At 37.0% G+C, this 288,358-nt stretch overlaps 2 long non-coding RNA genes across 2 annotated transcripts; both read left to right on the forward strand.

Moving 5' to 3' along the window:
- Positions 1-15,135: 15,135 nt before the first annotated feature.
- Positions 15,136-239,145, forward strand: LOC128313907 (uncharacterized). The gene is made up of 4 exons (XR_008295003.1): positions 15,136-15,388; positions 27,594-27,715; positions 232,947-233,007; positions 238,280-239,145. It is a non-coding gene; the product is annotated as an uncharacterized LOC128313907 (long non-coding RNA).
- LOC128313908 (uncharacterized) lies at positions 87,778-116,514 on the forward strand. The gene is made up of 3 exons (XR_008295004.1): positions 87,778-89,001; positions 93,222-93,285; positions 116,128-116,514. It is a non-coding gene; the product is annotated as an uncharacterized LOC128313908 (long non-coding RNA).
- Positions 239,146-288,358: the final 49,213 nt, after the last annotated feature.

The raw sequence follows: 288,358 nt of genomic DNA on the forward strand, positions 1-288,358 counted from the left end.
TGGACTGGAACTGCACCATTTTCATGGGTCTCCAGCCTACTGGCCCATACAATAGACTTTAGACTGAACTAGAGTCTCTAATCAAGTGAGCCAATATGTAATTTCCGTGTATATTTTATATGCAAACACACACACACACACACATCCTATTGATTCCATTTTTTTGGAGTTTTCTAATACACTTGGAGTTATTTTTAAATTTTGATTAGTTAAGGGTTACCTTCTAAAGTGCAGTTATCACCAGAGGTTCAATTTAGGACTATTGAAGTCTAATGCACGGCATCAGCAACTTGCTGGGATATAGGATTTCTGCTCACATAAGAACAGTATCTGCCTCCTCTCCATCTTGTCCCTGTGCTAATTTGGGTCCAAATTATCAAGCTCTCACACCAAGTATGACACCATTTCCATCCTTTCTAATGGCGACCACTCTGCATAGCACCACTGTGTTAATTAAAAACAACCCATTTCCTTTTATTCCTTTTTCTGCTTAATGACCTATTATGCATTTCCCTTTTCATCAAGTTGATAGAACATTTTCTAATAGTTTTTTTGAAGAATAATAAAAGTGTGGCTAATTCACAATTCTGGAAGTGTTGTATAATGTTCCAGCTAGAAAACTTAAGCCATGGTTTGTAATTACTGTTGGATATGAAACTGTAAAATTTCCCTTTACAAAATTTTTAGATAAAAACCAAATAAAACAAAACAAATCTCTACCCCCCAGGGGCTATTATCCTTTCCACAGATAGGTATCTAGGTGAAGTTTCCAGGATATTGTTGCATCCCACCCACCATTAAAAAAAAAAAGTAGTTCAAGTCTAGATTTTCAAAGCAGATGTCTTTCAAAGGTGACCAACTCTGGGTTTCTCAAGAGAGATCAACAAGTATTGGAATAACAGAAATTAGTTGAGAGAGGAGAAAATGCTAAGGTTCCGTATTGTTTAAAAAATTTTTTTAATGTTTATTTTTGAGAGAGACATGTTTATTTATTTTTGAGAGAGAGAGACAGAGCGTGAGTGAGGGAGGGTCAGAGAGAGAGGGAGACACAGAATCCGAAGCAGGCTCCACTGTCAGCACAAGCCCAACGTGGGGCTCAAGCCCATGGACTGTGAGATCATGACCCGAGCTGAAGTCGGATGCTTAACCAACTGAGCCACCCGAGCAACCCTGTTTGTTTGTTTGTTTGTTTGTTTGTTTGTTTTAATGTTTATTTATTTTTGAGAGAGAGAGAGCATGTGAACAGGAGAGGGACAGAGAGAGAGGGAGACAGAGGATCTGAAGCAGGCTCTGCACTGACAGTGGATGCCCCGGTTCTGTGTTGCTTTAAAAAAGATTCTGTTGGGGCTCCTGGGTGGCTCAGTCAGTTAAGCATTTGACTTCAGCCCAGGTCATGATCTCGTAGTCCATGGGTTCGAGCCCCACATTGGGCTCTGTGCTTACAGCTCGAGCCTGGAGCCTGCTTCGGATCCTGTTCTCCCTCTGTCTCTGCCCCTCCCCCCCCCCCCCCCCCGCCCCCGGTCTCTCACTCTCTCAAAAACAAATAAACATTTAAAAAATTTAAAAAAAAGATTCTGTCACAGTTACAATTTTTATTTGCACAACTATGTAAGGAGAAAAAGCATTTTTTTGTAGTCATAGTTGATTAAATAATATAATGTCTATCAATAAATTAAACTTAATATCTATCAACTATATAATGAATAAACATACTATCAACTATATAATGAGTAAGCATACTTTACTACAACAAACAAATGAAACATACCTCATAGCTTTGAGATTAACAATATATAACATTGCAATTTAAGAAGTCAGAATGTCACAAGAGAATTATCTTTTAAATGTACTAGTTAGAATTTAATTTCATAATATTGAGACACAGATTAAGTATACAACTGATGGAACAGGACTTTGCACCCAGCCTAGCTATTAATTATATCCTTATTGTTTTGAAGTATCAGACTGGCATGCTTTCTCCCATCTTCTTTTCTGTTCTCACAACACCATGTCAAAGGCCAGCTCAGTGCTCTGTATTCTAAGTATATTGGTCAATATTTCAGCCTTCCATTCTCTCAAAGTTACTGTTTCTGAAACCAATTATCTCCAATTATCTCTTACAACCCATTTAAATGAAAAATGTTTGAATCTTTTTTTTTTTTTTTAATTACCATAAGAGCTCTGGCCTTGTGTATCAGGCAGAGTGAGATGCAGAATGAAAGCTCGTAAACAAACCCCTTGGGTCTGATTTTTTGCTAACTTCTCCATAACTTACTACATGTTTAAGTCTTGTCCAATTGGCCTACCCAAGCCCCCCTCCCAGCCCTTTTTTTTCTATCTCTAAGGGTTGCTAGAGAACTAAATAAGATAATTTATGTTGGGATAAAGTGGCAGGCAAATTGCAATGATTCAAAAACAATTTGGCTTGTAAGATTGTGGACTACTGTAAACCTAAGGATTGGCAAACCATAGCTTGGGATCCAAATCCCATCTGCTGCCTAAGTTTGTAAATAAAGTTTTATTGGAACACAGCCACAGCTAATTCACTTATGTATTGTCTATGGCAGCTTTCACCTCTTAAAAGCCAACTCGAGTAGCTGTAACAGAGACTGTCTGGCCAACAAAACCTAAACTATTTGGTATCTGACCCTTTATAGAAAAAGTTTTCTGATCTCCTCCAAAGCTGATCTTAAGGTCACCATTAAGTAAATAGCTAGCATTCTCTTTCTAAATCATTTGAAGATTTTGCAAAGTTGGAAATATACATTGATATTTGAGAGAAATTCTGGTCCTGTTTCTATACAAACGGCAGGGAAAGACAGATAAAACAATAACAGCCAGTAATAAAATAAGTGCTCCCACCCCCAAACTCTATGGCAGACTAGAACGTGGATGTTGCTAGAGGTAAGGGAACACCAAACTGACGAAGGTTGGAGCTGGCTGTTAAATTTGGCATCACTAATTTTCAAGTGGTTCCAAATGCAACAAAATGCTTTCTTCCATAATGATATATATGTGTCTCTTTGCCTGAACTGCATAATGCGTATTAATTAAGATACTTTTCTGCACAAACTTGTTTCTCAGGGAGGAAGTGAACACTCCCACAATCACTTCACTATCCTGAGATTTAAAAAGGAAGTGGATGAACATAAGGGTCAACAATCCATTTTATTAGATTTAAATCTGTTTTTTCCTGTACCTCAGACCAAAAAATCCTTCTCCCTCCCCCCACTTTTTTTTTTTCTCAGTCTACCATAGCTGAAGTACAGAATAGCGGTTTTTACCCAACACTCTGGACACAACTATCCTGCTTCTGTCACTCCTAGCTGTGTGACCTTGGGAAGTCACCTAACATCTCTCATTCCCAGTTCCTCACTCATTAAAATGGGATCATAATGGTACTTTCTTTGTATGATTGTTGAAAGGATTCCATGAGTAAATACATGCAGAGTGCTTTTAACAGCATTTGGCTTGTAGAAAGCATCAAAATGCAATTTGCTGTTATTACCATCATTGTAGTGCCTAGTTTTCTTCAGGAGACATTTGCTCCAAAGCTCGAGATGCTTCAAGTTGTGTTCTCAGGTAAGATATGGCTCACACTTTTACTAAGAGAAAAACAATTACACTCCTGTCAGTTGATACAAATTCAATTAAATGAATATCCATACAGCGGATATTATTTACTTAATATTGTACAAGATTGCTGGAGATAAAAAAAAAGCGACACCATCCCTGCTTTCAAATAATTTACAGTCTAGTAGAAGAGATAAAACACACATACAGGAGACAATTAGAGGCCAACTCAGCAGTAGCATCATCCTCATTATCTCGTCATCCAACTTCTAGTTATTGATCACTTACTCTTGCCAGATTCCATATTTGCTGTTTTACATACATCACCTCTGTAAATTCTTACACACCAATCCTGCAGTGAGATGTTAGTTTTCCTGTTTAACACACGAAGGCATCGTAGTTCAGAGGAATTCTAGGACTTGCCCAAGGTCATACATACAGTGATACTCAGTACATATAGCCATTAAGCAGTATGATTTGAAAAATTCTTCCTCCCCAGGGATCTCAGCAGTGTTTTAAAAAACACTGTTAATTTTGTTTTAAAGATGATTCCTGTTTGTTTGAATGTTGGTGAGGAGTATTGAAAACTGTCAAGGACGTGTAGCCCGTCCTTTTATGTATAGACTTAGTATATATAAAACTGAATTTAGTCAGTTTCACAATAAGTAATATGGGCTAATCCTATGAATTACATGCTTTGGAAGTTAAAAATAAGAATATGGAAGGTTGGGAAAAATTGGTGAGCAGACTTTGTGAAGGTTTTAGTGATAATTTTTGTGATTATTTTAATTCAGCACCATTGCTTTTTTTGTGTGTTCAAAGACCTGCTCTTGAAGATCAGACATACATTTAAATATACCCGAAAGAGCCTGTAATGTCACTCTGTTATCCCATGTGGATATATTTTGCTTTATACAATAGACATCTTTTTAAAATAAATTGAAACATGATCTCTTGGCATATAGTGGGTGCTTAATAAATACTAGCTAATAAAAAGAATGAATGAATATATTTACATTGAATTTACATTCTAATTTCAGAGCTGCTTTATTTTCCTTTCTGATTGATATTTAATTGGTTGTGGCCTTGCCACTCTAACTTTAATTATGTCTGTCCCAACAGACTCTATAGCAAGTAGTATTAAATGAATACACACTCACGTGTCTGAGAACTCAGTATTCAAATAACTCCAAAGGATATCGTTCCAAAAAATAAATACTTGTGTAAAAGACAAAACAAAACAAAACATGTCTTGATTGTCTGGTCCCTAACTTCAGTGTTTTCATGAGTTTTATTTTTTTAATATCTGTTTTCTATAATATTAGAGAAAAGATTGAGCAGCCTTGCTATTAAAATGGGGAAAAACAGAAAGGCATATTTGTGCATGTGTGTGTAAGAGCACAATTTTCCCTGCTGTAAAAGATGTATATAAGGAGAAGATGTGAGATTTTAAAGAATCTTCAATCATTTTTGTAATGTTATTGAGAATTTGATATGAAATGGAAACACAGTAGCTGCAATTGTTCCATTAGTCCTGTGCTTCTCCAAATGAGCTTGGAGACTTACCCCCACGGGGATCACCTGGGCATCTATTAAAATGGGCCCTTCCTGGCCCCATCCTAGATATATCAAATCAAAATTTCTGGGGTCAGGCCAGAAAACATTTTTAACACGCATGCCAGGATATCTTTATACACATTGTGAGTAAGACCACTTCTTCAGTCCTAAAGAAGGCTGTAAAACAGATTAGCCAGACTCATTAAATTTTCTGAAACTGACATTTAAATAATATGTTTACTAATATGAACTTTTTATTATACAAAATATATATATATATATATATATATATATATATATATATCCAGAGCATCAGAAATCCTTCCTAATTAAACAGTTGACACATTAAATAGAATATGGGATAGTCAGTGAAGAATGAAGAACCTAATAGGAATGAGGACGTAATGATTAACATTTATCTCAGAAATTAAGATATTGTCAAGTTTTGATTTGTGTGTCAGGATTTACATTGTCCTGGGGTAAACGTGAGGGGGTAAGGGATGAGAAATTTAGTTCTGGCAGGTGACAGAATTTGTAATCTCTAACCCCTATGAAAGCTGCTATATTACTTTCTTTTAAAAATCAAACATATTTGACTTCTGCCCAATATATTCATGATTATTATGCAACATTTTTTAAAGATAAAAATGGTTGTACTGGTACAAGTAAGGTTGCAGGTCAGTGTCAGCATACTGTGTTCTTTCTTATAAGGCCCTACTTTGATGATTTTGTTTTGTTTTTTCCTCACTGACACTTAGAATAATTTTTGGCAACCTCCAAGAATTGAAAGAGACAATGATGCTATGTTTATGATGTTAATGTCATAAATACATATTGGGTACTTAATGTTGCATCAGCTTATCTGCTTTGCATATTTTTCCATTAATGCATATTTTTTTTTCAATGACTTCTCAAAATCAGCTTCCAAGTAGCTATGACTACTAGGATAGCTGATGAAGAGATGGCTATTTAGAGAACTTAAATACCTCGTTCGATGTCACACAGTTCCTCAGAGGCAGAGTTGGGAAACAAATTCAGACACATCTGAATCCAGAGTGTGGGAGCTTTAAAATGCATCCTGCCACGTCTGATAACCTATTCATAATTTGGTAATAGGATAGCGGCATGGGACTTTAATGAGCTAAAGTAAAAAACCTATCTCCCCTTCTGCTTAGTCCCTTTGTCTGCTATTTTCACCTCATTAGTCTTCTTTGGCCAACCTGGAAAAGTTGTCATTTTTGACTTACATATTTGGAATCTTACATGCCTGGGGTTTGCAGACATGCAGTGTGCATTTTTGTCATCTAGAACTATTTTAAGAAAGAATTGAAGACTAGGGCATTGACATTCATCAGGGCAAGCTGAGTAGACCATAAATGATTTTCAGGTCTGGGGTAGACTTTGGAATCTGTCTCTGCTACAAAAGTGCCTAAATTGTGGAAGGCTGAGCTTCATCAGAAGTGACAGAACGATTGTGGCACTAGGCCTAGTTCCTATGTCGTTCCTGCCTTGGACAGGCTCAGTGTTCTATTTCCTGTCACAGTGTTAAGAGGGAAAAAAAAAAAATCTCAGGAGTGAAGTTTTCAACTGAGTATCTGAGTAATAATGCTGACATTTTTCCAACTGGAATGAAAAGCTGACTGAACTCCAAGGGAGTCAGAAGCCAATTTGAGGGAGGAAGGTTAGAGGAGAGGAGCAGAGAAAAGTCATGATTTCTGGAATGGATAGGGTCAGGACAGGCAAATGTGGTAGCATAGCTCCACATCATGATGAAAACCAGCTGAGTGTGTGATCTGGAATGGGGTTCAGGATATGTACAATTAAAATGAACATAATTGAATAATTAAGACAAGAACAATAGGTAAAATAATATCCAGAGTGACCCAATGGAAACAAAGAGCATGTTGCTTGAAAGAAGTTTTAAAACAAAACAAAACACCTCAGAAAAGACTCAAAGGCAGATTTTTCTGAATCATCGCAGTGGGTAAAAGGAGGTAGAAGCTTTCAGTGGCTTATGATAAAAAGGTTATATACTAACAGAAATTAAGTGTTGGTGGCTTTCCAATGGCGTATAACTGTTAAGTTGTCATCTCCTAGGACTAATTTCTGTTTACCAGAGAATGTGAATTTCCTTTAATGACACCCAACAAAGACAAGGTCTGTCCTTTGGAAGACCAAATGAGAGTTTTCATTGCATCAGGGCATTCCAGAGAGGCAGACATCTTTCTTTTCTTTTCTTTTCTTTTCTTTTCTTTTCTTTTCTTTTCTTTTCTTTTCTTTTCTTTTCTTTTCTTTCTTTCTTTCTTTCTTTCTTTTTTATTAAATATAATTTATTGTCAAATTGGTTTCCATACAATACCCAGTGCTCATCCCAACATGTGCCTTCCTCAATGCCCATCACCCACTTTCCCCTCTCACCCACCCCCCATCAATCCTCAGTTTGTTCTCAGTATTTAAGAGTCTCTTACGGTTTGCCTCCCTTCCTGTCTGTAACTTCCTCCCCCTTCACCTCCCCCATGGTTCTCTGTTAAGTTTCTCGGGAACCACATATGAGTGAAAACATATGTTATCTGTCTTTTTCTGCCTGACTTATTTCACTTAGCATAATACTCTCCAATTCCACCCACATTGCAACAAATGGCTAGATTTCATTCTTTCTCATTGCCAAGTAGTATTCCACTGTGTATATAAACCACATCTTCTTTATCCTTTCATCAGTTGGTGGACATTTAGGCTCTTTCCATAATTTGGCTATTGTTGAAAGTGCTGCTATAAACACTGGGGTACAAGTGCCCCTATGCATCAGCACTCCTGTATCCCTTGGGTAAATTCCTAACAGTGCTATTGCTGGGTCATAGGGTAGAGAGGCAGACATGTTTCTATCAACTTCTCTGATTAGATAGTAACTTTGGGTTCAGGAGGACAGTTTAACTGAAAGACCATGTGTGCCTAGCACAAGTAAAGAAATTATAGAAGAAGAAGAAGAAGAAGAAGAAGAAGAAGAAGAAGAAGAAAGAAGGGGAGGAGAAGGGAGGGGGGAGGGGAAGGGAGGGGGAGGGGGAGGGGAAGAAAGGCACACAAACACATGGAAATATAGAAGAGAGGGGAATAGTAGACAATGAATTTGGGGGAGATAGAGGATTGAGGAGACAGAGTCTGATTTAGGTAAGGGGTAGCAGAGGATTCTGCAGAACTCCAGAATGGATGAGAGACATGAAAGAGGCATGACAATGAACACAGAGGGTCTTCATGTGAAACAGCTAGGCTCTCTGGGTCACCTTGCCATCACAGTCCCATCCACTGACCTTGATTCTGACTCTCCATGCCCCGACCACACCTCTAGGCCAGCCTAAAATTTCTACTCATGACCAGAGGTTCAACCTCTTTCAAAACTGGACTAGAACATGTCTGATTTCAGGTACTCCAGACCCAGTTGAGGATAGGGTGATAAAAATAGGATGACAGATTGACATCTGCATATTAAAAGGTTGGATAGGGGTGCCTGGGTGGTTCAGTAAGCATCAGACTCTTGATTTTAGCTCAGGTCATGATCTCACGGTTCGTGAAATTGAGCCCCACATCATGCTCTGCGCAGTACAGAGCCTGCTTGGGATTCTCTCTCTCCCTATCTCTCTGTCCCTCCCCGCTTTCTCCATCTCTCAATAAACATTTAAAAAAATAAAAGGTGGGGTAACTAGCTTGTGAATTTGTTCTGATGCTCTCTCAATCTCTTTCTCCTTCTTTCATCTTCTAGAATGCAGAGAGTCAAAAGGATATCTCCTCTTATTTCCTGTCCCCAGGTAAAAATCTGGAGAGAATTTCTCTGAGGAAGCAGAATGGCTCTAAAAGAATAGATGATAATCTTTAAATCTTGACATTGGTGGGGCCTTCCACAAAAAAATTTAGCTTGTCACTCAAGGTTCAACACTTAACAAGACCTGCCCTAACACATAGAACTTCCATGAGTGTTTTAAGTATCTTACTCTTAAACATATAAAAATAGGGGCACCTGTGGGGGGTGTCTCAGTTGGTTAAGCATCAGCTCTTGGTTTCAGCTCAGGTCATGATCTCCCAGTTGGTGAGATTGAGCCCTGCGTTGGGCTCTGTACTGATACAGTGTGGAGTCTGCTTAGGATTCTCTCTCCCCCTCTCTCTCTGCCCTGCTCCCTTTCTCTTTCTCTCTCCACCAAAATAAATAAACATTAAAAAAATGTGCAGATACGGTCAACAGCTAATGGAGGAAAGTCTCTGACGTGAAAGAAAAAAATAATCTGTAAAGTAGAACTTTTAGGAAGCAAAACAGTAAAGGAAACAGAAAACACCTCAAAAGAGACTCTGCCATAATAGTCTCAGAAAAACAACCAAAGATATTCTCTTTGAAGTAAAACAGGATTCTAAAAATAAAACAAAGAAAAGGAAAGAGATTTTAGATATATAACATTTAAAATAAAAGTTCACGGGCCACCGGGGTGGCTCAGTTGGTTAAGCGTCTGACTTTGGCTCAGGTCATGATCTCACGACTTGTGAGTTCAAGCCCCGCGTGGGGCTCTGTGCTGAAAGCCCAGAGCCTGGAGCCTGCTTGGGATTCTGTGTCTCCTTCTCTCTCTCTCTGCCCCTCCCCTGATTACACTGTGTCTCTCTCTGTCTCTCAAAAATAAATAAGAACATTAAAATATTTTTTGCATAAAAATTCAATCATCTGTAAAGATAAAATTGAGTACATTGCTCTGCAATTAGAACAAAAAGATAAAGATGGAAAATGGAGGGGGTGGATAACTAAGAAAATTGTAAGACCAATTAAGGAGATCCAACATCCAGTTCCAGAGAGAGAGAAACAGAAAATAGAGGGGAGGAAACTATTATATATATATATATATATATATATATATATATATATATATATACAGAAAACAGACACAGAAAATAGAGGGGAGGAAACTATAATATATATATATATTTATTTATTTATTTATATATATATATATATATAAATAAATATATAAATATATATATATACACACACATACACAAAGATAGATTTCACTATTGTTAAAGAAATGTCTCCATGTTGAAAGGGTCTACCAAGTGCTTGTAACAATGACCATGAATAAATTTATGCGGACAGAAACATTACTTAGGATGCTGTTTTTCTTTTCTTTTACTGCAAAGGCTAAAACAATAGTGGCTAAAATAAAATGGAAATTTATTTGTCTCTCATATATTAGTCCAAACACGAGCACTATGCTGCTTCATGGTATGGAGAACTCAAGCTTCTTTTACCTTTTGCTCTGCCATCCTTAAAATGTGGTTTACTCTCTTGGTTTGATGGCTGCTTGAGCCCTCTCCATCACATCTATGTCACAACCAGCAGGAAGAAGAGAAAGGGAAAGTGAGGCCATTCCTGCCTCCCTCCCCCTTTTTAGGGCCCACTCCAGAAACTGTGTATAATTTCTGCTCACATCCAGTTGGCCCAAAGTTGGTCACAGGATCATCCCGCCTATACAGGAAGCATGGGAATTACAGTCCTCAGTTTGGGCTGCCCTGTGCCTGTTGAATATTTGAGCTCCTGCTACTCAATGAAGAACAGAAGACTGAATTTAATTAAGGAGCAGCTAGAGCCACTGCCACACCCTGAGATAAAGAAAAGAGCCTAGAAGCTCACACAGAGAAACAAGTGACATAAAGGATTAGGGAAAATAGTATTTGATTCCTCATTAGCAACACTTGAAGCTGGAAGATAATGGAGAAAAAAATCTTTTGATGTATAGAAGGAAAAGAATTCTTGTCCCACATAAAAAGGAATAAACTAACAATCAGGTGTGAGAGTTGGAATGAAGACATTTTCAGGCCTGCAAATTCTCAGAAACAAATTCTGTAAGAAATATACTAAAAGCTGTTTCAGCTCAGTGATAGAAAAATTAAAAAAAAAAAAGTCACAGGATTTAGAAAACAGGGAAATCCAATACAGGAGAATCACGAAGTGAAATCCTAGCTGAACAGGAGGCCTAGAGAGTAATGAGTCCAGATTGGAGCAGGTCTGAACGTAGGCTTTATTTTAAGCCTTAGGTGGCTATAACTCAAGATATGATGTAAGAGGAGTTCCCACTGCCTATGAGAATAGAGAGTTCCTAAGGCTGAGAGTTAGAGCCTTGAGCAAGGGAGAGATTTGGTGGGACTGGAGCTGGAACATGCTTAGGTTCTTCCGGGATCTGGGACTTCGTAGGAGGGGATGGGAAGATAACAGCAAGGTAGAAACCTCAGCAGGGCTGAGAGAAAAATCTAAAGTAGAGAGGTCTCGTTTCGAATTTTGGAGAGACATACAGGAACATGAGAACAGCAGAAGAGTCAGAATCTCGTTTGTGTAGGCAAAGATAGGACTTGACTACCCCCAAATTTCCCTCCCATGGAGGGTAGAGTGGAAGAACACATCATTTTCCTGCAATCCCTTTGAGGGATGCTGCAAATGGAGCTGGAGAGTGAATTTATCTGGAGGGCTTGGCAAGGCAAGAACTGAAGTCCTGTGTGCTTCAAGGAGACTTCTCAGGCAGGGTCTTAACCAGAAACCACAGCTGGACCACAAAGTATCTCTTCAGATTGAGTCAGCAGGGAATTTGCTGAATTCCTGGAGTGTGTGGCTGAGTTCCCTGGCAGCAGTTATCAAAATTACCTTTTTAGAGAGAATCGACCTGCAGCTGAGTTTGTGAGAATTGTGTGTGTGTGTTTGTGTATAGGAGAGAGAGTGCATGTATATGGGAGAGAGAAATGACACTGAGAAATGACATGTTGAGAAATGATAGAAATGGGGAGATGTGCTTTAACTTATTTGCCTTCATATTTCTAGTGCCTGCCATAGTGTCTGGACCATAAATATTTGTTAAGGAATGGGAAGATGCACAGAAGAGAGCCTAAGGAGAAGGACCTAGAAAGAATACTAAAGACCAGAGAAAATAGTTGGCCAACATATCCAGTTTATGATATTTTATGATTTTGTTAGTAAGAATGTATTATGACGTTGCATTTTTACAACATTAGGCATAAGTGGCAACATTACTATTTGATATTTGACCCACGAACTAGGTAAGTCCAGGCTTACCTGGATTCAACTTTTAAGAAGGTAATTTCCCATTCCTGCTGCGTATATGCTAATTAGTTGAGAAAATGTTTCTACTTCAATGTGGATTAGTGGTCTGTGAAAAATTACATAAATTATCTGTCATTGGATTAAAAAAAGACAGTATTAAAAGATGGAAGGAAAAATTTTGTCTCAGGTGTGAAATACAGGCCCTACAAAGCTAGGATATAAGCCAGAAAAATACTAGTCTGTGTGTCAAAACAATAGTATTCTCTTGAAAGTTTAAAGACCACAAAATAGTGTTGTGATTGTTGACTGAAGCACAAATTTCAACAATGAGGGTTTGGCGAGAATAGAATTTAAGCTAATAACTCAGCCTAGGCAATGATCTTAATCATATATGCCAGAAATAGAAAGAAAAATGTTATTACAGAATTTTTCTATCTGTGGAGACTAAAGAACCCTAAGGATTTTATGAGAAGTCTGAATTTTTTTTTTTTTTTTTTTGGTCTAAAGAGTTTGCAACTCCAACCCCTTGAGATTTGCTCATCAGTAGTTGTTAAGCCTTCAATATATTTTGTCAATAGAACATAATAATAATTATTGTATTATATGTATTTGTAGCAGCCTCAACTCTGATATACAGACAATGGGGAAGAGAAGCAGTCATTTTGTGCACTTTATTAACTCATTCATTATATGAGGTGACACTGGTTATATCAAGATTGTATAATAATAGTCTATTCTAAAGCATGGATTTTTTTTTCATAAAACAGCATGAGTGTATCATGCCAGAGTAATATGAATGTGAAAGAATATCCATCATAGAATAATAAAGGAAGGATGAAATCATTTTACAAAATGAGACACAGAATTCATTTGCTCAAGTAGCTGCCAGTTGGTTGTCTGATAAAAGAGCTAATGCATAAGAGTCAGGTTATAGACCTATGCATTAATAGTAAAGATGGCATTTCAGTCATTGTGGGTGGTATGCCACAGGCACTACACTGTGTGTGGAGGAGTGGACTGGTGAATATATTAGCTCTGCTTGCAGTACCGGATTCTAATTCCAGCAGTTTCGTTGTGTGATCTTGACTATTCCTAGCGTTTTACCTCTCTCAGCTATAATGAGCCATAGTTTCTTCATCTGTGAAATAAGGGGGCTGGACAGAATCTTCTCCCACTTTGAAAATACTATCCACCTATGATTTCAACTAAAGGAGAGACACAGTTAATAACCACAGCTCTAAGGATTGACTTGTCTGCTGATCAATTTCAGGAGCTCAATCTCTGCCTAACAGGAAATACGGTGGAAAATGCTTACAAATGATTGTGTAAAGGATGTCTGAGAAGGAAAAAAGAAACTCACAGTGTCTCTGACTGCTGGTTATATGGCGATAATGGGGAGTATTTGAATCTATTGGTTAACCTTGGCAATGTTCTACTGTGTGGAGGTCACTTAGAAAGCTTTCCCTGGATTAAAGAAGCAGGCGGGAGAGGATCTTGTCGTAGAGAAAGCTGAGTGAGGGAATGAGAACCAGAGTGCAGAGTGTGTGTACATGTGTGTGTATGTGTGCATGCACACGCAGACAACTATCTTCCTGTGTACACATGTGCATTTCCCGCTGAGAGAGAGAGAGAGAGAGAGAGATCTAGCTAATCTACAGTTCCTTCGCTTTCCCAGTATTGCTTGGCAGAAGTTTTACTTGAATATTCAAACTTGAAAAAAGTTCAGGATTTTTCTGGTGAAGCACAGATGCAGATAAAAGTTTCCTGTTGATTTCAGAGTACTGTTATAATTGCAGGATTTTAAAATCCTGGGTTTTAAGAATACAGTCTGAAATCTGTCGGTCTTTTAAAAAAAAATCATGTCTCTATGTCCTTTCTGCTACATTGGGCAGGTAAAGTATACAGTTAAAATGATAATACAGAAAGCATTTTTGAAGATAAATTATAGCCTGTAACAGTGGACGAAGTCAGATGGAAAATTTAACTCCTGAAAAATTAATTGGTCAGAGATACAGTGAGCTAAAGATTATGCATTTGAAGGAAGAGTTGTGGGTTTTGAGTTATTAACATAGAATTTGTGTCATTTAGATATAGTTTGAAATCTCTTCCTATCCCGTTACCAACTGTTTGACTTTAGGCTATTAATGTTTTTAAACCAAAGTTTTCCCATATGAGAAAAGAGGATTATATTTCCTATCTCATGTGTTGTGAAAAGTGAAAAGATTATGTATGGAATGCACTTAACACAGTGCCTGGCACATAGTAAGTGGCTGATAAATGTTGATTGCAATCTTTTTTTAACACTCATTGCCACACAACAGGTGCTCAAGAAGCATTTGTTTAATGAATATTCCTATAGTCCTGGATTCAGGAAACCAAAAATGTCATGCTTAATATTGGCATGGCTAATTGAAACTTCATAAAAATTTAGTCCCACACCAGTCCAACACAGCATACAGCATCATGCTTTCTTCTGTTTGGTCCTCTGGGGGTAAAGACAACTGTTATTCATGAAGTGCCTAAGAGTTATGGGAAGGAAAATTACAGGCATATCTCCAGAATATTGCAAGTTTAGTTCCAGACCACTGCAATAAAGCAAATATTGCAATAAAGTGAGTCAAATGAATTTTTTGGTTTGCCAGTGCATATAGAAATTATGTTTACAGTATATTATAGTCTATTAAATGTGCAATAGCATCATGCCTGAAAAAACAATGTTTATACCTTAACTAAAGAATACTTTATTACTAAAAAATACTAACTGTCATCGGAGGCTTGCTTCAGAGAACCATAATCTTTTTGGAGGGAAGGGTCTTGCCTCAGTGTTAATGGCTGCTGACTGATGAAGGCAGTGGTTGCTGAAGGTTGGGGTGGCTGTTACAATTTCTTAAAATAAGAGAATTATTAAGTTTGCTATATTAATTGACTCTTACTTTCAAAAATATTTTTTGTCTAGCATGTGAGGCTGTTTGATAGCATTTTACCCACAGTAGAACTTCTTTCCAAATTGGAGTCAGTCTTCTCAAACCCTACCACTGCTTTATCACCTACATGTATATAATATTCTGAATCCTCTGTTGTCATTTCAACAGTCTTCACAGCATCTTCAGCAGGAGTACATTCCATCTCAAGAAACCACTTTCTTTGTTCATCCATAAGAAGCAACTTCTTATCCACGTAAGTTTGATCATGAGATTGCAGCCATCCAGTCACATGTTCAGGCTCCACTTCTAGTTCTAGTTCTCTTGCTGTTTCCACCACATCTACACTTACTGTCACTGCTGAAGTCTTGAACCCCCTCAAAGTCACCCAGGAGGGCTGGAATCAACTTCTTCCCAACTACTGTTAATGTTGATATTTTGACCTCTTTCCATGAATCGCAGATGTTCTTAATGGCATCTATAATGGTGAATCCTTTCCAGACGGGTTGACTTTGCCAAGATCCATCAGAAGAATCACTATCTATGGCAGCTATAGACTTAAGAAATGTATTTCTTGGGTCTCCTGGGTGGCTCAGTCGGTAAGCGTCCGACTTCAGCTCAGGTCATGATCTCACAGTCTGTGAGTTCGAGCCTCTCATCGGGCTCTGTGCTGACAGCTCAGAGCCTGGAGCCTGTGTCAGATTCTGTGTCTCCCTCTCTCTCTCTACTCCTCCCCCACTCACACTCTGTCTCTCTCTCAAAAATAAACATTAAAAAAAAAGAAATGTATTTCTTAAATAATAAGGCTTAAAAGTTGAAATGGAGCCTTAATTCATGGGCTGCAGAATGAATGTTGTGTTAGCAGGCGTGGTGAAAACAACATTGATCTTGTGGTACATCTCCATCGGAGCTCTTGGACGACTAGGTTCATTGTCAATGAACAGTAATATTTTGAAAGGAATCTTTTCTTCTGAGCAGTAGTTCTCAACAGTGGGCTTAACATTTTCAGTAAAGCATGTTGTAAACAGATGTGCTGTCATCCAGGCATTGTTGCTTCCTTTATAGAGCATAAGAAGAGTAGATTTAGGCATAGCTCTTAAGGATTCTAGGATTTTCAGAATGGTAAATGATCATTGGCTTCAATTTAAAGTCATCAGCTGCATTAGTCCTAACAAGAGAGTCAACCTGTCCTTATGAAGCTTTGAAGCCAGGCATTGACTTCTCCTCTCTGGGTATGAAAAGTCCTAGATGGCATCTTATTCCAGCATAAGGCTATTTTGTATACATTGAACATCTGTTGTTTAGTGTAGCCACCTTCATTAATTAGCTAGATCTTCTGGATAACTTACTGCAGCTTTGACATCAGCACTTGCTGCTTCTCTTTGCATTGCTTCACAGAGGAAGCTTCTTTCCTTAAACCTCATGACTCAGCCTCTGCTGGCTTCCAACATTTTTTCTGCAGCTTCCTTACTTCTCTCAGCCTTCATGGAATCGAAGAGAGTTAGGCCCTTGCTCTGGATTAGGATTTGGCTTAAGGGAATGTTGTGGCTGGCTGCATCTATCTAGACTGCTGAAACTCTCTGCATATCAGCAGTAAGGCTGTTTTTCAATTCATGTGTTCGCTGGAGTAGCACTTTTGATTTCCTTCAAGAACTTCTCCTTAGCATTTATAACTTGACTGACTGGTGCAAGAGGCCGAGCTTTCAGCCTACCTTGGCTTTAGACATGCCTTCCTCATTAAGCTTACTCATATCCAGCTTTTCATTGAAAGTGAAAGGCATGCAACTCTTCCTCTCAGTTGAACACTTAGAGGCCATCGTAGAGGTATTAATTGGCTTAATTTCAGTATTATTGTGTCAAAAGGAATAGGAGGGCCTGAAGAGAGGGAGAGAGATAGGGCAACAGCCAGTTAGTAGAATAGTCAAAACATACACAGTATTTATCAGTTAAGTTTGCTGTCTTACATGGGATGGTTGTGGAGCCCGGAAGCAATTACAATAGTAACGTCAAAGATCACTGATCACAGATTAGCATAGCAAATATAATAATAATGAAAACATTAGAAATATCGTGAGAATTACCAATCTGTGACATGAGACACAAAGTGAGCAAATCTGTTGGAAAAGTTGTTGCTAGTGGATTTGTTGGATGCATGGTTGCCACAAACCTTCAATTTGTAAAAAACATGGTGTCTGAAAAGCACAATACAGTGGGGTCTGCTCCTACAAGCAGAGGTCAGGGTATGGAGGCTTTGACAAAGAGCAGGCCTAGTGGGAGGTGGACGGTATGAGAGGGAGGCTTCAGAAGCAGTAGAGGCAGACATTGAGAGAATGTAAAGATGACCAATCACAGAGCACCAGCTCAAGACCCATTCTTTCTCTTCTTTCTCTCCTTTCTCCTTCCTTGCCTTCCCCTTATCCTCCCTCCTTCCCTCCTTTCCTCCATAGCTTCCCTCCTTCCCTCTCCCCTCCATACCTCTTTTTCTCTCCCTTCCAGCTTCCTTTTCTTGGCCTTCCATTCTCCTTACTCCTGTTCTCAGCAGGTGATTGTACTTGGGATTTTACTTGGGAAATGTTGACAAACATTTTGACCATGTCTTCTAGTGGGCCAGGCATTTTTGAGATCTCGGTAACTTTCAAACTGCTTGCTGTGAAACCTGCATTTTCTACAAGATGCTTCTATTGAGTTTCACGTTTAATTCATCTAAAATTATACTTCATTATTTTAAAAGCTGTAGCCAAAACCACAGCCAAAACCCAAAACAAAAACAACAGACTCTACCACGTATTTGCCAATTTTTAGCACTTTAGAGACTATCAATTTTTAGCATTTTAGAGACTATCAAACCATGTACACAGGGTTTAACTGGTTTTCATGAAGATTTTGTGCTCTGGTTCCTTTTGTTTATTTACACATATATTGGACCTTCCTCCAAACATGTAATTTACCAGGAAGGCTGGAGCTTTTCTCTGGTCTTTCCTTGAATTCAAGCCTGTACATGCCTGCTCATGTAAAATGATACGAGTGAGTTCACTAGTTCAGCACATGTGTGCTGTGCTCCAGTAAATGCCAGGCAAAGGTCAGGCACATCTGCTCCCTCACGCTCTTATCGTGGCTTATTAGACAATTGTGCAGTAACAGGTGAACTCTACACACTGCATCATGACCATATTTTACTAACAAAGTGTCAGATGTTACCTGCCTAAATTAAATATACACACAAGTGTAATTGTTAAAATTGGGGTGGGATAATTGCTGTTCAAACTAGACATCACTAATTAAAAACAGGAAGTTTCAAAAGAAAATAGAATTTCATGGTTAATTCCATGAAAATTATAAGGATCAGATGACACAAGTCAAGTTATACCAGCCCCAAATCTAGTGCCCTCTATACAAAGTCCTCATTGTGTTTGTGAAATTAAATTTTGCAAAGTTCTTTATTCTGTGAATTCTGACATGTTCTGAAGTTCTGGAATAAAGGTTGACTATAAACGTAAGTCTTCCAACATCTTTTAGTAAAATTTGAACCACCATTTAATGTTCTTGAAAAAGTATGCTTGAAAATGTAAATAGGTCAATAAAAAAGTATTTATAGCACCATTTGAAGTTATCACGTAAGTAAGAGGAAAGGCACAAGATATCAGGAAAACACTCATTCAACCCTCTGCTATTGATTTTGCTACAGTCATGGTGAATGAGCAAGCAGTGAATATACACTTATTGCCATTCCTTTAAAATACTGTGTGAAAAAGATACTAAGAAGCTGCTCATGAAGAATTGTTTATTTCAAAAAGTGGATTATGTGAAACCATTACAATTCAACTGTTTCAAGGTATGAACACTATGCATTATACCAATTTTTTTTTTTTTTGTCAGTAAGATAGGACCAAATGAGTAAACACAAATGGTATATATTTACTGAGTAACATCCTTGAAGGACATACAACAGGGAAAACTGTTTAAGTTTTACTTTAATTTAAAAAGGCTCTATCAAATCAGTTGTCAAAAATGGATCAGTGTTGCAATTAGCATTGAGAAAGTAAGGGCGGGAAAAACTATAGGATTTGCAGTATAGGAGCAGTTGCCAAAATGAGTTCAAATAATTGTGGTGTATTGAGTAGACAGTCATTTGCTATTAAGCAGATTAATGAGCATATTTTAAAACAGTCTTTCATTTTCTGATAGAAATTGCCAAATTTTAGAGGTGTACTCTCTGCAATGCAGAATTTTTGGTATTATGTGTGGAGATATATATATATATATATATATATCTCCACACATATATATATACATACATACATATACATATATGTGTGTATATATATATTTTATATATATTATATATAATATATATAATGTATATAATATATACATTATACATAATGTATATAATATATATACATATATATATATACATTATACATAATGTATATAATATATACATTATACATAATGTATATAATATATACATTATACATAATGTATATAATATATACATTATACATAATGTATATAATATATATATATATATATATATAAAATTGAAATTACTTGGTTCTGCCAAGGCCAAGTGCTGATACAAATCTTTCAAATGAGACAAGAAGTCTTTTTTTTTCCTCCCTGGTAATAGCACCATTAATAAAGCCTCTCTTAAAATATGGTTTTGCTTGCTGTGTCTCTTGTTGTCGACATTTTTAATAAGCTGAAGAAACCCAAAATGACAATGCTAGCCTGCTATGTTAATCTCATTTACAACTACCTATAAAGTTTGCAATAAAATTGAAACTTAAAATTTGGATTCAACATAAAAAAAAGTAAATTTGCTTCTTATAAAACTCCGAGTAAATATGTGATAGAAATGGGCATTGAAATATATGAAATTAGTAACATTATTGAATGTCTCATATTTCAAGATATGTATATATGTATATATGCACATGTTTTCATATATGTCAATGAAATTTTAAACTTGTTGAGAAAACCATTCATCAAATGTTATTCTGAGATTTTACTAGTTATTCAAATTGCAAACACAAATTTCGTACTACTCTTTCAAGATTCTGTATGTATTTAATTGAAGATTTCTGAGTTTACAAAGAGAGATGTTAAAATAATTCATTCGTCATCTGTGTAAATCAGGATTTTCTGTAGCCTGTGCAACCAAAACAAATGCAGAAATAAATTGGATACTCATGCTGAAATCAGATTACAACCATCAATTGTGGTGCCTGGTTTCAGAGGTTCATGTATAGTCCAGTAATCTTATTTTCTTATCGATTGGCTTCCTGAGTTAGTATTATGGATTCAAACTTATAAGATAAATTCATACTGGAACATCATTTGTATATTTTTTATGTTGGAGTGATTTGCCCAATATTTCATTTTGTTTCATCTTACTTTTTTATTTCTTTTCACTTCCATGGCTATGCTGTCTTTCATTTATATTCATTGAACATCTATTCTATGCCAGACAGTGTTCTAGGTTCTGGAGATTTAAGGGTGAACAAACCAGAAAAGATCCCTCATTATGTGGAGACTACATTTCTTTAGGAAAATAATAAAACTGCTATTCAAATTTTGAAAACTAGGTCCATAGAGTTTCATTTCTGCAGCAAGGAGGATCCAACCTGAATCTGCAAGTTCTTCTTTTCCTATACATGCTGTATGGAGCAGACTTCCTAGAGCAGTTTGGAACTAAGCAGTGAGCCGACTTTAGAATAAAGGCAGGAAGAGCCCTGGATACATTTGGTTCAGAGTGAGTTGCTCAGAACCTCAGCTTTAAAGTCTGAGGTCTTCTGTGTGGGGCCAGAAGGAAATAACAAAATAAAACTGTATTATTTGCAAGCTCTGTAAGTTCCCAAAGCACACACACAGGTGCTGCCATTTGTAGTCTGTAGTAGCTTAAGAGTTCTGAACATGACCTAGAAGAACCAATCAACAAGTATTTATTAACCACCAGCACATTCCTAGGTATTCAATGAGAAATAAATAAGAAATATTAGATATTTTCTCTATTCTTTAAGAAGTTTGACAACTAACACTAAAAGAAAACTAACCATTCACCATACCAGGCACAAATAGACAAAACTATCTGTGAAGCCACACTTAGAATGGAAAAATAAATCTGATGTTCCCTATCCTAGGGCTGGATGTGGTCAAGATTACTGTAATACAACCTAGAATATTATACGGCCATAAAATAAAGACTTTCAATTAGTGTGCCATTGACTTTAAAGCCATAGGTATTTCAAAAACAGAAGAAAATGAGGTATAAAGTGTAAGAAAATTCAGGAGAGGTAGAAGGACACCATTTGAGTCAGTGGTATGCTAGAGCTGGCTCATGCAATCTCCCAAAGGTATTTTTTTTCCCAATTCTGCGTTAAGGATTGACATGTTGATTGCTGAATACTGGTCATGATGGAAAATATTTACACTGTGGAAAATGGCAAATACTACAAATCATGTTTTTCTGTTCTTTCTTGATGTGCGTGTTTGTGTGTATGTGTGTATGTTTCTTTTAGTGGAGAGTTGCCTGATGAACATACCGCTGGTCTGTTTGCTTGCATAGTAGAAGGATAGGTAGTGACTGAGGAGTGGAGTTCCATTTGCTGAATAGGATCATGGATCCGTGTTTGCCACTGTTGCCTAATAAGGTTAGCAAATGTTTGTGCATGAAATGAATAACTTAGAAAAGTAATAGGAAAAGAAAGTCTTAAGGCCAGACCCACTCTGAGGAATTCGGTTTCCCATGGAGCTATGCCGTTGTGCTTTTGTGTCCGTATAGTGCCTAAGAATAATCAAGAGCCATCTGCTCCCAATCTATGCATCACTCAGAGGTGCCTTCCCTTCACTCTCCCTCATCAGTTGACCCTTTCTGAGTCTCTTCCCCTAAAACATTTGTTTCATCACATCTTATCAACATGTCAATAGCTTGTAGGGGCTCAATGTGGAAAGCATTTCCTTGGATTATACTTTAGGATCCAATAGATTTGGGCTCAGTCCTGGCTCTCCTTCTCATTTACTCTAGGACTATGGGCAACTCGATAAGGTGACTTGGCTTCAGTTTCCTCATTTGTTAAGTAGAGTTAATAATATCTTCTTCATAAGATAAAGAGATATAAATGAAATAATATACGGGTGTAGAGGACCTAATGGTATTCCTGGAGGAATGCAGGAACTCTCATTATTTTATTATATATAAGTATAAACATATAAACACATATTTCTAGCTCTTCTGGCTCCCTAGCTTTTTTCTTTTTTAGAATTGAGATATCATTAACATATAAGATCAGTTTCAGGTGTAATGAATCAATATTTGTATATATTTGGAAATGATCACCATGTAAATCTAGTTAAGATTTATTACCACACATACAGTTTTTTTTCTTGTACTGAGAACTTTTAAGATTTACCCTCTTAGCAGCTTTCAAATATATATAATGCAATATTATTAGCTATAGTCACTATGCTGAACATGACGTTCCCAGGACTTATTTATTTTATAACTGGAAGTTTGCACCTTTTGACCCCTTCACGCATTTTGCCCACTACCCAACCGTGCCTCAGGCAACTACCAATCTGCTCTCTGTATCTGAGTTTGGTGGTTTTGTTTGCTTGCTTGTTTTAGAGTACACATATAAATGGAATCATGTAGTATTTGTCTTTCTCAGTGTGACATTTCATTGAGCCTAACAGCTTTAAGGTCTATCCATGTTGTTACAAATAGCAAGATTTCCTTCTTTTTTATGGCTAAACAATACATTGTTTTTCACAGTGGGTGCACCAAGTTACATTTCCACCAACAGGGCACAAGTGTTCCCTTTTCTCTGCATTCTTGCCAACACTTACTATCTCTTGTCTTTTTAAAAAACTATTGTTTTAGAGAGAGAGAGAGAGCGCATGAGTGGGGGAGAGGGGCAGAGAGAGAGAGAGAGAGAGGGAGAGAGAGAGAATCTTAAGCAGGCTCCATGCCCAGCATGGAACTCTAAGCAGGGCTCAATCCCATGACCCTGGGATCATGATCTGAGCTGAAATCAAGAGTCAGATGCTCAACGGACTGAGATACCTAGGCACCCTTTTGTCTTTTTGATATTAGCAATTCTACAGGGGACAGGTGATATTTTATTGTGGTTTTGATTTGCAGTGCCCTGATGATTAGTGATACTGAGCATCTTTTCATGTACCCATTGGGCATCTGTATGTCTTCTTTAGAAAAATGTCTGTTTAGATTCTCTGCCCATTTTAAAATTGGGTTATCTTTTTTTTTTTGCTATTGTGTTGTATGAGTTCTTCATATATTTTGGGTATTAACCATATATATATATCTATATCTATCCAGATATATCTAGATAGATAGATATCTATATCTATCTATCTATCTATCTATCTATATATATCTAGATAGATATAGATATATATATATATATCTATCTATCTAGATATATCTGGATATATATAGATATAGATATCTATATCTATATATATTTATATCTATATCTACATCTATATCTACATATATGTAGATACATATATCTATATCTATGTAGATATATATATATGTAGATATATATAGATATAGATATAGATATAGATATAGATATAGATATAGATAGTTTGCAAATATCTCCCACTTGGTAGGTTGGCTAGCTCCCCAACTCTTAAGGAAGTGTTTATGCAAGTTTGTTATCTGGCTAAAGATTTCTTCTGTGTTATAAATATGACACAATGCCCTGTTTACCTCCATAGACTTTTGGAACAGCAGGAACAGTCTCATTTTTATTGAGATATATGTAGAGGGGGAGGCTGGTTGACAAAACATTTGCTTGACCAAAAAAAAAAAAAAAGTAAAGAAGTTTAAAGCATAGTTTTTGAAATAGTTTTTCCAAGTTTGTGAGATAATATCTAGATAATGCCAAAGTGAGATAATATCCAGAATGAATGTGGTACTGATGTAAGAGGGTGCTGTAGTTTCTATTTTTGTATACAGTCAGATTTATATAGATGCTTATACTTTGATGCTAGAGTTTAAGGGTGGTGCATGCACTGTAATCTGGCATCACTCAGAGTAGTAAAACATCATCATGCACGTTAATGTAACTGTGATAGTACTTTTGTGATATTAAACCAATGTATTTGTCAGCCTAAATCATGTTTCCTTTTAGCATTCTATTCCTAAGCCTTTAGGGAATGAGAGAGAATGGTTCATTCCTGGAACCCATAAGGTCATTGATGTGCTTTGAATCTCAAGGCTGGCTGTTTTGATTACAAGGCAGTAATAGTGATATCCAGACAATCTCAAAAAAGAAAAGCATTTTCCAAACTCCTTTGGCCCTTTTATTTACAACATTCAGACATGGATTACTAGAGAGTAGAGGGTTTTTGTTTGTTTGTTTCTTTGTTTTGAATATGTCTGGATTAGATAAAAGAACAGGATATAATAAAGAAATAGAAGATCTACCCCTTCCTTTGCTCATGAGTTATGAGAAAAGTAAGACCAAGGTAAAGCAAAGAATTATACTTTGTGTTTTCTTTTCCTTTTTTTGGAAAGGAAATTCAAAGGAGGAGTATCAAAGAAGGATCTACATGTTGTTAAGGAGTCCAGGAACATGGCTGTGAGTTTATGTGTGTGTGTAGTAGCATAACTTTCTTGGGCATACAACTAAAGATTACAAACATTTAGAACAGGTATTAGCAAACTTTTCTTGTTAAAACTCAGATAATAAATATATTAGGCTTTGTGGGCCATGTGGGTTTTGTTGCAACTACTCAACTCTGCTGTTGTAGTACAAAAGCTGCCATAGACAATACATCAATGGATGGGTGTGGCTGTGTTTCAGCAAAACTTTATTTATAAAATCAAGTAGTAGGCTGGATTTGGCTTTCAGACTATAGATCACCAATTTCCACTCCAGGAGACACTGCATATGTGGATATTTCCAACATGTCACAGGGTTTCTGTGAGGTTATGTAGGGGTGCTCTGAGAACTGGTAGACCACCAGGGGACTGAAATCAAGACAGAGAGGCTACTGTTTTTGAGGGAATGATGACTGGAAATTAATGGCTGGGACCGGCATGCAACCCTCCAAAATGCCAGAATATGTCTTAGTCATCAGTAGTCAAAAGACAAGCAAAAGGGTCCAGAGGACACCAGGGTATCTGAGGTCTCCTCCATCTACAGAACCTTGAGATCGTATAAACTTCATCACAGCCTTGGCCACCCAAAGTATTCAGACATCATCCTGGCAACAGGCAGGGGGAGAGGATGCAATTTGAAAAACTGAACTGTTACTGAACAGACTAAGTGGTCCAAATGGAATCAGACACAATTTACTGGGTTGCATTATATTTAGTTCTGTACCCTTTGCTACCCAGCAGAGAGAAAGTAATTATGAGAATTTGGTGATTTATGAAGAAGTTGATGTTAATAACAGAGAACTTAGGAGTCTATTCTCTTTGCATGTCTGAGTATAGTGCTAGTAAATTCTTGCCTTGCTTATGGTGTCTTGATGCTGAAAGAGGCTTGCTCCCCTTGATAGACATGGTCATCTTCTTCTTACCCTACTCCCATTCCCAAACCATACTTTAATACCCCCAGAGGAAGAGCATGGACAAGGAAGTACTAAAAATGTCTTTCACTTATTCCCACCAATAATACTTTGATGAGGTTTACTTTTTATATTTAATATTGGAAATTTTTTTTCATATTTCAAATATGAACACAGTTTTTTAAAACACACTTAGTTTTGATTCTGATACTCATCTGTAGGTATGTCTTTCTTCCATGATATGTAGTCACTGCTTCCGACCACCTACTCTCCTCAGTGCTCAACTCATGGAGAATCACTGAGCTATCTGTATATTACTCAGTCAAGGGGAGGTGATGTTGCATAGTGGAAAAAGTAATTTTTCTGGGAAACATACTTCTGTATGAATAGATTCTTAGTGTTTTTGAAAATAGTGTAATCCCTGTTATGGGTTGAACGTGTTCCCCACAAAAGATGTTTAAGTCTTAACCCCTGGTATTTCTGAATATGACCTTATTTGGAAATAGGGTCTTTGCCGATGATCAAATTAAGATGAGATTATGAGGGTGGGTTCTAATCCAATCTGGTTGGTGTTCATATAAAGTGGGGAAGTTTTGACACAGGCAAATAGCTACAGAAGGAAGACTATGTTGATACAGGGAATGCATCCCCCATAAGCCAAGGAATATATAAGATCATGAAAAGCTAGCAGGGAGGCATGGAGTAGATTCTTCCTCACAGTCCTCAAAGGGACTCAGCCCTTCTGGCAACTTGATTTTGGACTTCTAGACTCCACAACTGTGAGAGAATACATTTCTCTTCTTTAAGCCAACCCGATATGTGGTACTTTGTTAAGGCAGCCCCAGGAAACTAATATGGTCCCCTTCAATGTTTCCCTTTGGAGAATATTCAAAAGTTAAAGAGCCAATGCTTCCAAATGAGCACACATGGTTAAGATGTCACCCTAACTCACCCTGTAATTTCCAGTTAGTTCTTGCCAAGTATCTTATTGAACACACTGAACTAATTCTATAGATTTCCATCTACCTCTAGATAAAAATACCTTTTTTTAATCGGACTCTTATGCAAGTGTATACAAATCACGATAGAACAGCGTCATCAAATGCCTTCTGGTGTTTTTCAAGCCAGGACCCCTGGTCCTCAATCTGGCCTGGTTTTTTTTGTTTTTTTTTTCTTTTCTGGCTAGATCTGACTTTTTGATGCTGGCACCCAGGGTAATGCAGGAAGGTCCCAATCTTGATACTTTTTTTTTTTTTCTCTATTAAGTTCTTAGAATTTTTTCCTGGAAGCCATAAAACAAAGACTTTTTGTCTTTAGAGTAAAAGAGAAATACAAAGTAGGTAATTATCCTGTTAATTTTAAGGGCATAATTTTAAACCCCAAGGTGAATACTTTTTATTGGAATTATCCACTTTGGCTGGGTGGAGAAAGCCAAAGAAAACAAGCATGACAGACTTTACTTTGGTTTCAAATCTGTGGCTTCTGCCCTCTCAGAGAATGATTTGAGTTTTGAGGCTGAATTTCTTGTGTTGCCAGGTATCCTGTTGGTGTACAGGATATTTTTGTGCTGTTCTTTAGCTTGTGTGCAATAGTATTATGTAAGCTGTACCATAGGGAGAAAGACATGATTAAAAACATTTGTGGCTCATCGTTAAATATAGAAATCATTATAATTGGATTAATTTAGGAAATACACAATGATGCCTGAGTTTCCCCTTGAGAACAAAATATACATTGAGAGCTACATTTTCAAGAAAGCAATTGACTTTCTTGCATAAAAATTACAGATTCTTAACTCAGACTCCCTTAATCCCAGGCCTCACTTAAAGAAAATGTAACATCTGCATGCCATGTTAGGTGATATTTTTGCTTGAGTCAAATCCATTTCTTGAAATGGTGAATCTGGATTTTTGCAGGTGAATGTAGCACTGCTCCATGAAAATTTGGTCCTAGAGGTACAACCGGAATTTAGCAAATGCCACTGGAAGCAGTTACATCAATCCAAGTAGGAGAAAGGAGAGTAGCAGATGCAGAAAATGTAAGTGATGGAATAGTCATATAACAAAATACTTCCAGCATATCTTTTGTTATGTAATGTTACCCATGACATGCCTATCAGTAATATTGTCAGAGGCTGTAATTGAAGAGATATATTAATTATTATCAGTCACCTCCAGCACTCTTATGGCTGGTGGAGTGATGTCTTCATAAAATAATGACACTGATATTGTCTGGTGTGCGGGAGGCTGTGGAGAGATTTTTTTTTTTTTTTCTCTGTAGCTAAAGGTGCCTTGGGCTGGATTTCCTTTTAGCACCATTCCTAAACTCCTGGAGAGAAAAACTACTGGAGATGCAATGCCCCATTTTCCTCTCTCTTCTCCCTCCTTTTGGTTCTGCTCTGGGAAGAGAAAAATTAAGAGCACAGCGTGGTTAACAAGCCTGGTGACATAGGCTGGAAGAACTAATGTAGGTTCCAGCTCTTGAGCTGGGAACCCCTTCGGTTTGTTTGAGGGGTTTAGCTGCCTGCTTGTCAGTCTTCTGCCGCTCTCCAGTTGTGTGTCAGTACAACACCTGGTTGTGAATCGTAAAGGCAGTTTGAAGCCCCTGTTGTTACCATGTTCCCACTGAGAAGCTGCAATTTTGTAGACGAAGGTGGGGGGTTGTTACCAGAAAGCAATAGATTTCTCACAAGTTGGAAAAGGCATATACGTTTATGTCTGTGTCTATGTTTATTAGTACATATGTTAGTCTGTTAGTATATACTACTATCATCAATATCATCTATATAACGTTTTTTGTGTTTAAAAAATTTTTAAAAACATTTTTCAGTGTTTATTTATTTTTGAGAGAGGGAGAGAGAGAGAGAGAGAGAGAGAGAGAGAGAGCATGAGGGGGGAGGGGCAGAGAGGGGGAGACACAGAATCCGAAGCAGGCTCCAGGTTCTGAGCTGTCGGCACAGAGCCCGACATGGGGCTCGAACTCACGAACTGAGAGATCATGACCTGAGCAGAAGCCAGACGCTCAACCAACTGAGCCACCCAGATGCCTCTATCTATATCTGTTTTTAATTGGAATTGGCAGAATATGTTCAGAATAAAACCTGATTATTTTCAACTTCATTTTTACCCCAACAATTTGAGAGAGTGCCTGGAGTTATAATAAACTCTCGCATCCCCTGTATGGGTCAGAGTCTATTTGGCCAAAGTGGGAGTCAAAACAATTATTTCAAACCTGCAGCAACAGTGTGACATGAGCACTGCTAGAACCATTTCCCAAAATTATGTGAAATGATTCTAGCAGGGTGGGATGAAAAACAGAAAAGACCTGCTTCTAGAAGGAGCGATCCCTGGAGCAAGGAATGGGAGGGCAGGTTGATGGGAAAAATCTGTAAGTTTTCTTTAGCAGATCCTTTCTCTTTAAGTAGAAGTGGATTTTTCTGGAACCACATTTATGTCATTTTCTTGGGGTTGCTCCTGAGAATTTTCAGTTATTGAAAAATCAGATAAATAAAATAAATAGATTGGAAGGTAAGTATTCACTTTTATCATATGGAAGGAGACTGGAGCCCCCTCCCCCCGCCCTCACAAAAAATCAACTAACAGTTAGCTCATGACTAGTTCTTGATAACAACTTTGTCCTGGTTAGATATTATCTGATTTCCCACTAATGGTACTTTTATTTTATTTGGTTATCACAATTACTAGTCTAAGTTGTTAATCTAATTATAAAATTATTATATCATTAAAATTTGATCCTCAACATTTCAGGCTATTTTGAACTGTCTGTCAGAACTGTATTTCGAAAAACTCCAATTTCATTTATTTTTGAAGGAGTAATCTTTATACTGAAGATTATGTGTAAATGTTGGAGATTCACAGATATCTTAGCAGTCATCTGTGTGTCCGCAGGTGATCTTTGCCTAGAAATGTCATTCCCCTCAGACAGCTTTCTCTTTCCTCTGTCTCTGCTATCTCCCCCACACTCGTATGCAAGAACATATTACCTACAAGGGATTGGCATGTTTTGCTAATTTTGGCCTATAAATTTGGCTTATAGTCTCCCTGGCTGTAAAATGTTTTCATGTTAAAGTTCATCATCAGAGAATGGAGAGTTTGAGCTTTTCCCAAGTATTTAGTATTGAGAAGTGTCTTTTGTACAGTCTTTAAATGTTCTCATGAGATCTGTTCAGTATCATTAGAAATATTAATCCAGTACTATCTTTCATGTCTTCCAGAGGAATTTGAAAAGTACTTCTGGTCTTCAAAACTGCAGAACATTGCATGTTATAACTTTTATTTAAATCTTCACTGTAAAACCCAAGGAATTGAAAAATTAAGTTGCCTACGCTATTTTTTAAAACTTGTTTCCCCACATGAATGCCTCTTCTTTTCCACAGTACTCTTGCCTTTTATGGACTAATTCCTTCCAACACACAATTTGTCTTCACTTTATGTAACATGCCATTTGAAAAATTTTGAGCAATCAGAAATAGATGATTATAGGGATTCCTTCATTCTTCACTCTCAGCTCCCGGTTTCAGAATGTCACTGCCTTTCCACCTTCAAATTACATTATGACAATTCAGGAGGGCCAAGAGGGAGTATAGTGTAATGGTTAAGAAAATGGATTTTGAAGTTTTAAAGACCAATTTAGAAATGCTGCTCAGTTCATCTTAGGCAAATTATTTAATGTCTCTCTCTTTTTTTGTCATCTGTAAAAATGAGGATTCTAATACCCATCTCGTTGCCATGAGGTTTAAGTGAAATATCATGAGTAAAGTGTATCACGCACCAGCTGCACTCACCAATTGTAAAACATTAACAAGATAATGGTTTATCACTAAAAAGGTGCTAGAGATTCTGTCCAAAACTAGAGATTTCTTTGTTGGACACAGTATTTTACTTTCCTACTATAGTTTACCATTTTATAACTATCATTCTAAATTATTCCACAGTTAATCTTGATTCCTGATACGTAATGGTATTTTCCAACTGTAATGGGGAAATTACAATGTGCCCAAAGGAAACTGAATTACAAGAGACATGAGAGATCTCTGAGGGAATATAAACATGTTGTGTGTGTGTGTGTGTGTGTGTGTGTGTACGTGTGTGTGTGTGTGTTTTAAGATTCTAACTTCAAATTCTGCAGTTAGCCTTTCATTCTTGAAGTGGGTGAGCAGAGACTTCTGAGACTGTTGGCACATGAGTCCGCACTAAGCCACCTTGCAGAAATGGGACAGACCTCTGGAGCAGTGCAAGGCATACTGAGCTTAATTCAAATCCTAACCAGTCACTTACTCCATGTATGGGGACTTTGGGACAAGTTATTTGACCTCTCAGAGTTTCAGTTCCTAAATTTATAGATCAAGTAACAATACGTACCTCATGGTTCTTTTTAGAATTAAATTAAGTAATATGCAAAACTGGTCAGAACCATATTTGGCATCAACAAGAACTTAATTGATAATAGTTAAAAAAAAAAGAGTCTACTCCACAGGATCCATTGGTGAATTGCCTTATCTAAGATTTTACTAGTGAGAAGTGAAACTTGTAGCACTTTGTTGTGTGCAAACGCTTTGCAACTCATCTTTTTGGAACTCAGACTTGCCTTGTGTCATTCTGTGGGCACGGGCCTGCTTTGAATAAAGGGTATTCATATTTGGGTAGCTATTCAGAGAGTTCTTGTGTTAGGACTCTCTGCTGCTCACTCTGCCTTTGTCAGAGCCTGCAGATCTGTTTGGAAGATGTGGAGAAAGAATTTGACCCATGTGTGAATTGCTGTGCCAAGCTAAATTGATTAAAATTCATTTAATGGTTTAGTGGTGCCTGGGTGGTGCAGTCTGTTAAGCATCCGACTCTTTTTAAAAAAAAAAATATTTATGGGGCACCTGGGTGGCTCAGTGGTTAAGCGTCTGACTTCAGCTCAGGTCATGATCTCACGGTCCAGTGAGTTCGGGCCCCGCGTCGGGCTCTGGGCTGATGGCTCAGAGCCTGGAGCCTGCTTCCGATTCTGTGTCTCCCTCTCTCTCTGCCCCTCCCCTGTTCATGCTCTGTCTCTCTCTGTTTCAAAAATAAATAAACGTTAAAAAAAATAAAAAAATAAAATTTTTTTTTACATTTATTTTTGAGAGACAGAGAACAAGCTGGGTAGGGGCGGAGAGAGAGAGAGATGCGGAATCTGAGGCAGGCTTCAGGCTTTGAGCTGTCAGCACAGAGCCGGACATGGGGCTCAAACTCACAAACCCTGAGATCATGACCTGAGCTGAAGTCGGACACTTAACCTACTGAGCCACCCAGGCGCCCCAAGTGTCTGACTCTTGATTTCAGCTCAGTTCATGATCTCACATTTATGGGATCCAGTCCTGCATCGGGCTCTGCACAGAGTGGAGCCTCCTTGGGATTCTCTCTCTCCTACTCTCTCTCTCTCTCTCCTTCTCTCTCTCTGCCTCTCCTCCACTCTTTCTAAAAAATAAATAAACTTAAAAAAATTCATTTAATCATTTCGCACATTTTATCAAATCTAGGATGACTTTCATTTTATTTTATTTTATTATTTTAAAAAAAATTTTTTTTTCAACGTTTATTTATTTTTTGGGGGGACAGAGAGAGACAGAGCATGAAAGCGGGAGGGGCAGAGAGAGAGGGAGACACAGAATCGGAAACAGGCTCCAGGCTCTGAGCCATCAGCCCAGAGCCCGACGCGGGGCTCGAACTCACGGACCGCGAGATCGTGACCTGGCTGAAGTCGGACGCTTAACCGACTACGCCACCCAGGCACCCCAAGATGACTTTCATTTTAAAAAGACACCCTGATTTCAGAGAATATATATTGTAGACTCCATGAAATATGGTCAGTATCAATTTTCAAGGATTTATTCTCTCTGGGAACTGAATGTGCTTTGTAATTCAAGTTCTTCCTCTCTCCTCATCACCGGCCTAATGGGCTGATTGGCACTTGCAAGCATGGGAGAGCCTAGGAAACAAGCTTTGACAAATATTTGCTGATGCCTCTGTTGGCCGAGCCAAAAAAATTCGCATTATTTTCAAGGCAGCTATTTTAATACTACATTGAGATAATTTTACTTTTTAAAAAAGAACAGTTATAGTAACCCCTTCTATTAAATGTAACTGGGTGTAGTAATTTTTTTGTGTGTTAGAGTGTAGAATGACTCAAAATAATTGATAATACACTTAATAAAAATATATTTGATAAAAATGGACACATTGTTTATATACAAAAATTGTTATGAATGTAATAAGCTATTTGTATTACCTTTGGAGTGCTTTATTGCTTTTTATATTACCATTAAAACCTATTATTTATTGTAATTTTAATAAAACATAATGAATTTAATATATATGGTATCTCTTATCTAGCCTCATAAATGTATGAAAGTACATATATTTTTAACAGCTTAGTTTGATATGGATGAAAAATGCATAGCTTGTATGGAATCTGGGCCTTTGGTTTTCCCACTGCTTATTGGTTCCAGACCTGAAGCTCTTGTCATACAGAGTTCTTTCCAATTCGTGATAGAAATCTGAGCTGTGGATGCTTTGGCCCTCAAATTCTCTATTCAGCCTTCTCTGATCTGCTGCTACATTTATAAATGAATCTGACAAATTGGCTAAAATCTGAAAAACAAATGCATAATGCATAGGGAATTAAACTTTTTTTGTAGAATTATAAGTTAATTTATTGAAAATTATCAAAAAGGATAATACTTGGCTATATATAACTACATATATAATTATATAACTATAATTATATATATACATATATGTGTTTTCACACATAGCAAAAATATGTTTAATATCATACATCAAATATATAACTATTTTCAGAAAAATAAAATATTAAAACAACCTTCATAGAGAGGAATCCTGTCAGATGGGTGTTAAGGCGTAGCATAGAGAACCTTGTGCAGGCTTTAAGTCAGAGAGACCTACTGAAGAATCCTACCTCTTGTTGAGAATTAGCTATGATCTTAGACAAGTCACTTGATCTTTCTGAATATCAGTTTTCTCACATGTAGAAAATTAGTAAATACCCTTCTTACAAATTTGTTAAGAAGTTGATTGAGATGAAGCATGCGAAAACAATTATCAGCACATCTCAGACTACTCAAAACATTGCTTTTGCTTCCTTCCTTTCAGAATCACATTGATGATTGTGTAAAAACATCCACATACGTAAAAATGAAATGTACTTACTAGGATTCTCTCATCAAGAACATCAAACTGTAATTTTATGTACATAATGTGAGCCTTCCGTGCCCCTCCCATGTTTTATGTCTCCAACAACTGTAGTGAAGAGGGGACCACAGACCCCACCCATTCTCCAACTCTCGGTCACTCCAGTCTCACCACCATTACCTGCTCTGAGATCACAGATCAGATCAGGTTATACCTTTCATTTGTGTTAGGTTTGTCTCCATAAAAAGCCCTAGAATCCAAGGCTACCCTTCATCTCCTGTACTTTAACACCCTGTATTAATTAGTTCAGGAAATCCAGCCACAGGGTCCTGGGGAAATCATGGATAACCATCCACAGAATCCCCTGTACATTCAGCACCTTCTTGAATGATCACCTCACCTTCTTCCTCTCCCTGGACACCTGATTCTTGACAGGGCTGCTTCTGCAACTCTAAGTGGATGTTCATTTTTCTCCCACTCCACTTATATATCTGTATGGTAGGTATCCACCCTGTTCCTCAAGACTGTTTCCTTTTCTCCTTCCAGCTTTGAATCCCATGTTATCTGTCATTTACCGCCTTCCTTGTTGAAGTCACCTACCAATCTCGCATTCACTCTCCTTCATTACTTAAAGACTTCTGCTTCTGGCTCATTACTTCTCAACCTAATGCCATCCTAAGTCTCAGTGACTTTAGTATTCTTATAGGTGGTCTTTCCCATAATATGGCCTCTCATTTTCTTAACCTCTTCCTTTACTGATTTTGTCTCCCACCTGACTGCAGCTATTCATTCACTCCCAGGGTCACATCCTAAACCTTCTTGTTAGCAAAAGCCTTTCCATAATCCCAACTTCATGTACCCCACACAGTAGGCATCACCTCCTATATTCTCAGCTCAATTCTTCTAGTATCTTTACTCCAACAATCTTTAAGTCCTGATAGAATTTACATCCACTGATTCTCCTGTCTTTAGTGTCCATTACAAATCTCATGTTTTCACTTCCCTCCCTAGACAGCTTAAATTTCATGTTCAATTAATAAAATTATCTCCTTTCATTCACCCTCAACCTTTTCACTTTATGAAAGATTGAAAAGACTGGTCTGGTAGGCTTGAAGAGATATGTTGCTCAGATCCTCCTTTGAGAAAGAAATTGTCAAACAGTGGGGAATATGGTTGACTGATGGTCTCCAGCTTTTTACACTTTGGGGTCTTCTGTGAGTGAACTCCTTGGAGAGGTCCAGTGACTTCAGCCAATGACTGAGTAAATGGTGCTCTCAAGGTCTAGCCATTTGCATTTAATGCAAGACTCCTCTAATGGGTTTCCTATCCCACTAGTGGAGTTTGTCAGTCTGTATCAGGGTCTGCCGGCTGCCTCTTTCCAATCTTGCTTCCTCCTCTTTAATTTCAGAGGCATTATTTCCCAATAAACCTTTGCACTCCAAATTCTGTCTCAACATATGGCACAGCTGGAAAAAGTATAGCCATAGTTAAGCAGGTTTCTCAGCTGATTATACACCTACACCTGGACTTTGCTCTCCGTCTCACTTTCAATTGATGATCAGGTAGATAAGTGAGTGCATTGTGTTGTTAGGCAGTTGTAGTAAATTTCCTTAGTCCATTTACTATTTAACTCTCTTACATCATTTCTTCATATTCTCTATTTTTCTCCCACTATCTATATATTGACACCTCTCAAATTTGTATCTCTATCTCAATTCTCATTCCCAAATTCTGGACTCCTTTATCTAACAGTCCACCTACCATCTCTACTGGAACTTTTAACAAGCACCTCAGTAGACCCAAAGTAGAACTGATTGCTCTTACTATCTGCTCCAAACCTGCTGCTCCTGTAGTATTTCCCAGCTCAGCTAATGGCAACTTGACTATTCCAGTTGATTTACCAAAAATGTTATAGTTGTTCTCAGTGCTTCATTTTTTTCTTATAATTTACATTCAAGCTGTTACTAAATGCTATACGGTTTTAGCTTCAAATAAATCCTGAATCTGTCTACTTCCTACCGTATCTTCTGCTGCCACCCTAGCATAAACCACCATACCTCTTTTCTGGATTATTGTTTCAATCCTTCTGCCTCTGCTGTGTACTTTTAGCACAGATGCCATAGTGATGCTCTAGAAGTGGGGGAAAGAATAGGTTAGATTATGACACTTCTCTGCTCAATTCCCTTCAGTGGCTCCCACTCAGAATAAAAGCTCTTAAAACCAATGGTCGAGGTGTTTGGCCTGATAGGGGCACCCATTACCTATCTGACTACTTTCCCCTTGCTTTCTTGACTCTCACACTAGGTCTTTTTGCTGTTCTTTGGGCACCCCTCTAATCTTTCCACTTTACAGTTTTGGCTTCTGCCCAGAATTTTCTTCCCTCAAAAGTTTACAGTGCTCACTCTTGAACTTCCTTCAGATTGTTGTTAAAATGTGTAGCTTTGTTGTCCACCATATTTCAAATTAATTGTCCCAGTCTGGCATTTCAAATTCCCCTTTTCTTTTTCACTTTACTTCATATGACTCATCACCGTCTAACATTCTTTCTATTTTATTTATTTATGTTATTACATGTCTTCCCCCTAAACTATCAGCTCAAAAAGAAAAGGAATTTTTGCCTATATTCTTTACTACTCAATTTTCACTGCGCAGAACAGTGATGACATATAGCCGGTACTCAAAACATTTGATGAATATTAAAAAATAAGTGAATTTTATATATATGTATATATATATACATATACACACATATATATGTATATATGTATATATATATACACATATATATGTATATGTGTGTGTATATATATGTGTGTATATATATATAATGCATTGCCCATTGTATGTCCATTAGAGGTTCCCATCATCCTATTCATAGTTCTAGGGTTTAAAAAAGAAATGCATATCTAGTTTATGCCTTTGATCTTTTTATTACCCAGCCAGACAATTTTATATTGCCTTTGCACATACAAGTGAATTCATATTTTATTATAGCCCCTATTAACATGGGTTTGGAGGTCATGAGTATGTTAGACTTACAGGCATATTGTCCACTTTTTATACCACAAAGCAACACTTATTCTTTACTGTCATGACTATTAGAACTCAGTAATGTTTAATTCAGCCTTTCAATTTATATGTTTTGTCATGATTATTTAATAGCTTCATGTGGGTAATTCTCAATTCCAAAACAATAGCATAATAGTCTAGTTGAAATCAAAACTGTGTGTCTTAATCTAGACCAAAGGATATTGCAGTTATCCAGATTCTTGAGTATTTGAGTTAATTAAAATGATTTTCTGTAGTAGCAACTCTGATTAAAGCAGAAGGTCTAAATAATTAGCTTTCAGCATGGAAGTTTAGGCAGAAAGCAATTCAAGAACTTCCTTATTGAGCTATTGCCATTTGTATAATTATGACTTTGTAACCTTTCCTTCTAGCCCAGATCCCTTCTAAATGCCTGACTCAGACTCATATACTCTTCTACCTACTATATATTTTCATCTGAATGTCCTTTAACATCTCAAACACGTAGTCTAGCTCCACATGCCTGTGGCTCCCTTTATTTTAGTTTCACTGAATAGCATCATCATCTACTCAGTAGCCCAAGACAGAAATTGGGTTTCTTCATAGAATCATCTCCATGCATATAGTACTATGCTAGGTGCTGACAGTGCAAAGTTGATGAAGATACAGATCCTGTCCTTGGGTAGGTTATATCTAGTAGGGGAAATTGACATAAAATTATAATTTCACTTTTATTGTGGTCAGTGCTAAGAATGATATAGAAAAAAATCTTTTTAAATTGGGTTAGAAATTTATTGAAAAATTCTTTTTGCTGAGTATTGAAGAATGGATCTGGAAGTTGAAAAGTAGGAAGAATATATCAAGCAGAGAGAGCAATCAAAGCAAAGACACAGATGAATTACAAAGCTTAAAGTTGAAGTGTGGTATAAGCTAATTGTATAATAAGATCGTGTCACACAACAAATACAATTTTTATGGCAGTAAGGGTGGACTGCGAAGTTGTGTGGGTAGATATGGACATACCATGCCAAGAAGCCATGGACATGGGGAACCACTGAAAGAGTTCAAGTAGAGGAATAGATAGTCAGACTTGATTTTAGATCTATCACTTTATTGTTGCGGAGAGAATGCAGCACCAAGTAGGAAAAACCAGAGGGAGATGAATTAGAAGGCTATTACTTTAGTCCAGGAAAACAGGAGGGACCGATCTAGATCAGTGAAAATAAAAATAGAAAGCAGGTAGTATATACAAGAAATAATCAGGAGAAAATTGTAAGTATTAGGTGATTAACCACATGGTGAGTGATGAAGAGAGAGGCAGGTTTCTGCTTTGGAGATTGAAGAAGATTTTATGTTAATATCTAAGAGGAGATTGGAGACTTACTGGAGATTTTATATGTATTATATATATATATATATATATGTATTATATATATATATGTATTATATATATGTATTATATATATTTATATATGTAAGGTTAATATGCAAATCTGAAACAGAGGTAAGGGGAAATAATTGTTGAGATGGAAACCTGAGGAAAAACCTGGATTTGAATAAAATAGAAGCCCATGAAGGATATAAGGAAAGAACAGTCGAACAGATACGGAGAACGAGGAAAGGAACTAGAATGTTTGATTACTCACTGAGAAACTAATAGAGCTAAATTCTAAGAATAGGTTCACTAAGATGTGGGCTAAAATATGTCCATTGAGTCTGGGGTTAGAGTTTGACTTGGCCAAGAGTAGTTTTAGTTATGGGGGTAGAAATGAAACTAGATTTTTCATACAATGGATTGATTATATGAAAGTGTAGAAAAAAATGAATGTAGACTATTCATTCAAGAGGCTTGGTTGACTAGAAATTATATGAAATTGAGTTTGGGTTAAGAGGGATTCCAATTCTACAGATGAAGAAACCGCTGCTTATTAAGGTCAAATAATTTGTCCAAGAATACCTGATTGTCTGTGTTACACCCAAAATCATAATTTGGATTCCAAAACCTGTTCTTGTTTTGAGCTGAATAGATGGAGCAGCAGCATAAATGACATAAATAACAAGGTGCTGAATACTATCATCATCCTAGTATCCTCTCCTTTTCGACCATACCACGTTTTCTTGCAGCTGTATTTGAACCTCATTTTAGAACGATGATTATGGCAACAAAGGAGTGGATGAATCGAAGAGGAGAAGTACTGCAGGCAGCAAAACGGAAGCTAGGGAGGAAGAGTTGTCAAAGATGACTTTGGGATTTGCGTCTTGGTTGGCTGACTTAACAGTGCTGCTGTTGAGAGCAAAAGGCAGACCCACCAAATGTTGGGAAAGGAAGGCAGGAGCAGGTGCAGCAGAGAAGTTGTGAGTTTGTACAGTTCCTTGGCACCTGCCAGTCTCGATGTACTGAACATTCACAAGAATGTATTTGAGAGCTCTGCAGCAATTAACCAATTTTTCATTAATGAAGTAGATTTCTATATTCAGTGTTGTATCAACTAAAATATGCACAAAAACATTAAGATTTACCAGGAGCTAACTAATTTGAGACCAACTTAGCTGATTGTTGGTCTCACTTGTTAGCTAAAATTTTAAGCGGGAGGTGGTCCCGAAGAGAAAAAAAAGTTAAATGAAGTGGTTTTTGTCTGCATTTATCTAAAGTGATATTTGTACAAAGTAACAAATGACTTGGTTGAAATCACTGGGGAAAATTGTATGTTGCCTAGTCATATGAAAACCCTGTTTTTCCCTCTAGAGAGAGAACCTTGATACTTTAATTGTCACGTTTATCAGAGTCCAACTATGACATGAAACTCCTTACCTGGAATTAATCCAGGTGGCGGTAGGAAATTTGCAAAAAATAATTTAAAAAGAATGACAGAGAACTGAAACCAGGTAATTCGAATCCACTCTTCCAGCAATACAATTGGAAGACAATTTTAGAGTTTATACCCATTTCTTTTGAATCTTGAACCTTGAAAAATAGTTATACATTCAAACGCTTTAAACTAAAAGGCTAAGGAGAGGAAGACAAAGAATATACACTGCCATTAAATTTAAAAATAATTTAAAACTTACCATCTCAGACTTCACGTCAACAACTCCGTTAATAGGTGCTTCAGAAATCACAAAGTAACAAACAACCAAAAAATACAACATTAAAATTAAGAATATTTGATGAGTGTACTTTTTGCATTGCTAACTTTAATCAAGGAAATGGCATTTGACTACCTAGTTCAAACATCTAGTCAATGAGTTTGAATAAGTCTTGATGTTTCCCTTATGTTTGTAAAGTGTTTATATATCCTGATAGCAACATCTGTACTCATGACCTTTATTTCTACTGCCCTAAACGATCAAGGTCAGAACAGCGGCAGAAATCCTTTGTAAGGCAAAAGCCTGGGTTTTTACAACTTTAAGTATGCATTTGTTCTTCTGATATTCTTTCCTAAAAATTGGTATGAGAGCTACCAGTAAAGGAAGGGTCAGTATTAATTACGGAAGGTTTAGCTTTCCTGCATATTGCATGAGACACGAGGATAATAATAGTCTCCTATCTTTGTACTTTTGCATTATGTTAATGATCATCAGGAAGGCAATGTGCCAGGAAGACTACCCAGCCTTCTACTTCTGCCCGAGGTATCTGCGTTTTAATCCAAAATATCTATGTTTAAATTCAAATCCCAGAGGAGACTCAAATGAGTCTACTCTGTCTTATGAAACACTTACTTGTGCCAGTGAGTGGATTTTCATGCTGTGGTGCAGTCAGACGTACTTCAGTTTTACAGCAAGTGTTTCTTAAAGAGATGCTTCTGCTCTTTGCTTCCTCACTGGATATAGCTTTGGCAGTGGTCCAGTGAGACTGAGAAAATACTCTCAAATTAGGCACGGACTGGTGATAATTGCTAATTATTGAATGTCAATGGGTGAGAAAAGAAAAATCCATGAAATGGCAGAGATGGCATGTAAAAGTGCCAAGCACACTGTCATAGTATTCAATCCATCAGTCTTTATTAAAAAAAAGGGGGGGGGGTAAATTCAATTAGGCTAAATAGATGGTTATTTAACAACAGTCAATAAAATATTTCTTTACCGTATAGTAAATAGGCTTATATTTAACCACAGCTTAGTATATTCCAATGTTAATACCAGGGCAGTTTGTTTTCATAGCTTGATCTAAACAGCACTTTATGTTGACACTTCTATTGCGTATTTAATGAACTCATATCAAATATGCATGGCAAATAAATACTATGTTCCTGGTAAACCTTTATTCCTTCCCCACTCTCTTGATCTTTTCAAGTGAAGTAACGTGCTTTTCACAATATATTTCTTCTCTCATAAAAATGCGTATCACAACAGTGTAACTAAATCTTATTTCAATATTTTTGCAAGGCAGAAAAGAAAAATCTAGATCATTTTAAGTGCAGACTTGCGGCTGTTTTAAAATGCAGCTCAGAACTCTACCTCAGTTGGCCTGTGAGCAACCAGTCTGCCGAGAAGTACCCTTCTGAAAGAAAGGATTAAGGCTTCCTGAAAGTCCTTAATCGGCCGCCTCTATGAAAAAAACACTGTAGCAATGTGTGTGATGCTGCTGATCAGAATCAAGGCTGGCAGTGATGGCTGCCCTTAGCATTGTATGTGTGAGAGCATAGAGAAAATGGAGCTGCAGTGGGGCTCTGCATCGGGCATGGGAGCAAGGTATTGGTAATTTCCCCCAAGAACAAAGTCAGGAATGTTGGAAGCAAGAAATTAGGGTGGTTGGGGGTGTGTCTTCACTGTTATGAGATTGATACAAAATAGTATTGAAGTGACTGGGATTTCAAAGATTTGAAAGTGTCACATAACTGGCAGGTCCTAAGTCTCCTATTTAACCTATGCATAAAACACAGATAAAGGCTGCATGCTGGAAAGAAATAGATGAATACATGCACAACCTTCTGCCTCCTGATTTCTGACCAAGTCATGTTTAGATTGTGATGCTGCCATGAGCATCCCTTTCACTGAGGGAAGAGAGGAGGGCAATTTGCTCCCCCGGTTTTTAGAGATGGCATGTGGTTCAGCTCAACAGAGAGCAAAATAGTGATTTCTTCCTTTTTCTGTAGACACATATGAAGATAGAAACTGCTTTGCAGTGTTTGTCTGGCCCAGAGTGTGCAATCTGTAAAGGGTTTCCTGGTAATTAAATTTTGAAAAGGATATGAATCCCTTTATTTATATTGGGTAACTTTGAGACCAGAAATAACAAATGTTTGATTCTTTAGCTCAATGGACTTTGAAATAAATGCTTATTTTTGTTCATCTCTAGCTTTGGGTAGTTTTTGAAATGCAGCTTTAAAGCTAGCCTTCCTTGTAATTCACTATGGGATGTCTTTATACACTGCTGACAGTAATACAACTCATTTTGGGTGATTAACTTAACCCCCAGTATTGCAAGTGTCGTGCTGCATTAGCATATCTTTCAAGGAATAGTTGCAGTGTGAGAAAATTGCCTGTAGGATTATTTGCAACTAGGAACCTGTGAAATGTAAAAGAAAATTGAAGACTATAAAGTAAAACATCAAAGCTACCTAAAATATTAATAGCCAGCACTCTAAAAAGTAATTTAGAAGATTGCATGAGGTAGTGAAAATTACTAATTTAAAAACAGAGTTAAAAAAAAAACAGGCAGGAGTTTAGAACAAACAACAGACAATAGAAATTCATTTTGTTCACACGATAAAAGGAGTTCAAGAGATACTGAAACCTTATCAGCTGAGAGGGTCTAAAGTTCAATATTTGACCATCCTGAACTTAAAGAAATATGAAAGCAAGGCTGACATTTTCTCCACTTCAAGATTGAAGAGAAAATATACTGTACCCTTAGTAAAATATTGTAGTGTATCGAAAGAGCATTTTCAGTCCCTCTTGGAAATTTTGTTTCACTGAAGCATTTCTTTTTTTAACTTGTTCTGTGATATCTCCCTGTGGTTCAGAGGTCATTTGATTGGCTATTTCTTAGGCATTTTCCAGGTTCGAAGCCAATTCTTCAGTGCTCTGTCATTCACACTAGGTGTTTTGTTTTGAGAGGAAAAATGTCAAGTGACATGGTGAATGTACTTCCTTTTCTTAAAGGGTAGGATTGGGGTTAGGAGCAGAATGCATGGATTGTGGAGTCATATGTGTCTGGGTGCAACTGTGCCTGCCACCTTCCAGCTGTATGACCTTGGGGTAACTTACTTAACATCTGTGCAAGTAGGTCATAATATCTATCTGAATGTGTTGTCAAAGATTCTATGAGACAACACTCGTAAAACTTTTAGAATATTGCTTGGTGAGTAGCAAACATCCAATAAATGGTAGTTTACTTTTATGAGTCATTATTCAAGATGATAGTTTCAGAAGTGGCAGGTAAGGCCCTGTGAAAAGTGGCAAGAAGCTCCACATTACGGTTGTGACATGGCAGACCTGAGGTGCCTTTTTAAGGTACTTTTCTACACTGGGAACAATTTTCCCCGCTTAGTTCTGTGATGGAGCTACAGGGAGAAAGGGGAATGTGTAAGGGAAGGAGTGCATGGTGGAGGAGAAGAGGGTTGCATCTCCTGCATCTGGAGAATGGGCACTCAGTGCTCATGCTGGGTGCTTATATTTGTTGAGCATCTTTGAAGTAATACTTACCTAATACAGGTAAAAATGAATTAAAACTGGGCATTTAAGTAGAGCCCATCATGTTACCAAATATTTCAGGATGTCTGATGAAGTGAGGAATTGTACTCACAGTAGAAGAGTGAAGTTAACACAAGATTGGAGCAAGTGAGCATAGTAAAGAAAAAACAATAGGAATAATAGAAAAAGGGAAGAAAGGTAGAAAAAAAGGAAAGGAATCACACATGTGAAAGATGTTAAAAAAACTGAAAGAAAGAACATGGAACAAAGATGAAGAGATACTCATAATGATGATAATAACATTTTATGAACATTGGCTATATGCCAGTCTGTGTACTAACATTTTAGTTTCAGGGTTTTTTTTTTTTCTTTCTTCTTTTTCTTCTTCACTTCTTAATTCTTGAATTTTGAACAAAGATCTTATTATTTCCATGTATAGCTAGGGGAATGGGTTCAGGAAATTAATTTGCCTAAGATATACAATATTTAGAAAATCAGGAGTTCAGGAAATATGATGAAAATTATTTTTTAAACTGTAGGCATCAAATAAGATTGTGTCATACCTTGAAGATATTAGAATATCATCGTAGGAAAAGTCACTGTTGAAGTCATTGTGAAGTTGAAATTAAACCATGTAAAGTCCATTGAATTATGGAAAGAATACTGTTGTTATAAATTGTATATTTATCATTCTATATTGTACATATGTCAAATGTATATGCTATTAGGTTTTTTAAATTATTGTAGCACAAAGAAAGCACATTTTTAATTATTAAACAGATAGCCACTTTTTCTAAAATTACTAATTGAGCAATGATTAGAAGCACACCGCTTAAAAAATGCTGAGGAATTAATAAGATGGAGAACACAATACCTTCCTTTACACTTTGGCATCAACAACTATTTTTTAGCGGGTTATAGTCTGGGTTTAGCACTGTACTAGGACTTTGTGTTCATGAAGAAAGACAGTTTGTGATCCGTGTTGTCACTGAGCTCATAGTTTAGCCTGGGACCATGACAAACATGAAACACCATAATACAAAAATACGAAGAACGCAAATAAGAAATGAGGTGAGCCAATCATTGCTGGAAGAATTCAAAAACAATCCATCATGGCTGGAATAGTTGGGGAAAATTGTTAATAAATTGTAGAAACTAATAAAAGAAAACAGTAAGCATGTAAGAAAACAATAAAGAAAAAAAATAAAAGTACTAAAATAAGACATTGGGAAATCCTTCATAGGAATATGAAGTCTAATTCTGATGGAAAATGTAGAAGTCAAAAAAGAAAAGGTTTCCTATATAAAAATGAAGATCATCTGCTATAAATAAATAAATAAATAAATAAATAAATAAATAAATAAATATCTTAACCCAAGGTAAAACTTAATGAGCAAGCAATTAGTCAATGCAACTAGTATATGAGACAAACGGGTTCATCTCTCAACTACAGAGAGTGCTTATAGAAAATGTTAAGAAGTTTGGACCCAGAATATGCACTGACAGTTCATTGAAAGGGAAATACAAATGAAGATTTACTTAACCTCATTTTTATAATACACACACACATAAATGTAAAATACACTGAAATACTATTTTTCAATTATTGAATTATTGAAACTAGGAATGGAGTCCCAAATAAACCACATGGACTAGTCAGAAAGGCAGAATCTCCAAAGAAATTTTGATGTAATGTCATAGGAAAAAGGGAATGGATATTGAGTAGAAGGAAAAAAAAAAAAACAACCTCAGCCATCTAGTGTAAATGCTAAAACTACACCATATCACTATTTTACCAGGAGCACTTTATGCCATGGTTGTTTCTAATAAGGAAGTTCTGTATTCTGTAAGAGTTCAGCATATTTTGTGTATTAAAATATGTTTTAAGACTGTTGCTTTCAATCAAGATGGAGTAATAGGACATCAGATTTATCCTCTCCACTTGAAATAGCTGAAAAAGTAGACAAAATATAGAGTTTTCAAGAACTTGAACATTAGAGAATGAAGGGCAGTGATTCCTAAGAATCAGGTTGCATATGGGGTGAGTTTTATAATTATCCCAGCTTATTGGTACAAGAGGATTTCCAGGCTGCAGTGTCTGGATGGGGACTCTAGGCAATGTATGGTAGACTTCTTGATTTGGGGGTAAAGGAGCTGTTTGGGAGTGTTGGGAGACTGAGGTGCACAAAAACTCACCAACCAACCAAATAAAAAAAAACCTGTAGGTATCTGTAGGGAGTCTTTCTTGAGTAATTAGGAAGACACTGTTCAGCAAATATGTGTGAGGAAACTACTGGAGGCCAAGTGAAGAACTAGCTGATAGCATTAAAAGCAACAGTAGTCAGAGCTCACACTAGGCCAAGAATATTGCTTATTTCCCAGCCAGACTGGAAAATCATGTAATTCAGAGAATTGGGTAAATACTCAGAAGGGTCTCGCCTCAGCAGAGGGGAAAAATGAGACATCGACTACTGTTTTTACTTCAGCCTAACAAATCTTAGGAGCAAGACCCAGAAGGATCAAACGGTTTCCAAGTTACTTAACTAGATCCCAGAAGAAAGCTCAAGAAGTTTAGAGGAAAATAAAAATATCCAGTGCTTAACAAAGTATGATTTACAATTTCTGGCATGTAATCAACAAATTACCAGTTATGAGAAGGATCAGGGAAATGAAATACATAATGAGGAGAAAAATTAATCAATGAAAAGCAGCCCAACTCTGAAACAGAGGTTAGAATTAGCAGACAAGGACATTAAAACAATTATTATAATCGTACTCCATATATTCAAAAAGCCAGAGGAAAATTGAAAATGTTATATAGAGACATGGAAGATGCAAAAAAGACCCAAATCAAACTTCTGGAGATGAAAACTCTAATGTCTGACATGAAACGATATACTGGATAGGATTAATGATAGATAAGACATTGCAGAAGAAATGTTTAGTGAACTTTCAGATCTAGTAGCAGAAGCTATCCAAAATGAAAAACAGAAATGGAGAAGACTCAAAGAAAGCAACAAAAAAATCAGATCGTTAGGAAACTGGGGACAGCTTCTCTGGCAACCTCACACATACGTAATTGGAATCCTGAAAGACAGGAGGACAGAAAATGTTTGAAGAAATAATGGCAAAACTTTCCAGAGCTGCTGAAAACTACAAACCCACAGATCCGAGATGCTCAATGAACTCCAAGTAGAAAACTGTACTAAGGAACAAAATAACCTGTTTACTCAAAATGAGTGATAAAATGAAAATCTTAAGGCCAGCCAGATGGTTTCTGTGATCTACAGAGGAACAAAAAAATAAATATTGAGGCACATTTCTCTTTAGAAACAATGCAAGTGAGAAGATAGTGGGGTGACATTTTGAAAGAAAAATAACTGCCAAGGAAGAATTTTATAACCAGGTCAGCTTCTATTTCAGCTTAGAGATAGAGAGACCTGGAAATAATAGGGACATGTAACATGCAACAGGAAAATACAAACTGCAAATTAATGATGCTTCTTGAATTTGCCAGAGAATTGAAATGTGCATTATTGGGAGTAGTGAGGCAACTAGAGAGAGAAATAGGATCCAAGCATTTGTTTACCTGGGGCAGACACCACTGGCTGTTTAAAAGGTGGTAAGAGGATATAGCTAAAAATTGTTAACAAATTGCTAAAGATGGAATGAGGGCTGGAATAAGAGTGAAAAAGCTCCTGAGGACTTCAGGTAATACAACATTCTCACACTCTTGGAAGAAAAGCCTTAACCCCACAAGGCACTAAGATGGATGATGGGAAGAGGCCTGAGATAGGTTTTCTCATGGTTCTCTTTGGGAGAAAGGAAAGACAGTCACTGCCATAACTCTACCCAGAACTATTTTTCCTATTTCCCTTTCTGATCAAAAGCCTTAATTAACCTTTGAGTGTGGGCGTTGGTGGTCAAGAACAACACAAATGTGTTGCTTTAGGGCACTGGTGGGAACCCACTGCAATTTGGAAAAGGGAGTTTTTTAAAAAACACCACTTGAGGAGGAAGAGAATAAGTTCCAGTTTCAACATTACAATAAGAAGAGAGGCAGTGTCCTTTCTTATGAAGGACACTAGCTGGGCTCATAGACACTGTCCACCCAGAATTAAGGCAAACAAGCGTTGAGTAAAAATAACAGTGGAATATAGCTGAGAGAGCTGCAAAGAATAGATTCTATCTGGGGAGGAGTGCAGTGAGAAAACACAGCACTAATACCAAGGGGAGAGCACACACTTTAAAACCTTCCTTGGCAACCATCCCATCTCTAAACCCAAGGTATCACTCAGGGAATTTGAACCCTGTGGTGAACCGAGACCCATCATAGCAACAACAAATCTCAAACACAGTTCAGCTCCTGACTAGACCATCATAAACCCTTCACTAACTGGCAATAATAATAATAATAATAATAATAATAATAATAATAATAACAACAGCAAACAAAAACTCTGCTTATTTCCAAGCTTAAAAATATTTATTTCAATATCTCCTGTCCTACACAAGATGTCTGGCTTTCAACAATACCAACAAAAAACTGTGAGGCATCCAAAAAGACATGGGAAAACATTCTGAAGAATCACTAGGACTAGACTCAGTTGTGACAGAGACGTTGAAACTCTTTGACAAGAATTTTTTTTTTTTTAATATTCAAGTTAGTTAACATACAGTGTAGTCTTGTCTTCAGGAGTAGAACCCAGTGATTCCTCTCTTATGTGTGACACTCACTGCTCATCCCAAAAAGTGCCCTCCTTAATGCCCTCATTGACAAGAATTTTAAATATGATTAATATATTAAGAATTTTAATGGAAAAATTAGATTGCAGTGCAAGATCAGATGGGTAATTTCCACAAAGAAATAGGAAGTAGGAAAAATCAAATGGAAGCACAAGAAGTGAGAAACATGGCTAATAGAGATGAAGAATGTGTTTCATGGGCTCATCAGTAGACTTGATACAGCCAAGAAAAGAATTAGTGAGCTTGAAGAGAAGGCAACAGATAACACACATTGAAACAGAAAGTACAAAGAGTTGGGGGATTAAAAAGTCAAACACCATAGAGTGTACAAGAGCTGTGGGACAATATCAAATGGTATAATAGAGGCATAGTTGGAATTCCAGAAGGAAAAGAGAGAGAATGGGGTAGTAGAAATATTTGAAGAAAGTTTTCTAATATTATTGACAGATATGCAAACCAGTCCAAGAAGATGAGAGAACATGAAGTAGAATAAATATCATAAGACCACACCCAGACATTTTATATTTAAGCCACTGTAAATGAAATACAAAAGACGATCTTGAAGGCAGCCAGCGGGAAAAAGATACATTACGTATGGTAGAATGAGATACTAAATACACCACACTTCTCATCAGAAATCATGGAAGCAAGAAGACAAGTAATATCTTTAGAATGCTGACAGAAGAAAAACAAAAACCTGTTAAAACGAAGAAACAAACAAACAAACAATAACAACAAAAAACTCTGTTAGCCCAGAATTCTATGCCCAGCAGAGGTATTTTCTATAAGTGGAGGAAAAATACTTTCTCAGACACACAAAAGTGGAGGGCATTCATTTCTAGTAGACCTACTCTACATAGTGTATCAAAGGAGGCAGGTTATTATGGTTTTTTTTAGGAGGTTTTTCAGGCAGAAGTATTATGATATCAATCAGAAAAACTGAGGAATATTGAAAAATGAATAAATTAAGGTAAAATGAAATTTCTATTTTTCTTATAGCTTGATGTCTCTAAGAGATCCTGGTTGTTAAGTCAGAAAGAGTAACAATATAATGTGTGCTTAGTGTATATGTTTTAAAAATAACAGTGGTGCAAAAAATATCAGGGAGTAATTTGGGATGTATTTTTATAAATCATAACATTACAACTTAAGTGGTATATTATTTGAAAATAGATTCAGATAGTTTAAAAGTGCATATTGAAAAACCCTATAGCACCCACAAAAATGGTTAAAAGAGACACAAATAATGATTCAATAGAATAGATATAACAGAATCATAAAAACTGATCAACTAACCCAAAAGAAGGCAGAAAAAGTAGAAAGAAGAACCAGAGGACAATACGATCCAGGCATTCCAGCTTCAGGTATTTACTCAAGCAAAATGAAAACATTTCCCCATAGGAATATTTGTGTACACATGTTCATAGCTGCTTTATTTGTAATAGCAAAAACCTGGAAAAAATCCAAATATCCACCAACAGGTAAATGGATAGGCAAATCGTGTTATATACATACAGTGGAATATTCAACAATCGAAAGGAAAGAACCGTTGATATATACAACAATATGGATAAGTCCCAAAAACAATTATGATAGATGAAAGAAGTCGGTCAAAAAAAGAGTTTGTTTTTATTTGTGTAAAATTCTGGAAAAGGCAAACTAATCTAAAGTGACAAAAAATAGATTAGTGGTTGCCTAGAAATGGGGCATGGATGGATAGGGTATGGAAGATAGCAATGTAGCAAGAGAAAACTTTTGGGGGTGTAGGATATGTTTCTCTCGATGTGATGCTTTTGTGTGTGTGTGTGTGTGTGTGTGTGTGTGTGTGTGTGTGTGTGTGTGTGTGAAAACTTAAACTGTATCCATTAAACACATGAAGTGTGTTGTATGTCAATTATATCTCAATAAAGCTGTTAAGGAAGTGTGTTTTGTTTTGTTTTAAAGCTTATTTTTTTACTTATTTTAAGAGAGAGAGAGAGAGAACACACACATGTGTGAGCAGGGGAGGGGCAGAGAGAGAGACTCTGTGCTGTCACTGTGGGGCCTGACGCGAGGCTTGATCCCAGGATCTCAATGCCTGAGATCATGATGTCAGTCAAAACCAAGAGTCAGATGCTTAACCAACTAAGCCACCCAGGTACCCTGATAAGGTATGTTTTAAGCAGATTTATGATAGCATTTTCCAGTTTGCAGCAACTATATTTTAATTTCCACCTAACTTCACTGTGCTTCCATAAATTTATTCTTATACTTTCCTGGTGCAGGATCAGAATATCATGCCTAACTAACTAATTTATGCAAACATTATGGCCCCAAACTATCAAAACATTATCCTACGTCACACACTACTACTAAGTGCTGCAAAGTCTAAAATTCTGCCTTTTGATTTCCACCCACTGTTCTTTTTATGAAGTCATTTTGTGGCTAGCTGCTCATCAAATCCTTTCCTTCATCTTCCTGGGCACACAGCTATATTACATTTTCTGTCCTTCTCTTGCAGTGAGATGTGGCCATGTAACCCAATTCTATCGAAGGGCAAGTAAGCAGCAGAAGTGATAGGCACAACTTTCAGACCTGATCCTTAAACTTCTCTTGTACATGATCTTTCTCGCCTTTCCCCATCATCTGGCTGCCTGAGGACCCTTCCAAGACCCTACAAGAAGGCACAGCTACAATATGAAATGCCTTTGTGTGTAAATGAAAATGTAGAAAGCTGCATGCTCACCAGGGACAGCGGAATTAGACTGTTATGTGAGTCATGAAATAAATTTTATTGGGTTAAGCCATGAAATTTGGCATTTGGTTTGCTACAGCATCCATATTATAATAACTAATATACATTGCTTATTTTTACCAGCATTAGTGGAGATAATAAAGGTGACCCTTAACATAGCTGTGTCTTTCCCTGCACAATTCTTTTTTTAAGGCTGTCTTTGTACGTTTACTCTGGTGCCAGATTCACAGTAGATATTTAATAAATGCTTTTTAACTTTCTTGGACTTATTTTTTCCATTGTCATTTTGGAATATAGAAACAACAAAAAAGAAAATACATTTATTTGTTTCAATTAGCATGTCTTTATGAAAAAAAATTTAAATGTAAGTTTTAGAAGTTTTGTCAAGACAGATATCTCACAACCATACTGCCACACAGTAGCTTTCTCTATTATCTGTAAGAATATGAATCATAAAACATTGTGATTGAGAGAAATAATTACTGTTGAAATAGAGTGCACGTAAGGGTTTGTAGTTACTTGCAGAAAACTTATTCACACTTTTGATAAAAATTCCATTATACAACTCCAAATTATGTTTTCAAAAACAAGTTAGAAAGCAAAACACTTTTCTTTAGTACAAAATCATCTTGTAAAAGGATTGTGTTCATGAACAGTGATATTTCATTTCAGCTTGTGGGTGTTATTTCTAAAGAAATTAAGTGGCTCTATTTCTGTATAGGATTTACTAAAACAAACTTGACTACATGAGTAGGGAAGGGATATGGCCATTTGTCTCTACTGTTCAACTAACTGGTGATTGTTAAAAAGTGCTACCCACGTCATTCCTTTTCTGAGTAGATTCAGAGGATGTGATCCCACCTGCACAAGGCACTCACTCCACCTCGCTCGTGGCATAACCACTGGCTCTGAAGTGCACATAGCCCAGAGGAGGGAAAAAGGGGGCTCTCTTCTCAAATTGCAAGAAATAACTTTTCTAGAGAAATTACTACAATCATAGAAGAATTGCTGTTTCTTTGAGGAATACGAAAAGAAATATGTGGGCAGTTGGGCATCTGAGGGGTTCAGAGTGGGAAATGTGAAATGGCTACTCTACGATGTAGAAAAGCCCTTTCTTGCAGCACATTTTTGAACCAGGCTCTTACTTGACAAGTACAGATGGGCCAGGAAAAAAAATTTGAGCTCACTCGGTTCAGAGGGTAGTGTTACCTGGGGGCTATGTACTTCACACACTGAGATCACAGATGTTCAGTGAACATGGAGGTGTTCTTGATGAAGTTCTGTCCTTACTGCTTTATTTGCTTATTTATTAGAGATACCTGTTAATTAGTGAAGTAGGCACATGTTTAGTAATGGATAGACTTTATCCCATAAATACTGAAAATAAAATCTTCATCCAAAGAGTGGAGAGCTTAAGAAAGAGCTTGAAAAGGTTGGGAATACCCCAAAGAGAGGTTGAAGAGAGAGCCTTGAGGCAGTTCACGGGTCACAGACCTTCAGATGAGTGAGGAGTCACTCAAAACCCTCCTCTCTACCTTATTCAAAATATATCAATGGACTTAATGTGAATAAATCAACTCCATTTCTCTGCCCTGGAAGATCATAAATAGAAAATCAAAGAACTAAAATCAGAGGGCTAAGAAGGACTTAGAGAAGTCACAGAGTTCACCAGTTTGCCTCCCAGCATAGGATGGCATCTAAGTCTAACAAGGCAGGTGATGAATATTCTTAAAGGTGGCTGGTGGTTCACACTGTTCAAATGGATGTCCAACTACCATTTATTAAAGGAAAGAGCTTTTGTTCCCCCGCTGATATCAGTGGCAGAGCTGTTCTAACTAAAATATGTGTTAAATATCAGAAGCCATCAATGCACTTATAGAGGATTATATTTCTTGGACTTCAAAGTAACGTTAGGCAGTGTGATTTGAAATTGTAACTTTGAAATAAAAAAAAAATACAAGTTTTCACCACTGATAAAATTGTGATTTTATTTTATTTTATTTTATTTTATTTTATTTTATTTTACTTTACTTTACTTTACTTTATTTTTATTTTATTTTATTTTATTTTATTTTATTTTACTTTACTTTACTTTACTTTACTTTACTTTATTTTATTTTATTTTATTTATTAGCTGCTCAGTTTGAGTCTCCTTGGCTCATCTACACTCAGGCAGAGAGTGCACAGGGGGTGGGTCTGTTGCTCCCTCAGTCCTGCCTCCCTGCTCCCTTGGGTCCCTCCTTGGACCCCAGCACCTGTACTAGCCTAAAATTGTGACTTCTTAATCATTGCTCTGTGCACTTATGGTACAAATTTTTTTGTTTAATGTTTTGCCTTTACTTTTCTCCCTGTCCTCAAGTAGTTGTAGCTGGATTGTTTCTGAAATTTTCCTATTTCCCTTACTTCTCCCTCTATCTTAACCCTAGGGTGTATGATTTGGATTTAGAAAAATCTGGCATAATGGAGAGAACCCTGGACTCCTGAGAGTTGTCTGAGTACAGGATGGGAGCGAAAGCAGTTTTAGGATAGTGTGGTAGAGGCTCTGGTGGAGTCATGGCAGCAAGCAAATCACCACTGGGCCAGTTAACTCTTAACTGGAGAGTCAGGGAAAGCATCTTGGAAGTGATTTGGCCGGGAGGAGGGATGGGGGGCGAAGGGGTGGTAGTGTTCCACCGAGGAAACAGCATATACAGAGTTGCAATGTTGCAAAGCTGTTAAGTAGCATAGTCCATTCACTCTGTTTGTAGTAATCAGTTACTCATTACTGAAGTCTAGAATGAATAGCATGGAGAATCACAAGATAGGCATAAATAGGCCAGGTCATAGAGAGGCTAACATCATTAAGGAGAAATTTCTGGATACTACCATTGACATGTTATTAGATTTTCATCTTTATGGATGTTCCTTCTTCCCATGAGAGTAATGAAGTAATTTACTAGCAGGAAGCCCACAATGGCTAAGAACGGCTACTATGGATATAGCTGGAACCAGAGTGGTAAGGCTACTGAGAAAGGAGCCTAAGAAATAAAGACTCTTTTATAACCCAGCCCAGCTGCTTTTTCTCGCAGCGATGCATTCTGATGAACCATCCTGCTGCCCAGAACCACCATTATCTGTAAGGCTTAAATAGCTATGTTTATAATTTATATTTTGGTGGTAAGGCCTACTTTAATTCAACTCAAAGACTGACCTGAATTTAAGAGGAGGAAGCAAGGTTGTTAGGTAACCAGAAGACAAGCTGGCACAGTTCTGTTGTCATGCAAGGAAATGTCCATTGCTTTAGATCCTCAGCCATTCAAGAGACTGTGTTCTCCTTCTACTCCCTTCCAATCCAATGCGGCTTAGTTTTGCACCACTTCCTTAATTTGCTGACAACGGTCCCATAGCCCTGATGTATTGTCTGAACTGCGCTTTTTTAAAGCTGATCTGAGCTACACAGTAAGTTCCAACATTACTGGATCGCATCTCATGTTGCAAACCCAGTCTCCCTTTAATTATGGTGAATTTGGACAGCATTTATTCCATAGATAAGAATAAAGAAAGTTGAAAATGAGTTTCTGAGAGTTCACGTAGCAAAGAAGTGGAAACCCAGATGGATTCCTTCATTGTTATTACAGCAGCAAACATGCTGAAAGTACAGGTCACTCTGTGAGTTGGTTTCCACTTTGTATTCATTCATTCATTCATTCCTTCATCTTGTATTCCAGGATGGTGTAAGATGGAGGACTCTCTTTCAGGCTAAGCAAGAACCTTGAAGAGCAGTGCAATGTCAAGGCTCGTCTGAATCTTCCCAAGATTTGCATTTTTATAAAGGTGTGTCAGGTCAGTCTGGTTTTAAGCATAATAGTAAGAATAAGACTAACTCTTTGTCCTAAAATACAAATAAGTAAATACATAAATTTTAAAAAGAGGGAAAGAAATAAAGGGGGGAACCAGTCTCCATGCTGGATCCCAGCTTCTCAGAATTGTGCGAGCCCCAGTTTAGGCCTGAGTTTGTGCTTTACCACTCATCCCAAAGCTGCTGTTGTCAGTGCCATCTTCTGCTACATGTTGAGGGAGCACTTTTTCTTCATCTTGTACTTTCCATAAATGTCTGAATCATGACTGAACAGAAATGAACTTTCAGGCCAATGGAGTTGGTGTAGTGTAGCTGGTGTAATGAAATGTTTGCCAACTGACCTATTAACATTATTCTTGCTCAAGTAGTACACAACTATGGACTCTTCCTCCCTATATATAAAACCCTTTCTGTGAATATCTTCCAAATACCTTTGAGTCTCTAGAAATAACGTGTGCAGCGGTGCATCTGAGAAAGGGAAATGTCTGGTTTGCATGGGAAGGTGCTCTAGATTAAGAGCCAGGTCAAGAAGGCTCGGTTTTACTTTTGGCCATGTGAACACCAGGTCAATGAATTTTTTTTTTTTTTTGAAATAAAAATTTATGGTCTGAAATCTATTCCATACAAAATGATTCCATTTGAGAGTCTATTTTAGAGTTCATATTATCAACTTAAACTAATAATTTTCTTTAAACTTTAAACTTTTTTTAATGTTTATTTATCTTTCAGAGAGAGAGAGAGAGCTCACATGCAAGCAAGTAGGGGAGGGGCAGAGAGAGGGAGATAGGACCTGAGTAGGCTCTGCGCTGTCAGCACAGAGCCCGATATGGGGCTCAAACTTATGAATCATGAAATCATGACCTCAGCTGAAGTCGGATGTGTAACTGACCGAGTCACCCAGATGCCCCTTAAATTAATAATTTGGAGATGATTTTTTAGCACTGTAGTTTAAGAAACACATCCTCTCAGCTTTTAATGGGTATGTTGTCTTCTATGATATTTGATTTGTAAGAGGTAAGTTATTTCCCATATCATTGTAGTTTTCTTCTTCTGACATAGGATCAAAGTAAGATCCGTTAATTTTTAAGATTGTGGTTGGTGCCATAAAGATTTATTCAGTTAGCTTTCAGGTTTTCATTTTTGTTAATATGAATTCTCACAGACTAAGTGGTATGAAAATAACTAATTATATAGTGTGACAAAGTAGGTTCATACATTTCTCACCAAAAGTATTGTGCTGAAAACACAATTTTCATTTTGTTTTTCATATGTAAAAATTAAAGGAAGATTTTAGGACAAATAACTGCCTTGACTTCAGATAGCTTTCTTCTGTGTTTGGGACTCTCATTGCCTATGACAGATGAAGCGATTTCAGTGGGACGATTCTATTGTTTAATTTGATATCCTGACATTCTAATGGTTGCATCATGACATCTAGTTGTCCCAGATCTCTTTATGCTGTTTTGTGGGAGTGACAGTGTAAAAAAAAAATACGCATCTTTAAGCTGCCATTCTGCTTAACTCCTCCTCTGCAATAACATTTGCATGCATAATACATCATAACAAATTAGATGTCGCAAAGACACACAACAGGAATTATGTGAATGTGCGGTAAGAGCTTGGCTGATGTAGCAGGAGAGGAGGAGACTGGAGGGTGAGGGAAAAGAGAAGAAGAAGAAAAAGACTCATGAATGAAAATGCCCATAGAAGATGGCAGCTGAAATTTATCTTCTCATCTGTTTAAGGCCAGTAATCAATTGCGGAAAAATAAAGGAAAAGGGAAAATTCCAGACCAATCTGGTTACCACCAGTCTGATAGAAGATTGGAATTAAACAATGCTATTTTGTTCTAGAGGGGAACATATTCATTGGTTTGAAGGCAGTTAGAGTAACTATGACACCGAGGAGATCTCTTTATTTCACATGTTAACCTGGAAAAAAAAAAAGGAAGATATTGAGGTTGTAATTCAAGCTTATTGGAAGTGTTTTCTAGTAGACTGGAAACAATCTTCTTGACTGAATGAGCCTAGGCTGGAATTACCGCTGTACCCATAAAGACCTCAGCCACTCTGCTTGGCTTCTACCTTATAATGACTGGATTAAAGTGTTTTTCTTATGTGATTGTATGTCTTCTGGCCTCCTGACACACAAAATTGGTCAATTTAGAAGCACTGCTACCTGATGGTCATTGAAAGGCCATTGTCCCTGACGTGCTATTAGTACATGCCATACCTTGGCCAATAAGTGGCACGAGGACCGGGTCCTTTTCTAAAAGGTTGGAATAGCAACTTTCAAAATGATGAGAATCAGTCAATATCTGCTGATGATTTTAAATGTTTCGTTTAGTCTGACAAAAGCACAGGAAAGAGGAATTGGACTCCTGGTTCCCTTTATTTTTGTCTCCCCCCCAACCCGCCATCTCTTTCCATTTTTCTTACTCCTTTTCTGTCTGTTTTCCACAAATACATAAGGGAAATAATAAATTTTCAGTATCATGGAAGTTGGATTAAATTCAGGAGAAGCCCCAGATATTAGTGCGGTTACGATACATGCTGTGAATCTTTGCTTTCTGTCCTGCTCACCTTGGCTTCCATTTCCTTAGTTTGCCCCCTCCCAGCCCTCTTCCTTCTCCTCTGATCTCAGGCCAGGCGTCCCACTCTGCAAGGAGGCACGTAACAGATTGCTTCAGTGAAGCATTTGCCATTCTCCAGGTTTTTTCTCATCATTCTCTTGCAGCCTTTTTCCGATGCTCCTGACAACGTGGAAGAGCTCCCCAGCCAATCATTTTCTGGCATTCCATGGGTTCCATGGCGAGATCCGAGGAAGCCCATCAGCCTCTGCTAGGCTGATAACCATCATTGCTTCTAATGTGTGCTTCGGCATTTCTCATCACAGCATGCATCTGTTGGGCAGATAAAAGGAGAGATTTACAAATATATAATCAGCAGATGTATGAAGGCTGTTGAAGCAAAGTAGACTAAGAAGGAAGCATATCCACATTTTCTTGGGGGCATGAGTGGATAAATATGCTGGCTTTTGTATGATTAGGTCATTACTAACACCTGGAGGCTGTCTCGGTCCTTGGAGGGAAACCATGGAGAATATTTGGTAACGAACACATTTGGTTCACAGAGGGGGTTATTCTAAGCCAGATTGGAAAACATTTTAAAATGGAATATTGCCTGCATAAAAGAGGCAGATATTTCAGCTTTGCTTCATAACAGGAGTTCTCTAGTGGATCCTTCTGCATAATGGAGCCGTATGGTGGGTCTATGGAATATCACGCTCTGATATCAGAAAAGCACACATATCTTCAGCCAAATGTTTGCATGTGCGTGAGAGCACATATAGTATTATTTAATCACTTTCGCCCGGGCCCTTGAGTATTAGCTCCCCAGCACCAATTGTATAAGGAGCCTCACTTAAAACCAGTGGGGTTTTTGAATACCAGTGAAGAGATTTCAAAACTATAGTCCTTGAAATATTATTTCAAGTCTGTCTCTTATTGATCTTTAGTATTCTCTTCCCCTACCCCCTAAATTTCCTACATAAGAAACATGGAAAATATTGGAAACGTAGAATAAATATTAAGATAATTTCATATTTGAGGCTTTCCTTTCACCTTAACTAATATAAAGCTGATAGATACCATCGTCTCGCTTCATAACACACACTTTATTGATGGATTTCTCCAGCACATCTGTTAGAAGCCCTAATTTTTTAAAAAGAGAAAAAGGACACATCGTAAACTTGTGGGAAAGGAAATAAATACCAAGAAATTAATTACTTAGCCTTTGCTTGACAACAAGAAAACCTTGGTGTAGTGATTTCTCACCATGGACCCAGATTTCTAGAAAACTGTACATAACCAAGAGAAGCTCTGTGGGTCACACTAAGTCATCAGGATATTGGGAAGTTGCATTAGGATGACACTGTCCGACAGAGAGGAATTGCTTGCTCTGGTAAGAGATTAAAAATTTAATACTGTAGGATATTATATCATTCTAGGCCTCTCTATTCCTTCTCAGTTTCTTTCTCACACTGTCTAGTTTTTTTTTTTTTTTTCTCCTTTCTGCTCTATCTATGGTGAATACCTCATGCTTCAAAAAAAATTTTTAAGGGAATCTTTCAACTTTTTCCTCTGTAAACTTTAATTTGTGGGTTCCATTTTCTTAAACATGAAGCTTTCCTTTTCTGTGCCGGAATTAGAGGAAAGAAGTAACATGGATGCTGTGTGCTGTGTCTTCAATAAAGATAAATGGTAGTGATTTTTGGATAGAATTAAATGAATAGTTAGAGACATTAAATTAAGAGAGGCACAGGGGTGCCTGGGTGGCTCAGTCGGGTGAGCGTCCAGCTCTTGGTTTCGGCTCCGGTCATGATCTCATGGTTTGTGGGATCGAACCCTGCCTCGGCTGACAGTAGGGAGCCTGCTTGGGATTCTGTCTCTTCCTCTCTCTCTGCCCCTGACCTGCTTGCATGTGCATGCTCTCTCTCTCCCTCTCAAAATAAATAAATAAACATTAAAAAAAAATGGTACAGAATAATGTCAATGCCAGCCTCACACATGCAGGCTTCCTTGGCTGAACATCACCTAAGCTATTTTAGAACACAGATACATGCCTTTAATGATTACAAATCTTCTTCCATCTCCAAGTGAGATGAAAAAGAAATTGTATCTGTTTTTCTTCATTGTCTAAAAGGTATATGCATAATCTGTATGATAAACATGTGGCAAGCAACTGGCGCATAAATAATTCAGTGATGTTGAACAGGGGATTTATTACAGAATGCCATTCCACATATCCCACCTCACCCTTCCCACTTTCTGTGCTACTCAGTACCCGCATGACCTCCATCGAGTAGGTATGTTCTGTTAAATCTAGGAACTTCTCAATTTCTGTTATAACTCCAGAAACGAAACAAAATAGAAAGAAACAAAACTTGGTATTTTAAGGTACTGTATTCCTTTTTTAAGAGATAAGTTTACCCCCTCTCCTAGTGAAATGATTTTGAAATTCAGATAAAGCTGAAATTGGAGAGGATTTCTCTCCCTCCACTTACATCCTACTTCATAGAATTTCCATGAGTCATATTGTTTTAAGGGTTCATAAAAGAACGTACTTGGTATTGTACCAATTTAATGTTCCAAAGGAAACATTTGCCCTTGAGATTCTTCTAATATGCTGCATTTGGATTCAATGAAAGAGTTTATGTGCACAACTTTTGCTGTCCAATGGGAATTTTTTGTGTGGTCTGTCTGATGGCAATTTGGGGATGAGAGAGGAAATGAGAATCAATATTATATTATCAATTTCTGTTCATCACCGTCAGCTTTCTGTCCCTCCCCCTAACACATTCTCATCCACCTGCACAGTGTTCTCCTTTTATGGTATTAGTATACGATAAAACTTTATTTCACAGCCTTAACATAATATTGTGGAAAAAAAGAAAAAAAGGAAGCCATTTCAGAACAACTATTGGTTTTGTAGCCAAACTTTTCTTCAATTCTTGATGTAAAAATACAAATTGTAACAATTCTAGTTTTCCCATACAGTCAATAGCTAATCACATTACTATTTTATGTGATAGATATGCCTATTCTGTGTGATCAAATGACTTTTCAATTCTTAATTTGGACATATCTTTTGAACACTGAGAATAAAATATTAAAAATATTCAGAAGTTTATAGTATTGTAACATCTTCCATGCATGCAGCTTTCCCTCTGTGTTGGTATTGGTGAGCAGATACTAACAATAACACTTGGAGAACTTTATTATCCAATTTTGTGTGCATTCAATAGGATTATGAGTTTTTGATCATACAAATGCAAAAGAGATTTGGCAGTAGCAGGAAGCAACATAGTTCTAGAAGCAAATTTCCATTTTATTAATCTGAGATAGAACTACTTTTTCCAAATTGCTACACAGCTTGAATTATCCGTTCAGCTTTCTCTGTTTATTCTTTGCACCACTAACCTCAGAATGTTAGCGGTTTACATAAATTCACAATCCTATGAAATCTGGGGAACTAGAAATCTTTGGATGCTATCCACACGACTAAGATGCAGCCAATAAAATTTTTAGCTTTCTTTGTAGGTGGTCTTTGTTAGTCTTGGTTAGTGACCTGTGTAAGTTAGAAGCAATGAAGAAGGCTCTCGAGATTTATTTAAGGTAAATAATTTTAGCAGCTCACAAATTTACTAGAAATTTCTCTAATGTGCCTTTGAAATCTATGCTGAAATCCTCCTTCTATATGAGAAACTCTTAAAGTGTGGTGTCTCAGTTGCTTCAGAAACCCATCCCAAAATTTTTTAATTATTTTATTTTATTTTATTTTATTTTATTTTATTATTTTTTTAATATATGAAATTTATTGTCAAATTGGTTTCCATACAACACCCAGTGCTCATCCCAAAAGATGCCCTCTTCAATGCCCATCACCCACCCTCCTCTCCCTCCCACCCCCCATCAACCCTCAGTTTGTTCTCACTTTTTAAGAGTCTCTTATGCTTTGGCTCTCTCCCAATCTAACCTCTTTTTTTTTTTTTCCTTCCCCTCCCCCATAGGTTTCTGTTAAGTTTCTCAGGATCCACATAAGAGTGAAAGCATATGGTATCTGTCTTTCTCTGTATGGCTTATTTCACTTAGCATCACACTGTCCAGTTCCATCCACGTTGCTACAAAGGGCCATATTTCATTCTTTCTCATTGCCACGTAGTACTCCATTGTGTATATAAACCACAGTTTCTTTATCCATTCATCAGTTGCCCATCCAAATTTTAATCTTTTTACCCCACATTAGTTACGTGGCTGGCTAGGTTCCAGTAGTAGCCGTTACAAAAAGGTGAAGATCCAGAGTTCTTCCACCTTCTCCTGGCTTTCCCATCACCTCTTTCACACCAAGCCACCTTTCCACAAAATACCCTAAGGCTCATGCTGCCTGGATGAGACTCTGATTGCCGTCTTCTGTGTTCCTGTTGCCACATCTTATTGAGGAACGTGGCATCATCTCACAGTTCCTCTCTACACCCCCACCACCGATAACTTCAGCCTCCATGTGGATAATGCACCTGACAACTAATTTCAATATTTAAAAAAACCAAACACTTTTTTTGCCTTTTAACAGTCCTCTCCCATGGCCACAACTGGTCTTTATCAGTACCCATGACTCTTCTATTTCATGAACCTACTCGTTGGCTACAACAGAACAAGCTGTGAGCCTCCCCAGTTCCTTTGATCCCTAATCTCACTAAATTTTCTCTTCCATCTCATTAATGTCTGCAGTTTTTCAAGAGTCTATCATTAGCTCTTTGGCTGCAACCTCATGGTGCAACAACATACAGGCCTGTTTTGCTAAACCCTCAAGTTTTGCTCATCTTGAGATTTTGCCAGATCCATTCTATACTTCTTCAACCTGAGGCAGGGGTTGTATCTGTTTGACAGCAACATTGCTGATTGTAGTGTGCTTGCTTGGTTACTCTTTTACTAAGATGAACTGGAATGAAGATACCAGCAGGAGATTTCAACGAATGAAGCTTAATCGTAGGCTTCAAGCCTTGATGACTGGGAAAGTTTCTGGTAAAAATAGAAACTTTGGGAGTGGGGTGGAAGGTTGTGGCGGAGTGGGGTGGAGAATTGTTAATTCAGTTATTAGAATTCAAGGTGAATGTGAAGGTTCTGTTTAAAATGTCCCTTGGAAATTAAGAAGACTGGGCATTGCTGGGCACTGAGGACTGTGGACAGTGATCTGAAGTTGTTTGAATAGTTGTCACTTCACAACAACAGCAATAAAGGAGATTGACTCCACAACTCCTATGGTTTATGTTTTGTCACCGATTCCTTTATAAACACGATCTCATTTCATCTTCATAGCAATTTATTGTCATTCCTATTTTATAGATTAGGAAGCCAAAGCTTAATCTATGGATGGAGCTACAAGATAACTCAATGGGAAGTAGAGAGGGAAGAGAGTCCAAGTGACACAGATAGTTTTAGGGTATTGCTCGACAGACGCTTGTTGTTTAAACTAACAGAGTTACAAATATATAGGGAAATGAGAATTTAAAGAAAAACAGGGTGGTCTTCGTTGCTGAATGCCAAATGTTCCGAGGAGATTAAAAGATGATGACTAAGAAGAAATTGTTAGTTTGATATTCCCAGACCACTTACTGGTCATCCTGAGGAAGCAGGCTCAGAAGAGTGATGAGGACTGAAGTCAGTCACTTGACACAGAATGACAACTTGGAGAAATATGGCAGTGAGTGGATGGAGAGCTTGAAGGGTCAGAAAAGGTTTAAGGGAAGTTTTGCCTTAAATTAGTTTTGTGGATTATTATTATTATCATTATTATTATTTTAACGTTTATTCACTTTTGAGAGACAGAGAGGGACAAAGCACGAGTGGGGAAGGGATAGAGAGAGGGAGACACAGAATCCAAAGCAGGCTCTAGGCCGCGAGCTGTCAATACAGAGCCCGACACAGGGCTCGAACCCACGAACTGCGAGATCATGACCTGAGTCGAATTCGGTCGCTCAACTGACTGAGCCACCCGGGCGCCCCAGGTGGATTATATTATATTGTGGATTATATTAGTTGGTGCAGAAAAGTAGACTTGGTGAAATCTTACTGGGTATCACAGAAAAGTGACCCTTTCAAGAAGTCATTTCAGATGGTGACACCAGGCCAGGCTTCATCCTTGCAGCCTCTCAGCAGGCCAACCAGCTTCCTGGTTGCTCGGGAAGCAGAACAGAGATTGTGAGGAACTCGTATGTCATCATAAGTGCATCAGACCACAGTATGTCTTCAGCTCCCAGCCTCGTGCCCTGAAGAGTCAGTGGCCCTAATGTACATTCAAGGGAGGCTGAAAAATATCGGGGAGCGTGTGCTGTATCTGGTGAGCTTGCCTCTCTTTACCACTTGAGTGAAGGAGGCCATGTTGCCTATTGAGATATTAAAACAACAGCACGCAGGTTAGACTTTACAGCTAGACTGTTTTGTTAGAACCTGGCGATCCTGGTTCGCAAGTTCCATGTGTTAGTTTCTCCAAGTTAGGCATTCATACAACCTTCTCCCCATGCTTTCCTCCTTTAACAGGTTAAAACTAGGAATAGTAATTTTGAAAGAGTTTTCTCCACAAAATATATGGTAGCATTTAGCAGCTTTGTAGATGCATGATTTGGCATGGGATTTCCAGCTTGCTTACTGTGTAGGGAGAGGTTAAAAGGTTGCATTCCACCAGGAGCAAGAAAGGTAAGTAGAAAATAACAAATGGACAGCAACAGTGGCTCTCTCTGGAGATTCAGGGATAGAATCCTCTGGCAATGAAGGCTTTCCTTTACCCTACTTGATTACCTTGTACAGGCTTGCCGAGCCCTGTATCCATTTTGTATCAAGGTCAGCCTTCATTCAGCTAAGCTAAGGGACAGAACATGAGGTCGGTGGGGGAGGGCAAAGCCCTGCCCTTCCCACTTCCGGTGAGCCAGTGGGCAGGTGCTCACACTGTTTTTTGTCTGAAGACGGAGCGCAGTATCCAGAGTTCTCTGGTGGGTACTGTGGTTGCTACTCCTCTCTCCTCAGATTTCAGAACACCATGAACCATCCTGAACAAAGCCCTGGAAGCTGCAATAAATAAAAAGGTTTTAAAACCTCAGAAAGGAGAGCCTGAGGAAGTACCACCACAGTCAAGGTAAATTAGTATCACCCAGTGGAAAAAGAAGACTCTCTCTCCCATAAAAAATGTTCTCATAGCCTGCCTCCTGAGGCATCAAAAATATCCTGAGGCCCTGTGGACTAGTGAGTTAGGCCCCATTTTAAAACAAATGATCTGATACAATATGATGGTCCGTGTACAAAAAGTCAGTGGAGAAAACAACGATAGGCTTTCAGAAAACAAAACACAAACTGCTGGCTGGGGGAGAAGAAAATGTGGATGAAGGCCGCATAAAATAACCTTACTGCTCATATAAGATGGTAACTCTTTCTCTTTCTGTCCCCTTGCCTCCCTGCCTTTCTTGACTTTAGAACCCTTCCTACAATGATTCTTGTGTAGAAGCCAATACGTACACCAAGAGTGTGCCTGCTCTGGCTTAGTGGCAGGGTGGTTTGTGGGTGGAGCGATGTGATGCTCTTGGCAAGGACCCTCCTCCCAGCCTTCCTTCCTGTACCTAGCTCACCTCAGGTTCCTGCTCAAGCAGCTCTGGAGAAGTCTAGGCCTCCAGAGAGCATGGTGCAAACATCACTGATGCAGAGCGAAAGAGTCTAATATTAAATAACACATTTTTCATTTTGCTGCAGTGACACATTTTTAATTTTGTACTCAGATAAAAAGAAATCATAAGTTTATGTTTACAATCTGGATTGCTTTCTGTCCATGTTAAAGGTTTGTCTCTCTATCCCAAATCCCCGATGTCTCAGTTCCTGTGTGATCGTACCTCTGCCTTCATTTTTAATGTTACTCAGCTCTTTTCTGCTCCTTATATTCTGTGTGTTAGTGTCTCATCTGCTCTGCTTTCTGACTGCAGTCCTATGTTTTGCATTTATCTGGATAACTCTTACTTGTCCTTGTCATCTCTTTAGAGAACTTCACCAAACCCCAAAATACAGTTTAGGCCTTGTTTTACACTCTCAAGAGGTACTCTTCTCTCGTAACACTTTATCATGACTTCAGTTATCTGATTATTCATGAGATTATCTGCTTAATATCCAGCCCCCCCCCCCCACCCCGCCGCATTAGACTCCAAGCTCCATGTAGGAAAGTTTATATATGACTTGTTCATCACTTTGTAACTGGCAACTAAGAAAATAATTGAGAAATGATTGAGTGGCCAGTAAAGATTTGTTGAATGAATAAATGTTACAGCCAGAAGAGGCTTCCCATGAACTTCTCTCTCTCTTTCTTCTTAATTTGAGAGAGAGAGAGAGAGAGAGAGAGAGTGAGCAAGTGGGGAAGAGGGACAGAGGGAGATAGAATCTCAAGCAGGCTCCATGCTCAGCATAGACCCCGACACGGGGCTTGATCCCATGACCCTGGGATCATGACCTGAGCCAAAATCAAGAATCGGACACTCAACCCACTGAGACACCCAGGTGCCCCATCTGTCTCTCTTTTTTTCATTGAGGTATAGTTGACACACCATGGTACATTAGTTTCAGGGGTACAACAAAGTGATTGTATAAGTTTATGTGTTATGCTATGCTTACCAAAAGTGTAGCTATCATTTGTCACCATACAGTGCCCACCAGCTTCTTGTTAAGGTCAAATACAAAGGCTGCATTTCAAACATGCTAGTATATGTTTCCAGTTCAAACCTCATGAACACTGGGTTGATGGCCTAACAACCAGATTTTTTTGGGGGGGGGCGGGGTCATATATAATGGTCCTAGGAACTTGGATGGTGCTTTTATTAAAGTAACTTTCCTTGTATGGCAACATCTAATCCTTACACCAACCCTGTGAAGAACGTAAGAATGAATAATGGTATCATTAGTATCTTGCGCATGAGGAAACAAATAAATCGCTGAGAAGCTCTATCTTGCCTTGGCTTCTCAAGCTAACTCGTGACAGAACTAGAACAAGACCCACAATTTCTAGCCCAGTAGTAAGGTTTTTTTGGTTTTTTTTTGTGTGTTTTTTAAAAAATTACATATATTGGAGTAGCTCAACTGGGAGCTTATTCTATGCACAGTTCCAAGAAACCAAATACATACAATACATTTAAATTCAAGTCTGCACCATTGATTCATATCTCCACTTTAGCTTCTGGCTTATCTGAGTGAACAAATGCATAGTCTTCAGGAGGGTCTCTGGATATCCAGTGAAGCTGTCATTGTATAGACATCTTTACGTATATAGAAGTAGATTGTTATCTCTTCACAAATTTCACTGTGGCTATGCCAAACTGGCCTACGTGACAATAACAATTGGGAAATCTCATTAAACAGCTGCATTCCAGACTCTTGGACAGAAATAAGATTGAGGTACCTCCTGTAAAACTACTCTGTTAAATGGAATTTCAGTAACCAAAAGGGTTAAAAGGGAAAATTATTCAGAGGAAACCTTGTTAAAGGAATTAGTAATGGGATATGGGAGCATGTTATCTTTAATTTGCGGGCGTGAATCCAAACTCAGTTATTAGTAACCAAAAATCTATTTCATGTGGGAATTTTAGAAGCTCTGGTGGAATAATTTAGGATAGAATCCGTCTGTTTAATGGATCATTGTGCACTGACATTTTTATTTTAAAAACAACATTTCCATGTGCATGTGTTTTTTTTACTCCTTTTGCTTATTGCTGAACAGGTGCTTCTCATGACTTACTCTTCTGACATTGTTTCATGCTAAAGATCATCTGTTCGCAGTACATTGAAACTCCACTTTAAGACTGTTTGCTTCTGAAAATACTTTCATAATTAAAGCAAATCCTTTTTGGATCCCACCCAAGAGAATTTAATTGCTAAGACAGCAATTACTTATTATTTCACACAGTCTTATTTCAAGAAGATTCCAAAGTCTTGGGACTCCAAACAGAGTTTTGTAAGAAAGTGCCATCAAACTCTCATAATGTTCTGGAAAGGCTGTATCATGTCAAGATAGAGATGACTTTGAGCTCTCTTGTATCACTGGTCCATCCCATAAAACATTCACTGTGAGGTGGGAAAAGGGTGCATTCCACCAAAGTGAAGGTCAGAAAGAGCCTGGAGAAAAATAAGGTAAGACCAAGAGAGTGCTGTTGGCATTGGCCTTGCCCTTGCCATCCTCAACAATCTCTGTTTTAGTTGGAGGGCATTGAAGAATCCCTATACTGATGGCTCTGGGCCAAGTACAGAAGGAAATGAGTCAAAATTGTATGAGGTAATACATTAGAAAAATAATATGTTTATTTCCAGGCCTAGCTGATTCTGAAAAATTACCATTGTAATTGGTTGTTTTACGAGTAATGTCAAAGAATAGACCAAGACAGGTTACAGGAGCTCAATGTTATTAATCCTTAAAAAAATAGAGCATCTAGATTAAGCTGAAGGCATACTTGTGGAATTTGGAGCAGTTTGTAATGCCTTAAAAGCCACTCCCTCTGGTGCACCTGTTCACTGGTGAAATTGAGGACTTCACTTAGGAAAACAAGCACCTTCCACCAGCACTCAATATAGTTGGTTGAAAAAGTAATTGGAGAAAAACAAAGAGATTCTTGTTCAATCTGAAATTCAGAAGAAACTCTTGCCAGCTTTATGAATGATGGGAGTTCTACTCTCCATGTCAAAATCACTGGTCCTGTTGCTGATATCCATAAATTAAGCAGCTGGGTTTTTTTTTTTTTTCCTTTCCTTTTTGCAATTAAGCACACAGTGCTCACAATGCACAATAGATCCCTTAGAAGTGCGTCTAATCTGTCTACTCCTATTAAAAAAAAATACTGGATACAGGATCATAAACAAAGAGTCAGTTACAGTACATCTGTACAAAGCTGGAGAGTTGAGTTCCAAGAGGATTTACATTGGGAAAATCCCCAAAGCAATAAAAAGAGACAAGCAGAAACGTGTCCACACTCCAAATAGTGAGGTAAAGCCTGCTCCCAAGCCAACATGCTCATTCAAAGGATTGGAAAGCTTGTGTTTAATAGAACATAATTCAAATAGCCGTGTTCACAATATCAAGGGTTGCTTATAACAACTATGCCAATGAGGAGGCGGGACTACTTAAAACTATTTTCTAAAGCAACTTGCTAATTTAAAATGTTCACCTTCTTGATCTACTGGCATCATGATCTGAAGACCATGTCAACCAGCTGAATGTTGATTTCCCCCACTCCGCGAAAGTCTCTGAACATACCTTCAGCTAAAGCTGTGAGACTCTGGCTCCTTCGTGATAATGACAGGCCTTAATCACCAAATTATTCCTTTAAATTTTAGAGTAGCAGGCACCATTAATATCCTCCTGCAGGTCTAACCACTTATTTAGGAAAGAACTTTACAGCAGTTGGAGTCGTCCGGGCTGGGACTTGTGGCACACTCTGGTTCACCTTCACCTCCGCATGACAGAACAGGCAGCAACCTGGAGCATTCACTGGGGGATGAGGCTTGGCTGTGTTTATAAGTAACACCTGTGTTTATCTGCGCTTAGAGGTGCCAGATACCCCTTTGTCAAAAATAGCAAAGCTTCCACCAACATACTAGTCGTTTCTGAGGAGGGCTTATGGTATCATTTTATTTTCCAAAGAATCTTTCTTTCTCCAGCTTTCTACATTTAGTTGGATCTGAATAGAATTAGAAGTGTTTAGAAATCATTCAGACTAGGGCTGAGTTTCTAAACCTAAGTGATAGAAATAACAATTTAAGAATGATAATCCTCTTAATTTATTATGGAAAGCGATTCCTTTCTTCTTTATCCTCATTTTCTCTCTTTCTTTATTTTTCCCTGAGCAATCATGCATGTATTTTTGGAGGGCATTACAGCTCTAACCCATCCAGAAGCAGACACATTGAAATGCTTCACCATTGTGATTGCAGTTCAGGGTTTACTTTGGACCTTGAGCTCATTAGGGAAATATTTGACATCTCAACTCCAATTATTTAGTAGTCACCAAGCTGCAAAGGCCACACATAACTGCCTGCAACTGGTTATAATTGGAGAGGATCAGAAGAATGATAGCATAGGACTGCATTTCTCTTAATCTCCAAAGACAACAATACCTCAGGTCATGGTTCCTTTCCAAAGTATACTGAAAGGCTGGAAAACAATAGAGGCCCTTTCAGATGAGAAGCAACCAAAATATTTCTTTCTGCATAATAGAAATATAGAATCCTCTCAGAAAAGTTGTATAGATCTACAGTTGTCTTTTTCTTCCTCCCTCCCTCCCTCCATCTCTCTTTCCTTCCTTCCTTCCTTCCTTCCTTCCTTCCTTCCTTCCTTCCTTCCTTCCTTCCTTCCTTCCTTCCTTCCTTCCTCTTTCTTTCTTTCTTTCTTTCTTCCTTTCTTTCTTTCTTTCTTTCTTTCTTTCTTTCTTTCTTTCTTTCTCTTTCTTTCTCTTTCTTTCTTTCTTTCTCTTTGTGTAGAAAGCATTCTTACTTTTTTTTTTCTGAAACATTCGGTTATTGAATAGCTCTCTGGTTCTTCCTGTCCTTTGTTCTCCCCTATCTCTTCCTTGTCCACGTTCCAGTCTTGATTCTGAGTCAGTCTGTCAAGGTGTTTCATTGTCAGTGGCAGATATCTGTTTCCCAAGGGTTTTGTTTGTGAAAAGAAACCATTTCTTCGCTTATAATATTTCTCTAGAAAATTATTCTTTTCTTCTAGTGTCCTCAGTTGAACTATTACTATCAATATATCAGCCTTCTTTATCTTCCTGGAGGTTTTATTTGATCAATACCTGCTTTACTTTCATGGAGGATTCCTCATGGTTTCTAAATATTTATTTTTGAGAGTGACAGAGAGAGAGACTGGAAGAAGGGCAGAGAGAGAGGGAGACACAGAATGCAAAGCAGGATCCAGGCTCTGAGCTGTCAGCCCAGAGCCCGACATGGGCCTTGAACTCACGAACCTCAAGATTATGAACTGAGCTGAAATTGACCCTTAACGAACTGAGCCACCCAAGCACCCCCCTTCATGGTTTCTATAGGTCTTGTGCAAAGGGTAATATTTATGTACAAAGAAATAGTTTTTCGTTATAAATATAGACCCTAATGAAAAAAAAATTGATGTTTATTATTGAAAGAGAGAGAGAGAGAGAGCGTGCAGGGGAGAGGCAGAGAGAGACAGAGACACAGAATCCAAGGCAGGCTCTAGGCCCTGAGCTGTCATACAGAGCCCGACGTGTGGCTCCAACTCATGAGCCCTGAAATCATGACCTGAGCCAAAGTCAGACATTCAACTGACTGAGCTACCCAGGCGCCCGTAGATCTTAATTTTTTTAAAAAAGTATTCATTCTATATGATTTCAACTATATGGTATTTTGGAAAAGGCAAAAGTATGGATACAATAAAAATATCATGGCTGCCAGAGGTCAGCGGGTTGAAAGATGAATATACAGACCACAGAGGATATTTAGGGCAGTGAAAATACTCCTCATGATATTGTAATGATGGATCTATGTCATTATACATTTGTCTAAACCCATTGAATATACAACACCAAGAGTGAACTCTTAGGTAAACTCTGGGCTTTGGGGGTGAGTATGATGTGTCAGTGTGGATTTGTCTTTGGTAAAAAAAAAAATACAATAGCGAATAGTGTTGATGATGAGGGAGACTGTACAAGTGTGGGGGCAGGAGGTTACTGGAAAATCTCTGTACTTTTCTCATAATTTATTGTAAACCTAAAACTGCTTTAAAAAATTAAGGCTTTAAGAAATTATTCACTACCAGTGTTTTGCTGTTTCTGTACTTTTTTCCTCCCAGCACAAAGATGTGTTTCCTTTCTTTTAAAACTGTAGTTTAAGAATTTCCCTAATTCTTTTTTTTAAATTTTTTAATGTTTATTTACGTTTAAGATAGAGCGAGTGACAGAGTGTGAGTGGGTGAGGGGCAGAGAGAGAGGGAGACACAGAATCCGAAGCAGGTTTCAGGCTCTGAGCTGTCAGCACAGAGCCTGACGTGGGGCTTGAACTCATGGAGCAGACCACAAGATCATGACCTGAGCCGAAGTCAGACACTTAACCAACTGAGCCACCCAGGTGCCCCTCCCTAATTCTTTTAAAAGAGAGTATATTGAACTCATATATATCACTCTACTTCTACAGTTAACCCCATTTGGCCAATCTATTTTCATCTCCTCATTTTGAAACCTTATGATACAATGTAGTAGCTATAACGCCATTTATATACCTCTTCCCCTATTGTTGGATGTTAGGTTATTTCTGGTTTTCCAATATTAGGACAAATGCTGTGATAAACCAATTTTTAAACATGTTTTGCCTCTCACATTTAGGTGTATTTCCTTGAGTTCAAAGGCTACTTTCCCTCGCCTTGACACATATTACTAAATTACTTTTCAAAGCTCTGGGAAACTTATGCTATCAACCATGGTTTCATTTTCCATAATTGAAAGTGATTGGTTAAAGATAGTTTTGCTTTGGTTTACTTGATTTTTTTTTTATTTTTATCAATGGAAATCCCAAACAGTTTTAAACAGCTTTGCTTTGTTTTCATTCTAGCTGCGCTTCCTCATTTCTGAGGTGTTTTTACTGTCTGCTCATCTGTTTTTGGGGTTCTCAGTACTTCTCAGGTTTTTTCATATGAGATATTTAGAGGATGATAACTATTTGAGAGGAATGATTTTTTGAAGAACAAAACCATATTTTTTTGAAGTGAAACATTTTTAAACCTGTAGAAACTTGACCTGTCATGGTTTGAGCAGACGTGGGCGAACACAATGGATGGTTTCATGGCCTCAGCAGTGTTCTTAGAGGGAATAATTCTTAGGACTGTTGATAAATCTCCTATTTCTTGACATTGGAATGCAGATATATGAGAATATGTGGACAAACTTAGAGAAAACTATATAAATTTAACCCTCCGTCTTGAAATTGTTATTAAAATGCATTTTAAAATAATGCATGTTCCAAATAACTATCCTCTATTTTTTTCATACTCTATTTAAATATAGGGTGGTTCAGAAGGAGGTTCCAGAGAAGAGTCTGTGATAGGTGGTTTGTGGTTGCAGGAGCTGTTTCAGGATGAGCTATGCTATTATGCTGGCATCAGTCCTAGACCTGCCTTTGATATTTAGGTGATTGTTTACCCACAGATATACAATTATTGTTTATAAATGAATGATGTACCTTTAGCTGCCATTTCTGCTTCATTTGCTCCCTGTTAGAAGAGTAATGGAGAATGGAACCTGAAGGAAGGAAGGGAGACGTGCTCTGTAAAATCACGTATGGTTGGCACCACAAGAAAGAGCCCCGTAGGACTGAAAAGTCTAGTGCCGTTGTGAGAAGGCAGGGCTCTGCTGAGGACAAGCTGTTCCATACATTGCAAAAAGTGAAGATATCTTCTTGATTGCAGTGTTTGTGCATTAATGTGTTCAGTAGCCATTTCCACGAACTCTGAGAAGAACCTGGTAGAATAAATTCAAATGTGTGTTTTAGGAATACTAAACTTAATGAAAGCTCTTAACCTTTCCCTCCTCCATCTTCTAGGATCAAACTAACCTGTTCTTGTTCTGGGTGATCTAGTTCTTCAAGAACCTGCTAGATGATTATAGTTAATTAGTTGAACAGGATTGTAGAATGGTATTAATGACTTATAATGACTGAATGTGATACACCCCCAGTCTCACCCAATAGCATAGTAGGTTTAACAAGAGTCTTTGATGCCTCAACTCAAGAATATGACTTATGGTGAAAATTTAAGGAACTGTGAAATACTGGTGATGGAGTATAGCAATGGTGGCAGTGTGGTCAGAATTTTGACAGAGGATTTATTCTAGTCTTTGAGAGTTTCTACAGAGGAAGTCACCTACTTATCTATTAAGCAATGATTTGCTTAATGTATACACATTTATATAGAGTTTCTCAGATCCCCTCCCCCTATATATATATGCAAAAACTTACGTAGGCTAAAAATGCCTGTAAGAAAATTTAGTTTTAATTTTTTTATTCCAGTACATATAATTTTTAAAAAAGATTCTATTGTTAATTTACATTAAAATAGAACAATTCATTTATTCTCACTTCCATTCTAAGGCCAATTCTCCATCTCTATGGAAAAATAGATTTTTATTGAAGTGGGAAAAAAATTGGTCATTCTGCCAATACCTAGCTGTATAATCTAGGCATGTCCTGTAATGTCTCAGCTTCAGTTGACCTATCTGCAAAAAAAGGATCAGTAGTACCTATCATAGAGGATTGTTTTGAGAATTATCAACATAGTAAATGTTATTACACTATCTACATTTTAATAGGCTGCTGATGACATAATTGATGGTAGAACTGGAATGTGAGAATTGCAATTCAAAACAGAATAATTTGGAAGTTCTCACACATTGAATTCTTTTTTACTATTTGCTAGAAATAGTTACATTGAAGGTGCTAAGAACCATGAGGTTAGATTTGTTAAACATACTTAGTTGATGACCTCTAAAAGGCACATTTACTAAGTTTAAAGGATTGAAGGAATAGTTTTTGAGGGGATTTCATTTCTTGTATTGTGTTCACTGAGATATTTTGAGTTTTTTTTCCTACTATCTCCCTGTCAAGAGAACTGACTTGTTAACAAATTTCAGGGGCAGCTGTGAAGACGAAAGCTGTCAGTAACTTCCCATTAAGTTCCAAGCTTCAGTCTAGCACGGAGAATGTGCTAGTCTCTGTGATGGATGATCCTTCCCAAATGCTGCATTTGAAATGGCTTTCTATTGTGAATGGTTAATCTTATTGAGTTTAAATTGAGACTTTCTCAGAATTCGCATATCATTTCAGTTTTGAAAGCTTATCCAACTATAGCTGAGATATTTAGGACTCAATTTTTAAAATCATACTTTTTACACTATTATGGGAAGAGGTGTTTGTATAAGGCAGTATTTTCTCATTTCTCGTTTTGCAGAAAAATAAATTATTAATGGGATTTTAGATGAGGGCTCTCTACCAGATCAGTGAATCGACTTTGAGGACGGAATTATTTCATTGTAAACCCTTGAAATAATGCCCCAAATAAGTGGAAATATAATATTCCACTTTAATTGGTTATTGTAGGTGTGGGCCTCCTTAATTGTTTCGGTTAACCATTTGGCATTAAAAGCAATCTCTGCAAAGAGCTGTTTTTTTTTTCAGGGAATTGGTCCTCATTTGAAATTACATCAGTGGGATATTCCTGACATAAGATTGTGAAGTTTTTCTGTCATAGCTGTGGTTTAAAGAGTGAAACTTTTCATATACTGGATGGTTTGCTGTGGTCTGATTCTGTTCACCAGGTCCATGGAGTTACGGTCTTTTTATTTGAGTGCAACGAGCTCATCATTCAGGTCTTTTGGAACTTAACTGGTAGAAGAGGTGGGTACAGCTCTGGTAGTGAGTGCCCTTTATAGGCAAGTTCTTAATAACCACCTAGAGGTCAGCTATTTCCCTATAGCATACGGTGGAACTCAAGGTTTTCTAGATAATATTTGCTTAAGTGGGTAGGTGAAATGATAGAACTTACTGGAGATGATCCCACAACTCTTGAGATTTAATACTGGGTAGAAATACATGATGGTTGAAGTGTGGGGCTTTGCACTCATCAGGCTTTGGTACAACCTTGCCTCCATCACTCAGTCACTGAATGTCTTTGGGCAAATGGCTTACCATTCTCCATCTTTGTTTTCATGTTTGCAAAATAGAAACGATAATTCCTACCAATGAATATTTTAGAATTAAATAAATTCACATAAAGTGCCTAGTAGAATCCTAAACTATATTGGCATGCAATAAACTGAAGTTTCTTTTTGTATATATTTTCTTAGGTAAACTTTTTTCCTCGTTTAATAATTTTCTTCCTTTTCCCCACTATTACGGACTGCTAGAAAGAATGCTATTTGGGGTATAATAGAAAATCTTTCTCAGATTTTCCTCCCACAGAGAACAAAGAATATAGCAAAAGGACCTCTATTCTTGGGCCATCATTATCCTCAGTGCCTGACTGACGTGGAGCAAATGCATGGCCATATTTGAATGCCCCGCTATTTCCTACAGCAGCAGTCAAGGTCAGAATGATACTATTGGCCATCAAAAAGTATAATCTGTTGGATCTTGAAAGGCTTTAGCTAGAAATTCTTCCCCTTCTCATATGCACCATCCTAAAGGCCAGTCTCAAAGCTTTTTAGTTTCTCTTTAGACTTTTATTTTTGGTCCTGCATGCTGTAAGTGTGCCTTGCCTTGAACTATTTGAGTTTCATTGTTTACTTTCTTCTTCTTTGGAGTGTATTTCGAGCATGTTATTCTTAGTGGTCCTTTGTTAAAGCTCTCAGAGGTCTTCACACTCTAAGACAACAATGAATTAAAAGTTAATGTGTTATTATTTTTTGCTTGCTGTAATTCCATCTTAGTGTTTGAAATGGCTTCACCCAGGAGTGCAAGGCTTTCAAATACCTGACTCTAAACCTGCCATAACACTTCAAATGTCTCTCAAAATTTACAAAGATCCCTAAAGGAACCAGCAGAATGATTTCCCCAATGTTACAGAGTTTGAACCCTAAAGCTTTTAACCCCTGAAAAGTTGTACAGGTAAAGCATAGACAGAATGGTAAATGTTGAACTTTCCTGGCACAATAATGTCATTTGACAAATGATGACTTCTCCTAGATGACTTACATACCTCCTTCATTTTAGTTTTAGTAAACTTTAACTTCCTTATCCTTCTTTCTTAAGAAAAAATAAATATTCCTTCTTTAAAATTTATCTCCAGCTACATGTAACACTAAAGAATGACTAATTTTTAAAAACTTATAAAAAGTAATGATTACCATTTTCCTTCTAGTCTGTATATAGCCAGTAGCCAAATAATTGGTGTTGAAGAGATATCTAAACTCAATGCGATACACTAGGTATAATCAGAGCTGAAACAATATAACTCAGTCTTTATTTATTTATATATTTTTTAATTTATAAGTTAAATTAATGCCCTTAATAATGCTACCTCTTGATTCAGTTTCTTGGATGATTGCTACTTATTACTGATCAGTTACATTGTCTACTCAATATTTAAAACCTGTGCTTGGGACACCTGGGTGGCTTACTGGGTTGAGTGTCTGACTTCGGCTCGGGTCCTGATCTTGTGTTTCGTGGGTTTGAGCCCTACCTCGGGTTCTCTGCTGTTGGCGTGGAGCCTGCTTCAGGTCCTCTGTTGCCCACTCTCTCTGTCCCTCCCCCACTCACATGTATGTGCTCTCTCTCTCTCTTAAAAAATTAAAACCCGTGCTCAAAATTCTGTTGATGGATTTATCCTGTGTTGTTATGGATTGACAGAAGGGACGATGAGACCCAGGGTATCCAGTTACCACAATGTTCTTGGCAAGGCAGGAACTGTAGCATGGCCATGCATGAGAGCATGCCTTTTGTGTACCAGTTTCACTGGTGGATATTTCGATTTCATTCTCAGGGCTTTCATATTGAAATTTAGATCTTGAGTACCAGAAGGAGTTTCAAAGGTACATTTGTGAAATACTTAGGAATTTTTGGATTAAGTTAATTTCTGGATTCAATGTTGTGCATTTTGCTAAAAGAATCTATATCCACAACATTGACTACTTCACAACGAAGGGATTGTAAATTATGAATGAATCAATTTCATCTCATAGCATTTTACCTTACAGAAAACTATTCCAGGTTGGACTATTATAGCATGTTTACATTATAGGGCTTTCAATTCTAATGGAAGATGGTTCAGATATTGTGGATAATTAATTCTAGATACTACAAAGTTAGAGATTTTTTTTTTTTTTTGAGAGGGAGAGAGAGAGAAAGAGCGCGTGCAGAAGAGGGGCAGAGGGAGAGGGAGAGAGAATCTCAAGCAGGCTCCACACCCAGCAAAGAGCCCGAGGAGGGGCTTGATTTCATAAGCGTGAGATCATGACCTGAGCTGAAATCAAGAGTCAGTCTCTTAACAGACTCTTAACATCCAGTCACCCCAAGATTTTTTTCAGTGTTAAAAAAAAACTCAGAAAAGGGGAAGAAGAGAATTTGTTGTGACTGTGGAGGAGGGTGAAGAGTTGGATTAAATTGTAACTGGTTATAATTGTAACTAATTGTAACTGATCTATTTGTGGTCAGTGCAAGGCAACTGTGATTAATTCTTTGCTCTCTTCTATAATTGGGTGCCTTCCCCTCTCCACTTTATTTCCAGATCTAGACCAAAATGTTCTAATGAATCTTCTTTTTATGTTATGAAACTATTAGCATACAACCTTTCAATGGAGTTTTATAAAGGTCTATAAATTGCAACCATCGGTATTGGAATATTAATTATTCATTCACTTAAGTAGTTACCTTAAATGCATCCCCTCCTAGTTTTCTTTATTGAAGTGTTCAGGTCTGTCTTGGTATGGAAATTTAAGTGGTAATTTTGCTTAATTTTGTACAATAGAATACGGTATAGGTAGAGTCAGTAGACCAGAGACCAAGAATCTTTGAACAAAGAAATTTGCAAATAATGTTTCGTTTTGTTTAGGTTGTTTTAGAGAGCAAAGAAAGGGAATAGTGATACTTGAAAACATTACTAAATAATAGTTTTATGCAATCTTATAAAGAGTTGGGAAAACAGTTGTATACTCCAAAGGGTTGTTTACATAAGATTGTTAGTTGGTCTGTTGTTGTTTTTTTTTTCCTTCAGTGGTTATATATTGCACTACACTTTATAAATCAAACAAAACACTTAGAGACAGACATAAGGGAAAAAGCATTGCTCTCAGCTTTTACAGCACTTTCTAGTTTATTTGAGACTTTTTTCTCTACTCAGACATTGGTCATTTGAGATCTCTGCCAGGTAAGTAAATTAATTGACTGAGTATAAATGTATAAAGCTTTTCTATCACCTCTTGAAAATAATGAAACTCTAGAAGACAATAGAACTTGCAGCAGTAACAGCAAAATGGCTTACTAAAGTGAATTAGAAGGTTGCACCAGATTTCATCTAGCTCTTTAACATATGTTTATCTATCCAGCTATCTATTTATCTATCTAATGTGTGTGTTTACACACAATGCATAAATGTTATGCAAAATGTATATAGAAGCAGATGCCTTACGAAGATTAAATGTTATTTTTTATATGTCTCTAAAGTCTGTGTCTCATATTAATACAATGGATTGTCAGATTTTTCCATTGTTCCACTTCAAAGCATGCAATTATATTGCCTTAATTGGAAGCACTGATGTGTTTTCACCAAGGATGTTTATTTGTATTCTGACTACTGAGATATAAATATGGGACCATTTGCTATTTTTAGTTTTCCGCTAACATTTTTTTTAACTTTTTATCTTTATAAACAGACATGTTGAGTTTATTGTCAGTTCAAAACTCTGAATTTGTAGTGGATTCACATAAAGAAAATCTTACTGTTTGTCATACTGAAATGAATCTTTATTCAAGGGTCGTGATAATACATAGCAGAAAGTATAACAGACAAATCCAGGGACTTGCTGACTTATGTATTACCATAAATCCAACTGGCATGGATTTTATCCAAGAAGATTTGGTGTCCATTTGACCAGAATATCCTTAAATATGTTGTTATCTCTCATCAGTGTGGTCAGCATGGATTTAAAACACTTTTTGATGTCACATGTTGCTAGTGAAAATAGTTTCCTCCAGAACTTTTTGAGGATATAATCTCTGCAGGGATTTGAGTGGAACAAAATTTTCATTTTGTCAGGTAATATAAGTATTAAATTACACTAATTCTTACTAAATAGAAAGTACAGATTTTCTTTAACCTTGGGTGTGACAGCAGGGCTCTGTTGATCAATGCTGCATAGATTCTGCCTTTTCCCATATCTGTGGCCTTATTGAGCCTGAACTTATTAATTAGTTGGCCTGAAATTATCTTTGCTCTAGACTAAAGTATGAAGTCTGGAAATGCCATTTTTAGCGCTGTGTTCCAGATGCCATTTCAAGTACTTTGTAGGTATAAACCCATTTAATCTTCATAATTTACACAATGCACATTTGATTGGTTTCCTTATTTTACAGTCGAGGTAGCTGAGGCAAAGGGACTGTGTGCTCTTACAGTATTGAGGCTACTGTTCTCTAATGAAAATATTCCCACAAATTATTAATATATATTGACAACTCATTAAGAGACCATCCCAGTGTTAACATTTCATTTATTTTTTCACAATATTTTTTTCAAAGCTAAGAAAAGAATCAATGCCTATCAGTACATCATCTAAATGGGAGTGCAGCCAAAAGAGCTTCTTAAAAACATAGATAATAACAAAATGGTAATAATTTGTTCACATATTTGTTCATTCACTCAACAAGTATTCAACAAATATATTTAAAAAAACAAATATAAATTATTTATTTTGGGGGCACCTGGGTGGCTCAGTCAGTTAAGCATCCGACTTTGACTCAGGTCATGATCTCACAGTTTATGGGTTCGAGCCCCATGTCAGGCTCTGTGCTGACAGCTCAGAGCCTGGAACCTGCTTCGGATTCTGTGTCTCCCTCTCTCTCTGCCCCTCCCTGCTCACACTCTATCTCTCTCTCTATCTCTCTCTTAAATATAAATAAGCGTTAAAAATTCTTGAAAAAAATATTTATTTTGTATCTACTGTGCACCAGCTACTTCTCTGGATGTACACAAAGGATACAAAGATCTTCAGGTAGACTATATTATAATACCAAATAAATAAGATCATTACATATTGTGGTGTGTGTTCAGAAAAAAAAAAAAACAGAGAGATGCTGGAATAAAAAATATCAAGGACTTCCTTCAGATAAGGATAGTCAGAAAAAGCTACTCTAAGGGGATAACATTTCAAATGAGACCTAAGGACAAGATAGTCATAAGAAGAGCCAAGAGAAACATATCAGCAAACATTTGGGGAAAGCAAGAACTCAGAATGTTCCACTTAGGGAAGGCCAATATGGCAGGAACACAGCCGTGAGCAAAGGTTCTACATCTACAAGGAAGCTCAGAGGGTGAAGCAGCTGTATCTTGCAACAGTAGCAGAGGCAGCTTGATTCAGTACTCGGTCAACTACGTGACTGGATCCATCAGCACAACAAAACCTCAATGGCATTGATTTTGTTCTTGGTTCTTGTCAGTGGCAGGAATGAAGACTTACCAGATACGTCTTCTGTGGTAGTCCCAGTTCTGGATATTTTACGTATTTTTTTTCCTCATTTGATTCTTACAATCCTGTAAATACAGTGCACCTAGTGGTGCCTGGATGATTAAGCGTCCAACTTCGGCTCAGGTCATGATCTCACGGTTTGTGAGTTGGAGCCCCACATTAGGCTCTGTGCTGATAACTGAGAGCCTGGAACTTATTTGGAACCTATCTGTGTCTCCCTCTCTCTGCCCCTCCCCTGCTCATGCTCTCTCTCTCTCTCTCTCTCTCTCTCAAGGAATAAATAAAACATTGAAAAAAATTTTTAAAAAATAAATAAAATGCACCTATAGTTACTTAGGTAAACAAACAAACAAAAACCATCCAGCATAGTTAAGTAACTTACCTAAGGTTACATGGCCATGAGAGAGTAATAGAGTCTAGACTGACTCAACCCCAAACTTGAAGTCCTTCTACTATGCTGAGTTTCTTCCCTGTGATAGTGACAAGGCAGAATGGAGAGGATGATCAAATGATCCCCCCAAAAGTATCTGATACAGAGGAGCCAGAAAGTTCCAAGAGGCTGTGTTGGCTCCCTAGCAGAGATTTGTTGGACACTGGAGAGGTGGGGACTGTATTAGACATTTGTGGAAAGGAGACACTGAGACTTAGAAAGCAGGAGTCAGAACTTCTTTGGATGCAAGTGGAGGTTTGGAGACGACAGTCACTTTGCTTATTTCCCTGGGGCATATGTCCCTGGACAGTGTTTGTTAGCAACCATGGGGAGGAGTGACAGGTAGAAATGGGGTATTATCAGTGCAGTTTCAATCAGACCAGTCTAGGTCTCAGCCTGAATTTCGTGTGTCTACTTTTGACCATGCAAAGCTATGACTGACATGGATACAGCACAAGGCTCCAAGCATGGTATAAGACTGTGACATTGGTCTGTGTGTAATGATATTCCAAATAGATCTAAAGAATTAAATGGGGATTTCTACTTGCTTTGGGACTAAAATGATGGAAGCTTTGTAGTTTCCCCTTGGTATTAACATAATCTCCCCTTTTGTATTCAAGTTACATATTCATTATTATTTTTTTAAAGTAGGACCACTGCTTTCTCTCTCCTGAAATCTGAGCACCGATATCATATTGTACTAGTTGTTTCATGGGAAAAGATGGATTATAAGACTGTGAATTCAAATGGTGGCCAGTTGCCGTTTTTTAAATCACCTGGATCCCAAATATTAATTTCACATGTGCACATCTTAAGCCATAATTAAGTTGAACAGCAATCTGGTGGGAGATTCCATCTTGTAGTGCACAGACCTTATTCTCAGACTCCTCAGGGATGCTATATTTTACTTTTCCTATTCAACATTTTTTATTTGATATATTTCTTTTGGATTATATTTTTCCATGAAGTTATTCTAATTCAGGAGCTTTGTTCTTTATGGAAGTAGGTTATACACTTTTGGGCCAGTCTAATAGGAAGAAAAAAGTTGTGTAGAGAAGCAGAGTAAGAGGTACAATGAGACTTTTGTTTGTTTGTTTTTTGTTTTGTTTTGTTTTGTTTTCTTTTCTTTTTTAAACGAAGTTCCTGGCTGGTGGAATACTGTGTGGATTTATTTTATTGATTCTTGTTAACTGATGGAGTCCTAATAGAAGAAAAGAGAGAACTAGAAAGAGAAAGAAAATTTGTGTCATATTTCTTATTTTTTTTAAAAAACAAGTTTTTGTGGAGCTGTGAAGTGAAAAAGCTCTTCAGGCAACTACAGTTTCCTGGGGCATTGGCAAAGGAAGACATCAGGTGAAGATGGTTTAGGATTTGGGATGAGCATGTCATCAAAACCTTCAAGTAGCCCAGCCACATCTAGTAATATGGTAGTCTGAGAGATTTCCAAATACAAAGTCATGAGATCTGCATGCAAAAATCAGATTCAATAGGAATGACAGCTGGCGGGGGGGGGGGGGGCACTCCATTCAATTTTTAAAGCTTTCCTACAGATTCTGAGGCAGAGAAGGTTTATGAATTACTGAGTGGAGGACTACAGAGTCTTTCTCTCATTAGGGAATCCTCTGTTTTTGTCACTCAGCTCTCCCATAAAAGACAGAGACCATGGTCCACCTTGTAGATGAGAGGTTGTTCAGGCACCGAAGACAGTAAATCCTTTTTTCTACTAGGACTTCTTTGTGGATTTCTCTTTCTCTCTTCTCATTCATTTTTCTTCTTTTTGCCTTCCTGACTTCATCCTGATTATTTTTGAAGACCGTAAAAGGGATTTTGTTCTATGGGAGATTATAGAAATATTGTGAAATTTGGGTAGAAAATGTACCATGTAGACCAACCTAAGACTTCTTTTTAAAAATAAAAATGTATTCTTGTGAGGTGATTCTTTTATTCCCTTACTGAATTTATCCCACAAAAGCCTGGTCTGTTCGTATCCTTTTTGGTCTAGGTGGGGAGGGTGAGCCTGTCCCTTGTCTCTAGTTGACAGATAATATACCACGAGCCAACTCCTGTCACTCTGCTTCTCTTCACTTGAGGCCCAACATTTCTGGACCTTCCAAATCCTAAATACTAATGTCTACTGCTTTCAGAGAGCCACTGCACTGAGGTTGATAATTTTAGCACCAGCCTAATTAATACCTTTGCTTTCTATACCATCTCCTACTGTGGATCTCAGCAATTCTACCATCCCTTGTCCACCTGACACTACCCTTGTGTTTCAGTCCCTTCCAAGAGTCTACTCTTTTCTGTTTAGTCCCTGTGGTTATAATCACATTCTGGACTTCATTATCTCATTGATATGGAAGCTTTTGCCATCTCTAAATATAGCCTATTCACAGATTGTTTCCCTTTATTTTGATAAATCTACTGATATCTTTTTTTATTAGGGCTCCTGGGCATTAGAGATCTTTCAATAACCTCAATTTAGCAGTCTGCATGTGATATACTTGAGTATCTATTTAATTTGGGTAACTTAGTTGAATTTATTTAGTTCAACAAACACCAGTGAAAGGCTGTTTGTGCAGTGCATTATGCTGGGTGCCGTGAATCAAAGATAAATGCCACACTGTCCTTGTATTTGAGTATTTAAATTCTAGTTGGAGAAACATATAGGTGGTTTTAATACAACACAAACTATACCATGACATAATTACACACAGAGAGCTATGGAAACACACACACACACACACACACACACACACACACACACACACATTTAGTCCAGCCTATACATCTAAGGGAAGGATTCCTAGAGAAGAATGGTGATTAAAATGAGTCCTTAAGGATATGAAAGAATTAGATGAAAAAGAGGTTAGAATGTACTATCAGCAGAATTTAGTGCATCAATATTTGTGTGGAGATGTGGAGGGTAGGTTATGGAGGAAACTATGGGAGGGCTGTGGCAGATGACATTAAGAAATGGGTGGGAGTACCATGAAGAATACCATAAGCACCATGCCAAAGTGCTTGGATTTTTCCCTTGAGTTGATAGGATTCTGTTGAGGGGTCTATGCAGGGGAATTGTTTGGTTAGATTTGTGTTTTAGGTCAGTCAGTATGGCTGTCTATAGTTAATGGATTTCATAACAGCAGAGCTGGAAGCAGTGAGACCAGTTGGAACCCAATAGTGACAGTCTGGGTCCTTGATTAGAGCAGGAGTTATTAGGGTAGAAAAAAGTCAATTTGAGAAGTGCTTGGGAGGTAAGTTTGTAAAGTTTAGATCGCTTATGCATTAGTTTTTTTTAATTAATATTCATGGAGTACCTATGTGCCAGACATCAGTCTGGGTACTTGGATACAGGAGGAAACCACACAGGCAAACATCCCTGCCATCGTGGAGCTTACATTCTGGTGGGAATGATAGGCAATAAGAAAAAGGTAAATGTGTAGTGTATTACATGATGATAAGTGCTAGGAAGTGGGGTAAGGGAAGAGAAAGTACGGGGATAGTTACCAGATTTAACCATAAAATACATATATATAGGACACCTGGTTGCATTTAGATTTCAGATGAACAATGTATATATTTTTTACTATAAGTATACTCCATGCATTTGGGGAGACATATTTATGTTAAAAAATTACTCACTGTTCATCTGAAATTTAAGTGTAACCAGGTTTCCTGTATTTTATCTAACTACTCTACATATGGGTGGAGGTGCTCTTTATAGAGGATGGTGAGTGAAGTCTCTCTAATATGTAACCTTTGAGTATTGCCCAGAAGGAAGTGCAGAGGCAGTCCTGTTGCTATGTCTAGAAAGAACATGCTGACAGGGGAACAGCAAGGGCAAAGGCCTGAACAAGGAGCATGATGTCCTCCAAAGACAGAAAGGAGGCCAGTTTTCAGGAAAGGAGAAGCAATCGTATCTGGGGAAAATTCCAGGTTTCCTAGGGGCTGAAGTGAATACAATTATGAGTATCGCCTTTCAAAAAAATAACAAAGTTGCAAAAATTAGTTGTGATAAAATAGTCTACAGAAAATCACAGAATTAAAAACACACAAAATACTGCAGACATCACAAAATCCAGAGAAATAAAACATTACTTATATTAACTAACTGCCTGACACAAACCTCTGTAATACATTTTTCCTACCTTTTTGGCTATGTATTAGGGTATTTTCTTCTTGTGAACATAATATTGTAATATCATTTTCTGTAGAGAGAGGAAAGAAAGATTTTTCAGTCTCTCCTCAAAAATTGGTGCTTTATGGGGCACCTGGGTGGCTCAGTCAGTCAAGCATCGGACTTTGCCTCAGGTTGTGATCTTAGTTCGTGAGTTCAAGCCCCACGTTGGGCTCTGTGCTGACAGCTTAGAACCTGGACTCTGCTTCAGATTCTCTCTCTCTCTCTCTCTGTCCCTGCCCCACTTGTGCTCTCTCTTTATCTTTCAAAATAAATTAATAAACATCAAAAAATCTTATTCATTAAAAAATATGCTTTATTATTGATAATTGATAAAATCTTTTATTTAAGCAACTTATTAACGATGACATTAAGTTTAAGATTTTTGTCAAATTTGGGAAAAAATTTGTATCAATCTTTCTTCACATATTAACAGTAATATCTCAGGACATTTCATATTTTCTGAGGCAGAGACTGGTCTTCAGTACATTTATTCAACAATTCCTAAACAGTTTGTCAATGATGTCCTTACTGTAGTAGCATATTATAAATTATGTGTTATATTTGTGAACACCAGGATTGTACCGCATTATAGGGTATGTTTCTAAAATTTTTTTTAAACATTTATTTATTTTTGAGACAGAGCATGAACGGGGGAGGGTCAGAGAGAGAGGGAGACACAGAATCTGAAGCAGGTTCCAGGCCCTGAGCTGTCAGCCCAGACCCCGACGCAGGGCTCGAACTCACAGACTGTGAGATCATGACCTGAGCCGAAGTCGGCCGCTTAACTGACTGAGCCACCCAGGTGCCCCTATAGGGTACATTTCTAAAAGAAGAATAGTATTGGGCTGCCTGGGTGGCTCAGTTAGTTAAGTGGTCGATTCTTGATTTAGGCTCAGATCATGATCTCAAGGTTCATGAGATTGAGACCCGCATTGGGCTCTGCGCTGATAGCGTGGAGGCTGCTTGGCATTGTCTCTCTCTCCCTCTCTCTGCTCTTCCTCCGCTCATGTTCTCTCTCTCTCTCTCTCTCAAAAAAAAAAAAAAAAAAAAAAAAAAAAAAAGAAGAATAGTATTTTGAGTAGGCTTTAATGAGAACTGAATCCTCCATGTGTGATTTACTAATTTCAGGCTCCATACATTTCAAACTCTCTCCACCATATATTCTCAGTGGTTGGTGCCCTAAAGCCTCTTTCTACAGCAATAGGACTTTACCCTGCATTTCAGGTCATGATGCCTGGTGAATTAAGGCAGTAAGCAGCACCAATAACAACTTAACAGGGTGGCTAGCACATGGAAGTGGCAGCAAACTACATAAAGATATTCCTCGAAACCCAAACTCAAATTATCTTCATGTCAGTTTCTCCTACAGATATGATTATGTCTAACCGATCTCGAGGAGTAATGTAATAGATGATACATGTAAACTCAGAGTGGAAAAGCCCTGTGAACTTAACTGGTTTCATTAAAATACCTTACTTTTGCAATTGTTACAAAAACAAAACAAAACAAAACAACAACAACAAAACACATCATCATGCAAACCCATTTCTGGGTCTCCTCCCCCAGACTTGAGAGTACTCATCCCAGTGAAGTGTCCTTTACTAACTTCACAGTAAATTCACCTATGCAGTGATTAACATCTATATGGATCTAATAAGTAAACGTTATATGTATATATATATATATAAAATACATACATACATTATATATACATTATATATATAATACGTACATACATACATACATATATATGTGTATATATATGTGCGTGTGTGTGTGTATATATATATATAATACATACATACATTATATATACATTATATATATATAATACATACATACATACATACATACATATATATGTGTATATATATGTGCGTGTGTGTGTGTGTGTATATATATATATATAATACATACATACATTATATATACATTATATATATAATATATACATACATATATACATATATATGTGTATATATATATGTGCGTGTGTGTGTGTGTATATATATATAACCAAATGATAACATTTTAAAATTTATTAATTCAAACCTGTAAATTTTAGCATATCTAAAAATTAGGAGCATTTTACAATAAATGGTGTTTTATAAATGTTATTGGTCAAGGAGTAATTCATAAAAAGATTGTCATTACCTCATTTCAACCTAATTAGCTTTTGAAAGACCTTGCCTGTAAATGCAAACTCGTCCTGAGGTACTAGGAGTTCAGGCTTCAGCATATGAATGTCACCCGTGAATTATACTCATAACATACCAAACAACTCACCTAAATGATTTAAAATTTCTTTTGACTCAGGAAGAGCATATAGGCTAGCATTGTTTTCTTAACAAATTTTACTTATCATGTAAAACTTTGATAAAAAATAAATACAAAAATAGGCATAGAGGAAGAGAATCCAAAAAACAGAAATTAGAGACAGTGATTAGACTATCCTTTGAGGAAGGATTGTTTTAAAGGGGATGGAGAAACAGCAGTAACTGGAGAGGTATGCAGGGAGAAGCCTCAATTATTTCTTAATAGTAGAGCGTATGTTTATGGGAATAATCTGAGAGAGAAGGAGAGAGAAAATGGATGATGTAGGTGACTGAGCCTCCTCTTAAAAAAGGAATGGAGGCTGGATGGGTACAGAGTGACTGGCTTCAGAAGACACAATGAAGGTGAGTTTGATGCAGAGGGCAGATGTGGAGGCAGATGTAGAACGTGGTTGGAACTGGAGGGTATTATACTAAGTGAAATAAGTCAGTCAGACAAAGAGAGATATCATATGTTTTTACTCATAGTGAAACTTGAGAAACTTAACAGAAGACCATGGAGGAAGGGAAGGGGAAAAAATAGTTTCAAACAGAGGGAGGCAAACCATAAGAGACTCTTGAATACAGAGAACAAACTGAGGGTTGAAGGGGGTCGGGGGAGAGGGAAAAATGGGTGATGGGCATTGAGGAGGGCACTTGTTGAGATGAGCTCTGGATGTTGTAAGCAATGAATCACGGGAATCTACCCCCAAAACCAAGAGCACGGTGTATACACTGTATGTTAGCCATCTTGACAATAAATTATATTTAAAAAAAAAAGTCTTTTCAATTGCTTCTATTTCTTAGTGACATAATATGCAGTTACCAGCTGAAAATGAAGAGCAGAGATGGGTATTAGTAGTTTGAGGAGAAGGAGAAATAGTGAAATAGTCATTTAGGAGAGAGAGTGAACTGACTGGCTAGGTGCTGTAGGATTGCTAAGAGCACACTAAAGTTTAGTGGTCATAAATCTAAAATGAAGCCAGTCAGTATGTGGTGATTAATTAATGCAGGGGATGAGAAATGTGGAGTGAGGAAAGGAAAGCACCTAGAATAGCTCCCGAGTCTTGCCTTGAGCAATGGTTATATATTGGTGCATTGAATCAGGGGATGCAGGTGAAACAGGCATAGAGTAGGGAGTAGAGATAGTGTGACTTCAGTTTTTAAGATGTTAACTAAAAAGTGCTTATAGGTTATGTATATGGACTGGTATTCGGCCATAATTTAAATACGTAAGTTCTCAAAAGCAAAGGAAAATTTTAGGGTTGGTGATATCAATTCACATCACCACCACATGTAAACGTGAATTAATTGAATGCCATTGGTTAGATGTAGGGTTTAGAATGAGCCTCATTGTGATGTTTGTTAGTTGTAGAATGTTTGTGGGGGGCTGAGTTATTAAGGAAGAAGACATGAGGAATGGGGAGGCACAGAGAACTTCACTGTGGAAGATGCAAACATAGAGGTTTGTATACTACCCACTAATGAGCTATGCCCAAATGTTGGACTGAGGGCACCATGCCATTGATTGGGCCCGTTGATCTGACAACTACTCTGTACTTGTGCTGCTTGACTATGTTTTTTTAAAAGAAAACTACTTTCATTTATTTAGAAATTTTTTGTTGGAGTCAGATGTCATTTGAACTGAACTGAATATAACTGAAACATAACTGAATATTCTTCTAGCTTTCAATGCATATAGAAATATTTTATTACAGAGAAGGAACTTTATATACATGCGGTAATTGATTGTTTGAAAGTACAAATAAAAATGTCAACCAAATCTGTTATGTTAAAAGCCTCTGACTTTGTTATTATTTTATTTTAAATTAACTATCTCTTTTGAATGTTCCACTATAGATGTTTAAAACCTGATTCCTAAATATACCATTTTCTTTAAATTTCTCAGATTTTTAAACTTATTTTCATCTCATTTTTTTAAAAACATCTGATTTAGAATAAATTACTTCTTTGGTTTAATTGTAGGGACATTCTAAGATCTCTAAACATAGTCTTACTAGTTGTGTACCACATACTTCTTAAAACTAATATCTTGAAATGTTTCATAGTTAAATAATCCAAAAAACAATTACAGAAATCAATAGTGTCAAGATAATGTTTAGGGAATAAATTAAAGCATTTGGACATATGCCCAACAGCAGAGAAAAAAATGCTTTTAAGGGAACTATGTTAATACGTTTTTAATGATATTCTACATCATAATATGTAGTATTATGAAATTGATCAGATTGACTTCATATGGTAATGCATTTTGCATACTTTTATTAAATTGTATTCAAATTCAATGCCTTGTAATCATTTAAAACAGAAGTGTCATTTTAAATTTTATAATACGCTAAATAGTTAAATAATTTAACATGAAAAATTTAATATACCATTTTGATAATGTATCAGGATTTACAGAGAATTGGTTTCTTTTATCTTTTATTCCTGAATCCCTAAAATAAAGAGTGTCAGCATATGAAATTCAATTTGTATTTTCTCCTATAAAAATTTATCTACACTAGATTTAGAATACAATGCTTTGGGGAATTAAATAAATTTTTCAAATTTGAAAATTAAAATGTGTGCACCTAATTATGGTTTTCTGATCAATATATGCATTTATCTTTTTGTGCCATCTTGAGAGAAGGACTTTATTCAACCTCCAGGATGGGTCGTGCATAACAAACACAGTATTGGAATAAACTGAAATTTCTTGCTTACTTGTTATGTGTTTGCTTGCATATAGTTGTTTTTTTTTTTTGAGATTTTATTTTTAAGTAATCTCTACACCCAGCATGGGCCTCGAACTCACAACTCCCAAGATCAAAAGTTGCATGCTCCACCCACTGAGCCAGCCAGCCACCCCTGCTTGTGTGTTTGTGTGTGCATAAGTATGGTTAATACAGCTTCACATAATCTTATTTACATTTACCCCTTCACTATTATTAGACAGAGATAACCCCCACTGTATTTTGTAGACATCTTTTTCTTCCTCCTCACATGCCACCTTTGTACACACTCGGGGATTAATTACTGGGCAGATTCTGTCCTTTGTGTCTGTGTACTGATAACAGCTAATCGTCTAGTAAATTTTGGCTCACTTTCTATACTCAAATAGCTTTGCTATTAACAAGGCAGGATTTTTAGCAGATCAGAACACAAAACCAACTTTAAAGTTAGACAATTTTGAGTTCATTCTGCATTTTCTAGCTATGTGATTCTGAGTGAATGACTTAAGCTCCCTAAGCCTTAATTTCTGATTTGCGAAATGGGATAATGATACATATAAGGATCCTTACCTCGCAAGATTATCATCAATATGAATTGAATACCATAAGCAAAACATCTAGCCATGATTTGCTTATAGTACTTGGTTATTATATTATCATTATTTTAATTCAGTTCATTTGGACTAGTTTCTGAGACCTAGTCATGTATGTCTACTTAGATGTTGTGGTGGATATGATATAGAGTGTCTTCTTAACAAAGGGTAATGTTCCCCCTTCTCAGAATGGTCCAGATAGTCAGATGTGCATCATGATATGGCTTCTTTGATCAGAATCAATCAGAGTATGAATAGGACCTGATTCAAGTCATGCCAAACAAGGTCCCAACCTAGACATTTTCAAAGTAAAGCAGGAGAAAGAGCTTTATGGAATCTGTCTCTGAGGGCAGAGCTAAAAGATGTGATGCTCAAAAAGTACCAGCAGTTTGCACAGTTTGCACAGTACCATGTGATGGGATCAGGTTGTTAATTAGAATACAGTTCAAAGTAGGAAGAAACACTACTTCGTTTTTTATTGTTTGTTGAGCACCTGCTTGCTGGATAGTGATAAGCACTAAGGGCTCACAAAAGTGAGCAGAACCAGTCAAGTCTCCTGCTTCTTGGAGTATATGAGCTAATGAAATGTCCAGTGTTGAAGACAAGGCACTGAAGGAGTAAATATAACCATGAGTGACTGATTAGACACTAAGCGCTGTGAAGGAAGAAATAGGGTCCAGGGACAGGATAGACTAGAGAGTTAGGAAAATCTTCTGTGAATAAGTCACACTTAAGCCAATACAGTGAATCCTAGAAGTGGCTATCTAGGCAGAGATGGAGAGGAGGGTGGCTCAGGTAGGGGGAAAAAAGATGTGCAAAGAAAATGAAGAGGAGCAGGAAGCATTTAAAAAACTAAATGAAAGCTCAGTTATGAAGTGGTGATTCACAGTGTAGACTATGGACCCATACTGCTTGGTTTTGAACAAAGAGCTACTAGTAACTACCTGTTGCTCTTTGAGCAAATTATTTAACCACGTTCTGTATCAATTCTATCAAATGTTTAAGGGAATCACACAAGTTACATAGTAACCTCAGAGTGGTCTGTGAGGGGACTAAGGGAAATGATATATGTAAAGCACTTGACACAATGTGTTCAGCATGCGCTAAGAATTCAACCTATAAAGGGTAAATCTTAGAGGGTAAAAACTCAAGAAGAGGCTGAGAAGTAGCGAAGAGCATGAGAAATTATCTGGTCTCCATTTTGAAAAGCTCTCCAAGTCTGTAGAGTAGAAAATATATTTGACACGTAGGATTAGATGTGAGGAAGCAATTCCTATGCTGCAGGGTTAGGTGATGAGGCTTTGATGCAGCTGGTGGCAGTTGTGGGGACAGATTTTAGAGTGTTTGGGAAATAAGATCTATAACTTGGACAAAAATTGAAAATGAATGTAAAGGAGAAGAAAAGGTATCAGGAGTAGCAAGGAACTTCTGAGATCAGAAGCTAGAGGGACAGGAAATACACCTAAGAACAAAAATACAATGCAAGGCATTAAGTCTTATTGTCAAGATAGGAACAAATTGCAGACTGAGCACAGAGGAGGGGATGTGTTTGTAAACAATCTGAGGATCTTTGGGAATTTCCATTACAGAGTTTGGAAATTTGTTGCTTTATTTATTTGTATTATTATTATTATTATTTTTTTTACACAAGCAAAATAGGGAGACTGAAAATAATGGTGCGATTATTTTCCTATGCTTCCCTCTGAAAAAAATCAGGTGGTTACTCACCAAAAACACAAACTTTAAATAGCTGTTGAATGATCTTTATGTTTTATTATTTTATCAAAACTCCCATATACATTGAAATCCATTATTCAGTGCTGATTTCCAAATACAAAGACAGAATTAGAAAAAGTGAACATTTTTGATAGGCACACCATAGATATTGGACCCTCTGATCTCACCATGCAGAGAAAACTTCTCTCTTCCGTGGGGGATGTGTGCTGATGGGGAGAGGGAGAATAGTGTTCACTCCATGCTCTTTGTTTTCTTCTGGGAGAGAAGAATTTCCTCTCTGTCTATGGAAGCTTGAGAAATAGGGATGAGCTTGCTGTGGGGGCACAGCTGAATGATGCAGCAAGTTGAAACTGAATAATTGATTGAAGTTTCTGGAAATTGAACTTATGGGTATGTGGGCGCCATATTTTATTTTGAATAAAACAACAGAGATATCTGGTATAAAAATACTTTCTTCTTTAAGGGTTAGAGTCTACTCCTGAAACCAAAACGACACTGTATGTTAACTAACTTGAATTTAAATAAATAAATTAAAAAAAAAAAGAATTAGAGTATGCCAACAGAAATCAATGATCAATGCAAATTTCTAAAATAAAATTTTTTTTGTAATAATTCCACAGTTTTAGGTAAGGCTAAGAAAACAGATAGAAGTAAAGTTGAAGATGAAAACAGAACAGATTTATGGTAAGTATATTAAAAGACAGAACATTTTAGTTTTATCCAAAAAGAAATTGTCAGATGGATAAAAGCCATGCTACTTAACTATCATGGCTCTGATGGCATTAGCCATATATATATATTTTTGTTTGTTTGTTTGTTTTTAATTTTGAGAACCTACTAGGTATTGAGCGAATGCTTATAGACTCCAGTAGGACAAGAAGTTCTTTGCATGTTATAAGACAAAGAACACACTAGGAAAGATTTTCATTTTTTATTTAATCAAGTTAATAAACACCCCTCAACCTATGTCTCCTCCGTAAAATGGAGTATTAATACCTAACTGTAGGTATTAAAAGTTATTGAGATAATATATATTAGATATTATGCTTTTAATAAATAGTGGTTATTATTATTATCTGATCTTCATATTTTATTTTCTAGAAGATTGTATTACAGTCATAAAGCCAAATCATATTTTTGGTTCAGAGTAAGCCTAAAATTAATTAAAATTAGAGCATTTTTCACATGAGCTGATTCAAATATTTCTTAACATTTCTTAAAATTTGTTTATAAAACTAAATATAAATGTATTTATTTATAAAATTTTAGGATTCCAAAATTCGAGTTCATATTGATACCATGAGGTTCTGTGAAAGTGAATTCTGATCATTTTAACATCCACTTACTAATAAGTATTTATGTTGTAGATGTAAATGCAACGTGGTATCAGTTGCTTATTGATGCCTTAACAAATTATCACATACTTGGTGGCTTAAAACAACACACATTTCTTGTCTCACAGTTTTGTAGGTTAGAAAGCCAGCATGGTGTCATTGGGCTAAAACTATGGTGGCAGTTCAATTGCCTTCTATATAGGCTGCCCCAGGGGGAGAATCTGCTCTTTCCAGGCTCATCTGGGTTCTTGGTAGAATTCAGTTCCAAGCAGTTGTAGGACTGAGATCACCACTGTATTGCTGGCTTTTGGCCGACAGCCCTTCACAGTTTCAGGAAGCCGCCCAAACAACCTTCATCTTGAAAGCCAGCAAAGGTGATTGGGGCCCTTTTGGACTTCCCAATTACCTCCTCTGTGGCTTCATGTCTTTGGCTTATTCTTCTACATCTCTTTGACTTCATCTGGAGAAAGTTTTCTGCTTTTAAAGGCTCATATGACTACGTTGGGCACACCTGGATGATCCAGGATTAGGAGAATCTTCTTGTTTTAAGGTCCATAACCTTAATTACATCTGTAAAGCCCCTTTTGCAGTGTTCCGTGTTCACAGGTTCTAGGGACTCAAGTGTACAAATTTTGAGTGGAGGCATTATTCTGCCTGCCACAAATATGTATTCTCAAATAGTAATCTGTGTGAATTTTTGGTGTGCCCATAGAGTCTTAAATTTTTTACTAGTAAAGAATTAAGAAAGATATGTAACATATGTGCTGCATTTTCATAAGGAAATTTGTAAATCATACTTATATTAGCTAACATTGTTTTATTTCTTCAATTACCACCAAATTACACATGTTTGGTAACTCCCTTTGAAGTAAATGAGCAACATTTATTCTCAATAAAGCTTCCATTTTAACTAGGCACATTAAATATCATTAGCACAAATTCATTATAAATTACATTCCAGATTTCATACAGGGTTTATTTACCCAGCACTTGTTATATAGGAAAAGTTAACTAAGATAATATTAATATTAGTTTTAGCAGATGCCCTACAGTTAACTAGAATCTATTTAATACAAGAAGAAATTCTTGCTTTCTTTTGTAACGGACAAAAATCAAATCCATGTTTAGATTATGTTTATTAATCTCACCATTCTACTTTTATTTTTATTCTAATGATACATGTAAATTCAGAGGCATATTTACAATAGATGGACTTTAAATGTAAACTTCACTGTTTTGTGTCACTAATTATGTTAAAAGATACATAAATTCTCTATAATTACCCTAAGCTTATTGCTATTTAAATGTAACATCTTTTTTTAAAAATGTAACTTGGATTTTTGACATTAGTCCTTGATTTGTATTTTATCCAAGCACCACAGTCTTGGATATCCCCTGGGGAGATAGATCCATTCCTAACAAGGGTCTTTTTTTTTGGAACTTGGTAATGATTATAATACAGATGACAATCCCTGTCACTCTTTTTAGGCTGTAGCTTTTCAAGGCAGAGTGGTGCTCCCTGATCCTTCTTAAGCCCCTGTTTAAATGTAAATTAGAAGAGACCAGTTTATATTACTTATTCCCGGCATCCATATGCAACACCAGATTGCAAAAAAATATATATGTATATATATATATTTGTAAGAAGCTATCCCTATATTTATCTTATGACACTCATCACTGACACTTTAGTGCTTAAGCCGCCAGACTAGAAGCATTTCAATTATCTACCTAAGGGAAAAACCATCCCAAACAGACAGACCTTTGTCTGTTTTAGAGCTGGATTGAGTAAGTGGAGAGCAAGTGACTTTTTAGTGCTCTTGGTCTAATTAGATAGCAGTTTGGTCAAAGGGGTTATTTGCATCTTTTCCTGAATAAGAGAAATTAAATGCCCTTAACCGGATTTTGAAAGGCAGATGGGACCTTAGACGGCCTAATATCACCTTTTCCACTGAAGGTTTTAATTTAAAAAAAGTTCCATCTTTAGGTACATGAGAGGACAGTATCGTGGACAGAAGGTAATTATTAGCAGCATTCAAGGGCGAAGAAGAAAGAAAAGTAGCAAGACCCTTCCCTTAGCCTTTTAATAGAAGGTGAAAGTGGGGGGGGGGGGGGCGGGAAAGAGCTTTACCTATGAAAGGAGAAACTTCCTTTCTCTGAATTTTCATCGAGTTTTTTACTTAAACTTTGGTGATTTGGTGTCCTGTTAATTTAGCACTTGACTGTGGAAATTTTTTATCAGCAGAAGTACAGTTATCATCACTAAATGTCATTATCATATGAAAACAAAGAGGCTAGAGGAACAGAACAGTCTCCTTGTTGGTATTCAGTGAATAGATAGAGTCTCATTCACATCACCTACATAAGATGTCACTTAAAATCCTTGGGATCAGGGGCACCTGGGTGGCTCAGTCAGTTTAGCATACGACTTTGGCTCAGGTCATGGTTTCGTGGTTCATGAGTTGGACCCTCACATTGGGCTCTGTGCTGACAGCTCAGAGCCTGGAGTCTGCTTCAGATTTTGTGTCTCCCTCTTGCTCTGCTCTTTCCCAGCTTGGGCTCTGTCTCTCTCTGTCTCTTAAAAATGAATAAATGCTTAAAAAAAATAAAATAAAATCCTTGGTATGAAATCTCTCTGCTTCCATTTATAATCTGTAGGATTTTAATTCCTTTGGGCCTAACTATTCTCAACTGCAAAACTGAATCAATATTGCTCATTTCATCGGTTTGTTTTAACGGCTAATTGAGATAATGCTTGTGAAATCTTTTGCATGTTTATTATCTAAGTGTTCAATAAATAAAGATGCTGTTATTTACTTTATTTCATGCTCATGGCAAACCTGTGAAGCAGGCAAGGAAGGTATTATTATTATCATTTCACAGTTGAAGAAACTGAGACAGGACTAGTTGGAGGCTTTCTTGTCCGTAATGGAATGTTGATGATTCTTTCCACTACTCAGTGCTGCTTCTCAGCCCTGCAGTTGCCTGTCTAGATGTGAAGGAGACCTAATTTAGAGTATCTTCTTGATTTGAAGATGTGCAGTAACCTATCATGTGCACAGCACACTGCAACAGATGCTGAAGGAAACAGAGAAGTATGATTGCTGTACACGCTTCCTGTTCAGTAGACAAGAGGTCTATCCTACTTGGTTCTGGTCCTTCTTGGCTCAGAGAGTTGACTCAAAAGCACATAATCATAGAGTGGAGGTCACCATAAAGATCACTTCTCTTTGCCCATTATTTCCCTCCCCTCCTTTCTTTCCTCATCTAATAGACTTTTATTAGAAGACAAGCAGTTAGGGGCGCCTGGGTGGCTCAGTCGGTTGAGCGTCCAACTTCAGCTCAGGTCATCATCTCGCAGTCTGTGAGTTCGAGCCCCGCGTCGGGCTCTGTGCTGACAGCTCAGAGCCTGGAGCCTGCCTCTGATTCTGTGTCTCCCTCTCTCTCTCTGCCTCTCCCCTGCTCATGTTCTGTCTCTCTCTCTCTCTCTGTCAAAAATAAACATTAAAAAAAAAATTAAAAAAAAAAAAGACAAGCAGTTAAGCCTGACCTCTCTAGTAGATAAATGCATTATTTCCTCCATGTGTTTAGTGTCTCTAAAAAACAGATTTTGCTTTAATGATGGATTAAATTAAGGGGATTGTAGATGGCTTTCTGATAAAATTTTCCTTGTATATAGTTTTTACCACACTTAAAAGAAGCCTAGTATGATCTTTTGAGTGACACAGGGAGGTAACTGGAAGTTCCCTGCAACCTGAGTATGTTGTCTTGGATCACATAGCATGCTGCAATGTGATGACTGGTTTCAACAACATAAGGATGTAAGGAAACAACAGGCGGATTGAATTAAATGTTTGTGTGTTGGAGTATTTCGTGTGTGAGTGTGTGTGTGAATTAGGTGAATTAGAGCAGAAGGGATTAAGAGGCGGGGAGAGAAGAAAATCAAGATGACATGACTCACACAAAGAGTCCAAATGCTCCCAAACCCTAAGCCCTGATTGCGGTCCGGATCCAAAGGAGCGCACGCTTTTTATGTCTCTTGCTGTGCTTTTTCTTGCCCTGCTTGTCATTCTCCTGCCATTCCATTAGATCTGGTTTAAATCTGTTGGGTAATAAGACAACTCTACTGAGCTATATTTTTTCCTCCAGTTTTATTTCAATATAAGGTCTATGTAACTGGAAAAATCTGTTTGGAGGCAAATAGCATGACCCATAGCATGAGAATATTTCTGAATGATGGAGAACCAGATTTGTTAGAGCATATTCCAACAGCTGTCTTTTCTGAGTTGATTCCTTATAGCTCAGTCTTAAAACATTTATCTATCTTGCCAAAGGGGCAAGGTCTAGTTGTCTTCTTGTTCTCTCTTTTTTCTAAATTGAAATTATATACGAATGAGACAGGAAATGGCTAGAATGCCCATCCACCATGTAAAAATGGGACCAGAAAACCAAAACTTTTTGTGATACACCTCTGCAAAGTATTGTGAAAGTCACATGAGATTGTCTTTATTCCTAACGCTAACTGTCTGTTTTACAATCCAAAAAATATGACAGAACACAATGTGATAGTTTGTCAAGGTATCTCCATGGGGTCATGGGGCACATTTTCCTCTCGTGATACACTGTGGCCGTATATCTGTGTTTTAGAGCTGGAGGATGTCTTATAGACCACCTAGTTTGACCTCCATTTAATAGACTTAGTAACTAAATCATAGACATGGGAATTTGCCTACTTTTACACAGCAGGTTACTGAAAAGTTCTGAATAAAGACAAATTTAAACTTCCAGGCAATCTCCTACCTATAACTCTAGGTATTTTGAGGGGGGAAAACATGATAAACAATCCTAAAGTCATCGTTGAATGAATGACAACGCAGATGCTCTAATTTGACTCATGTAACAACAGAAGCAATCCAACTACTCTTTTCAGACCTAAGTGATGAGTGGCTTTCTGATAATCCAGTTCTTTCAGCTGTACCTACCCAACATGCCTCTTTATGGTGAATGTCACCTCACAGCTGAAGCAAGTTTATGGGGCACTGCAGTTCCCCGGGCGTTCTTTGTTCAGTGGAGAACCAGAGAACTTCAGTCTCGGGGACTGTGAATCCACCAGCTTTCATCAGTCTGAAATGCATTTTAAATCAGTGTCAGGCTGGCTGCAAAATTTATTTCTCCAACTTTATAGTGAGTCCAGCTGCCCCACACTCCTGTGAGTACCTATACTAATTACATATGATGAAACATAAGAAATGAGCAAAAACAATGATTTGGAGCTGGTTTGAAAGGAGAGGTGAAAATGCAGACTCAAAAACAATAATCCTAATCAGTGCCGTAGAGAAAGCAAGCTTCTGGGTACGTTATCATGGCTGTAAGGAAAATGTATACATATAGAAGCTTTATGTTACTATATAGACCAAAATGAGACTATTAATGTTGGTGTCTTCCCTTGAGAATGCTGACAGTCTTTCATTTTCTTTTGTCTGGTATTTCTGAAGCTGTCTTTTCTCACATCTGAGTTTGGTTAGTCACTATTTCAAACATTATTATACTGAAAACGTTATTATACTGAAAATTCAAATAAAATGATTTTGCCTTTAGGTCTCAGATTCCACACAGGATTCTTTAATTATTAGTGAAGGAGGTTTGATTTTTTCCATATTGAAACCAGTCTCCTCAGTGCTTCTAGGACTGAAGTATTTTTGGTTTTAATTTCATGTCACTAATGTAGTCATCAGAATTGGCACATTTGTTTTTCTTCACAATTTCCCTGATTGGTAATTACCTGACCAGAAGTGGTCAAGCACTTCATGAAGTAGTACTTATCAACAATTTGTCTGAATGTACCATTTTGCAAAATGTAGTTTTGCTATATTGACAAATTTGAACATGACTTGATGGCCTGATAATGTCCATTGCCTAATTGGCGTTGCTGGGAAAGTTGTAGACAGCTGGGTGTGTTGGGAGATGCTTTAATATTGGGCTAAGTGTAGGGGAAAATAAATGCTGTTTGTAACCAGAAAGGGAATGAGGGGAAAGTGATAAGTAAATAAATCAAGAGGAAAAAGAAAATGTGACTATCTGAGAAAGGGAATAGAAGCCAAGTTTCACAGCCTTCTGTCAGTTGCTTGGGAGACAAAGGGAGGGGAAGTGGGGAATGGAGTTTTGTTTAAAACATCAGGAAGCAAGAGAGGGCACTGATTAAACATGCAGGTTGTGGAGCCAGAATTCCTGGGTTTAAAACTTATTTTTAGCACTTCCTGCTGTGAGAATAATGTCGGACTGCTTAATCTAAGCCTCAGTTACTTAGTTCTGCAATGGGGCTATATAATAACACCTACCTCATAAATCCATGGGGAAGATTCCATGAGATAAACCATGTCTTGATCCTTAGTCCAGGGCATGACCCACTTTAAATGTTAGCTGTTATTGTTATTAAACCTCAGAAGTTTGTTGTGGTTATGTATGGGGGAATGCTGAGGAAAACTGTAAAGCCAGAGCCAAAGAATATAAAATTCATTTTGTTGAAAAAAGGGATTTGATAAGACATATATGCTACCATAGCTACAATGTAAACTTGCTGGAAATAGCTTTGAAAGAGTGTGGAATTGCGACAGCCGATTTTATGTTGGAAGAAAAGCAGCGTTATTATTTTTAGGTCCAAATAGAATTGCCTAATGGATTCCATACATTAGTAATGTAAGACTATATGCCTGACTTACTTTCCCTGGCTCCATTTGAAGGGAGGGGAATGAGAGATCTAGTAGAAGGTGACTTGGCATACAGAGCAGTACAATCTTATGCTCATTGTCTCCAGAGATCCTGGTGAGACAAGGAGATGCGGAAGTTGTTGGAAAGGAGACAAGTTTTTATTCATTACTCTTAGGCCAGAAGAATCATGAGGGCATGATTCATCACCAGACTAGGCTTAATTTAAAGGCAACTTTGGATCTCTTTGCTTTGGTAGTTAAACTGTTTTGTGGCGACTAAGTGGTAATATACAGGGGCATGTATAATAGAGATACATGGGCAAATTTCCTTATGGGTTATAGTTTCCATTTCTTTACAACTGTTAGACTTTTTCACTGTCTGTTGTGAGAATTAAAAGATAACACTTATTAAAAAAAAACTACCTAACGAAATGTTTGAGACACAGTAGTTGTGCTACAATTGTTAATTTCCTTTCCTTTATCTATTTCTTTAGCATTTCTTCTATTATTCCTTTAGATACTTTCTTGCTTATACCCTACTATGACATCCAGTTGAGAGCATGATGACTTCTCATTCATTTTTCTTGCGTATTTACTTGGTAACCCATTGCTTTCCTTCGGGCATTTTACATTTCCTTTGTCTACTTTCTTGACCCTCTGACACATGTCATTTTCAGTTCTCTTTTGTGCTCAATATCTTCTGTTGGCTCCTGTAGATTCACTTGCCTTCTCCTCTCCTCTGCTCTGCTTTAATAATGGGCTACATCGATGATCCCCATGTTTTCTGGCTTCTGGGTGGGTTTGGCCAGTGGAGAAAGGGTGCTGGGGAAGATCCTTGAGAGCATGTGATGACTGGCTGACCTGTGAACTGGACCCCAGCAATCAGAAGCTCCTTACCCCCTCCTCTGCCCTTGAATGTGTGTTCCATTTGCTTTCCCTTTTCCTGGAAGCTGCTCCAAGGACATAGCCTTTGAGATAATGATGTGGTATTGAGACCACCCAGTTGGTATATGTGACTGAACCTAGGTAAGGGCTGTACATAAACTTTCAAGAGTTGGTAGGTGGGTGTGAAGATCTATCAGCTGCCCAAGACAAGCATCATAGAGAAGTCCCCTTACTTATTAAACCTGCCACCTACCAGTCTGGTGCGGTCTGCCTCTCATTTTTTCTGGTCTCTCTCACCTTCTGCAAACAGGGGCTGGTTTTAGAGTATATTAGGAGAGCGTCTGAGGAGCTGTGACCAACAAAGGAAAAAGTGAATATGAGGAGTTTATTTCCTCAACTCCCTTCCTATGGGGTCACCAGGATTGGATGCATGAAGCTAGGTGGTTCTCTCCACATGGCTCTATCTCTTCATTAAGGCGAATACTTTCTTTCCACTTCCCATCAGACCAAGGAATAGCTCCTCACTGTTACTAGGCCAAGATCTTTATAAATATCTCCCTTTAAAACTCGTCTTTAATTACCCAATTTCAACGTGCTATCTCTTTCCGGCTAGGATGCTTGGAAGGATATACTGCCTTTGCTCTTGGATTCTACCACTCTTGATCTTTTTTCCTCTATGTTAATAAAAGCACCTATCTTACATCTAGAAAGTTTCAAATTTATAAGAAAATCAAAGCACATTTAAATAATACATATCTCAGTATAGATCACTCAGATTTCTAGGTTTCAATCATCTAATTATTAGGAGTCTGAGTGGGTGAGTAATCTGCAAATACATTTTTCATGTCTTAATGTATAAACTGGAATCTGGCTAATGAAATAATATATATTTTGGAATTTGATACATAATGTTTTTTTAAGATCTCTTATTTAGAAAGTAGTGGCTGATTGTCAATGGATTTTATAAATAAGATGCTCTCAGTTATGGACCTCCAAGATAGAATTATGGTGAGGTTTCATGTTCGATGTGTATTTGTTTAACTATATAATTATATCACTAACCCAAACATTAGATAAAAGGGTAGGTTATTTTAGTAAATTGTAAATGGAATTTGTTATTGTTTTAATTTTTGCATCACTTAAAATTCCAAAGATCTGAAATCAACACCTGAGCAGAAATATATTCAAGAACATAAAACATACAAAGAAAGGAGGTTTATTAGAAATTAAATGTACTCTTTAATTAGGTCTGGTGTTCACATCTGAGTGAAATCAAATGGCCTTTAGCAAATATTTTACAAGCATGGTTTTTGTATAAGGAAAGGTAGGTGACATAATGATCAATTATGAGACTGACATGCTATTTTCTTTTATCTTTGGCTGCTCTGCTAAAATTCAAAGTACTGGGTTATACTACAGCATATCTTTTAGGAGCCCTTTTAGATGTGTATTTTATTTGCTAATTAGTGTTGGTAGTTCCTCAGTTTGCAGCCAAAAGGGCACTCGGCATTGGATCAGAAAGATATCTGATATGCAATGGCATGTAATTTTGTAAAGCAAAAAATTATCATATTTTATATTTTTATAGAGAGTAAAATTTTTTTTCTTTGATTTCTGTGTGTTCTCTGTGAAAGATAAATTTTAAAACAGTCTGACACTCTGGTATACAAAGAACTGTATGTCCTTGCTTGTATGATCTCAAATAACATCGATATAATAAACTTTGGTAACATTGCACAGAGTTTGTCCGAATGCTATCTTTTTTCTGAGTGCACTACTGTGCATGTGATATGATATTTGTGTAAATCAGTTATATATTAAATTAGCATATCCATGATATGTCATACACACATATTTATCCTATTTAATGATTTTCAGCAAATGTGTATTGAGAATCTCTGATGTTGTGGACGCTGAGTTGCAGCAGTGAGCTCAACATGGTCTCTACCCTCATGAACAGTACACACACTTAAGCATTTGCTGTAGATGTGAACAGTTTTCTCCACAAAGAATGCAACCATTTAGGACAATTTAGACAGAAATGGAAAAATAGAACTCCTGTTAATCAAGGTCTTTTTAAAACAGTGGGCTGCCTCTTTAGTTTAGAAATAAACTAATCTCAAATAAATTTGAATACCATGCCTGGGCATCTTTTTTTCATTCCTATTTTGAATCAGTATTGTTCCCTACTGTTAACAAAAGTTAAACTTCTCCTTTCCTCTGATCCTTAATTTATAATTTTAAAAATAGATCTCAGCTGCACTGTGATTGTTATTACCACCAATGGGTTAGCTGTTATGTGGTTTAACGTTCTTTAGATGTCATTAAGTAATATCTTTGAGGTATCTAGTTTTCACACATATCTTTATTTTTCCTAGAAACAATAGCCTTTTTAGGTTGCCAGGAAAAATGGTTTCACTTTATAAATACCATCACCTGGCTGTTAGATTTATATATTATGTACAATTTACAGATGAAAAAAAATAGTAAATTGAGTGAGTAACCCATTGTTCACTGTTAAACATATAGGATATGCCCAAATAAGACCTAAGCAAGGTATGCAAAATGGCAAGCTTGCAGAGGGCAATTCATGGACTACTGACCTCCCAAGACAATGTCAAAGATTTTATTAATCGTACAACCATTATAAAAAGAAATGAGAAAACAATAATGGAAATGTAACAATTATCATAATGTGATGATGAAAATAAAAAAAATAAATTTTTAATGGCACAATAAAAGGAAAACATGGTAGAAAAATGTAATAGAACTACATACAATATAACCCATAACCATACATTTAAAAAGGCATTAAATTGCAACTCTTCCCAGCATGGTCACCCAAGTTGAATATCATGAAATGGCTAATGGTTCACTTGATACTTCCCAAAGTTTAGAGAGCAGCAGGGGTAGAAAAATTCATTTGTCATTTGAGCCTTTATGAACGACTAAGAGAATTACGTTCTCCACATTCACCGTACAATGGCAGGAAGAGTGGGAGGCACCGGGTAGAGCCTGTGACATCCAGCGCAAGAATTGAAAGATGCACAGCTGTTGGTGAAGGAAGGGAATGTTGTCATTTCGTGTTGGCGGAGAAACACTATCTTCTGGAAGGAAAGACAGGATCCTGGCAGGAAAGAATTTTAGATCACATAATACTGAAATCACTGATGCTGAAAATAGTACCGAAGTAGCCTTGAGTCTGTTCAGCAATAACCAGCCCAACATTGGTTCTCCCCATTCCTCATGTGTATATTTGCAAAACCACAGTACCACAAGTAGGAATTGGTTCTCAAACGTGGCTGTGCGTAACCACTCACAACTATGGGAGATTTCCTCTAAAATAATTTTGCTTCACTCACATGAAAGGCTGTTTTGAAAAACTTTACATGCAAAAAAAAGTTACAGGATATGATTGATGAAAACTTTAACAGAATTTTCATAAAGCCCTTAGAGATCAAGTAGTGAAAGAAGATCAGAAATTGAAGGTACTATTAGGGATTTAAAAACCACTTATTGAAGAAAAAACAAGATGCTTTGGGCCACTGTGTATGTGATACAAGGTAAATGGATACTCTGAAGGCTGCTGTGTGAGTAAAGTGGTTCAGGATATTTATGACCTGGGGGCAGCGGGCGGGGGTGGAGAGAGAAGGAGGGAAGAGAGGGAGCGGTAAATTGCAAAATCTGCTAGTGATAAAGACTATTTAGATTGAGTATTGGTAGAAGCCCAGAACCCAATTTCAGATTTGAAATACATATTTTTAAATTCCTAAGATATGTAAGGAGTTTAAAAATTATTGAGAGCGCATACACATAAGAATAATTTTACTGCTTACCTCATTTAGTAGATATTATATTCAGTCTCAAATAAGCCAGGGTTTTAGTCACTGGCCAAGAAATTTCTGTAAAGTTTGTGAGGTACTGAAATCCTTGGATGTATTTTACCGGGTGCTTTAAATGTAATATATAAAGCATTACTGAGGAGAAATTATAAAAATTATAACCCTATAACCCTTTCAATTTTAAAATGAGTTATCTGTATATTAAGTGCTGATGGTGTAAGTTAAAAGTACATAGAGAGAGTTTAAATATATGAGTAGGGCACAGAATGAGTACCCTTATTTTTCATTTTCTCTGGCCACTTTCAGGCATAATACAGATCAATTAACTTTCTAATCCATTAATAAGGATGGGTTCTCATCTGAATGTGCTCAAATGAAAGTCTAAAAATATCCCAGTTCAAGACTGCAGTGGTTTCTTTTTTTTGCCTATTTGTGTCGACTGACATTTGATTGCTGAAATCAAGTCATACTCTATCTAGGTGTAACCTTTCTGTACTGTATGCGAGGGTGTAGACTTTGTATGTCTTACTGAAAAAAATGTTGTTTTGTGATTGTGTACTTTGTGACATTGGCGAATTTATCCAGAAAATTTATAGTAAAAGAGCTGCATAGGTTACTGGGTGTCTGATGGAGATGTGACCCGATGTGGAGTGTTAAATGTGCTGGTATACAGAAGAATCTGGAAATAAAGTACTTGTCTCCATTAGAAAAACAAAACAGATGATAATGTGCTAAAATCATGGAATTGTCAAATTATACAGTGTTAGTAGGAACCAATGATAAAAGGATTCTCTAATATGCAACTACTAGGGCATTTCTGCTAGCTGTTATGGAAGAGATACTTGAAGAAATCATCTGATACTCTTTGAAAATATAAATAAATTTTTTAAAAGGAAAAAAAGAAGAAAGCTAGGAGGCAAAAAAAAGCTGGGGACTAGTACTTTTTAAGATTTAAGTTTAGGAGCTAAGCCTTGTCAGTTTTTATTGGTTAATAAGATTGAGGAAATAGGTGCCAAGTATAGGTGGTAAGGAGACTATATTCTGGATACAGCCCTAACGGCCTTCAAAGCGTATATCTTTTTCATGATATCCTTTTTCTCCCCCTTACTTGACATTCTCTCAGAGGATTTAGTCCAATGTTTCCAGTTTAACTTGCACCTAGGTCCTGATGACATCTAAATAAATATTTCCAGCCTCAACATCTCTCAGAAACTCCAGCTCTGAATTTGACTGGACATATGTACTTAGATGTTTTAAAGGCATCTCAGACCTAACCTATTTGTTGCATTCCCATTCCCTCTATTTCAAAGCTTCCTGTGTTCATTACTGTAATTAATGCACCTGCCATATACCTAATCGCCCAAGCTAAGAGTATCAAAGTCAAGCTTAACTCTTCTCTTTTCATAGTTTGCTAAATCCAATTTATCAACAAATCTTTTCAATTATATATTTTCATTAAACATTACCAAGCCAAACTCTGTTGTTTTTTTTATGACATTGCTCTAGAGACCTTTGCCATTTATTTTCTAGACACTTGCCACAGTTTCTTTTTTCTTTTTTTAAATGTTTACTTATTTTTGAGAGAGACAGAGACAGAATGCGAGTGGGTTAGGGGCAGAGAGAGAGAGAGAGAGAGAGAGAGAGAGAGAGAATCCGAAACAGGCTCCAGACTCTGAGCTCAGTATAGAATCTGACATGGGGCTTGCACTCATGAGCTGTGAAATCATGACCTGAGCTGAAGTCAGATGCTCAACCGACTGAGCCACCCAGGTGTCCCGCCACAGTTTCCAGTATTCCAGTTCCAGTAACTGTATTGAGTCTTTTTCCTTCTTATGTCTGTGTTCCACTTTACTCCCACGAATATTTCCTAAACAGACATACACATCTCTACTCATTCTTTGCAAAAACTTTTCATGGTTCTTACATTATTAAAGAAGTAGTCCAAAATCCTTAGCTTGTACTGCACACTCCAGGAACATTGAAGTTAGTGGTTATATCATGAGAAAAGCATGATTTTATGCCTCATTTTCTTGCTCTAGAAATTCCCTCATCTTAGAATTACCTTCTGTCCAATCTCTTCATATGGAACTTGTAAAACGTATGGTTATCTTTTAACTCCCAAACCAAATACCACGTCTTCTGTCAGACTTCTCTTCTTCTCCTCTTACAGAGTTCTTTTTTTCTTCTACATTGATTTAATTTGCTTAATGCCTTTGTTAAAACATGAACCAGTTTGTATTAGATGTTTTTGTTTATTTGATTCTGTTTATTCTTTTCTCTTCCATTATTTCTCTTTGACTTTTTCTTTTAATCCTGTTCTCTTCCTTTTGATCCTGTAAGATCTTTGAAGTCAAGGACCTTTGTATAACTAGTGCCAAGCACCAAATTAAAAATGTAGCAGGGCCTCTGTAAAGGTAAAATGAGTGAACCAAATAATCTTAGAATGAGAGAGAGACATGAAAATGGAAACCTAAGAGATTTGAGCAGTCACTGCAGACTATGGGGGAAAAATGTTGAATAGGAATAAGTTCAACTGAGATTGGAGACCTTTCTTACGGGTATAACCAGTGCTGGAGGTAAGTGTGGCCCAATAAAAAGGGGAGAAAAGACAATTTAAACTTTTGGTAACAATGATTTGGTCAAAGTGATTGTCCAAAGGGTCCCAGAGAGTAGTCAGATAAATGAATCAAGATTGACCAACTGATCAAGGTGAGCCTGAGACCATGAGCATTCTTCACTTGTGTAAATTTCTGGAGAAGAGGCACCATCTTGGGAAAATCAGTCTTCATGCAAAGTAAAGAGTAGAGGTAATGTTTTAGGAAAAGATTCTCATGATTTCCAAGTTTGTTAGCAAAAAATGGGAGTGCTTGTAAAATTGGTATGCCAATGCTTTGGCTTTGGACCTTTGATGATTGGACTGAATAAATTAATAGGTAGATAGGAGCAGCAGTAAAAATGTAGCTCACAGGGATGGGATGGGCTCATTGGTTCAATTGGAAGTAAATGTTACTGATCTCTTCCTTTCTTTCTTTCTTTCTTTTTCTGCTGGACCCTTCCCATTAGCAAAAAATTCTTTTGCACAAAAAATCTAATTTTTCTTTGTTTACTTAACTCTCCATCTACCACCCCATTTCTTTCCTTACTTTTATAACAAACTCCTTGAAAAATTTATGTTCATTCTGTTTAATTTTTCTTTTCCATTGTCCCTTCATCCCAAGATTTTGTTTCCATGACTCCATTGCAAATTCATCTTTTCAAGTTCACCAAAGACCTTTTAGTTATTAATTCTAACTCATAATTCTTGGTCCTCTTTCTAACTAACCTATTTGATGAAGTTGATCACTTGATGATCACTTCCTCTTAAAATGATTTTTTTTTTCACTTGACTTCTAGGACACCACATTTCCTTGGTTTTCCTTCAACTTCACTGACTGGTCCTTTCCAGTTTCCTATGTTTGTTGTCATTTCTATTGTAAACCTTTGAGCACTCCAGGGATCAATGCTTGGATATGTTCTTTCTCTATTTCATTAAATTATGCTCACTTCCTAGATTATCTTATCTATTCTTGTGGCTCTAATTGCTATATATCACTGATAACTCCCAAGTATATATTTTCAGTCTAGTTATCCCTTTTAACTCTAGACTCAACTGTGTACTTTACATCTTAACTCAGAGAAACAGTTGGCATCTCACACTTAATATATCGAAAACCACATTCCCAATCTTCCTCCTCAACCTATGCTTCTTATAATGGTTCTCATCTAATTTAATTGCAATTCTGTTTTCCAGTTGCTTAGGCTAAAGTTCTTATAATCCCTGGTTCATCTCTTTGCCTCACACCTCACATTTATTCTGACAGCAGACTCTACGGACTTTCATTTAAAAATACATCTCAAATCTTACCCCTTGTTACCACTTTGCCATTCCCTGTCTGGTCATACCCATCAATGTCTATCATATGATTATGTTGCAGTAGGCCTCATAAGTAGTTTGTTGCCTCATTTCAAACTATTTTCAGTATCATAGCCAGAATGAACCTGTGTAATCATCAATCAAAAAGCCTAATAGGCCTGTGCCCCAACCCACTCTCATTTCCACTCTGATTTGTCTAATGGGACTCTTACCTCTTCACTGACCTGACCTCTTTAGGGTTCCTCAAACATAGTAGGCAAACTCCTGCCTCAGTTCTTTTGTACTTGCAGCTTTTTCTCCCTAGAATGTTTTTGCCTAAGATAGCAAAACAATTTGCTGTCCGACTTCTGTCAACTCTCTGCCCAAATTTCACCTTCCCAGTGAACCATTCCCCGGCTACCTGATCTGCAGTTCTAAAAACTACTGTCTTCCCATCTTCCCTGCTTTATTGTTTCACTTAGCACTTACCTAGATAACAAGTACTTAGACAGGACTTTCCATGAGCAAGGCACTGTTCTACGCTCTGCAGAAAATATTAGCTTATTTAATGATCATAATAACAACCCTTTGAGCTTGGCAATATCATTAGTCCCATTTTAGATATGAGAAAACTAGAAACTGGATTGGTTAAGTGACCCATCCACTGTCTAGATGGCTTTGTAAGTTGTGCTCCTTACCACCCTATTAGGCAGCCTCTCGCCATGTCCACATTCTACATCTGTTACTTATTGATCTTTTAGATTCTCTGTCTCACAAAGTATTGGCCAAAATGGTGTAGGCTCAATGTGATGGGTAAAACTTCTAGGGTGTGTCCAAAATGAAAACAGAACCAAAACACAAGGAAATATAAAATTCCTACTCAGACTTTATATTCTTTCTCTTTCTCACAGAGGATCTAGTGAAGAACTCTGAGATCTTTATGGGTGGAATGGGGCAATTGTGGGAGAAATGACTCAGTGACTGACCAGGAACACCTGCATGGGATCATTGCATGAACAATCCAAAAATTTAGGGGTTGGCCTTCCATGAATAACACAGGAATCGTTCATATATAGGGGATAGTTGAAGATAGTGATTAAAATCAGTGAAAGATTCAAAAAAAGATTGAAGAATAAAGAACTCAGGGCAGGGTCCTGAGAAACACAACTGAATGTAAGAGATTGAAAAGCCAATCAAAGAGATAAAAGTAGACAATAACTTAAGATTGTTTATTGCCACTGAAATCAAAGCACAAAAAAATCTCCATAAAAAGTATGTTAGGATCAGTCAGAAAATGCCATTTAGAATTACTGGAAAGAGGTTATTGCTAAATTACTGGAACATAGTTGCTAGAAGTTTATTTAAAACAACAGTAACCTTTTAAAATTAGATTATTTTGTGGGGTTTTTTTGGTGTTAAGTTGTAGGAGTTCTTTGTATATTTTGGATATTAATTCCTTATCAGCTATATCATTTGCAAATATCTTTTCCCATTTTGTAGGTTGCCTTTTCATTTTGTTGATGATTTCTTCCATGTGCAAAAGCCTTTTAGTCTGATTTAGTTGCAGTTGTTTATTTTTGCTTTTGTTTCCCTTGCTTGGGGAGACAGATCCAGAAAAATATTGCTAAGGACAACATTCAAGAATTTACTGCCTATGTTTTCTTTTAAGAGTTTTATGGTTTCAGGTTTTACATTTAGGTCTTTAATCCAGTTTTAGTTTATTTTTTTGTGTTTGGTGTAAAAGAATAGTCCAGTTGCATTCTTTTGCATGTAGCTTTCTAGTTTTTCCCAATACTTTTTATTGAAAAGACTGTCTTTTCCCCATTGTATATCCTTGCCTTGCCTCGCCTTGCCTTCTTTGTTGTAGATTAATTGACCATATATGTGTGTGTATTTCTGGCTAGAGGACATCTTTCCAAAGAAGATATATAGATGGCCAACAGATACACAAAATGCTCAAAAATCGTTAATCCTAGGGAAATGTGAATCAAAACCACAATGAGATATCACCTCACATTAGTCAGGATGGCTAGTATCAAAAAGAAATAACAAATGTTGGCAAGGCTTTAAAGAAAGGGAACCCTTGTGTACCATTGATGGGAATGTAAATTGTGTAGCCACTATGGAAAATAGTATGGAGGTTCCTTAAAATAATTAAAAGTAGAAATATCATATGATCTAGTAATTCCACTTCTGGGTATTTACATGAAGAAAATGAAAGCATTAATTCAAAAAGATGCATGCACTCCTATGTTTATTGCAACATTATTTACAGTAGCCAAGATATGGAAGCAACCTAAGTGTCCATTGATAGGTGAATGGAAAAAGATGTGGTATATACAATGGAATATTATTCAGCCATAAAAAAGATTGAAATTTTGCCATTTGTGACTACAGGGATGGACCGAGAGAATATTATACTAACTGAAATAAGCCAGACAAAGACAAATACCATTGGATTTTACTTATATGTGGAATCTAAAAAACAAAACAAAGAGTAGTAAATATAGAGAACGAACTGATAGTTCTGGGGCAGGGTGGGAGGTAGGTGAAATAGGTAAAAGAAATTAAAAGGTACAAATATCTAATTACTGAATTAAAAAAGAGAATAACCTCAAAAAAAAAAAAGAAACCAAACTTTTGAAAATGGAAACACAAGAGCCAATATGGAGAGGTTAACTGAACAAACAAGGGAGAGAACTGTGATATTAAATCATCATAAAAAATGCAAAGGAATAATGTTTATAGTACAGGTAAAATTAGGAAGAGAGAATAAATTAGGTAGAGAGAAACTTTGAAGAGAAAGATAAGAAAAAAGAGAACCATCTTGATGCAGAACATGTTTTATGTTCCTTTTTTTTTTTTTTCAAGATAATAAAGAGGCAGTGTTCTGACTGAATTTGGGAATGGAAAATAACACTTACATTGGTCAGTATGGATTAGAGCTCTTCTATAAAAGGGTCACGAGGGAATTCTAAAACCTTCTTGTTGTGAACTGTGACCATTTCCAATTACAAATAGAAATGTAGAATCAAAGAAGAAAATTTATATGTACCATAATGTATTTTGGAGCCATTTAAAATACATCTGTCTCTTCCAGTTCTAATTAGGCAGCTAATTTGACTTGGGTAGCTATATTGGTGTGAAGAATTGTAGACAAATAGCATAAAGACATATTTTCTTTTATCAAGTAAAATGTCCAGTAAATGGCAATGATAAGCAATTCTTAAACATTTCTTTTTTTTTTCATTTTTTCCCCACATATTTGATGTTTATTTATTTTTGAGAGAGAGAGAGAGAGACAGAGTGCGAGCAGGGGAGGGGCAGAGAGAGAGGGAGACACAGAATCCAAAGCGGGCTCCAGGCTCCGAGCTGTCAGCACAGAGCCCAATACAGGGCTTGAACTCATGAACCATGAGATCATGACCTGAGCTGAAGTCGGATGCTTAACTGACTGAGCCACCCATGCGCCACCCCCCCCTTTTTTAAAACACTGTTTTTGATTTTTTTTTTTTTGAGAGAGAGAGAGAGACAGAGTGAGAGCAGGGGATTCAATTTTTTTTTTAATGTTTATTTTTGAGAGAGACAGAGCATGGGGGGGGGGAGGGGCAGAGAGAGAGGGAGACACAGAATTTGAAGCAGGCTCCAGGCTCTGAGCTATCAGCATAGAGCCCAATGTGGGGCTCGAACTTATGGCCGCAAGATCATGACCTGAGCCAAAGTTGGATGCTTAATTCACTGAGCCACCCAGGAGCCCTAAGAAAAGCAATTCTCTTAACCTAATGTGTTCTTATTCAGGCATAGGAAGTTGGTGAACAATAATTGACCATGTTTATCACTTCTTGTTTTTTTGTTTGTTTGTTTTGTTGTTGTTGTTGTTTTCTTGGAAAACCTCTTCATTAAGCTGCTAGTGAGATTAGGAAAATCATGTATTTGGTAAAATAAAGGCAGAATCAGACATATTTGCCCTCTGGATCTTAGTTTTCCAATGTAGATTCACTAGTCACCAAGGTCCACTCAAGGTATGAAAAGAACTCTCTAATTCCACAGGTATAGCACTTTTCATTTATTTTAAACTTACAGAGAAGATTACTCAATCAGACAAAAACAGGTAAGCAGGTGACCATTCTCTGATGTTAGAGGAAAGAAGTATAATACAGATTTTCTACACTAAGATAAGCATGAGCATTGGTAAAGTCTCCTTCTCTTCTCTTCCCCCAGACAAGGACTAAAGGCTACTTCCGTCATATCTTAAAATGTCCAGCAACAACCTAAATGCTAATCCTGATTTTGAAAATGTTATTATTTTGTTTCTCTGGTTAATGCTGAATGACATTTAGGAAAATGCTGTCGTGAGGAAAGATACAAGTTCTTTGTTTATAGACAAGGATCAATATGATAAATGATGTCACATTTGTTTTCTAAGTAACCCCTGTAGTGTCTTGAGTGATTATACAATTTGTGTGCAAACTTGGGGAATAATAGTATTGGTATTCATAATACAGCACAGTGTCTTCTTAAAGCCTAATAGAATTTCCAGTAATATTCTGCCTGGCATAAGGACTGTCTCAGAAACTGACTCGTCTTTTACCGTAAACTAGCTATGTCAACTCCAAGACTCTTGAGTATGTTGAGATAGAGGTCAAACCATGTTACTACAAGGTAGAATTTTAATTGTAGTCAGTTAACGTAACTGCTGCAACGGGTTTAAGAAAAACATTGTTTAGCCGAAATAAAGGAGCATTTTGTTAAGAAATTTTGTGACAGTCAGCAGCAATAACCCTGTGGTTTATTAAACAGAAATCTTCCATGATTAAGCCGGGAAAAACTGCAAAGGGGGTGACTTCAGCCTTGATCACCTCATTTTACTCTTTTTTGCGGTTTTGAGGAAATGAAACAAACCTTGGTAGGGAGCAGATCAAAGGTTAGCAAGAGGAGATAGCATCATTCTCTTTCCTGATTAGTCCATGAGGGCAATTAAGCAAGAGCCATAAAGTAGAATTATTCTTTTGCTCATTTTTGGGGGGGGGAAAATTTGGTATGTTATATAATCACAATCTTTCTGAATGCTATTTTACATGTTTACATGCCTAAGGTCTCTTACTAATTGGGATATCTTTGCATGGAACTCCTGTAGGGATGACATATCTTGCTGAGGGGACCATGTTGGGTATAAGACAGGCGGGAAGATACTTTTTACACTTTAATAATTTCTCTGCGCTTTTTAAGTTTTGCATAGGTCAATTAACTCCTCCATCTATTATTAAGCATTGGCCAGATCTGCTTTTGTTAATTGTGCTTCATATCTGACATTATAGATCATGTGCAAGGGGGTGGCTGCCTGTCAGATTCCTGAGTCTGTCTTTTGGTCTGGTGCCATGGGCGAGGGACTCACATGGGCAGGACACAGGAATTTTTTATTCAGCTGAAAATTACTAAATCGAGCCATGGGAGAAAACCACCTCTGTTTCAGAAAGTGTTAAAGCCTGGGCTGAGTGATTCCATCTCAATATCATAAGGCAGAAGAACACTGGTTTGTATTCAGGAGACCCTAGATTCAAATCTTGGCTCCATTATGTAAAAGCTAGACAAGTCCCTTAATCTGCCCGTGTCTCGGTTTTCTCATTTGTAGAGTAAGAATCGATTGCTTAGAATTGTTATGAAAGTTAAGGGAGGAAATTTGTAGAAATTTATTTAACACCACACTCATCCAGAAGATGCTCAGTCTGAATCCTGAAGCAGTTCAGACTGAACTTCCACTTTCTAAAGGCTGTATAATCATCTAGTTCTGCTAAGACAAATGCAGAGAGTTAATGTGCCAGCAGAGGACCTGTCTATACTGTTGGAGACACTGGGGTCTGTGGCAAATGGATGGGAAAGGCTGAGGCCAAAGTGGAAGCCATAAACAGATTTTGGTTTAACTTGGTGGGGTTTGTTCAGTAAGTACAAGTTCAAACCAGGGAGAAGGGTGTAGTTAATAAGAAACAAGAGGATTTTGACTAGGAGCCTGGATACAGATATAACTAGGACTTACCTATTTAGTGAATCTATAAAGATGCAGAGATGTCACTTGGGATGACGATAGGGGCTTTCTAACCTTTGTTCTGGTTATGAACAGCTTTCTTGGTATGAGAGGTTAAAGGCTGTGGGTTTAGGCTGTGCAGAGAGAGATGGGATCCTGCCAGCACCAATAATAACAATAAAGGGCTGTGTACTCTGAGTGGTTTTCCCAGTTGACACAGCTTAGCTAGGTTCTCTTAGCTAAGGGAGATCTTTTTTGTTTGTTTTTTTCATGGGATATTATGTGATAAAGATTTCTGAATTAGGGGTACTAATTCTGAATTAGAAGCCAGTGACTTCTAGAGTTGTCTCACTAGAACATCCTTTTATCCCTGGTGTTAAGTGGTTATTGGCCACATCTCAGGAAACAGTCTGACCTAAAGCTTAAACAATAAGCATTAACTTAATGAACTAAAATCAGTAAGTATAAACTAGTACAATTTGGGAAGTGGGGCAGACATTAAGAAAAATGACTATCCATTTAGTATCATCTCTTCCTTTGGATTCTACAGATTATGTCAAGTTAGGATATAGGCATTCCAAGAGATAGAAGATGCTTTCTCACATTGTTCAGTGTTTATTATTTAACGATGCATAATATGTCATCTCAACTGTATTTCCATTTGCCTTCGATAACTCTGTGTACTACATACAAACATACCCATAGAGCTAAATTGTACTTGTCAGTATTGACGTTATTTAAATATTTTTTCAATGCAATTAATATTGTTTATCAATGAAAAAATGGATTGGAAGGGTGAGAATTACTGACATATTTTCTCTCCTCTTTTCCTTTCTTCCCTCAGAAGTTTCATAAGCATTCCTATCAGCACGAAACAGGTGAGGATCCCACTGGGCACAGGGTAATCCTTGTGGATAAATGGTACATATCGAAAAATCTGTTGACTTATCATCTAGCGACAGCTGCCCAACTACCTTTCTCCCTACTGCGAGAGTCCCTGGCTGAATCATCAGAAGTTGATTAATAATCAAAAAAGTAGAATCTGCTAGGGTGTAGGAAATAGGCGCTCACTTACACAGTACAGCTGAGAACAAAATTGGCACAATTTTTTTCTGGACAAGAGTTGGCCTATATATTAGCAGCCTTTGAAATATGGTTACTCTTTGACCTTGCAGTTTCACATTTGTGAAATTATTCAGAAGAAATAATCAGATAAATGTGCAAATATAGAAGTCCAAGGATGTTCACTGCAGCATTGTTTATAATAATGGAAAATTGGAAACCTATCTAAAGGGTCAGTAAAAAGGAACTTATTATGATACTTTTCTATGACAGAGTAATATGTACACATTACAAAATTTTATAAAAAATGCATAATCATATAGGAAAATATTCGTGAACTAGTATCAAGTGAAAAAAGCAAAATGGAAAACTGTATGTTTAGGTAGTAGCATTCTATTTTTGTAATAAATATGCAGATTTAGATACTTAAAAAAAACCCCACAGTACCATGTATCAAAAAGCACAAGAGTTACATTAGTGCTATAATAGGTGATTTTTTTTCTTATGGTTTTTCTGTCATAAACATGTATTAATTTTGTCATCACTTAAAGGTAATTGTGATATTGAGCGCATCCCTTTTTTCTAGAATTGTAATGCCATCAGCAGTGATTTTTATCTCTTTTGTTCATTGCTGTGTGTTCAACACCTAGAAGAATGTGTAACTATAGTTAGGGGCTTAATAAATATCTGTTTAATGAATGAATTCTCACTCTGTTCTATTATTCTCAAACATTACCATACCAGAGAGCCAGCACCTTCTTAGGACAGTTGTGTTGAAATGAACAGAAGCTCAAAATGATCCAGCCTCCCCAAAATAGTCTTAATTTCTAGAACAGTCCTAGAGATTGAAGGTCATATTTTAATGCTCTAAGATTCCCCAATTTATGCTCTAATACCCCAGTTTAGTTTATATTATTATTATTTTTAACGTCTATTCTATTTTTGAAAGAGGGAGAGCACGTGAGCAGGGGAGGGGCAGAGAGAGAGAGGGAGAGAAAGAATCCCAAGCGGGCTCCATGCTGACAGCAGCAAGCCCAATGTGGGGCTTGAATTCACAAACTTTGAGATCATGACCTGAGCCAAAGTCAGACACTTGACCAACTGAGCCACCCAGGTGCCCCTAGTTTATATTATTTGTATAATTTGGGGTGGGAACCAGGATTTAAAGAAATAACTAATGGCCGTGCATAAAAATGAAGTTCCTCATTTCATTTATCTTTTTTTATGCAACAAAAATTATCACATGCTTATTTTTATTGTGTGTTGAAAACATTTGGGGGGAGTATAACAGCAAATATGTAAACACTTGTAGTTTAAGTTTGTTGTAGTTTTGGTTGCCCACCATCTTCTGGATACCCTTTTTATGCATGGGGAATCTCTCCCTTTATGAGATCTCAATCTCCAAGGCAGACACCAGAAACTTAAATTTTAAACTTCGTTTACAGCTATAGCTCGAGAATTTTTTGTAGATTTCTCCCATCAAATGTTCCCAAGCAAGGTTTTGATTAGGAAACATACTGCAGGAAGAAAGAAGCATGGTGCAGTATCTATTTTTCTGGTGAAGGTGACTGAGAAGTCGCCAGTGTTATATGTCTCAGTTCTAACAGTTAGGCCTGGGGATTTATAGGCAGGAAAATCTGGGGTTCCCAGCAGCAGCAGAAAACTGTTCTGTGAGCAATTATGTCATTGTAATTTGGATATTGTCCTAGTTAGATCACCTCCAGTGATTCTCTGACCTTCCCCAAATCCTGTGAATTGCCTACTATTGTTCCATAGTATGTTTCTCCTTCTAAGAGTAACAGAACACCCAATAAAAGGCTTCTTACGATCTTTTCTTCTCTCTCCTCTCTTCTCCTCATCTATAGGATGGCTATATAGTTATACCACAAAGTCTACTACCCCACTGGCACTGCACTCAAGTATTCTGCATCTCTGTCCACTACAGTAGTTGAACTATATGTCCCTGGCCCACAATGGCCATCTCGGTTTTTTTTCATCCTGGATCCCACCGTCTCTCTCCGACTAAAGGACATGGCAATTAGCCCCTCTCAACTCCACATCACCAGCATTCTTTCCCATTGGTGTAATGAATGTTGTAATATATTGTAACGATAATTATCCATTGCCCTCACTGCCCTCTCCAGTGAATTAACCATTTCCCTTCTCTCTGCTAAAACAAACTCCCTCAAGAGTTGCCAGTATTCATAGTTTTCACATCCCTGCCTCTGCAGCCATCCCAGGACAAGCTGCCACCACCAGTTTCCATCTGGACCACCGCAGTAGCCTCTTGTATGTCTCTTTGCTTTCTTACTGACAAATATGTGCTCTACTCAAAGCAGCTGTGGTGAGATTTTAGAAATAAGGTCAAGTCACATCTTGCTCAGAATTTCCCAATGCTTTTATCTCACTAACATACAAGTTGCAAGTCCTTGCCATTTGGCACCAGGCTACTTTTTTGACCTTATCTCCCATTTCTCTCACCCTCTTCGATTACCTCTGTTCCTTATTTTTTCTCTAAACCTCCATGGATGCCTTTACATCCAAGCCTGTGCATTCACTGCCCCTTCTTCCTCAGATACTCTTCTTCTAGGTAGTCACTTAATTTTGAGATTTGCTCAAATGCTCTGCTCTCTTGGAGGATTTTTCTCCTTACCTTACCTGCAACAGTTGTCTTCTACCCCTAACACCCTTTCTTACCCTGATTTCTTTTTCCTCAGAGAACTTATTACCTCTTCTGTTTTATGTCCTTATTTGCATATTATCTATCTACTCCCACTACAATATTATCTCTATGAGAGCAAGAATGTGGCTTGATCACTGCTGTGTTCCCAGTGCTTAGAGGCATTAGGTAAATATTTGTTGAATGAGTGCCTGGGATCTTATGAGAGCAAAGAGCAGGGAGTGCCATATATTCTTCCTAGGAGGTTCTTCTCAGCGGAGGTGGTTCTGAAACAAGTACTGAATAATGGGACATATGCCAGGCAACAGGCAAAGAAGAGAGGAGAGGACATTGTAGAAGAGGGAATGGTATGTTCAGGTGCACAGAGAAATGGAAGTTTTAATTCTAGGGGGAAGAGTACTTTCTTTATAGCTAGTGCCCAAGTATGGATGGAGTAGGGAGTGTGATGGAGTTTTCAGAGATAAACCTTGAATGGTAGACACCATGATAAATGTGTTAGGTTTATTCTTGCAAAGTTTAGCAGTATAACTGTATTAATACTGTACCATTCCAAGGATTTTTTCTACATTTTTCATATGCTTATTTTATTGAGAAAGAAATTTTATTGGAAAGAAAATTAAACCACTTTATATTGCTGTGGCCGAAATGATGCAGAACCAAAAATCCAATTACCTAATTTATGTCTTCCTTTCTTAAAAAGCATTGAATGCTTTTAGTAGTATTTTTCAGACTCTACCAAGTGGTATAGCCTCCTATATAATCTATGTATATGAGCTATGCTCATATGAAGTGGCAAATCAGAGATCAAATCCTTCTCCTTCTCTATTTGAATGAATGGTTGTTGGCTTGTGTCAATATGATTCAAAAATAGTAAAGGAAAAGATTAATTTTCTCATACATAGTGGCTCTTAATCCTTTGACACTGATAAATGCTATGGACAGTCTACCTAGAGAAATATGTGTAAACACACATAAACAGTTTTGAATAAAATTTTAAAAAGTGTTGGATGCACCCTGCGGCCATTCATGTCTCTTTTATGTCCATTGGCTCGGTTACACATGTATCATGTTTCTCACACATATACCATGTTACTCAAAAGGTAGTAAGTCAAAGTAGTATGAAATAAGTCAACTAAATATTTTCAAAATTACACACTTCGGAGATATTATTAGCATATGAATGCGTTTTATACATTGGATGTCATTATTTATCCAGTGTGTCTCTGAATGATTTATAAAAACATTGGATTCCCTGAATATATAAAAAATCTTGGAAAATAGTCCCTCAATAAATAAACATAATAGGTATAGAATAGTATTTTAGATTAACTGGATTAAAAAAAAACACAGGCAAAATTAGAATATTCCTAACTTACTGTTAAAGTGGTAAACAAAAATCAGTTAGGTGGAAACTTAAAGTATTTAATCTCAAAAGTTTGCCAAATGGATGGGGACTTTTAGTGATTAGGATGTGTTTGGCTGCAAGTACCAAAAACATATCTCAAAATGCTTAACTCTAGAGAAAGTTTATCACTTCACATGTAAGTCACTGGCATGCAAGATGACTCCAAAGTCAAGTAGTTAAGCAGTTCAACAATGCCAGCAGAGATTAAGGTTCTCTGCATCTTCCCACTCCCACAATTTCAGGGAATTGCCTTGGTTGTCAGGCCAGCTGCTCCTGTGGTCCCATTATGGATGCTACAGTTCCAGGAGGCATTCAGATATGTGACCATCCAGAGGAATAAAATGACAGTCTCTTCTCTGTGTTTCTTACTCTAAGTCCCTCCCCTTTGATGTAGGAGACCTCTCTTCGCAGCCCATTGTCCAAAATGGGTCACATCCATTTGTAAGCCAATCATTGTTAAGGAGAATTGTATAAACTTGATAGAGTTAAATTGTTCATGATTTGCTCTTGAGCTGAGAACAAAAATATATTTTCTGAGGTATAGGTACATGCATAAAACTGGGGTCTCCTTAGCAAATAAGAATGAGGAAATTATGGGTAGGCAACTATTAATCTATCTTGTAAGAGATGAACAAAAATATGAAGGAAAAATATTTTCGTAGAAAAATAGGGTTAGATTATGTGTCTACAATATTGGCTTCTGTGGGTGATGGAGGAAAAATGTCATGAGATCATTAGCTTTGTAGGCGTTGATTAATGTGATTATTGAATACAAATGGAAGCAATTTTTTTTCAGAAATATCTATTAATATTTGAGAAGTGTTAATGTTATGATTACCTAGGTACATTTAACGTCTCTGTGATTGATTTCCTCATTTGTAAAATGTGGATAAAGCAACCTTTCCTAGCTATCTCATAGACTTCCTTTGTGAGCCAAAATGATTACATCTGTGAAGGTTCATTGTAAACAATAAAATGAAATTCAAAAGTTGTTAGTCTACTTCTCTCAGATTTCAAAGCACTTGACATAAGTGATCTTATTAAATTAATGTTAGTGAGGTGGTTTACAAGTGCTATGGTATTTCTTGTTTACAAATAAAGCCATTTGGAAATCTTGATTTTTATGGAACCAACATTGTATAGGTAGCCAAGCTAGAAATAGAATCACACCTCATACCTGGCTCAGTTTTCTTCATAAGATTTGACTACCTTGACATTAAAAATAAATTGTAACATTTAGCTATAATTCCTTTTGTCATGGATAACAGTGGCTTTACAACTTTTTGATTGTGAAAGAAAAAAAATAATTTTACATTATAAACCAGTACATGTGTGCAGGTGCATGTACACACAGACTACATATACATCTACACAAATAGAAATATAGAAAACAGATAAAAAAACTATTAAACATACTTATTCTATGTGCAATTAGTTCTGACATTTTTTTGTTAAATTTGACTAAAACCTTTGTTGCAACTTATTAAATTGATTTTATGAGCAACCAATAGTTTGTGACCCATAGTTTGTAACACACTACTACGTTCTACTAGTGCTACTCCTTCTACTAGTATAAAAGCAGTGAGGGCATCTGGGTGGCTCAGTCAGTTAAGCATCTGACTTCAGCTCAGGTCATGATCTCATAGCTTGTGAGCTTGAGCCCCACATCGGGCTCTCTGCCTCATGCTGGGTTCTCTGCTGTCATCACGGAACCCACTTTGGATCCTCTGTCTCCCTCGCTCTCTGCTCCTCTCCCACTCTCTCTCATTCTCTCTCTCTCTCTCTCAAAAATAAACATTAAAAAAAAAACACAGTGAAACAGGGATAGCCTAGAGACTTTGGGGCTCTATCCAGTGGAAATCCTGCAGATGTGTTTTGTTAGGGCTGGGCAGTGTTTTGTTGCTGTTGTTATTATTATTGGTTTGTTTTTATTAGCGTATTAGCGTAAGCTTTACCTCAGAAATACTGAATCATGATATCTAAGAAAAGGCATGGGCATACATATTTTAGAAAATCCTCACAATTGAGAACACAATGTTTTAAATATTTCGTGAGTAATTGCAGTCAATCCTGTGATCTTCCAACCATCAGTATTCTACTGGACAATCCATCAGACTCAACATGTACCAAATTGACCTTAAAATCTCCAAACAAACTCGTCCAGTCCATCTTTTCCTTTCCCTTCAGTGTCCCCACCCCCATATATATATGTTTTGTTCTGTAAGAGTTTCTAGGTTCTACATTTGTATCAGTAGAGGCTGTCACCATATACTCAGCAATAAGCTGGTTTCTCTTCACTCATTTCCCCTCCACAAATGAATTAATTAACATTACTCATTATTTCTGCTATCAAAGTCCCTGCCTTAATGCAAGGCTTCCTCATTCTTTACCTGGACTATTGCATAATTACTGTTATTCTCATCTCTCCTTATTCTCTTCAAATCAGTTCTTGATGCTACCAGCCAGGAGTCTTTGCTTAAGGTGTTTAATGGCTCTGTTTCCCAATAAGATAACTCTAAACTCTTTTTAGCAGCAAAGAGCAAGGTCTTTCTACCCAAGCTTCCATTTATTTCTCCCACTGTAATCACTGCAGCTCCCATTCATACCTATCTTCAATTTATCATGTTCCCAATATGTACCAGGCTGCCTCATGCTTCTGCACCACTGTGGCCCATGGACAGAGCTCCCTCATTTGACGCCTAGCTCCGATCTTTTCTTTTAATTGACATTCTGTACACTCTGCCTGATTTAGGGAGACACAACTGCATTCAAATTCTGTCTGTGTCTCCTAATCTTTCTAGTGATCTTAGGCAAGTTGCCTTCCTGTACCTTGGTTTGCTGCTTTGACTTGTAGGGCTCTTGCAAGGTTTAGACTTAATACATGTAAATTGAACAGCACAATTTCTGGACATCTACACAGGCATCTTCAAACCCCGATTTCATGTTTGTGAAGTTATGACTAAGTTTTTGTATGGCAAAATGAACACACTTGGAATTATTTGGCTCTGAACAAATAATGGGCTTATCTAAAAATACATATTTAATTTGTGTGTATTTATTGAATAACTACCTTATGCCAGATCTGGAGGTAAAAAGTGAATGAACTATTGGTATTTAATCTATATTTTTTGCATCATTGACACACTCTAAAACATTTACTAGAAATTTATATACTTTTGATAATAATAATGACTTCTGTAAAGTATTTTGTAGCATGACATCTTCTTTTTTTTCCTTTTTATGAGTGGCCTCAAAGCCAACAACTTGAAAACTGGCTTAGCTTTGTAAACAAAACATCACAATGCTTTAAAATGGCATGAATTGATCAATTTGAAGAGGTAGTTAGTAAACTGTAGCATTAACTTCGCTCGCAGTGAGAAAATCTTTAATGATCTATAAAGGGGAGCAGATAGCATTTTAATGGAATTTGAAGACGATGCCAATATTTGCAAGAAAAGGAGACTCTTAAACATGGACCACACTGCCTTAGAGCAGGAACAGGGCTTACCACTAGGTAAGTTTTAAATGCAAAGTGGGACAAATTCATCAGGAACCTAGATGTGCAACAGGCAGAAATGGCTTCTGGGGAGAAGAGAGTTAGCTGCAGGGGCTCGTGGCCAAATCTCTCCCTAGTTTTGTAAGTGCTGGAGTCAGGGTGGCTGAGAAGAGGCATTGCCTTTCACAAAGATCTTCTGGACATTGTCCTAATCTCACCTCCCACCCTTTTGGGAAAACAGTACACACAGATCAGTAGGCATGAAGGGTGACATATGCTTGCTATATATAACCAGCCACTGGATTTATCTTGGATAAGTAATAAGAACCAGGGAATTATCCAAGCATATTAGAAGAGTATAAATACACACAACAGAGAAAATTTTTATACAGATTGCGGGGAATTCTAATGAGAGAGGGAGAGAAAATTAGGAAAGTCAAAGTTAAGTTCAGGCTTTAAGGGAAAACAACTAGAGTCTAAGAACTCTGCTTTCTCAGAAATAAGCTGCTAGGAAAAGCAGTTGAAAGCTAAGACACAGAGAAGGCACTCATTTCCAGATGACAAAACCTAAGATGTATTATTGCTCTAGACTGATCCTCTGTCGGAGCAAGATTGAATGGATAACCTATTTGGTCTTTCCATTTCTAGCTCTTTTTCATTTCCACTTCCATTATTCTATGAATATACAAGAAAGGGAAATATAATATTGTTAAAGCTCAGGTATGATTTATTGGCTCACTGTGTCTTTAAGATAACACATGTACATTGTGTTGTTATACTTGATAGCACGTTTTTTTTTTTTCCATGAATAGTCGTGAATAGAGTAAACAGACTCATAAAGCCTGTTTAAAGTGTCAGCGTGTAAGTTACTGCCGATGGTGTCTTGGGACTGCGTTAACTTAGACATGTAATTTTTCTTTCTTCCTCTTCCCTCTCGCCTCCCCTTTTTAATTAATAGATCTTCTCATTCATGAGCATTTAGCATCACCTTGTTTGCTTGATGCAGTTCCCTTTGGGGATTTCCTCTGTGGATGTAGTAGAAGGACATAGGGGAAACAGTTTGATGAATCACAATTTGTTGAAGGCAGTAATGGTAGCAGCGATAGAAAAATGGAATATTTGCAAAATGCCAGAGGTGAAGGAATAGGACACACATGATTAAAGTTGCCATAAAATCAAAGCTGTCAAAGCAACAAAAGCCGTAAAAAAGAAATATTCTGGCAACGTCAGTCTCCCCACACATCCAGGGGTGCCATGAAGCATATTACTAAAGAAAGTCCGTTAGGAGTAGAGGAAGACATTTTTCCCACTGACTATGAAAACATATGCTGAACTATAAATGTTCTCTGCCCCAGGAATTTTAGCTTGAGCATCTTGGGACTGCAACCTTAAAACACCATTCGGAAAGCAAACACTAGCAACACTATTTCAAGGGGCTGAAAAAAGAAGGGAGGAGGGGATGTAAGTAGGAAAAGTGATTTGGGGAAGCATATTCAAAGGCTGAGGCTGACTTTGGGGAACTCCGGTAGAGAATGTAGAATCTTGCATTCAATAGTACCTGTGTTGTCTTTTCATAAAGATAGTGTTACTGTGGAGCTGGAAGCATGGAAAATGCCTCCATTTCCTTCCCAGAATTCACAACTAGGGGGCAGGTGGAGTCTGCTGAGTGATATGCAAAGTGTATGTCTAGAACCAAATGGTAATTATTCCCTACCTGATGAGATCCAAGCTACTTTGGCATATGTGATTGGTTAGAAAAGGAAATGATCTGGAAACGTCCTAGAGTAGCCTAACAACCTAAAGGTATACCAGGAAGGGATTGCACTGCTTGCTTTTGCTGCCCTTGATGGAAAGCTCTGCCTGACTGGAAGGTAGACTCTTAACATTAGAAATAAATTCTAAAGTTATGGGCAGGGGCGCCTGGGTAGCTCAGTCGGTTAAGCATCCAACTTTGGCTCAGGTCACCATCTCACAGTTCGTGGGTTTGAGACAGCTCAGAGCCTGGAGCCTGCTTCGGATTCTGTCTCCCTCTCTCTCTGTCCTTCCCTCACTCGCACTCTGTCTGTCTCTCTCAAAAATAAATAAACATTAAAAAATAAAAAAATAAAGTTATGGTCTGGGTTTGAGTGAGACAACAGATTTGGAGTTTGGTTTTAAACAGAAGCAAGTTGTTACATAGCTCCTTGTATGGAAAATATATGCATATTTTTTTTTTAAAATCACACTATTTCTGCCAGGCTATTAGTGGTATAGTTTAAAATACTTTTGTGAATACATAAAAGTACAGCAGTCCCCATATATCTGTTCCAAGACCTCCTATAGATGCCTGAAACTGCAGATAATACTAAACAGTATATATACTTTTTTTCCTTACATATACATACCTCTGACAAAGTTTAATTTATAAATCAGGCACAGTAAGAGATTAGCAACAAGTACTAATAAAAGAGAATGATCACAATAATACTATAACAAAGTTAAATGAACATGATCTCCCTCTCCCCCCGCCCCCCCCCCCCAAGATATTGTACTTCTCACTCTTCTTCTTGTGATAACGTGAGATGCCTCTGTGATGATGTGAAGTGAGGTGAATGAGGTAGGCATTGTGCTACTATTGACCTTCAGGCCATATGTCAGAAGGATGATCTGCTTCCTGGCTGCAACTGACCACAAGTGACTGAAACCAAGGAAAGTGAAACCATGGATAAGAGGGAACTACTGTATTCCTTGGAGGCTTGCTGAACTTGATTGCATTCAGAATGCTTTCAGAAACCATGAACCCATGACCATTTTCTAATGAGGAGCTCATTTTCCTTTCCTACAAACTTTTTTGAAACCTCCAGTAGGAGTGGTAATGAGGGAGTGAGGGTGAAAATGCAAAGCTGGAAGAAATTGAAGAACCCACCTGCAGTTCCTGTGCTCTCCTCCCAGAGGGGCATTCCAGAAGACTCAGGAAACACTGTGCTGAAAACCAGTTATTGGGACACAAGATCTGCGTCAAAAGACCCTCAAAGGCTTTAATCGTCTACAGATTCTTTTTGTTAATTGCTGTCTATACTTTTCCAGGAAGATTTCTTTTACTGACACTCATGGCTACTTGGGGCCACTTGGCTGCTTCAGATCTTATAAATAGTGGCCAAGATATAATAAACATACCTTTCCTAAGACTGGCTTTATTCCTGGTGTGGGGCTTATGTACCAGAAGAACCCAGCTGCCTACACAGCTCTCTGTACACAGCAGTCAGGGGAGAGGCTCACCACTTACTAGATGTTTCATCGTGGGAAAGTTACTTATATCAGATTAAAGGTACTGGCACCAGACATTTCTATAATGCCTCTTCTGATTGGAAAACTTAAAAATTTTAAGTAAATCAACTTCTCTGAATCTGTTTTATTATCCACAAAATAGGGATATTGAAATTAATCCATCTTTCTTCCTAGGGGTGTTGTAAACCATCCTGTTGCCAACTTTCCTACATTATATAATTAAAAGGAAACATTATCATCAGTATCGTACTTATCATCACCATTGAAACTTTGTTTTTAACATCTTCCTATAAATATAAAAAGTTCCATTTGGAAAACTGTTCAGTTTCTTTGAATGGATTAAAAGAAAGACACACAATGAATGAAAAAAATTGTCAGAGTTTGCTTTTAATTTTTTTCTTTATAAATATCTGAGCTCATCATGCAATAAAATATGTACTCGTGTGATTGTAATCATTTCCATGGTAGCAGATCGGGGATGACACACAAAGGTCTGAGACTTGAATATAGGTTCAAGCAGCAGGAGAAACTGGTTTGGGACCAAATAAGCTCTTATTCAAGTAAAACTGTCGAAAAACACTGCCAAGGGAATACAGAAAATAACTGGGGAAGGAAATTGCTTTTGGGATAAATGTTCTGTTCTTTCAAGTTTGCTCTGGTACAAAAGTGCCCCTTTGAAGAGACTTAATAGAACTATTAGAAGGACCAAACATGAAATATCTCATGAAATCTTAACAGGTTTATTTTATAACCATTTTTCCTAAAGGTGTATATAGAGGAAAAAGAAACCAAGGAGATAAAATTTGCACTCTTGTACAAATGCACAACGCTATTTGATGTAGAACAATTACTTATGTCTAAATCGATTCCAAATTTGCTATCTGATCTGTGCTTTGCTGTTACTTATGCATTCTGTGCTACCTGTATGTCTGGACGCCAAACTGAAGTGCTTGATTTTTCCTTCACTTGCTCATTTACTGAACTTTTGCAGGTACTTGTAGCTCTTTAACAACAACAGTCCGTTGATGCTGTCTTTAGTTTTGATGAAAGTTTTGATATCCTTGTCTTCCTCTTACTTTTCAGTTATTGGGCATCCACTGTGTGCTGGGATGCTGTACAGATATGAGGAGTTGCCTGTTCTAGGCCCTGAGGATAAAAGAATGTATCAAATACATTCCCTGCTTGCAAGTAACTTGCAGTTAGAATTTTAAATTTAGACCGTTGAAATACAACAATATGGAGCTACAGTGTCTGTAATCTACAAAGAACAACTAATTCAGTGTTGCCTAGAGTCGCCTGGGTGGCTCAGTCGGTTGAACATCGGACTTTGGCTCAGGTCATGATCTCGTGGTTTGTGAGTTCCAGCCCCGCGTCGGGCTCTGTGCTGACAGCTCAGAGCCTGGAGCCTGCTTCAGATTCTGTCTCTCTCTCTGTCTCTCTCTCTCTCTCTCTCTCTCTCTCTCTCTCTGCCCCTCCCCCACTCACATTCTGTCTCTCTCTCCTTCAAAAATAAATAAACATTAAAAAATTAAAAAAAAAAATTCAGTGTTGCCTTAGAGGAGGGGTCAAAATTGTTAAGTGTATTAGTAGTTTCACTGAGGCATGGAAGACCAGTAGGATTTAGCCTGTCCAGTGGAGGGGGGAGGGGAGGCCATAGGGGATTCAGAAAAGGGGAAGTGGGGTATTTCTAGGGTCAGAATAGAGGAAGGGTGTATTAGTTTGCTAGGGTGACCATAAAAGAATACCACAAACTAAGTGGCTTAAATGGCAAAAATTTGTGGATTTTTTTTGTAGTTATGGAGACTGGAAGTCCAAGTTCAAGGCATCGCCAGGATTGGTTTCTGTGAGGCCTCTCTCTCTAGCTTGCAAATGTGTCCTCACATAACCTAACCTCTGTCTGCATGGACTTCCTAGTGTCTCTTCCTCTTATAAGGACACCAGTCCTACTGGATTAGAGCCCTACCCTTATGATATTATTTTAGCTTGATTATCTTGCTTAAGTTACATTGGGAGTTAGGGCTTCAGCATATGAATTTTGGTGGAGCTAGGGGGTGACACAGTTCATCCATAACAGAGTAAAGGACTCAAGTCTAGTCAATGAAGTAAAGGAATGAGAAAGATCATATAATGCTTGAATGTCAGACTGTGTGTCTAAGTTAATAAATTTTAGGAAACTGGGGAACCACTGAGGATTTTGTCAAATGGGCTACTGTGATCAGATTTGCCCTTTTTAAGGATCGTTCTTGCTGCAGGATGAGAGAGCAATGAAGGCGGGGTCAGTGGCAGAGACAAGCTCAGATGCAGAGAGACAGGTTAACAGAGCAGGGAAGCCTGCCAGGCCAGGGACAATGATGGCCTGAGTCAGCAGTGGATAAATTAAGGAGACCTTTAGGGAGTAGAATTGATAGGAAGTGATGGTTAAATTGTGTATAGAGAGTGAGGAAAGGAAAGTGGTTGGTGTTGGCTTTGCAGTATTGGGAGTAACTAAGTAGATAACGAGATAAATACAGTAAAAGTACTGGGATTTAGGGGTTGGGCAGGAGATGACATGATCAGTTTTGACATGAAGACTTTAAAGCCTGTAGAACATCCAGATGGAGATGTCTAGGTAGATATATAAGCCTGAATGTCTCAAAAGAGTTCTTGGACGAGAACAGTTTGAAGTTATTCAGGAATATTGGCAAGAGTTAGAGCTGTGAGAGAAATTACCTAATTAATGTAAACTGTGAAGATAGCAAAAAACACCTCATACAAATAAAAGGTAGGAAGCATTGTCATTTAAAGTATGAGTAGAAGAAGACAGCCCTTCCTTCTTATTGATGTATATAAAAATACAATTCAAATAATACACTAGTTGTGAATTTGACTCAATTCTCTAAATAAATAGTAAATTATGTTTGTATTGTGATTTACCAAATAAATCGCATTGCAAAGATTTATTCCCATTGTACGTAAATATTTTATTCTCTTTGATTTCAATTTCAATCTGTGATTTGATTTTCGGCTTAAAGTCTTGTAAAAACTAATCATTATTTTGGTTGCAATATTTTCCCAAGTCTTCCAAGTAGTGTTAAGATTAAAACCTAAATCTTAGGTAATGGAGTTTTGAAAAATGTAAATAACTCCAATAATACCTTTAAATCAGGGAAAATTTGACTTAATTCTAAATATGGCATCGTTCTGTGCTTTTGATTTCAAGTTGCATAACTTTAACAGCTGTATCTTAAAGCATTATCAGGAGATGCTAACTCATATTCTTGCTAATTCATATATCACTGCTGTGTCCCATTCATAATAGTCACATGCACACAGTATATCTACCTGAGAATATTTACTGTGGTTGTATGCTTGGCTTCAGGAAATTGACCTGGAGAATTGGAATTCATTGGAATTCTTCCTATGAGGAAGGAAGGGACCCAAACAGCTGGTAACAGTAATTCTTGAGCCTTGCTGCATTTTTTTTTCTTTGAACATCTATTTACTGTCTCAGGCACTGTTCTAGGAGCAGTGATTACAGAGGATAGCAGTAAACAGAACTTAGCTGAGACCTCCTTGTTTCAGAGCTTACAGCATATCTTCTTTTGAATTCACCTGAATATATTGCTGTAAAACCCTATCCCTGCATATAAGAATGGGATGGTGTAGTGCTGTTGCTGCAGCTGTTTATGGAGCAGTTCATTGTAAGTTGGCTCTTCAATTCCATCACCTGTTCTTGGAGGTAGCTATTCTATATTCCAGAACTTCCCTCAGAGTGATGGAAGTGTAATGACTTGGACCAAGATGAGCAGCCACAAAATCATTTGCTATTGGGCCCAATAGGGTAGGAAAAAAGATAGTCCTTGGTCTCGGTTTTCTTTGAATCGTCATTGTTTCCTAATTTCTGTTCATGGCTCTTCTTCTCCAGCTTGAATATTCAAGAATATAGGAGGTTAATTAGTTGAAGCGGAAGAAGTATGAGGTTGGTTTTAGTTAAGTAAAAGTGACAGACTTTTGAACTCTGCAAACCGTGACAAGAATTCCAAGGCATTCACTACCACTTGGTTATTGATTTCCACAGATTTTTTCATCATTTAAAAAAACCAGACTAACTTAAGGTAAGCAACATTATCTATACGACAAACTTGTCTTTAAGGAAATCTAGTGGTGTTGACACATAAAGTGGAAAAGACTTTTTAAAAATGTGTATTTTAACACTGTGGTTGAGTTATTAAATAACATTTATTGTGCTTCCATTTAGAACATTTGAATAAAGAAAAGCCTATACAATTTCATATGTTTTTCTTTCTTAACATGTGAAAAGAGGGAACCATTAAGTCACTTTAATGAGAAGTATTTCCAAATATCAAATGCAATAATATTTTAATTTCTCATTATTTTTCGTATTTACCATGCAGTAGATTAAAAAAACAGAAAATTTAGAAATGATTGAAATTTGAAATGAATATTGTTATTATACTGGCCTAACAATGTCATGATTCTTCCCCAGGGGCTCAGTATCACACTTCAGTATCTTGATAGATATCATAGATGTTAGGTTATTATCAAATCTGACAGAAAAGGCTGTGATTTGAAAGCTTCCTTAAGAATTCTATCTGTAATTTCTGTTAACATTTGACAGAGTTTCATGACATTAGAACCACTAAGCTCATTGAAATTCAACATTGGCTGAGTTTCTTGCATACGCTTCTCATTTACAGATAACACTTCTATTTCCTGACACAGAGATTCAAAATGAATACCTCAAGCAGGAAAACAAAACAAAACAAACTACAAAAAAATTCATTTCAAAATAAAATCAAACACACCAGAACAAGTACCATACTGAGAAACATTTTAAGGAGACCGGGGGTGGGGGGGCAGCGATGGAAAGAAGCAGATTTAATTGATAGAAAACAGACTTTTATACTCAAGTTCAAACAACTCATCTTTTCTGTCCTGTCAAGACAGTACCAAATAAATTTAGAAAATAAATAGTAATAACTCAAATTGCCCTAAGACTGTTTTGTCAATCTCAGTAGTTCTAAAATTTGTGATTAAAACTATATCTCGCAAATATTAACCTTTCGATAGCTTTTGCAACTTGTTTCAAGATACATATATGTAGGAATTTTCCAATCTATTGACTTTTTTCCCCTTTCTATCTCTATGTGGACATATTTATTCAATTTGTATAAACAGCCACTTTAAGGTAAACTGGGAAAGTTGATTCAATTTGACAACTTCTAAGTATGATCTTATGTACCTTTGATATCAGACTGAAAAATAATCAGACAGCTTTTCCCTACTCCATAGGGGTTTTGGGGGAAAAAAGAAAAAAGAAAGAAAAAATATATTTGTAGTTCCTTCATCTTCTGAACTAGTCACATGGCCATAAAATAACACAAAAACTCCCTGGACCAAGATATGAAGTAGACACTCAATGTGCTTGTTGATTTTTGGAAATTATATTTTGTTAAACAAAGATAGACAATATTATCCAAAAAGCTAGGCAAATATTTATTTGATGGAGCTTATGAAGAATAAAACATCAATAGTTCAATAAGGTCCTCTTAATGAGATTCTACCCCTTAAAATTGCTCAGAACATGTAAAGCATGTTAATTAGTAACATTATTTTTATACTTCCTAAAAATGATAGGGTTTTCTCTGCTTTTTCTCTCTTGAAAATTTATACGACAAATACATATTGCACACCTATAATGTGCCAGGCATAATTGTCATAGTGTGTCAACATAATTGCTGTTTTTCTAAGTAAAAATTTTAAACCGGACACATAGTCTGGAAGTAGATTTTTTTGTACTTTCCATGGTCTTGCAGTTTCCTGTATATCATCTGTAATCTCCAACCTCTAAATATGCAATGAACGGTAAGTTAATTTTCAGGTCACAGATACCAACTGATACTTGTATTCTGAATGTCGAACTTGGAATTTCCAGATGAAATAATGGATTATGCTGTGGGAACAAAAGGATAGAACACTTGCAGTTGTGATTGTCCTACACAAACTGAAATTCACAGACCTCATCCCATTAAACCTCCAGAAAAAAGAATGCCTTTTAATTAGTGTGCGTCCCCCACCCCCATCCTTTATGAATGTTAGAATTGTAACAAAAAGGCCACTGCACCTTTGAAATGTTTCACGTGAAAGAGCCCAGTTTCTGGTTTCTATTTTGCACTTCTAAGTGTTTTCTAGATCCTTTGGAATGCTTTGCCTGCAATGGCTGTGCCATTCTTACAGCTTAATGCGTGTGCCTTTCTTGCAACTTTATTTCTAATTAGTTGTTGCCTTCTTAGAGATGAAAGCCCTTTTGCACCTTGAAGGGCGATGTGAACTTAATGAAAATATGCTGATACAAGTTAAAGATGTTTCTTTATGCGAGTAAGGGCGTTGAAGGTTAACCCTGACCTTCTCAGAGGAAAATTGCTGTACTATGTTTCAGTTAAGATTATGTATTACCATATTTCTTTCAGCTAAACCAGGCACATAATTTCAGGGTGAAAAGAGTTGTTTTCTTTAGAATCACCTAAACACAAGTTGGCTTAAATGGATAGCTGCAAAAATAAATCCTTGGCAGCAATAACAATACCAGGAGAGAATGTGGAGTGTTATCAAGAGTCGCATCAGGGCAGAGGATCCGCCTTCCCATTTGTTTTTCTTTGGCTGGGGAAATAACGTCCCCTCTGGCAATAACTTCTGAAGTTTCTTTGTGTATTTTGAAGTATTCAGAGTGGACACTGTGATGTGCTGCCCAGATGCCCCTATAAGGGGCACTTGTTAGCCCAGCTGCTGGGAGTGTTGCCGACAGAAAGCTTTCAGGAATCCCCTTCCGGGACTGCCTCAGGTGGAGAGTGACCCTGCTCACACCAAGCTTTTTTTAGGTCAGCCCCCGTCAGATGACTGATGATATGGGTGGAGGGACATAAAAGCCTGGATACCTTAGCCCAGCTTGGAATTTTGAAGGGCCATTCTAGTCTTAGAGTTGCCTGTGAAAAGATGAAAGAGAAGTACAACGCACAGGCATATAAGCATCTCTTAAATTCGCCCATTTGCCACGTTTATCTTCATATAGATACGTACACGTGCAGATTGCTAAACTTTGAGAAGAATGTTTCAGAAATTACGATACATCACCCTGAAATATGTCAGCAGTTATTTTCCAAGAATAAGGACACTCCGCTGCATAGCCGTAATAATATTGTCACTCTCAAGGGATGTAACGTTGATACTATACAACTGCCTGATATACAGTCCGTATTCTAATTTCCCCAGTGTCCTAGAAATGTCTTTGATAGCTGTTTTTTTTCTCACTGGGAATCCGTCAAGGATCGCAGATTGTATTTGTGTCTTTAGTCTTCTTTAATTTACAATAGCTCTCCCACTTTCCTCTTTCTTAATCATATTTTTTAAGAGTTCAGAAAATTGTTTTGTGGAATGCCACACAACCTGGGTTTGTGTGAGTGTTTCCTGATGAGTATGTTCATATTCAACATTTTTGTAAATAATACTAAAAATGTGATATTGTGTCCTCAGTGCATCTAGGTGATATTAAGTTGATGACTTAGTTAAGGTAGTGTCTATGAGACTTCTTCACTGATAAGCTATCTATTATCCTTCATAATTAATACATAATCTGTAGGGAACTCTGTTTCACCAAGGCTTTAAAACTTTGGATTTTATGTTCTCAATAACCTTCTCTAATGGTTTTAACATCCATTGAAAATCCTTGCCTAAATCTATTTTTATCCTAGAGTTTGCAAAATCGTTTAATTTTTTCCTTCTATGTTTATTAGCTGGAAGTCTTCTGTAAAGATGTAAAGATGAGCCTTCCTTCTTTCCTTTTTTCTTCTCTGCCTTTTTTGGGGGGAGGGGCAGCAAAGGGTAGAAATCAGGGATTTTAAAAATTTGATGTGTAATAATTTATTAAAATTATTTCAGTTTTATATGTTTATGATTCCCCCAATTTAGTCAGTGGAAACCTCTTAAATCCTTTGATAGTTTGCTTTCAGGCATAAAAAGGTATTTTATTTCTTTGCCCACATTTGTGATCAGTTATGTCCTTCAAATGGTATTTACAAACCCAAATGGCATTTACAGGCCAAGATCTGGTGCCACTTTGTTCATTGTTCCTGGGATTCATTCCATTTCTAGGGCTTTTCTTTGAACAGATCCAGGAAACAAACAAAATATAAAAATCACGTGTTCTTTCAGGGACCTCCAGTTTCTTCCCATCCTTCTCTCATATACCTCTTTCCTCAGTGAGAACTCTGGTTCCCAAGTAACATTCATCTGTTTACTCATTGGCCCTATATGTATCTAGCTATCTAGCTGTCTATCTATCTGTCTGTCTGTCTGTCTGTCTATTATCTATCTATTGTCTATTATCTATCGATTTATCTATTGACTTATCTATCTGTCATCTATCTATCACTTATCCGTCATCATCTCTTCCTCCTCCTCCTCCCTCATCATCATGATCATCATCATCATCTTTCACTTATTAGGAGGCTTAAATAAAACCCTTCAAAACACACCCCCACTGAGTAAAGATGAAGCTATTCTTGCTGTTTTTGTAGTTAGAATATATCCAGGGTGCACAGCTGAAATACTATGGTCAAAGATATTTAATTAGTTCTGTTATTCCTATGTAATTATATTTTCCATTTGATATGGTTGTCCCCATTTGTCTCTGTGTATAATTAATTTTGCCGGTTTTAGTACATCTTTGTTGATTTCTTTTTGAAACTATAAAATGTTTTCATTATTCAAAAAAAGTTTTTAATCCCTTCTCCTTTTCTTATTTTATATAAGAATAGTTGGCTTAGGTTACTTAATATTCAAGTTTACTGTGATCGCCTTTGGGGGTAATTAACATTGTCCAGAAATGTATGTCTATACAATGAAGACTTTGTGTTTACCATTTTAGGGGAGAAAGAGGGAAGATTCATATTTGAATGAAGGTTTAGGTACATAAAATTTTAATACATTTTATCAAGTTCATCAAAGCCTAAAAGTATTACTTTGTTACATAGGATATCACATGTGTTTAGAAATGTGTGCATGGCTGTTGAGTAGCCAAAAACGTGGGCTGTGCCGGCTATTGTCTCTCAGTTCCAAATACCCCCTTCATATTCTTCTCTGTGATGCTGGCACTCTCTAAACTGTATTTCACCCTTGCCACCCCCATTGTCCTGTTAGGTTCTACCATAGGGCATCACGGGAGACTAGAGAAAAGAAGGAAGATGGAGAAAGGACTTGCTTCTTCTCGTTTACTTGACCCTTTCTGAGTTTCTCCAGCAATAACCCTTTACCCAGACAGAGATCTTTCTAGTAGTAGTTGTTTCAGCTTATTACTTATTCCAATACTTTTAGACTAGCCACTAAGAACTCTATTTTTTCAGTGGTCTGAGTCCGGGTTTCATGATGCCCCTCCTCAGAGCTCCTGAAGTTCTAGCACCATCTGGGGAGTGCTCTGTCTTCAGAAAAATGTGTTCCAACTTTGCGAATTTCCCCCTTCAGTTTCCTTCCTTTTATCCCAGCTTTTTGGGTAGGAGCTGCTTCAGGCAGTTATAATCTCTATGTTACCTAAGTGTTCCATGGTTGCCTTTTCATTCTTCCAACAATCTAGACAAGCTCCTAAATTGTATTGTGAATATAATTTATGTGGTTTCTGTTTTCCTGACAGGATGCTAACACATAGGTATACTAAGAATAGTCTTAGTCATTCCCTAACGTTTTTATATCCACACACACCTGTAGGCACCTGTAGGTAACCAATTTACTATATTTCACCATATCCTTCCTATATTTCATTTCAAAAAAAAGATGTTTATCTATATTTATAATTAAATCTAAACCTGTGTGTAAGAAATGATGTCTTTTCATAAGGATCTTTTTTTTTTTTTTTTTTTTTTGCAAAATCTGTAATGTATTCCATCATGAGAATTACCATAGTCATTCAGTCATTCTCCTATAACCAGACATTTGGGTTGTTTCCAGTATTCTTTATTACAAATAATGCAGCTATGAAAAACTGTGTACATAGTTTTATCCCACATTTTTGGAGCTATACCTTCAAGAAAAAATTTCTAAAAGTGAGATTTCTAAGTTAAAAGGTAAACATATATAGAGTGTTGTTAGATATTGCCAAATTCTTTTTATAGCAATTGTCTCATTTTGCACATTTTCCTACAGTATAAAGAGAATCTGTTTACCCAAAGTTTGCAGAAATCGTGTATTCTCAAGCTTTTGAATATTTTGCTCAATCTGACAGATAAGAAACTGTATCTTTACAGTTTAGTTTTAATGTGAATTTCTCTCATTATGTTTGAATATTTTTTATATGTGTAAGGGTAAGCTTTATACCTTCCACCATGAACTATTTGTTTATTCTTTTCACTCTTTGGTTTTAACTATTTGTCTCCTCAATTTTTAGGAATTCTTTATATATCAGGAAGATTGTTTTATTTGTTATATATATTCAAGTGTTCATTCCTTCTTGGTTATTTTTCTTTTGAATTTGCTTATAATGTTCTTTTGTGGTTGTTTTTGTTTTGTTTTGTTTTTTGCTATGCAAAATGTTGTAAGTATTCAAAATTATTAATTTTTTACGTGTATTATATCTAGAGCCCAGATATTTGGTTAGACATTATTCTGGATGCTTCTGTGAAGGTGTTTTGGGGATGAGATTAACATTTCAATCACTGGATTTTGAGTAAAGCAGATTGCCCTCCATAGTGTGGGTGTGTTTCATCCAGTCAGCTGAAGGCATTAATAGGACAAAGACTAAAAAACAAAACAAAACAAAACAAGACTAAAAAACAAAAACAAGCAAATAAATAAATAAAAGAACAAAGAATGACCTCCCCCAAACAAGAAGAAATACTCCCAGCTGACTGTCTTTGGCCCCAAACTGTAACTTTTCCCTGAGTCTCCAGCCTGCCAGCCCACCCCATCATATCATCATATCATCATATCATCATATCACTAAGCCTCCACAATTGCGAGAGTTAATTCCTTAAAATAAATCTCCCTCTATGTATATAGACATACCCGACTGATTCTGTTTCTCTGGAGAACCCTAACATACATACCTTATCCATTTGGAATTTATTATGATGTTTGGTGACATGTTTCCTGTCTTATCTGTTATCCAAATGGTTATCTAGTATGTCAGCATCATTTGTTAAAATGTCTATCCTTTCTCAATGATTTGAGAGGTCACTTTTATCATATATATAAACTTTCATCTCGACTTAAGTCAATTTCTAGATAGCCTGTTCTATTCTACCGGCGTATGTATTCTTGCAACAATAACACCTTACTTGCTAAATTTTAGGAACATTATAATATGTTTTCATTTCTGATAGGGCTACTGCCCTTCACTTCTGTTCTCCCCTCACCCCCAAATTTGGTCATCTTATCACTTAAAAACTTCAAATGTTTAGAAAATTTGAAAGAATTTTACAGTGAGCACTCATACACCAGCGCACATAGTATAATATTAATTTTCTTTTAATCTTACTTTATTACATATTTGTTCATTTATCCATCCCTCTGTGTATACATCAGTCCATCTTATATTTGGGGTGCATTCCAAAGTAAAGTACAGACATCACTATCATCCTCCCAAATACTTCAGTATCTATAATGTCAAATAGAATTAAATATTGGTTAGAGTCTTATCTTTAAAATAAATTTTCCTATAATGAAATGCATAAATCTTTAGTGTAGCATCCATTAAGTTCTCACAAATCCATATACCTTGTGATACAGTAAAGTTCTCTCATTGTCTTTCCCGGCAAATGCCTAGTAATGTTCTAAAGGTAATTGCTATTTAGATTTTTTCACACCATAGGTTAGTTTTGCCTATTCTTGGACTTCATGCAATTGAGTCATACACTATGTAAACTTTTGTTTCAAATTTCTTTTATTTGGCAGTATGTTTTGATAGTCATCCATGTTGTGTGCATGAGTAAATTATTTCTTTTAATTGCCGAGTAGTATTCCATTGTATAATTATACCAAACTTTGGTTGTGTATCTTTTACTGATGGACACTTGAATTGTTTCTAATATGTGGCTGTTATGTACAAAGCTGTAATGAACACTGTTAAATAACTACTTAGGGGATATATGTTTTTATTTCTCTTATGTAAGTACCTAGCAGTAAAATTGGGGGGGGGGCATGAGACAGGTGAATGGTTAGTCGTATAATAAGGAACTGCCAATTCTTTTATCTAATGTATGTGAATTTCAATTGCTTAATTTTTGTTTTTGTTTCTAAATTTTGGTTAATCTGGTGAGAGTTCAGTAGCGGTAGGGTTTTCTTTTTTGCCAGTTTGTCTTGCATTTATTTTTCCCCAATGAACTTTGGAATAAACTTGTCTATCTTCAAAACAAAATCCCAAACAAAACTGGTGACATGTTTTTGAGATAATTTTTAATCTATATTATTTGGGAAAAATAAATTTGAAAAGTAATCTTTTTTTTTTTTAAGTTTATTTATTTTGACAGAGACAGTGTGACTTGGTGTGGGGCAGAGAGAGAGAGAGAGAGAGAATGAGAGAATCCCAAGCAGGCTCTGCACTGTCAGCACAGAGCCCCATTTGGGGCTTGAACTCATGTACTATGAGATCATGACCTGAGCCAAAACCAAGAGTTAGACACTTAACCAACTGAGCCACCCAGGTGCCCCCCAAAATAATCTTTTCTAATGGCGAGGAATGCTTTCTATTTGTTCTAGTCTACTTTTGTGTCTTCAGGAGTGTTTTTACAGTTTTCTCTTTTCCACATTTCTTATTCAGCTTATTCCTAAATGTTTAATTTTTGTGCTATTATTGTAAATGGTTTTCTCTTCAATTGGTTATTTTATATATCTCTCTATATAATTTTGTGTAGTAACATATAGTAAGCATATATTCGTATATATATTTACATACTAGTTTTAATCCTGTCATCTTAATGAATTCCTATTCTGTAAGCTAGTTTTAGCATTAATTCTCTTTGATTTTCTAGTTATATTGTCATACCATTTGTATAGAGATAATCTAAAAGCCTCATTCCCCCAAGTCTTAGGATTTTTAATAGTTTTCAGTTTTCTGATTTGCTTTGACTCTTTTTTCTTTTTGCCCTGAATGTAACCTTGTCTGGGATTAAGATTGCTAATCCTGCCTTATTTTTCTTTGTGTTTACTTTATATGTCTCCCTATCATGTTATTTTCAATTTTTTGACACATTGTGTTTTTGTTTGTGTTTCTGTAAGCTTTGTTCAACCTGAAATTCTTTTTCTTTTAATAGGAGTGCTTAGCCTATCTATATTTCTTGAGGTGACAGATTTGTTTGGGCTTAGTTCTTTCATAGTCTTTTATATGATACTTTCACTTCTTTCATAGTCTTTTATATGATACTTTAACTTTTTATGACTTCTTTGATTTTTTTTCCTGTATTATATGGTGGTTTTTCTCCTTGGCTTTGTCTTGTATGTAGATTCTCTCTGGTAAGTTGTAAGTTGTATCTGTATTGTCAATTCTTTTAGTGATTACATTTATACCATCATTTTATATAATATACTTACTACTCTGCATCTTTAGGTGTAACTATTGAATCTCCATTTTGTGCAATAACAAAATTGCCATAATTCCCCAATCTCTTATTTTACTTCCAATTGTAATTATAGATAAACAGCATTTTTTCTTAGTCTGTTCTATACCTTTATATACTTAAACACAATTGTATTTCTATTATATTTTTATCCATTTTAAAAAAAATATATTTTAGTTACCAGCTTAACAATGAAGAAATAAAATACTTATATTACTCCTTATCTTATTTCTTCCTTTCGTGTTGAATTTTTTGCTCATATACATTTGCTTTATTTTTGTGGTTTGTTATATTTTCTTTTGATTTTATAACTGTAATTTTATCAAACATTTGGTCTTATTCTCAGTTGTTTGAATTCAATGTACTAACCAATCATTTCCCATAGTTTCTTTATTAATCTTTTCCTTGGCTCCATTGGTTTCCTTAAAGAAGGACTCATGGGAGTTGGAATTCTTGCACATGTAAAGATGCCTGTCTTCTGGCTTTGTTTTCATTCACAGTTTACTGGTTATCAAGTTTTTGTGTTATACTTTTTTTCCCTGAAAACACTGTACACATTTGCCAATCTCAATTACCATTGGAGAAAGCTGAGCAGAAGCCTCTAAGGCTGGCCTGAATCCTCACTTAATGTGGTGACTTTGTACTTTTGACTTGAAGCCAAATAGAATTTTCTGATTTGTTTTGTTTAGAGAAGACTGACACCTTTATGGTCTATGTTTCAGCATTGATCATTCTGTATCCATGTTTTCCTGGAGAGTGGCTCTACCCTTTTACTCTGTAGGTTAGTCTTAGAATTCTAAAAAAATATTCTTGAATTACATTTTAAAATATTTTTCTGTCCCAATCATTGCTACTGCTTTTGAAAGTCATCGTTTCTATATATAGCACATCCCCCCCCCCCTCAATCTTGACCTCCATTTACTTGTTTTGTCTGGTTAGCGTGATGTTTTCCATTTGCAGTGTGATCAGTGACACTTTAACAATTGTTGGTTGTTGTTTTTTTTTTTTTTAACTCAACTTTCCTAAGCTCTTTCTGCTCCTTTTTCTCTGTACCCATCATATATTTTCCTTAAGGCCTATGTTATACTTACCTTGAACTCTTTTGGCTATTTTGTTAATTTTGAAAAATTGTTTGGCATTGTGATTATTATATTTTTCTAGTTGTTTCTAGCCTTCACTTATTACTTTTTTGTATTTGGGGGAGGGGAGATTCTGTACTGGTTCAGTTTGATTGTTTGAATGAATTCTTCTTGGCATGGCGTTTTGCAAGAAGCTTTTGTGAAAAAGCGATCATGGTAATACTATGGGGTGGTAAGAATTCACCTTGGTACACAAGGAAACCCAAGATGCTTTGTTGGATGTGTGAGAGATTTATTTTAGTCATGACTCCAGAGCCAATAAAGATCAACAGCTATAGGAGACTCTTAAATCCCAAGTTTCTCTCCTCCAATCTGTCTCCAATCTCTCCAATCATGCCAAATATGTTTTTGTGTTTCCTTGAGGAGTTCCTGATACATCATGGTACCATATGGCATTTTCCCACTAGCCTAGGCATTCCGTTTCTTCTGTTTTAAAACAAATGATTTTAAAGAAGATCATTGCTTTCGCTCCTCAGATGAAGTTTTTACTTATGAATAACTATGCTCTGCTGGCTGTGTTTGGGATCTGCAGACTTTCTCATTTGGTGTTTTCCCATACCTGTCCCTCCTTTGCTACATTTGGTGGTTCTTCGGCAAATATTAGAGTTTAGGGTTACAATGTTCTGTAATTTTGGAAAGATAAAAGTATTTTTAATTGTGTTTCCTCAGTTATGCTCATTGTTTTTCAGTGATTTCTAAGAGAAGATAAAGACAGGACTGTAAGTTCTCTGTTCATCGACTTTCAATCCTGGGGGGCTACAATAAATGTATGAATCTTTACTTACATAAAGAATCCAATAAGGATGATGCTGGGATCCTGAGGTATTTGTAGCATATGAATCTGCTGTCAGCCTCAGAGTTGCTTAAGGTATGTAGCATAGACTTTGAGGAATAAACTCAGTTTTGGCCTCTTGTATGTGTTTGGGAGGTATAATTTATGTACGAGGAAATTCACCAAGTCTTAGTTTTTTTTCTTAACTTTTGCTCTTCACAATTTTTCTTTATCTCTCTTATCTCATACTCCCCATTTATTTTTATCTTACTTGCTACTGGTGTTGTATCAAATAGGAAGTTTGGTCACAAATAACGGAAAACCCAACTCAAAATGATTTAAACCAGTAGTTATCGATCTTTAATATGCCATCAAGATCACTTACCCAGAGTTTCTGATTTAGTAGGTTTGGGGTGGTGTCTGGGAATTTGCATTTCTGACAAGTTCCCAGGTAATGTGGATGCTGCTAACTTGAGAATCATACTTTGAGAATCACTGAGGTAAACAATTGGATATATTATCTTGCAGTAAAGGATGGAAGGATGCCTCAATGGTTTGCTCATGTGATATTTCAACAATACAATTATTATTTCTTCACAAAAACATAGATGATCTACCCTCATGGAGCAAGCTGGTCGTAGCATCTCAGAGCACAACAGCGTTCAGAAACCGGGGGTGGGGGGGTGGGGAATAAATACCTGATCCTCTTGTCTCTTCCAGAGCTACTTTTCCATGAAGCACTCTCATTGGTAAAATTAGGCAACACAATCTTTTTAATGCCTATTTACTACAAGGAGGTTGTAACTAGCATTCATTGTTAGATAAGACTAATCAGGACTTCCCTCCTATATCTAGCTCCATTCTGGATAGCCAAATCAGACCAGCGCTTGGGGCTGAAAACAGTGGGGGTTAAGTTGCTCCATGGGGAAAGTGGCTGTGCTGTTAATTACTGTGTAGGAATGTTTCCTTAGGACTTTTACTGCAGTTTGGGCCCAGTCTTTCCTAGTTTATTTTCATCTGTTTAGGAGTTAAAATCTAAGTGTTAAATGCCACATTAACACCTCCTTGTTAATTAGCATGAACAACAATGTCTCAATTGATTCTTTTAAATTCTCTAGTTCTATTCTTCCTGTCTTTTAGAGTAATCAAACTCTGTACAGTTTTTATGGTATAGTTGTGCAAAATGTGTCCTTCAATATTTACCTTAGTTTTTATTTTTCTTCCCTGTTTCTGTAACAAATATAATTTTTTTTTCTGATTCTGGAACAGACTTGGAATAACCTTTCTTCCGCTGAGATTCTAAGCTGCTGTTTTTGTTACTGTTATAGATATTCCACTGCTTCATTTGCTGATGATTGATTCACAATGACCTGTTTTCTCCAGGTCATACAACTTGTTTGCTTTATAATAACAGGGCCAGAGAATTTTGTAATGGAACTTAACATATGTGAAATAACTATCATATGTCATACTATTATTATTATATAGACATTTTATCAAGTACACACACACACACACACACACTCAAAAATAATTAGCTTGACAAAAAGTGAACATTCTCATTTTACCACCAATCAGATCAATAAATTGAACAATCCATAGAAGCTTCTTACATATGCCCTCCTAACCAATATCCCTTCTTTTCCACACCAAAGGTGACAGATTAGTCTTGCCTATTTTTGAACATAATATAAGTGAAATCACATAGTATGAACGTTTTGTGTCACGCTTCTTTTGTTCCATCTTATATGTGATATTGATCCCCTGCCTTTTCATGTGGCTAAGTGCTTGCACACATGTATACTCCTGGTGGTAAGGGGAAGTTCCAGTAGCTTCATATCAGGCGAATACTTCACTATTTTCTCTTCTTAGCTTCAGCAGTTCTGGTGGGTGTGTATAGTGCTAGTTGTGGTTTTAATCTGCATTTTTCTCATGACTAATGAGGTGAGGATTTTCATTCCAAATTCATGTCTTTAGTACATATAAGACTATTCAGATTTCTGGGTTTTTGTCATCAGTTTTACTAACTTATGTTTTTATAGTCACCTTTCTTTTCGTCCTAATTTTCATGTATATTGGCTTAAGGTTGTGCATAATAGCTTCCTCTTGTATTCTTAATCTCTTTAAGTTCTGTATTGATGTCTGTTTTTCATTCCTGATATTATTTGTATTATTTTATTATTTTCTGCTTATTTTTTCTTTGCTAGAATTTTGCTACTCTTATTTGTCCTTCAAAGAACATAATTTGGATTCATTTTTTTTTCTTTTGAGGTGTTTTTTTTAAACTTTTCACTCCTTTTTTCTTTATTCTCTTCTTTTCACTATCTTTGGGTTTAACCAGCTGCTTTTTTCCTACCTTTTTGTGGTGGATACATACATAGTTTATTATCAGCCTTTTTTTTTTATCTCTTTCAATATGCGTATTTAAGTTTTAAATTAATTTTGGTTTTCATTTAGTTAAAAACAGTTCTAATATTGAGATTTATTCTTTGCCTATGAGTTACTCAGAAGTATAGTGCTTAATCTCCAAACATTTAGGGATTTTTTTGTTAACCATTTGATGTTATTTTCTAGCTTAATGCAATTTTATTCCAAAAGCAAATGATATATAATTTCAACCATTTGAAATTTGTTGAACTTGCTTTATGTCCCTGCATATGGTCGATTTTGTAAATGTTCTACTATTGTAGGATGCAATGTTCCATACAACAATTATATCATTTGTCATTCATGTTGTGCAGATTCCTCTATTTTTACTGATTTTTGTTTGCTTGTCTTATCAAGTATTGAAAGAGGTGTATTAAAATATTCTTTCATGATTATATATATGCTTATATATTTTTTAATTTATTTAATTTTTTAAATTAATTTAATTTAATTTGTTTCATGATTATATATATGCTTGTATATTTTTTAATTTATTTATTATTTTTTCTTAGAGAGAGCTTGAGCAGGGAAAAGGGGCAGGGGGAGTGGGAGGGGTGGAAGAGAGAGAAAGAGAGAGAGAAAGAATGAATTCCAAGGAGGCTGCATACTCAGCAAGGTGCTCTAAGCAGGGCTTCATTCCACGACTCTGGGATCATGACCTGAGCTGAAATCAAGAGTCAGATGCTCAACCAACTGAGCCACCGAGGGGTCCCATGATTATATATTTTTGAGTTCTTCTTTTATGTATTTCAAGTTTTATTTTATATATTTTGAGATCATGCTCTTAGGTAAATACAAAGTAATATTTTATATCTTCCTGGTAATGTAACCTTTTATTGTTAATAACTCCCTACTATTACTTTTTTCTATAAAAATTTGCATGCTACATGCCAAATAATTAGGCTATAAACGACTTTCATATTATATAACTTGGGTGACATTCCACAGTTTGCCAGGATTATACACAAAAGAATTGCTGTGCTCCAGGTCTCTGGTGATATTCAGCTGTTTGCTGGATTTTCTGATTCCAGAAGTACTTTAAGTATTTCCTTTAGTAAAAACTTTATGATGAATATTTGCCTTTGGGACCTTCAATTTCAAATGAGTCTCATTATTTCCTAAGAATCTATCTTAGTCTCCTTGGGCTGCTATAGTGAAGTACCATAGACTTAAACAACGGAAGTTTATTTTCTCATAGTTCAGGAGGCTGGAAGTCCAAGATCAAGGTGTTAGTGTTTGATTTTTTCTGAGGCCTCTCTCCTTGGATTGCAGATGGCCATCTTCTCACTGTAGCCTCACATGGTCTTTCCCTTGTGTGCATGTATCCCTACTTTCTTTGTGTGTCCAAATTTCCACTAATTAGAAGGACACCAGTCCGAGGGGATTAGGGCCCATCCTAATGGCTCATTTAACCTAATCAAATCTTTGAAGGCACTGTCTCCAAATATTGTCACATTCTGAGATACTGGGGGTTAGGGCTTCAACATATGAATTTTTGGGGAGCACAGTTCAGCCCACGACAGCATCATGGCATACTATATCCATGACTTAAATTAGCAAGTAGAATGAAATTTCACTGTGCACTTTCTTTGTTGTTATATATCTTATAAGCTAGTTTATATGATATCCTTTCTTATATAATACTTTTATGTAATTAAGAAATTTTTGTCTGTATTTTAGGTGCATTTTTTTTAAATGTTTATTCATTTTTGAAAGACAGAGAGAGACAGAACGTAAGTAGGGGTGGGCGGAGAGAGAGGGGGACACAGAATCCAAAGCAGGCTCCAGACTCTGAGCTGTCAGCACAGAGCCCGACGCGGGGCTCGAACTCACGAACCGCGAGGTCATGACCTGAGCTGAAGTTGGACACTCAACCGACTGAGCCACCCAAGCGCCCCTTAGGTGCATTTTAAAATTTACAATATCTTATATCTGGATATTCCATGTATTTACTCTTTAATATTTAGCAGCAAATGTTTTCTTTAGCAATTCACATGTAAAATTCACTGATATATTGAAATGGTTCCTTGTATCAAGACATTAAGATAGACTTAACTAATTAGAATATATTTTTTAAATTTTACATAGTTTAGAATCCAGGCTATCACCCATCTTGAGTCAGATCTACTCGTTAAAAAAATGAAAATTGTGGTGTTTTCTTACGAGGCTGATAAGTCAATTCTAAACAGAAATTGCACCTGGATGAACAATGTAGACATCAGTTTTCATTTTTCTTGTTCATATGTTTATCAAAAGTTGAGTGGTATAAATTCCAGCCTGAACGAAAAAGACATCTTAGATGATATGTCAGATCACTCTGTAGTTTTAAAAAAGAAAACATTTTTTCTTTCTTCTCAGCCTCTCTTTCAATTGGATGAGGCCCATGTGATTGAATTCTGGCCAGTGGAGTTTAGACAAAAATGATGAACACTGCTTTCAGGATCAACCAATTAAAACCTTCTATAGTAATCTTCCTCTTTCTTTCCCTGTTCCTTGGCAAATAGAGAGTGCCCTGTGGATCCAGAGGAGGGCAAAACTGTAATTGATTGGCTCCATGATTGACAATATAGAAGGCTGTTCACTGACCAGGAACATATCACTTATGTGAATGAAAAATAAACTTGATTGTACTAAGCCACTGGGATTTGGGGTCTGATTGTCACAGCAGCAACCATTTACTTAATAGGTACAGATGGTCAAAGTGCAACTTGATATTACTCATGTAACATTCATTGCTGAAAAGCTTTCTTTTTGAATATCTTATTATAAAGCACTTCAGAGCACTTTTCCTTAAATTCTTTCTACTTGATTAAAATGCCATCCATATTCTATGTGATGTTCATGAAAAACTCGATATTTCTCCAACCACCTTTTCTCCAGTCTTAACATTCTTCATTTTGTTTTACATTATTTTGCTTCTGGTTTGACTAATTTTCCATTTATTATTCCTCAGACATTCAAATAATTCCCTCCTCTGTACATTTACTTTCCTGATGTGTCTTCTCCCACATTCTTATTTAAGCTCTGCGTTATTGGGAAAGCTTTTGTCACTGCCTCAATCCTCAATGAATTTCTGCAATACTTATTTTTTGAATGATTATTTTGGCACTTACCAAATTGATGCATTATGGTGTAAGGAGAAAGGAACCTAGTCTTTATCAAGCACACCTAATATACTACCAAGTATTTTAAATCTACTTAATGGCTACAATCAGTTGAGTGCATAGCATATGCTAAATGCTTGATAGACTCTCATTTAAGCATCAGAATAACCTTATGAAGTAGATCTTTTTCACTCCCACTGTATAGAGGAAAAACTGAGGGATTAAGGAGGGGAAGAAATTTACAAGCCGGTTGGAATCTAACTTCAAAGATTAAGCTTTCCGCACTCTACCCTGTGTTACTTACCTTTAATGAATAGTGTACGTTTTTTAAATTAAACTTAAAACACATCTTTTATTTTCTATAATCGGAAAGTGTACTGTGTACTAAAGTTACTTAATAAGTATTTGGTGATTAGTCACTACATGTCGGTTCATTTCAGAATTGATCTTTATTTTAGGAAAATGTGCTTAAATTTATCCTTGACCTCTGGGTCTACTGAGGTGAACATCTGTGTTCAAATGCACAACACTGGTTCTCTAGTCTGGAATTCTGTGACTCCCACCAGGAATTGCCCTCCATTGTAACCCAAGTTCTAGGTCAGACACTGAAAAATAGATTTCCTGGGATTATTCCATTTTTAAGTAAAGGGCACCCAGATCAAATCTAGACCACGACTATACTGTTAATATTTGTTGAAGTTTGAAGTTCCTATGTTTACTGGTGGGAATCCATCTTGATATTCCAACCTCTATGAAATAATAAACGCTCAGAATTTGCCTGCTTGATTATATAATCTTACACCAATTTCAAATCTATGTTTTTTCTGTAAAAAGGAATTTAGAAGATGTTTAAATGAAGATCAAAATGGAGAGAATCTAATTAGGGCTATATCCAATTACAATCCTACTTTACTTATTTAACATTATTTGAAAGCTCATCTCATATATTTTGGTCGCTGAAAAATACTAAATTATTTTAATTCTTAATAATATCATTACACTCACAATCTGTTATCAGGTTTTCATGAATTTTACATATATTTATTATTTTATGACAATTTATATATTTTATGCATTCCAGTTTTCAGCAGAAAAATGGGTTGTAAATAAAGTAAGTTAATTGCTAATATATATTCCATGACTTTAATGGCCTTTTCTTCCCTGTGGACCATTATTAGTTTTCTCCTAAAACCCTTTTAATTAATCAAAAGAAAATGGGAGATTTCCATTAATATCTGAGCATCTTTTTTACCTTAATTTGTTCTGAAGTGCATATGTGTCGTGAATTGTGAGTTTCTGGGCAGATAGGGGGAAAAGGAACCTCCATGTTTTCTTACGTAAGTGAAAAATGGCCACTTCATGATCTGACAGCTTATAGTGTTACTGGCCTTTTTTGTAATAAAATGTTTATCCAGGCTTCTTTGCTCTTTTGTTTGATAGTCCCTGGGAACAGAGTGCTCATAAATGTGGCAATATCAGATTCACTGACAGATTTTTAGAAATTATCTAAACCAAAGTTGTATCATTTGAACATTTCATTTGGGTGGAAGGAAGAAAGTAAGCATGTATCACCAAGAACTTCACTTCTCAGTGTATACTCAGCCAGCAGAACTTCAAGTCAAAAGAAATACATGTCATTAACCTATGGATTTCAGAAAAAGAAAACAATAAATGGTCTCTGGGGATTTTGTTCATGGGAAGGATGCTCTATTTAAAATTAGTATTCTTGATGCCAGGAATTACAAAAAAGATATAAAGAACCTATTGAGATACTTGAGAATACTGAAGAATCAAATTAAAACACTAACTTATATGTGTTTTTTTTCTTTCTGATTTTAATTTGTACCATTCTCCACATATAAGAGATATTATCACTCAAAAACCTAAGTGTTCAGGTGGAGCAGAATCCCAAATGAAGGGAGGCTACAGAAACATCAAGAGGGTAGAGTCCATTGTCACTGGGTATTGTGCAACCCACAAACGAAATTACTACTAACGGATCATATCCCAAACTGAATTCACTGGAATAGCAGAAGACAAGTGATAGTCTTTCTGATATCCTGACTGGAAAGATGAGTGTGAGTCTGTACCCAGAATCTAATTACAGGCAAGCCACTAATAAAACCACTAGATACTTGACAATATGAGAGGGAAAATTGTACAAACAGAAAATTTATGACAGTGATCCATAGCACCGCTGCAATAAAGGAATCTAGTTTGAGTGACACTTGCTGAATAGTAATAAAAAATTAGAAGCCCATTCAACCACCCGGGATACTATCAATATTTACTTCTTCTTTGGTTGTCAGTTTCGTGTCATGCCCCCAAACCTCCTTTAAGAGAGAGAGAAAAAAATGTAGGATCTCCTCCCTACATAAATTTAAAGCATAAGTCTTTTAGCTTTTAGGATTTTTTTTTATTTTTCTGCAGGCAAAGGCAAGGGATTCGCTTTTGTCACTCTTAAGAAAAGCTGCTCTGTAGTTAAGAACACAGTTTTAGAGCCAGAAGGCATAGATTTTTATTCCAAATTTTCCATATGATAGAATAATGTGGTCCTACCTGCTTATGTATTGATTCTCTCATTTTTAATATGAGGACGGCCATAATTACTTGAGGAAGTACTAAGAGAATTAAAGTAGACATTAACTGTAAAGTACAATGTCTTACAAGTAGTAAACACTCAATACACGGTAGCTAAAAAAGAGAGACAGAGAGAAGCATTTAATTCTGGTTCTGTAGTAACTTTTAAACAATACGGTCGAAGCATTATCCAAAAGATCAGGTCTATTTAAAGCAGAAGTAATAGATTACTCTATGAAAAGATATATGCAAAAAAATTATTTTTCTACATAGAATTCTAATTTATTGCTGGTTTAATTGCATAGTTTTAATTTAACAACGCCATAATTGAAATTGACCTTTACTTGTTATTGATCATCAAGGACAAGATTCCTAAGAACATTTCCTAATTCTCACTGTAACATATAAAAGTAAAAAGTGAAATACACTGGATAAAATATGATGTAAAATACATGTGTTAAGCAATGAATAATAATTTCTTTAAGAGCAGTTAATCATTGGTTAACATTTTTGTTCTTGAAATAGTAACATTTTTCCCCCCAAGTGGATTTGTAAATATGTATCTTTTCCCATTCTTGGCCAAGGATTGAGACCAAAATCAAATTATTACAAGAAAATGGCACTGGTCTGGAACATTCCCATCATTTTAGGTATTGGTAGAATTTCAGAAGTCTTTACTGACTGCTCAATTTGGGAAAGTAATATCACTTTTGATGATTGATTGAATTTTAGAAGGCTTTACTGAGGACTAATATTATGGGGTGGGTAAGAAGCGCAAGTCTCTGGTCAGTAGCAAAAATCTAAAATAATTCAAAAGTAGCCTAACTGCAGGCTGAAGCAAAGGTACTTCCTGAACATACATGGCATTTAGCATGTAAAAATCAAACAAAGCAAAAACAAAGTGACATAAATTTGGCATCATGCTCCACTTAAATATAAAAGCCATTCCTACAAACTTTCACATGACAGATAGATATATACAATCAATTAATAAGCAATCACAACTTGTTTTTCCTTTTATATGCATTGTGTTTTGCTAAGAGAAGGGAAGAAATATGAAGAGGAAGGAAAGACTTTGAAAGACAGCAAAAATTCATAATTCCACCCTCTTACTTTTCCTTTTTTCTTGTCAATGGTTGGAGAATGAGGCCCCAGAAGATCTCTCTCTCAAGGAAGCTAGTTAAGACCTGGCTTAGTTCTCATTGTTAGATATGAAATTGGTTATAGACTATGTCCCTGGAGCTCTGTTTTCCTCCACACCATCCTTGAGTGCCAGATGGGCCACTGTTATCTTTCCAATTGCATGGAAAAATAAAAGTAGTAAGTCATGTATTTAGTTCTTTTACTAAATGCCTTGCAATTCCATACACTATTATTCTAAAGGAAATTGGGCTATTTACTAATAAGGTATTGAGTTTTTAAGGAGCAGCAAAGTTTGACATCTTTAAGCAAAAGCTTCACATTACTGGAACAGGAAGACCCCAGTTCAGTGTTCCCATAAGAGATATGGCTTCCACACAATCCTTGATAACTCTGTAAATCTCTTATTCTATACATGTACATGAAACTCCTACAGTCTGGGGGAAAAATGCTTCATTTTCAGAGCATCTTGATATGGTGATGACTTTCAGTTGCTCCTTTTTTTGGAGTCTTATATTAGTTGCATTATTTTTAGGTGTGTCTTTTAAAACTTTATTCATTCTGCTGTTTTGACATTGATTTGATTTTTATTTTACTTCTCTGTACGTTCTTTATTAAAACTGAGAACCCCCCAACTTCCAAAATTGGAATGTGGGATGCAGGTTTGGAAACCACTTCTCTGAAATGTCTTGTTCTTCTTTTTAATGTTAGAGGAGAAAATGTTTCACAGTGTAGACTGACATAAACCAATCTCAAATTAGAGGGATCTCTAGAGATCTAATCTCTAACTAGACCTTCTTATACTAGATGGCCCTTCTCTGATGAGGGAAAGATTCTGGCCTTGCCCTCCTCGTCCTAGATTATTGAGCTGGGTGAAAATCTGACCAGGTTAGATCAATCAGATTTGACTGAGAAGACATTTGGAATTGGGATTCAGAGACTTTAGTTGGGTTCTGGTAGTGCAAGTTCAAAAAGATGGAAAGGGCAGCACGCTATTTTTCATTGGAACATAGGTTCTTTACCTTGCTTATCTAAAATTAGAGAAAATAATCCTAAGAGTTTTGGAAGTATTTATATTTTGGTAAGAGCTCCCAAGTTCTTGCATGGATAAAACATGCTAAACAGAAAATGGGTCTGTATCTACATAATAGCCATGATGTATGAACACTGGCAATGGCTAATGTCAATCCACAGGAAGGAGGGATGATCATTAAAGTGACAAACCAGAGTACTGTTTCTACTTGTATTCTTAAGAGTCACATGTTAAAGAAGGGTCTTTTGCTTTTTTTAGTACCATTCACAATGCCCATGCAAAAATAAACTGATTTCTATTTACAAAGAGTCAATAATGGTATAAAAAGGCAGATAAGGAAAGAAGGAAGTCCTCAAAGGACTTCTAAGGACGGAAGTCCTCAAAGTCTTACTTTAGAAGTTTTATCTTGCTTATGCTCAATTTCCACAGATATGAGTGTTAAATTAAATATGGCCCATGAATTTGATAACTATTCAGGTCATTTGCCTTTGTCTCTGATACAGCATAAGCTGATATAAACTCTGATATAGCACAGATGTTAGTAATAAACAGCCTGCATTATATTCGATACATATACCCCCAAAATAGCTGTAAAGATGTATAGATGTATATATAGATGTATAATATATGTATTTTAAGGTGATACATATATACATGAATATAGATAATATATCTAATAATCTGGATAAAACACATGAACATAGATAATATTTAAATATATTTCTAAGAACACCTGGGTGGCTCAGTGGGCCAAGTGTCCAACTTCGGCTCAGGTCATGATCTCACAGTGCGTGGGTTTAAGCCCCATGTCGGGCTCTGTGCTGACAGCTTGGAGCCTGGAGCCTGCTTCGGATTGTGTCTCCCTCTCTCTCTGTCCCTCCCCACTCGCGCTCTGTCTCTCTCTCTCTCTCTCTCTCTCTCTCTCAAAAAGTAAATAAACATTAAAAAAATAAACATAAATAAATATGTTTCAACTTTGTTTTTCCTATTAAAGATATAAGAACTTGAGATTTTGGTGTTTACTCATAAAATAGGACTTGGGAAGTCTGTAGGGTAAAACAACAGAAGGTGAAACATGCTATCCTCCTTTCTTAAGAACTAGCAGACTAAACTGCGATAAGAAAAGTTCTCTGGCATGGCCTGATTCAAACTGACTTAAGCAGATGGAGTCAAACAATTCAAGATACACCATGATAAAAATAAAGATGCCCCAGCACTATGTTTTCTTCAAAAGTAGTTAAGCATACCCAGCTCCCCTCTTCAACACCTTTTGAAAATATGATAACTGAAAAAACATAGCCTGGTGGCAGATGAACAGAATTCACCAGTGGAATTCGAGGAGGTGATTAAAAAATATAAAGAAGAAATGGAAGCAACAAAGGGGAATTCTACTGGGAAATTGCCTCGTCGAGGATCCTGACAGAATCTGGAGGTTCTCTTCTGAGTTTGGGACTGATTACCAATCCATTCGATCACACCTTAATCCACCACCGCTGGGTTGGACCTAGAGCAACACAGATTTTTCTGTACCCCCTGCCGAGAGTCTAATAATCCACATCCTTTCTTTTGAAGGGTAGAAATCTCAATAGGATTGGAAACAAGTCTTGGAAAAGGTGCCAGCAGGGGGCTTGTTTCATTATAATAACAAACCAGCTCCTGTTCAGAGAGAAATCACACTGAATTCCTTGCTGTCTTGTCCTAGTTGATTCTTTTTTTTTTTTTATCCTAAATATTTACCTTAATCCCTTTAAACCAAGGCCCTCCCAAAGGAATAGCTACACTTCTTCCAGTATCTGGAGACCATTCTCTTTTGTGGCATTCCTTTCCTTGTTGCTATGGGTTCACTATTCTCTCTAGAGAGGATTTTTTTTTTTTTTTTTTTTTTGCTTCCTTACTTCCTGGCTCTACATTTCATTTTCATTCTAAACTGATAACTTGAATTTACTTTTCTTCTTCATGTGGGCTTTTTTTCAAAACCTGAATATGGAATCCTTTAGATATAGACAATCTGAAATAGCTAAGTAGGGTAAATATTTATCTATATTATTGATGTAGATTGTGGTCAAATCCTGACAGAATAAGACATTCATACTGAGCTTTCTGCTTACATCATCCTTGATTTAGCCACAGAATCACTGTCATCCTCACACCAATCAAGTAGCAACAAACTGATTCTAGTAGTTCTGAATATATAGCATTCTCTGGGCAACGCTGTTTAGACCAAGTTGCCCTTCTCTGAAGATGAAGTGAACCCTGGCCTTGCCTTACTGGCCCCAGCTTATTGAAGTGGGTAGGCATCTGACCCAGGCTGGATCAACCAGATTTGATGGAGAAGACATTCGGGGTTCAGAGATGCTAGTTAGGTTCTGATGGTATTTGAACTGAGTGGGAATGCTGCCCTTAAGGACAGCTGTGTTCTGTGCCTGGTGAAGCAGTTGAGAACTGATGTGAAAGGAAAGAAAAATTAGGCTGGTATTCAGGGACTAATAGGGAAGAATGCAGGGGTCCCTCAGAGACAGAGAAGAAATCAATTATAAACTTGTGATAGTATCAGTTTATAGTCCTAGTTCCTAGTGAAGTCCCCATACTTCTTTACTTTGGGATCTATGAGATAGCCTTGTGTCCCTATAATAAATCTACCTTTTTAATTACACTTGCTTGATTGGGCTTCTGTTACATGAAACAGAAATACTTAGGAACCAGTCAATTGGTTTCACGATGGTCATTGAATCATACCATGTCTTAGCTAGATTAAAGATATGTAATTTGGGGCTCCTGGGTGGCTCAGCCAGTTAAGCCTCCAGCTTCAGCTCAGGTCATGATCTCATAGTTCATGGGTTTGAGCCCCACATCGGGCTCTGTGCTGACAGCTCAGAGCCTGGAGCCTGCTTTGGATTCTGTGTTTCCCTCTCTCTCTGCCCCTCCCCTGCTCACACTCTGTCTCTTTCTCTCAAAAATAATAAACATTAAAAAAATATATAGCTAATTCAGCTCACTCATTTTGCACAGAGAAAACTGAGACCTATGAAAAATGTGCTTATGGTTGAAAAAAGGTAATTAATGGCAAAATGGAGGGTAGAAATATAACGAGTGCTAAGAAGGGTTGGCAACACACAACGAAAAACATGATCAGGGAAGAGCCCTGGAACTCAAGTCAGAATGTGAACACTAGTCCCTTCTTAAAGACTCACTAGCTGTGTTACCTTGAGTTTGTTTTTTGGAGCTTTGGGTTTACATGTGTTAATAAGGAGTTGGGACATATGTTCTATCTGGTCCTTTTTTTTTTTTTTTTAATGTTTATTTTCAAGAGCGAGAGAAAGCATGAGTGAGGGTGGGGCAAACAGAGACGGGGGACTGAGGATCCCAGAGGGCTCTGCGCTGAGAGCCCAGTGTGGCATTGGAACTCACAAACCCAGTAGATCATGGAAGTCAGACGCTCAACTGACTGAGCCACCCAGGCACCCCTATCTAGTACGTTCTAACTCTAAAATCATATGATTCTCAGCAATGTCCCCAAACACAAAGTGAGTTGGGTATCATAAGTAATTATCTAGAAAATGTGAATATGAACGTGGTTGCTTGGGGAGGAAATAAACTAGTTCACATAGGTGAGTGTCCAAGTGTTAAAATGGAAGCATTATTTTACAGTTCAAAACTTCCTGCTCAAGTCAATCAGGGGGCTACCAAGGTAGTAGTTTTACTTTGTGGGTTTTTTATTTTTCATATCAAATCAAGTAGTAAACTGATTATATGTGCAGCCAGTGGGTTTGTATTGAGAATCTGTCTGGAAAGCATCCAGAATCAGCTGCATGCCAAAATGACATTCCTTCTTCCAGATAGTAGGGACATTGAAAGGTTAACTGTAAATGATTTTGGGCTCTTTGCTCTTTGAAGAAATAGAATAAATGAAAATAAACCAATCTCTCTCTCTCTCTCTCTCTCTCTCTCTCTCTCTCTCTCTCTCCCCCCTACCCTCCCTCCTTTCTTTCCTTTTTTATTTCTTCTTTCCTGGCTAATGATATGTTTGTAGAATGAGTGAAAGTATGAGGGCTTTTCTTATTTTACCTTATGAAAGATAAAGAACAAAGAGATTGTCAATGGAGTGCAAATTTTCCATCTCCAAAATTTTAAACTCCTGACAACACATAAAATACATGCTTATCAGCATATACATGGGACCTGAAACAGCATAAAATTACCTCCATAATATATACCATATACCATCAAATCCCCTCTGCTAGCGTATTGAGATAATTTCCCAGTGGGTTACATCTCTGTCTGATTTCCTCTCCCTGCCCCTTCCCGAAGCCCTTCTCATCTGTCTCATGCTTTGACTAGTCTACTGAATTGTCTCATTTGTCAGTCGGTAATAAATCTCTGTTACCACATTCAGTAACCTTTCCTCAGGTCGAAATTCTCTTCATCACATTTGCCAGTTTCGTACATTTGCCACTTTTCCTTCTTAGAACTCTTTAGTTTGTGCTTCTTTGTAATTTCATACTTCAGGTAAATCTGACCACTCCTCCTTTCTGTGTTCGTTGATTTGTCCTCCTCTTCTTATTCCCTAAATATGGACATTCTGAAATGTCTTACCTTGTTCTTTTCCACCCCTGATACGCTCTGTGGGTGTTTCATCAGGTCCTGTGATTTATCTTAAACTATCATTCAGTGAAGTGTGGAGGAGACTGGGTGTCCCTGGGAGAAAAAGTAGTGAGGAATCTAGAGGCCAAATATCTCGCTCTTGAATTTAAAGTCTTTGGGCATCTTTCTTCAGCTCAGTTCAAGTTGTATCTCCTGTTACCTATCCCCTATTTTAGAAATTTTATCTCCCTTTTTCATTTCTCTAATATGTCTTGTGTTTTTATACATATTGCTCTTCCTTAGAGTCCCCTCTGTGTCATCTGTAGTTGAGAAATCCTACCTGTTCTTGAAGATCCAATAAAAATAGGTTTTTTATTCATTCTACAAACTTTTTCAAAAGTGCTTAATATGTTCCAGTCTTTGTACAGTGTGCTGAGGAAGCAAATTAATGACATAGTCCCTATTAAAATGGAAATATACTATGTGATGTAATATATAATATGTAATATATAGCTATATACTATAGAACATATCATCGTAATGAGATACAGTAGCACACATACTAATCCAGCCTGGGAAACGTCCTCTGGAAGGGTTACTCTTAAGCCTGGTACTGAAGGAAAAGTAGAAATCTGCCAGGTTAGGAGCACCTGGGTGGCTCAGTTGGTTGAGCGTCCAACTCTTGGTTTCAGGTCAGGCCATGATCTCATAGTCATAGCTTAGGACGCTCTCTCTCCCTCTCTCTGTGCCCCTCCTCCGCTTGCATGTTCTTTCTCTCCCCCCACCCCAAAAAAAGTCTACCAGGTTAAAAAAATGATTGGGGTGTTGGAGTTTTTCCATGCAAAGAGGCAGCAAGTTTATTAAAGCACACAGATTATGTGAGAGAGCACAGAACTCTAAGAGTATATTAAGCAGTTTGCTCTAGGCAGAAATGATCTTTTCCCTCTCCAAAGTATTATTCATGCTATACATAGGGCATTTTTAACGTGCTGCTTGCATTTTGGTTTTGTCTGTTTCTCTCTAATTCTTATAAAAAGCAAAGATTATGTTGTATGTCATTATGCATGTTTCTCTTCCCAGCGAGGCAGTATAAACTTCATAGATGGTCAATATGAGACAAATGCCAGCTGAATGATGCAAAGGTGGCATCGACCGAGTATGTTAGTTCTCATTCACAGGTTTAGTCCTCTAGACTGAGGCAAATAAAAAACTGACCTTTCCAGGGGCACTGCATCACTCAAACAAAAGTGTGAAACTACAAGCAAACTTTATAAAAAGAAAGGTGGAGGTTTTTGATGGATTTTTTACTTAAACAAAAGGGCACATCAGGATCTGTGGATTTTTCCATGGAGCTTTTTGGGTTTCTTCAGTACAGGAAAATGAAAAGTTATGCAGAAATTGAAAAGTTATTGTGACTGGCGTCTTGAAAAGGAATGACACAGGATTCTCTTAAATGTAGGAATGTCATAATAAAATTTCTATTACTGGAATGCTATAATTTTAAACTTCTGGAGTTTTAAAGGTTAGGAAATTCATACAGAAAGCTGACCAAGCACCTTAATTCTGCCACTTTGGCCACTGTTTGGATTACCTGTAATCCACCTTTGGAGAAGTCCACACCTCTAAAAGCTTATTTTTGAGTGTTATGAAAGTGAACTGAGGTCCTCCTGATAATATTGTTAAGTATCTGACATTTTCTCTTCAGACCAAAAGAACAAAATGTGATGAAAGCAGAACAAAATTGGACATTTTATTGTGTTCACATTTTTCTCAGTTCTGCCCCCGACCCTCTTCACCACCACCCCACTGAAGCTGTGAACCCAGTGCCAATCAGGACCATATCCTTGCCTTTTGGCTAGTGTTTTTAAGGCTTTCAGGGTCCTAAAGGGCCCCAGGTATTGGTAATTGGTGGCCACTAGCAAAGGCAACTTCCTTTCAGAAAAGAAATCTAAATTAAAAATTCACGAACCCATGAATTGGTAGACTAAAACCCAAAAAGTCAAAGGATATAAATGGAAATCAAATTCTGTCAATGATAATCTTAGCCTTTTTTCCTCACATACACACCGAATCTTAGCAGCTAATGTTATGACTGCCTAAAATTTCAAGTCTGAGAGGTGCGTATGTAAGAATCTGAAAATATATAATGCTATTTTAGAGTGTGTCTGCTTTTCAACATCCTATAGCAAGTTTTATCGTTGTTTATTTCTTTAAAATACTATCCACATTGTTCCTGCTCTGCATTTGCAGTGAATCAAGAGCTCACTCTATTGGATTTTTGATTGTTCATTCAAAACCTCTGTTCTGTGGCATAAATTAAGAGCAGCGTGCGCAAGTTTGGCGGTTTTACTTGTATCCTGTTTGTATTGCGAGTCAAGGTGTGCACTGATCAGCTGCCATCACTGTTTAGCATCTCTACGAGGCTAGGTTGTCAGGTTACTACCATCTGTTATTTCATGACTCCCATTCTCCAAAATGTTCTGATTATCCAAGACTTAAGTTGAAGGTATTATGAATGGCAGGAGGGCTCTACCATTTCCACTCCAGGTTGCTAACCGTGGGGACTCTAACTGTTCGACTCCAATTCCCTAATTGCTTGGCATATTACAACATTCCCCTTTATTTGTTATTTAAAAATTAATCCTCACTGATCACATTGGAGTTTTTCTTATAACGTTATTCATAACCGTGGTTGGAATGCAAAATAACATAATCATAATTTCTGTTTCTGTTTTTTAAAGAAATACTAATCAATGAACAAGAGAGAAAGGAAAGAAGGCCCCCAAGTAATGGATAGAGTAAAATTATAAATGTTTCAAGAGGATAATCCTCTTTATGTCTTACAAGATGATAAAAGAAATAATATCCCTTCAAGTATCTGGTGTGTGTCATCTACTTCATCTCTAATCCTTACAGCAGTCCTTCAAGTTCAAGGATTATTACTACTATTCTACAGACAAAGAACTCAGGCTGAGGGGTTAGTGGTTTGTAAGGTGTTAGGGCACTGAGTTGGATGTGCCAGAATCTCAATTTATTCTCAGGTGTGCCTGACTCGAAATTCTGTTCTCTTTCCATCATGGCATACAGCCTCCGTATATCTTATGTTCAGTCAAAAAGACCTCAAAAATAAGGTCTGACCCCATCTAAGCTCTGGGTTAGGGACATGTTGACTCTGTGTGTTTCTTTGTACCATTTTCATCATTACCAGACATACAAAATTTATATGTATATATATAAATATATTTGTGTGTATATATATATTATATATATATAATATATATAAATAATATATAAGTAACATATATATATTATATATATATATATATATATATATATTATGTATATATATTTGAGGGGCTCCTGGGGGGGGGCTTAATCATTTAAGAGTCTGACTTCTGCTCAGGTCATGATCTTATGGTTCACAGGTTCAAGCCCCTGCATTGGGTTCTGTGCTGACAGCTCAGAGCCTGGGGCCTGCTTCAGATTCTGTGTTTTCCTCCCTCTCTGCTCCTCCCCAACTTGTGCTCTGTCTCTGTCTCTCAAAAATAAATAAATGTTAAAAAAATTAATATAAAAATATGTATATATTTGGAATTCTCCTTTCTTTTCAGAGTGTTTAACATATCCAAATTAAAAACAACAATAACAGCAACAGCAAATTTTGCCAAGAGGAAACTTGGAAGTTGAAGTGATTTGGTGAGCATATGGCAAAGTAAACCCCTCCCAGGCTATGAGCAGTTATTACGAAAAGGAGTAAATAATTTAAAAAAATTATGAGCAGAAAGGCATAACCCTAAAAGTGGCATAAAATATTGCATTAAGTCAATTTTTGAGGAATTGGCATAAATATTAGCATAAAATATTGCATTAAGTCAATTTTTAGGAAACCTGAAAAATAATAGGTATTGGAGTAATCCACAGGAAATAAAAATATCCATATACTAAAGCAAGGATAACTAGGCTTAAAACCTTGTAATCTTTATTCCAGGTGTTGGAAAACTAAATCTGCATAGTAATTATGAATAAGGTTTTGCAACCTCTTAAATAAACAAATAAATACCTTTAAGTTTCATAAATTAATATTTTCATTAATAAAAGCAAATGGTGCCAGAGGAAGAAATCAGAGAGTTGAAATTCTGTGCTATGACTTCCACTTAATTTAGTAAAACATGTTACAGAATGCTGTGTAATGGAACCAGGTTACCTTTGGTATGCTTAGAGATCAGGATTAAGATTTTGACAGCATAAAATTATGAGACAACCATCCCACTTATTTAAATCAGACCCTTTTTCATAATACAGTGTTTTCATCTATGGCTCTGGGGATCAGAAGAGTTTCATGGCACAGTCAGGAAATGACATCAACTGTATTCAGTGAGAGGGGGTCATAAGCTAAAGAAAGAAAAAATTATTCAAATTAATCTCTCTTTTCTGAGTTTAGTACAGTACCTAGTGACAGAGTAGGTATTCCTTAATGAATAGTGGACATCTATCATGTGTTTGTCACTATTCTAGGAATTGAGACAAATTAGAAAGACAGTTACTGACTTCAGAGGGCTAACAGTCCACTTTAGGGAATAAAAATAAACCATAAAACATGATGCAATATGTAGTTTATGAAAAAGTTACTCACAGGATACTAATGAAAGAGGAAATTTAAGTAACCCAAATTGCAGAGGGAGTTTTGGAATGGTTTTTCTGTGTTTGATCTGAGTGTTAAAAAAAAAAATGTGTAGGTATTAACAAAAGGGAGGAAATAAGGGGAAAGCTGTCCAGATGGAGACAAGAATGATCAAGTGTTTTTGTGTGACTGAGACATAAGTGTATGTTGATGAATGACCAGAGATGAGCTAGAAAGGTAGACAATGATTACATCATGAAAGAAGTTACTAAAAAAGGAGGGGGGAGGATTTTATTTTCAATATGATTAGGTAGAATTGAAAGTTGTAAATTGAGGGAACATAATCAGATTTGTATCACACATACATCATTCTCAAGGCTGGCTGTGGAGTTATGAGTTCAAGACTTGAGAGTGAGGCTGTTTAAATGACCTAAGGGAAAAATCATATGAATCTTCTACACTAGGACGATGACAAAATGTAGATAGGAAGAGCTAGATTTTCCCCCTATAAAGAAAATAAAAATCTTCATGTCATCATTTATTGAGATTCTGGGGATCGTTTTTCACTCCGTTTAAACTAGCACACCTTGAATGCTCCAGAAGTTAGTATGAAGAGTGGAGAGATACTGAAAGAAATAAAAAATTAAAATATGTGGGATTAATTTGATGTGGGGGGCAGTTTTCAGGTGTCAGGGAAACTGATATTAGAGGCTAGAAGAAAGGCAATCCATGTTTTGTGGTGATGGAAGTCTGATATGTTACTTGGAATATGAAGGAAGGAAGACAATAGACCTAATCAGTTTGCATGACATGACTATGAGATCATGGCCTGACCTGAAACCAAGAGTTGGATGCTCAACCAACTGAGCCACCCAGGTGCTCCTAACCTGGCAGATTTCTACTTTTCCTTCAGTACCAGGCTTAAGAGTAACCCTTCCAGAGGACGTTTCCCAGGCTGGGTTAGTATGTGTGCTACTGTATCTCATTACGATGATATGTTCTATAGTATATAGCTATATATTACATATTATATATTACATCACATAGTATATTTCCATTTTAATCGGGACTGTGTCATTAATTTGCTTCCTCAGCACACTGTACAAAGGGAAAGAATTGGCTATAGAATGTTAGTAGGATACATTGACTGCTTTTGGGAGCATTTGACAAGACACTAGGAGAAAGAGACAAGCTTAGAAAATAACTGGACAGTTTGCAAGTAAGACTGAAAGAGTATACAGTCCAGAAATTACAAGAGGCAATTCTTTTTAAACTCCAAACAGTAAAAGCCAAAAAAATTGAGAAGCAGCTTACACCACAAAGACCTATTAAAACTCATCCTAGAAACAAAGATAAAACCATGGCTATCATATCTATGGTTAAAGCTTCTACATGGATTAAGGAGTGACCACCAAACCTTTTCAGTTCAAAGAAAAATCATTTAGAGAAAGGAGAATAGGGTATGGCTCTATCACTGAAGCCATATGACTTGCAGGTATGTGCAGTTAAGTCAAGGGAGTGAGGCATGTTTTGAAGGAAATTCTTGGTGTAGCTGTTGGCATGTATAGCTATTGAGCACAAGAGAAAAAGACACCAATGAGTAAGACACTAGCTTCTGGATTGACAAGATTTAATGACTGCTTGATACTTAAGATGATCCTATGGCTTCCCACTTTCAATACATAGGAAGAGGACTGAGAAGCTGTGTGGCCTGCCAGGGTGGCCTGTTCATCAGTGTCTCCTTGAAAATGACCAGAGAGTATAATGGACAAAAATCAGAGGTAAGGACCATGGAGAACCCTGAACTAGAGAACTTTCTCCAGGGAAAAGAATTTGGGCCTGATCAAGAAGCATCCTACTCTAGGCTAGGTGCTGTGGATCAATGTCTAGTGCGTGTCTCTCACTCTCCCCCCTTCTGAATAGGAGTGTTTACTGCAATTCTCTTGCTCCTGTTCCAACATTTCTTATTGGTTGTGGAAGATACAGATATCTTGCCCTTTTTCATGTATAGTTTCCCAGATGAAGAGAAAGGCAGCCTGTGTGCGATGTACGCATTCTTGCATATAAACTCCATGTGGAAACCTCCATGGATAGCCCAGAGTTTGATGCCATGACTGTATGGAATTTGGGAGTTTTCTCACCTATAGAAAAGATGAGCATATTTTTCTGCAGAAAGAAGGATGAACCAAACATTTGGTGACCCAGAAGGGCAGATTGTAATGGACATTGCTGATATTTGTTCAGACATTGTAGGTTCTTTTTCCTCCTGTCTCCCTTGTGATTGCATTGTACCATGTGACTAGTCCTGGCCAGTAAGTTGTGAGTAAAAGAGTAATGTATCATTTTTAGAGTGGAGGCCCTTCTGAAGACATTTTTTTTTGTCCTCTGACACAGTGAATATGAATATTCAAAGTGTCCTCTGTTTTGTCAGCCTGGATCAGAGTGAAAAGATACAAAGCCTCCAGTCACTGTAGATTTTTAGCATGAATGTGCAATGTTCAATAAAGCTTTCTTGTTCTAGGTTACAAAGATTTGGGGATTCTGTGATACTGCAGCATAACCAATCATCCCTGGTAGACACTGGGTCACCAATACATATATTTATTTCAGTTCTTTCTTTGAGTACGTACAAAGGGGCCAACAAAACTCCAAATCAAAGAAGGTGTGGAAAATTGCTCACGTCATAAAACTTTCCTGCCGCCAGGGTGGTTCAGTCGGTTGAACATCCAACTCTTGGTTTCGGCTCAGGTCATGGTTTGTGAGTTCAAGCCCCATGTTGGGCTCTGCACTGATGGTGTAGAGACTCTTTGGGATTCTCTCTCTCTCTCTCTCTCTCTCTCTCTCTCTCTCTGTCTCTGCCCCTTCCACATGTTCTTGTGTGCACACTCTCTCTTTCAAAATAATAAATAAATTTTTTAAAAAATACAAAACTTTACTTTCAACCCCCTTTCCCCATCCCCACAGCCCAAAGAAAGAATTAAATTTCAATTCCTTAAGATAAAAAAATTTAAAAAAGAGCCAACATATGCCTATTTGAAAGAATGAATGAATGATGACACATAGTTGCACTAACGTTCATGTTTAAAGGGTTTGATATTTTTCTGTGGAATTGTGTTTAGAATTACAGTTTTTTTCAAAGCAATGTTCCCTTTAGTTGGTAAGTCTTCTTTAAAAATAGGAACTGACCTGTCAATTTCTGAGAAAATATTTGACATTATGTAGTCTGTTTGAATAATTTATTGTCCCGCGTTTTTCTTCTTCATTTTCTTGTGCATCTGTTTGACAGAACCTATGGCGCATCTAGAACACTGGCAGAAATGGGATGGGCAATGTGATTTTAGCCGCTAAGGAAGTTACACCAAAGTGAGGCTTCAATATGGTTGAGTAAGCCAAGCAGTTATATCTGTGACAGTGTTCCAAGGCACTGGGTTAAAAGAGTGCAGTGTGGCTGAGAACTGGGTCGCCCCAGATAAGAGGGAAGAAATTGGTGAGGAAAGAAGAGATGGAGAAGTAACAGGCTCCAGAATTTCATATTTCTCTAGAGGGTAACAGGGTCCCTAAAGGACTTCAGGCGGAGAGGCGGGGCGTGTTTCACACTTGCAATTTAGAAAGATCCTGCTTACCGTGTTTTGCGTATTCAGCAGCTTTTCTACCTTCCAGATACCTCCTCCTCAATTCTATTTAACACTAGTAACTGAGTACAAACCTTCCAGAAAAGGAGTAAAGAGGATGTGCCCTGAATTTTCTTCTTCAGATACAGTATCCATTAAAAGTGCTACTGAAAGTCTCAATCTGGATTTTAATGGTAGCTATACCCTGATTCAGAGTCACAGTTCAACAGCTTGAGATTTTATTCTTGCCTCTAGTTTGTCAGAAAGTGAGGCATCTGAGCTATCTGCAGCTAACCCTTGCAAACAAAATCGCTTCTTTATTTTGTGTAGTTGTGACACTGATTCTGCCACTGTAAGGACTAGTTTACAAGAAAAATGGGTCCTGAGGGACAGGGTCAAGGATGCCTCAATAATGTGCTGCCTCTTTATCATGTTATAATGTGGGGGCAGAATATTATAAATTCATTGCAAATCCTACATTTTTTGGACTGACTTGTTATGGGTCATCCAGAAATTTAAAATTTGAGGTTGTGGCTTGCTTTCTATGAAGTGTAAATCTTGCCAAAAATCTCTTCTACATGCTAAATTCATTTGACAATGATTTAAAAAGCATTGGTAGAATCTAGACTAAGCCATCTGAAGATTTGTTCATAGAAATGAAATTTGAATAGAATGCTATCAATTAATTTGGATACTGGTTCTTGGCATATGGAAACTAGCTTGGTGCCTTTTGAACCCAAGCCCCCTATTTTTTAAAGTATTTATTTATTTTGAGAGAGAATGAGAGAATGGGGTAGGGGCAAAGAGAGAGGGAGAGAGAGAATCTCAGTCAGGTGCAGAGCCTGATGTGGGGCGCAGTCTCACAAACAGTAACATCATGACCTGAGTGGAAATCAAGAGTCAGACGCTTAACTGACTGAACCCAAACCCTTTTAAGGCAGTAGAGTGAATCGAATTTTGTGCCCCTCCCCTTCAAATTCATATATTAAAATGTAATCCCAAACGTGATGTTATTTGGAGGTGGGGCCTTTGGAAGGTTTTTCAAGCCATGAGCCCTTATAAACAGGATATGGTACCCTTATAAGATACTACAGAGCATTCCCTGTCCCCTCCCACCATGTGAGGACAGAACAAGAACACAGCCGTTTATGAACCAGGAAGCACCAGACATCTACTGGTGCCCCGATGTTGGATTTATCAATCTGCAGAACTGTGAGAAATAAATTTCTGTTGTTTGTAAGCCACCCAGTCTATGGTAATTTGTTATAGTAGCCCGAGTGACTAAGACAGTACTTATAGTTTCTTGTACACATGGTAGAAAGAAAAGAGAGAAGAAAAGAAAACAAAGGAAAGGAAAGGGAAAGAAAATATCTGTATTGCACAGCATTAAATAATATAAAGATGTTACTTGTCAGAATGGATGTGAAGGACTGTGAGTTTTGGGCAGGCTTGAAGAATGGAGAATATCTGGGGAGTTGAACTATTTTGGATGGAGCAAATTGTGCATATGCTGTTGACAGGTAAGCCTGTTCACTGATAAGAACACCTCATTTCTACAAACTGGTGTCTGCAGAATTCTTACTGTGATTTTAACCTATATGGAGTTGCTGGATGAGTTCAAGAAAGAACCATTTATGACCTAAGCCCGGATGATCAGTGCAAGGAGCAGAGCTTGTGCAATAATCTAAAGGGCCTTGGACTGACAGAGAGGACCCATGTTCTGTTATTGCCTCTGTCCATATCACTAGTGTATGAATTGGAGCAAAGCTTAACCCAACCCAGACCGTGGGACGTCATTCTGGACTCTTTTTTTTTTCCCCCTCCCTTAGCGCTTTTCAAATTCTAGTTCTTATTTTGAGTAGCAGCTGGGGGAAAAGTGCTCTCAGCAGGGGTCGGCCTGGTGAGGATGAGCAAATCATCTTCTCTTCTCACGATTAAAGTCCTGACATTAGGCAAGTCTTCTCATATTGTCTTTTCTCTTAAACTGACATAACCGGTGCTCGGCCCCGGAGTAGCTTAAGACATTGAATACATCTCTTTCTCCTCCACTTAGTGCTGTCAGTACAGAAGTGCAGGTCTCGCTGTCCCTTGCCCAGTTGCTGGCCCAATTAGCGCAGCACAGTGTAAAGATTACAAGTCCCTGCTCTGCTCCAAGTGTCAGTGATTTAATCAGCCTCTTAAGGTAGAATGCAAAACCACAAATTCAGTGGCAGACGGTGGTGGTGGGGGGGGCAACGCACCCATTGATTTCCACTTATACAAGTAGTTTTCTTTGGAGAGTGACTCCTTAATTACTCTTTGCCAGTGTCTAGTAGGCCAGCTTCCTCATGACAGATTAAATTTACCACATTCTGTTTCGATACCAAGTGAAAATTTCTGAGTCATTCTGATTATCTTTCTCCTTCTTTCTGCTGTGACCCTTCATTACCCCCTGTGGCCTTTCCTTCTGTTCTGTTTGCGGGTGCTTCAACTTTCTTTTCCCATAATTTTCAATTATGCCTCCACTCTTTTATTTATTTGTTTATTTTTAATGATGGTGAAATACAGATGTTGCCCACCAATTTCTTTGAAAGCTTGTCAGGCAAAAATAGACAAGTTCATTGAAATAATCTCTTCAAAACTTATTTAAAGTTCACAAATCCAAATGACTGTATCCTAGTACAGCTTTTAAAGTAGTGAAAAAATAAAAGCTGGGACAGAGGTATTACGTGGCTGAAGAGTCAGTTAGTACCTTCCCCTGGTAAAGAAGAGCTTTAGGATTGTGTTTTATGAATATTAAATCAATTGAAGGCTGAGAGACTATCACTTCTCTGTTTACTCTCTTCACTTCTTTTCCATCTTTCTTTTCCATTTGGGCTAGGAGCTCTAAGCAACCACATCTGTCTGACTTCTGGCTCTGTCCCAAGTGGGACTTGAGGAGGTCACTAAACCTTTCTGAGCTTCCTTTGCCTAGTTCATAAATTGAGAAAGTTGGGATAAACTATCTCTGGCATATCTCACACATTCTATGATTCCATAAAATCTTTGGAGTTGAAAGAATATTCAGATCACAGATAATGGTTTGTCCCAAGACACACACAGTAGGCCATTGCATGGGAGATTTTGATATATACCAGACTTGATGTAAAAGTCACTTTTTTCTATAACAACAGATCAATAGTAGCTAAGGTATGTGAAGTTTTAATAATATTTTTCCCTTCTTGAATTCAGTGAGGTATATGCTAAATAACTCTTGGATTGTTTCTTGTTTCATTCCACTTTCATGCAACAGCAGGCTCATAGTAAATTTCACGTTATTTGACTTGCACAGTAATTTATCACATTGGGGAAACTGCATCTAGCCTCAACAAATTAAAGCCAAATTTGATTTAATCATTTTCATTTTAACAGAAGCCATTAGCATGGCAGGATTAAGAATAAATTCTTTGTTTTGATTATTTGTGTTGAATAAATTTATTGGATTCCTTACCAAATTACTCTTTACATTCTTTGCTGCTCTGGCCATGATTTGTTTATTAATGATTGAGGTCACCACCCGATTTATGAACAAAAGCATCTGTCCTACTCACAATACCTCTCATGAAAATTCTTGGTGTTTATTGCCTTGTAATGAAAGCACTGATGGTGATTAGTGCCAACCAAGCCTCTAAATATTTATATATTTGATTCATAAAAGTTTTCAAAGGGTGAGTTTTGTTAAATTTGAGCTCTTGTAAGCGTGCGAGTTATGTTTCTCATAATAGTTATTTTCTGACGCCCAGGATGCAGTTGGGCTATATTGGATGTTGGAATGGATCTAGAGTGGATATCAATACTTAAAATTTATTGAGCGTTTATTATGTGCCATGCATTGTTCTAAATGCTAGAGGTGCATTAATGTTTTGGGTTGTCACAGTGATCCTGTGAGGTGCTTATGTTTCTGATACCCAGTACATAAATGAGGAAACTTACACCCAGGTAGATTAACTCACATAATGTCCAACAGTCAATGAACAGAGACCCAGAGTGCATTGCTAGGCAATCTGGTAATAGCACTCACTCTTAACCATTCTACTCTACTGCCTTTGACCTAGATAAAATCCTAGCTGTACCCCTATAACTCTTGCTGTGTGCCAGGAACTCTTCAAAGTCTTTAAATTTTAACCATCACAACAACTCCGTAAGAGAGGTACTATTATTATCTCTATTTTATAGATAAAGAAACTGAAGAAGAGAAAGTTTTGTTAACTCGTCCAAGGTCACATAGCAACAATCACTGGAGCTAGAACTGGATGCATGTATGTAGTTCCTCTTCTGAGCCTCTCTTTTTAAATACTAATTTGTTTAACTTTTCATAGGATGCATATGTTTTGTAATTTACTAGTTGTGTGCAATTTGGAAAGTATTTTCTCACATATAAATGGTCATAAAATATTTGCTTCACAAAGCTGTTATGAAGATTATCAAATCAGTATTGATATATTAAAGGGTTTTGGAAAGTATATGCTGAGATAGTGAACTTGGAGATATCTTCGTCGCCCTCCTCCTAGGTAGGTGACCATCATGAGGCATCTAGCCAACCCTTTCCGGCCTCTGTTTTTTCTAGTGAGAGGGCTTCTATTTAAGTGGTTCTCTGGGTCTTCTCTGGTTCCATGACTTTAAATACCATGTGTACATTGATGACTTTTAGTGTACAGTTTTTGCGTGGACCTTTTCTTTGAACTCCAAAGCATGTCTACAATTGCAACTCAGTATCTCTGCTTGGATGGCTGGTGGTCCTCTTAAACTGAACACTTCCGATACTGAGCCCTGGATCAAATGCGCCTTGTTCACCACTCACTGCCTCTCCCTACCAACATCTGACCCCTGCTCCTTTCCCAGCCTTCCCATTTAATAAATGACACCTCTACTTATTCAGTTGCTTAAGCCAACACACCTAGAAAGTTGTTTTTGACTCCTTTCTTTCCTTCATACCCAAATATTGATTGAGCAAATTCTCTTACCCTTACCTTCAACAGACACCCTGCATCCAAAGACTACCATTGTATAAGTACCACCACCCTTGTCCAAGCTGCAATCCTCTTTCTTGCACCTAGCCTACTGAGCTAACTAGTTTCTGTTGTCACTATTGACCTTTTAAAGATGTTGATTGAAGATGTCACTTTCTTGCTCAAATTTAGACCAACATCCTTACCTACATGGCCTTACATAATCTGAACCCTGCCTCTCTCTTCCACATCATCCTATCTTGTTCGTTCTGTGCTAGCACAGTGGTCTTCTTGTTTTTGCTCACACATGAAGTGTGTTTATTTTCATGGGTTTTCTCCTTTTGCTCTCTTCCCACTGATATTCTCAGGTCTAGTTTTTTAAATCTCATTCCTGTCTATGCTCAAATGTCCCTACCTCAAAGGCATTCTCCTTGACGTGTTCACTCTCTCTAAAGCTCTAAGCTTCCCATCCCATCATTTTCAAGTATTGCTCTTGGCACTAACTACTGTTGAACCATATTTTATATATTTATTTTTCTGTTATCTGTCTTCTACAGCAAAGCGTAAGCCTTCTGAGGTCAGGGTCTTTGTCTTGTTTTTCACTGTATGTGTAGCAACTAGGACACAGACAATCAGGATATATTTCCTAATTGTATGCATACCTTGTAAGGTATAGCATAATAATTCCATGTTTAGCCAATGGTAATTGCATAATCTATAGGCTATTGGGGCGGGGAAGTGGGGAGCTGCCATTTTATATATCTTGTGCTCTTAGAGCACTCTTATTTGCCAACTTTCACATATTCTCTGGCCTCGTTCCTGATTAGTAATTCTGGTTTCACTCATGGGTTGGCTGTCTTCCTAACTTTCAATATCTGGCTCTGTTTTCTGGCTTCTGCTCCTATCTGTCCATTCGGCCATGGCATCTCTGTGGCTGATTGAAACCTCCCTATTGGATATAGCCCCACACCTCCTACCTGGAATATTTATTGCTCTCACAGGCAGCTCCTGCCAAGAATTGCCAGCCCTTCTGTGTATCCTGAATTGCTAATCTTTTGACTTCTAGTAAAGAGGGTTTGATAAATCGTGGTCCCTTTTTTTCCCCTCAATTAAGATAAATTTTTATTTTTATTTATTTTTTTGAAGTTTATTAATTTATTTTGAGAGTGAGAGAGAAAGCATGCATGCCTGCGTGCATGTGAGCAAGGGAGAGGCAGCGAGAGAGGGAGAGGGAGAATCCCAAGCAGGCTCCACACTGTCAGCACAGAGCCTAACGTGGGGGCTCAGTCCCACAAACTGTGAGATCATGACCCGAGGGGAAACCAAGAGTCAGAGGCTTAACCTACTGAGCCACCCTCATGCCCCAGGATACAGTTTTAAATGTGTTTGTAACTGGTGGACATACTTGCCAATCTTTATCTGCATTATGTCTGAAGTCTCTTCCCTAACCAATGCTTGCATCACTGAGAATAAAGTATGGGATCGTAGTAGGAACTTTAATCCCAACAACATGTGTGTTCCGTTACCTTCCCCTAGCATTCAGAATGATTGTCTTTTTTGCTATTTACTACTTATGTGACCTTGGACAGATTTCATCATTTCAGTGTTCTTGTCTACAACATGGCAATAAAAATACTTACCTGTCAGAATTATTGTAAACATTAAATCAATTGAAATTGATACATTAAAGGTACTTATACAGATCATGGACTGTGAATCAGAAAGATTGGGGTGTTAGTACAGACTCTGCCTCTTACTAGCTATATGAGTAGCTAATATTAAGCTTCATAAAGATACTACTGTCCCTCCCTCTGATATTGTGAGAACTGAATTGTAAAACTTACACAGAACACCAAAGTGATGATCAGACTTCATCTTTCACCCCATATGTCCATGCTCTGGCCCTATTTCTGATTTTCATTCTGGTCCTCTGGGAAACCTTCCCAATTTGCTACATCCTTGCCATTCTCCTTCTCAGCGAGTTAGACCTTGCTCATGTATCTCCATACAAACCTTAGATCTTTTTTAATTCAGTCATCCTGGGCTGCCTCATAACTTAGCAGGGATTTTCTTTGGCCTTAAATCCCTACTTTTGACTGCTTTCACAACACTGAACTCATATGTCAGTGTTCACTCAGTTCATTCTAAAGTTAGCTATATCCCTGAACTTCGTGGTTTTGAATATTCTCCACCTTCCTCCCTAGCCACAGGGAGAAGGTCATGTGTCAAGTTCTTTCATGACAGTCAGGGAAGCCCAGCATGTCACATACATGTACCTGTAGGATGCATAATTATAGCCAGATATTCAGAACATATCCAGGAGAGGTATAAAAATAGCTATTTCACTTTAAATTTTGCTTAATTTATTGCTCCTTTTTGGATTGATCAACAATATTTTACAATTGTGTCCATACACATTTGAGAATAAAATCCTTCTCTGGCATTGTAAAAGGAACCTATTGATGATTTATCTCCTTGGGTAAAAGACTTAGAGCAGTTATCTAGCTAATCACTTACTTTTAAAAATCCAAGAATGCATTAATTGGACATTTCCATTCACTGGGGCAGGATGCCAAGGAGCTACAACCCCTGAAAACCAACCCTGGGGATGCTTATTTTCATCTCTGTTTTTTACTGAGTTACTACCACTTTGTGGCTCTAAGTTTGGACCTGTTTGAAAATTATGTCACTGTCAATTACATATAAACTTTATTGTGGTTAATCTACAGAAAATAAATTGATGACAGTGAGAATATTGTGTTTATACATAAATATTTTACTTAAAGGTGTTCACAGTTCTTAGAGATGGGACAAATGAATCAGCGGCTTTGGGGGTTTAGAACTATAGGAAAAACTTATGCCTTCCCTGAAGACATTTTCTCTCTCTCTCTGTCTCTCTTAGTATATTTTATTTTAGGTTGGCAAATAGGATCGATCAAGAGATATCTTTAAAAAGTACTCAAAAGAACTTAAATATATTTCTGAGAAAAAAATTATACAGGGAACATTGATTATTTTGTTGTATTTATGAATTTAAATTAGCATTTTCATAATTTGTTCTAAGCAATCCTAAACTCAGTACCCAATTTTGGTATGCAGTTTGAAAAAAGTAAAGCTTGGAAATTACTTGCAAGAATGCCTTAAAGTAATATCAAAATTGGCTAACATTCACTCAGGATCTATGATTTTGAGATTATAGTCTCACTGGTAGTATTTACCAATGGCAAGACAAGAGTTTAAATCTTGTGTAGAAAATCCCTGCCGTTTTTCAATTTGATAAATTCAGAAGCTAAATAGTATTACAACCTAAAAGAATTAGATGCATCTTTTTACCTATAGTTAATCTCAAAACAACAAAATATAGGAACAAAATAAATTAATACATCTACTTTGTGGGGGCCATTTTAAACATTTAAAAGAAATTATTGAGTAATGCTTTTAAAATTCTCATGGGAACTATAAATCATAGTGAATTGCTCTTTTGAGACACTACTATCATTAAAGAATTGCAAAGATAGTATCTTTATCTTGCAGAGGAGATAATATACAGAATAAAATACATACCTGTCTTAATAAGTTGGCCAAATTAGCCTCTTGTAATTATAAGAATCTCCTTAAGTGTTTTTTTTTCCTTTTGACCATAGTTTTTCTAGTACACTTACTTTCATGAGACAATAATCTTGTCTTCGTAGTGATGAGGAGATTATTTTGCACTTACATCATCCCTTTCATCTGAACATGTCAAAGTCTATTTAATTATCCCATTTTACAGATGGGGAATCAAAACTCTTAAAGTGTGAATGACTTGTCCAGGTTCACAAAGAGTCAGTGGCAGTCAGCTTAAGAATCAAGAATGGAGATTTGCTCCACTTGTCCAAACACAAGAGATTGCTGTCATTCTGGATACATTTCATGTATTATACTTAATAAGGAAAAGTGACCCACTGTGTTTAATAAACAGCAATGCACATATAATCAGTATTCATTCACAAGAATTATTTGATTGTCAGTGGAATGCTGTTCTATTGGCATTGGCCAGAATGACAGCTGTAACATATGTGTGAAACAATTAAAACTTGAATCAGTCAATATCTCAGAGGACTCCAGATCCAGTATCATTTCAGTGGACAGAAAAGTAGAGAAAGGAACACATTATTTAAGGGTTGAAATGCTCCCACTCTACATGCTGGAAATTTTCTGTAATCTCGAGTTAGTTAAAGTGACGTCATAATCTAATTGGCATAGGGTTGTAAACATAGACTTTGTCTCACTATTGCTAATGTGGCTACTGTCCCTGTTCAGAGACTAACTTGGCCAATATTGAAGGGTAACAACTGTGTAGCCCCAATCTCAGGGGGATTAATCTGCTTAGTGGAAGTTGTTTAATTAGTTTTCTTGCATCATGGAAAGGGTAGCACTTTGATGAAACTTGAATTAAAAACTTCTTCTGAATATGGACTTGCCTTTGCTTCCCACAATCCTTCCATTATCACCATCATCTATTGATTGTTGAAATGTCTTTTTCATTTTCATGGTATCTTGTCCAACATTACTTAAAACCCAAAATTTTATTTTACATTAAAGGAAGCATTAGCAGCAAGCTATAGATAAGAGAAGGGTGGACAGAGAAAAAACAAAAGAATGTAGAAGAAGAAATAACTATATATTTACAAATGTTCATATCAGAGCAAGGAGGAAATACTCATAATGATAATGATTACAGTCCTCATTTATAGTGTTTATAACCTTTCTTTTCTGCTCCATATTTCCTTTGACCTTGGCAAGCACCTCAGCTGGTTATGATTTCTTGTCTGTTGGGTGACTCAAAAACTTCACTTCTAAAGTCTGTGACATTAGTGTTCTTACCTGTTTTCCTATCTGTTGTTGAAGTTTTACATTAACTTTTATCATAAGACATTGGAATACTTATAATGCCCAAGATGATCTGCTCTCAGACATATTCCTCCATGACTTCCTTATGTAGAAGCAACACAATTTCCTATTAATAGTCAGAACCAGTCACCAAATCCAGTATAATAACACTCTTTTTGCTTTTCATTCACTAACATCAGGAGCTTACAGTTTCCAGTTTAATGGAACCATTGTTTTATCCCCTGGTGGAAACATATCACTCTTGGGAACTAAGACTTCTAAACCAAACAGAGCTGTAACTTGCAAGAATGAGAAGTACACATTTCATTAATGGATAATTAAGACAAATAGTAGAAGTAGTTACTCCCATTTCTATTCTTTGAATCCCAGACATGCAAATCTTAGGTATGAGGGAAATTCATACTTTGGTTACCGATTTCAGAGTACAGACCATGTCCTGGAGAACACTACCCTGTCTCTGCAAGGTATTGTCATCCATTTGGTGCTGCAACTGACTATTCAAGTGGCCCGTTCATCATTCTGTCAGGTTAGCTGCCTCAGGGTGATGGGAAACATGGCAAGACCAGTGAATCCATGAACATGAGCCCATTGCCACACTTCATTTGCTCTAAAATGAGTTCCCTGTTGAGAAGCAATGCTGGGTGGAATACCCAGATGGTGAATGAAGCATTCTGTAAGTCCACAGTGATGGTTTTTGCAAAAACATTGCAGGAAGGCAAATCTATATCCAGAGTATCTATTCCAGTGAGAACTAAGTTTTGTCCCTGCTATAATGAAAGTGGTTAAATGTAACCTGCCTGACACTTGGTAAATAGCTTGAGGATCTCTACCATGTGAGGAACGCTGCTCTATGGGGACTTAGTGTAAGTCTCTGATGTTGGTCAGATACATATTTGGCAGTGGCTGTAGCCAGATTGGCCTTGATAAGTGGACATTCGTGTTTCTGCGCCTATGTGTAGCCCCCATCCTTGCCACCATGGGTGCTTTGTTCATAATCCTGTTGGACAAGAACAAGGGTGAATGGGGAAGATATATGACTGATACTCAAGCAAGTTATTGTGTTTATTTGAGTATTAAGACTCTCCTCTGCTAATGTTGCTTTTGGTGAGTCTTTACATGGAACAAAAATATATCCTGGACCAATCAGAGAAATCTGTGCTCATATCATTCCCTCAAAATCTTTCTTGCCACTAATTTTCCAGTTGTGCTTCCTCTAAGTTTCTGATCACTCAGACATTACTTGTGAATCAGTGTAGATTCATACCTCTTGCCATCACTCCTTGCAAGCAAAATTAACGACCAGGTACACTATTTGAAGTTCTGCTGACTGGTGGATTTTCTGTCACCATTCTCCTTTAAAGTTACCCTTGAGTGGGACTACAATGCTGTGGTCATCCACATTAAAGTATTGCCAGCATATCATGCAGAACCATCCGGAAACCAGGCCTAAATTTTTCTTCTTTTATCATTTGGCTGTAGGAAACTCTCCATGAAGTCATAGGCATGGGATGAAAAACAAGAAGCAACGCAGTAGGTAGGAACTGGGAAAATCTGAGATACTTATTCATGTAACTTTATTGTGCTTTTGGGATTTGCTGAAGCTCAATCTTCCATAAAACACCTCTACTTGAGGGTGCTTGCCCAAATAGCTGGTTGGGTGAGACAACGCTGAGTTTGTAATGGTGGTCTCAGATTGCACACTAGTGTGGTGTCCCATGGCCAAGTATTGAGCTTCTTCTACTACCAGAAGAAGCTGGAAGCTGTTTCTTAAAGGAGAGTAACTGTGTACAGAGCATAACTTTGCTCCAAAATCCTAGATTTTTGAACTGTGATTTACCTACACTGTACTGTGATTTACCTACTACAGAAGGAGTGCCAAAGGCTCAGTACCTTACTGCTGTCTGCCACAGATACTTCATATACCATCAGATCTGCTGGATTGTATGTGACATTCAGAGATACATTAAAAAGCCCAAGCTAGGGGCGCCTGGGTGGCTCAGTCGGTTAAGCGGCCAACTTCGGCCCAGGTCATGATCTCGCGGTCCGTGAGTTCGAGCCCCGCGTCGGGCTCTGTGCTGACAGCTCAGAGCCTGGAGCCTGTTTCAGATTCTGTGTCTCCCTCTCTCTGACCATCCCTCGTTCATGCTTTGTTTCTCTCTGTCTCAAAAATAAATAAACGTTAAAAAAAATTAAAAAAAAAAAAGCCGAAGCTAGTCACATAGAAAGAACTACATGAGAAAGAGAGTACCTCCTCATCTTTACCCAGGTATACATTGTTGTCTACCCAATCAGGTGTCCCAAGTGTTCTAAGTATACATTACTTGTTTGTATGAAAATGGCTAAAAGACACTTTGGATAAGCAGAGTTGTAGACTTAATAAAATTAATTGTAATCACAAGCATTATTACGAGAGTGTGGCCTGTTCACGTGAAAATTAACTGATGTGGAACTCTTTCATCATGACCTTAAGGCTCCACCTATTTTCCTGTCTGCGTCCAGATATAGTTTCTATTTACTTAAAAATAAGAATGTGATAGTGTTTTTCTACTGTAAAATTATACATGCCCATGATAATTAGTTAGTAATTTTTTTTAAGGAATTACAAATCACCTACACTCTCTCCAAGGAGAGTTAAGTAGTGTTAACATTTCTATAAACCTCTGTTTTTATATCTAACTTTATGTGCACAGGATTCATGTGTACACACACACAATTTTACCTGCTGTATATACTGTTCTATAACTGCTATCCTCATGTGGAAATTTATTAGGAAACTGTTTATTTGACAAGGATTGAAAATGTACATTGGAATTGCTGAGCAGTATCTGTTGATTACATATTCTATATATACTATATTTTATTAATTGATTCCTTATGAATGATGTTTAGTATATTTTTTAATTTTCTGTTATAAAAGTGTTTCAGTGAACATTGTGACAGATATACACACATACACATGTAAATATATAGATATAGGTGTGTATTTGTCCAATTATCATATCAGGATATATTTTAAGGAAAGATATTGATGGTTATTATACATTTAGACATTGACACATGTTACTGAATTCTTTATCAAAAGTGTGTGCCAATTTATGTCCCATGGAAATTCCATGAGAATGGTGTTCTTTTGAGAGTAGGGCATTTATTTAAATTAAAAGGATGTTAAAATGGAAAGCTTTTCAAACCTTTAAGGGCAGAATTGTTTGCTCAGCTTCTTTCTTTCTTTTAAACTAAGAATTTCTTTTAAATGTGCAAGGACAATAAATAATCTTATTCCCTAAATGGTTTTGATATGTGGCCAGAACTGAGGTAGATTCAGCAAGTTTCAGACATTTTTTCTATTTTCCTATTTTTTGGCACTCTATGGGGATTAACAAAACTTTTTTTTTTTTTTAAATGTAATTGCTAAGTTTCTTTTCTTGGAGAAAAAATTATACTCTGATTTTCTGGTAAATATCTAAAGCTTATCCATCTATTCCACATCATTTAATAATACTCAGAGGCACTCTTATCCATAGATGTGATGGAATTGGATTTCTAAGTCAGCAATAGGGAACTTTTGAGATAAACTTCTTTTCCTAGAGCTGAAACCTAAAGGGGAAAAAAGTGCTTACAATTTTGAGGATGTATACATACTATTGAGGGGAATAAGTGGAGAGAGAGAGAGAGAGAGAGAGAGAGAAAGAGAGAGTAAAACCAGAGGAGGAAGTACCCTGAAATTGTCAAGAATGAGTAATAAGGAAGAAGAGTAAGAAAAAAAGTCAGCTTTCAAACTGAGGCACAATATTTGCCTAATTAAACAGTGAATTTACCTGAAGTTGTAATAAAGGAAGTGAATATATTTTTTTGAGCAAAGGTAAGAACTGTATGTTTTTCAAATTTGTCATCATTGTACTCATTCATGACCAGGCCTCTAAAGATATTTGACCAACTCCTATTGTTTAGATCTCCATTGGTCTTTTTCTTCCTCTTAATGATTGTGTAGAAACAAAATAGTATTCTGCATCCTCTGGTCACTTAAAGAGTAGATTCGTCACTTTTAGGTTAAAAATCCTTGTTTCAACATGGAATACTCTATATTGGCAAAAATGGGTCCCATCTTGCAGTGATCTCGACAGACTGCCAAAGTCCTACTTTCCCTGGGCTCTTTTTGCTGAGGCTCTGTCTCTGGAGAACCCAGATGTCTTTCTGCCTGCTGAAGAGACCCCCCAGGCTGGTGCTCCGCGGTGAGAAAATATGTGCCTCCATAATCACGATCTCAGACATGTCTCACTATTTGTTTCATTCGGTTTTATATTTTCTAGAAGGCTGTCTGTCACTCCAAATGGCACTCATTTTGAGATAGTTAAACCCAAGCACAGAAAAATGTAAAGTGGTTGGATGAGGAACCCGGACACCTTGGGCTTGGACAGGCCTGAAGTTTTGTCTGTGTTTCTTCCTGCTCCCAATTTTCTGTTCATTCCTCTCCTGTTTCATATCTCAGTTCCCCTACCCCCAACTTTATTTGCATCTCCAAATTTGACTCTGTGTGACCTTTCAGCTCCAGAGCTTATAAAGGCAGACTAAATACAGTCAGTATCTGCAACTCTACATTCATTTTTCTCAAGAGAGGAATCCGATTGGGCTGACTTCCAAAGGAGAAACTTCCCTGTCGCTGAAAGAATTCAAGCAGAGACAGGTTGGTCATCAGTCAAAGTAGTAGAGAGAGTTCTAGTTTGGGCATGGAAGATGAACCAGATGACCCCTAATTCCTTTCAGCTTTAGGATTCAAGTAATATATCTTTGCTTAAAACCCTCTCCCTGGAAAATAGCTTCCAAAATAAACACCTACATCATTACTCTTTCTTCAATCTCTGTCAGAAGATTTGCTACTGTCATCATTGAAAAACGATGTAGAACATTCCAGCAATTTCAATTCCTCAAAATGCCAGATGTTATGTTATTAATCATTTATATGTAAATATATATGCATCAATATACATGTATATATGTATTTACATACGTGTAGTATGAGATATGCATAGCTTTATGGTGCTAGATAAATTCTTTCAAAGAAAGAACTTTGTAGTCTGAAATATTTCCATTACAATTAGTAAAACCCTACATGTAGTCCCCAAGTAATAATCAGGACAATTTAGCACTCCGTCTTTGTGTGGCTACTATCATAAGTTTGAACCAGGGGCTTAATACATAGGGGTAGCATTGCTAAGGAAACCATTCCCTTGGTATCCAATGTGATTAAAAAGCTTTGTCTTGCTTTTGTGTCTGACTTAAAGGTAATATATATTTCAGATAGAATTAGCATAAAAAAACAAATAAATAAAAGAAAACAAACAAAACCCTAAATACCTTTATTTTTAATTAACTACCCTTTAAAACATAGATTAGTATAAAAGTTCAAGCAAAAATTTAATGAGATTGCTTCTGTGTGTCGAGCTTCTGTCCCTTCACCTACAATCAGCACCAATTGATTAGACTTGTTCTGTTTTGTTTCAGAGGAAAGTGGTTCTACTATTTTTATTCCACCCTGTCTCTAGAGGTAAAGGGATGATGTCAAGCAGTCTGCCGTATTCTCTGGAGGGAAAAGCCAACGCCTTCTTCAGATTCTACTTTCTTTCTAATCCAAGACTTTAGGTATTGCCTCTCTTAGGCAGTAAAGTGTCTCTTCAAGCTGTTATTCTCCTTCCTCCCCCCCCCCCCAACCTTTTTCTTTTTCTTCCTTTTTTTTTCCATCGAGAGCTAATTCGCAAACAAAAAAATGCAGAGACCTTAAAGATTCAGGTTGATGCATTTTGACATTTGTATAGTAAATCAACTATTTTTTTTTTAGTTTTTCCTTTTTCTTCTGTATTGGTTTTTTTTCTTTTTGCTGTACATATATTATTTTTAGTGATTTCTCTAGATATTAGAATATTCACCTTCCCTTATCATGTTTCTTCAAGTAATATTTTATTTTTTCACAAACAAGGGAATAATTTTGTGTCCATACACTTTCCTTTTTCCTCTCCTACAACTGTTTCCCCCTCTGTTGTCATTTATTTTTCTTATAGACCTATTATTATTATTTTTACTTGAAGTGGCCAGTAGTCTTTTAAACAAGAGTCTTATATTATTCCTGTGCGTTTACTCTTCCTATTGCTTTTGTTTTTTCCTGATGATCAGGTCTTACCTCTGGTATCAATTTCCTTCATCCTAAAACACTTCTTTAACATTCCTTGTAGGGCAGTTCGGTTGGGAGTTAATTCTCTAAGTGCATTTCTAAATATTTTTTAAAAATGCTTCTATTTCCCTTCATAATGGATAGATACTTTTTGCTGTCTATGAATTTTAGGATGTTTTTCTTTTCTGCTCTTTTCATATGTTGCTCAGCTTTGTCCCAGCCTCACTGCCATCACTCTTCCTTTTTTTAAAAAAAATCTTAATGTTTATTTATTAAAAATTTTTTAATGTTTATTTTTGAGAGAGACAAAGTGTGAGTAGGGGAGGGGCAGAGAAAGAGGGAGGAGACAGAGAATTTGAAGCAGCCTCCAGTCTCTGGGCTGTCAGCACAAACCTGATGCGGGGCCTGAACTCAGAAGCTGTGAGATCATGACCTGAGCTGAAGTCAGACACTTGACCAACTGAGCTACCCAGGTACCCCTTGCTACCAGTCTTCTTGTTGTGTCTTAATATATAATGTATCTTTCTTCTTTGGCTGAAATTTTTGCTTTCTGTTTTTCTCTGATTTTCAGCATTGTGATGATCAAGTTCCTAACAGTGGTTTTCTTTAAATTTGTCCTGCTTGGTATTCGCTTTGCTTTTTGGATCCTCGGTTGATATCTTTAGTCAATTTTGGAAAATCCTCAGTCATTTCTTTCTCAGTCAAATATTCTGCTCCATTTTCTTTTCTTTTCCATCTTAGATTCCCATTCTTCATATATTGTACCATTTCATATTTTAATATTGTCTCACAGATCTTGGACACTCAGTTCTGATTTCTAATTTATAGTTTTTCTTTGTATTCTAGTTTGGATAATTCCTACCGCGCTGTATTCAAGTTCAGTGATTATTTCCACTGAATAGGCTCATGCTAGGCTCGTGTCTAGGCTCATGCTAAACCCACTAAATATATTGTTTATCTGGTAATGTATTTTATATTTCCATTTGGTTCTTTCTATTTTTGTGTGCGTGTGTTCTTTTTGCTCAAATTCCCCAACTGTTTATGCACCTTGTCCGCTTCCCCCCAAGGTTCTTTAACATATTTAAATATAAGAATCCAGGATTTGAAATCCCTGTCTCATAACTCCAATACCTATGCCATTTCTGGGCCCACTTCTATTGTATCTTCTCTCTTTCTCTCTCTTTTTTTAAAAATTTTTTTAACGTTTATTTATATTTGAGAGAGAGAGAAAGTGTGTGAGCAGGGGAGGGGCAGAGAGAGAGACGGAGACAGAATTTGAAGCGGCTCCAGGCTCCGAACTGTTAGCGCAGAGCCCATTGCGGGACTTGAACCCACAAGCCCTGAGATCATGACCTGAGCCAAAGTCAGATGCTCAACCGACTGAGCCACCCAGGCGCCCCGGTCTTCTCTTAAATGTAGGCAACATTTTGTTGATTTTTCATGTGTCTTATATTTTTAAACTATATGCCATGCAGTGTGCATGAGATAACACTAGACACTGAAGTAAATAATAATCTGTTTCCCAGAAAAAGGCATATTCCCTTCTGTCATCTGCTGGAGTGTCCAGTGGTGTCAGTCTAAACAGCTAATTGATCCAGGTTTGGGCTTTTGCAGCTTTAGGTAGTTGTACATCAACTTCAGCTTCCAATGTTTGAGGAACTCCAGATTGCTTCATGCTATAGGGTTCTTCTGCTAGCTTTCCAAATTGTAGGTGATCTCTCTCTCCTATATATGCGGCTGTCTCTTTTGTTAGTCACTGGTGACTTCTTTTTTCCCTCCAGTTCCACGCTTGGCTTTCTGTACCTTAGGACTACATTCTCCACTCTGCTTTCCTGCACTAACCTTTGGGAGACCTCTGCCTTGCACTGGGTCAAGGCTCTGAGTGTTTAGAAGGAGTTTTAATTATCTTCAGTCCTCCGATTATTTGTCGAATCTTTTGCAGTCAGTGACCTCACTAGATGAAGGCTCTGAGGTGTGCCTCAGAGGGATTTCCCTCTGCTCTGCTCCACAGCCCTGCCATTGACTTACACCAGAGGAGGGCCCTACGAACCACTGCGGAAAGTTTCTTTCAGAGTTCCTGCCCGGCTCCAGCCATTGGCATATTATACCTGTGTGTTTGGTGAAGTGTCATGGAAAAAGCTGGCAAGTAGACGCAGGCTCACTCTATAGCGTTAGTGATTCTCATCCATCACACCAGCCCACATGTGGTCACCACAAGTTTGTTAGAAGTTTGGCTGGTTTACCCTTCCCAGCTGCCCTGCTACTCCTATAGCACTGAAGGCAGCTGTAGTTCTCTTCCAGAAAACTCATCACTTTTTAGAATTTGGTTTATTTTTGTTTCTTCAGCTCTCGTACTGCTTTCAAATCTATGATTTTGTAGTTTAGCTGGCTCGTGGTTAGGGTGGGAAAGGTCGTACCTTGAGACTTTCCATATCCTGATGCAAACTGGATGATCTCTCTTGCTCCCTTTTTAGTGTCATTAAAAAAAAAATGGACTCGTTATTTGAGACTGTAAGTGACCATGATATTTACAGTGTAATTTTGTTTCTTCTCTTTGTTACCCAGCCCTGGATATTCTGGGGTTTAAAGCCGAAATAATGATTAGGTGATTAGATGCCATCTGTGATTCATGTCCATCTACTGGTGAACGTTCAGCATGTCTCTTTCTCTATGGCAGCCCAAGCCAAAAAACCTCAAAACACAACAAACACATCTAACGAGAACAGAGCAATTGCTAAGAAAACAAAATGAGCTGTAAGCGTGGGGTTCTTGTCCCCAGTGATTCTTGTACAACGTCAGATGTTATCACCTGTGCTATAATCCGCAGCATAAGAAGTACGCTGCTCTTGCTTGAAAAATGGCAATTGCCTTCCTATAAACAGTCTTGCCAGTAAAATAAAATGTCATGGCAACTCCAGAATGGCCCTCTTGGAGGAACATCTTCTCTTCGTGTGATTAGGAAAAACAGAGAACGGAGGTTGAAGGTTTGGGAATGATAACGAAATCTAAAATCTGTGATTTCTTTAACATACACAGAAGAGTCAAACTAAGCACTAATGTTATAGCTTGAAAAGTTAGGGAAACACATAAAAGCGTTGGGTCACAAACACTCTGCCAGCAAACAGGAACCAAAAGAAGTGATATTTATCAGTCTAAATAGAAAGCTACGTGTTCTTCCCATGTGTAGAAGAGTGTGTAGAATATGAGCCATCTCTCACTGCCATAGTTTTGAGGAGACTGGAGGTGATTTGATTTTGAGGAAAAAGGGCAAAAATTTCCGAGAGCAAATGGCTTAAATGAGTGAGCAGAAGCTGTGTATGGAGCCCATGGTAACAAGAAATGGCTTAAGTCAGAGAATATGAATCAAATGAGATGCTTGCAGACCTTTAACTATAGCAGTGCTAGCAAGGCCTCTGTAATACTTAACACATAAAACAAATTATAACAATATCCTTAAGATTACCACACAAGTAATAGTGCTATATAAAAACTCATAAAAACGAAATGTATGGCTACAATAACCATATTAAAACAACTACAGTTTTCTCTTAAATAACCATATAACCCATGCTTGGAGGTTATTATGCTGTTTAGTGATTAAGCTCCAGAAGCAATGTCTTCCAGCCATTTGAAACTGAAGAAGAAAACGAAAGGCCAATTTCTTTCTTTTCCCTGGATATGGGGTGATAATGACCTCAACTGGGAGCAGAGGAGTTGAGGGGAGCGGGGCAAGATGGAAGAACAAACTTCTCTTTGAGCACTTCTTTTCTGAAGATACAAAAGAGCAATTCTTTTGATGAAAACCATAAACATACACACACACACACACACACACACACACACACACACACACACACACACACACACCAAAACCAGTAGAACCATTTAAATGTATGAGCAAGAAGACTTTTATTTTTAAGGAAGTATACACGGCAGGACCTCATAGTTACAAAGCACAACACATCTATATTGCTGACCTTTTCTGATTTGCTATTGGTGTAGAAGATTTGATCTCTAAGATAAAGATATTTCTGTGCTTCTGGCAGAGAAAGTAAGCAAAAATAAATACACATTATAGTCATTTGCAAGCAAAGCTCAAAGATATTGCATGAAAACTGCATTAATTTGCCTTTGTACAGGATGTTGGAGTTTTGAGCGAGGCTATTAATATGTACCTCTTCTCTACGCAAGTTCGGAGCCATATGAGAAAGAAAAAATTAAAAAAGGGAAAAATCAATAAGATAGAAGAAAAATTAAGTTTTGTTACTGATGAAAGCTGAATTGAGGACATGGAATGTATGTGTGGCCACAGTAGATTTGCTAATACTTTACCTTCTGATTACACAAAGTTACTTCCCAGTCATAGCACACCCAGATGGCTGTAGGCCTCTGCCCACTGGGGCTTTCTCCTTAAACTTATAGTATGGAATAGCAAAAAAAATATATGCATCTTATAAGTGGCTGTTTCCAAGAGAGGCAGGAAGGAATTGAGCAGAACGTGGTCACTTCCTCCTCTCAAACACCCCAACTAGGTAGATGACTCCCCCTTCTAGGGTATGGATGAGAGTGGGAGAGAAACCAAGAGTGATATTCTAGAAGTCCCTTCTCATCGAAGTATGGAAGTTCTCATAAACACAGGTCATTTAATACTCAGACAACTTTATGAGCAAAACTCTTTTCCCTGAATTATACATGAAGAAACTGAGGCCAAGAGACACAAAATGATTGGCCAGATTAAAAGAGTAATATAAAGAATTTAGACTTGGGCTGAGGTATTTTCCTTCTATGCACTTGAAAAACAGTCATTTTTGACTTGTTTTCAGAGACCAATGTGTCTGATGTCCTTAACTGCAGTTTCCAAAATAATATTAATTCTCAATTTTTATTAATTAATTTATTTATTATTTTAAAAAATGATTTATTATCAAGTTGGCTAACATACAGTGTATACAGTCTAGTCTTGCTTTAGGAGTGGATTCCCATGATTCATTGCTTACATATAACACCCAGTGCTCATCCCAGGAAGTGCCCTCCTCAATGCCCATCACCCACCTCCTCTACCCTCTCAACCCCCCACCCCCAACAACCCACAGTTTGTTCTCTGAATTTAAGAATCTCTTATGGTTTGCCTCCCTCTCTATTTGTAACTTATTTTCCTTCCCTTCCCCTATGGTCTTCTGTTAAGTCTCTCAATTTCCACATATGAGTGAAAATATATGATACCTGTCTTTTTCTGACTGACTTATTTCACTTAGCATAATACCCTCCAGTTTCATCCACATTGTTTCAAATGGCAAGATTTCATTATTTTTTCATCGCCGAGTAGTATTCCATTGTATATAGAAACCATATCTTCTTTATCCATTCATCAATTGACAGACATTTAGACTCTTCCCATAATTTGGCTATTGTTGATAGTGCTGCTATAAATATTGGGGTACATGTGCCCCTAATGAATCAGTACTCCTGTATCCTTTGGATAAATTCCTAGTAGTGCTATTGCTGGGCCATAGGGTAAAAGTGGAGGTTCCTCAAAAAATAATTCTCAATATTAAAAGCGACACTTCATTTCCACCTTCTCGACACATCTTTTGTTTTTATGGATGGCTTCTGATTCTGTATGCTATGTCAAAATATAAGATGAAAATCACAGATTGGGGGAAATTCATCTTATATTATCTGATGTCAATGAACAAAGGATCTCTGCTAATTTGGCTTTGAGGATCTTTGACTTTGTCTAGCAGGGTCATGGTATAGTGGAATAGAAAGCAGGTGTGGCATTATTACAGGTTTCACTGCTGTTCTTATGACTCCTAGATCAGCTACAGTTTCACAAGCAGCACTGGACATTGCAGGCCTCCCTATGCAGGGGCTTGGCTCTCCTAAATGTAATGGCATGGGAGAACGAAGCACGTGCATCCTGTGAGCAGCCTGTCCAAAGCAAGGAAAGAGGAAGAGTGTGGCCTGGGCTAGTGTAGTTTATTCCTGCATCTAACGTCATCATAAGGTAAGTTCCATCTCCTCCCTTGGGAAAAATGAGTAGAGGAGCCATGAGAGTCCAGGACTTTCATATTAGGTGGCTTCCTCAACATGGTAGGAGTCCTCAGGTATGTGTGACAAGGCATAGCTCTGATCACACAATGTCCCTGCACAAAAGAAAGCTCTGTTGGTTCACAAGTGAAGTTTGAAATCATTACCTTCTCTATTGCAGATTTCTCCCGGTCTGATTTTCCAGGTTTATACTGCAGGCATCCATTGGTAACCTCAAGACTCTGGATCCCATTGCTCATTAAACATTCCATGTGCTTCCTCATGTTTGTGACTGTGCTCCCATTAACAAATATTCATTGTGCACCTAACATGTGCCAGGCACTATTTTAGAAAATTGAGATAAATCAGTGAACAACACGTACAAAAATACGTGCCACTGTGGATTTTATATTCTAGTGGGAGATGGATCATAAACAATATATATTGGAAAAAGTAAACTTACAGTATTTTAGAAAGTGATATGTGCTATAAAAATAGAGCAGGATAAACAAAACCAGAAGTACCAGGGGCACTGGGGAGAGGAGAAGACATTTTTAAAAGGGTGGTCAAGGTAAGGTTCATTGAAAACTTGGCATCAACTATTAGTTTCCTAGGGCTTCTGTAACAAATTACCACAAAGCCAGCAGCTTGCAACAACAGAAATTTATTATTTCACAGTTCTGAAGGCCAGAAGTCCAAAATCAAGGTGTTAGCAGGATTGCTCTCCCTCTGGATGGTCAGAAGAGAATTCTGCCTTGCTTCTTTCAGCTTTTGGTGGCTCCAGGCATTCTTTGGCTTTTGAGTGCATAACTCCAATCTCTATCTGCATCTTCATATGACCTTCTCTTTGTGTTCTCTTTAACTGTCTCTGTCTTTATTTTTTCCTTTGTTCATTTGTTTTGTGTCTTAAATTCCACATATGAGTGAAACTGTATGGTATTTGTCTTTCTTTGATTAACTTATTTCACTTAACATCTTACTCTCTAGCTCCATCCACGTCATTGCAAATGGCAAGATTTCATTATTTTTTATGGCTGAATAATATTCCATTGTGTGTGTGTGTGTGTGTGTGTGTGTGTGTGTGTGTGTGCATATATATCACATCTTTTTTCAAATATTTATTTTTTTTTAGAGAGAGAGAACGAGAGAGAGAGAGGGAATCCCAACAAAGGATTCCATGCTGTCAGCACAGAGCCCAATGTGGGGTTCAGTCCCATGAACCGTAAGATCATAACCTTAATCAAGAGCCAGACACTCAATTGATTGAGCCACCTAGTCGCCCCTATATACCAGTATGTTTATCCATTCATCAATCAGTGGACATGGGCTTCTTCCATATCTTGGCTATTGTAAATAATGCTGCTATAATATAGGGGCACATGTATCCCTCTGATTTAGTGTTTTTTTTTAAATTTTGGGATAAATACCCAGTAGTGTGATTGCTGGATTGCAAGGCAGTTCTATTTTTAACTTTTTGAGGACTCCCCATACTGTTTCACAGTGGCTGTACCCGTTTGCATTCCCACCAATGGTGTATTAGTGTTCATGGACAGAGTTTATTTTAGATTCATCTGTGTATCCCCCATAGGATTTAATATAGTGCCATGTATATATGACGTGCTTCTTTGTATGTATTCACTGAGTAAATAAATGAATGCTAACTGTGGTCATATTACCGTAATTTCTTCCTAAAAAACAGTTCTATCTTCTTTAAATACAATGCATTGTCAAGCTAAAGAAAACGATTCTTCATTTTCTAATTTTCTCATTATGGAACTTTGTTGAGAATTCTGCTGCAATATGATATTCAGCATGAATCTTCAGGAAAAAAAATAAACTTTTACAAAGAAGATATTTGGACATGTAAGAAAAGGAAGAGAAGAGATCCTTCCTTTTCATCTTACCTCTTGGGTTTTGTCTTATTGATGTCATAGCACCAAGCCCATTCTTACCATTTTTGCTGCCAGAGAGGAATGATGGCACATTGCCTGACATACCAAATTACAATAGTTTTATTCATATCGTGTCTAACTATAACAATCAAGAACCATTTGCTTATAGTACAATTATTTGTGGCTTGTCATTGTGTGAAGGCAGAGTGTGACATTAATGAAGTGATTGGAAGGAGAGTCGTATGGCATGGTTCTGAATTTACAACAGTGTAATCACTATCTGCCAAGCCGGGACAGGAGAGACCATTTTTGGCAGATTCAATGACAGCAATGTCTGTGATGCCGAGAGACAGAGAAAGAAACAGAGAGAGAGAAAAAGAGAGAGAGAGAGAGAGAGAGAAATATCTGGCATTATTCTTGTGGTACTTAGCTTTTAAATCATAAATCATGTTTGACCCTGTGTCCTCAGTCATTTTCAATAAGAAAGCTAAATTCTGTTTACTGTGTTACTTTTCCTATTCTGTCTGAATAGAAACATTCATTAGCAGAGATTACTCTCTTTTTTATTCCTTTGCCCATGTTTGGTTTCTCGTCTCACAGCCTAGCTTTAAAGATAATACAGACAAGTTCACAGGTACATTCTCCCTTGTGTTGATTGAACTTATATTCAACGAGTGCCCCAGGACAAAGTCTTCTATGGAGAGTAATGCTTGGTTGATGAACATTTTTTTGTGTTGGGATGCTTGACTTTCTTTGCCACTTGAGATTGTTACTTGTCAGCTGTGCATCACTCCTTCCCTCTCTCTTCCCTCTGTGACTAAGATCCCTTCTTCCCTGTGGAAGAAGAACCCAGGTTACACTCCCCATACTGCCCTTCTCTGTGTGGTCCCCAGTTTAAAGTTTGACAATGAGAAGTCAGAGAGGAGAAGTTATTCTCAGAAATTATTCTCAGAATATTGTGTCTATCAGGTGTGGTAGTTTCTCGGTCTATTCCAGGAGCTCAATGTTCACGGTCAAGGTGGCCAGACATGGCAGCCTCTCAAATTCCTTTCCAAATTCCTGTGTGTCCCATGGTTGTTGCAGCTTCTCAAACTTATTTTTTTGAGCTCCTGTGCCTCCATCCACTGCAGTACTTCAGGTAAAAATGTCCCGAGGACTGTTTCTCTAGTCTTCCAGATGTAGGCGCAGCCTTCTAGAACTTCACACCTCATGTTATCCCCACTTTTTGGATTAAGCTCCTTTCTCTCTGTAATACCTGTAGTCTCTAGCTTTCTTTTTCTCTCTCTCTTACTGAAGGAAGCACAGGCTGATATACTCATCCCATACACATTTTCCTAGTATCTAAGGTGTATTCCAATGCTGGGCTGTACTCTGAGGCTGAAGAGCTAAATATATGATACTGCCCTCACAGAGATGAAATCTAGTGAAAAGTCTAAAATGTGAGCACAAATTACAAACGAGAATTTGTAGGAAGCTTACCTAATGCAGACTGGGGAGGTCAGGAAGCACCCTCAGGGAGAGGGAAGTATACCTACACTAAAACCAGTGAGGTCTCTTAGTAGCCCTTATTCCCATAGCAGAAGCTTATCTAAATTTTCATCTAAATTTTCAGAATCAACATATTCCGATCTCTCTCTCTCTGACTACAATTTACTTTCTATGACTTAACTGTAAATGTATTTGTCAATAATAGCCAATAATAGCAGTTTCTCTAAAATCATTCTGAACACAGAAATACCTTGGCATTTAACTTTTTTTTAAATTAAAATTTTGTTAATGTTTATTTTTGAGAGAGAGAGAGAGAGAGAGAGAGCATGAGTGGGGAGGAGCAGGCAGAGGGGGAGACACAGAATCCGAGGCAGGCTCCAGCCTCCAAGTTGTCAGCACAGAGCCCAACACAGGGCTCCAACACATGAACAGAACCGGGACATCATGACCTGAGCCAAAATCGGACACTCAGTGGACTGAGTCACCCAAGCACCCCTGGGCATTTAACTTTTGTCTTTGTATGCACAAAGTTTTGGAAAATTTCCACACAAAATGCCTGAGTGTTTTCTCGCCTTGTTGAAAACAATTCGACTTCCATCTAAGGAATCCCTGAACAGGGCTGCTTCAAAGTTCACTCAGTGACTGAGCGCTCCCATCCAGGACTGTATCATCAGCATAAAGATGCACACTGCAGTCAGAACACTGCCTTGTCAGCTCATTTATAAAGATCATAAATAACAATGGTCCAAGGATTGATCCCTGAGGAACCCCCATAATGACATCCATTAAATCTGACATGACACTGTTTAATAACACAAGTGGTGTATGCCCTCTTAAGTAGCTAGCACACCAATTAATTAAGGATGATGCCATACCTAGTCCATTCCATTTATCCAGCAAAGAAGTATGCACTACCAATTAGGAAATGAAATGATGTTTGAAGCAACACTAAGTTATGTATCTAAGAGAAGATCTTTTGACTTGAGCTGTAACCCTGCGATAAGATGACTGTGTGCACACGCCCTCTCCTTCAGAGAGCTGTGACTGTGTTGACATCTTATTTTAGTAAGGAAAGAGAGGCATGATTTTAGCTTGGAAATGACCCTTCAACATCACATCCAGGATCTTCTCCAGGAAGGCATACTTAGACATAATTGCAGTAGATGAAGCTTTGAAGTAATAATCTTGGATGCTCACTTAAATAGTTAATAGGACAATCTAGCCTACTGGTACTTCACAGAAGGCATTTCCACATCTTCACAACATTGAATGAAATGCAAAATGCTGTCCAATGCCAGCTTCCTTTGCCAATTATTTTCATTTGAGGAGCTGTAAATAATTGCTGGTAAAACGGAGGGAAGAAACCACAGAAATTGCATTGGCAGTATATAGCATTGGGGGAAAGGGAGAGAGGAAAGAGAAAATAACTTTTTCTCTTGTATTCAGAAACAGGGACATGAATGGTGAGAATAAAGATCCTCTTATCTTGGAAGCTGTGGGAAAGAAAGAGAGGAAGGGAGGAACAACATGCTTCGGCATCTCCAGCCGCCCGAGATAATGATGATGATAATGCCACATGATTGTACTTAATGATGTTGAATCAATTTATGGTGATGATGATGATGATGATGAGTTTTAACTCAAATCATGTAATGTCCCTTTATTAGGAGGAAGATAGGGGGGAAGAGTAAAGAGAAGGGAAAGGAAGATGGAAAAAGAAGGCTAAGAAAGAAGGCAAGCAAGGAGGGAAGGAATTATAAATTAATTGGGTATTTTCATTGTCAATACTGGTTAATTTAGTATTTTCATCATCCTATTAACATGGGCATCTTTTTCAAACCTTTATGATATGTTCGGCAGAGAAGATTTTTTCTAGGAATAATAAGATTTCATTGCATTTATTGGGAAAAAGATAGGAAAAAAGTAAGTAATGTCTTTATCCACTTGCTTTTCCTTAGCTAAGAGTCCAGAAACAGGGCGAGACTAGAGAATAAAAAGACTCTGGCAGAAATACGGTCAAAATACTCTCCTTCTTGAAGCAAAGGCCAACTGAACAAATGACTTTTCGCCCCATGGGTCGGTTCAAGCCTGGTCAGAGTAAATCCCTTTTCTAATATCAGAAATTCTCCCATCCTTAGACACAGCTGCAGCAACCTCTTTACTGGAAGAGGGGACTCTGTTGAGTGCTTGACATTTGGAAGCTGCTTATTTCCTCCAAAACTTTAGCCTTCACAAACAGAAAAGTCAAAAGTTTTCTATAATTACTATCTGGGGCAAGAGTGAATGGGCCGTAGTTTGCAGAATTGCTTCTGCTAGATTTGGTTGATATTACAGGGGTTTTAAAAATAATAACAAGGACTCTGTGTGAAAGCACTCTTCGTGTTAGGATTTCAAAAGGTTTTAGAACCTTAATTGTATAATTAGGGACCTCACCCACTATTAAGAATGAACCTAATTATCAAGCTGTGCTAGAAAATTAAGGATAGCTATCTTAATGCCCCATAAAGGGAAACTGAGGTGTGTAGAGATTGAGAGATTGATGTCAGATGTCCCAGCAAACTGCTCTGAAATTAAGGCCCCTGGTGACTGGTTGCTTGTGATAAAGCTGAATTTACAGAACACCTAAATCACCATGATATGGTTGCACATTCTACAATGGCACTAATCAGGGTGTGGTCCCCAGACCAGCGGCTCTGCATCACCTCGGCAGTGATAGAAATGCAAAGCCGTGGGCCCTGCCCCAGACCTACTGAAATCAGAACCCTTGGGAATGGAGCCAAGACATCAGTATTAACAAGCCCACTCTCCAGATGATTCTGATGTCCACTAACTTTTGAGAGGCTCCAGACCTATTTTAACATATATTTACTTGCTTTTCTCTTTCTTACTACTGTTACTTACTATCATCGCTTACTAGTCTTACTATTTTTTTAGTGAGGATTACAAGTTTTAATATTCTTTATTTTTTTAATTTTTATTTAGATTCTAGTTAGTTAACATACAGTGTAATATTGGTTTCAGGAGTAGATTTTAGTGACTCATCACTTACGTCTAACACCCAGTGCTCATCACAACAAGTGCCCTCCCTAATGCCCATCAACCATTTACCCCATCCCCCACCCACCTCCCTCCATCAACCTTCAGTTTGTTCTCTGTCATTAAGGTTAATATTCTCTAATTACTCACATTTAAGTTTACCCTAGAATCTGAATTATGTGTTAAGTGGGAATTTCATGGAAACACCTTCAACATAGTCCCTTTTCTCAAGGAATTGGTTTTGGTACGTTTTTCTGCTGTAGGTATGTATTTCACACCTGCCCCTCTATCTTCATTCAGTCATGATATGTACACTGGTCTGTCCTCAGAAGTGAATTCTGTCTTGGCTTCCCCCATGCCACTGGAGATTCCTAATGACAAACCTCCACATGTTTAACAAACATCAATTTGTCAGTAGCTCCATTATCGACTGTCAGTCCACTCTTCTGTCTTTGACTTAGAAGAATAAGATGGGACCTTCCCAATGATAACTCCACTTTTCTTTTAGCAATGCTCACATGCAACCTCTACCTTCCAAATCATCCCTGTCCTCGCCAGCCAAGAAGACAACAAAGTATCATCTTGCTGTTTCCACAGCATTAGACACACATCTCTTGCAAAATCTCAGTAGCATTTCCTTCTTTTTTTCTTTATCACTCTTGATTTGCTAGTGTCTTTCTATTTTTTAAAATCGTTCTTTCCACTAGCATTACCAAACCGATCTGATGCCCTCAGCGGTGGACAGAAGAAATGAAAAAATCACCCCAAGGCTTTGGTGGTGGTTTACCATGCTGTGGGAGGCCTGTGACCTTTCTTTGCCATTGTCAGGGTCGCTGTGCTGCACTAAGTCCTTCTTTAGAGATTTTCTTTAGTAGGTTTTCAAAGATTCACTCAGTGGACTGAAATTGTCCCTGCTCAATAGAGATTGATTGTGAACAGTGATTCTGAGAGGCTAATACAGGAGAGAGACCCCCTGCTGGGAAAGCGATCTCCTACTGGGGAGGCGTGTTGGCTGCTATGATATCTGATCATTTTCCGTTCCCTTTTTGATTTCACAGAGGCAAATCCCTACACTTGTGAGGCTGCTTTTAAACTTCTCTGTCCATGGGACCTTTATTAGTTGTTTCACCTTTGCCAATTTTACATGTGTCAGAGTTAACATTGTTCTCTTCTATTTTCCATTAGTGTTTAATATGTCCTGTATTCTTTTCCCTTTATCCCTTCAATTTGTAATGAGGAAATTTCAAAATGGCAAAGATTTATAATTTCTTTCCCTTGCACTCAATTTAAGGAAATTGGATCAAAGGAGGATTTAATGTTTTGCCAAGCAGATCGGTGAGAATTCATGTGAGAAAAGTAAACTTGAATGGCAGCATAGAAATAAAACGGTGTGATGTGGGGGTAGACAGACCTGGAGGTAGTTCAAGGGTGCCTGGAGAGGAGTGAGGGTGAATTAGAACAAGAAGGAACAGGGGGCAGGGACGGGGGTGGGGGGAAAAGAGGTGTTGAGAGCAGGGTTTAGGTGGAGGAGTAAGAAGGGATATTTGCAAACAAAGAGGTAAACTTTGAAGAAAATGAGCAATGGTTCAAGGAGGTGTTTAGGACATCTTGTAATTGGATTTAAAATAGTAGATGTTCCCTACTCCATTCTACAAAAAGGTCACTAAAATTTTTTAAGTTGCTTTTCAATACTTTGGACCACATAAGTTTTATTTCTTGAAGAGAATACTGAGAACTTCCTCAGTTATATTTGGATTTAAAATTTCCCTTTTCATGGAAAAAATGCGTAATTTAATATAAAAAGACACACAATACACATCGAATGGATATAAAACCACATATAAAATGGTTTTAGATGTGCTATTTCCAGTGAATTCTTTCTTCTTTTACCTTCCTGTGGTCTTTCCCAGGAGATTTCTCGTTCCTAGGCCATGTGCAAGTTTTAGACTGAGAAATCTGTTATTAAAAAAAAAAATCTAACATCACAGGCACTACCTACAGTGGCCAAATCACTGTAATCTTCCTTACTCTTGGGCAATATAACATCCTTGGTATGTCTGTGAATGCTGAGATATTGGAGTTGTGTAACATTAGTACCATAGGAGCCGATGTACAAATGAGTGCCCTATGAATATCTATTGATGTTGATAAGGAATTACAATTTTACAGCTCACATGAAAATTGTCATAAGTGAAAAATGCTGCTGAAATAGTTCCACATTGCATTTTGGAAACAGCAGCATGGAAGAGAAGAACATTTTATTTTAGTTTAATTTTTAATAGATTCACTATTTTATATAGATAGTTAATATGAAAAAAGCCCACTATTTTGATGAAATTGTTTATTTAAAATACCTGAAGTTGTTACATTTTAAATAAATATTTAACCTTAGCCTTACTCCTTAACTAATCAATTACATTGAAATATATGGAACCCACCAATTCTTTGGTAATTTTGGAAAATCTTCACACGAGTATTTATTTATGTGTTTAAAGTTTATTTATTTATTTTGAGAGAGAGAGAGAGAGAAAACGCATGCGAGTGGGGAGGGGGCAGAGAAAGAGAGAGACACAGAATCTGAAGCAGCCTCCAGGCTCTGAGCTGTCAGTGTGAGCCCCATGTGGAGCTCAAACTCAGGAACCATTAAATTATGACTCAAGCCAAAGTCAGGCGCTTAACTGATTGAGCCACCCAGGCGCCCCTTGATGCAAATATTTATAGACTATATTTATGAATTCCTTTCCATTGTAGACTGGCAGTATTATTAAGATCACATGTTTTAAAATAAATCCTTTTTTGTTCCTAATATGTTGATATGTGCTTTGATTGGAATTCTAACTCTTCAGAGCCGTATCTCTTTACCTAGGCTATTAAAATTAATATTTTTCTTTTATTTGAACTCAATGTCAAAGTGACTCTCTTATGATACTTCTTTTTTAAGCCTCTTAAATTTTATTTCAGCATTTGCAGCCAGATTAGTTCTGGTGGCAGCCAACAGCAACATATATTGCCCTATTAGTTACTGCCCATCACTGAACGATGATTCAGTAGACTAGGTTTAAGGCCCCAAGTCATCTAGATCAAAAGGAAAACAATTGCATCATATGGATTGCTTAAGTATACTAGAATTATATTTACTATATGCTAAAGAAAACAACATTTTATTTTTCCGGGTCTGAAAGTTGTATACATTTTGGCTCTGCCTCCCCAGCTCCCTAAATAACCTTGTCAAAGTCATTTAACCTCTTAGTGTTTGTTTTCTCAGCTGTAAAATGAGGATAATTATCCTTACCTATCTCATAGGGGTGGTGTTCAGATTAGCTAATTAATGATTAGAAAGTGCTACAAAAAAGCTCAGTATTATTAAGGAAAACCTAAGTATTTTTTAGTGCCTTTGGGTAAGAGCGCTACTTAGCAGAAATGATTCCCAACAAGTGTTTGCTAGCCTGATAAACCACCAGCTCCCTCCCTGAGGAAAGATGACTGGTCCTGGGACCTTGTCCTTCACTGCTGTTTTGTTAGCTGAAGAGCACAGAGGCTGTCTATACAACAAAGGACCCTGGGATCAATGATACATTTCCTAACTCTGATGCATCTGAAGAGCTGTCAAGTGATAGCAAGATATGCCACTTCAGCCTGAAGAAAACATCCCTAACCTCTTCAGAACACAAAAATGCCTGTGGTGCGTGGTTACAGTTGCAGCTCGTACTATATCCTTATGCAAAATGAATTCAGCTTTTCTTTGCAGGTTAGGAGATATTTGTTTACATCTTTAGATTTTACCTTTTGCCAGACAGGCTCATCAAGCAATGCATTTTCTCATTATGTTTTTTACATAGGCACTCGTGACACAATGGGCCAAATTGCCTTCTTCACATCTTTCTGAACATTGGATTTCTTGGCACTGAAGAGGGAGAGACATTCTTCGGGGCTTTGCCTAGTTCTTTTCTTTATCTAAGGATGTTTCTGGATTCTACGCACACCTTTCTTCCCCCATTTTCATTGCTCTTTTTGGTATTTCCTTCTCTTTCATTTGTCCACTGTGCTGTTCACTAACTGCTCTCCCTGTTTCCAGTCCATTCTCTGTACAGACACCCGGGTTGTCTTCTTAAAAAAAAAAAAAAAAGCCTATTGTTTTACTCTTTTGCTTCAAATGTAAAGTGCCTCTTAAGTGGCTCTCCTTACCTTTTGGGACAAAGGCCAACCTACTCAGGATGACAGCTGAAGTTTCTCATATACAGGCTACAATCTACCTTTCAGCATCGTTGCCCATAACTCCAGAATTACTGATCCTAGAACCTTCCATTTGTGGAAACGGCTCTACACAACTAATGGTGTTTACTTTGTCTGAAATGTTCTTTCCTCCTGAGTTAAATGCTATTAGTCCATGAAGAATTTGTTCGAACGTCAGCTTTTCTATGAAAACTTATCATCTTTTTCGCTTAGAAAGTGCAAAATCCATTTTTCTTGCAAGATCCTTTATACTTTTTAGGAGAAATTTCACGGGACTTCAGTTGTATCTTCTGTTCTCTTTAAAGTGTGTGGTGTTGAGCACTGTCCTCGTCTCAGCTTCCTGTTATATTAATTGATGATGTCAGGGATAATGACTTACCTACTAAGTGGGTTTGTTATCAGGATGAAATGAAATGAAATAATGCATGTGAAAATGATTTGCGACATATTAAATGCTGTACAGATGTAAGTTATTATTATAGTACTTATCACTTTGTATTATAGTTAGCTGTATAAATGTATGCTTCCCCTGATGGATTACATATAATCACGTCAAGAGAGGAAACTGTTTTGTAAATAAGCTTTGTATTCCCCAGCATCTATAAGCATGCCTGGGATAAAGTAGTTGTTTAATAAATATTGGTTGAATGCATGAGAGAGAGCAAGACAGAAAGTAAGATAAAAATTCTATGCCTATTTCTAGTTGTGTGTGGATTCTTTCCCTTCCACCGCCCTCACCATTTTTTTCATTTATCCATTCACCAAATACAGTGCACAAGGCATTATCTGTTAGAAAAGGAACATTATGGCATGTTTTTTTAACAGATGTTCACTTTACCTTGTTACGTATCCAGAATAAAGAATAGATTTAATTTTTTTTTTTACACTGAATCACTCTTGGGGTTGTAATGACAACCGCTTTTGTGGTTTCCTTATTTTCAGAGTATAATTAACCTATAAAATTACTTGATCAAAAAAAACTGTCACATTGATGGAAAAATAAATATTCACTCATCATCAGATATAATCAACTGAACAAGTCTTAACAATGCAGTGAATAAGACTGTTTAGGTCTTATGAGAATTGTTGATCTTGTTCCAATATCTAGTGGGCATAAAATAATCCTCTTGGCAACTATACTTTTCAAATTACCAGAGAGGCTAAGGGAGAAAAATGACACTAAAATAGAAACTTCCTTTTTTTCCTTGGTTCTATTTACAAGCTTAGCCTTGATCATAGCATGTAAATGCTTTAAATTTTAGGTGGTAGCAAATGGGAAAATAATTAGAAAATTCCATGTGTGTAACTGATTGCTTTTTTCCTACTGTTTCAGGATTCTTTACTTGCAATATTAAATTTTTTATTGTGAACAAATATGAGTAATATTTTTAACATCACTCCATTCAAAAGCTTGCCATGTTTTAGATAATGGTGATTTATTCAACATATCATGGAATGTATTAAAAAAAACTCAGAAAACAGGTTTGGTGCAAGGGAAAAAGTTACTTGGAAATACGTTTCTTAAAACTTAAAGAATTATATTTTACATAATCCAAAATGCTACTGAGTTCACCATTTGTAGGGCTACTGACAAAGCATTTTTGTAAAGATGGAAGAGTAATTTAAACTTTTCATTAAAAGCCTTTTCAATCTCCACTGAATCAAGCCAGCTGTTCTTTTCACTTCCTCTTCTATAGCAGCACATCATAAACATTGAGACCAGAGCTCTGGATGACACCAAAACTGCTTATCCACAACTGTCTCCTCCCCAGAAGTCTGACAGAGGATAGCTGGCAAAAGATACAGACAAGATATCTTAATCAGAGCTCCGCGGATTGCTGGATTGCTCGATCTGGAGGAGTTTACCACCTGTGAAATACAAAGCCCTACTGTTTTAAAAGCAATGTTTACTGGGTGGCGAAAAAAAAAATTATCCTGGATAGCAGTTGCTCTAGGCTGCTTCTGTGTTCCTCTACAGCTTCTGAGACGACCAAAGATGAAATCCAGAGTCCACAATTACAACCCCACTGAGGGCTGCGAAAGTTCCTTTACTATCTTCTCTGGTCGCTCCTTTTACCTGTTCCTTCCTTGTCCTTCTCTGGCTTCTCTTCACCCATTGATCTTCCTAAATGAAAAATTTTCTTTAAGAATCCACCACCGTGGAGTCATCTTTGCAAGCTTTCAACTATGATCCCTAAGAATATAACTTCAAAAATTTGTATTCTCTCAACCCTGATTTTTCTTGTGGCCTCCAGCATGGTGTGAGTCACTGTCTTTTCCATCTGTCTCCAGTGTCTCCTCTGGTCTAATCTATCTCACACCCTGCTGTTCAATGTAATCACCCTGAAACATGTCTCTTGTAATGTCTCTTCCCTGCTTAAAACTTCAAGGTCTCTTTACTGTTTAAAGGAGAGAATCCAAGTGTTCTAAGAGAAATTTGGGATGCTTCTCAATTTGTCTTCTGCTTTTTGCTTCCAATCTTATTTTTTCTCTTTTATGTTTCCTCTAGGACAGTGCTGTCCAATGGAAATATCATATGAGCCAGACATGTAACTTTGAATCATTTGGTAGCCCCATTAATATAAAAGTAAATATAAACAGATGAAAATGTTTAATAATCCATTAGATTTATACAATTTACATATGTTGATATGTCTATATAACTTATTATATTCATAGTATAGGTCTTATATTTATATTTAAAGATGTTTTATAAATACATAAATGATATAAGTGATATGGATCATATAGCCAATATTACAAATCCGTAATTACATACATATATAGTAGCCAGCTTCCAATATGACCCTTATTGATCTTTGCCAACATCAGTGGCTCTAGAATTTCCTCTGTGTAATTCCCTTTCCCACTGTATCAGGGTTGGTGGGATGACCAATAGAGAATGCAGATGGTATGTCACCTCTCAGGGTAGGTGTATAAAAAGGCATGTGGCTTCTGCCTTGTTCCCTCTTGCATCATTCATTCTGGGAGAAGTCAGCTGCCATGTTAAGAGGGTACTTAGGCAGGCCTGTGGAGGGGCCCATGTAGAGAGGAATTGAAGCTTTTTGCCAGCACCCAGCGGGGAACTAAGGTCTCCTGCCAATAGCTGCCGAAGTGATCCATCATGGAGCAGATTGTCCAGCCACAGTCAAGCTTCAGATGACAACCACCCCAGCTGACAGCTTTATTGCAAACTCATAAGAGAACCTGAGTTAGAACAACATGGCTAATCCACTTCCATATTCCTGACCCTCCAAGACTGTGTGAGGTAATAAATGTTTGCTGTTTATGAATCCAGAATTTCTCAGTCATTTGCTGTGCATAAGTTTAAACTAATGCAGGTATGGGTACTTGCCAGAGGAGTGCTCTTGTAACAAAACCCAAAATGTAGGAGGGGTTTTGGAAACAGGCAGTGGATAGGAGCTGGAATATCTTTAAGGACAGTGTTACCAAAAGCTTAGAGAGCCTTGTAAAATCTGTTTTTAGAAACATGTTATTCTTTGAGCAGCTGTGAATGAGGGCCTAAAGGAAACTGAGGAAAGTCTTGTTATATAATATCAGGAAGTTTATCAATACTGTTGCTTATAGTAACCTGGAAAGAAGAAAATGTGCCCAATGAATTGAGTGATGTAGCTAAAGAGATTTTCAGGCAAAGTAGTGAAGGTGCCAACTGGATTCTTCTTGCTGCTTATAGTAAAGTGAGCAGGAAAGAAATAAACTAAAGGAATGACTGTTAAACAGAAAAGAACAAGACCTTGATGCTTTTGAAAATTCCTAGCCTACCGTGATGGTGAATGATGTGAAGATTTAAGAAAGATCTTATAAGCAGAGATCCAATCCAGGATACTGTCAAGAAAATATATGGTTCAAAGATGATGTTGTGGATGAGACTCTGAAATCCTTTGTGAAGACCTCAGAAAGATCACAGGTATTGCCTCAGAGGGCAGTACTGTTCAGTCCAGATGAAAGTCCCTCTCAAAGGCTTCTGCATATACCTGGAAACTCTCCAACTGCACAGCTTCTAACACTTAAGGATCCTTGTCCCTCATCCATCTCAGGAGAAACTCGAGAGAGAAAGGACTCATTTTGAATGGAAACTGGTGCAGCCACCCTGGAAAACAGTATGGAGTTTCCTCAAAAAGTGCAGCAATTGTACTACTAAGTATTTACCCAAAGGGCACAAAAATACTGATTCAAATGGGCACATGCACCCTGATGTTTATAGTAGCATTATCAACAATAGCCAAATTATGGAAAGAGCTCAAATGTCCATTGACTGATGAATAGATAAAGAAGATGTGGTATACATATATAATTGAATATTAGTCATAAAAAGAATGAAATCTTGTCATTTGCATTGATGTGGATGAGACTAGACTGTATTATGCCAAGTGAGATAAGTCAGTCAGAGAAAGGCAAATACCATATGATTTCACTCATATGTAGAAATTTAAGAAAGAAAACAGATGACCATAGAGGAAGGGGAAAAAAAAGAGAGAAGGAAGCAAACCGTGAGAGACTGTTAACTATAGAGAGTGATCTGAGTGTTGATGGAAGGGAGGTGGGGGGATGGACTAAATGGGTGATGGGCATTAAGGAGGGCACTTGTTGTGATGAGCCCTGAGCGTTTTATGTAAGTGATGAATCACTAAATTCTACACTTGAAACCAATTTTACCATACATGTTAACTAACGAAAATTTGAAAAACAATTGAAATAAAAAAAAAAAAAAAGAAAAGGACTCATTTTGAAAGGCATCAGAGAATGTGACTTTTGTCTAATGGAAAAAATGCTAAGAAGAATCACAGGAGATACACAAAGTTTTAAAGACAATTATATTCACAGATGCATTGCCAACTTGGAGGAAAAGTTACAGAGATAATATGAAATAGATAGAGAACTTTCAACCCCTGGAATTCTCCAGGTTGGTAGGAGACAGAAATCTACATGGCTGAAAACACAGGTCTGTTTCTTGGAAAAGGAAGGATGAGTCAATGGGTAGAACCGAGAGGTCTGAGAGTAAAGCTGAAAGCCATGGACAATGACTTCTGGGAAGGAATGGGACCAAGTCAAGACACATTGAACATCTGCCCGGCTCAATTTTAGGAATGTTGTAGACTCATGACTTCTTCGTGCTTCTTCCCCCTTTTCAAATAGGAATGTTTGTTGTGGTGAAATTATGCCTGCCCCACCATTGTATATTACATGTGTCGGGGCCATAGAACTCATCTCTTTTGCTCACAGGTCTTCTGATAAGGAGGAACTGTACCGGAGGAGATGTACTTAAGAAGCCAGGCCCGCATAGTTCCATCTGCATCTACACATAATCTAGAAGACAAGAGTCTAAATTTAATTTGTTACCATGAAAGGATGAACTTTGGGGCCCCTGGGGAAAGAGTACACATATTTTGCATGTGAGAAGAATATAAATAATTTGTAACCAAAAGGTGGACTGTGTTCAGTACATCTCTTCCCTTCAAGGGGTAGAGCCGAATTGCTCTTTGCTTGAGTGTGGACTGGACTTAATGAATAGTTTCCACTGGATAGAATAAAGCAGAGATGATGGTGTTCGACTTCAGAGACTAAGTCATCAAAGGTGTAGGGAAGAAAAACCTTTCCTTTCTTCCCTTTTAGATTTTTTGGCTGGTCTAATAATTCAATTGACCTAAGACACATCAACAGAAGAAAAACAAATTTAATTTTGTATGTATGGGAACTCATAAAAATAAGAGACTCAAAATAGTGACCAAAGAAGGAAGCTTTTATACGTATTAGACAAAGAACAATACATTTGCGAAGAATTGAGAGGACAAAGAATTTGGGCTTGGTTTAGCAAATTAATGAAGAAGTAACGAGGTTTTTTTATATAGCCTTCTAGGTCCTGAATTCCCTATCTCTAGTGAGAATAGTGCTTTCTACTCTCCAGGTGCTGGGAAGGTAACTTTCACATGGGAATTTATTTCTTGCTTTCAGGGAGACAGAGGAAGGTCAGAGTGTCTTTCTTGCACCAGCTATTTCTTAAGTAGCCTTAATTCAAAATGATCAATATGCCGAAGTGGCATATTTTGGGGTGGCCTGACCTGAGCCCCATCAAAGGTATTACATCTTCCTATTTGCTTTCTCTCTTTGATCACGCACTCTGTGGGAAGCCAGCTGCCATAAATGAGGACTCTCATCTATGGTGATGGTTCATGTGGCAGAGTTGAGGTCCCTGACAAACAGCCAGAAAGGAACTGAGGTCTGCCCACAGCAATGCGAGTGGTCTTCTGGCAAGGGGATCCTCCAGCCTCACTCATGTTTTCACGTGTCCAGCCCTGACTGGCATCTTTATTGTTACCTCATGAGTGTTCCTAAGCAAGAATCACTCTCAGATTCCTGACCCACAGAACTGTGAGATACCTAATGTTAGTGTTTTAAACTACAACGTTTAGGGTAACTTGTCATGCAGTAATGTATTAGAATACATTTTATAGTCATTTAAAAATACTTCAAAAATCTAGTGTATATTTTACACTTAAAGAACATTTCAGTTTGGATTCACTTTGAGTGTTCCATAGCCATATGTTATTAGTGGCTACCATATTAGACAGAGCAGAACCTAAAGGAAATAACTGCATCTACGTGAATTTAATGCACTCAAAAATTTCACATTTCCAGATGTAGTTTCATTGTTGTTGTTGTTTGTTTGTTTGCTTAGAATGTCTTTTTATCCCTTCTCCATCTGGTTACCATCCCCTCATTCTTAAGATCACATCCTATTATTCACTTTTTTAATAATTTCTTTCAACCACTCAGAATTAATTATTACTTTCTTCTTTCTCAGCACAGTTCTTATAATTGGTTACATGTGTCTCTTTTCTTCTGGACTGTGAGGATCTTGAGGGCAAGATTTATGTATTTGGTTTTTTAAGAAAAATCTTTGCATGTGCCTAGCTTGCTGCTTAAACTTAGTGGCCAATAAATATTTGTTAACATAAACGGCAGGCACTAGACAACTCCTGGGCAGTGATGTTGTGGAAGTGGTTCTTGCATTGCCTGAAAAATTGACCTGCAAGATCCCTAACAATTGTCAGTAGCCTATAAAATGCATCATAGAGAGATGTAGTTCCTACCTGAGGGCATATAAACAGAGGGCATATTTCTCTCCCCCAAATAATTGTGTGCAGGTTTGTTATGCAGAGCATAAATAATTGAGTGAAGAGGGTTGCCCATTAGTCACTGAAGATTGCCTCTGTGAAGAAAGTCCTGTTTCACAATTCCGTTCCTCTCTCCCTAGGAAGTGGCCCTTGTGCCAGAATGAAAATTGTGCTTCGGGTCTTCCTATGAGCTGAAACCTCTACTAAGCATTTTCAATATTTTATTGTAGATGCTTGAGGCAGAAATCAAACAGCACCAATCCTAGGTCAGTAGAGAGTTACTTCTTTTCTTTGGTTTATGAGAAAAGGATCTCATTTTTGTTTTCTGAGTGAATATTTTTCAAATGCAAGGATAACTTACAAAAGCAAGTTAAAGAGAATGAACACAGTGTTTCAGATACAGCGTGACTAAGCAGGATGTAGAAATTAGAAGAATCTTACCCGGGGACTATCGGTAAATTCTTTCCTTTTTCTTTCTTCTTCTTCTTCTTCTTTTTTTTTTTTTTTTTTTTTTTTTATAATTTTGCAGAGACAGGAAAGCAGATGGAGGCAAAGATATGAGTCTCATCCTGGTGGGTTATTGTTCCAAACAGTAGCATGAGAGAATTATCTGACCACTTGAGCGGTGAACTTCCTCTCAACATTGTGGGATGACCCAGATACTGAACTTTTGTCTCTTGCTCTTTACCCCCTTTTCAACTCTGAGATGATAGTGCAGCCTTGGGGGGTCATCAAATGGATTGATTTTCCTGGAAATTTTTACTAGTAAAGTACAGCTTTCAGATTTTTTTTTCTCCCCCCAAAGGAAGGATGCCAGAAGCAGCATATCATGTTCTTGTCATGTTAGTGCATCATAGAAATATTAGCATCCTGGATGAGAAAGCTATGAAAGCCAGGGGCTGAAAGCTCAGCGATCCATATGGTTTACAATATACACCCTTAGGCAGGGCTTGTGGGTTGTGTGGTTGTTTAAAAGAAAAAAGGAAAAAACAAACAAAAAAAAACAAACAAAAAAAACCCAAAAAGCAAAACCAAACCTAAACAAAGAGAAACATGTGAAAAGCAACTTTCTTATGTGGGAAATCAGGGTGGGGGACTCTGTTCTTTATAGCTGATTTCCTATGCCTGCAGTGCCCCTAAGCTTGTCACCCAATTACTCATAGAGGGAGTCTGCACAGGCTCACATGGGCACCCCCACAGGAAGGCAAACTGAGAGCTATTTCCGTGTCCACCTCATATTAATTTGTACAAGGGAAATTACTGCAGACTAATGGAGTACCTTCTTTCCATTTGTGGCTTCTCCGTCAGTTTTCAGCAAGGAAAGCATAGGACAGGAAATTTGCTTTACAAAAACCACCTCAAACTTTGCAAAGTACTCTTAACTCCGGGTGCTTAGAAAATTAAGATTTCCTTCTCCTCTAAGTTCATGTTAGCTTGTTTTCAGAGAAAGTTCAGGTTTTTGTTCTCTCACCAAAAATTTACCATTGAGATAATACTGAATACAGTCACTCCTTGTCAAATTTAGGGAGTGATATAAATAATGATAGTCTTGCATCATTGATTATAAGTTCAGGAATAAAACCATTTAAGTTGCATATCATCAAGACATGAATTTATACTTGTACAAATAACATTACTGTCTAAATTTATGTGATACAGGAAAAATAAAGACATTCTCAGATGTTGTCTAAGAGACCACAGACTAAGAACATGTAGGTTCGATTATTTGGTCATATAAATCTGATCAATTTATCTAAATCTATTCATAAAACCCATTTATGTTTTAGAGATACTAATACTATGCTTATTTCTGAAGATTAATTTTTTGTTACCATTCTTTGCCAGAACTGTGTAAAACATGCTAAAAATAAAGATTATCTATGCTGTGTTTAGCCAGACCTTTGAAATTATCAACATTAACATGAACTTGCCCTTCAGTTTCAGAGTATCTTAAAAGTACTCTTTTCTTTTTTTTTTTTTAACAGTTTTTCTTTCATATATGACCCTGTTTATCTAGACTAGAAGCTTAGTTTGGAAGAAAAATTAAACCATCAGATGCAAACCAGTAAATGTGTAAAGAAATAAAAATTATGCATTTGCCAGTTTGTAGTCTCTTGAGATTGAAGTGGCCCTTTGCTAATCTTGAACCTAAACATTGATTAAATCAGTCTGGAAAGTTCATCACGATCCTCCATGTTCTCTAGGCTTGTTTCGGGATAATTTTAAGCTACCAGATGGCTGTGGCCTTCCATGTCTCCTAGAATCTAATAGGTACTTAATTAATGAGTATCATCTTGATGATCATGGGGTTAATGAGAATATAGAAAACTCAGCATGCCAAAAGGGGAGTCCAAGGTTAATGCATGGTATATCTGATCTTAAATATCTTAAAGCAGTTACTATAACCTGTGGTGATATCGTATAGAGTCCTAGAACTAATGGCAAAAAAATCCTGACTAGTTCCTTCATCTTCAGAAAGAATGGTTAGACATGTCATTATGCTTTCTGAAAATACATGAAATCATGATTACACATGCATATGTATCAACTAGATATTTGTCCATTCTCACAGATGAGAAACAGAGGCAAAATGTACTGTCACATGACTATAAAACTAAACCTGAGTTCTGGAGATTATTTTTTAATATGCATTTTAGACTTACTGAGATAACAAAGAAAAATGTTCCTCTGTGTGCCTTGGTTTTCTAACTTCTAAGGTAGAATAGGCCTAACTTTTCTTTTATTTTTCAGGAGCAAATTAACTTCATAAGCATGAAAAGAGAAGTTCCCTTTTTTTACTTCTTTTTTACTTTTGGTATCTTTATTCTCTTTATTTTAATATGGCATAAATCTGAATTCCTCCCATATCCCCTAAATAGAACAATGAAATTATCACCATCCCCTCATTGCCTCTCCACATATACCTGGAAAGGAAAGAAAAATCACATTTGAACCAGGTGTTTAGGGGCCAGTGGTGGGGAGAGAGATGCTAGAATAGCTACCGATGGACTGAAACTGTGAATGGGCAATAGGGCTGCTCAACCCTGGTGGTGTCAGTGTCTGAATGAGCTCTAGACACTGAAAACCAGGGGTGGACATCTTCAATTTTATCCCCCAATCCAACTCAAAGCAGGAGAGAGCATTTACCAGATTATACCGAAAGGATTTTAGGATCTTCGTTTATACAAATCATGCGTGTTTATACCATCAGTTTTAAACACAGCAGAGAGCTAAGAGTTTGCCACAAAGTTTACAAATGATTATAAAGAAATCTAGTATATAAATATACACTATATAAATCTAGTATATAAATATAAATATACTATGTATATTAAATGTTTACTTTGAGAGAGAGAGGAAAAAGTGTGAGTGGGGGAGGGTCAGAGAGAGAGGAAGAGAGAATCCCAAGGAGGCTCCACTTTGTCAGTGCAGAGCCTGACATGAGGCTCCATCTCAGGAACCCTGAGATCATGACCGGAGCTGAAATCAAGAGTTTGATGCTCAACCGACTGAAACACCCAAGCACCCCTAGTATGTATGTATGTATGTATGTATGTATGTATGTATGTATGTATATATTATATTTTAATATTTCAACCCCATACATTTTCAAGGGGTGGTGCAAACCTCCTTCCTCTCCCTATTGGTCTCTTCTTTCCCACTATCTTGTTTTTCAGATTTCTCCCTGCCCCATTTACTGCACATACGTGGAGTTTGATTTGGGCTGTTACCAATGAAGTTGGTTTCCAGGTTTTATAAATGCCCCTCACTCATTTTCTCCTGGTATCTTTACAGCCATTTTAACAGTCTTGTTGGTGGGTAAGTAATGATGAAAGGTAGCAGGCAAGTGACCTCTTATATATTTCTGGAGAAGTAATTAGTGAGTTGGACCCCCAGAGACACGGGTGATATATTACAGCTTGTAGGTGGTTTGGCATTGCACGCATTACTCCGCCCACACAACTCTCATCAACTTATGTATCTTAAAGCAGAGGTAAGACAACAGCAGCAGATGGGAGAAAATGAGTTTATAAACAGTATGTGTGTGCTTTCTGGGTTGACACGGAGAATCTATAGACATTCATTACATACTTAATGTCACAGTGACAACTGATGGTGGAAGTAGATAGATTTCAGTAAACCCTTTAATGTATATTTCAACAAACACTGATAAGGAACTCTGAGCTTGGATTTCACAATGAGAAAAAATAAATAATGCAAACTAGGCGTACTCAGTCTTCACCTTCCCCTAAGGGTGGCCAGACTTGATATTCTCTCCAGAGGCATTTACTGTGGCATAAGTGTGACCAGAAAACTGAACTGCAGAGCAGTGTATTACTTAGAATAGTAAAGGTAGCAGTGCTTATTTCCATGCAAATGCTCCATTTCCTGTTGACAATGTCAAGCTAAATATTTAATTGATCTCATTAAACATGTTCAGGTATTTTTACATCACAGGTTGTGAATTTAAAATGAGACCATATTGATTAAGATAAGGCACCGGAATAAAAATTCTTCTAACCCTGTCATGAGCTCTCATAAATATCTTGGGTGAAACCACTTAGCATTTCTGTATCTACAGTTCTCAGGCCAATTTCCAAATTGTTAATCAGGAATGATGGACAGCATGTTTGGCCTGGATAGGGAACAGATACTGAGCTCCAAATGTATTTCTTAATCCTATAATGGGAATGAATGGAATGCTAATTCAATTCCCCACACCATCTTCCTATCCACATTCTGGTTTCTGAAGAGTAAATGCTAATACCTAACTTGCATTCCACCACTACTCATTCAAAGCCTGACTCACATCACTAATTGATCATAGCACTCTTGGCTCTTTGACTCAGATGTTGTGTCAGAATTCTTGGCAACGTAGATCTCTAAGAAGCCACTCTTAATAGTTCAGAACTGGCTCCTGAGATGAAATCTATTTCATCATTGCCATTTCAATTCTAAATTGCCATACTGGCTTCTTAGCTCCTTACAGACTGACCTTAAATCTCCACAATTTATAAGAAAAGCTCATATGGACCTTCCCTGACTTCTGGATAATAGGAAACAGATTCTTGTCTTGGTTTTGTTTTGTTTTGTTTTCGTTTGTTTGTTTGTTTGTTTCTCCTTTCTAGTAGAGGACAGAGTCTCGGCTATCTATTTGTGCTTTGAGTCCCAACCTATCTCTCAGTCCAATTTTTAGTACCAAAAATAAAATAGAACAACAGAGAAAAGCTACTATTAAAGGCCAAAACATACTCCTGTCTTACCCTTTGTTTTCCCTGATAACTATAGTTACAACCGCCTATAGATCTCATTTCAGCAGAGGATATCTATTGTCTACCATATGCTTCAGTTCTCCAATGCTCTGCTCTCATTTTTTTCTTCTCTGAGTAACAAAAGTCAAGCAAACAAAAATCACCCATGTTTTGTGGGGCTGGGAAGAAGGGGCTGGGGAATGAATGAACGAAGAGTAGTGATGACCTCAGCTTAGTTAATATTCATCCACCCATTAACTTATTTGGTAACTATTGAGCACCTGTGATATGCCGGTAATGGTGAGCCTAACAAGAATGCAGCAGTGAGCCAAAAAGGCTTAAAAAGCTTAGGGTCAAAAATTGAAGGGGGGGGGGTGATTGATAAAATAACACACAAGCATGTAAGTATAAACCGTGATAAGGCTACAAAAGAAAAGTAGAGGGACTTGGAAAAACAGCAGTGAACAGATCTAGTCTGGCAGGTCAGAAGAGGCTTTTCTGGGGAATGTAAGGTTGAAGCAAAAACTCTGAAGACTGAATAGGATTTAATCAGGTGGAGGGTAGATGTAGGGGAAGTAAGAAGAGCCTTGCAGGCAGAGGGAATAGATGCGCCGAGTCCTGAAGGCAAGAAGGTGTGTGGTGCCATTGACAACTTGATTGTAAATAGAAGGCAGAGTGAGGTAGGATGCTAGTAAGAGGCGGAAGATGTTGCTGGGGAGATAAGCCTGGTCTAGATAGACAATGTAGGTATTTATGGATCATGTCAGTGGGTGCAGCTTAAGTGTCTTAAACAAAGATATCACATAGTGGAGTTTTGTTGTTGTTAGTTGTTTGTTTGAGATCACTACAATTTTGGGGAAGAAAGTGAAAAAGGACAAGAGTGAATATAAATAGCCCAGTTAAGAGGCTATTGCATTTTTCTAGGTGAGACATTATGATAGCTTGGACAAAGGTAAAGGCGATTACGCTGAAGAGAAGTACACAGATTCAAGAGATATGTAGAGGGAAAACTCAATGGGTTGTAAGATACTGGAGGTGGAGGGCCTACCTGGAAAAGTAGGGGTTAATGATGATTGTAAAATATTACTTTGCACCTTTGGATTGAATATCTTCCTACCGCCTAAAATAGGATGCACTGGGGAAAGACCAGGTTTTGAGGATTGAGGGCATGGCTTTTTTTGTAGTTGGTGTGCCAGTGAGTTTTCCAGATAGAGTTGGCAAACAGACAGATGGATGTGCTAATCTGGATCACTGTGGAGTGAAACGTAAATAGGAGGGTCGTGGACATATATCCCCTCATTTTCTGATGACTTCCAGAAAGATTCATGCAACTCAATTAAGACTTCTTCCTGTCTAGGTGGCCGTACATGGGTTGAGTTTCCCTACTCAACCCATGTTGTAAAGATGAGTTGGCTTCTAAATGATCAGACAGACTGAGAGATGGTAGGAGTGTGGGGAGATTTGCTGACATGTGTTGAGCAAATACTATGTGCCAAGTACTAGACTAGCTACTTTACTGACATTGTCTCATTTAATCAGTCTCATGCCTGGGGAATACACACCATTACAAAGATGAGAAAACTTGGGCCCAGAGAAATCGAAGGACTTAAATTCTTTCAGCAATTAAAGTATAATTCTGAAGACCCTCGCTCTTTCCACTGTGACGTTTGGTCACAGGCTTCAAAACTATAAGTAACTATATGACAGTGTATCAGATATCCAAATGCAGCGTATCAGATATTATCTTTTTTCTTCCACTTAGAATATAACCTAATGTTGAATCAGACTTTAAATAAATTTGCTACCAGATACAACTTACAAGAATGTCAATATAAAAGTAGCTATTCACCAAAATTTTATTGAATACTAACTATATGCAAAGGAACTGTATTACTAGTGCATTGAGACTACAGATATAAACAATTGAGGCTCCATACTCTCATTTTACTCCTCATTTAGTAGGAATGACAAAGCAATATGGTAGTGATATTTATCAATAGCTACCTAAGTGCCAAGCGTTTTTGTGCTAATTGTTTTACATGGTTTTTCTCAATTCATCCTTATTATGTAATTATGAGATAGGTAGGCATTATGTTCTCTGTGTTACAGATAAGTAAAATGAAGTTCAGGGTTACACAATCAGTACATTGTCGACTTAAGTTTTGGATTCAGTTCTGTTGGGTCCCATATCCCAAATGTGTGATGAGATTATTTTCTCACTCTCTCACTCTGTTTCTCCGTCTCTGTCCTTTATTTTATTTTTTAAAAATTTTTAATGTTTTATTTATTTTTGAGAGAGAGAAAGAGACAGAGTATTAGCAGGGACAGGGCAGAGAGAGGGGAAGACATAGAATCTGAAGCAGGCTCCAGGCTCTGAGCTGTCAGCACAGAGCCTGATGCGGGGCTTGAACTCGTGAACCGTGAGATCATGACCTGAGCCATAGTCGGATGCTTAACCGACTGAGCCACCCAGGCATCCTGTCTCTCTTCTTTAGATTAATAGTTGAAGACCACATCATGGGTTCTCCTAGTTACCTATACCATGGTAAGAAAAAAAAAATGAAGTAGTCATGTTAATGTTACTTTCTAGAAAGAGAGAAGATATTGAGTTCTATTTTTTAAATGTTTTAAAGCTTACTCTTATTGGGGAAGATAAGTGTATGTATTTACTAAATGTACTAATAAAATCTTATACATTTTTTTCCATGAGACTGAGAACTGAAAACCATTGTAATAAAATGCTGCATTATATTTTATTTTAAAGTTTATTTGTGCATTTTGAGAGAGAGAGCAAGCATGTGCATGCCTGAGAAGGAGGGGGGCAGAGAGAGAGAGAATTCCAAGCAGGTTCCCCACCATCAGTGCAGAATTGGATGCAGAACTCAAACCCATGAGATCATGACCTGGGCTGAAAATAAGAGTTGGATGCTTAACTGACTGAGCCACCCAGGTATCCTAGAAAATGCATTATTTTAGATATCCTTATTAGTTCAGAATCTAAGGAGGTTTCATATATTGCCTTCCTTATGAGGATCACAATTTATTTTATAGGCTTTGTGCCACCTCTTATTTTATTTCAGGTTTACAGATTTTAGAATTTTTCCATATTTATTTTCCCCTGAAACTAGATATTGTCAAAGCACACATCAAATTTTGAAATTATTTTCCTTCTACTTATTGGGGGCACTTTTGAACCAAAGATATTCCAATTTAAATAGCTTATATTCTGAAGTTTGGCTGTTGCTTTGTTTGGACTGTCAGTGGGAAAGAAGAAAAAACTCTCTTTTTATTAGGTTGATCACTTGGCTACAGTGATTCCTATTTCTGAAACACAAAGGAAAATGTGTAAAAGAGGCCAAAGTTCTTATAATGGTTTACAGATATGGCTTTTTATATTTAAAACATTCAACATTAATGCTTCATGAAATCAAATGTTTATACTATTTAATCATAGTCTGAAGTTAAGGGGAGCTTCTAGTTGCCCTTAACTGGCTTTCGAGCCAAAGCAACATATATTTGAAAGCAAAACCTTTAATAGCAGAGCTTTCTGCTACTTTCTAATATTCTGAATCCCATGCATAAACATATGCCACATTATTGAAAACAATTTCATATTATGTAAAGAACCATTGTGCAGCTGTACGTTGTACATTTGTGCATTGGTACCCCACTAGGCACTGGACCCTATACTTAGGCAATGTCTGTGCATAGAGGGTGTTGTACAATCTCTGTTCCAGAAGCTCACAATCTATTGAGGGAGGGAGGCAGAAAAAACAAGTACTCTGATACTAAAAGTTAACTAATCAAACAGCATGACTTAGTTGTGTACAATATATAGAAAGCAGACAGCTTAAGAGTAAAGGGAGGGAGAATAGAAGAGGGGACCAGGAAAGAAGAAGGAAGGGAGATAAGGAGGATGGAGAAGGGGAAAGGGAAGAAGGAAGGAAACAAGGAAGGTAGAAGGGAAAGAGCAAAATCTACTGAAGCACAAAGTATTACTACCACCCTTCCCTCCAAATAAGCATGCATTATGCTCATTCATGATCATGTATGCTTGTGCACCTATGTGTGTGTATCTTTGGGGCACATTCACAGAAGTTAAATTAATAGGTTTTAATATACAGGCATGCTTAGCTTAACTACCACCAGGTCCTTTTCCAAAATGACTGCATCCGTGTTCAACCCAATAGCAGCAAACACAGCAGCAAAAAAGTTCACATTTCCCCATTCTGATCAGCACTTGCTATTTTTATTGTTATTTGAATTTTATTTCCCTTATTTCTTATGCAGTTGAGTAGTTTTCCAAATACCAATTAACCCTTTTTATTTTCCTATTGTCTCTTCTCAAGATCTCTTCGTTAAATTTTCTGTTCCATATATGAATTCTTTGTCAGTTATGTACTTTACAATATTCTTCATCTAGTGGGTCCCGCATCTTTTTAAAACTAGGTCTGTGGTAGAATTTACTTTATAACTTTGATTGTATGTATTTATTCCCCAAATTTGCTTATTTTTATAGTTTCCTTTTCCTTGATCTTTACAATCACATCCTGTATTTTTTTGTCTGTATTTTACAATTCCAGTATCTGATGTCCTTGTGGAATCTAAATCTGTTGCTGTTTTATATTCAGTGTAGTTTATTGCCTTGTGTTCTTGGTAGTCTTTGGTGCTGAGTTCATTGTGACTCCTTAATCTATAGGAATCCTGTAGCTCAAGGAGACCCTTTGTTCCAGAGAAGATTTTCATCTGTTTTTTTTTCCATGATGATTATGCAATTACCACAAAATGCAAAAATCTCAGAGTATATGTGTTTCTTCATTCACATTTTGGGCATTTTCACAAAAGCTGAATTCATTCTGATCATTTTAAGTGAAAATAAAATCCCCAGGGGCAGTTCAAACATTTCTGGGAAATATTTAAAAGAGTATTGAGGGGTGCCTGGGTGGCTCAGTCAATTAAACCTCTGATTCTTGACTTCTGTTCAGGTCATGATCTCATGGTTCATGGGTTCGAGCCCCATGTTGGGCTCTGTGGTGACAGCATGGAGCCTGATAGTGATTCTCTCTCCCTCTCTCTCTGCCTCTGCCCTGCTCACACACACAGTCTCTCTCTCTCAAAAAAAAAAAAAAAAAAATTACATAAATAAATAAATAAATAAATAAATAAATAAATAAAGGTACTGAGAGTTACCTGAAAGACATGAATATAGAACATCAATTAAAGTATGCTATATTCTAAGTGTGTTAGTGTCTTTTAAGAATTGGTGTTTGTGGAGACCAGGCAGTATTGTGGGAAAAATGTTGCCTATGGAAATAATGTGTTTGACCTTTGGGGTAATGTTTTCTGAATTCTGTGCTGGTTCTTAATGCTAATTTGATGATATTTTCTATCATCTTCTATATATACTTTTAATAAATGAGATTGGTGCAACAGAAAGATATTAAATTCCTACATTTATTTAAATGTAGAAGCTGCCACTCGCTATCTAGATCTAGTTGATGAATGCAGGTGGCTACACTAAACAACAGATTTTCAGTGTAGACAAAATAGCCTTAGAGTGGAATAAGATGTCATCTAGGACTCTCATAGCTAGAGAGAAGTCAATGCCTGGCTTTCTTTATAACTTCAAAGAACTGGCTGACTATTGTTACGGGCTAACGCAGCTGATGACTTTAAGTTGGAGTTGTGTTGGGGTGCCTGGGTGGCTTAGTTGGTTGAGTGTCAAACTTTGGCTTAGTCATGATCTCAAAGTTTGTGAGTCCAAGCCCCACATCGGGCTCATTGCTGTCAGCGTGGAGCCCGCTTCTGATCCTCTCTCTCTCTTCCCTTCGCCTGCTTGCACTCTCTCTCTCAAAAATAAATAAAATATTTAAAAAAATTAAGTTGGAGTCACTTCTGATTGGCCATTCTGAAAATTATGTTAAATCTACCCTGTGCTCTAGAAATGGAACAACAACGTCTCACTGACAGCATGTTTGTTTACAACATGTTTACTGAATATTCTAAGCCTATTGTTGAGACCTACTGCTCAAAAAAAAAGATTTCTTTCAAAATATTACTGCTCATTGACAATGCAACTGGGCATTCAACAGCTCTGATGGATATGGACAAAGATATTAATGCTGTTTTCGTGCCTACTGTCATAATGTGCTTTCTGCTACCAAGGAGTAATTTTGACTTTTAAGTCTTATTATTTAAGAGATACATTTCATAAGGTTATAGCTGCCATAGACAGTGATGCCTTTGATGGATCTGGGTAAAGTAAATTGAAAACTTTCTGGAAAAGATTCACCATTCTCAATGCCATTAAGAGCATTTGTGATTCATGGGAAGAAGTCAAAATGTCAACATTAACAGGATTTTGGAAGAAGCTGGATGACTTTGAGAGTTCAAGACTTCAGAGGAGGCAGTGACTGCAGATGTTGTGGAAAGAGCAAGAGAACTAGAACTAGAAGTGGAGCCTGAACATGTGACTGGATGGCTGCAATCTCATGATCAAACTTGCACGGATGAGGAGTCGCTTCTTACAGATGAGCAAAGAATGGTTTCTTGAGATGGAATTGACTCTTGGTATAGGTGCTGTGACAATTGTTGAAATGGCAACAAAGGATTTATAGTATTACATAAATTTCATTGATAGAGCAGTGGCAGGCTTTGAGAGGATTGACTCTAATTGTGAGAGAAGTTCTATGGGTAAAATGCTATCAAATAGCATCGCATGCTACAGAGAAATTTTTTTGTGAAAGGAGGAGTCAATTGAGGCAGCAAACATCATTGTTGTCTTATTTTAAAAAGTTGCCACAGCCATCCCAACCTTTGGCAACCACCGCCCTGGTCAGCCAACAGCCATCAACATCAAAGGCAAGACCCTCCACCAGTAAAAAATTACCACATGCTGAAAGCTCAGGTGATTGGTTAGCGTGTTTTGGCTTAAACCATTTTTTAGTTAAGGTACATACATTGTTTCTTTAGGTGTAATGCTACTACACACTTAATAGACTATAGTATAAACCTAATTTTTATATGAAGTGGGAAGCCAGCCAATTCATTTGACTAGCTTTATTGCCATGTTTGCTTTATTGCAATGATTTGGAATAAACCTGCAATATCTCCTAGGTATGCCTGTATTTGTTTAAGTGCTCAAATACTGTCCAAATTGGGCGATTTGAGTCAATGTTAATATCTCCTTGAAAAGTAAAAGAATTTACTTGCTGAATTGACCCTCTAAAAATATAAAATTGAGGTTAGATGACAGCAGAAAACTTCAAATCAGTCTGAGTTTGGGTCTAAGTGCACTCTCCCAGCTACTGACCTTGGCATCACCTTGTTGAGCAGCTAACACTCGTATGTTTTGGGATTTTGCACTAATGACTGACTTTTGCTTGATGATAGGGAAGTCCTGCTATTAGAAGTTTCTACTTCTCTGTGTAGAACTTTGGAATATCTGGGAAGCTCTATAGCTATCTGGACACACCCTTTGCTACTTCTAGCTTTAAGGACATGTCTCTCTAATCTTCCATATCCTTTATTCAAAGAGACACTCTGCATCCTCTGTGCAGGGTGACATCTTTGTCTGTCAATCACATCTTTGTCTTATTGTTGCACATACTACATTGGATCCCCAAATGGATTACATATTAAAAGACCAAGTTCAGAGGCCCAGTTTTAAGGTCAGAGGTGAAAATTAGCTTCATGGAACTGTACTTTGCATGTTACAATTAGATACTAAGTTCACTGAGCTAAAATTGTGCAAAAATTGAACTAAGCAAATGAAGATAAAGTCACTTAAAAATTGATTTATCTTAGTGCAAAGGTCATCTGGTCATGTATGGTAATTAACTGTATTGTGTGAAGTAATATAAATCTTTAGAAGTTGATAAGAAGAGTGCTAATTATTATGAAAATGAAAGACATGATTCTGGACATGTAATGTTGAAGAAGGTAAAGATGAAAATGGCCCACTAGAAAGGAATACTATAAAAGTAATTGACAAAGTCAAAGAACCTCAGAGGAACAACATTTTATGAATATGAATGCTAATCCACTTAAAAACATTTTGTATACCTGAGACCTAAGAAAGAGGCAAAGACATACAATGAAAAAACAAAAAACAAACGAACAAAAAAAAACAACAACCAAAAAAACCCAGCTATTGAGGAAGAGGATAAGGTTTTGTTAGCTGAGAGCAAAATGAATTATTTGCTTGAGTATTCCCCAAAGAAGAGGAAGGTAGTATTCTAGAAACTGCAGTGCATTCTCCTTTGGGGGAAGCAAGATGTTAAAAGGCTTCGCCATCACACTAGAGCAGATAATTAGGCAATTACAACTATTAAATTTGACAGAGCATTAGTTTAAATGCATTACTCACTAGAATTCTGAAGGAAGTAACAAATAGTATAATTTTTAGTGAATACTTTTGATAACTCATTGAGGACAACATCTTACCAGAGGGTTCAAGGGTGCTAATATATTCTTGAATTTGAAAAATGCACGCATGTGCACACACACACACATACACACACGATCCCAGGGGGAAAAAAAAACTCCCTAGGAAAGCCTAAATCTTCTGAAGTCTTTTCCTCTTTTATATGCAATTATTGCAGTGTGCTTATAGATATTAACCCACCAATCATCAAAAGACCTTTCAGAAGTAGGCAGCAAATATCATTTCAGAATCTCCTACCTTGATTTATAGGTATTAAAATAGAAACAAAAAGAAGTCACCTTGAAAACTACTGGAAAAACCCAGTCTAGGATTTAAGTAACTGACAATTACCAAACATTTGGTAATGCATAATTTAGTGATACCAGAGTCAACTTAGAACACTGTTCTTATCACCTTGCTATAAAATCTTTAAAAGGATTACTCCTGCATTTTTAAAAAGCATGAAATATTGCTACACTGAATAATAATTTAATGTGATAATCACATACTGCTTATCACTTACGTTCCAAATTCCACGTTTTACAGGTATCACAAGATCCTGCTGGTATTCATATGAATTATTGCTGCTTAGAATAAAATAAAGAACTTTTAAAACAATAGTGCTGCCCATTGCATCAGAGGTCCCACTTTATGGGGTGCCTGGGTAGCTCAGTGGGTTAAGCAACCGACTCTTGGTTTTGACTCAGGGTGTGATCTCAGGGTTCCTGAGTTCGAGCCTTACGTCAGGCTCAACGCTAACAGTGCAGAGCCTGCTTGGGATTCTCTATCTCTTCCTCTCTCTCTGCCCCTCCCACACATGTGCCCTCTCTCTCTCTCTCTCTCTCTCTCTCTCTCAAAATAAATAAAGTAAAAAACTTAAAAAAAAAAAAAGAAGAAGGTCCACCTTTGTTTCTAAAGATTAGCAGTTACTTAGTGGCATCTTTGGCATACCTGTTTTCATCGACCACTCTCACCGCATGGTTATGGAGATGGATAGCCTAGGTCAGTGACAGATAAATGATGGTCACAGTGGATCTTTGCATTAAGGTTAGACCCTTTAGGGATCTTTGCTCTTTCTGACATTGCTCCTGCTCATATTCAGTAGGGCGCGCTCTTAGGCTAGATTGAAGATTCAAGGGGCTAGGGTCTTGGCTTCCTCACCTTTGTGTTCCCTTAGCATATCAACACACTTAACTCTGGTTAATTCATTGCTGTTTGAAGAAATGGATGAATACAGGATCCTTCTAATAAGCTTTTTCTGACATTCTGCATGGATGAGTTTTGGAATCCTTTTTACATAATTCGATATTGGCTTCTATTGCAGTATTTACAATCTTGCTTTGCAATTTCTAGTTAGAAGTCCGCTGTTTCCACAGTCTGGTAACTGCTAGTTCTGGCCTAGCCACATGCTGTGCTAATGATTATATATTCAGTGCCAATCACATAGCAGATGCTCAGTAAATGTTTGCTGAATGAATAAATGCATGTGTTCCCCCCCACCTCCATCTGCAAATATATACCTCTCAATAAACAGTAACAATAATGCACATGTCCATACATTCAAAACATTTTAATATAATTTAAGATATGGCTGCATCTCAGAGATGTTTGTGATTTTACTTTAATTCTACTTCTCAAATCTGCTACCATATTTTTTCTGTGAGTGGCCCTGTGATTTTTGATTTGAGCATGAGGTTCATATCCTCTGAATTCATCAAGAATTCAGAGTGAATTAGTAGAAAGACAGTGTGGATTCGGATTTAGGAGACCAATACTCTTGTTTTGGGTTTACTTTGAAGAAATAAATTAACATCTCTGAGCTGAACACCATAATCTCTAAAGTGGTAAGATTAAACTGGGTGATATCTAAACCTTACTAACTCTAAATATCAATTATTCTAGAACAAATAAATTGAATAAACATTTATTGATTGCCGTGTAATAGAGGGGTACTAAGAGAGAGAGAATGTTCAGAGAGACAGATGGTCCTTGTTGGGATTTATGTATTCTTTAGGGCAATACTGTCTAATAGAACTTTCTATGATGGTGGGATTGCTCTATAACCTGCACTGTCCAACATAACAGACAATAAGCACATGTGACTGTGGAGCACTTGAAAGGTGATTAGTGCAATTGCAGAATTTAATTTTATTTAATTTCAATCAACTTAAAATTACTTTTTATTATTTATTTTTTTAAATATGAAATTTATTGTCAAATTGGTTTCCATACAACACCCAGTGCTCATCCCAACAGGTGCCCTCCTCAACCCTCAGTTTATTCTCAGTTTTTAAGAATATCTTATGTTTTGGCTCCCTCCCTCTCTAACCTCTTTTTTTTTTTCCTTCCCCTCCTCCAGGGTCTTCTGCTAAGTTTCTCAGGATCCACATAAGAGTGAAAACATGGTATCTGTCTTTCTCTGTATGGCTTATTTCACTTAGCATCACACTCTCCAGTTCCATCCATGTAGCTACAAAAGGCCATATTTCATTCTTTCTCATTGCCTCGTAGTACTCCATTGTGTATATAAACCACAATTTCTTTATCCATTCATCAGTTGATGGGCATTTAGGCTCTTTCCAGAATTTGGCTATTGTTGAAAGTGCTGCTATAAACACTGGGGTACAAGTGCCCCTCTGCATCAGTACTCCTGTATCCCTTGGGTAAATTCCTACTGCTGGGTCATAGGGTAGATCTATTTTTAATTTTTTAAGGAACCTCCACACTGTTTTCCAGAGTGGCTGCACCAGTTTGCATTCCCACCAACAGTGCAAGAGTGTTCCCGTTTCTCCACATCCACGCCAGCATCTGTAATCTCCTGATTTGTTCATTTTGGCCACTCTGACTGGAGTGACGTGGTATCTGAGTGTGGTTTTGATTTGTATTTCCCTGATGAGGAGCAACATTGAGCATCTTTTCATGTGCCTGTTGGCCATCCAGATGTCTTCTTTAGAGAAGTGTCTATTCATGTTTTCTGCCCATTTGTTCACTGGGTTATTTATTTTTTGGGTGTGGAGTTTGGTGAGCTCTTTATAGATTTTGGATACTACCCCTTTGTTCGATATGTCATTTGCAAATATCTTTTCCCATTCCGTCGGTTGCTTTTTAGTTTTGTTGATTGTTTCCTTTGCTGTGCAGAAGTTTTTATCTTCATGAGGTCCCAATAGTTCATTTTTGCTTTTAATTCCCTTGTCTTTGGGGATGTGTCAAGTAAGAAATTGCTGCGGCTCAGGTCAGAGAGGTTTTTCTCTGCTTTCTCCTCTAGGGTTTTGATGGTTTCCTGTTTCACATTCAGGTCCTTTATCCTTTTTGAGTTTATTTTTGTGAATGGTGTGAGAAAGTGGTCTAGTTTCAACGTTCTGCATGTTGCTGTCCAGTTCTCCCAGCACCATTTGTTAAAGAGACTGTCTTTTTTCCATTGGATATTCTTTCCTGCTTTGTCAAAGATTAGTTGGCTATACTTTTGTGGGTCTAATTCTGGGGTTTCTATTCTATTCCATTGGTCTATGTGTCTGTTTTTGTGCCAATACCATGCTGTCTTGATGGTTACAGCTTTGTAGTAGAGGCTAAAGTCTGGGATTGTGATGCCTCCTGCTTTGGTCTTCTTCAAAATTACTTTGGCTATTCGGGGCCTTTTGTGGTTCCATATGAATTTTAGGATTGCTTGTTCTAGTTTTGAGAAGAATGCTGGTGCAATTTTGATTGGGATTGCATTGAATGTGTAGATAGCTTTGGGTAGTATTGACATTTTGACAATATTTATTCTTCCAATCCATGAGCACAGAATGTTTTTCCATTTCTTTATATCTTCTTCAAGTTCCTTCATAAGCTTTCTATAGTTTTCAGCATACAAATCCTTTACATCTTTGGTTAGGTTTATTCCTAGGTATTTTATGCTTCTTGGTGCAATTGTGTATGGGATCAGTTTCTTTATTTGTCTTTCTGTTGCTTCATTATTAGGATATAAGAATGCACCTGATTTCTGTACATTTTGTATCCTGCGACTTTGATGAATTCATGTATCAGTTCTAGCAGACTTTTGGTGGAGTCTATCGGAATTTCCTTGTATAATATCATGTCATCTGCAAAAAGTGAAAGCTTGACTTCATCTTTGCCAATTTTGATGCCTTTGATTTCCTTTTGTTGTCTGATTGCTGATGCTAGAACTTCCAACACTATGTTAACAGCGGTGAGAGTGGACATCCCTGTCATGTTCCTGATCTCAGGGAAAAAGCTCTCAGTTTTATCCCATTGAGGATGATATTAGCTGTGGGCTTTTCATAAATGGCTTTTATGATGTTTAAGTATGTTCCTTCTATCCCAACTTTCTCGAGGGTTTTTATTAAGAAAGGGTGCTGAATTTTGTCAAAGGCTTTTTCTGCATCGAGTGACAGGATCATATGGTTCTTATCTTTTCTTTTATTAATGTGATGTATCATGTTGATTGATTTGCGAATGTTGAACCAGCCCTGCATCCCAGGAATGAATCCCACTTGATCATGGTGAATAATGCTTTTTATATGCTGTTGAATTCGATTTGCTAGTTTCTTATTGAGAATTTTTGCATCCATATTCATCAGGGATATTGGCTTGTAGTTCTCTTTTTTTACTGGGTCTCTGTCTGGTTTAGGAATCAAAGTAATGCTGGCTTCATAGAACGAGTCTGGAAGTTTTCCTCCCTTTCTATTTTTTGGAATAGCTTGAGAAGGATAGGTATTATCTCTTCTTTAAATGTCTGGTAGAACTCTCCTGGGAAGCCATCTGGTCCTGGACTCTTATTTGTTGGGAGATTTTTGATGACTGATTCAATGTCTTCACTGGTTATGGGTCTGTTCAAGCTTTGTATTTCCTCCTGTTTGAGTTTTGGAAGTGTGTGGGTGTTTAGGAATTTGTCCATTTCTTCCAAGTTGTCCAGTTTGTTGGCATATAATTTTTCATAGTATTCCCTGATAATTGCTTGTATTTCTGAGGGATTGGTTGTAATAATTCCATTTTCATTCATGATTTTATCTATTTGGATCATCTCCCTTTTCTATTTGAGAAGCCTGGCTAGAGGTTTATTAATTTTGTTTATTTTTTCAAAAAACCAACTCTTGGTTTCGTTGATCTGCTCTACAGTTTTTTTTTCGATTCTATATTGTTTATTTCTGCTCTGATCTTTAGGATTTCTCTTATTCTGCTGGGCTTAGGCTGTCTTTGCTGTTCTGCTTCTATTTCCTCTAGGTGTGCTGTTAGATTTTGTATTTGGGATTTTTCTTGTTTCTTGAGATAGGCCTGGATTGCAATGTATTTTCCTCTCAGGACTGCCTTCGCTGCATCCCAAAGCATTTGGATTGTTGTATTTTCATTTTCATTTGTTTCCATATATTTTTAAATTTATTTTCCAATTGCCTGGTTGATGCATTCATTATTTGGTAAGGTGTTCTTTAACCTCCATGCTTTTGGATGTTTTCCAGACTTTTCCTGTGGTTGATTTCAAGCTTGATAGCATTGTGGTCTGAAAGTATGCATGGTATGATTTCAATTTTTGTATACTTATGAAGGGCTGTTTTGTGACCCCGTATGTGATCTATCTTGGAGAATGTTCCATGTGCACTTGAGAAGAAAGTATATTCTATTGCTTTGGGATGCAGAGTTCTAAATATATCTGTCAAGTCCATCTGATCCAATGTATCATTCAGGGCCTTTGTTTTTTTATTGACCGTGTGTCTAGATGATCTATCCATTTCTGTAAGTGGAGTGTTAAAGTCCCCTGCAATTACCACATTCTTATCAATAAGGTTGCTTATGTTTGTGAGTAATTGTTTTATATATTTGGGGGCTCCCGTATTTGGCACATAGACATGTATAATTGTTAGCTCTTCCTGATGGATAGACCCTGTGATTATTATATAATGCCCTTCTTCATCTCTTGTTACAGCCTTTAATTTAAAGTCTAGTTTGTCTGATATAAGTATGGCTACTCCAGCTTTCTTTTGACTTCCAGTGGCATGATAAATAGTTCTCCATCCCCTCACTCTCAATCTGAAGGTGTCCTCAGGTCTAAAATGAGTCTCTTATAGACAGCAAATAGATGGGTCTTGGTTTTTTTTATCCATTCTGATACCCTAAGTCTTTTGGTTGGTGTATTTAGTCCATTTAAATTCCGTGTTATTATAGAAAGATATGGGTTTAGAGTCATTGTGATGTCTGTAGGTTTCATGCTTGTAGTGATGTCTCTGGTACTTTGTCTCACAGGATCCCCTTAGGATCTCTTGTAGGGCTGGTTTAGTAGTGATGAATTCTTTCAGTTTTTGTTTGTTTGGGAAGACCTTTATCTTTCCTTCTATTCTAAATGCAGACTTGATGGATAAAGGATTCTTGGGTACATATTTTTTCTGTTCATCACATTGAAGATTTCCTGCCATTCCATTCTGGCCTGGGAAGTTTCAGTGGATAGGTCTGCCACTAGTCTTATCAGTCTCCCTTTATATGGTAGAACATGTTTATCCCTAGCTGCTTTCAGAATTTGCTCTTTATCCTTGTATTTTGCCAGTTTCACTATGATAATGTCATGCAGAAGATCGATTGAGGTTATGTCTGAAGGGAGTTCTCTGTGCCTCTTGGATTTCAATGCCTGTTTCATTCCCCAGATCAGGGAAGTTCTCAGCTATGATTTGTTCAAGTACACTTTCAACCCCTTTCTCTCATTCTTCCTCTTCTGGAATTCCTAGTATACAGATATTGCTCCATTTGATTGCATCACTTAGTTCTCTAATTCTCCCCTCATACTCCTGGATTTTTTTCTCTCTCTTTTCCTCAGCTTCCTCTTTTCCCATAATTTTATCTTCTAATTCACCTATTCTCTCCTCTGCCTCTTCAATCCGAGCTGTGGTCACCTCCATTTCATTTTGCACCTCATTTGTAGTATTTTTAGCTCCTCCTGACTGTTTCTTAGTCCCTTGATCTCTGTAGCAATAGGTTCTCTGCTGTCCTCTATACTTTTTTCAAGCCCAGCGAGTAATTTTATGACTATTATTCTAAATTCTTGTTCCATATATTGCTTAAATCATTTTTGATCAATTCGTTACCTGTTGCTACTTCCTGGAGTTTCTTTTGAGGAGAATTCTTCCATTTCGTCATTTTCGATAGTCCCTGGGGTGGCAGGGAACTGCAGGGCACTTCCCTTGTGCTATCTGGAGTAACTTGTGTTGGTGGGTGCGGCTGCAGTCAGACCTGTTGTCTGTCCCCAGCCCACTGCTGGGGCCACAGTCAGACTGGTGTGTACCTTATCTTCCCCCCTCCCAGGTGCAAGGTTCACTGTGGATTAGTGTGGTCCCTGTTTGGGCTACTTGCACACTGCCAGGCTTGTGGTGCTGCTTTGATGAGATCTGGTGTATTAGCCAGGGTGGATCCACAAGGTGCACAGGGGTGGGAGGGGCAGTCTTAGCTCGCTTTGCCATTGGTGGTCCCCTGTGGGAGGGGCCCTGCAGCACTGGGGGGGAGGCAGATAGACCTGTTGGAGGGATGGATCCATAGAAGCACAGTGTTGGGTGTTTGCGCGGTGCAAGCAAGTTCGGTGACAGAAACTGGTTCCCTTTGGGATTTCGGCTGGGGAATGGGAGAGGGAGATGATGCTTCCCAGCGCCTTTGTTCCTTGCGGAGCTGAGCCCTGTCTTTGGGGGCTCAACACCTCTCCCTCCCGGTGTCCTCTCGCCCTCCCACTCTCTGAGCAGAGCTTTTGACTTTTAACATTCCAGATGTTAAATCCTACTGGCTGTCAGAACTCATGGTGTCCGGTCCCTCCACTTTTGCAAGTCTGACTCGGGGGCTCTGCCTTGCTGGGCGGGCTGGCTGCCCCTCCACCACCCCGGCTCCCTCCTGCCAGTCCGTGTAGTGCTCACCACCTCTCCGCCCTTCTTACCCTCTTCCGTGGGCCTCTCGTCTATGTATGGCTCCAGAGAGTCCGTTCTGCTAGTCTTCTGGCGGTTGTCTGGGTTATTTAGGCAGATGTGGGTGGAATCTAAGTGATCAGCAGGAGGAGGTGAGCCCAGCGTCCTCCTACACCGCCATCTTCTCTCCAATCAACTTGAATTTATAAGCCACATGCAACTATATTGGACAGTGCAGGTATAGACAGACAGCTATGTGAAAAAATAACGTGACTGTAGTAAATTTAAAAGCAAAAGTACAATAGAGGACAAAAGATTAAATTCAAAGAAATTTCTTTGTGTTTTAAAAAAGTATATCAAACTTGGCTGACTCAGTCAGTAGAGAATATGACTCCTGATCTTGGGGTTGTAAGTTCAAGCCCCACATTGGGCATAGAGATTCCTTAAAAAAAACTAATTAAAAGTAAAAAAGCATATCAAACATAAAGAAAATGGATTTTAAAAATTACATAATATACATGGAGATTAGTTGAGTACTCAAGTGTTTGTGTAAATATCTTTTTAGTATTGTAGAAATGACCTTAGGTAAGGAATTTTTTCAGAACATCTAAATCTGTTTATAACACAGATTTTTAGCTAAGAATTAGAAAATACTGAGGAGCAGAGCAAACATAATCATGTTTTGTATAATCGGTTTATGGGATTCAAAATGACTATTATGATCCCATATAACCGTAATGAGTACAGGGATGAAAACAATCATAGAGGCCAGAATCAAAATTAATGTACAATATAGGCCCTGGCTTGAGAAAATGACAGGGTAAAATGATTGTGCAAGTGTATTAATTTATTAAAATTCTCACTATAAAATATTTTGGTAAAAATAGAGTCATAAAATCTGTTTAGAAACATTTAAGAAAGAGAAAGTGACTATAGTCACAGCATGGATTCCAGATCAACCAAGTTATTTGGCAGGTCATAATGAAAATTAAACCATGTTTGGAATAGTATGCTAGGTACATGTCTGATCACTATATTATTCTCTTGAATGAACATTACTGAAATTACAGAGGTAGGATGGAACACAACCAAACAAACTTAAAATTTTAAAGGACAGAGCATTATTCATGAGGAATAATTATCCATCTTAGCAAATGTGGCCTTGAAAAAGATGACTAAGGGGTGAACCCCAAGAGGTTTATTGGTAACAGCAAGGAAAGGCTGGATTGATAATGACCTGAAATTGAAAAAGAAGAAATATAAATTAGGAAACACTTTCTGATTGAAAGAGTCAATCAGACAAAACAACAACAACAAAAACATACAACTTGCTAAGGAAGATAGTGTCAATACTAGGGACATCAAAAATTGGTTCAATGATAAATTTAGCTCTTGGTAAAACTTTATGAAAGAAATATTGGTAACAGTAAATTGAATACACAGGATATAGTGTATATATTAAAAGAATAAAATTTTAGTTTAGTTCTGTCTTAAGCATCTGGAGGGAAAATGCAGAGAAAGTATAATATAGTAGAAGGGGCATTGACATTGGAGATGGGAAGATGTATTTGAATTCGCATTCTGCCACTGCTAACTCAACTTGAGTCAAATTGCTTTACCTCTCTGAATCTGAGTTTCCAAAGCTGCACCAAGTTTAATGAGACCTACTTAAGAGAGTTGTTTTCATGTTTAATGAAATAATGTGTGGAAAATGCCTAGCATTATACCTAGGTATTCTTGTGTTCCTTATAAACAAGGGCCTCGATTCAGTCAACTGTAATATACATGTATACACCAGTCAGAACAATTCCTTCTAATATTTATTGAACATTACCCCACGAGAGGCATTCTCCTAGGTACCAGCTGTATAAATAGAGGAAGGAAGCTGTGTTCATTGCCCTCAAGGAATCACAGCCTAATCAGGCAATAGACTCATAAATAACAGTTACATAAGTCAAATCATGAGAAGGGTTCTAAACAGCCTTGAACAAGTGCTTTGGGAAAAGAGAAAGGCAAGATTGGAAGAGGATGAGCAGGATAACAATCCATACAAAATCAGATAAACTATTTGATCTTGGCATAAGTGTGTCCTGTCACTTCATTAGTTTTAAGAGTTCATTCATTTATTTCTTTAACAAATATTCATTTAGCACCTACAGTATTCCAGGCTCTGGAACACAATGATGAAGGAGGTGCAGTAGTGCCTGCCCTCACTGGAAACATAATCTGGTCTAAAATGAATTGGAGAGCCATGCCACCCTTCATTACAAGATTGTCGATAGGGGATATATGGAAGCAGGAGTAAATTTCATCACATGGCTCCCATGTCTTACAATGTTTCGATTAAAAGAAGCCCCAAGGGCAAATCAGAAGGGTAAAAACTTCCATCAAAAGTAGTATGTAGACTGAAGGGTGTTTATGTGGAAAGGGATGGGGTCAGTCCTCATTGGGTTAGTGAAAGAGTAGAATGAATTCCATGCATAAGGGAGAATATTTGGCTTTAAAATGAGGATTAATCTCAGGTTTCTCTTAACACAAGGGGACAGAGGCAGCCTTTTCTCTCATCCATTGCCCTTCTGGTATAGGACTAATCTTTTTAAACCTCAATGCTGAATAAATGTTTGTTTACTAAATTAATAAATACATGAACATCTTTAAATTATGAGGCTTAAATTTTTATTCTAAAATATACATTGTTGGTAATTTCTATATTAATAATTGTTCTTTTTGTTGAGGCTGACATTTTAGTTGCCCTCCTCAAAGATCTGGTATTTATGAGGAAATTCAGAGTCATATTACTGCAAAAAGTAACTAAATATTGAGCTTACATTATATTTCTCCTTTCTCCAGACACCCTCTTAACCTGTTCTACAGCCTGACCGAAACATTTATGTCAAAAGATGGTATTTCATGAACATGAGGAAATGCTTTTTTTTTTAAATGCTTTGCCATTTGAAATTTGAATGCCCTTCTTTGTCTTTTTGCCCAGAAAGCCATAAAAAGCAGGTAGTGCTAACAGCCATTAGAATTACCTGGTGCAGTTAAGGCCATATAAGCACTTAGCCAGATTTATTTGAAAATGGTTGCATTTAACAAACCACCCAAATATCAGTTAAATGATCTATGGACAAAAATTGTAAAACAGTCTAATAAATTTCTGGTGCTTAAAAATATATTGGTAGCAGATAAGAAGAATGCTATCACACTCAACAAAAAGATCAAGGGGGTTGACTTTATATTTAAAGAGAACCAGAAATCAGATCCAAAAATACTAACATTTAGGTATGTTCCTGATACTGGGTGTGTGAGTTGAAAATAATGTAGCTTTTTTTTTTAATTGCTAATCGATTTACTAGGTAGCCTCCATAATCTAGATTAAATTTTCCCTTGTTTCTAGGAGAGTCAACACAAATTCTTAGAATTTTCTGCAGCACAGGGCTATAGTACTTACCTTTTCTCTTTCTCTCTATCCCTCTCTCTGTCTCTGTCTGTCTGTCTGTCTCTCTCTCACACTCACACACACACACACACACACACACACACACACACACACACACAGTTTCTAACTTTAGAATGAAGTTAATGAATTAACTTCAGAATGAAGTTAGGAGTTTTGCCTGTCTTTTTGGTCCCCTTAGAGGAAGAGAATAAGATTTGAACTCAGCTTTGGTTTACTTAGCTTAAGACTGTCTGATGAGAATGCAAAACAAATTTTAAACCCTTTGTGATTTGTTTGGTATCATTTGTTCAATACTTTTTGGAAAGACAACCACAGATAACACTATGGGAGACAACAAGGACTAGATGTATTAACAATAACTCTAGGTTTATAATGTCTTTCTCTTCTGACTGTGATTAGCTGTCAGAATCTCTTCAGAATCTCTCTTAAAACAATGCAACTTCAGGGATAATTTAATATCCCAAGTTCAAAATGTGCTTAAATACGAATGGTTTACAATGAGTTTGAGGCACAATAAAAATTTTGTGTTTTAGAGACCCAGGTCATGCTTTTGCCGATAGACTGTCTCTCTGGGTGAGTCACTGAACTCTGATTCTTTTGTTGTCCATCTGTCACCAAGTGAATGACCTGCCTTTTTCCTTGACAAAGGAATAAATAAACATTTCCTAGGTTTTTCAAATGCCAATTCGATCCAAATGTTGAATGCAACTGAAAACAAATGCCGTAAGACAAAAGAGGAAGGCTTTGTCGTTATGACAGCTGGAAAATACAAAACACCGGAATACTGTTTGTCCCACACACAGTGTTAAATATTGTAGCTGATTTTCATTCATTGAATAGATGCTTTTGGGGGACGTTGTGTAAACAAAACCAATTTTAATGTTTTAAAATCAGTGAGGATTTTTCTGCATTAAAATTGCTAACAGATCATCGGTAAGTAGAGTGTTGACTTGATCTCTTTTACCCACAGTGGTGATAAGTTTGCTCTGAACCAATAAACTATCTATACAGTCTCAACTGATCCCTATTGTGATTGAAATGTTTCTGAGACAGCTGGCCAGGATTATTGGAGGCATAATATGTGACTGAAGAACAGATGTCTTCTTCGTTTGAAGTTAACCAGTCTGTTTAGGACTCAACCTTTGACCTTATGCTTAAGAGTACACAGAACTAGTCAAATTAACTGGTCCCATTTCCCCTCTCTCATAGCCACCAGGGAATATGCTTAAAGAAAGAATAGGATATAACAGGTGTTGTGATCTCTACTAAGGGACCATTGATTATCTCAAGTTCACTTTTCCTAAGTTGCAAGAACATAAAATCTAGTGAAATATTCTAGTACTGGGACATCATTTATCTTGCATTGTAGTTTGGCTAGATAGGATTATTGTCTTTTAAATTTTCTATAACTGGGTGATAAATTGCCATAATTTGATCTGTCTCCTATAATTTTAGATATCATTCTGTTAGACAAATAAAATTAAAATGGCAAAAGCCCTTAATATAACCATGGGATATTAAGATGTTTTCCCTATGAGGAAATGAAGCCCACCCCCACTGAAATGCAAGAGGAGGAAAGAGCCTTTGTCCTAATTCTGAGCTAGGGTAAGAGGTGATAAGAAAACTTGATATGGCCCAATGACACAAGTTTTATTTTCTGATTTTAGATTTCTTATTAGATGTTCCCTCTTAAGAGTGAGATTGTGAAAGGAGAAGTTAAGTACCTTACCATATGCTGCAGATTGAGTACTTGTCTCCCCCAATTCATATTTTGTGATGGTATTTGGAGGTGGGGTTTTTGGGAGGGTGGAACCGTCATGAGTGAGGCTAGTGCTCTTATAAAAGAGACCCTAGAGAGCTCCTTTACTTTTCTGCCTTGTGAGGGTACAGCAAAAAGACAACTGTCTAACAACCAGGATGCAAGCATTCAGCAGACACCGAATCGGCTGCTGTCTTGGTTGTAGACTGCCCAGCCTCTAGAACTGTTTGTCATTTAAGCCACCCAGTCTAAGGTATTTTCATTATAGCAGCCTAAATAGGCTAAGATACTTTATTTCCCTGGAGGCTGACATGGTCTAGAGTTATTCATGCTTCTATCTCTGAGACAGTCATCCAGGTATCATAGTATTCCTGCCTTTATATAAGTTAGTTTATAAAGATCAGGCTGGCAAAGAGGTGTTATGACAGACGGTACTTTGAAAACAAAGTCTTCACTCTGATAGCCCTTCTCAAGTACATTCAATGAAGGTCAGATGAGGATAAAAAACTAACTCTTGACAATACTGATATCTTTCACTTAAGGGTCTTCTGTTTGATCTGCAGCAAGAAGAAAACACTGCTCCTCTACTACATGATGCACTTGGTAAGTAAATGATCCAAAAATGTATTCTGGGATGGATTCATTCATCTACTCTATTTCTGAGTATTTTTGGCCAAAAAGTACGCAACTTTATTAGTTACAGCATCTATTCAACTTTAATGAGAAAAAAACCTATAATCAATATTGGATATTACTTCTGCTGACATTATACAAACCATATGTTTCATTTTACTTAAAAGTTAATAGTTTAATATGAAAGCCAATGTATGTTTTTCTATTTACATTTGAAAAATAAGTACTTCCTTTGTAAATGTGTGTTATCTAGACTTTCAATGTCTTTAACTTCCTTAGGATCCTATCATCTACTTCAAGGTAATATTAATCCCAGGCATTTCCATTCACGTGAAATAACCATAGAGGTTCATACTTCTCAATGTTTTTATCCCACTTATTGATAAGACATACTGAAATTCTACTTAATTGTTTTCACCATCTCAGATTCCAAAGTTTGAGAGAATAATTTCTCAAACTTATAATTAGCTAGTGTGAAAAAACAAAAAAAAAATTATTTATCATGTATATCTTCATCAAAGACTAAGCTTGTAAATGTAATAATCAAGAAGTATTACTTAGTAAAAAGATAAAATAAAGAAAAAGAAAGAATTTAAAACTTCAGTACTACTGAAGCCATCATTCTTCATTAGTGTTACATAACATTATATAACTTTGAAAGTTTATATTCTTTGAAGAAAGGTACTGTAAAACTTTTTTTACAAATAAGAAAAATAGGGGCACCTGGGTGGCTCAGTTAGTTAAGCATCTGACTTTGGTTCAGGTTATGATCTTGAGGTGAGTGAGCTCAAGCCCTTTGTCAGGCTCTCTGCTGCCAGCGCAGGTTTCCTTTTGATCCTCTGTCCCTCTCTCTCTGCCCTTCCTGCTTGTGTGTGCTCTCTCTCTCTCTCACAAAAAGAAACATTAAAAAAAAAGAAAAAGAAAGACATGAAAGTAATTAAACTTAAGCATTTCTATGAGAGGCACTGAATGGAATCAATGACCAAAAGTTAGGCAAAAGAAAAAAAAAAAGAAAAGAGAAAGAAAAAAAGAATTCAAGGGGCGCCCGGGCGGCTCAGTGGGTTAAGTGTTTGACTTCGGCTCAGGTCATGATCTCACAATTTGTGGGTTCAAGCCCTGCATCGGGCTCTGTGCTGACAGCTCAGAGGAGCCTGCTTTGGATTCTGTGTCTCCCTCTCTCTCTCTTTGCCCTTCCCCTGCTCACACACTCTCTCTCTCTCTCAAAAATATATAAACACTAAGAAAATATTTAAAAAATTCAAGTTTAGCTTTGATAATTTCTAAATATGTAAAATTTAATAACTTACTTAAAGTCTGTAAATTTTAGTAGTATTTTCTCCCCAATAGTTTTATTATAAAGATGTAATACAACCATATATGTAAAATGCATAATGGGATCTCTGTTCTCATCACCATTATCACTTCTGCCAACTTTCATATAGGTGCTCTTTTCATTTAAGTGTGCTCTTAATAGGTGTAACCTATCCCTTTATAAATGGTTGATTTTGAAGGCTATGATTAGTTTACCAAAATACACAATTAGAAATATTGATTTGTAGAATGAATGTAGAAAAATCTCATAGATATAGAAAATGTTAAAAAAAACCCACGGAAGTGTTTTCTGAAAATGTGGCTCCATTCACACTTTTTCAGTGTTGGAGACTCTGCTAAGCATTGTAACCTATATAGAGCTACAAATCTGTGTGTGTGTGTGTGTGTGTGTGTGTGTGTGTGTGTGTGTGTAAGTAGAAGGAGGAAGAAAGGAAGGAGATTGGAGAATAAAGAATGATCTCTCTAACCCTCTCTATCTCACCTTTATTCTCCCATGGGAAATTAGGCCAAATAGAGAAAAACAAGCTTGGATAAAAGCCAAAAGGTCAGTGTATTACTAATTAGGTAAATAAACAGTGTGCTATAAAACCTTTTTAATTTGTTACCAGGATCATTTAGAATAGCATGAAATTTGAAATAAGTGCTATTCCCTAGCCTATTAGATAAGATTTCCCCATTAAAATTAGTCATTTAATCCAAAATAAAAAAATATATATAATTTGAGGTGGAAATTGGGTCCCAGGGGTACTTTAGGTTGCTAAATTGGTTAGATAACTTGAAGTGAATGTCACTAAATAGCCACAAGTAAGCCATAAGTGAAAGAATGATCCGTGAACTACTCTGATTACTTGTCAACAGCAGAAGAGGGAGCAGCTTAGACTATAAAGGATGTAACCTTTGCAGATGACTTCCTCATATTGACAAGTAATCTGGACAATTTATTGCTTTTCTTTGAAGGTTCATACATGCAGAGCTGTCGTATAGGTTTAATGAGATACAGACATCTGATATTCAAACCCCTTTTGCTCAGAATTGCCCTTCTATTCTAATTAACTAGGTTTTATGGTATTTTTATTTGTTTTCTAGTCTCCTTTTTGGCCTTAATTAAAAGAGACAGTATGATAAAATGGCTGTTTCCTTTCTGCAACACATTCGGTGATGTTTGCAAGTTTAACTCAAGCTTCTGGATAAGAGCATGGCACATGGGTTGGAACATGCGTTACGTTCCAGATATCAAAGTTAGCTTTAGTTTGACTTTGTGAGATTCTAAAAGCAGCTGTGCTTTGTTGCACTTGCTTAGATCCCAACAGTGATTTAGTTCTGAGGATTATATATTTGTCTCTTATGTGTCAAAAGTCCTATCCCTTGTGACTTTACAACTCTGTTTTTGTATTTAATGTAAAAGTATGATAGCTTCGCATTGATGATTGTCAGCAGTTGCTATTTATCATCTGTCAAAATTTTTCTCATGGGAGGGCAGAAAATCAAATGGATTATGGCTGTTTTTTTAGTTGCTTCAAGGAATCTTGCATGACACAAGGCAGAGAAAAAAAAAAAGAATGGTAAAATGACTCCTTGACAACTAACTTAGCATTCAGATAAATCTGTGATTTTATGCACATAACAGAACTGTCATTCACCCTGACAAAATAGCATATTTTAAAGTGTTATGTCAATTTGCTTGTTTGACCTCTAGGTTGCTTTACCACCTGGCCTGGTAGTTACATAGTTTTGCAGTTACTTGTTTCTAGTGAAACAATAAACTAAGCTGGTTTGATGGCACCTCTGAAGAGTGTGAATGGGATCCAGTTGTTGGATTATTCTCCTTTCAGATTTTCCATCTGATTGCTGAGATTATCATCAAATTCTGGTGACTTGTCAAAATTGGGGAAGTCAATCTCATTGAAGAGAGATGAGTGGAATTTTAGCAATTCATTTTTATTGAATTAAAATGGGCTGCGTTTGGAGATATAAATTATGACGTTGGAAGTCAGTGATTACATCTGTAGGAAGTCAATGGAATCCGCTACTAGAAATTTTGGAGTAATAAACATGCCACCCTTATAGAGCCATATAAAAATGCTAATTGTGTCTTAGGAATTATCATGTTGGCCAATAGATAGGGAATTTATAGGACTACCAGATTCTCATGAAGTATCTGTTGTTAACTTTGAATTTCACTGTAGATGTAAATATAGAGGTATGTTCTAGCCCACAGTTTTTCAATCTCAAATAATGATATTTGGGCTGAAAAACTCTATGTGGTCTGTCTTGTGCATTATAAAATGTTTAGCGATAGCCCTGACCTCTTCCCACTAGATGTCTTCCCACTAGAACCACTCATTCATTCTAACAGGGCTTTAAATAAAGTTTTTCTTGTCCTATAATCTAACAGGGCTTTAAATAAAGTTTTTCTTGTCCTATAATCACAGCCAACACACTAAACAGAAAAAAGACTTCAACTACTCTAATTCTAAGTTCAAGGAATTACCATGAATTAGGCAAACTATTGCTCTGAGGGCTTAAGAGAGGTCAGCTTCAAACTACTGCAAACTCCTACCCCCAACAACCACTGCTCTACTAACCAACAATAACAGAAAACAGGGAGAATTTTCGTTTTTTAGGAATTTAGTGTTTATGGGAAAATGCTAGACCTTCTCTTCTAGGAGAAGCAAAGATTGCTTTATCCTCCCTTAAGATAAAGGGAAGTTTTTCAAGAGAATAATTCCTAAATATCGAGTGTGGTAGCATATTTAAATACTGTTCATCTCTTTTCAGGGACCAGATATCCTTAAGAGAAGGAAAGAGTCACTGAACAAAAATTATTAATGTATTAGAGTTCCAAAAATGTCTTCTTTCTTTATATGCTAAAGAGAGTTCTGGCCTTTGCACTCTTAGTTTGTTGCCCTCTTTCCAAAGAAGATTATGCTCTTGCCAGATGGTTTGCTAGGTTTTTGTAATGCAAAATCAGTATAAGGAGAGGAAAACAGAATTTGGGAAATAGCAGATTAAGGAGAGAGGGGGAGTAGAGGGACAATATCCAGATGGCATATGTGTCCTCTGTAATGTAGAGATACAGCTTGGAAAGATTTTTCTTCTTAGAAAAATTAACATTAAAAAAGAGACAAAGTGAAAAAAAATGAGAGAAAGAGTGACCGCATTGAAAGAATTCATCAATAGCTGATTCAAGATCGTTTTTCATGTCCAGAGTTAAATGCCCAATGATGCCTAATTCAGAAGACTATAAGATATAGCTACTGAATAAATGTAATATGGTCCTAAACGTAGCAGACACATATCACACAGCAACCTCTAAATGGAGAGAAAGTGTAGTAGACCTCAGATTTATCAATATAATTTTTTCTTTAAAATTTTTTTTAATGTTTATTTATTTTTGAGAAAGCCAGAGACAAGCAGGGGAAGGTCAGAGAAAGAGGGAGACATAGAATCCGGAGCAGGCTCCAGGATCCAAATGGTCAACACAGAGCCTGACACAGGGCCCGAATCCACAAACCATGAGATCATGACCTGAGCGAAAGTCGGACACTTAGCTGACTGAGCCACCCAGGTGCCCCTCAATATAATTCTTTCTTAATCGAGAGCAAAATATTAGACAGTTGCTGAAGCATCATCCCTGATAGGATTCTCATCAGTTGGAAAAACAATTTGAACTTGGGGACAAAGCATTATTAATGGGTTGTTGCAGAAATGATTTTTCTAAGAGCTTCTTCCTTAAATGTTGGAGAAAGGAAGGAGGGATAGGGGAAGAGGAGGTCTCCTTGCCTACCTGGCCATATGTAGTCATGGAGTGGTATCCCTTAAGTGGATGCAGAATGAATGATCATCAATGAGCATCAAAGGCTGCTGAAGTGTTGGTTTCACCCTGACTCCCTCTATCATTACATTACAGGCTTCTAAACCCCAAGCTAACCAGACTGTCCTATATCCTCTATCTGCTCCATTCACCTGTATATCCCTTCTTGTGGAGCCATGGAAAACCGTGGAGCAAGGCAAGGTGGGGATTACCTCCATCTTTTTCAAGACACACATTATTGTGATATCTTTAAGTACTGTTGACCTTCCAGCTATAGATATCCCCACACGAAAATTGTACAGTTTTGATATTCAAAAGTACCCCCAAATCTCAGAAAATACATAAAAGGTGTATTTTTGTTTGTTTTGTTTTTTTTCCTCCTCCATGATAAAGGAGGGAACTGAAAAGGGCAATGTGGTAAAATGTCTAAGTTTCCAGAATGCTCTGTCAGAACATAGCAACATATTCCACTCCACTGAGATGGAATTAAGGGTGTTGCAGCTCAACAAACACGGAGTTGAGGAATGAAACAGTCTCCATGACTCCAGACACACTCTATTTCTAGTCTGTTACTCATTTGCCATCTTTTTCTATTGGGAACTTGCATATTGCCTCTTGTGTCTTTCTGCGCTCACTGTGGCTCAGGCCATCACTGTTGATTTTCACAGGCTTGAGAGTAGGGAATTAGTGCCTCAAATGCTTACCTCCAGTAATGATAACATTTCTTGAATATTTACTGTGTGTAGGCTGTTCAAATTTTGTGTGTATGTGTGTGAGCTTTTAAGTATAACAGGCTTATACATAAGTAGATGAAACATGTACAGCTGTAGGAGTTGTTACAAAATGAACATACCCAGGTTAACCACTACCCTGACCATGCTGCTTCTCTACCACTAATACATAGCTACTCTCCCCATCCCCAAATATAACCTGTATTCTGACTTCAAATACCATATATTAACTCTGGCTTTCTTAGAACTTTATATCAATGGAATCATATTGTATGCATTCTTTTGTGTCTGGCTTCTTTAACTCAACTTTGTAATTGTAAGATTAACCCATGTTTGTGAATGTTTGTACACTCTCATTGCTGTATAGCTTATTTATCCATTATACATTTGTTATTATGATTAATATATGAGTATTCTTGTACATGCTTATTGGTGATATATTTCTGTTATGTCTATACTCAGGAAAGAAATACCCATTTATGCTCCCAGTAGCAATTATCTGACAGTTCAGTTGCTCTGTATTACTGTCGATACCTCATATTATCTGTCTTTTTAATTTTAGCTATTTGGTGGGTATTTGTATATCTTACTGCGATTTTAATTTGCTTATCCTTTATGATTACTGTTGTTGAGACTGTTCCGAATTTGTGTGTATGCGTATGAACTTTTAAGTATGTTATTTAGTACCCTCTCACATTTTTCTTGTCAGTATAAATATCCTTTTTTGTGAAGTTCAAGACTTTTGCCCAATAGTCAATTGAGATGTCTACATTTCTCATGTTGATTTAAAGGACTGGGAGGAGGGGATGGATATACATGAATACTTTGTTAAAGATGTAAATATTTATGCTTCGTGGATATTTTTTATTTCTTTATGGCATCTTTTGTTGAAAGAACAGGTCTTAATTTAAATACCGTTAAATTTAAACCTTTTTGTTGTCATTGTTGTTCCTCATACTTAGTGCTTTAATGTCCTTCCCTATCTCAAGGTCATGAAGAAATTTCCAAAAAAAATTTTTTTTGTTTGTTTTCTTTCTAACTTTTAGCTTCACAATCCATATGGGATTGATTTTTTTTTTTTTTTGTACAGTAGGAAGTATGGGTTAAGTCGTTTGTTTCCATGTGCAGATCTAATTGATCCACTATTGTTTATTGAAAAGATTATTCTATCTCAACTGCACTACATTGTGACATTTTAAAAAATCAAGTGACAGTTTCAGGCAGCAAATCTTTGGATTTTCTTCTGTTCCATCAGACCATTTGTCTGTTCTTACCACATTTTGTTAATTACTACTGTTTTAGAATACATTTTGGTATTTGGTATGTATGTTTATCTTCTTCAAACTTGCCTCCAATTTTGTTCTTCTTTAAGCTCACCTTTGCTCTTTTGAGCCCCTATATAAATTTTAAAATCAGTGTGTTGACACAGCCCCTCTTCCACCACTAACATACACATATACACTTTAAAAAAATCTGCCAGAATTTTTACTGGAATTGTAATGAATCCATTGGTCAATTTGAGAAAATTTACTTTTTGTTTTAAATGTTCAGTTTTTCAAACCATGAACATATCTATTTCTTCACATTCAAAAATTTTTTTCATTAATATGATCAGTGTTCAAGTGAAGTGTGCTAAAATTTCCCAATATTATTTGGATTTTTCTTTTTCTCCTTTTTTATTGGGAAATTTTATTGGAAAAGGATTCCTATATCTATGTCATTTTATGTGTACAAATTTTTATATTTATTCTTCATTGTGTATGTACATGTATATCATCATGAAATATCTGTCCTTAACTCTAATAATACTTTTGCTTTATAACCTAAATTTGACAAATATTAATAGAGTGTTATTAGATTACTTTTGTAGTTTTGTGTTGTATCAGTTTTACTTTTACGCTTGCTGAGTTATGTGTTTGTGAAGAGGATATAGTTTTGTTTTCTTTGTTTTTAATTCTGCATGACCTTTTACTTGCAATTGTAGCTTGTTTATATGTAAAGTAGACATTGATAGAGTTAAGCTTATATCTATGTATGATCTATTTGTTTTCTATTTTTCTCACCTGTTCTATATTCATTTTTCTCTCTTTACTTAGCTTTAAAAATTAGCTAGATATTTTGTTCTTCAAAAATGTTTTTCCCCGCTACAAGGAAATTTTATTTATTTATTTGTTTGTTTGTTTTAATATATTAAATATAACTTATTGTCAAGTTGGTTTCCATACAACACCCAGTGCTCATCCCAACAGGTGCCCTCCTCAGTGTCTTCAAAAATGTTTTATCCCTATACAATAACCATAGAGATTATAACATTTTCTTTAATTTATTAGAATCCAATATAAATACACTTACAGTGCTTCTCAGATGATGCTACAGTCTTCATATACATTAACTTCACTTATCTGTTCCCTTTTATTATATTATTATTTCAATGCATTTTAGTTCTAAATACAGTTAAACCAAACAGAGCATTATTGTTGTTTTGTACAGTCCAAGTTCTTTTATATATACAGCATAGTTACCATTTCCATTTTTCTTTATTACCCTCTTCCTTTCTTTGTTCTGTCTATGGCATGTTCTTCTGCTTGAAGAACAACTATGGGGCTGCCAAGGAAAAATATATCAGTGTTTCTCTCTTATTGTCTGAAGATACTTATTTTCTCTTACCTTTTGAAGGATATTTTCATTAGGTAAAGAATTTTACCCTGGCTTTATTTTCTTTCAACACTTTCAAGGTATTCTATTATTTCCTCACTTCCATCATTTTTGTTGGGAAGTTAGCTGTCACTTTTATCCTTACTCTCTTGAAGGACGTGTTTTTTTCTTTGCTATTTTAAATATTTTTCTTTGTCTTTGCTTTTTAAAAGTTTTATTATTGTGTCCCTAGATTTAATTTTATCTGTACTTCTATTGCTTTCATCAGTTCTCATGTATCTCAAAATTTCATTTCTGTATTTTTAATCTTTTTTTATCCCTATGCATCAGTCTTAAGATTTCCTACTTATGTATCTTGAAGTTAAGTATCATTTCTTCCATATATAATATGCTATTAAACCCATATACTGAGTTCTCATTTCACAATACTGTATTTTTCAGTTCTATAATTTCTATGCTGAAGTACTTTGCCTTATCATCTATCTTCTTGGACATATTAATCATAGTTTACCTAAATTCTATATAATTAATCTCAAATTACATGTCACCTATGGGTTTCTATTTTGTTTTTTTTCTCTTGGCCCAATGTATGGAAACTTGATCATTTTTAACTGAATAACAGACGTTTTGTATAAAAAACTTATCTATCTATCTATCTATCTATCTGTCATCTATCTATTATCTCTGTATCCATCCATCCACCCATCCATCCATCCATTCATCCTTCTACCATTCTGTCCCAGGAAGTATATAAGGTATATATACTGTGGCACAGCTAAAGCAAGGGTAGATCAGTACAATTCAATCAAAGTCTGAACTGACAGAGGATTGGGTTAAAAATCTTTATAAGCATGAGAGTCTGCCTCTGCTTCATCGTCATCTCCTTCCTAAGATGTAGCCCTCCAGTGTCTCTAACTGAGAGCTCTTCCTCTTTTGAATGAAAAAATATTTTTTTTTTGTTTTTCTAGTGTCATATGATAGAAGCTATGCTCAGCTTTTCAGCTGATTTATCTATCCTTGGTTTCTTATATTCTTTCTGAACTGTCTAAAAATTAGCAAATGAGGCATGAAAAAAGTTGGTTCAGGTTGTTAGGCTTACTTTTCTGCTCCTTCTTTCTCTTTGGGGTCTAGACCCCTCAAGTCTTCTGATGCCTTTAAAGTAGAGGTCATTAATGATTATTGTGACATGGACATTTTTTTTAATCTGATCAAGTCTATGGACAACTTCAAAGAATAATATTATATATGCACAATAATAAAATAACATGGCTATAAGAGGCACTAATTATGTTGAGACACTATATGAAATATGTATATTTTGCATTAAACTTCAGTATTTAGTAGCAAGTTTAATAACTACCACAATTTCAAAGTAGGGAATATTATTCAGGATTCTTCAGAGAAAAAAAAAACAATAGGATGTGTATAAATAGAGATTTTTTTTTTTTTGAGGAACTAACTCATGACTCATGTAAAAGCTGGAAAATCTAAAATCTTCAGGGTATACCAACAGGCTGGAGACCCTGGGAAGAGCCAGTATTTCAGTTTAAACCCAGAGAGCAGTCTGCTGACAGAATACCTTCTTGCTTAGGGGAGGTCATTCTTTCCTCTGTTAAGGCCAACTGATTGGATGGGGGCCACCTGCATTATGGAGAGCAATCTGCTCTACTCAAAGTCCACTGATTTCAATGTTAATCTCATCCAAAAACAGCCTCACAGAAACATCGAAAATAGCATTTGATTAAGTATATAGGCACCATGGCCCAGTTAAGTTGACATATAAAATTAAACACCACATAAGATAAGCATAAATCATCTTACTTCTTTATTTATGATCCTTTTTATTAATAAGAAGAGGACCAGGTCAATTATTGGAAAATTGATATGCTATCATATATCCTAACTTATGACTCCAAACAAGTCAGTCTGCCATTAATAGTCAAACTATGATCTGGGGATTTCATCCTGCAAATTGGGGAAGTCCACGCCCCTCTTATTGGATCCCTTAGAAATGCTTATATGTCCTACCCATCTGTCTTGGGGGTCACTTGTCATCTCTATCAGCCATAATTTTTTCTGAAATTTACATATTTCAGAGCACTTCAGAGTATCATCCTTTTCTTGTTCTCTTTCCCAGTTCTTCTTCAGTCCTTATAAAAATTTACTCTGTGATTTTAGACCGATTGTTAAGTTTCTAAAATCTGAAGCATAGTTCAAGCCAGTGTTTAATCAAAATGGTCTGAGTGTGTAGAGTCAACAGAAGTACAGTGAAGACAGGAATTAGACTCCCACTAGAAGTTTTTCTAAGGATCAGTGGCCCCAAACCAACCTCTGGATATGGGCCTACTTCTTGGCAGGTTTTTCGAAGTAGCAGCCCAACCTAAGTCTCATTGACAAGAATGTCCAAAAGTCTCCATGATTGTGAGTGCAGGCTCCGAATTAACTATTCCAGCCCTAAATTAAGACTTCTTTTTCCCCCTTCAACCTATTTATCTGTGACCCAGCACATTGTCTTTGCAGAATTGAAGTGTAGATTCAGACTACACAGAGATGTGTGTCTTTCCTCCAAGTATTTCTTCACATGAAATTTCAGAATGGGAACAATGCCAAGAGATACTAGTGGGACAATCGTTCCTAAAGGAGAAAACTTGGAAATATCTAGATGTATCATACCCCTGACATAACTGGATAGTTGGTTATATCCTCTGAATGGAATGTATATTCTTCCTGTTAATAATGATGTAGATCTTGCCAAACATTTTTACTAAACAGAATACTTAATACTTAAATCTACAGTATCTGTGTTCTGATTGTAGTGCTACCACACTTTTCACCAAGAACCATGGGTGGATATTTGCCTTACATTTGTGAGACTTAAAAGGCCCTCTTACTGAATTCTCAAAAAAAAAAATTGCTCTAGAGTTAAATTGATGTCTTCACCATCAGAAGCCAAATACTGCTAGCAAATTTTAAATGGCCTGTCTCCACAAAAACAAAAATCAAACCAAACAAGCAAACAAAAGTATAAAATCAATCAGTCTAGTTATCTCTTTCCCCCCACTGTATTTGTTAACATTGGGATAAAATAACTCTCCTTCTCTATGAGCAGAAGTTTGTGGCTACCTTTTCTCTGTAGCAGCCTTCTGTCAATAGGCCATTTCTTTTTTTCCTTCAGGGTCAGGGCCCCTGTGCTCCTTAGAGTAGGGAAGGGAGATACTTCTTAATCAGTTCACAAGAGGAATACCTCTTAGATGGGGTTCAAAATGAAAACAAAACAAAACAACCCCAAATTGTGGAAAACATGGATACCATGATACTTCCTATGTAATCCCATTGAATGGCTCCCTTCTATCCTTATCTGACTAGGAGACACAGTCCAGTGCTCCTTAAATAAAAATGTGATTTCCTCATGATAGCACTTAATACATTGATTTGTATCTGCTCATTATTCGTAGTCATTATTGAACTATACCTAGTATAGTACCTAAAACATAGCTGGCCCATACTAAATGGTTTGTGAATAAATGAATGTTCATGGCATATCAAATATCATGTGGATTATTTAGCACTAACTTTGAAAATGCTTATCCATCACCTGGCTAGAATACAATATCTACATATATTGTCTAGAGAACAAAAAAGGCAATATAGAACAAAATAACAAAGTGCATAGCATAGGCAAAATTCTTAGTCAGAGTTGTGAAACTTACTAACCTATGTGTGTAGATATGTATGTACATATACTATCCATGTTCCAAATGTATTTCAGATGGCTTACAAGAGCATATAAAAGCAAGATGATAATTGGGGTGCCTGGATGGCTCAGTCAGTTGAGTGTCCAACTCTTGATTTCAGCTCAGGTCATGATCCCAGAGTTGTGGGATCAAGCCCCATGTTGGGCTCCACAATGAGTGTAGAGTCTGCTTGAGATTCTCTCTCCCTCCCCCCCCCCATGCTCATTCACGCTCTCTCTCTGTATCTAAAATAAAAGTAAGAAGATAAATAAATAAATAAGCAAGATGATAACACATGATTTCCAAATGTGAGGGAAAAATGAGAAATATAAAACAATAGTGCCCGAAGTTCCTAGTAGCTGTGAGATGTCTTGTGAAGGAAAAAAGAGTTGATTTGAACCTTGAAGAAGAGATGTAAATGTTTAGAGTAAAAAGCAGAAGGAAAGGGCGTGAAAATCTGGGGGTACTCTGTGAAAACTAGACAATGGAGCTAATGTATTTAACATACCGTCAAGAGAAGTTCAAATTTTTTTGTGAAGGTCTCTCTTTAGGAAAAACAAATAAAAAAAATTATGAAAACAAAGTTAGGTCAGGCCCTTTGAGGGGCCTGCACAAGCAAGAAGCCTTGAAGTTTAAAGGTCACTATTTTCTAGGTATACCTGTCTGTGCATGTGGGAAAGTGTCCTGTCCAAGTGAGAATTCAGACATTTGGGTAGGAATTGGGAAAAGTGAGACTGGAGAGAAGAGGTGAGATGAAAAGGACTAAAATCCCCAAATGTTAAATTTAAGTTTGATTCTGTAAGCAGTGACAAGTTATTGGATATTTTTTCTGCAATATCATAAAATGTGGAAACTGGTGTATTTAAAAGATTCATTAGGGAAAGAGTAGGTTTATGAAAGAATGGAGGCAAGGAGACCATTGCAAGAATATATCTGTAATTCATGAGGTGATAAACATTTTAACAGACTTTATGCATTATTCCATATTAGGAATTATGTTCTTTATGAAAATTATACTTTTTAACTGGTATCGAAAGTGACAAAATACAGTATTGTGTCTGAAGAAAGAAGTTACATTCAGGGAAGATATGATTTCCATTAAAATAATTTTATTTAATGAGGCTTCGAGAACAATAATTAATGAATTGAACCATTTACAGTTCATAGTCTAATCACCATTATTGGCTAAGTTAGGTAGGAATAGCATTTTCCATTTGCGATTTTTTATACCAAATGTTAAAATTATTAGGAATTTTTCTTCTGTTTTGATTTTGATTGACATGCATATGCTGGAGATGTAAGACCCAAGTCTCTTATCACACTCTCCTCTGTGCTTGGAACTGCTGTAGATTTCACTGAGAGCTTCATGCAGAGATAAGAGTCCCCCAGTCTCAGGGATCTGTAAAAGGAAATTTAGGCATGTTCTCCTGGTTCTTCAATTGGCAAATAAAGCTGAAATTCATTTTTTTTGGTATCCCAGGAAAACAGTGTCTTTCCTTTCCTTTCCTTTTTTTAAAAAAAATATTTATTTATTTTGGGGGGGGGGCGGGGAAAGGGAGAGAGAACAGAGACAGAGAGAGAGAGAGAATCCCAAGCAAGTTCCACACTGTCAGAGCAGAGTGCGACGCAGGGCTTAAACCCATGAACTATGAGATCATGGCCTGAGCCAAAACCAAGAGTCAGATGCTTAACTGACTGAGCCACCCAGGTGCCCCAACAGTATGTTTTCTAACAAAATGCCAAGATAATTTCTTGAATTAGACAAGATCAAAAATAAAAATATAAGGGATCTGGGAGAAGGAGCTTTCTGATGACTCACAAAAAGTCTTTAGAGCTGTTTCTCTAAAGAAAAATCAGCATACTTAGTTAGACTTTTGTCCAGACTTTTGGACAGAACCTGGAAAAAGACAAATGTTAAATGAAAAAAAAATGGAGAGACGCCTTTTAACATGTACATACACCAAGGACCATCAGTAGGTAATGACATGGTTAGAGAAAAAGGTTGGGGGGAACAGAATATTCATTGATGAAAATATGTCACCCTTCATTCAGGTTACTTGCTTGCAGCAGGACAGTAAGATATCATGTGTAATTTAGATTGGAATCTTGTTTTAAAAATATATGTGGCCATTAAGAAATTGGGGGGAGGGTAACAGCGGAAGCATCTGGAGGAGTTTGAGTATCAACTAGTTACCAGGAATTAAGTTTAATGATGTCTGTACATCAAATTTCAGTTTGGGCGACTTGTTTGCCACTATGGTTCGTGTTGGTGTGGTGTGTGTGTTTATTACTAGCAGTAGTAATAATACTAGGAGCAGCAGCAGCAGCATAGCGGGGAGGGCTAGAGAGAATGAAAGAATCTTTCTAACGGACACCATTAGGATCATGTGCTGTGGCAGAGAGGTTAACAGATAGAAGAGAGAGGGGATATTGTTCATGCCAAACAAACAAGTACTTACCACACCATCCCCCATTTTACAGCGTCCAGTTTCTGGAGTTTGTTCCTCCCTGTTTTCAGATACCATGCCTCCTACCACTCTGTTTTTCTGGGGTTCCTTCAACTTCTTTCTGGAGCTTCCAGGAAAAAAAAAAAAAAAAAAAAACATGTTCCTTTTGCATACAGAAAAAAAAAAAATAAGCTTTCAGATCATGGCAACTTCGTCTTTCACAACCAAAAAGGATTGTCAAGGTATGTCCTAAAAAATTGCAGAAATAAAAATAAAGTTTGAAAAAGTTTCTATCTTGAGTCTCCACCTTTAGTAGCATAAACTAGCAAGCAGAAAGCTTTGACATTTGAGCCTTTCTTTTATTTATTTATTTTTTTTAATTTAAAAAAAATTTTTTTTAACATTTATTTATTTTTGAGACAGAGAGAGACAGAGCATGAACGGGGGGAGGGCCAGAGAGAGAGGGAGACCCAGAATCGGAAGCAGGCTCCAGGCTCTGAGCCGTCAGCACAGAGCCTGATGCGGGGCTCGAACTCACGGACTGTGAGATCGTGACCTGAGCGAAGTCGGACGCTCAACCGACTGAGCCACCCAGGTGCCCCTGAGGCTTTCTTTTAAAATGATTTCCTTTACCACATGTTGTCTTGGTGTAATGGATGGGGAGCATAAAATCTTTTCTTTCTTTGTCTAATAAATATCCTAGGTATTGAGGCTTTTCCTCTCTCTCTCTCTCTCTATCCGTAGTATCGTATCAGTATACTGCTTATAACCTGTGATTCATAAATACTACATGCAGTTCCAGTTTTTGGACTCTACTTAACGCTATTATCTTTGGAGAATAGATTTGCTTTTTCATTCGTCTCTTGGATTAACCCTTCTATTCTTCTGTTTATTGGTGATATTTCACTTGTCAAGGCCTACGAGTTCTTTTTCAATAAATACTAAGATCATAAAGGCTTGCACCATGGTGGAGCCATGGGTGTTGTTGCTGGGTGACAAAGATAAAGGTGATAAATATCTTGGCTGGTTCTGAGGCTCTGGGACATAGAATGGCTGTTCCTGCTGTACAAGCCTCTGCTAGCCAAAGTTCTGGATGACATTTGACTGGATGGCCATGGCATACGTGGGAACATTCTCCTTTCTACACTTTTGAGCATACAATTTAAGTGTATGTATAGCAGGTTATTTCACTGTATATGAGAAAATAATCGCCCCACATATTCATCTGTCAACAAAGAGTTTATTACACCATGAAAATCTGTCTTTCATCCTACCTCATAACATTGCTCTCAGGTAAGTATCACTACCATTATCTACATCGTGGGTGAGGAAGCTAAAGATTGGGAGCAGTGAAACGACACAGGCTCACAAATCACACTGGTAAGACAGCAAGGCACAACGTCTGGGTTTTCTGCCTCTGGATTTTCTTATTGCATGATGTTAAATTTTATTTGAAATGTTATCTTTATGCTTGCACACGTCTCCTTCGATTATCTTCTCCAGCCCCATTCTCAAGTGGGGTCACTTGACCCCATTTACTGCACTGGGCAGACGCACAGGAGCAAGACCTTCTTTTCTGTTTTCTGACCACCTTGACCACTGTAAAACTGTCCTGCTCATGAGAGCTCCTGAGAGTTTATGAGAAGCTGCTCCCCGAGCCCCTAGGGAAAATAACCAGGTCCAAATTTTAACTAAAATTTCTTGTTACTCTTCTTTCTTTAACATGAAAGGATTTTTTTCCTAATGAAATGTGGATATAAGGTAAGTTTTCAAGGTGATAAAAGAACCTTGAGCTACAGAGAAAAATATATAACATAAGTATTGTAAATTTCTTACTCTTCTGCCACCTTAACCTGTGTTAACCCATCCAAGGGCCCTGTCGTCCGTGTCATTGCATCATTTTTGTCCATGTTATTCTAGAAATCAGTGTTCTAAACCCATCTCAGAAGAGGAAATCTGGAATTCCTGTAATTGGATTCAGAGGGTTAGAATATCTCCTCTTAGTTCATCATTTGAACTTCCAATTTTCTCTGTCCTTTATGAATCAAAACCAATGCTTACTTTTGAGTTCCAGTGAAGTTCTCTGGGCTGTGATTGGATACACTAAAAAAGCACAAGACTGTAACTGCCCTTAAAAATTTTACAACCTGGGTTGGAAGATAAAATTAGTTTAACTTTCAGAAGGAAAAACCAAGGGAATAACAATAGCCCCATTGTAAGATGGTAAACTATGAAAGGGCCTAGAAGTAGAGAGAAATATGGCAGTAATCAGAGCTTGGGGACTGATGGTGATGAACGAAAAGGAAGAAAGGCTTATGTATAAAGTTTCTTACCTTGAGGATTGGAATTTAGTGGTACCTGAGAAAGGAATGTGAATACAAAGGAGTGGAGTCAAGTTCTATATGTGAGAGTTTATAGGTTGAGAAAATGATTACTGCACATTCCCTATCATTCCAGTGGTTGGATTTTCTTTGCAGTTGTGTAGCCTGCAGAAACACTCTTTAGATAGTTTTCATCAGTTCAAATGTGCTATCTACTCTATTTTTGAAAATATTTATTCACTTGAGAGGAGTAAAGTAAGCAAATGCTTTCGGATTTTTCTCTCCAAGCTCTCTTAATGACCATCTAATTTGATGGCAGCATCGACTGAAATTGTCAATATCTGTGAAACAGGCAACTTTTACCACCTGACAAACTACTGTTAGAAAGAAGACTGATAGACATAATTATTCCTCTCTATCTCAGGAAGAAAAGGGGTAAAGTTACATTCAAAGTGTCTTTAGAGAAACCAAATGTATAATCCTAGAAACTGACATTTGAGCATTCAAAAGACAGAACATACTTCTATATATGTCCTTCAAAATTTTTATAAGTCTTCAGAAATATATTGGTAGCATACTTCAAAAAATGTAGACCATTTTAGTCAATGGACCAAACCTTCACTGATGAACTGAAGAGGTTTTATGCTTCTAGTAATAATACAACACTTTGTACTTCTGATAATCCTTTTATCTGAGGAGCTCAAGGCACATTAAAGGAAAAATAGAAATAGGGGGAATGGAAGTAATAATAACACAGTTAAAGCAAGTGTAGATATATTCTGTATAGATCAAGGCCAAGAATTTCCAAAGTGGTTACAGTAATGTAACTACATAGATCCTGATCTCATACACAAATATAGTGCCCCCAATAGACTGCAACAGAAACCCCAGTTTAGAAACTGAAACTACAAAAAATCTTCCCCAAAACTTCTGCCTTGCTACAGCTCTTTAGGGGAGAGTGTTATATCTTTGAGCTCTAGTGCAGTTATCTTGTTTATTCACCAGTGAAGTTTTGGATATTACTGTTCAAACAGCAACAAGAAAAAATTTGTTCTGAGTTAACCTGATTTAGTACCATGGCCTCCCATGAGGACAATTACACAGAAATGCTGACAGAATTTAGCTGCGAAGAATAAAGGTGATTTCCCAAAGTGTTCTATGAGCCCCTGTGAAATTTTAATAGTCATTATGGCTAGAAGAATATGTGATCAAACACGTAGGAAAGCCTGTTCACAGTTACCCCCTGTGGAAATTCAAAAGATAGTTACTTAAACTTATATACCCATTTCCCTCCACCAAACACTTAGTAACACCTGTGTTTTTTAAGAACACAATTTAAGAAAAATGGTGTGGTGGACATAAAATTCCTCCAGTAATTAGGAGACCAGGTTCTGATGTCAACTAATAGATGTATGACTATAGATAAAACATTTAGGTTTTCTAAGTCTCTGTTTATTTGCCAATAAAGAGAGGATTTTGTAGAAGATAGCATAATTTTTAATTCTTTTTGGCAATAAAATTCAGTGATTTCATTTGAAGCATTCATTTAGAGCTCAGCATCTGTAAATACACCATCTGGACTTTATGCTAAATTCACAAGAATTTATAAGAAATTTGAATTCATAAGGAAAAAAAAAGCATTAGTATAATGATTCATCCTTACCTATACTTTCTTGTTCCTGTAAAATTCTTTGATTTTTGCAGAGGAAGAGTTCATTGATTTCTTTGTTTCCTCATGAACACCTTATTACATGTAATTTCTACAATAATAAAATTTACAAAAGTTTGGTGAAATGCAATTTCTAGATGATGGTACTTTTTGTGACAGAACCAACATGTTCTGTCCAAGGAGCATCTCCAGCAGGTAGCACTCTTTATGTAATTTCTAGGTGTTGGCAGCAAAGCTGTTAGCTACTTTATCAGTGTGTTGAAAGCACACAATGTTCATCTTTGCTGGCAAAGCTACTATAGAATATGGTAATGCCATAAGGCCCTGAGTGCCTTCTTTATGGCTTCAGCTCCCTCTTCTGCTCAGTCATCCAGGGTTAGAGAACATGTTCAGGGTTTTAAGATCACGAAGAAAATTCATTCAAATGATCTTTTGGAGCCATCTAAATAGAGGCTGTAATAGAAACTTTCAAAAGCTTTTCATAAGACATTTCATTGATCCATTAAGAAAATACCCTTATGTTTCCACCCTAAGTAGATAACTTGTACCCTACTAGAATAGTTTCTAAACCTAGGTGTTACTGAACTCCTCGAATCAACTGAAATCATTTAAAATGAAATTTTAGATTCCGGCAGGAACCAGAATTGGATTCTCTGAAGGTGAGGTCTAAGGATCTGTTTTGTGAGGTTTCTCAAATAGACTTACCCAGTCTATCTGGTGCCAGTATGCAGACTGATGATATGGGAGCAAGAATGGAACGCCTTGTCTTGTAGGATATGATCCTAGAAATAGTTATATTCCTACTTGGTTTGTGGAAAAGTGTGAAAATTCTGTGAGTTGTTTAGAGCAACTATTGATAATCTAAGGAATATAATAACATCCTTACACAGGAGGGTTCAGGGTGAAAAAGAATGATATGTATGTATAAAAAGGCAAAAAAGGGAAATACTTAAATCTCTATGACAATAATGGTTTGCATGTCCTCATGTGTCTCTCTGACTTTCAGTATGTTTATAAGTAGAATGAGAATGGAGGGGGCAGCCAGGAGGAGAATAAAATGAGGGAGATGATTGTGGTTACTGCTTCAAAAGGAAGGGACAGTAAGCATTTGAGTGCATATTATAACATGCCAGGCCAATTTCTTGGTACTTCTACACGTACTATTTCATACAATTCTTACAAGAGCCCTGAACAATGTTCATTAATAATCCCATTAATACAGATGAGTAGATAGCCAACCAAGAATTCTAGAGATGGTAGATTGGACACACATATTTACATCTATTCCCCTGAAACCCTACTAACATGATAGTAAAGGGAGTTTTAAAAACACATATACTCACAAAAGCAAAAAGAAAGAAATAGACCAACTTTACGTTTAGAAGCTCGCCAGCAAACAGATGAGTGGTAAGTGACTTAGAAGCCAGAAAGTTATATCACAAATCAGTAAACAAATTATAACAAACAAAACTACTTTTACCACAGAGTCCATGAAAGCCACAAAAATTGGCTCTGAGAGTTACTTCCAGAACAGTGTATGAGGCTGGTGCTAAAAAGGAAATTGGTTGAAAGCTTCTAGATTAAGTATATAGTCTCCTTTATCAATTCTACCATTGTACACAGCTAGGCAATTGTACCTCCTCACCCTGACAGCAGACTGAAAATTTATTCTCTGGAAGAGGTTTAATGGAGAGATTGTGGAAAATAAATATGTTTGAGAGTAAGCATATTGTGTTGAAAATCCAGATAGTCAATGAAAGATTATATATGGAAAGTTAACATCCTCTCAGATTTTTGTACTGCTTATCTCCCAGAATACTGGCAGCCTGACTCTTACCCTCCAGGTAGAAAATTGGAAGAAATTTCTCCATTAAACTTAACTAACCCAAGAAAAAAAGACCTAAAGATAATGACATTTGGGTTCTCTATCCTAATTGCTCAGCCAAACCACACTATAATGAACCCAACAATGAAGAAACCCTACCATGGGCAGAAAGCTTCAAATCAGCTGGCAAGTCCTTGCTTTTCATTATGAGCAGGCAGCCAGGAATCACCAGACAATGAGGGAAATCTACTATTAGAGTCTAAGACAAAATTATATAAAGAGGAGAAAAAAACCTTTGGAGGAAATTGAGACTTCGCAAGAAACGAAAGATTAAAAAACATAAATAGAGAGATAGGAGAAGATATTGCTTTTATGAAATAAGGACACAGCACTACTAAAGTTTAATATTTAGAGAATAAAAAGTAAGACTTGGAAATTAAAAATGTGATAGTGGAAATTTTAATAAATGGTTTGGAAGATAAAGCTCAGGAAATCTTCTCCTCCCCCCTCAAAAAGGAATATAAAAAAGGAAAGGTAAGAAAATTAAAGGGCCAGTTCAAAGAGAGAAGCACATTAAACAAGGGAGACAATCATTAGAGACATAATTTAAAAATATTTCCCAGAACTGAAGGACATATATTCAGGTTGAGACATTCTGCTGAGTACCAAGAACAATGAGGAAAATGGGATCTGCACTATGACAATTGTCATGAGACCTTAAAACGCTGGGGAAAAAAGAACATTCAACAATTGTAAAAAAACAAGATGATCAAGAAATAAAAATGAATTAGTCTTCTCAACAACATCAATGAAATCTTAAAGATAGTAAATAAATGTTTTCAAAACTTTGAGGGAAAATAAGTTCCATACAAAGACTCTATACCAAATAATGTGAAGAAGATAAATGATGTTAAAGCATGATATTAATAAAAATATTTACCTCTCAAGCATAGTTTCTTAGAAAGTTACTAAAGTATATATTCCAGGAAAGTGAATGAATGAAGAAAGAGGGAGACAAGAAAGGGGTACAGAGAATATTGGATTCAACTGAAGAGCTAAGTAAAGAGAATCCCCCAAGAAGACAGACTGTACAATGACATTTGTACTCTACATTTAGACTAGAATGAATCAGAAGTCTGTATGAGTGGTTATTGCAAAAAAAAAAAAAAAATGAAATAGGACATCAAATGTGTTTTGCTTCATAGCAAGGGATTAAATGATTGACAGATTGCTTTAAACTAGTGATAATTAAAAAAAATTAAGCAAGCTCTCAATAAGACTATTATTAACTACAGGAAAGGCAGTAGGCTGTGCAAAAAAGAAAATGGCGCCATCTATCACATGACTCAGGGCTGAATTGCTTTGCATAGTTGTAATAAACATTGAATCTATACAAATGTTGATATGCCTACATTAAGAGGATGGACGACGGAAACTGCTAATATGGTGGGACCCAGGTGGAGGGAGAATATTGAAAGAGGGATATTCTCATCTTCCATAACTGGAAGTCAATAGCTAATGCCTAAATCTGAAATTAAGCAATTAAGTGGACATCTCTGGTAGCAGGAAGCAAGGATGGTGGTGGGGGCGGCAGGGAAATTGATCTTTTTCAAAACAAGTCTTGTGGAAACGTTTGACACTTAAAACAATGTGATGTGTTAATTTGATAAAAAATCATATTAAACAAAAGTCTATTTTTGAAAATTGAATAATTTGCAGACTAGATGCTATCGTCATCTGGAGATCTAGTTACACAGTTTGATGTTATTGGTACACATCCACAGAAATGCTATAAATCAATGTATAATTTAAATTTACATTAGCATTTCAAATGTAGGAAAATTCCAGAAAAGAGATTGTGAGTTTCTTAATTCTTCTATTGCAAAATGAAGATTTCACAGATAAGGTAATGTTTGTGCTTGGTATTGCCAAATAGGCAACTTTGTTCTTTTAGAGGTGACGTTTCAAGAAAAACATAGCTTTCAAAATGAAGGATCAATTTCTAAGGATTGTTGGCAAACCATCTTTAGGTTAGTTTTATTTAAAAGGAGATTCTGTGGGTGCATCTAAGCATGAAAAGTAGGATGTTTAAAGCATGGAGGAACTCTTATTAGTAACATAATAAACACACATCCTGTTTTATGTGCTGCTATTTCTAAAGACTTCGTTAAAATATGGGTAACTGTCTAATAAGATTACAACTTTACAACTTGTTTAAAATTTGTTTTTAAAACCAGCCCATTGGATTTTCATACCTTTCTTCTCACATTCCAGTTACGCAGCAAGGATGCTTCTCATACTTTATAGAAATACAATACTAAAGCATTGTTTCAGGATTTCTAGTCGCTAAAATTCTTATCTTACCACAGTCTGGCTTTTATCACATTCTAGGACTACAGTCTTTCTTCATTTCCTCCCGAAAAGGGCTACTGGGAGGGCATCACCATTTGATCTTGATCCCCAGGACTCGCCTGCTTCTAGAGTGTTGTTCATTCCATTCTTCTCTGTAGAAACTTCCACCTTTTCCATTTTGGCTTTCTAACTCCTTCCTCTTTCAGTGTCAAGCTCAAGACTTGTTTCATCCAAAAATTATCGTTTGATCACTCCAGCTATAAATATCTTTTAATATTGCTTTGTAAATATTTTAAAATTGTTTTATGACTTCTCATGTTATAGCATTAGATGTGAGTTACATTGTGTAGTATTTAGTTTTCATTCCTATTTATGCTTATTTCCTAAGACAAAAGGCAAATTCTTTGAGAGTAAGGACCATATCCAACGTATTTTTATATGACCCCGGTGGTGCCTACACGAAATCAACACTCAAAAAATTATTATTCATCTAGCTTTGTCATTTATTCATCGAAGTGCCGGACAGGATCTGGGGACATAGCTGTGAATAAAGGAGACGTCATAGTTAACTCTAATAGAATTGCAGTTTATTGAGAAAAATAGACATGGATACAAGTAACCCAAATGAGAGTACATGTTGCTTTAAGAGTATCTAGTGTCAGGGAATTAGTGAAACCTTCCTGAGGCTTGTGCCAATCTGTTGACGAGGATATAGGGGGGTGGAGATTTTTTGCAAGGACATGTCATATGAAAAAGTATGGAGCATTCAAGCAAATGAGACAAGCTTGGGCTCAGTAGAGTGCAGTGGGGTGGAAGGTGGGACAAAAGGATGGAGGGAAATAAGTTAAAGATGAATCTTCGGGTGTGCCTAGACGACTCACTCGGTTAAGTGTCCAACTCTTGGTTTTGTCTTAGGTCATGATCGCAGCTCATGAGATTGAGCCCCACATTGGGCTTTGTGCTGACGTGTGGAGCCTATTTGGGATTCTCTCTTTCCTTCTCTATCTGCCCCTCCCCACTCTGTTTCTTTATCTCAAAATAAATAAACTTAAAAAAAAAGGTGAATCTTCAAAGATAAGGGAAGGTATGACTATGCAGTGTCTTATAAGTATGTTAAAATTTTTACTTTTCAAGCTAAATACAAAGGAAACTTATTGAAGTATTTAAACATTGGGAATATATGATTAGTCTTCCAGTTTGAAAAGGTCACTGTAGTTGCAGTAGGAATAATAGACTGGAGTGTCTAGAAATAACCTCAAGGGAAGAAAGAGTTAATAGATTATTGCAGTCATATGGCAGAGGTAATGTTATCTTGGATTTGGGGGGTCAGAAGAGAGGGGAGTTAAAGAAGAAATGGAAGAAATGAAGAAATATGTATATGAAAAAATATTATCAGGGTGATTGTAGATGTAAGGATGTGATGGAGGGGGAAGTGGCGACAGAGTCTTAGAATTCTCATTTATACAACTGAAAATAAACTGTCAATGTTGTTGAGATTGGGAACAGAGGATAAAGACCAAGACTTAGAGGAGGCAGAAGGTGAGGTGGGCTTTGAGACATACAAGTGGAATATGTAGTCAGGTATATGGTGTGGAACATAGAAGAAAGAGCTGGGTGGAAACACAAATCTGTGAGTCATCTCCATACTGAGGGTCGTTGAAGCTAGACAAGAAAATGCAGTTTAGAAGAGGACCCCGCAAAAGTTGAGAGAACCTCCAAGAGTTGAGAGTCAGGAGATGGAGGAATGAGGAGGAGAATTATCTCATACAAAACTTAGAAAGGAGAGAGTAGAGACATAGGAAGAAAACATGGTGTCACGGAAACTGAAAGAGAAGCATATTTTCAAAAGAATTGAGGGGTCGATAGTATTAATGCTGTGGAGAGATCATGTATGATGAAGATTTAAAATTAATTGGACTTACGTGGCCAGGAGAGCCACTGTTAACTTAATCGAAGCTAAGCTAAGATCAGACTGGAATGTTTTCAAGTACATGATAAAATGAAGGCAACAAAGATGCACTGCTGAAGATCCTGTTTTCTTCTAAAGTTTCATCAACTCCTTTCTTGACCAGCTTTTCCTGGTGATATGAAGCACTGGAGACTTTGGGTCCCCACTCCACAAAACCTAGGCCCAGAGCAAGGGGGCTGAGGCCTAACTTTGTGTCCCCTACTAGGCAAGACACAGGGATTTGGTATTTGGAGTGACTACTAGTTTATTATCAGGGTCTCATTTTTGGCCTGTACTCACCCTTGGTCTACTTGTTTTCTCTCCCTGTTACTGGGGTTAAGGGGCACTTAAATATTTGTCACTGAAGAAAATAAAACTGAGCTACTAAACACACACACACACACACACAGACACACACACACAAATTGGAGCACCTAATATTTTAAGCAAATACAGATCTGAAGGGAGAAATAGACAATACAATCGTACTAGAGGACTTCAATCCCCCACATTCAACAATGGATAGATTATCCACACAGGAAATCAATACGCCAACATTGGACTTGAACTATTCTTCAGACTAAATACCTAACAGATACAAACAGAACATTCCGTCAAACAGTAGCAAAATACATATTCTTCTGAAGCACAAAATGAACATTCTCAGAATATACCATATGTTAAACAAAATGAAGCAAGATTTTAGCAAGGTCACAAACCAAGTCAACAAATTTAAAATCGAAATCATAATAAGTATCTTTTCCAACTATAATGATATGAAACTAGAAATCAGTACAGCAGGGAAACTGGAAAATTCACAATTACATGGAAATTAAACAACACACTCATGAACAACCAATGAATAAAAAACAAAAAGGAAATAATATCTTGAGACAAACAAAAGCAGAAGCACAACATAACAAAACTTATGGGATGCAGCAAAAGCAGTTCTAAGAGGGAATTCTATAGTGATAGATGCCTACTTTAACAAACATGAAAGATCTGAAATAAAGAACCTAACTTTACACATCAAGAAACTAGAAAAATAAGAACAAAGCCCAAAATTAGCAGAAGGAAGGAAATAACAAAGGTGATAGCAGAAAGAAATGATCAGAAATACAAAATAAAAGTTTGATGACATTTAGAAAAGATCAACCAAATTCATAAACCTTTGGCTAGACAAAAAAGAGAGAGAGAGAGAGGACTGAAACAAAATCAGACATTAAAAGGGAGACATTACACTGATACCACAGAAATAAGAGGTAAGAAATAAGATACTATGAATAATTATATGCAAAAAGAATGGATAAGCTAGAGGAAAGAATAATTCCTAGAAATATATAACTTCTCAAGACAGAATCATGAAGAAATAGAAAATCTGAACAGAGCAATAATGAATAAAGAGATTGAATCAGTAATCAACACAGAAAAGCCCAGGACCAGATGGTTTTATTGCTAAATTATACTAAACATTTACAGAATTAATACCAATCCATCTCAAGCTCTTCCAAAACATTGAAGAGCATACTCCCATAAAATTCATTTTATTAGGCCAGGATTACCCAAATATCAATGCCAGATAAGAACAGTACAAAAACAAAACAAAACAAAACATACAAAAAAACAAAACATACAAAAAATCTTACAAGTCAATATTCCTGATGAACATATAGGCAAATGTCTTTATAAAAATACTAGCTAAATCAATTCAACAGAACATTAAAAGGTTCATACACCATGGTCAAGTGGGACTTATCTCTGGAGTGCAAAGATGGTTCAATAAATGTGACATCCTACCTTTATGAAAGGTAAAAATTGCATGATCATCTAAATAGATGCAGAAAAAGCATTTGACAATGTACAACATTCTTCACGATAAAAGCTCTCAATAAATTAAGTATAGAAGGAACATACCTAAATGCCATACATAATAAGTCCACAGCAAATATACTCAGTAGGGTAAGTTTGAAAGCTTTTCTTCTAAGATCAGGAAGAAGACAATGGTGCCCACTCTCACCACTCTTATTTAACATAGTAATGGAAGTCTGAGCCAGAGCAATTAGGTAAGAAAAAAAAAAAACAGAAAGGAAGAAGTAAAATTGTCTCTGTTTGTAGGAGACATGGTATCATAGATGAAAAAATCCTGAGGACTCCACAAAAACAAAATCTTGTTAGAACTACTTAACAAATTCAGTAACGTTGGATACAAAATCAACATACACACATCAGTTGTGTTTTCATATACTAACAATAACATTTCTGGAAAAGAAATAAAGTAATTCATTTACAATTGCATGAAAAACAGTAAAATACTTAGAAGTAAATTTAACCAACAAGGTGAAAGATACATACACTGAAAACTAAAACATTGATGAAAGAATTTGAATATGACACAAATATTCCATGTTCATGAATAAGAAGAATTGATGTTGTTAATACATTCATACTACCCAAAGCCTTGTATAGGTTCAGTAAATCCTTATCAAAATCCAATGGCATTTTTTACAGAAATAGAAAAAAAATCTTAAAATTCATATGGAACCACAAAAGACCCCAAGTACCTAAAGCAATCCTGAGAATGGTAGCAAACCTGGTGATGTCATACTTCCTTATTCAAAACATTACTACAAGTCTACACTAAAGAAAACCATATGGTACTGGCATGAAAATAGACATACAGCTCAATGGAACAGAATCAAGAGCTCATAAATAAACCCTTGCATATACAGTCAACTAACATTTGACAAGGGAGCCCAAATACTCAATGGAGAAAGGATAGTCTCTTCAGTAAATGGTGCTGGGAAAACTGATAATCTGATACAAAAGAATAAAATTGGATCCCTATTCAAAATCAACTCAAAATAGATGAAGATTTACACATAAGACTTGAAACCTTAAAAGTCTTGGAAAAAAGAAAAGAGGAAAAATGTCCCTGACAGTGGTCTTGTTAATGACTTTTTGGATATAACACCAAAAATACTAGTAACAAAACCAAAAATAAACAAAAGGAACTACATCAAATGAAAAATCTTCTCCACAGCAAAAGAAATAACAAAATGAGGTGACTACAGAATGGGAAATAATATTCACAAAGCACTTATCTGATAATGGGTTAATATCCAAAATATATATGGAACTCATGAATCAAATGGAAAAAAAAACCCACAATCTAATTAAAAGATGAATAAGAGGGGGTACCTGGGCAGCTCAGTCAGTTAAGGTTTAGACTCTTGATTTAGGCTGAGGTCATGATCTCACAGTTGTGAGATTGAGCCGTGTATCAAGCTCTGTGCTGACAGTGTGGAACCTGCGTGGGATTCTCTCTCTCCCTCTCTCTGCCCCTCTCCTGCTCATTCTCTGTCTCTCTCTCTCTCTGTCTCTGTCTCTCTCTCTCTCTCAAAATAAATAAATAAACATTAAAAAATTAAAAAATAAATGAATAAGAGGACCAGAATATTTTCTTAAAGAAGACATGCAAATGGCCAACAAGTACATGAAAAGATGCATATATAGTCAATATATCATTACAGAAACATTAACAATCATCGGGGAAAGGCAAAACCACAATGATTATGGTACTATTATGGTACTACTATTATATGAACTACTATATGATATAGTAATCCCACTTCTGGATAATGCACAAAGGAAATGAAATCAGGATCTTGAATCTTGAAGAGATATCTGCACTCTCAGATTCTTTGTAGCATTATTCATAATGTCCAAGCATGAAGCAACCTGAGGGTCTATCAATAGATGGATGGATAAAGAAGAGGTGATATATATATATATATATATTCATTCATATGTACATACATTATGCATATTATATATATTATGAAATGTTATTCAACTATGAGAAAGAAGATATCCTGTCATTTGAGACAACATGAGTGGAACTTGAGCACATTTTGCTAAATTAAATAAGTTGAAAAAGACAAATGCTGTATGATATCACTTATATGTGGAATATGTAAAAACAAAACCTGAATTCATAGAAATAAAAATAGAATGATTGATGCCGGGTGCTGGAGGATGGGGATATGTCAAAGTACACAAATTTCCAGTTACAAGGTGAGTACATTCTGGGGATCTAATGTGTACCATGTTAGCTATAGTTAACAATATTGTAATTCATTCTTAAAATTATTTAAAAGAGTAAATCTTATATGTTCTTAACATACACACACACACAGGTAATTATGTGAAGCAATGGAAATGTTAACTAACCTTACTGTAGTAATCTTTTTGCAATATATAAAAGTACTAAATCATCATATTGTACACCCTAAACTTACACAATCTTATATGTCAATTATATCTCAATAATGCTGAAAAAAGTATAATCAAGTGGATGGAAAACCTATTTTGTGTATACGTGTCAGCTTATTTCTGTAGCCACTTCTGTCATTGCCTAATAGACTCATAAACAAAGTGTTCAGGTTGGAGGAATTGAGGGTTTACATGGGCTCAGAAACACAGACTCCCACTCACCAAGGCCTACCTGGGTATGGCCACTGTTAAATACCCAGTGGCAGCAGCAGAGATCAACACTGAGTCTCCAATAAGGTATTATTCCCCAGCCAGCTACTTGGTGGCAGATTGGTTATACTGAAAGAACAACTTATATGGAAAGAGCAATGTTTCGTTTTTACTAACAAAATTCAAATTGTCATCTGTGGACTTACAGAATGCCTTATCCACCATCATGGTATTCTACACTAGAACAGTGTGCTTTGCTAGAAGCAGTGCTTCTAGTCAAGGAACTCACTTCACAACAAATGAAGTGTAGCAATGGACGCATGCTCATGGAATTCACTATCTTGCAATGTTCCCCACCATCCTGAAGCAGATGACTCCAGCGAATGATGGAATACTCTTTTGAAGACTCAGTTATAGTGATAGCTAGGTGGCAATACCTTGCAGGGATGGGCAAGCTTCTCTAGAAGGCTGTACATTCTCTGAATCAGTGTTAGTATATGGTGCTGTTTGTCCCATAGTCAGGATTCATGGGTCCAGGAATCAATGGATGGAAATGGAATTGGCACTATTATTATCCCTAATGACCCACCAGCAAAATTAAAAAAAATTTTTTTTAAATGTTTATTCATTTCTTGAGAGAGAGAGACAGAGACAGAGTGCAAGCAGGGGAGGGGCAGAGAGAGGGGAAGACACAGAATCTGAAGCAGGCTCCAGGCTCTGAGCAAGCTGTCAGCACAGAGCCCAATGCGGGGCTCAAACTCACAAACTGTGAGATCATGACCTGGGCCAAAGTCGGTTGCTTAGCCGACTAAGCCACCCAGGTGTCCCTCACCAGCAAAATTTTTGCTTCCTGTTCCTGCAACTTTATGTTCTGCTGGCTTAGAGGTCTTAGTTCCAAAGGGAGGAATGTTTCCATCAGAAGACAGAACAATGATTCCATTGAACTAAAAGTTAAGACTGCCACCTGACTCCTCACTTTTCTCAATCAACAGATAAAACAGGGATTACTCTGCTGTCTGGGTGGTTGATCCTGACTACTAAGGGGAAATTGGACTACAACTCCACAGTAGAGGCAAAGTAGACTATGTCTGGAATAAAGGAGGTCCCTCAGGGCATTTTAGAGCGTTACCATACTCTATGAAAAATCACAGTAACCCAATCTAGGCAGAACTATTAATGGCCCAGATCATTTAGGAATGAAATTTGGGTCACCATGTTAGGTAAAGAATCACAACCAGCTGAGGTGCTGGCTGAAGGCAAACAGAATATAGAATGGATAGTGGAAGAAGTTACTTAATAAAAACCAGGTACAGAAATGAGCATAATTGTCATGAGAATTTCCTGTTTATTTTGTTATAAATATGTTTGTATGTGTATAACAAGTATCTTTCTTTTCTTCCCATGTTATGTAATATTGGTGACTTTATATCATAGTTTTTAAGTATTATTAACTTTACATAATAGTACTTAAAATATCTAAAAGAAGAGTAAACATCACTTAAGGCCTTTACTTCCTCTGCTTGGGAGGGAGTAAGTACATTTTTGGTTATACACAGGACAGTTGTATCATGCTAGGTGGAATTATGATCTTGTTATTGGCTTTCTTTGGAGATTAAGTATGGTTTAAGGAGATGTGTTAGGTACAAAGTTGATAAGAGGTAGATTTAAAGATGATAAATTTTAGGTATCAACTTGACTGAGTCATGGGGTAACCAGATATTTGCTTAAACATTATTCACAGATATGTGAGCATGTTTTTAGATGAGATCAACAGTTGAATCAGTAGACTGAGTTAAGCAGTTTGCTCTCCTTAATGTGGGTGGGCCTGATGCCATCAGTTGAAGGTCTAAATAGAACAAAAAAGATTCACATTCTCATGAGTAAGAGGGAATTCCTCTTGCCTGACTTTCTTGAGCTGGGACATCAGTCTTTTCCTGCTTTTAGTCTTGAACTGAAACAAGCTGTTTTGGGTCTCAAGTCTGTCTGGCTCTCCTGCTTCTCAGGGCTGGACTCAGACTGGACTAGACTCAGAGTGGACCTGCACCATTGGCTCTTGCTGGTCTTCAGGATGCCAAATGCAGATCTTCGGACTTCTATGCCTCCATAATATTAGAAGCCAATTGTATATAACATATCTATTTACCCCCCCCCCCCGCCACCGCCACACACACGCACATCCATTGGTCTGTTCTCTAGAGAATCTTGACTAACAAACATAGTTATCAAATGAGAGATATCACTTCCTACCAAGGATGAGAAGCTACTAGTCTGTTAATTAAAATTGTGGTCATTTATCACAATATTGTTTTTTAAATAGAAATAAAATATAATTGTTGAGAAAACAAGATTATTTATGTGATTTTTTCAAATTGTCCTACAAAATTACTGCCTTCTAAGCCATCTTCTTGCTCTTAATTAGAATTTAAGTTCTCTGAGAGCAGGAGTTATGATGCATAGATCTCAGCAGGTGGTAAATCACTATCTTTGGACTAATTACTTAATTGTGCCACTGTGGAGTTTATATCCAGAGAAAATCTGTCTCAGGAAACAAAGAAATGAAGGATATTCCTTGAGCTTAATTTAAGGAGTATTGATATAAGTAAATACACTTGGTGGTACAGAAATGCCTCATTGGGATTAGACAACTTAGTTTCCAATGCAACAAAAACTCTTCCTCCAAGATTTCGTGTGCCTGAAAAATTAAGTTTCTTCAGATTCATCTAAAAAGTAAAAATCCAATTGTAAAACACCAAACAGAAATGGTTCAGTAGCTGTTTTGGTTTTCCTATGGATGGCATAGGACAATGTGATCACACTATGAAACCTGACTTCCTTCCACTAGCTAGCTTTATCTGCACTGCCTAAGCTTTAGCACTAACACCTGCAGAGAGAGGCTGGAAAAACTAAATAATGCACCAGGATGTCTGTGGGGAGCCATGCGCCCCATGAAGGCCAAGAGAGTTCTCATTTCTCAGAAACTAGTTTCCCCTAGCCACTCACACATCAACTTCTGTAATCAAAGGTGAATGCTTAAAGATTTACACAGCAGTAGAATGCAATGTAGCACCTTCTTCTTGATGTCTCTAGTCTGCACAGAAAAGAAGTTCCAAGATCAGGAGCCTAAGGTCCATATCTGAGCATTCGGGACTAGTGAATCCGTGTCATGAAGTACGTGTCTCGATTTCTGTATTGTCTCTCTCTAGGGAAGCATGTACAATTTTCCTTTTTTTAAGGCGTGAATTCAGAATCTGGCAAGTGCAGAATCTGGTGATTGTGTGCCTTTTGTGTCTATGATCATGATATCCAGGAAAAAGAAAGTAGCATTAATGTGCATGACTAAGGTTGTGTGGCCAGCTAGTAGTCATATGTAAGTCCTCACAGAGGTCCTTGATTGCTTTTTACAAAACTGAGAAAGAGGCTCCTTTGGAAGACAGGCATGGGCGGGGGGGCGGTTATTCTGACTGCTGTGCTTTTCCTACGGGGAAATTGCAAAAAGCCCTCTCCATGTGGTATTGACATATACCACTGCTTTATATTTATTAGAACTTTTAAAAAAAAGAATCGATGTCAGTAAACACATACTTTTAAGAGTTAACGATAGGGAATTTAAATACTTTAATCACTGTGGAATACTTCTAGTGAGCAAACAATGCCATTTCAACCTTAACAACTATATACAACTTTTTCCTTTTATTTAGTCTTCAGTAGGTCTTTCAACTCATACCCATGAATCTACATCCCTGTCGTATGTTTATAGACTTTGCTTATGATTTAAAGATGTTGTTGGAAGTGATAGAGACAAAAAGACTATTAATTATTTGCATTTAAGTGAAGCAGTTATCAACAAAATAGCTAATTTGCCGAAGATCTTTATTTTTTTTTAAACTTGTATGTACTTCCTTCATCTGCCTTAATTTATCTCTGTCTCCGTGTCCTAAATATAAGCCATCAGGGCCTTCACTCGGGGCCAACTTTGCATGCATGTGTTGGTCTCTTACACCCCAGGTGCCTTTGGGGATACCCAATAATTCATCACTTTTAGAGAGGATCAGTCCTTAGCACTTGGTAGAAATTATAAATCCTTAGAAGCAGCCATCATTGACACGTGCTGCAAGTGTCGGGAACAAAGAGTGATCCATAGAATATTACACTTTCGTATGCTGTGTAAATTTCATTTGTTTCCCTGGTTCTAGCACACTGTGCCTGGTGGAAAGTAAGTGCTTAATAGATGTTTTCATAGGCTGTATTAAATCTGTATTAAGGCTTTGGTAAATGTTTGTTGTAGAAAACGTAGCACAGAGGTTGGAGGCTATACATCAAAGGAGAGGAAATTCATATGTAAAATTTTAGAGTGTATTGAAAAACTTGTGAAGTAAATCTCACCAGGGAAATTTGTCAGTGCGAGAGATAATTAAAACAAATGTGAAATTCCTAAGTAAATAAAGTAATTAAAGGGATATTTACGATTTTGTTTGAACACATTTTTACAACCAGTTTTATTTTATTGGTTTATTTACTCTTAATTCCTAGAACAATATTATTTTACCTTTGCTTTCAGCATCCATTACATTGCACTAAGTTTAATTATGGAATCTGTGATGTAGTCATTGTACATTTATAGGGAACATGAAGCCAGTCACAGGCAGTCTTAGTGACATGCACAACACCTTTCTCTCTCTCTCTCTCTGATTATTTGGAAGATGACAAGAGGGAATTATGATACAAATAATTATAATTTCATGTGATGAGTCTTATAATATTAATAATAAATTTAAGGTTTGGCCCATTTAGTCTGGAGTAAGAAACTTAATGGAATTTCTGAAGATGAGTGAAAATAATTGACTCTTATATACCTGGATCAAAAAAAAGCTGAACAATACTGTAATTTCTTTAAGTCCAGGAAAATACCATACAGAGATCAGTGATGAACTTGTAGCTACCTCAGCAGACCAGGAAAGTGGCGTAAGTAAATAGCAAAATAGATCGTTCTATTAAATAGAAAAAACAAACATCCCTCCACACCCACAAAAACTGGCCGGTGAGTTAATTGCATATGTTTTTAAAGCCAAACATCAAATAGTCTTTTTGACTGAACTTGAATATTTATTCAATACTTTATTTTACCTTGAATTGGATTGTTTAACTAAATTAACTAAATAAAACTATTATTCTCTGAATCTTCAAATTAATCCAAGAATTACTAAATTCTTGATGAAAAATCCCTCAGAGACTATTAATCTTAACTATTGGTATGATGTTTGAGAAAAATAATTAAGGGGATCAATAAGAAGTGTTTTATTTTAAAAAGATAAATTGATGACTATGTATCCAAAATGATTTAAAAACCATTCCAGTAGGCAGAGAAAAGAATTTATAGAGTTTTCTACAAAGTACATAATTTCTCCAACTGAGTGTTCTAGATTTTTTTCTTAGAATATACTACTACTCCTCAAATACCTGCTAACCTGCCAGTTATCTTCTTATGAGGTAGGCCAAAATAATTTTCTCTGCAGCTTTTGCAATTCACAGTAAAAGCTAATGTTTTGAATGGTCTTAGCCATGAAATTTAGTAATTAACAAAGGCACCTAGAATCAAAGCTGGAACCCAGGCACCAGTGTAGTGTAATCCAGAAAACTTCCCCTTTGACTAGACCATTTACTGACTACAATTAATGAAAATAATTTGCCTTGGTTAAAATTGGCATTAAAGATCATTTTATTTTAATAAAGATAGATGGCATGAATAAATATTTGTAAAATAAGGTACTTAAGCTTCTCAGGGGGAATTAAAGGCAATAATATCAAGGAATTGTCATTACTGAATGCTTACTATGTGATTCTGGGCATTGTATGAAGGTGGTGGGATTGTTTTCTCTTCTCTCATCCACTGCATTTTCCACTATCCCTCCCAGCCTCTCCCCTACCTCACCTCATCCTGCCCGCCTACACCACCCTGGCCCAAACAATCTGAAACCAAGTTCACAGAGTAGAGACATAACGTAATGCTAGAAAAAGACAAGCCATATTTATCTTGATAAGAAATAGTTTTTTGGCATTTATCAAGTATTTATCACTTGTCAGTCTGTTTATTAATTATGAGATTGATAATAAGTTATTACCATTTAACAGGTGTAGAAATAGACTGTAAAAGAAAAGAACTCAGAATTTTTTTCCTCCTGTGTAGGAAAACTCCCAGTTCTTCCCTTCCATGTTTCTCTCCTGTGAGGCTCCCTCACTACTCACATGGAACACTTCTGACACTTCTCGTCATTCTACATGTGGAGGTATTTCCCCAAACCAACAAGCAAGTATCTGTGACACCAGCTGTGTATCCTGTAATTTAAGCCAATTCTAATACCTGCACATAGTGTCAGATCCCATAGGCTGAGAGCTCAATTGCACAAAACTCCTTCGAATCCCACTTCAGATGCCAGTTCTAAACCCAGAGAACCCATGCTTCCGTCCTATTTGGCTACAGATTGGAGGTTCCCACAACCCTCTCCTTAGGTTCAATTAATTTGCTAGAGCGGCTCACAGAACTTAGGGAGACACTTACTTACGTTTAATAGTTTATTAAAGGATGTGATGAAGGATTCAGATGAACATCCATCCAGGTGGAAGAGATGCATAGGGCAAGTATGTGGGAAGGGGTGGGAGCTACATGGCCCCCTCCAGGCATGCTGCTCCCCCCAACACTTCCATGAGTTCACTAACTCAAAAGCTCTCTGAATCCCCTACTGTTGAGATTTCATGGAGGCTCCTCAAATAGGCATGATTAATCATTAGTTCCGTTTCCAGCCCCTCTCCCTTCTCTGGAGTATTGGGGCAGGGGTGGATCTGAAAACTCCAAGCTTCTAATTATGGTTTGGTCTTTTTGGCAACTGGCTCTCATCCAGGAATCATCCAGAAGCCCACCTAGAGTCACTTCACTAGAACAGAAGATGCCCCTACTTCTCTTATCACTTAGGAGTTTATAAGGATTAGATGAGCTCTGTTCCAGGAACTGGGGAGCAGGCACCAACATATATTTTCTGTTATCTCACAGAGACACAAAGAGGTTAATAACTAGCCCAAATTCAGAATCTTCAAATTTACACATCCTTCTCTCACATGATGAGAGAAATAATGATAGAGGCAACCTAAAAGATTCCAGCTTTTAATCAGGATATAGATCTTCTCTCAACCTGTGATGGGGTTATGTCCCAAGAAACCCATGGCAGGTTGAAACGTTATAAGTCAAAAATGCATTTAATACACCTAACCTATTAAACACCATAACTTAGCTTAGCCTACTTTAAATGTGCTCAGAGCACTTACATTAGCCTGCAGTTGGGCAAAATCATCTCACACAAATAATGAAGTGTTGAAGGCCTCATGTAATGTATTGAATACTACACTGAAAGTGAAAAACAGAATGGTTGTGTGGGTACAGAATGGTGTTTCGGTTGTTTATCCTTGTGATACCATGGCTGACTGGGAACTGGGGCTGCTACCCCTGCCTGGCAACACGAGGGAGTATCATACTGCCTATCACTAGCTCAAGAAAAGATCAAAATTCAAAATTTGAAGTACGGTTTTCTATTGGTTGCATAGTGTTTTCCTACCATCATAAAGTCAAAAAAATCATAAGTTCCAACTTGCTAAGTTGGGGACCATTTTTGCAAAAAATGCTTTCTGTTGAGATGTTGACACTTCAGAAAGGAGCCCTAAAGTTTGGAGGCAGGGAGGAAGAAAAGAAAAGAGACTATTTTATGTAGTTATTACCTTATTTAATATTAAGACTACCCATAAAATGTCAGTATCATACTTTACAGGTAAATATTCCAAGATGTATAGGAATCCATTTATTTCTTCAAAGTCAGATAACACATAAATGGAATTAGATAGATTTGAACCCTGCTTTAGGTAAAGTTCATATATTTACATACTATGTCAGTAAATTTCTTTACAGAAATAATGTAAAAAACTTGAAAATGGAGGAAGTGATTTCAGGACATCGTTTCAGTGGAGTGCTGGGCATCGTGGAGCTGAGTCTCTAAGGTTTTTCTGGTTCTACAGGGATGTGCACCACTGACTGCCTTTCTCTTGACTAGGCCATCTTATACTCTGCAGGGGCAGATGTTAAATTATAGAAAAAAAGATATAGTCTTGTCCATAGCAATACAAATAAATATTGTGTGATATAGATACAGTTGATTTTGGCCCTATGGAAAAGATATGTTCAAAAAATTACATTTTATTGCTCTATAGCAGCGTTCATCAAACTATGGCTGGCAGGCCAATTCCAGCCTGCAGCTGTTTTTAAAATGACCTGTGAGTTAAGAATGGTTTTTAAATTCTTAATGAGCTGTTAAACCCCCTCACCTACATACACACACATTAAAGAAGAATAGGAGCGTGTGATCAAGACGAGATGTAGCCTGCAAAGCCTAAAATATTTGCTATTTAGCCCTTTACAGAAAAAGTTCACTGACCTCTCCATTTCTTTGCAAATTCAGCATTTCTGTTTTTATATATTATATAAATACATATGTATCTATAATCCATGCATATATAATACATATAAATATGTGTGTCTTCTTCAAATTCTTTTTTTGAAGCAGTTATGACATCTTATTGGCTTCTTTGTTAACTAATATAATAAAATCTTTGATGTGTATTCATTTTATGTTTTTATATGATTTTCATTTTATGAACATTAAAATTTATCAGCTCTATGCACTAACTTTAGTTTCTATAATTTATTCAAATCAGTAGAAGTTGTATAGAAATTCTTTCTCAAACTAGAAGGACCTCATTAATTACTATATTACAGAAAATCTAAGAAGTGATTTAATTTGCTTCTCAGCATTTTCATGATACGATTCTTTTTAATGAAAAATAATTGTATTAAGCAATTCTCCTGTTAATGTACTTCCATTGATGAATAACAAAATGTAATTTTAAAATCAATAATCTTGATCTTGGCAATTCAGTGTTTATTAATTCAACACCAAATATATAATTAATTTAATTTAGAAATTAGGAGTAGAAATGAACATAAGAAATTATTAATTTTTAAAGTGTTTCCTCATTATGTATTATATTTATCAAAAAATATTCTATATGGATAGATAGTAGTTTCATACTTTAGTCTGTTTATTGTAACCTTGAATTGATTTGAAAGAGAATGATTGCCAAATTTGTGTTTAATATTATTCTTCACTCGTTATTTTTTTTGCAGAAAAGTGAAAGAAAGAAAAGTAACCACACATTAAATTCAATTACTATACAAAAGATCATAATTTACTGCTCACCCAAATAAAACCTGAGCCATCTGTTGCCTAAGTCAATTCTGGCCATTTATATAACGGTGAACTCATCCATGATCATTTTGGCAGGAACTTGAGATTTTTGCATTATATTAAAATGATAAACTTTGAGATTTAAAAAAAGAAGCAGAGTATTAGGTTTTCAATTGTCTTTCATAATGCTTATGACAAATTCACAAAACCTTGATAAATTATTACTAAAATGAATTAATTATAAACCTATCAGCTGAGTTTTCAAGTTTTTTATTTAATTATACTGATGAAATTGTTGTCTTGTAAAATATACGAGATATCTCCAAAACTCAATATCATATTCTAGTATTAGTCTTTGCTCTGTAAAATTGTCATCTTTCATGTAATATATTTGTATATAACTCCATTGTTTTATTCATGCAGAAATTTCTTTTTATCCCAGATTATATTTTGCCATATATTTTTAGTATTGTTTGTGTCAAAGTCAAAGGTGAAGTGAAATAACTTTCTTGCAAAGTAACTAAGGACTGAAGATCATTGAAAACACAACAAATCTGGGACATGAGTAATGACATACAGTACTGAGAGGTTTCCTAATTTATGTCAAGAAAAATGTTTCTCCTCCAAGAGACAAATTCAGGAGAATTCTACATAAGATGTGAAGAGAAAGTATCAGTGAGGGAGACTGGTTGACAGAGACATGAACTTCTAAATATTCTATAAATTGTGGATCTCAAGTTGACATTTTCTCCATTCAAAGTGTCTTTTAACTTATATTTTGAGGTCAAATATTGTGACTAAATAATTAAACTTGAAGAGTAGAGCCCAGAAATCATAATGATGGTGCTGCTTTGCCTCTGAATATAAAATTAATAAGCTATGTGAAAGTTGTTTTCTAAAACTATTTGAAATGTAGTATTTAATTATGGAATGTTCTTTGTTCCAGATTAATGACTAAAACTACAATAGTGCAAGGCAGAATAACAAAAACAATCAAGGAAAGGAAAGGATTAATATGACACCCTAAATTAAAAATATATAACATATTAATTGAAATTACACTATAGCTATAGTTCCTATTTTAAAGGATTTCATCTCTTTCCTAAATTGCTATTGCATAATGTATAATGAGAGAAAATATACTACAAAAAAATTTTAAATTGTAAAGAACTAATTTTTGGTTCTAGGAACTGTGGGTAGCATTCATTTAAAATATTTAGAATGATTTACAACTGCTTAATTATTCTGCTAATATCCCATGGAGTACTGGGATTGTAGGTTGAAACTGAGAAGGAGAAATTTAAGGCACTTCCTGACATAGGAAAGTATTGGGTTACAAGAATAGTCTAGCAGGAAAAGTGAGTGATAGAAGCTTAATCACCAGGGACATACAAAAGTCAACAGTACTAAAATATTAGAAAGTTTATTTTAGGAAGCAATTTTCCCCTGCTGGGGTGTGTATGTGGGCTGGATTGCTTACTTGATCTTTCCTCATCTTTACTGTCCATTTTCATGCCCAAATTTGAGTACATCAAGCAAAATTCTTAACATTTGAGATTGCATTGTTGATCTGATGCTGCTAGACTCTGACATTTGCCCACCCAAGAAAAATATGAAAAAAATTTGATAGTTTCTCTTGATAGCTTCCCATTTAAATTCATCATTTACCTGATGCTCACCACCCTTTCAAATTAGAAATAATTCATAATAATCTGTGACCAAACACAGAACACCATTCTATGGAACAGAATTTACTTTAGTGAATGGTTCCACACTGGAAACTTTTCAGATACCGTGTGAGTTCATTAAGGCAATTATGCCTTAAATTCTGGAAAGACACGACTGGCTTGGTCATAGTTAGTGTTAGTGATTTCCTGTGGTGTGGTGTTTATGATAGTAGCATAAGCCCAGCATGAAGTTACGTTTGCCTGGGGGCAATTGTAACTTAAGTGCTTGCTTTTTTGACATTTGTTCATATTCTTCAGGAAGAAAATGTATTTTTGTTGGTTTGTTTGACCAATCTTTACTTGAAAAAAAAAAAGACAGTAGAACCTATATGGCTTAGAAATGTATGTTACAAATGTGCTTGCCAGGGGAAGTAGAATCCTGCTGTGTTTGGACAAAGCAGCCTGTTATTTTGTGCAACATGCTCCTAATGTTGAGATGATTTAGATTCCCCTTTTCCTTAAGGAGTTGTGTTCTCCAAATTGGTATTTCTCTTCCTAAAGTCAAGAAGTCATGAATAAATAATATTGCCTTGAGATCCAAGAAAATGGATAAAGGTCTGCTCACTGCCACAGGATGGGGAATCTTTCAATGTTTATCTCATCAAGAACCATTAGACGGAGAAGATATCCCTTGCATATTCGTTTTATCTATTTGAGTTGTATTATATTTTTTCAATTTTCAACAAGACATTATAGCTCTTGTTCTCTCTTCTTTGTATAAAAATTCAGATTTTTATAATGAAAACTTTACCATGTACAGTGACATCTCTGTCAAAGGTATCATTTGCATACTAACAGCAGTGCATACAGGTTAGAATCTCCTCAAAAGACCAAATGAGAAGGACGTAACTGCCGTTGGCTCTGCCTCTGATGCTCAGATGGGGGCTTCGGGAACTGCTCATTCTACTTTTGTTCAGTGACAGTGGTTTGAGGGTTGTCTAAATCCTGATAAGGGTGCTTTTCTCCTATGTCACACAGTACTGTCAATTCATAGAAATATACATCTTTTTTAGGACAGTAATGTTGTTACACTGATGTCTAGAATAAACAGTGTACTAGCTCAAAGTTTAGACTCAAGAGTCTAAAACTGGAAGGCAAAGCTGTTTTTAGTTTTCTTTTTCCTTCTGAAAGTGATTTCACACAATTTATTTGGGCATTTCTGAGTTCCGAATACCAAGCATAGTAAGGGAGACATTTGGTGGTATCAGATGTCATTTTTTATTTACATGCATTCTCTAATCACAAGTTGGATAAGAATATATCAATTTTTCTGTGGATCTTTTCATTGGCAAAGTTGAATGTACTGTACACAACAGTGAAGCTTTAAATACACCCTCTGACATACTTACAATCTCTGTACTTAAGAGATTATGCACTGTAAATCTTTTGGTGGGGGCCAAAATTAACCATGAATTATTCAGTGACAAGCTGAAGGATCCCAGTGCAGATTGGTTCAGGGTACTATTTATTAACGCTAAACCAATAAGAAGGTTTGGCAATGTGCCTCCTCTGTTTGTGGGTTGTGACTTCTCTAGCACTCTGAGCCCTGTACTGCCCTTCCGCGGCCATCGGTGATGAGTTGTGGAGTAGCTTGGTGAGAAAAGCAGCACGGTCTTGGAAACTTGGGATTTGGGGACCGGACCCAGGGAAATCCCTGGGAAATAACAAAGCAGCATTGTTGATATAAGAGGAAGAGACTTATTTATAACAGATTTAAAGGACTTAATCCATTTTGCAAAGCATAATTAAGTAAAATAAACATCAAATTGTAAAACCGAATAATAAATAAACAAACAATAGATTCAGTACTAGCAGAGTTGTCTGCTTGTTACCTACCTTGGGGGAAACACTGTCACCAGATATTGATCAAGTAAGGCACAGTCCATGTGGTCAGACACACTTGGGCTGAATCCTATTTGGCAACTTTCTCGTTGCGTTGGCCCGGGCAATTTGCTTACCTTCTCTGAATCTCACAGAGTGCTCAGGTGCTCTTATTGTTCCTGAAAAAAATGATACTGCTACTCGTTATCCAAATGATACTACCACTTTCCTCAGAGACACATGATCAGAGGAGTCTGCTGTCATTTTCTTTTTTGCTTATTCTGAGTGCCATTGTCCTCCTTCAGAACTATTTTTTAAAAAAATATTTATTCATTTTGAGGAGAGTGCAAGCAGGGGATGGGCAGAGGGAGGGGAACAGAGGATCAGAAGTGGGCTCTGGGCTGACAGGCTGACAGCAGCCAGCTGATATGGGGCTCTAACTCACCAACCACAAGATGGTGACCTGAACCCATGTTGGAGGCTCAGCTGACTGAAGAACCCAGGTACCCCCCCTTCAGGACTATTTAAATCAGTGTGACTGCCCCTTCACCTTCTTCCCCGTAATCTCTTCCCTTTGACTAGTCCACTAGTGGATAGAAGTCCACAATCTATGGTACTTCCTGAAGCAGATTTCTGAAATAAACATCTACGTTTAAGTTCTTACTGTAATACACCTGACCTTGAGGCTTTTCTGGTCTATTCTATACATTTACTGATAAATTCAATAAATATTTTATATAAAAGTGTGCAAAATTTTGTACAAGTGCCATAAAAGCTGTAAAAAGACATGAAGCCATGGTTTTTACTTGAAAGAATGTATAATAAAGTAAAAGTAAAAAAAAATGTGAGTATTAGAATTACAAAGTAAGATTTGAAAAAAATTTATATAAGTATTTAATATAATAGTAATAATAATCATGATAGCTGATGTGTACTGCGGTGTCACTACCCGCCTCTATTTTTCTAAAGGCGTTGTATGTATTAACCCACTTAATTCTACCTGTAACTTGGTGAGCTGGATGCTCTAATGATCCTCATTTTACAGATGAGGAAACTGAAGCGCGCGGAGTTTAAATAATTTTCTCAAAATTCGATAGTCCCCTAGGGAGCCCAGCCAGGCTCTTGTCCACACCCTGGGTCCCTGTGCGGTAGATCACTATGCCAAGTGGAGGTCACTTGGTATCATTATCTTAACGCTTTTCGTTTGGCCGCAACATGAGAAAAGAGCTCTTAATTACAACTGGCTTGTTCAGGTAACATTTCCTGGAGAAGATAACTTCTGAAAAATTACTGAAGGAGCAGATGGAATATTTTTTTTTTGTAGTATTCAATTTTCCTGACAATAAAAGTGATACAAGCACATAGCAAAAATTTTAGAATATACTAAAAAGCCCATGGAAGAAAATAAAAATCACTCATAATATCTACATTCAGAGTTAATAACCGTTAACATTTTGGTGTATATCCTCTGGGTGGGCGTGTGGGTAATTTTTCTTCTTTATCATGGTATGATGTATTTTTCAAATGTTTCCAGTGCAGTTATGTTGATAATAAGAAAGCGACAAAATAGCACAATACCTTAAAAATATTTTTCACCCATTAATTCAACTTTTGGAAAGATTTCCATAGGGAGAAATCAGGAAGGAATTTACATATTTACATATATATAATCTATCTCTCTTTTTCAAATATGTATTCTCTTCTATTTTATTTACTAAAATATGATTATAGTATTTTACAACCCTGTACAAATTTGTTGGTGTAACAAATATCTTCTCATGTCACTACACGTTTTTCTATGACCCAATATTAATATATTTTTAATGTATTTTTAGCCAAATAACATGTTTTTAGACATTGAAACAGAGTGGCAGAGAAGCTGTCTGCAAAGGCTGCAGTCCCTTCCCATGATGTTGAGATGTTGCTGAGAAGTGGCTACTTAGCCTGGGTCTCTGCATCTTGTTAAGACCACATGACTGTTTCCCAGCCTTCCTCTGTATTCCCCTGCATCCTCTGCATTTCCCAGCATTCATCTGAATCTTGTTAGGACCACGTGACTGTTCTCTGTTAAAGGAGAAGTGGGCAGAAATGATATGCACCACGCATAGAACCCATCTTTAATGGACTCCTTCCCCTTCCCTCCTCTCCCCTTTGTCTTCCCCCATCCTCTGTCTACAGAGAGCAAAGGACTCCCAAGAAGTGAGGTATGACATGACATACGAAGGAAATAACAGGATCTGTTTTTACCACATGGAAGGGTGCCCACCAAACATCCTCACTGAACCCGAGCAAGTAGTAACCTTTGTTGTAATTCACTAAGATTTAGGAGTTAATATGTTAAGCAGCTAGTCTTACCTTATCTATTACGGTTTCCCAATTTTTGTTCTTTTAAATAAAAGTTTTAAAAACATCTCATAGATGTTTTCTTTTTCCTTTTTAATTTTTTAAAGTTCTTACTTAAATTAGTTAACATACAGTGTAATATGTTTCGGGTGTATAATTTAGTGATTCAACACTTACATACAATACCTAGTGCTCATGACAAGTGCACTCCTTAATGTTTCATGGATTTTTTTTTTTTGCTCTTAAACTATAAGAGCAATATATCCTTTTTGAAAAATGCCTGGCAACATAGAGATCTACTAAGAAATAGCCAACAGATTTTCCTTTCCCCTTCTTCTCCCTTTTCTCCCACCAAATTTTCCCTCGTATACTCTCCAAGTGTTTTATGACCAATATTTGGTGTATATCTTTCCACACTTTTCTTTATGACCATTTAGAATGTATAAAAGCACAAACACTACATTTATTCGTAACTTTTGCCTAAATTTTAAACAGAAAAGCAAATTTCAAATAGGCTGCAGGAGAAAAAAAAAACAGATTGCAGAGTATTAAGTCTGTATCCATTTCTGCAAAAGAGGGAAAAAAAGAAAAGCCTAGCATTTTAAATAAACATTCTTATTAAGCAATAACATCATACGTCTCCGAAGAGTATTTTATTAGAATAAAAGATCAGAAATGCAATCAGTGGGTGAAAGGATATGCACAATTTCAAGTGTGTTGATCTACATGGCAGAATTGCCCTACAGAAAGATCAGACTGATTTTGCACTTCAGCAGTGTCAGGGATGCTTCTGTTACTTGTGGTGTGCTGTATTTAATATCACCACAGAATTGTTAGTTTCCTTATATCAGTTCTTTAGGGCAGCTAATTTCCATTTCATTTCAGTGTGTTATCTTGTAATTGCTTTTTTTTTAATTTCAGAGAATCTATGTTTTTATTATTTTATTGAGAACATAGTTTAAGTTTCAATTATGTATCAGCAATTCTTAATTATACAGGCCTATCTTCTTGATTTTTTTTTTAATGTGGAGTATTCTTTTCACTATCCCTAAAAGTTTTGGTTTTATTTATTTGTTGGTTGGCCAATTGATTGGCCTTGTTTCTCTATTTATCCTTGATTTTTGACCTGATATTTGCCCATAAATAGTGCACGTTGAATGTTTCTGAGTCCTAGGAAACCCCTGGGTGATGTATAAGCCTCCTGTCAGAAGCTTTACAGTGGCTGGATGAGTTTATATTACCAGATCACGGATGCCTGAGAAGTGTGTGTGGGCTGCATATGGACCCTTGTGATCCTAGTGGCTGAGTCTCTTCTCTGCTCTCGAACAAATTAAGGGCATACATAAAACCACCTAAGTAGTAAAACAGGGCATATTTGGTCACAAGTCCTGGTTGTCAAGGAGACTACTGAAGTATAAGCTGAAGTTGAATCCAGATGTAGAGAGCCTTGAAGATGACAGACAAATAATAATAACCAGCATTTATATTCTGCTTTACAGTTTTCATAGTGCTTTGACATGTGCTATTTATGTTTACATTGGCTCTGAGAAATAGATATTATCTTTGCTTTTCAAATGAGCCTCAGAAAGTTTATGTTCTGTGTCCAGGTCATTCAACAAGTAGGCAGAAAAACCAAGAGTTAATCCTGAACCTCTCTGGTTCTAAACGCCCATGTGCATTCCACTGTACTTGGCCATGTCAAAGAAAATTATAATCAAAGATTCATTTTGTGCAATGCATAATCCAGTGATAGTGTGCATGATAGACAATATAGAGAAGATCTTAAGGAAGATACTTCCTCCCCTCTAATCAAGCTGTTGCCAGCGTGTATCATATAATACAGCAATGCATTTAAGAATGGGCTCGGAAGCCAGAATCCTTAGGTTTTCATGCTCACATATCACTTCCACACTAAATTTGGGCAAGATACTTAATGTTTTTGTGCCATAGTTTCCTCATATTGAACGTGTTTACCTCAAGGCTTCTGGGTGGTTCATTTGGTTGAGCATCTGATTTCAACTCAGCTCATGATCCCAGGGTCATGGGATCAAGTCCCACATCATGCTCAGCACAGAGCCTGCGTAAGATTCTCTCTCTCTCTCTCTCTCTCTCCCTCCCTTCCTATGCCCCTGTCTCCTGCTTGTGCTCTCTCTCTCTCTCTAAAAATAAAAAAAAAATTAAATAACTATATGAGGTAAACACCTCATATAGTTGGGTTTTTTAAAATTATTTTAATGTTTATTTCTGAGACAGAGAGAGACAGAGCATGAGTGGGGGAGGGACAGCGAGAGAGGGAGACACAGAATCTGAAGCAGGCTCCAGGCTCCGAGCTGTCAGCACAGAGCCCGACGCAGGGCTCGAACTCACAAACCATGAGATCATGACCTGAGCCGAAGTTGGTCGCTCAACCGACTGAGCCACCCAGGCGCCCCTCATATAGTTGTTTTTAAATTAAATATGTAAATGTATGTAAAGCGCTTAGATGATACCTAGAACATAGAAAACTTTCATAAGTCATAGCTATTATTATTTTACAGCAACCACCTATAAGCCAGGCCCTTTATGGGGCAATTTGTACACATTATGTTTAACCTCATGAAGTAGTTATTTCCTCTATTTTACAGAGAATGAAAAGGTCTGAGAGGAATTCTAACATTCTTCTGTTGAACCCTACTATTTTGAATGACTATAGTACTTATCTTAATTTTTAAAATTTAGATGTTCTTAATACTCTCAATTGTGTGAAAAGATTCTGGATTGAGAGATGGTTCTTTTTGTCCTCTGCACCTGCCGACTATGCCTAGTTTTGTTCAGTGCCTAGAATGTAGGAAGTGCTCAGTGACTGTTTATTGACAGTAGGAATAAGAATGATACATTAGGAAGCAGAGTGACAGAGAACTTCTGTTTCTCTTTGTTCCGCCATCTTACTCCTCCAAAGAAAGCACTCCCATGGAATTTTCAGAATCTACCTTGAAACACTGTACACAAAGTATTTCTTCACTACTTTGCTTATTGCTATTCTGTGATCCACAGAATCCATACATTTTTTGGACTAGAGAAGGCACTCTAAGAAGCTGAGTCAGAATTTTGGGCATGCTATGAAAATACAATGGAACTAGCTAGCATTTGTTTTTCCTCTCTATTGCTGACACAACCATGTTTAGAAAAGAGACTACATCAGGAAGAAAAGGGCATTTATCTCATTTTATTGTTTATGTCACATTTTGCACTGTAACTGAAACTAAGAGTGAGTCTGAAACCAATGTTAAGGAAGACATAGCTTATTTCTGAAGACAAGTAAACTTCCAAACAGAGCATAATTTTTGGTATGTCACTCGTGATTTTCTAGACCTTCTAAGATCCTTTGAGTGAAGGCAGGGATATATTACAGGACATTAAGTAAAAAGTAAGGAAATGTGAATAAAGGATAGACTTCATTTGTTTTTTATCCTTTTTTTCACATTTCCTTCGTTTTTCCTAATGCTCTTTTTCTGTTCTAGGATTCCATCTAGGACACTGCATCCTGGATTATGTTTAATTATTATACCTCCTTAGACTTCTCTAAATTGTGAATGTTTCTCAGACTTTCCTTATTTTGGGTGACCTTGAGGGTTTGAAGAGTACTGGGCAGTTATTGCATAGCATTTCTTTGAATTTAGATTTTATTTTATCTGATGTTCATCTCATGGTTAGATAGAGCTTATGGGATTTTGGAGAAAGACCACAGAAGCTAAATGCCACTTTTATAATATCATATCAAAGATACATACTGTTAACATGACTTACCACTGTTGATGTTGACCTTGATCACTTGCCTTAAAGTAGTGTTTGTCAGACTTCATCACAATAAAGTTACTCTTTTTTTTTATTCCTTTTTCCTTTGGAAGAAAGACACTATTTTCAACCTATATTTAAGTGGTAGGGAGTTGTGCTCCTCAAGGGGACATTATCTGCACAAGTTATTCAGAAATGTTCTGCACAGGAGATTTGCTATTCTCATTCATGTATTTTTTTTGGGTTACAATCCAATACTACATGATTTATTTTTTTTTTGCTCAAGTCATTCCAGCTTTGCCACTGAGAACTCTTTCAGCTGATTCCTGTGTCCCTTTGAAACACCTGCATCTAGTGTAAGCGGGTATGTTCGTGTATTTGGGTACTACGCTAACTTCTTGTACTATAAGATGCTCCAGACTCTTGCACGTTCCCTATCCTGACTCTGCAATCAGTCACTTCTAAAGATCCCTCGTTCTTTTTATTAGAGAAACCAAGATCTGGTGCCCAGGTGTGCTCATTGTTATTGGGATCTCGTACTCAGCCCTATCAACTAACAGAGTAAGGAAATAACATATTTTTATCACTTATGATCACCCTCGCTGTTTTGTTGTCAATAGACTGCAGAAGGAAAGAAACCAGGGAGGAGGTTTTTGTCATAATCCAGGAAAAAGGTGATAATGACCCATTTTATTTACAATAAAATAGAGTTATTGATCATGTTCATTATTGATATTCAAGTGTCTACTATCTGAGTAGATTCGCTTGCACTTTTGCAAGCTATTTAGTCACCAAATAATTGAGTACTTAATGCAAGCTTAGTTCAGGGCACAGAGTATACAACCTTGAGTAAGACTTGATACTTTTACATGGATACCCAAGTGGCTGCCGTTTATTGGCCTTATTGGTACTGTTGAAAACAAACATGTCAGTGATGTAGGTAGGGGCATGAAACACTAGGTTTGAGGTGGTGAGTAGCCACAGATGGAGAGGGATACATATGAGAAGTAAATGAACAGGGAATTAACAAAACTGGTATTTAACTAAGTATTGGGAAGTAAAAAACAGGTTGATCAAAGAGGAGTTCAACTTTTGTAGGCCATTCTAAAGATAGTGATATTCACAAAAGCAGTGGATTTCAAAGTTGTAATTTATTTGAGGGGAGGTTGAGTGCCAATTTATGTAAGTGGTGCTTGTGGTAACATGAAGGTTCTTATATTTAAGAAAAAAATATTCAGTTGTCTTTTAGAAAAGAATGAAACCTCATTGAAGACTAATCAGGAATCCAGTATGTTAAAAGTGTATGGTTTAAAGTATCTGAACCATAGATATTTAAAAATCTGTATGCTGTTGTACAAGAAACTTTTTTATCCATATGTGCATGTATATTGAGAGCCTGAGGACTTCATATTTTAAAGGATCTTCTTGACAGGTAATAATCATTGCTGAATATAATTGATACTAGCACTTATTGAGAGTGACCAAGCATTTAATAGTTTTTCTCTTTGTCTTCCTAGAACTGTAGGAAAACAGAGGTATTATAAATGCCTGGCATGTTCTGGTCAAGTTTTATAAGTCACTTATTATGAAAATAGATGGAGACAATGAAGTTGTCATATGATGCCATGATAGTCTCAAAGATCCAGTTAATGTTTAATAATGTTTACATACCTGACATGAAAAGCCAAGGATTGACTTGATAAAGCCTAACGGCTGCTAAGATCTGGTACTTTTGTAATGTCTTCAAAGGAAGTGGATCAAAAAGAAATTCTTTAATAGAGTACTTCATACGGCAATATCCTTTGGAGGAACCAGTTCAATTGACTACATTTTGTAGATAAATCCTCAAATTCATCTAAGAAACTGATGTAACCCCTACTGTTGTTCAAATGTAACAAGGATCTAAATGAGATCAAGAATGTGTGTACTTTGCCAATTGTACATGGAAGTGTGTTAATATTCTCAATTCTTGGGGGTCTAAGACTTGCTTCTGTAAAGTCATGTTAGAAAAAAAATATAATATTACACTTCTGGAGACTTTTGCAACTGAAAATATTTTTTTTGTATACTTTGCCCCATTTAATTTATCCTCACAATAGCCTAATATTATTAGAAAAGTAAATACTATTATTTCTGATAATAATGATTATTTTTAATTTAGAAAGATAGGTAATTTGTCTCGAACCTAACAGCTAATAAGTGAAGGGCAGAACTAGAACCCAAGTCTTCTGACCTCAGGCCAATATATTCAGCACTCACCTCTTTTATTAGAATTCAAAACAAATAAGAACATGTCACATAGTTAATAACCTTGGACTTCAATTTTATCATCTGTAAGATGAAGATAATATTAACTCTCCTCTCCACAAATTATAATTAAATATGAGTTAAATGCCAAACTAATTATTTCACATTTTACAGGTTATTTAGTTTTTGAAGGCTCCCTTTTTCTCCGTTTGCACATTTGCAACCAAATGGATCATGTACGATTTTGAAATCTGACCAAGGAGTAACAGTTTTCATGCTCATGTGCTACATACAATAAAACCCTCTAACTTAGAGTTTACATCTCATCTCATGGTGAAGACTTAAAGGAAGGGAGAGTCCGGAAGCATGAACTCTGTCCAGGGTTGGTGGGTGATGCATCAGGGAGGGGGATTTCCTCTGCTGCAGGGTGTGTTGCAAGCAGAAAGCCTTCTCCACTTGCTACTCCATCCAGGCTGCTTTCTCAGTCTTGGGGAGAGGAAGAGATAGCAAAAATATCTTTTAATTCTTGTGATGTGTGATAATGCTTCTTTCCCAGAGATCTGGATATCTTTACTTTAAACATCCAAATTTCATCATTTAGAGTAAGCCTAAAACTTTCTAAGATATCTAGAAACTCTTGGAAAATCACTTCTCTGGCTCCTGGAATGATACCAATTTCATCTTGTGTCAACCTTAATACAGAACATTACCACTTTCTCAATAAATCCAATTAGTCAAGGCTTTTGGGAAATCTTACTAGAATTAGCAGACTGAATTGAAGATTTGGGGGTTACTGAGAGAGGTCATATAATACTGCACAGTCTTCCTTCAGTCTCTTTTTTTTTCTCTCTCTCTCTTCCTCCTTTTGTGCTCCACTGTTTTCCTCTTTCTCACCCCTTTCTGGTCTTTTGCATCTTCCATTGTTTGAATATGCCCTTGAGGTCTCAGTCTCCACCCTGATGGCCCAATGGAAACTTACCAAAATATTTTTTTCAATCACAAGGTTCTCACTGAGAAATTCAGTTGAAAAAAAATGTTCCAGTTTAGTACTTAGTCTTGTCACTAAAAATCACATTTAAGACATAGCATAAAGCAGCACACATGCTTTGTACCATATGGAACAGAGCAAAATGGAACCCAAACCTGGATGTAGGACTTCCCCCTTCCTTCAAAAAGGTGATGTTTAGGGGCACCTGGGTGGCTCAGTCATTTAAGCATCTGACTTCAGCTCAGGTCATGATTTCATGGTTTGTGAGTTCGAGCCCCGTATTGGGCTCTGTACGGACAGCTCAGAGCCTAGAGCCTGCTTTGGATTCTGTGTCTCCCTCTCTCTCTGCTCCTTCCCTGCTCATGCTCTGTCTCTCTGTCTCTCAAGAATAAATAAACACTAAAAATATTTTTTTTAATTAAAAAAAAAAGATGATGTTAGTAGCACAGATCAGAACCATTACCGGTAGCAACAGCAATAGGAGATGGTCACAGTGGGCGGCTAATCTACACCAGTTTATCCTGGTGTGACGAAGAAAACCAAGGTTTATGAGATCAGCAGGAGGGGAAGAGAACAGCAGCTTTCTTTCCTTGGTGTAAGAACAGAAGGAAACTCACTGTGGCTGCTGTAGCACAGGGCTATATGATCTGATGATTCAGAGTTATAGGACTGGGAGTGGGAGAGAAGAAGGCTGTTAGAGATTAGATAGGAGGATTACACCTGGCAGTAAACAGGACACATTCCCTGGGGAATTCCTGGATGAGTCAGAAGGAATTTGAGCGTGAGCTGGGGTTTGCACAATGCTGTGGGTGAGTGCTAAGCCTGACAAATGCAATTGTGTCGCTGCTATTGTGACATTGTTCTACTCCTCAGTTGACGTCATCGGAACAAACATGCACGGGTTACACTTGCATTGCTCCTAGGTAACAATTAGCCAAAGACCTCCTGCTCATTTCGGTAAAACTTGTGCTTTCTTTCAGGAGTCACGAGTGGATTTGAATGTCAGTGCCACCTTTTTCCTAGAAAAGCTCAGACTCTACTGGACGGTGATCTTACAGTCTCAGAGTCCTGTTACCTTCATTTAGTGGTTACAACTGGAAGGAATATTTACGATAGTGGAGGACAAAGGCATGTGAAACACGTGGGGAAGGTTAGCTACATTTCAGTGCTTTGTGTGCCATTTTCACTATCTCTTTGTTGCTACCTAGATATTTCCTGAGGAGTAACGTTTTAAATTTGGCACCAGGAACTTTGTAGTTACAGTGAGACTGGTTGCTGGGGACTCATCCAGTTTATGAATTATTTGCCAAGCCCTTTCCTCCTCTCAATAATTCTCTTTCCAATTTTTTTTGGCATTTTCTTTAGCTGTCACTATTATGCATACGGCACTCACTAAATAGGAATACTAATAGCTAACACTTTGGGATATTTGTCAGGTTCTAGGTGATTTACATACCTTAGAGCAAGCCTTGAGATAGTTACACTACCACCCTACTTTGAAGTTGGGACCTAAGAAAGGTTAAGTTCTCTAATCTCCCATAGGTAGTAAATGCCAGTGCTGGCATTTCAAACATGGGTTTGTCTAGTACCAAAGACTTCACTATTAATTATTGTGCTGTATTGTTTCCTCACTTTCAGTAGTAGAAAATAGGAATGCAACTGTGGAAAAAATGAACAAAGGAATTGTCCGTTTTGCATAGTCACAATCGGGATGGTTTTGCCATTTTTCCACTTGGATAAGTTGCAACTACATTTCTCAGAATCCCTTTCCTTCTCCCAAAGAGGTTATTTAACTGGAAGATGGAAGCAAAGGCATAGCCATGATTCTTGGAAGGTCCGTGTGGTTAGATTTAGTAAGAAACAGATGCAGAGATGCTGGCAGATTTAGCTTGCCCTGTTGCCTTCAGTCTCCATCTAGGTGTTTTTTGGTTTATGGTTTTGGATTTTTTGATTGGCATTTTCTAGAGGCAACAAGGACTAGGATGGAAAAAGTGGCTTCAGCAGTATGAGTGAAGAGGCAGTGAGTAGAGATTAGGCCAGAGATATAAAAGGAGACCATTTTACAGGACCACATAAGGATTTTGGCTTTTACTGAAAATGAAATGAGAAGCATGGGTGCTGGTGGGGCTTGGAGGAATGTTATGGAGTGTTGATATGATGCCCATCTTCTCAAAGGCTGACTCTGGTTCTTGTGAAAAACAACGCTTGGTTCACAAGTAAGGCTGGAGTTACCACTTAATATGGGGAATGATCAGCATATAGATGGCATTGAAAGCCAAGGGACAGGAAGTGATCACGTAGGGAATGAGTGTGAGTAGTCATGTAAAGAGATAGGAAGACAGCCTTAGGACACTCTAATTGTTATAAGGTAAAGAAGTCAAGGAAAAACCAGCAAACAAGATTGAGAGGGAACATTCTGCAAAGTGAGAGGACCGGGAGAAAAATGACATTCTGGATGCCAAGAAGAAAGTATTCATAAAAGAAAGAGTGATCAACTTTGCTAAATGATGCCAATGAGTTGAGTAAGATAAATAACAAGAATTGACTGAAAATTAATCAGTCGCTTACTACTAAAAAGTGAACCTAAATTCCCCCAAAATATGAGAATGAGACAGACTGGGGCGGGGGGCGGGTGGGGCGCACCTGGGTGGCTCAGTCAATTAAGCGTCCACCTCTTGATTTCAGCTCAGGTCATGATTTCGCCATCATGAGATTGAGTCCAGCATTGGGCTCCTTACTGAGCGTAGATCTTGCTTGAGGTTCTCTCTCTCCCACTCCCTCTGCCCCTCCCCTGCTCCTCTCTCTCTCTCTCTCAAAAATAAATAAATAAACTTTAAAACATAATGAGACAGATTGTTTCCAACAGTTTATTACTTCTTCCTAGAAAACCTCTATCCCCTTTCTCTGATTGAAACCTCTGTTCATCAGGAGATATCAATTCAATTTCTCCTTTTGCAGAATGTGATAATCTAGGAAGCATGGACTATATCATATTTTGGTATTCTCAGAGTCTGGCAGCTAAAAGGGTAAGTAGATGAATGAACATATTTGTATGTGAAAGAAACATTTAAATGGAAATAACATTTACCATACACCTAATATATGCCAGAAATCTTGCAAGAAGGTTGATATTTTCACAGTACATTATTCTATATGATTGATATTATTCATCTAATCAATTAATTTTAACCACATTTTACAAATTAGGAAGCTCTGGCTCTTGATGTTAAGCAGGTACACACACACACACACACACACACACACACACACACACACAGAAATAACATCTACCCTGATGGCAGAACTGGGATTTGAACCATTTCTGACCTCAAGACTCATGATATTTCTACTAAATTACACTGAATAAATAAATGAACAAAGGAATGAATGCACAGTACTTTTCCTTCTTGATGTCACTTACTGGAATGGCTTCCTATCCTAAGGGTGCTGCCATATGCCAGCTCAGCCCCTCAAATACACATAGTGACATCACTTTGGTCAGTAGCAACAGCAAGGCTAACCTCTTCCTCATCAAAATTCTAAACTGTATTTATGAAAATTGTTTTACAATGGATATTTTTAAAGAAGGGGGGAGGTATCAAGCAAGGCTCAATTTTTTCCCCTTATCAGGCCAGCCTGAAACTTAATCATCTCTGACTATGCTGTTTGCTTCCCAGTTCTGTTTTGCTTTTATATAGAAATAGCCCAGCTTTCTTGTATTTGCAATTCCCTCCATCTTGGATGGTTTCCCTTCAGGAATAAAAACTTATTCCCTCAGCTTATAGGGGGGCTGTGAGCTAAAAGTACTCCCATGACAGCCTCCCATG

This window comes from Acinonyx jubatus, chromosome C1 (genome assembly GCF_027475565.1).
Source record: "Acinonyx jubatus isolate Ajub_Pintada_27869175 chromosome C1, VMU_Ajub_asm_v1.0, whole genome shotgun sequence".
Lineage (NCBI taxonomy): Eukaryota > Metazoa > Chordata > Mammalia > Carnivora > Felidae > Acinonyx > Acinonyx jubatus.